The sequence below is a fragment of the Ursus americanus genome, chromosome 12 (genome assembly GCF_024610735.1).
Source record: "Ursus americanus isolate L20-20 chromosome 12, mUrsAme1.1.p, whole genome shotgun sequence".
Classification (NCBI taxonomy): domain Eukaryota; kingdom Metazoa; phylum Chordata; class Mammalia; order Carnivora; family Ursidae; genus Ursus; species Ursus americanus.
The window spans coordinates 44016538-44261824 of record NC_142138.1 but is presented as its reverse complement, the minus strand read 5'-3'; the positions used below and the strand labels follow the sequence as shown (position 1 = coordinate 44261824).

Here is a 245287-nt window from a genome sequence, read left to right as displayed (position 1 = left end):
AATGCAGGTATCTGAATATCCCCCACCTCTACTGAATCAAACTTGCTGGTTTGGGGACCAGGAATCTGCATTTTTAATTTGGCCTCAATCTTAATCTTTCATTCTGGAGGTCTCGAGAAAGCAGAAAACAAATCCTATTTTGTCCAACAATGGAATTTACTGACCCTACCAGGAAAAGACAACAAACGACCGGCACAGCTGTTTAAAGTAGTCCCATCCTCAGAATGAATGTTAACTCTCTACCCCCATGATTCAACAATTTAAACTTACTCTTGGGAGATGAGTATGCATATGTTTAATCTAGCAGGAAAAAAATCAGTGCATAAACTGCTCAGTGTCAGAGCAGGAAGAAGAGTCTGTCAAACAGGATAACAAGGTTAAGTGGGCTCCGAAAAACTGCCACTAGAATAAATTAAAATCATGTTGCCAATTTCCTCTAGTTTCAATTTGTAACTTATTACATAACAGGAAAAATGTACATCGAGTCCACTCTGGCCAATATCAACAGAGCTTTCAAGGAGAAATTTAAAACATTCTTCACAGGCAAGTGTGGTTCAGTCTTTGTTGAGTAATCATTGAAAGTCTAAGGAAAGAATGGGTCACCTGGGTGGCTTAGTCGGTTAAGCGTCTGCCTTCGGCTCAGGTCAGGATCCCAGGGTCAGAGACTGAGTCCCTCTAGGGCTCCTTGCTCAGCGGGGAACCTGTTTCTCCTTTTGCCTGCAGCTCCCCCTGCTTGGGCGCTCTCTGACAAATAAATAAAATCTTTAAAAGAAAAAAAAAGCATAAGGAAAGTAGTATGTAATTTGTATTTATAGAAAATACTTAAATATCTTCATTTTGGTGGTTCATCAATTTATTATGAAAGGTGCCACATGTCTTTGTCAGGCCCTGCTTACCCTGGAGGGTGGAAGCACCAGAAGGAAAGTCCACCTGGAAATAGGAAATAAAAAATTGCATGTTTTAGAGCAAGAGTACGTATGACGGCCTACATAGCATGCATCTGAATATTTAGGAGTTATGAAGCAACCTAACACATTGTTGAATTAAACATGTCTTATCCTCCTTATCCTTCTTCTTCTTATAAATCTTCACAACAACAAAATTAAAAATATATGTGCCTTTTCCCCGTGGTTGCAGCTGGGGGTTTGTGGCTAGCATTGGCTGGCTCAGCCAGTACAGTTGGTGGCACCAGGAGCCAGGGGAACTTGTCTAACACCCTTAACCAACATAATCTTGTTCCAGTGGTAAAAGTTAAAAATCACCAGAAATGGGACTAGTCAAGTTTGTATGCCTCCTGATATGATGCACTGAGAAGAACACAGAAGTATTTCCTACTTCTGTAGGAAATCTATGTAATTTAATCTAATTACATAATTTACTCTGATACATGATGAACTACAAACAAACTCAAATTGAGGGACATTCTACAAAGTAATTGTTTTCTATTCCTCAAAAATTACAAAATTATGATGGATAAGGGAGGGTCCCTCGCTCGTTCTGTCAGTAGAGCATGTGACTCTTGATCTTGGGGTCATGAGTCTGAGCCCCATGTTGGGTGTAGAGATTACTTAAAAATAAAATCTTTAAAAACCAAAAACAACAACAAAAGAACTATTCCAGATTGAAAGAGACCAAAGTGACGTGACAGTTAAATAAATGTGTAATCCTGGATTACATCCTGGCAGGAAACAAAAAAGATAAAAAGGAAGATTAATTTATTTTGTACAAAGGACATTCTCAGAATAATCAATGAAATTTGAATAAAATCTGTGGATTAGGGCACCTGGGTGTCTTTAAGTGTCTGCCTTAGGCTCAGGTAATGATCCCAGGGTCTTGGGATTGAGTCCCATGTTGGGCCCCCTGCTCAGCGGGGAGTCTGCTTCTCCCTCTGCCCCTCCCCCTGCTCAAGCCCTCACCTTCTTTCTCTCAAATAAATAAATAAAATCTTTTTTAAAAAAAGAATTAGATGGGGGCTCCTGGGTGGCTCAGTCATTTAAGTGTCTGCGTTTGGCTCAGGTTGTGATGTCGGTGTCCTGGGATCAAGCCCTGCATCAGCCTCCCTGCTTAACAGGGAGTCTGCTTCTCCCTCTCCCTCTGCTCCTCCCCTGCTCATGCTCCCTCGCTCTCTCTCTCGCTCTAATAAATACATTAAATCTTAAAAAAAAAAGAATTAGATGTGTTTGAGTTTTGAATACCCGTATTATTAAAAGCAAGCAGTACTATGTTTATATAATTAGATAGCACAAATTCAAAATTCATTTTTCTCCAAAGACTCTGATTTGCTTTTTATTTGAGCACCTTCTGTTCTTTTACTTTACTCTTCTACAGCATCTCATGTCTTATCTAAATCAAATCTAACTGTTTTAACATAACGAATACCTCTGGAACCAGGAACTGGAACATAAAGGTAAACAAGAAAATGGAGTTTGGGCTCTAACAAAATGAAACTTTGTTATACCAGAATTTGAGGGGTTCGCATTATCACAAAGAAAGAATTTGACAAGTTAATTTATTTTCTTCCTCTTTCCTAAAATATTTTCCATTACTCAAATCCTCCTGTACTGCAAAGCAGTGTCTATTTCAAATGTCAACAGCAACACAAACCCAAAACCTTCATGACGTTCAGATACAATTGCCTTTTGTTTCAAGGACACCACACAAGAAAAGTGGAGTAGCGTTTCCCTGGGGCCTGGAAAGTGTTGATTACCAAGGCAGATGCTTAGGGTTTCTGGTCAAAGGTGAATGTCAAGTCCTACGTGACAGAGGCAGACATAGCCATGCATTCTTTCATAAATTTACTTTTCCGTAAAATAAATTTACTTCTCTATGTGTTTTGTGATGAACAGGGTATTATAAAGTGCAGGACCAGGGCAAGGGCTCAGGTAGGGGCCCCTCTTGCTGGGTCAAAGGGAGGAACTTCAGGAAACTTCATGCCCACCAAAGATCATAGGATCTGAAATGTCTTAGCCCCTCCTATTGTACTGTTCTACTGGAATCATCTCAATGACTCAGACTTGACTGGGGGACTAGTGAGTGGGGATAAGGGAGGGGGCTACAGGGTTTGTATATAATATAAATAGCAAACATCTATTGAGAACTTACTGTGCACCAGAGTCTATGCTGAGCATTTCTTACATTATCTCATTTCATCTCAAAACTACTCTAGTAGATAGTATTATTACCCTCATTTTACAAATGAAGCAGTGGTTGCCACAGCCAATCACAGTGGAACATGGGTGGCTCTCATTAGTGTAATTTTCAGATCTGAGCCTGCCTCAAACTGTGCTACAAGAAGGGCTCTCGATATTCACAAGCCTGTATATTTGACTTTGAAATGTATTGCATGATGTCTGTTTGTTTGACAAAGATGTAAACACTCTTTGGCTCAGACTAACTACAATGAATTTTGTTTAGAAATAAAGGTGAAACTGCAGCTTGTAAACTGCTTATCGTCTTCTGAACCTGAAGCATTACAAAATTCCAGAAAATGAAGACTTACAAAACTCTGATCAGTATGAACTAGGAGATGTATCTTGTTCACCAGATGAAGCCCGTAGTATTAGAATTAAGAGGGAAGCCCTTGAAGCCTAAAGAAGGCAGTCTCAGGAGAAATCTGGGAAGGCCAGTACCGCTTTATCAGATGGTTAGCTAATATATGAAAGTCGAAATATTTAAATGATGCAGTAATATTTATTTTTTAATTTTTTGGAATGATTCAGTAATATTTAGAAGGTTTCCTGAAGACTAGGTTTATTACAAGTCATTAGGAAAAAGTTAGAAATGTCTAGGAGTTGCTAAACTTCAGAAATGCTGCTTGAAGGGCAGTTACCCTTTATCCTGCTTGCCTAAAAAAATCTCTTATTGCCACGAGATTGAGGGGGGTATGAAATAAGGGGGAAGAAGCAGCTGGCTAGCAGTGTTTTAGGTGGTAAGATACCTACCTGCGAATTAAAAGTATGTGTCTACATCATTCCTGGAATCATCAAAAGTGATAGTCTTATTTTACCTATTCTTCAAGGCTAACAATATATAACTAATGACTAACTTCATACATCCTTTTGAGATTCCCCTTGTTAAATGACACCAATAATATATGTGTCCCTCTTCAGTTACTTTGGGCATATATGGAGGACCCAATGAAAGCTGACCAAGTACTTTGGGAGAAACACCATAACTTATTGTGGCTGATTCGCCCCATAGCACATGACAGTAAAGCCAATTTCCAGATTCTTCCTGTCTCCCAGGTGAACTTCTTTAAGAAAAGATTGCAAACAAAAAAGGTGTAATTATATCTGTTACAGACAACTTCAAAGTGATGGTCATAATGCTCTGAGTCATTCCTGCATTTCTGTGTATGGTCAGCATATTGGAAAGTCTGTGCTTAAAGGCACAGTGTCTTGAAGGGCACTTTGTACTGACATCATAGACATTAGATGAGTGTTGGAATACACAGAACTACTCTCTCTTTCCTCCTCTAATGGAGGAAACAGAACAAGTACCTAAGATGCATTTGCTATAGAGCAAAGAACACCACAAACCTTAGAGTCATATATTGTTATTTTAAACCAGAGAGAGATAGAGCATGCACAAGTAGGGGGAATGGCAGAGGCAGAAGGAGAGGCAGTCTCCCTGCTGAGCAAGGAGCCCAATGCAGGACTCAATCCCAGGACCTTAGGATCACGAAGGCAGCCGCTTAACCAACTGAGCCACCCAGGCGTCCCACCTTAGAGTCATACTTGATGCCACTCTTTTAATCAAGTTCCACATCCACAAAGTACATGCCTGCACTTTATATATATACACAAAATATACAACTACTTCTCATGTCCTGGTCCAAACTACCATTATCTATTACCTGGATCATTGCATTAACCTCTTAATAAGTCTCTCTGCTTCCAATTTTGTACTCCTACAACCTATTCTCCACACTGATTTTTTAAAAATATAAGTCAGAATATGTCACCAACATATTCTCAACATCACTCATCATCAGGGAAATGCAAATTGAAGCTACAATGAGATATCACTTCACACCTGTCAGAATAGCTAACATCAAAAACACAAGAAACAACAGGTGTTGGTGAGGATGTGGAGAAAAAGGAACTCTCACTTGGTGGGGATGAAAATTGGGGCAGCCACTGTGGAAAACAGTATGGAGGTTCTTCAAAAAATTAGAAATAGAACTACTCTATGATCCAGGAATTACATTACTGTATATTTACCCCCAAAACGCAAAAACATTTATACATGCACCCTTATGTTTATTGCAACATTGCTTACAATAGTCAAGTTATGGGACCAGCCCAAATACCCATCGATAGATGAATTAATAAAGATGTGGCATATGTATATATATGATGGAATATCATTTAGCCATATAAAAGAGTGAAATCTTGCCATTTGCAATGACATGGGTGGATCTAGAGAGTATAATGCTAAGTGAAATAAATCTGTCAGAGAAAACAAATACCGTATGATCTCACTCATGTGGAATTTAAGAAACAAAACAAATGAATAAAGGTAAAAACAGAGAAAGAGAAACAAACCAAGAAACAGATTCTTATCTATAGAGAACAAACTGATGGTTACCAGAGAGGAGATGGATCGGAGGATGGGAAAAATAGGAGATGTGGCTTAAAGTGTACACTTACCATGATGAGAAGAAGAAAGAAAGAAAGAAAGAAAGAAAGAAAGAAAGAAAGAAAGAAAGAAAGAAAGAAAGAAAGAAAGAAAGAAAGAGAGAAAGAGAGAAAGAAAGAAAAGAATATGTCATTTTTGTCCTCAAACCCTTCCAATGGCCAAAGTCCTCACCACAGCCTATGAAGTCCTATATGCTCTGCCCTCCCACCCCATGTTTCTCTGACTTCTTCTCTACTCTTGCCATCCCTTTCTTACTCTACTCCAACTTACTGGCCCCTAAGCCACTCCTATCTCAGAGCCCTTGCACGAACTATTCCCTCTGCCTTGACTGCACAGCCCCTAGCTATTCATTTGGTGTGTCGCCTTACTTCTTTCTACTCTCTATTCAATTGTCTTATTTTTTTTCATAAAGGTGTTTCCTAACCATCCCATGTAAATTAGAACACTCCATTGCTCTTTATTTCCCATTTCCTACTTTTTCTCCATAGCATTTATTACCATCTAGCAATTATAAATGTTTGTTTATAGTCTGTCTGCCCTTCGTCCTACTACACAAAGGGGGAAAAGAGACATAATCTGTTGCAATCACTCCTGTATTCTCAGCATGAGGAACAGAGCTTGTCATGAAATAAATTGAGTAAATGAAATGAGTATGATATTATGTTAGGCACACCAAAATCTCTGACCATTTATTCTAATCATTCCATTTATCAATTGGTATGTAATAATCTACCTCAAAACATAGAGGCTTAAAATAATAGTACTCATTTGTTTTGCTCATGAATCTGCAATTTGGGCAGAACTCGGTTGGGAAGGCTTATTTTGGCTCCATTTGGCAATAGCTAAAGCAGCTCAGCTGAGGCTGGAAGGATCCATAGTCAGGATGGCTCGTGCACATGGCTGGTAAGTTGGAGCTCAGTGTTGGCTAGCAGCTTGTTCCTCTCCATGTGGGCTCTCTGTGATTTCTTGGGCTACTTCACGGAATGATGGCTAAGTTCTAAGACGGAGTGTTCCAAGAGAAAGGTAGAAGTACCCGGCGTAGTGTGATTTCTATAGTACTCCACTAGTCAAGGCAGTCACAAAGCCCTGCCCAAGAGGAAAAGGGACATGGATTGCACCTCCTAATGGGGGAGTGGCATGGTTCTAGAAGCACATGCAGAATGGGCAATGCTGTCGTAGCCATCTTTTAAAAATATAATCTGCTATGCTAATTAAGCCAGTCTTTGAGAAATTGTAAAATAATTATAACAACAAAAACATTGGTGTGTATGGAACCGCCCTGTATAATAGCTGCACTTTTCTTGGGCTCATGTTAAAAAGGTATGCTTAGTTATGCTAAAAAAAAAATTCAATCTCTCTCCGGACTTTACCTCTGGTGCTGCCTCCTGCGGCTCTTCTCCAGCTTCCATAAACACCTCTTCAAATGGACTTCAACTAGAATTGAATTCCTGCTCTTTTTCTCCTCCATTATTAAACAATTATATTAAATAAAAATTAAAATACCAATAAAAAAGGCATAAATGTATTATGACCACACATCTTAAATGTTCTAATTCTTAACTGACTCCTTTTTCAAATCCTCCCCGTTCTGTGCAGCTGAATAGACATGGCTTAAAATTGTGGCCTCTGGAAACACTACCGGAACAACCTTTGTGAACTACTTGTTTCCTGTCTTTGTCAATTTTTCTGCTGGCTTGTTAGTGCCTTCGCCTATTGATTTGTAAGTGTTCTTTATGTAATAAGAACATTATTTCTTTCCCCCTGGGTTGTTTTTCACCTTTCAATTTTATGTGAAGTATTTGTTGACATATATAAGTTTACAGCTGGTTATGGTTGTTTGGTATTGCTTGCAGTGCCTCTGTGCACCAGAAGGAGGAGTGTAATCAGAAAGCTGCCAGACCAGAAAACTATTTCGAGAAGCAAAAGGCAAATAGGGAAGTGAACAAATTTCCCTGAAGAAGAGGACAGCTACTGGCTACTGCCCCGAAAACTGCGAGATGGAGGAGGAGGACATAGATGAACGTCTGGGAGAAGCTTGTCAAGATTCCTTTATTTCCAATAACAGAAGGACAGGAGCAGGTCAGTGGGTGTGTGCGTGTTTGTGTGGGTGTGTGTTTCAGGGGATGGGGTGAATGCCTCAGGAAGAGAAGGTGGTTCATGATAGACTCAGTAGGTGTCAGTAAATGACTTCACAGCTCAAAGTGCTGTTTCCTTAAACCAGGAAGTAAGAACAAGACTTTGTGAACATTATACAGGTCATATTTGTGTACATTTGTGAGTCTGGCCCTAAAATATGAGACAATCTCTCTATGTGCGACAGCTGTCCTTTGTGTTTCAATCTTCTATAACACGTGGATGGACACACTCCTTTTAGCATGGAATTGATTGTATTTCCTGCCCCTACTGTCTCCTAATTTTTGTCCCTCTCTTTAATGCATTAACACCTGCTGCCAGTCTTTGTTTGAGGCAAAGACCAGCTCAGGGTGGTACGCCTTTTCAAGAATATCTGAGACTCAGTAGTTGTGAATTGTATATTTTGAGGATCTTAAGGGACTGAATCAATTTTGAGATGGCTTCAAGTTTGAAACCAGCAAACCCAAAACACTCTAGACCATTTTGGGCCCCAGAGCCAGAAAGCATCAAAGAGGGAGAATGAGGTTTAGTATGCACAAAATCTTCATTAGCACCACGGTAACTGACATAATTAGTATTTTCGCAATTCCTCTAAAGTGCCATGTAAATGCAGCTTCCAGATCTTTTCCCTCACCCTACGTTCCCCACCCAGAAAGATGTCTGTCCCATGCCCCTGCTATGTAGAAATCCTAAAGCCATTGCTAGTTCATTATCTGCAGTGACCCACAACATTGGGCTTCCTGTCTTGGCTTGATGGTTACAGTCTTATCTTTAGTTTTTGAGTAGATGCAATTGAGAGCCTTTGAACTTTGCCCAACTTTAAGTCTCACACAACCAGTGTAGTTTCAGTGCTTACACTGGAATAACAGGTTCTGATCAGCATTAGTATGGGCACAAGTAGGTATAGTTTTAACTTCTCTACTAAACTGGAATGTTTGCCTTTATTTTACTGTGTGTACTTTCTTTGGTTGTTTAATTATGATAGTGATCATTAAAACATTAAATCATAGATAAAGTAAAGGCCCAGGTAATAAATTTCTAAAATGGCTCTTTACTTTAAACCCAACCAATTTAGAATAACTTTCTGTCCACCAAGAGTGTAAAAGTAACATGACTTCTTAGATGACAGACTTTTAAAATTTTGTTGTTACCGTTACATGACACATTTGTTAAAGAATCATAAAATAAATTATTTTCTTCATAGCAAAGTAAGGTTTTTTCCTATGAGAGACTACATACTTCTTTTTTGCTCTCTCAGTCCGCTAGAATTCCTCTCAGGGAGAGCTCAGTATTTACTGGAGGGAATACTTGGTAAAGATGCTGGTGAGGGATGAGACCTTAAAGACATGTTCAAGCAGCAAGCTTGTTAAATTGCTATGCAGAAAACCAGGTGAAGAATTTGCTTTTCTTCTGAGAGGGAGTAAAGTGGATAAGAGAAAGGTGGAGGGAGAGAGTGGAGAGTGAAGCCATTGCCATGGCTTTCTTAGGTTGACCCCTCTACATGGCTCCACATACCTTCAGTGAAGTCTACCAAAATTCACAAGAAGTTGTTGGAAGTGAAATTCTTGTGACAACTCATGAAGAGCCGAGTTCTGGGAAGGTATTAATGAAAGAGGGACAAAAACATCAAGCCCCAAAATATAAGCCAAAGACACAGATGACCATGAAATCATAAGCCACTGGGAATTAATAGAAATCCTGATTATGACATTGGATTTTATAGATCTCAGAAATGGAGGGATTGAGCTCTGCGAAGGTCAAGGGAGTTCCCCAGTTGAATCTGAAATAATGCTCAAAGATAATTATTTTGGGAAGGTAGAGCACTGCCTGACCAAGTCTTCAAGCCTGACAGTTCAGGTTAAAAGGAAGGGTAACTACTGCTTAACTTTATAATTTGGAAATATAAAACCCATATAATAAGAATTGGCTTTTTTGGGGGGCGCCTGGGTGGCACAGCTGTTCAGCGTCTGCCTTCGGCTCAGGGCGTGATCCCAGCGTTGTGGGATCGAGCCCCACATCAGGCTCCTCCGCTATGAGCCTGCTTCTTCCTCTCCCACTCCCCCTGCTTGTGTTCCCTCTCTCGCTGGCTGTCTCTATCTCTGTCAAGTAAATAAATAAAATCTTAAAAAAAAAAAAAGAATTGGCTTTTTTTTGTTGTTGTATTACCTTAAAGAATCTACTGGTTCTGTAAAACTCTCTTTCCCATCCCCCAAATTTTTCAAAGATATATCTTGTTTTAAAGTAGGTAACCAGGAATACCTGGCTGACTCAGTCAATACAGAGTGTGACTCTTGATCTTGGGGTTGTGAGTTTGAGCCAATATTGGGTGTAGAGATTACTTGAAGAAAATAAAATCTAAAAATAAATAAATAAACCTAACCAAAGAGTTAAAGGATCTGTACTCAGAAAACTATAGAAAACTCACGAAAGAAATTGAGGAAGACACAAAGAAATGGAAAAACGTTCCATGCTCATGGATTGGAAGAACGAATATTATTAAAATGTCTATGCTACTTAGAGCAATCTACACATTCAATGCAATCCCTATCAAAATACCATCAACTTTTTTCACAGAACTGGAACAAACAATCCTAAAATTTGTATGGAACCAGAGAAGACCCTGATTAGCCGGAGGAGTGTTGAAAAAGAAAACCAAAGTTGGTGACATCACAGTGCCAGACTTCAAGCTCTATTACAAAGCTGTAATCATCAAGACAGTATGGTACTGGCACAAAAACAGACACATAGATCAATGGAACAGAATAGAGAAACCAGAAATAGACCCTCAACTCTATGGTCAACTAATCTTCAACAAAGCAGGAAAGAATACCCAATGGAAAAAAGATAGTCTCTTCAACAAATGGTGTTGGGAAAACTGGACAGCCACATACAGAAGAATGAAACTGGACCACTTTCTTACACTGTACACAAAAATAAATTCAAAATGGATGAAAGACTTACATGTGAGACAGGAATCCATCAAAATCCTAGAAGAAAACACAGGCAGCAACCTCTTTGACCTTGACTGTAGCAACATTTTACTAGGCACATCTCTGGAGGCAAGGAAAACAAAAGCAAAAATGAACTACTGGGATTTCATCAAGATAAAAAGCTTTTGCACAGCAAAGGAAATAGTCAACAAAAGTAAAAGGCAACCTACGGAATGGGAGAACATATTTGCAAATGTCTTATCAGATAAAGGGCCAGTATCCAAAATCTGTAAGGAATTTCTCAAACTCAACACCCAAAAAACAAATAATCCAGTAAAGATATGGGCAGAAGACATGAACAGACATTTCTCCAAAGAAGACAAACAAATGGCCAACAGACACATGAAAAAATGCTCAACATCACTTGGCATCAGGGGAATTGAAACCAAAACCACTATGAGGTACCACCTCACACCGGTCAGAATGGCTAAAATTAACAACTTGAAACAACAGATGTTGGTGGGGATGCAGAGAAAGGGGAACCCTCTTACACTGTTGGTGGGAATGCAAACTGGTGCAGCCAGTCTGGAAAACAGTATGGAGGGTCCTCAAAAAATTAAAAATAGAGCTACCCTAGGACCCAGCAATTGCACTACTAGGTATTTATCCAGAGGTACAAACAGTGATTCGAAGGGGCTCCTGCACCCCAATGTTTATAGCAGCAATGTCCACAATAGCCAAACTGTGGAAAGAGCCCAGGTGTCCATTAACAGACAGATGGATAAAGAAAAAGTGATATATATGTATATATATATCATATATATATAGTATATATATTTATATATATTATATTATATTATACATATATAATATATATTATATTATATTATACATATATAATATATATTATATTATACATATATAATATAATATACATATATATAATATGTATATTATATTATATATAAAAGTGATATATATAATGGAATATTACTCAGCCATCAAAAAGAATGAAATCCTGCCATTTGCAACAACATGGATGGAACTGGAGATTATTATGCTAAGTGAAATAGGTCAGAGAAAGACAAATACCTTATGATTTCACTCATATGTGTAATTTAAGAAACAAAACAGATGAACATAGGGGAAGGGAAGGAAAAATAAAATAAGATGAAAATAGAGAGGGAGGCAGGACACCTGGGTGGCTCATTTGGTTAAGCGTCTGCATTCAGCTCAGGTCATGATCCCAGGGTCCTGGGCTCGAGTCCTGCATCAGGCTCCCTGCTCAACGAGGAGCCTGCTTCTCCCTCTGCCTGCCACTCCCGCTGCTTGTGCTCTCTCTCTTTGTCAAATAATAAATAAAATCTTAAAAAAAAATTAAAGAAAGCAAAAACTGAGGCTTCTTAGAGAAGAAATTCTGCCTCACATAAACGGCTTAAAATTCTGCTTGAGTTTGTCATCTGCCAGCCTGCCCTACAAATTTTGGACTCAAGACTGCAACATCAACCCTCCTGCCTGAATTTCCAGCCTGCCAGTCTGCCCTAAAGATTTCAGACAAGCCAATCCCCCAAATCACATAAGCCAACTTCTTAAAATAAAGGAAGTGTGTGTGTGGTTGTGTGTGTGTGTGTGTGTGTGTGTAGTATAGTTTGGCCATAGATCAACACAAGAGTTTTAGAAAATCCACTGAGACAGTGGAAGAAGGAGAGAGGGCAAGAGTAATTCTAAGAAAAATAGGATCCTCTATACAGCGTACGGGACCCAACTGAAATTTCCACAGGAAGTGGGAGTCCCTCAACTACTGCGTAACCCAAAGTGTCCACACAAAGCTGGGCCTGGTCCCTCTGGAGAACTTTCAAACTTTCATTTCACTATTTCTGAGGATCCTTTCCCACTGTGAGTTTCTTGCTCTGCCACACCCCTTCCACTGTGGCCCACTGGGATTCACTGGGAGGAGTTATCAGACTTGCCTGTTTTCATGGCTCAGGGACTTTACAGTTAGACTGAAGACTGAATGAAGCTGTTCAAGAATCAGGCGCCTCGATGGCTCAGTTGGTTAAGTGCCTTAAGTGTAGATTCTTGATCTCAAGTCTCAATTTCAAGATTGTGAGTTCAAACCCTGCATTAGACTCCATGCTGGGTATGGAGCCTACTTAAGAAAAACAAACAAACAAAAGAATCACTGCTGGTCGTCTGGCCCTTCCAGACTCCTATTCCTCGATGGCTCTGGGCACAAGGTAAATGGCAACAAAATGCATGGGAACAAAATTCTCCTCCAAAGCCTAAGGATTCCAAGGAAGGACTCTTTCCTGGTTTATGTCATGTGCTAGCTGCCATGTTTCCAAAATGAATATAGATACAACACAGTGATTAGGATCAGAGTTGGAATTTTCTGTTTTAGGGTCTCAAAGGCTGCCCAGCTATTAAGTAAAACTCAGATAAACTACTTGCTGCACCTGGGCAATGAAGCAATTATTTGAGATTTTGTTCAGACACTACTCATATTAATGATTCAGGTTTTAAAAATTCAACCAGTCAAATGACTTATAAACCACTTGTTTCACACATTGCTGAAGATTACTTAAAAATCAAGACATTACTGTGCTTTGAAGACCATTTGAACGAACGGAAACCTAAGAGGCATACAACCAGCGTGCATTGTCTTGATGAGAAATATTTTTTTGTGTGTTATAAATATTAAGTGTGTAGGTGATTAAATGTGGCCAATTTTATCTCACTTAAGTTTCTTGTACCATGGGTCACATTCTAACGTTCCAACAGCATTTTCTCCCTCTATCTGTTCTACCATTAAGTTTTACATTTCTGAAATTCCAGTTTTATCAGATCATGATTAATAATGAGCTTCCTCTGAGGTGCCTGGCTGGCTCAGTCAGAATAGCATGCAACTGTTGATCTCAGGGTTGTGAGTTCGAAACCCACATTGGGTATAGAGATTATTAAAAAAAAATTACTAAACTTAAAAATAATGAGCTTCTCACAACTAATGAATCATCGAGTCTTACATCAGAAACCGGGATGTACTGTATGGTGACTAACATAATATAATAAAAAATCATTAAAAAAAATAATAATAAAGAAAGAAAGAAAGAAAGAAAGAAAAATAAATAAAGATAAATATTTATTTTAAATTTAAAAAAAAAATAATGAGCTTCTTCTGATCTAAATACAAGTACATAGGGGCACTTTGATGATGCAGTTGGCTAAGCATCCAACTCTTGTTTTCAGCTCAGGTCCTGATCTCAGGGTCGAGAGATCGAGGAGCACATGGGGCTCCCTGCTCAGCACGCAGTCTGCTTAAGTTTCTTTCTCCCTCTGCACCCCCCCCCGCTCTCTCACTCACTCTCTAAAATAAATAAATAAATCTTTTAAAAAATTCAAGTACATAATCAGTAGTATCTGTTTATATTTTCTAATTAATTCTCAATGAAACGTTCTTCCCATGTAGAAATTGTTTCCAAAAATGGAGCAAGGAGATCATCATAATGCCAGTGGGTAGGAGTTAAGGAAGCCACTTTATACCATTTACACAGAGTTTTATTTAGGATCACTTACTGATGGGAGTGGGGGGCATGGAGATCAAGCAGGTGTTATGCAGCTACTCTGCTCAAGGTCTGGAGCTTAATCCACAGATTTTATAGAGGAAGTGATGTGCAGAGGTCATTGTGGTGAGGGTTTAACATTTAACAGGCTCCGCGCACCATCTGAGAGCCAGAGGGGAAGAAAGGGAAAAGACTACATTATCTCTACTAGTTATCTAAGCAACTTTACGGAAGATCAGAACAAGCCTTCCTTCATTCCAATCAGGGCATACATCCACCTGCAAGGGGCCTGGAACACGTAGCCCGGAGGGAGATCATTGCATGGACATGAACAAGATGTAGGGCCAAAGATGGAGTAGCATTGTCAGCCCTCCTAGGCTAGAAATCTGTTTCATTTTATTTTCCATGAAAGAAATAATTTGAGGAAGAATGCAGCTGTAAAATTGTTGAAAATTATTGTTCATTTGACCAAAATCTGAGTTTTGATCTCATATATGTCACTGCCTACTCTATATCTACATCCAGGTGATTCAGTGGGCTTGGGGTAAAGCACATAACGGTGCCAAATGCCCACATTTTGTATTCACGACTGTGAACTTCAAGTAGGTCATCAATGATGTCTGGCAATCATACTGTATTTCTCTAGTGAATTCATTTTTTCACTCTCCGACAACTCTTTCATACCTTTTCTTGGCTCCTTAATCTGCCAGTACTTTTTCCACCCTCACTCTCAGACGATGACATTTCTTCTTATTTCACCAGGAAATAAGCACAACCAGAAAAGAATATCCACAAATTCCCATGAGCTACCCATCTACATGCCTTCTATCTTGTAACAGGGGGTGACTTGTCCATGATTCCATTTGAAGCTAACTCTTCCACTCTGGTACGAGGCTCCGTCCCTTCTCACTTATGCCATGATGTCGCTCCAGGAATTCTCCCTCTTCTCTACTGCAGCCTCAGTTTGCCCTCTCCGAGAAATCTTTCCCATCAGCCTTCAAACATGATGGTATTTGTTTTGCTTTAATAACAAACAAAAACCACAACTACTCCTCCATTTTTCACCTTTCCTTTATAGCAAAACCCTTCCAAAGATTTTCTGTTTCTCTGATTCTACTTTCTTTCTTCTTTTTTCTTGGACCCACTTCAGTCAGGGTTTTGCCTACACTGTTCCTGGAAATAGCTTATGATCACCAATGAGTTCTATGTTGCTAAATCCTATGGTCATTTCTCTTGACCCATCAATAGCGATTGACTCAGTATTTTTGAAAGACTTTTTTTCTCTTGGCCTCCCAGACTCTGTGCTCTCCTGGTTTCCCTTCCGATTCACTGGGTGCTCTTTCTCAGTCTCTCTCATTAGTTCCTCTTCTGCCCAAACTTTAATTTTCCTCTAGCAAAGAGTCAGTCTTTGATCTTCTCTTTTTCATCTATACTCACTCCCTTAGTTCAATGTCATGGCTTTAAAAGTATCTGATCTTATTTTTAAAAATAAACAAAGAAACGGTAAGTATTCATACACTCAGAAATGAGACAAAAAGGAAATAGGCCAAAAAAACCAATGGTGAATATCATTTGGTCATGAGATTATAAGTGATTTCAATCTCTGCTTTTCTGTAACCACATTTTACACAATTAATGTGTAATGTTTCTGTAATCGGTTAAAAAAAAAGATTCATGTCTGGAGGAATGCCTACTTACCCAATAAACTCTATTATTATTTTGTAATTGTATTTTTAAATTATTATTATTATTAATTAAAGATTTTATTTTTAAGTAATCTCTGTAGAGATGCGGGGCTCAAAGTCACAACCCCAAGATCATGCTCTACAGACTGAGCCAGCCAGGTGCCCCCCTGCCCAATAAACAGTCTTCTCCCACCCAAAGCATCAGAACATTTTGAAAATAATGAAGAGGCATGCAAATTTGAAGCAATCCCTTGGAGGTGGGAGAGAAGAAGCCTTGGACAACAAAAATTATGCCAACTGACTTGCATTGACCGGGAGGGGACCTAATTATATTTCCTAGGTCCTGAGCGACTGAGAGGGACATTCTCCTGGGGAAGGACAATGGGAAGGTCCAAAGGCTCAAGGATCCCCTCCTATCAAGGATCTTAGGCTCTGGATTTTCTTTGAAGTAGAATGAAAATTCACTGAATACTTTAGTTCCCTAAAATTGGAATTTCAATAGTATTACTTCTTGTTTACAAAATCAGAGTTCTTCTTTAAAAATTTTTTATTACTTAATATTTGCTAAAAAAGAAAAAAAGAACATGTGTATGTAATGAAATTCAATGATTAAAACAGACAGACTTGAACCTGGAAATTCAATTGGTTACTAAACATTACCAATACCTTTGCACATATTTGCACCACTCCTTCCCTGTCCTATTCATCTGCCTCTCTCCCCAGAGAAAAAGAACACTAGCCTAAATTTATCATTTTCATATCTATTTTAATAGTTTTTTTTTGGTATGTATTTTTTCTTAAACAAAGTATTATTTAGTTCTTATGGAACTTCCTAAAAACAACATCATGCCTTATCATGCTTCTGCATGTTACAGTTGCTTCTGTAACTCAATATTATGTTTCTAAGGTTCATCCACGTTGTTGGATGGTGCTGTAATTTTCATTGTTATATAATACCCTATTGTGTTAATATACCATATACATTCTCCTATCAGTGGATATTTAGTTTGTTTTCAGTTTTTTCTATTACTAACAATACTACTGTGAACTTCCTCAAGCCTGTCTCCCAATACACATGTGTACAAGTTTTTCTAGGTCAGTAGCTTTTGTGGTTTTTTTCACTGCAACCCAAGTAATGAGTATATTTTACTCAGTAAGTCAGTATACCTGTATGGCACAGATGGCTAGCTGTTCCTATGCTAGAAGTCACTGAGAAGTTTATCTTCAAATACTGAGATCTCTGGGGATTAAAATTGATTTCTCTTTTTATCTTTAAGATAGAAAGATAAATAAGGGGCGCCTGGGTGGCACAGCGGTTAAGCGTCTGCCTTTGGCTCAGGGCGTGATCCCGGTGATCTGGGATCGAGCCCCACATCAGGCTCTTCTGCTATGAGCCTGCTTCTTCCTCTCCCTCTCCCCCTGCTTGTGTTCCCTCTCTCTCTGGCTGTCTCTATCTCTGCCGAATAAATAAATAAAATCTTTAAAAAAAAAAAGATAGAAAGATAAATAAAATTTTTGTTGTTGACTTCTAATTTAACAGCATTTTCTTCAGAGAAAATATCCCATGTAATACCAATTGTTTGAAATTTGTTGAGACACACTTTACTGGCTGAAAAGCGGTCAGGTTTTAGAAATGTTCCATGCCAATTTTTATAAATGGTTCATGTGTGCTTGAGATGAATGAGTATTCTCAAATTATTGGATATAGGTTTCTATCTTTATGTAATAAATTAAAGTTCTTAATTACTTTATTTAAATAGATATATATATATTTAAAGATTTATTTATTTAAGAGAGAGAAAGTGTGTGCACAGGGCAGGGTGAGGAGCAGAGGGGAAAGAGAAGGAGAGAATCTCTAGCAGACTCCCCCCTGAGCATGGAGCACATTGTGGGGCTCGATCCGTGGATCCTGAAATCATGACCTGAGCCGAAATCAAGAGCCACGCACCCAAATGACTGAGCCACCCATGTGCCCCTGTTTAAATATATTTTTAAGACTTTATTTATTTATTTGAGAGAGAGAGAGAGAGCAGTGGGAGGGGCAGAGGGAGAGGGAGAGAGAGAATCTCTAGCAGCCTCCATGCTGAGCACGGAGCCTGATGTGGGGTTTGATCTCACAATGCTGAGATCGTGACCTGAGCTGAAACCAAGTGTTGGATGCTTAACTGAGCCACCGAGGCACGCGTAAATATATCTTTACAAATATTTATAGGTGAAATAAATTTGCTTTAAAATAAAATTTTATTGAGGTAATTGGATATGCAATCATAAGAAGTAATGCAGAGAAATCCCTTCTATGTTTTGCCCAGTTTCTCGCAATAATAACATTTTGCAATACTACAGTATATCACAACCAGTTTACTAACATTGATAATTTGCCTTTTTTCTATCACTTTACTTCAAACCTTTCCATGTTCTTATGTTTGTGAATAGTTTATCTCAGATTTTATTTCTATTTTTTAATCCAATCTATAACAGTCTAGTTCAACCCATTTACATTTACTAAATTAGTAACATTTCTACTTGTTTCCAATTTCTATTTTTTCTTTTTTCATATGCTATTTTTCTTGTCGCCTTTCATTTTTTACATTATGGTTTTAAAAAATCGTTGTTAACTTGTATATTATCATATTCCATTTTCTTCCCTCTACTAGCTTGGAAATAGCAGTCTATTTCTGTTCTTTCAGTGATCACCCTTAAGGCATTCTTAACAGCATCCAAAGTTAATATCTTCCCTTCAAAACAATATAACGGACTTTGAACCCTTTAACTCTGGCCATCCCAACCTAAATGCTATTATTCCAGTTTTTTAGTTTTATCATTTTCTTAATCCTCCAAATTAGCATTAAACTGCTGTCTCTTTAGATCTAACTACATGTTTACCCATATCTTTGCTTATTAATTCCTCTCCCACCGCCCAGCAAAGGATTATTTTCTTCTCTCTTCTCCTGTTCCTGAGCTGAGACCAGCAACATTAGCGTTACCTGGGCAATTATGAGAAATGCAAACTCTTGGGCTCCCTGTTTAGATTTACTCAATCTACACTATCTGCATTTTATGAAAATCCCTGGGTGATTTGTATACACATTAAAGTTTGAGAAGCAGTGCCCCAAAGTATTCCCTTTAGAAATTCATGGAATTCTTGTTCACTACAATCTGCCTCAAATATCACTTACTTTGTGAAAACGTCTTTGACCACCCTGGTATTAGTCAGGACTCTTGATTGCATATGACAGAAACCCAGCTCCAACTAGCTCCCATCACTCTCCCTGCTCCTCCCTCAGTCTTCCCTGTCACAGTAAATGGCAACTCTAATCTTTCAGTTGACAAGCCCCCTAATCTCAGAGTCATCTTTGATTTCTCTCTCTTTATCCCATAGCCAATCTGAAGGGGAATTATGTTGGCTGAAAATATATCCACATTTGCTCACTTCTCACCCTCTTGCATTTCCCACTCCAGTCCACACAGTCATCATATCTCAATAGCTTCTGACTGGTCACCCCATTTCTGCCTTTCCCTAGAGTCAGTTCACTGCATGGGAGCCAGACAATGCTTTTAAACAGAAAACATGAGTCAGATCATGTCACTCTACTTATTTGTCCCATTTAGAGTAAAACATGACAAGTAAAGCCCCCCTATGTTGTCTGGTTCTGCTTTCTCCCTGATTTCGTATCCTAGAATTTTCTCTCTTGCTTGTGCCATTCTAACCACACCACTAGCCTCCTTGCTGTTCCTTGGATACACCAGGCACATTCCTGCCTCGAAGCTTTTGTACTTGCTTTTCTCTCTGCCTGGAATGTTCTTTGCCAGATGGCTTGCTCTCTCAACACCTTCTTTGTAACGTATTCCCTGACTATCCTCATTAAAGCATAACCCTTCTCCACATTCCCTTTCCCCTTTCCTGTTTCAGTTTTCTCCATACGCTTATACCATCTCATATACATTTTTTGTTGTTATTATTATTTCAACCAAGTCAAATCAAGATTCTTTCTCCTCATTCCCCATTCTTCCTTCCAAGATGATCTAAATTCCTAAGAAGCCTTTTCTTTTTTCATTGTAGGAAAATATGCAAAAAGTGAAGTTGACCATTTTAGCCATTTTTCGGTATGTATTTCAGTGGCATTAAGTACCTTCACAATATGGTATAATGATCATGATTATCTAATTCCAAAACCCTTTCCTCACCCCCACCAGAAATTTTGTGTCCATTTAGCAGTAACTCCTTATTTACCACCTTCCCTGGGCTCTAGTAACCTCAATTCTACCTTCCATCTCTATGAATATGACTATTCTAGACACCTCACACAAGTGGAATCATGCAAGGTTTTTCTTTTATGCCTGGCTTACTTCACTTAGCATAGCATTTTCAAGGTTCATCTGTGCTCTGGCATGTATCAAAACTTCATTCCCTTTTATGGCTGAGTAACATTCAGTTGTATGGATATACAATATTTGGTTTGGCCTCTTGTGTTATTTTACCTTTTGGCTATTATAAAAAGTCCTGCTGTGAACATTGGTGTATCTGTTTGAGTTCCTGAGTTGAATTCCTTTAAGTGTCTTAGAGTAGAATTGCTGGGTCATATGGTAATTTAAGGTATAACTTTTTGAGGAAGTGCCAACTGTTTCACACAGTGGCTGCATCAGTGTTTACATTCCTTCAGCAATGCACAAGGGTTCCAGTTTTTTCCCCATCCTTGCCAACATTTGTGATTTTTTGCTTTTTTCATAATGGCAATCATAGTGGGTATAAAGTGATATTTCATTATGGTTTTGATTCGCCTGTTCCTAATGACTGATAATACTGTGCATCCTTTCACGTACTTTGTATACCTTCCTTAGAGAATATCTGTTTAAGTCCTTTGCCCATTTTTTAATTGGCTTTTTTGTTGTTGTTGATTTGTAGCAGTCCTTTTTATAATCTAGGTATTACTCCTTTACCAGAAATATGATTTGAAAATATTTTTCCTATTCCATGTGTTGTTTTTTTAACTCTTTGGATAGTGTCTTTTGATGTACAAACATTTAAAATTTTGATTAAGTCCAATTTATGTATATTTTCTTTTGTTGTTTATGTTTTTGGTGTCATATTTAAAAATCATTGCCAAATTCAATGTTATAAAGATTTTCCCCTATTTTTTTAGTAAGAGTTTTATAGTGTTAGCTCCTGAGTTTAAGTCTTTAATTTATTTTGAATTAATTTTTCAATGTGGCATGAGGCGAGGATTCAACTTTATTTTTTTGCGTGTGGATATTCAGTTTTCCTACTATATTTTTTTACTTATAGTACATATCTGTTTATTGTCTGTTTATTTCCACTATAATTTAAGCTCCATCAGGCAGGGATTATGTCTGTTTTTGTCACTGATAGGTTAACTATCTATTGCTATTCTATTTATTGCTATTCGTGGCAAAAAAAAAAATCACCTCAAAATTTAGAGCCATAAAACAACAATAAACATTTATTATTATTTTTTAAGATTTTATTTGTAAGTAATCTCTACACCCAATGTGGGACCTGAACTCACAACCCTGAGATCAAGAGTATCACATTCCACCAACTGAGCCAGCCAGGTGCCCCTCTCTTACAGTTTCTATGAGTCAGCAGCAATTTGGGAACAGCTTTCTGACTGGTCCTGGCTTGGGGTTTCACATGAGATTCAGACAGATGTTGTTTGAAGAAGTTCCCTGGGGGGCTGAACGATCTGCTTCCACAGTGGCTCATTGAGGGGCTGTCAGGTTTGTCCTGGGTGCTGATGGGATTTTTTTCTTCATAGAGTTCCACACATATGGTGGCTGGTCTTCCCCAAAGCTTTCAGTCTAAGAGAACAAGGCAAAAACTCCAGTGTCCTGATGACCTAGCCTCAGAGGTTGTACTCCTTCTCTTTTGCCGTATTTTATTGGTTACACAGACCAGCCCTTGTTCAGTGTGGGAGGATCTGTATAAGCACACGAAGAACAGGCAGCAAAGATCACTGGGCCAAAGGAGAGGATGGCTATCACATGTATCTAGAACAGTGCCTGTTAAAATAACCAGCTCTGATAAGTATTATATATTATATATGAGGCTCAGGAAAAGCAGGATTGACTGGAATTTGGGATTCTAATATCTTCAGGATGCTCTCCATCTCATTTTTGCTTCTCTGAGTATGGCCAGCGTCTCTGGGTTTGTACCTTTAGAGCTTCATAATGAGAAGGCAAAGGGCCTTTACCTGTTCAGGTCTGGTTTGAAAAATCCCAGGGCACAACTCTCTCAGGCCTACCCCCTTACCCCAGTCAGTGTGGTCATGGAGTAACATGATTGGTTTAGCTTGTGTCAGGCACCTACACCTGTTAATAGAAGATGGAAGGGGGTGTGAGCAGATAAAAATAGTACGACTCCTTCAGCCGGGTTAGGTACTTCCCTTTTTGTATGTTTCCACAATAACATACCTCCATATGATAGAATATATTTGTATTGTCCATTTATTTGTTCATATGTTTGTTTTCTACATCAGACTATATGTTCTTACACTAGAGCCTGAACATCGGTACTACATTTTTGTAACTCCAGACAACATGGGCTTTGTAGTGAAGAGAGACTTATGCTTGCATTTTTGCTTTTTCCTTCTACTCTTATTGTGACTTTGGACCAGCCTTAGTTTCCTCATCTTGTGAATGGGCCTAATGATGGCTGCCTCACGTGGAAGCTCATAATGTTATTGCTGACATGTTGTAGGAAGTGAGAGTGTTAGTTATAGTTCTTCTTATTAGGAAAGTGCATGACACAATTGTATATACTTAATATGTTTGTGAGTGAACGAATGAATGAATGAATGAATGAACAAATGAAGCATTCTTAGTGACTTGCTTGGGGTTCACTTGTAAATGAGGACCGTAATAGGGTAATGGTGAAGATTAAGTGAGATTAATGAAAAGTGCTTCTATAGCCCAACTTATGGTAAGACTTCTAAAAAATAAGCTAAGACTTCTAAAAAATAAGCTATCATTATTAGAGAGCAATCTTTTAAAATTAACATATTATATTGGATCACTTTCAAGAGAATGGGAGAATAATGGAGAATAAAATTTCTCTATTTAGATATCTCTCACAGAGCATATCACTTGCTTCTATATTTTACAATAAGGTCTCAGTAGCCCTGAGTAATACAAATGCAATATCCATTAATAGAACACAGTAGCCTGCAGTATTCCAAGAGCTAAAGAGTTAAAAAATAACCCAAAAGGTAAATCATACCAGATTAATAACTTTGTCTAGTGTCAAATTCTAAGAGCTGAAACCACCTAATATTTAGAAGCTTCTAGCCCATGCCTCAGAATCAGCACCCCAAAGACAACAGTTCATAGATAGTTGTCATTCTGAGACAAGTCAAGTCATTTAAGAAGGGAAGGAGAAAGGAAGGAAAGAAGGAAAGAAAGGAAGGAAGGAAGGAAGCAAGGGAAGGAGAAAGGAAGGAAATGTGGAAGAAAAACAAAATCAATTCGTTTCTCAAAAGACCAAAAAGCACTGGTTACTGCATTTCTAGTCCTCCACATTCCCAGCTTCCCCTAAAGGTCCTACCTAACAAATATATAAGGTGGAACTGAAAGGGTGTTAAATGGGTGGATCCCAGTGGCAATGTCATTGTAAACACTCCCTATGAGTCAGCTATAAATTCAATTCAAATCCCCAGTCTCCCTGTCTTCTCTGCTTATCATGGTTACCACCAAAATGACTGCTGCCTTTAGAAACGCTAATGGTAAACAATTAAATGTCTACAATGTTTGATTTTATTTCAAAACTTATAAAAATGTAAGCACTGCAACAGGAAATATTTTGTTACTGAGGTAGGGTTTATATACTTTGCTTAGTCTTCGAAACACAGGAACGGCTTGTTAACATTTCTTCAGTTTTATTTTAAGAATGTTATTGTATTATGGCCATTTGAGGGATTAACAAGAATTAATGAAGCATTAGGTTTAATTTCACACCTGTAAGAAAGGTATTTTAGTAACTGACTTTTTGTAATTCAATACTGCTTCTTTACCTTGCTGTAGTTGGCTACTGGTTATCTTTTCTGAATGTACATTCTCAGAGGAGATCTGATGAGTCCATAATGGTTTCACATTTCTCATGTGGAGAGAAAGAACAGCTGAGAAAAATGACTGGGTTACCATAGTTTTCATTCACAAATTCCATTTGGTGGCAATGTTGAAGGTTGTGTGGACTTTCAGTGATGACTTCAGCAGTGGTTGCTTCCCTGTTGTTTAGGAGTGCAGTTCGTAATAACAGCTAAATTAGGTTTATTGTAAAGCAATACCTTCCTAATGTAGTTTCCTCATCCTTTTTTTGTGGAGGTGAGGGCAGAATGTTAATTAACATTAGCTAAAGTTTGTACTTTACTGTTAGACCATTTTCACACGAAATAACACATCTTACAGTACATCGGTCTTTGGCAACTCTTATTCTTATTTGCCAGATGAAGAAACTGAAGCCTACAGAAGTTAAAGGCCAATTAGCAGGTGGTAGAGTCAGGATTTTTCTAATTCAGAGTCTTTTAAAAAATCTTTAATCTTTTTATTTTTGCACCTTGGTGCTTTGTGGCTTTGGATAGTAGCAATTACCATAGCTACCATTTGTTGAATGCTTATGTGCCTTGCATGTATTATTTCATTTAATTGTCACTTCAGTGCTTACGTACGTATGATTACTATTATTTCCAGTTTATAGATGAGAAGATTGGATCTCAAAGAGGTTAAAGCACATTTTTGGCAAGCACACTGAAATTTTAGGTCAAATCTAGTCGCTTGCATGAATGTAGAGCTTACTAGTTATCAGATAATTGGATAGTTTAAGTGGAATTACTATTTTAGCTGTACCAAATTTTACCTTGCTTTAAAGCAGTTATCTCAGAAAGTCAAGAAAGGAACAGATTGGGTGGGATGGAAATTGGCACTCTATTGACGTCCCATTTTGGTGGCTCAGTTTTAAAATTGTTGTTGGATTGATAGTGCGAATGTCTAATATCACATATAAAAATGATGTCCAAACTCTCAAGCCAGGGAGCTATTTCTTTACCACGAGTGTGGCAGATCTAGTCTCTACCTGTGCACAAAGAGCCAGGAGATGGCAATAGAATTGTGTGCCTCTTAACAATGTTCTTTTCTAAGACAATGTGTCTTGCAAACAATGGAATGTGGTAGAGGCGAGGTTAAAGCCATTTTTATAACCTCAATACGTTAAGAGGCCAAAATTTCAGTGTTTCAATGAATTTGGATTCATGTTGTGGAAAGCAATGAGCCAAGTGAAATAGGCTTTCCCTATTTCATCATGAGCCTTCATTTTTCCAAAGCAAAATGTTTGGAACTTTAGCTGGGAGTCTCAATGGAGTGTTGTTTCTCCTTTTTCTAGAACAGCGCTGCCAGGAGAAATTTCTGAGAGATGGAAATGTTCTATATCTGTGCTGTCCAAGATAGTAGCCCGTAGCCACACATGGCTATTACTGAGTACTTGAAATGTGTGAGCACAAATGGGAAACTGAAATTTTAATTTAAGTTTAGATGTAAACAATCACATGTGGCTAGTGGCTGCTGTATTGGACAGCGCAATCCTAGAATGTAACTGAGATGCCCTTGTTCTCTAAGGGAGCCCCAAATGCCAGTTGCTCAGGGTGGGGGTGGGATGTTGTTCCCAAATGGGTTTGCCTCCACTGGTGAGTTCCTCTTCCATATACTGGGTAGATTTTGCCTCTCAGGAGTATGCCTCCTTTGCTTTTCCTTTCGGTGAGCAATGACTCACATGGCTGACTTATAAAACACCTTTGGCAGTTGAGAGCATGGTGTTCTGAGATTTAACCCTTGCCAGGTTTAGAGAGAGTAGAGCTCAGGCCCTTTCCTGTACAGTTGACACAAATCAATGCCAAGGGCGTACAGCATTAGAACATAGAAAACTTTTGAATTGCTAACTGAATTTCCCTCAAATTTAACTGTCTCCAAGGAGGGTGCCACTGCCCACTGCACCCATGCTTCCTCTATTTCGAAGTTCCAGAGTGTGAACAGCAGAGAGGTGGAGAGCTGGAGCAGAGGTGGTGTTGGTGTGGAATTCACACAGTAGAATTTCGCTTACGCAAGTGCTCAAGCACTTGTGAGAGATCAGAATTAGCTATTTCTCTGGTTGGATTGAGCTATTTCAGTGAAAATTTAAAGTGTAAGCTCTTTCATCAAATAAATTGAGTGAGTGAAGGAAAGAGGTAAACCAGGGAGATGGCTAGAGGGTCAGAGCTAATGGTATAAGCTTATCTCCTCTGGCCATTTAAGATAAAATATCTCAGGCATTTAAGACAGCAGTGATTATTTAGATTTTTTGGAATATGTGTGTGTACATTATATATATATGATATATATATTTATATATGAAGTAGATACCTTGTACACTTATATATACATATAAGTATACACATCATATACATATAGTGCCAATTAAAAAATATAATTTGTACCAATAAAATCAACACCAAACTTGTTCTTTATCATTCATTCGAAATACATTGAACAGCTACTATGCAAAGTACTGGGGCTACTAAGAAGCCTAAGACAGAATATGATTTCAATCATTGCAAAACTCTTGATCTAGTGGACAATATACATAAACCATTTTCTGGCATTAGACTGACTGGGTTCAAAGTGCTGCCTCACCATTTTCCAGTTGTATAAATAGGAGAAAGTTACTTGGTATTTACTAAGTCTCAGTTTTCTCATATGGAAGGCATTCTAATAATACCTGCTTCATGAACATACTACGAAGATTAAAAAAATAATGTATATACAGTCCTTGTCAATACTCATACATGAAGAGTACTCAACCATGTGTTAGCTTATTTTTTAAATAGTAAATTTCATTTATTTTTATAAATAAAGATAAAATTCACATTAATTGAAATGTTAACTGTCCATTTTTTGACAAAATGAACACACCTCTGTAACTCGCATCCCTATCAAGATTTTTTTTTTAAAAGATTTTATTTATTAATTTGACACAGAGAGACAGCCAGCGAGAGAGGGAACACAAGCAGGGGGAGTGGGAGAGGAAGAAGCAGGCTCCCAGCGGAGGAGCCCGAAGTGGGGCTCGATCCCAGAACGCTGGGATCACGCCCTGAGCTGAAGGCAGATGCTTAATGACTGCGCCACCCAGGCGCCCCACATCCCTATCAAGATTTAAACAATTTTTATCACCCAGAAATTTCTCTCTTGTACCTTTCAAGTAAATTCCTTGCCAGAGGCAACCAGTTATGTTTGTTTGTTTGTTTTTTCACTACAGATTGAGTTTTGCCTTTTCTGGAACTTTGAATAAATAAAATCATACAGTAAGCACTGTATTGTGTCATTTATTTATTTTTTAATAGGTAATATGTTCACATGGTTGGAAATTGAAAAGGTACAAAAGGGCAGTCAAAAGTGTTTCACACGCACCCAGTTTTCCTCTCCTGAAGCAACCAATGTTATTAGTTCCATGTGGGCCTGTCCCATAGCATTAGGGGTTTATACCAGGAGCTTTGAGAACTCCGTTTTAAAGGTTACCCAAAGAATATTGTGACAGCCCAGCTAAAACAACATAAAATCAGTTTTAAAAATAACCGGAGTTCTTTTTAGATTCTGATTCCAAATGTCAAATTGTGACATTTTACCTTTCTATGACTTAGGTAATCTTTAAGCCACATCTAGTTCAAGTTCTAACATTTTGTGATTTTCATTCATCTATTAAACAAATATGTATTGAACAAATATGGAAATACAACCATGATCCAAAGAAAACCAAGCTCCTGGACTTACGGATGTAATAGTCCAGTGCAGCGGGAGGGGGGGAGAATAAAAATTCAACAAAATAATCATACAATTACAGTTTCAGCACTGTAGGAAGGGACCAATGTGAGGAGGTCCGAAGGTGCTTCTCAGAGGTAGAGACAAGAGCCAAATGAAGTCAGAAGGTTGAAGGTTGGAAAAGCTTTCTAGGCACTGAGCGAAGCATATGCACAAGCTCTGTGGAGGGAGGAAGATTTGAGGGCCTGGAAAGGCCAATGTGGCTGGAACAGAGACAGCAGGATGGGAGAGACAGCAGTAGTCTGAGCAGTGAGAAGAGATGAAGAGATGGGCAAGGTACCTGACTATGCAGGGCTTGGTTAGTTAAGGGGTTTTGTCTAAGAGAATGGTAAGCTATTAAAGTGGTTTACCTGGGAAGTGACAGGGTCACATAGCCTTCTGTGTGGAGAAGAGATGGGAGAGGACTTAGGGCGCAGGTGGGTAAGACATTTAGAAGAGTAGGTTCCTTCACCCTCACCCAGGAAGCTTGGACTAGGGTGGTGATGGAGGAGACATAAAAGAACAGATTCAAGGAAAATTTCAGAGGTAAAATCAACAGGATTTGCTGATACAGTATAGGAGGGAAAGGTAGATTTTCAAGATGTCTCAACTTTCTTATACAAAATGGATTGTTTCAATAAAATTGTTGATTGAAATTAAATAATGGCATGACCTAAAAGTCATGAAAAATTCTGCCTCATAAAATTTCAAGGTTTCAGAGTTTTTAGCTGGGTGGACAGCATGTCTCTACTTCCTATATTTTAGTATTTCCTAAGCCTGTTTTTAAAAAATGGAGACTTTTCCTTTTTCTGAAATGCTTACTACAGTGGAATCCCTTCCGGAGATTGTAAATGTATATCAGAAAATAACCAGGGGCTATCTAATTTCTAGGCAAACAATTCTGGAGTTTTTTTGTGCTGGTAATTACTGTCATTTTGTAACTTATAAATGTATAATGAAAGTAATTTATATTGCCTTTATTATTTTTCTTGCCCGTTTTTCTTGGAGTTGGACCGGAAATAGATAGTTTCTGTCCCGAACTAAGTACTTCTAAGAATTTCTTCGTTGGTATTGGATGGTTGCCCGGCTGGACTTCATATATCTGTGCCCATGCTCTGCCCCCTGCCGGACTCTGCATAAAGCCAGTGCGTCGAGACGACTGAAGGTAGAGGGATTTGCAGTCACAAGCGCTATTCGCACATTGATTATTGTTTTTGAGAGTGACCTAGGTCACCTCTCGGGGAGCTCGGAAGGCCTTTCGGAAGCCTGCGTGTCGGCGTCTCGTGCCTGAGGCCTGGGAGGCGCGTGGGCAATGCGGTAGTGCGAGGCCCGCAGCTGCAAGCTGGGGGTCTTCTCGGGCCCCCGAGGGGGTGTGTCCTGAGCAGCCCTTACATGCAAGGGGCGGTCCAAGAGACTGGGGAAGTCTGCAATTTGTAAGGCCGAGGGCTGGCGCTTTGAAAGAGAGGCGGAGGAGGGAGCGGGATTTCCCCGCCCCCGTTCCCCACGGCCCAATCCCTTCGGCTTCTCCTTTTCTCGACCGGCCGCCCGGCCCCTAACCTGCTCGAACCCATTATGCGGTAGAGGCGGCCGGTCTCTTTAAGGCCCTGCCGCGCCTGCGCCTTGGGCTTTCCTGACGCGGCCGGCCGGACCCTGGAGGAGCCAGCGGGCGGGCTGGGTAGGGGTCGGGTAGTAGTTAAAGCAGCGGCGGCGCCGGGAGGGGTGGGTGAGGGTCGGTGGCAGCTCTGAACTCTCGAGTGAACGCAGCGCTCCAGAGAGGGAGGGGAAGGCGGCCCGCGGAGCCGGAGCGGGGCCGAGGCGCTGAGACGCGGCGGCGAGGCTGCCTGCTGGATGGGAAGTTAATGTTTACGGCGGAGTCCACCCAACGTTTCCAAGGTGAGGGGCGCCGCGCCAGGCCGGGCGGGCCGGGAGGCCGGACGGGCCGCGAGCCCGGGTTCTGCGGGGCGTAACACGGGGCCGAGGCGCGGCGAGTGGGGGCCGCCACCAAACTTGCGGCACGAGCGGGGCGGGCGTGCCCGGCCCCGCCGGGGCCTAAGTTCCCTGAGGCCGCGGCGGCCCGGGACCCTCCTCCCGGGAGCACTGAGGAGGAAACTCGCTCTTATGTCTTCCAGTGGAGTCCCAGGGAGGTGGAGGGACCGGGCAGCTTCGGGGGCGCTTCTTCACAAATCCTGTGGGGGATACTGACCTTTCACCCCCGCCCTCGAGGCCAGAAGTCCGTTCTCTCTGGGTGTCCTGATGGAGTGAGACCGTCCGCTCCCTTTACTTGTAAAGTTGGTTGTCTTCATTTGGCCTCCGGGATTCTGCGCAAGGCAGAATCTCCAGGCCGGTGATGGGCTAGCCAGGTGTGCTAGGTGACTCCCAAGGATGCACTTGGAGAGCGTTTGTAACCATCACGGAATCACCTTATGACTAGCGGGGCAAGCCTCAAATTAACCGCAGAATTTCCGGTAGATTGGATTGTGGTGTTGGTGTTTGCTTTAGAATTGCCGTGATTTCTTTGTGTCTGTCTGTTTTTTGGGCGTCTTAGATCAAGTCAGTTGTCATCTTTTCATTGAAGAGTTAACCAAAACTTTTGTAATAGTTCCTTTGCTTTTCTCCTATCCATTGCTGTTAGAGGTGACTTTGAAAAAGCATTTTCTTGCAAAGATATCTTTTGGTTTACAGTGTAGAATAATAAACTCCTTTCTTAGCTGAAAGAAATCCAGTGCTTCTTGAAGTTCAAGAAAAACTATCTGTTGGTGGTTTTTATCTTTGTTCTGGACTGATACGTGTTAGTAGCTTTTTTTGTTTGTTTTGTTTTTAATTTTATTAGTAAACTTTCTTGAGTTTACTTGACGCCGCTTTTCTATTCTAAAATGCTAGCCTTAAGGTCTCTGAGAACTTTGTGTCAAGGAAACAGAAAACTTATTGAAGTATAATATAAGAAAAAGTGCACAATCCTGAGTGCAGGTAAAGAATTTTTACTAAGTATACCATCACAGATCAAGAAACAATGTTTCTAGGTTGGGATTTATACCTAGGAGTGGAATTGTTGGTTTGTGAGATATGTGAATGATAAAACTTTAGTATTAGATACTGTTGAGCATTTTCCCAAAGTGGTTGTGCTAATTAGCAGGGAATGATAATTCAATTACCCCACATTCTTGCTGATGCTTGTCAGTTGGAGACATTTTTGCTCTCCTGGTAGAGATGCAGTAATATATTAGTGTGGTTTTATTTTGCATTTTCCTGATGGTTGTGGTTTTATGTTTTATTGGCCATTTATATGTCTTCTTTTGTGAGATGTCTTATTTTTTTATTTATAATTTTTTAAGATATGAGTCTTTCTGGGAGGTACACACACACACACACACACCCCTAACTATAAACTATACATAATTTATCTTATTCCACCCTGTCTTTTCACTCTTTTAATGGTGGGTTGTTTGTGTTTGTTTTTGTTTTGATGGATGGACATTGTTAATTTTAATGAAATATATTTACTCTTTTTCTTTATGAGTACTACTTTCTGTGCCCTATTTAAGAAATTTTGCCCAGCCTAAGAATATGAAGATGTTTTCCTATGTTACCTTACAGAAGTTTTATTTTGTTTTACTTTTCACATTAAAGGTGTACAATTTACAGTAAATTTCGGATGGATCGTAAGGGGTCCATCTTTTAACCAGGTGGATATTTTTTTCACCCAGCATCATTTTTTTTGAAAATACCATATTTGTCCCTCTGCACTGTGTGGCACTTTCATAAATCAGGTGACTGTTTAAGTGTGGATCTGTTTCTGGGTACTTTATTCTATTTTATTGGTCTTTTTGTTATCCTTGCACCAGTATCATTGTATTAATTAATGTAACTGTATAATAAGCCTTGATATGTGATAGTATAAGGCCTCCAGCTTTGTTTTTTTAACACTGGGCAGTTCTTGGCTCTTAGCATTTCCATATACATTTCAGTTGTCGATTTCAACAAATTTTGGAAATTGGAATTGAATCTCTATATATATCAATTTGGAGAGTATGTTAACACTGAGTTTTCCAGTTTATGAGCGTGGCATATACCTGTATTTATTTAGGTCTTTTAAAATTTCAGTAATGTTTTGTAGTTTTCTGGACATCGTTTATTTATTCTTAGGTATTTGAAATTTTTTTATGTTATTGTAAATGATTAAGTACAGTCAATCTAAGTCTTTAATCTTCATTCAGGACCTAATCCAAATTCTACCTTGTATGTTCTAGTTTTCCAAGTTGGTTCATTCGTTCTCTTCCTTTTCTCTTTCTTTCGTTCGTTCGTTGTCTAGGACCAATTAAAGAGTTATAGAGTGTTGAGTATATTGACAATCACTGTGTTAGGCCTTTGAGGATACAAAGATGATTAAGATGCTGCTCCTGCCCTTAAGGGGTTTAGAGTCTAGGAGAGGTAAGTAGAAATTCAAGAAGAGACCTTTGTCCTCCACTGTAAGTGCTATTATGAAAATTGGTTTGGCAGCATGCAAAAAGGACATTTAAATCAAACTGGGCAGGGTTGGGAGTGGGGGAGGTAATACGACTGGCTCGCACTGTTCTGAGAGCTTGAGCAAAGGATGTGGGCTGTGGGTAGGTAGGGGCTGCTATTCACTATACATGCTTCTGCTTAATCCCTTGGCTTTCAGCCTTAGCCTCATTCCACTCTTTGGAGTCTGGAGTCTCTCCAAGTCACTGTTTCTAGAGAATAAATTTATGAGATGATATAAATGAAGGGAAACTAGAGGATCTATACATTACAGACTTGATGCAGACTTTAAATTACTAACCTGCTCTTTGGCCCCATACCTCTCCCCCACTGACCACATACTGTCTGGAGACTCCCAAGTCTTGAGCCTTCCTGGGGTTCTGTGAGTGAGGCAGTACCAGCTACTTGACCATATTCCCTTATGCAGGCCTGTAGATTTGGCTTCCTCTCCTCTACTCAATTACGAATTCCTCTCTTTCTTGTTTCATGGATGCCATATCATCTTTTATCTGTCTGAGAATGTTAAAGATAGTTTACTTAAGCTTTCTTTTCCTTGCATAGTTTGTTTCTTCCAAGTTACTTTTTGTCTGTTTGGTGTAGCCTCAGCAGTAGAGGCCCTCCTCAGAGTCTTGATAATCTTTGGTTTGGGCAACTGAAAGCTGATGGGAAGCCCTGAATTTGTAGGTGGGACTTATTGACTTCCAGTTTTACTCTATAATCTGCATAGAACAGTGGTTCTCAAGTTTGGTTGCACATTAGAAACACATGGGGAGCTTTAAATACACACACACACACACACACACACACACACACACACACACGCTGCTAAACCAAATAGAACAGAATCTCTGAGGGTAGGGCCCAGGTAGCAATATTTTTTAAACATTTAGGTATGATTGCATACGGTAAGATACACACATTTTAAGTGTATAGTTTGATTTTGTCATGTATACACTCCTGTGTCACCACCAAAGGATACAGACTACTGTGAAAACCTTAGAAAATTCCTTTATATCCCTTTGTTCTGTCTTCCCCCCTCCCTGCCCAGAGGCAACCGCTATTCTGATTTCTATCCCCATAGATTAACATCAGTATTTTCTAAAGTTGTCCAGGTGATTCCCCTGTGTGGCCAAGATTGAAGCCATTGGTTCAGGTGGACTGTTTGAAGTTATTCCAGTGTCTCTGTCTTTCCTTTTGGTCTGGTCGGATTTCTCAGAGAGTCTCGTCCAGTTTTGTGCTTGGAGGATAGAGGTTTGGTTGCCAGTGATCTGGGAACTCAAGAAAGAGGGCTGAATAATGAGCTGTACAACATTTAGTATATAAGGTCACATAATTTGCCTCTTTTTGTTGGGATACCTGTGTCTTCTACCATGTATGGTTTATCGTCTCGAGAGAATAAATCTCCAGTCAGCTGCTGCATTGAGGATGGGCCACTCGGTAGCTTGGAGGAGGAATGGGGTCTAGGTTTCTAGCTGTTCACAACTATCACCTGCTCCTTTCTTTCTTTAGTCTTCCCTACCCCTCTTTGTTCTGGCAATCCCTGAGCCTTTTGAGGATTGTATGGTATACATATATGGTATATATATTAGGCTTGTTCTAAGTTGCCAGCACTGCTGGCTTGTGATTTGGCTGTCTTTGACAAAGTCAGTTACCACTCCTCCATCTTATTATCAGCTTCCAAAATTTTATTGTCATCTCTTCCTCCATTCTCCTGTCCTTGCGGTTTATGAGCTAAAAACAGAACACAACAACATTTTCTTTAACCTTGCTTTAGTAGAGTTTTGGGGAGGGAGGAAAATTAGTTGTGTGTTCAATCTGCCAGCTTAACCTGAAAGTCCGCGTTGTCTGCTTTCCTTTATACAGAAATGTGTTGCCATCTGCTGTTCACTTGTCTCCTTGGAGGGTTATATCTTTTAAATCTCTTTGTTTTCTCTTAGGCTAAATTTATACACTTTAAAGTATTTACCTTTAAATTATGTCCATCCCTTTCTGTGCTAAAATGTCCTTTTTCATACGAAATTTGTGGTGTTTTTTTGTTTGTTGTTTTCTTTTTTTAAAGATTTTGTTTATTTATTTGACAGAGATAGAGACAGCCAGTGAGAGAGGGAACACAAGCAGGGAGAGTGGGAGAGGAAGAAGCAGGCTCATAGAGGAGGAGCCTGATGTGGGGCTCGATCCCATAACGCCGGGATCACGCCCTGAGCCGAAGGCAGACGCCTAACGACTGCGCCACCCAGGCGCCCCTGTTTGTTGTTTTCTGTTATGTCCTTATTTGACAACATAAAAAGCTGCCAACCCCATTTTGCCCTTCAAATTAATTTTTGACAAGTTTCGTGAAATATAAAAGTCTGCTTAACACTGCCCACAATTCTCAGTGGTCTTTGCTCCTCCACCAATTATTTTCCTTTTGTTTGCATATAAAATTAAAATATAACATTGGCAGTTATTACTATCTTGCTGGTTTGCTAGTCCTTCTCTTGGAAACATGGAGGTTAATTAATGCTTTGTAGATAGAACCTGTTGACTGTGGCCTCATATGTGTTTGCTCAGAAAGGATCATCCCATTTCTCATTATTTCAGATTGCCTGGTGTTTATTTGTTGCCATTTCCAGCCCTTGTTTTAATTGTATCTGTACTTGAGGAGAGCTTTCCCCTGCCTGTGCTGTTTGCAGTTTATCCTTTAAGTGGCCAAAGATAATGTGGGTTTAGTGCTTGTTAATTGTTCTTTGTACTAATCCAATCCTGACAGTTGTACTCTGAAAAGTGTTCCCTAAAGCTGGTCAAAGTGGCTATTATCTGGTCTTCATCATTGGTTTTGTTATTCATTGTCTTGTGGGTTCATGATTAGGGCTCTCTCCTTGAGGAACTGATGGTTCCTATGTTCTTGGAAGGGACCTTGATGAGAGATAGGAACAGAACTGGCTTTGTTATCAATCATCGCTCTTTTTTGTTTTTCGTAGTAAAGTGCAAGCACTGATGTAAAAGTGAAGATGGGGATTTTGACTAACTTTAAGTTGGTTTTTAAATGATTACTAGCTGTCTTTTTTGGCCTGGTACAGATCTTTTATTATGTCGGAAATGAATCCAGCATTCTCATAAGTTGTGGTAGTAAGTTTTTTAGATTAATGTTAATAGATACTGGATAGAAGTAAAGCTTTAATGAACAGTTGTATAATATGATGTTTAAATGAGATACATGAGAGAAAGAAGAAAAATTTATTTTCCTCAGGTGTACCACAAATCAGGATAGTTTAGAAGACATGGTGGTGAGAAGATAGAGCTTTAAGAAAATTGAAAATGAATTTTAGGGAATAAGCCCATGAGAAGTCTAATGCCTTTGAATATTTATCCGAAATACATGTAAGAGATGAGCACAAAGTTTAGACTCTACTGCCTTTTTGAAAATGTGGAGAAGCTTCTTTTCTAGTGTCATGAGCAAGGTTTATAAAAGTTGTTATGCTAGTCCATTTACATGTAACATACAAGATTGGAAAAAGGAATCAGTAAGTGATCTAGAATTTTAAAGAAGTTATAAAATTATCAATAAGTCATTAAGAACCTCTAAAGATAACACATATTTAGCATCTCCTGTGTGTCAAACATAATGATAGGTATTGGGAAGATAATGGTGATCTATTCTACGTAGATAAAATCCTTGCTCTCACAAAATTTACAAACTAGGGGAAGGCACAGTTGATATATTGTTTCTGAGTGAGGTGATAATTTTGCTAAAAAAAAAAAAGGAGGGTAATTAAGTGATTAATTTGTTTTAAATCTTGAGGCTTTTTATAATTCGTAAGGGAAAATGCTGAGTGAAGTAGGTTTTAAATCTTAATATTTGCTTTAAAAGTTTTTGGGGTAAATTTATATATAGTGAAATGCATAGAACTTAACTATACAGTGCGGTGAGTTTTGATAAATGTATATGCTTTTGTGAATCTCTCTCCCCCACCCCCAATAATCCCTCAGGGTTCTTTTAGTCAGTTCCTGTTGTTCTGTTATTTTTTTTTACCACAGATTAGTTTTCCTTGTTCTTGAACTTCGCATAAAAATAGAATAAATTAGTGTGTATTCTTTTTTTGTCTGGCTTCTTTTGTTCAACACAATGTTTCTGGCATTCAAATGTTTTAACGGTTTGATTTAACTGATTTAACAGTTTTTGCACATACCAGTAGTTTGTTCTTTTTAGTTGGTGTGTAATCCATTGTATAACTATAACACAGTTTATCCATTCTCCCATTTGACTATTATGAATAAAGCTGTCATGAATGCTTGATTACTGGTGTCTTTATAGACATACATTTTCACTTCTCTTGGATAAATAACTAGGGGTGAAATTACTGGGTCATGGGGCACATATATGTTTGACTTTAGAATACATTGCCATACAATTTCCCCAAGTGCTTATACCATTCTATAGTCCAATAAGCGGTCTGTGAAAGGTCTAGTTAAGTGACAAAACAGAATTGAGTTTCAGAAAGATTATTCTGGTACAGTGGGGCACAGGACTTGAAATAGGGAAAACACACAGTAAAGTAATATAGTTGAAAATTGATGTATTCCTGTTTCAAGAAATTGATAGGGAGGGAGAGAATCTTAGGGATTCTAGAGCTATGGTATGTGTGGTGAGGATAAGGGAGGAGTCAGATGACCCCTTGGTATCTGTCGTAGCCTGCTAGATATTGGCGTAGCAGTCATTAATAGAGGGGACACAGTTGAAGATTAGATTTTGGAGGGAAAAGAGGGTAATAAAAATTCTGTTTTGTTTGTGAGTAGTAATTGGGGGTAAAAGGAAGTAGATGAGATAGTTCTGGAAGTGCGTGTCGTGAGGAGAGAGCCAGATTGGAATGGGCATTTTGGGAGCCACTGATACTAGAGAAATGAGCTGATGAAGAGGAGTCTACAAAAGAACAGAAGGAGTAACCACTACAGAAGGAAATATAAATCAGGAGACTGATTTAACAGAAACTATAAATCAGGAGACTGATTTAACAGAAACTATAAATCAGGAGACTGATTTAACAGAAGTTGAGAACTTTGAAAAAGGAGAGAAGGACTTGAATATTGTTACTGTGAGTAAAAATTAAGTACTGCCTTTTTGGAGGTTAATTATATTACACACACGCGCGTGCACACACACACACACATATATATATATATATCTGTTAAAATATCACTTTTTTTTTGAGAGAGAGAGCACATGTGTGGGCATGCACAGTGGGGGAGGGGGTGCAGAGTGGGTGGTGAGGGGGAGAGGGAGAGAGGGAATCCCAAGCAGGCTCCACGCCCAGTGCAGAGCCTGATACAGGGCTTGATCTCACGATCCTGAGAGTATGGCCTGAGCCAAAATCAAGAGTCAGATGCTCAACCCACCGAGCCACCCAGGCATCCCACATTTCTTTTGTTTTTTTCTTTTTCAAGTAACCTTTACACCCAATGTGGGGCTTGAACTCACAACCCCGAGATCAAGAACTGCACATTCTACCAAGTGAGCCAGCCAGGCATGCTAAAATTTCACATTTCTTGATCTAGTAGGTGTATTTTATAGAATAACTCCTGGAGAAACTGAAATATGGAAAGATGTGTTTAGAGGTATTCATGGCACCTAGTATATAATAATAAAAAGTTGAAAACAACCCAAGTAGCCATCAGTAAAGGATTGCTAAATTAAATATGGCACATTCTTAGGATAGAATGTTATACAGCTAGTGTAATGCGGTGTGTGTATTTGCTATATTTCCTATTGCTGCTGTAATAAATTAACAGACTTAGCAGCTTAAAACAAAAATTTAGTCTCTTACAGTTATGGAAGCCAGAAGTCTGAAATGTTTCCCTGGGCTAAAGTCAAGGTATTGGCAAGGCTGCTTTTAAGGGTAGAATCTGTCTTCTTGCTTTTTCCAGCTGTTAGAATTGCATTCCTTGTATTCCCTGCATTGCATTCTGTGGCCGCTTCCTCCATCTTCTGAGCCAACAGTTTAGCATCTTCAGATAGGCCCAACCCAGATAATCCAGATAACCTCCTCATCACAAAATCCTTGACTTAATCTGCCAAGCCTCTTTTGCCATTTAAGGTAACATTCATAGGTTCTGGGTATTATGATGAAGAGCTCTCTAGGAGGCCATTGATCAAGCTACTAAATAATACAAGGACAGAAGATCAAGGTGCATTAAAAAAATTCTCAAGGAAAAATATGTGTTAGTATGATCTAATTTTTGTTAAGTTAAAAAATACATATATTCTTTTTTGTTAGTACATGTATAGATTTTGTTTTTTTTTTTTAGAAAACTTGATGGAGATAGACTATATTGCTAACAGGCAGTCTTCGAGAGTAGGACTACAGAGTATTTAAACTTTTAATTTTTTTCTGTGATATTTCAATTCTTAATTAACATGTATTTTCTAATCAGAAAAACCACAATAAATGAAAGGATAGAGTATTATACTGGGTCACCTGTTGCAGAGAGATAAAGAGGCTCTTGGTGAGCAACCTTGGTAAGTGTGGTTTCAGTAAAATGGTGGGGTAGAAGACGGATTGCAGTGAAAAAGTGGAAGGTGAGAAAGGGAAGAATGAAAAGCTAAACATCTTTCCAGTTGCCTAGTTATGAGGGATGGCAGGATGCTGTGAGACCAGGGATAAATAAGATCCAGTGAGATTTTTAAACATGGCAGAGCAGCATGTTTGAAAATTGAGAGCCCAAATTGGGAGGAAGAGAGAGATTGCCTGAATTTTGGGTTAATTGAAAGAGCCTGAGGCCTGAGGTCTTCTGACTTGATTAAGCAGCAGACCCACTTGCTTATGTCAGGTGAGACCTAGAGAGGTGTGGCTATGCATAGTAGTTAAGTTTATAATATTTTAGTTTTATTCTGTATTATCAGATTTTTAAAAAAATCTTTTTTATTCAATATTATCAGATTTTAAAAAAATCCTACATGCTTTTTTGGCTTCTTCTGAAAGTCTAAGGTTATTGTGTAACTATGTAAATTTAGGCTTGCCAATATACCTTTATTGTTTTGGTTTGTACCCAAAACTTCTGTTTCTGTAGCCTAGCAAATGAGTATCAGGGAGTAAGACCTTAGTTTTCTAGGTGCAACATTTTGGGATTCTTTTCTGTTGTTGAAACTATTGCGTTAAAAAATCTGCTTATATAAGCTTGTATCAGTTTTCTCTTGACTCTAGAACGTTACAACAGGAAAGCATTGGGGATAACCTTCAGTTCAACCTTTTTTCAAGTTCCTGACAAGGAAAAAGAGCTTAAATAACTTTTGAGGAGCTTAAGTAACTTGCAGAGGCCACATGTATCTTGTAGATAGAATCTGGTACTTTTACCTTGCTGAGATGCTGAGGACCTTTTTAAAAATTATTTCATTGATACTTACTATAAATGTGCCAGGATTTCCTGATTTTTCATATGTATTCTTCTATCCAGTTTTGATTAACATATATTTCCCCCTCTAATTTGATGACTCTTCATTTATTACTATCAGTGTAATTAAATTAATTAACATTACTAGCATTAAAGTAGAATTTTTAGGACTTTGCTGTGATCTGTATACTATTTAACCCATTTGCAGAATTATGTTGAGGATTCTTATTGCCATTTTAGGATTTTTCAGAATAGTGGTAATTCATTTTTATTTCACATTGGGTATGGAGTGACAGGGCTTAATGTACCTTTTTTTTTTTTTTTAAGAGAGAGGGCAAGAGAACACATTAGCAGGTGGGGGGAGTTGGGGGGGGGAGAATCTTAAGCAAGTTCCATGCCCATTGTGGAGCCCACACAGGGCTCAACCTCACAACTCTGAGACCATGATCTGAGCTGAAATCAAGAGTCGGACACTTAACTGACTGAGCAACTGACTGAGCCATCCCTTAACATATTTCTTGACACAATGCTTGATATGTTGTGTGTACTAAATAAAAAATTCATGTAATATATAATATATTTTAGGAGGTACTTGTTCTGAATTTGTACTTTTTTCAGACTAGATTGAAACATAGGGAAACTGGTATTTTAGTACATACTCTTGCTGCTGCCAGGAAAGAACTGTGTATGCGGATATATCCTTTTTTTTTTTTTTAATAGTTTTTTGTTTGTAACAATGGAAGGTTGAGGTCAGGGAACAGACTGAGTTCCTTACCCATGAACTTCAGCACCTCAGCTATAGCAATTTTAGGTGCAGCTCAAAGGATCAAATTTTAGTTAGCTAGTACACTTAGTGTACTTTAGACAGCATTCTCTCCTCCGAGTCTTTTTTTTTTTTTTTTTAAGATTTTATTTATTTATTCTACAGAGATAGAGACAGCCAGCGAGAGAGGGAACACAAGCAGGGGGAGCGGGAGAGGAAGAAGCAGGCTCATAGCGGAGGAGCCTGATGTGGGGCTCGATCCCACAACGCTGGGATGACGCCCTGAGCCGAAGGCAGACGCCCAACCGCTGTGCCACCCAGGCGCCCCTCCTCCGAGTCTTAATACAAAAGTATTTTTGGGGAAATTACATCAGTAATATGGTAATATAAAAAAAGATTTTACAGAATAATAATTTCCCCTTCTGGGAAGGAAAACAACCTTAATTTTTGTTATTATCTAGTAAAATTCTGTATTATAAATAATTTCATTATAAGAATTGATGGCCAGAAAAAAAAATGTGGCATGATGTAGTAGAACAAGCATTTTGCTTTGTCATTTTGATTGTTACTTAACCTCTCTGGGTCTGTTTCTTTTCCAGAAAATGTGTTTTCATATTTACCGTGCATGGTCATGAGGAATGCAAATAATAGATGTAAAGAACTTGGAGCAGTAGGGGCACCTGGGTGGCTCAGTCAGTTAAGCGTCTGCCTTCAGCTCAGGTCATGATCCCAGGGTCCGGGATTGAGTCCCCCATGAGCAAGGAGCCTGCTTTCCCTCTGCCTGCTCTGCCTGTAGCTGTCCCTGCTTGTGCTCTCTTTTTCTGACAAATAAATAAATAAAATCTTTAAAAATAATAATAAAATAGAGAAAAATGGTAAATTAAAAAAAAAACTTGGAGTAGTAACTGGCACAGGTTTTATGTTCAATATAAATAGTAGCTGTTATTTTGTGATTATGATGTTATTAAAGGAAGACTAAAAAAATGCCCAAAGGACAAATGGAATTTATATGGGAGGTAATGTATAAGGAAGATCTGTCTGATAGCAAGATTAATTTGTTTTGTATTCAGTTTTGAATTACCAAAGTAGCTAAGCGGATTAATAAAACTACCTACAAGATCATTTTCTCATGTTAGTGTGATAAATGATAATATCTACATAATGATTGTTGTTTGATGTATCGTGTGTGCTTAAAAATATTATCTTATTCTTTTTATGGTTTAGGTTGGCATAGTAGCAGGAGAGTTCTAGGTTTGTGTAATATCTTTTATGGATTCTTCGCTGAAGTGTATAGCATTAAATAAGACTTCATTTTTTTTAGCATGAACAAAACTTAATTCAGATCCATAGCTCATGGTAATTTTTGTTATTTGATCAAGATGGTTTAAAGGGACACTATTTCTTAAGAAATAAGTGTAACCTAGTAATTAATATATGAATTTATAAACATGAAAAGTATTTTAATACTGGGTAGTAGTTGAAATGGCCAGTTAAAATATTTAATTAAATTTTTGAATATAATTGAACTTCTATAGCTCTTAGATTCTTACGCTAAATGAATGCTAATTCCTCAGGGTAATTGCATGCTATATCTAGTACAATTTCGGATACTTTAAACATTTAAAATGCTAAAACTGAGTAGTACTTCTTTCACTTGAAATGTTCCAATCATATAACCTATATCAGCAATACTCAGATGTTTTGAATGGGTTGGAAGAGAGAGAGAGAGAGAGAGAGAGAGAGAGAGAGTGTCTGTGTGTGTGTGTGTGTGTGGTAACTTTGTATGTAGCTTAAGGTATTTCTGACCTGTCTCAGTCCCATAGAATTAAGGGAATTTAGTTAACTAGAGAGGAGTGCATGTGGTACCCTTTAGTAAAGCCCTTTAACAGTGACTATAAATACAGATTTGCAACTATTAAACCATAAACTCATATTATTGGAACATTAAATATAAAACATTAGCAACAAACTGACATTTTATATTTAGAAGATTTTTTTGAAAAAAACTTAAGTCTGGTAAACAGGTTAGTTGGAGTTGGTAGCCTTGGTAAAATTCCATTTTCCTCCAGTATAGGCATGGAGTTGTGATGTGGTGGTCATTGGTTTCTATTCTCTGTTCATTTTCTTCTTTTTTCTTTAGAAACTATTGCTATAGTTTACAAAGGGGGAAGGTTTCCTTTTGTGCATAATGTTAAAGTCAGGAAAATGTCAAATGTTTCTCCAGATCTGTCTTACAGATCTGTCCAGTTAATATAAAAATTATAAAAGAGGTTTTTACTGATATTTTGAGACTTTTTATACTAGTATTACATGGATTAAAGAAAGATTACATACAGTCTGTAATAGGCTATTTACAAAGGAGGTAGGAATTTTCATGTGATATGTTGACAATTTCATTTTCAAATATAATTTCCATCTCAGTATTTTAATTAACTTCTTAAATTGGTAATCAGATTGGTTTTGGGCAGGCCCTGTTCTGTCAAAATCGTCAGGCTCATGACGTGTTCGGATGTACTATTTTCTTTTACTTTTATGTTCTACATTTAGTTTTAGCTCACCTTCCTATCAGTGATTTACACTTAACAAGATGATTTTGTTTTGAGGCCAAATGGTTAGTATCCTAGATCCATCATTTTTTAGCTAATGGATCTTGGACAAGTTGTTTAACCTCCACAAACATCAGTAAAACCTATATTAGGGTTATTGTGAGGAGTGAATAAGGTAATGGATGTAAATCTTGTCACAGTGCTTGGTACATAGTAAAGTATATAGTAGATGATGGTGGTGGCAGCAGTAGTAAATAGTATATCATTGTATACAAATTTTGCTTTTTCGAAATTTAGCTCTAGAGGTAGGAGGGATTAGAGAGAGATGGAAATGCGCTGTATGCCTACAGAAAATAAATTAACTTGGAAATTTGTCATGTAGACATTTAAAGGAAGGAGACTTGTCAGCAATGTTGCTCTTATTTCCTGTTTTTTTCCCTTTCACTGTAGTATCTGTTCTATTTTTTGATTCCTGTTGAAGCCAGTGCTCTATATCTTCCCTTCTTCCATCTCTCTTTGACAGCTGCTAACTTACATAAATGAAGGACATAGTTTGATATTCTTTGTGGATATTTACAGGCTGTTTTTTAAAACCCATGCTCTATATTTATTGATAATACCCAAAACACACAAGACATTGCTATTTAAAATATTTATTCCCATGTTTAAAGAATTGGAACAATACTTTTTTAATGACATGATCTGATTTTTATTTTTTTTGAAGATTTTATTTTAGGGATGCCTGGGTAGCTCAGTTGGTTAAGCATCTGCTTTCAGCTCAGGTCACGATCCTAGGGTCATGGGATTAAGTCCCCCATTGGGCTCCTTGCTCAGTGGGGAGCCTGCTTCTCCCTCTGCCTGCTGCTCCCTATGCTTGTGCTCTCTTTCTCTGACAAATAAATAAATAAAATCTTCAAAAAATAGAGATTTTATTTTATTAATTTTAGAGAAAGAGAACGCAAACGGGGAGAGGGGCAGAGGGAAGGGGAGAGAGAATCCCAAGCAAACTCTGCACTGAGCATGGAGCCCGACAAAGGGCTTGATCTGAGGACCCTAGATCATGACCTGAGCCAAAATCACAAGTTGGGCACTTAACTGACTGAGCCACCCAGGCACCCCTGGAACAATACTTTCTTACAAACTGCTTAAAAGATTGAAGATGTATATTACATTTTTACCAGCCTTAAATCCTACTGGAACAAGGTTGAGTATAAGTAATTTTTTTTTCTTTTCACACATTTATTCAGTTGAATATCAAGTTTTTCATGGGCTCAGAATTTCCAGAACTTTGAAGAATGAAGAGAAGTAACAATGTGTACAGGTAAAAGTTAATGATTTTTTATGTTTACATTGACATAGACTATTTTGATATTTGAACAAACATTTTAGAATGTACTTCTAAGTTGGATACATTGCTGTTTATTGTGGAAGCAAATTAAGAAAAGACCTCCCTGGGTCCATTTGGCATTACAAACACTTATTACACAAAAACCTACTAAAAAAGCATGGTGCTAGAAGTTGATGAGCTCTGGGAATTATAATCCTGTATAAGCAGAGTTGTAGTTTAAGTAATGATCCCAGAAATACAATATCCTGTCATTCACCTACCTGCCAGTTTCCCTGTGAATTTATGGGTTCCTGTGAAACTTATGGTGAAACTTGAGATGCTTGAAATAATCAATTTCAGGCTAGCAGTATAAATTAAAAAATAAGATGTGGGTGGAAGAGCTTGGATATCTATAGAATTGTCCTTTTCTTTGGTCAGAACAGATTTTAATTTTGATGTATTTTCTCTTCCCCCCACATCTTACCACCACATTAATGAAAGCCAATTTACAACAGTTCTTTTTACCTAGTATATCATATCCAATGATCAAGAAATATTACAAGACATGCTAAAAGACAAAAAGTACAGTTTGAAGAGCTAGAGCAAGCATCAGATTGAGACTTAGGTATGGTAGGGATATTGGAATTTCAGACCAAGAAATAATTTAAAATAACTATGATAATCCTAAGGGCTCTAAATGGATAAAGTGGACAGCATATAAGAAGAGATGGGCAATGTTAGAAGAGAGAAATTCTAAGAAAGAACCAAAAAGAAATGCTAGAGATCAAAGACATTATAGTATTGTGACAGAAAAACGTTGTAACCATTTGGTGGACTTAATAGTAGACTGGACTACAAATGGCTGAGAAAAGAATCTCTGAGCGTGAGGATTTCAATAGAAATTGCTAAAACTGTAAAGGAAAGAAAAAAGATGGAAAAAACAGAGCAGAATAGTTAGTAACTGTGGGACAACTACAAAAGGTTTAACATATGCATAATGACACAAAATCTATTTTGTAATAAAGTGTCGAATATTTCATGTAATTTATTGAATACTGCAGTGAAGGTGAAAAACTAAATAGTTGTATGGGTATTGAATGGTTTTAAGTTTATCAGTTGTTGTTACTTACTGTCATGACTGTGCATATGACGGGCAGCTGTGGCTCACTGCCACTGCCCAGCTTCACAAGAGCATTTGTACCACGTGTTGGTAGCCTGGGAAAAGATCAAATTTTAAAAATAAGAATACAGTTTCTACTTCACTTTCACACCATCTGAAAGTTGAAAAATTTGTAAGTCAAGCCATTGTAAGTCAGAGACTGTTTGTATAGTAGAGTTACAGGAAAAAAATGTTAACACACAAAGTCAACTGATTTTCTATGTAAATAGGAACGAACAAGTGGGATTTGAAATTAAAAACACAATACCTCTTACAGTAACATCTCAAAAAACGAAATGCTTATATATAAATCTAATGGAATCTATTCGAGGTCTGACATAAATCTAATGAAATAGGTACAAGGCCTGTGTGAGGAGAACTGTGAAATTCTGGTGAATGAAATCAAAGAACTACCACATAAATGGAGAGATATTCCATGTTTATAGATAGGAATACTCAGTTTATAAAAAAGTCAGTTCTTTTCAACTATATAGATTCAATACAGTCCTGGTCAAAATCCCAGCAAATTATTTTGTGGCTATTAACAAACCGATTCTAAAATTTATATGGAGGGGCAGAAGACCCAGAATAGTCAACACAGTTTTGAAGGAAAAGAAGAAAGGTGGAAGACTGATAATACTTGACTTCAAGATATATTCTTAAGCTACAGTAATCAAGACAATAGGATATTGGTGAAAGAATAGACAAATGGATCAATGGAACAGAGTAGAAAGCCCAGAAATAGACCCATGTAAATATAGTCAACTGATTTTCAACAAAGGAGCAAAGGCATTACAATGGATAAAAGACTGTCTTTTCAACAAATGGTGCTGGAGCAATTAGGCTTCCACATGCACAAAAATGAATCTAGGCATAGACTTTACGTACTTCACAAAAATTAATTCAAAATGGATCCAACACAAAAATTTAAAATGCATAACTGTAAAACTCCTAGGAGGTAACAGTAGAAAGTCTAGGTGACCTTAGGTTGGTGATGACTTATTAGATGCAACATCAAAGACATGATCCATAAAAGAATTGATACCTGGACTTCATTAAAATTAGAAATTTCACTCAAGCTACAGACTGGAAGAAAATATTTTCAGAAGACATATCTGATAACATACTGTTATCCAGAATATTCGGAGAACTTTTAAAACTCAGCATTGAGAACACAACATGATTTAAAAATAGACCAAAGATCTTAACAGATACCTCACCAAAGAAGATCTACAGATGGCAAATAAGCACATGAAAAGATGCTCCACATAATGTGTCATAAGGGAAATTCTGATTAGAACGATGATGAAATACTACTACACTCCTAGTGGAATGAATGGCCAAAACACCAAATGCTGGTAAGGATGTAGAGCCACAGGAATTCTCATTCATTATTGGTGGAAATGCAAAATGCTACAGCCAGTTTGGAATACAGCTTGGCAATTTCTTATAAAACTAAATTCAGAACTCATGCTTCTTGGTATTTACCTAAAGGATTTGAAAAACTATGTCCACACAAAAACCTGCTTTATTCCTAATTGCTAAAACTTGAACTCAACCAAGATATCTTTCAATAGTTGAATGGATAAATAAACTGGTACATCAAGACAATGGAATACTATTCATTGCTAAGACAGAATGAGCCATTAAGCCGTGAAAAGACATGGAGGATACTTAAATTCCCCATTCCTTCCTTCCTTCATGGTTTTGTGGGGGTTTTTTGTTTTTGTTTTTGTTTTGTTTTGTTTTGTTTTTTAGTAGGCTGTCCACCCAGCGTGGAGCCCAGTGTAGGGCTTGAACTCACAACCCTGAGATCAGGAGTCAGATGCTTAACTGAGCCACCCAGGCTCCCTTTAGATGCTTATTTCTGAGTGAAAGAAGCCAGTCTGAAAGGGTTACACACAAGGTGATTCCAATTATATGACATTCTGAAAAAGGCAAAACTATGAAGACGGTGAAAAGATCAGTGGTTGCCAGGAGTTGAGGGGAGGGGAGGCAGAGCACAGAAGGATTTTTAGGGCACTACAGCTACTCTGTGTGGTACTATGACGATGAATACTTGTCATTACACATTTGTCCAAAACTATCAGATGTACAACACCAAGAGTGTACCCAAATGTAAATGATGGACTTTTGGTGATAATGGTGTGTCATTAGTTTCATCAGTGGTAGCAAATATTCTATCTGGTGGTGTATGTTGGTATTGGAGGCTATGTATGTGTGAGGACAAGGGGGTTTTGGGAATTTTCCGTACCTTCTCAGTTTTGCTGTGAACCTAAAACTATTCTAAAAAATAGTCTATTTAACACAAACCCAAAACAACCACAGAAGTTACGGAAGGATAGGCATACCTCATTTTATTGTGCTTTGCTTCATTGTGCTTGCAGTACTGTTTTTAACAAATTGAAGGCTTGTGGTAACCCTGGCTAAGCAAGTCTGTTGGCACCATTTTTCCAGCAGCATTTGCTTATTACTTCATGTATCTGTCACATTTTGGTGATTGTCATAATATTTCAAACCTTTTCACTATTATATTTGTCATGGTAATCTGTGATCGGTGATTACAACTCGCTGAAAGTTCAGATGATGGTGAGCATTTTTTAGCAATAAAATATTTTTTAATTAGGTTTGTGCATTGTTTTTTCAGACATGCTTTTATACACTTAATAGACTACAGTTACAGTGTAAACAACTTTTATATGCACTGGGAAATCAAAAAATTCATTTGACTCTCTTTATTACAGCATTCACTTTATTGCAGTGGTCTGGAACTGAACCCACAGTATCTCTGAGGTATGCCTATAGAGGATAGTAAAAATTTTTGAGAATGGAGGTCTTTAAAGTACAAAAGGAAAGTTTTCTCTCTCTGCTTTTATTTCCCTTGCTAAATTTTCACTCCCTTGAGATAGTTGTAAATAGTTTGATATATAGCCTATCAAAAAATGGAATTATATTGCATATCCTTTTCTTCACCAAAAACTGATTGGTTCCATCATATTGGGAATTTCATTTTTTTTATGGCTGCATTCTTTTTTTTTTTTTTTTGAAAGGTTTTATTTATTTATTTGACAGAGAGAGAGAGAGACAGCCAGTGAGAGAGGGAACACAGGCAGGGGTAGCAGGAGAGGAAGAAGCAGGCTCCTAGCGGAGGAGCCTGATGTGGGGCTCGATCCCAGGACTCTGGGATCATGCCCTGAGCCGAAGGCAGACGCTTAATGACTGAGCCACCCAGGCGCCCCTAATGGCTGCATTCTGTTGTATGGTGGTGTCATAACTTATTTGCTCATTCTTTGGTGGGCATTGGGATTACCACCAGTTGTTTGCTGTTAGAAATAGTTCTGTGATTAATTTTAGTACATACATCCTTATTTACTTGGGCAAGTAATTCTTTCAGACAGATTCCCGAGTCAATTTATGTACATGTAAATTTTGTTATATATATTTCCAAATAGTCCTTCAAAACAGGTCTACTAATGTATGTGCTCACAGTAGTGTGTTTAAAAATACTTATTTACTTTATGCAGAGCGTTGATTTTTTTTTATCATGAAATATTTCAAACTTAGAAGGTATAAAGAAGTGTAATAAATGCCTCTATTCCTATCACCCACCTTAACAAATAAAACATTACAAATGCTCTTGTTACCATAGTGCCCCCTCTCCCTCCAAACATAACATTTTTATGCTCGTGAATATGTATGTATTTATAAACAATATAACATATAGCCATAATGTTACATGAGGTAGTTAGCGTGGTTCCTGATAACCCTACCTCCTGATGTACATTCTATGTAGTTTCCTTCCACACTAAATAGAAATGACTTGTGGAATAATTAGGTTATTGCAGAAATGAAAGAGTGTGACTTAAGATGCAAGGTCATAAAGTTATTATATCTTCTGTTTTGCTCATTTGTTCTGGGGAAAGCCGGCTGCCACATTGTGAGGAAATTCACTAGCTTTCTAGAAAGGTTCTCATGTGAGGAACTGAAGCCTTCTGCCAATAATCATGTGCAAGAGACATCTTGAAGCAGATCTTCCAGCCCCAGTCAAACCTTCAAAGATGATAGCACTGGCCAAGATCTTGTCTGCAACTTTATGATAGGTCCTGAGTAGGATCACTCAGTTAAACTATAGCTTAATTCCTGACATGCCGAAACTCTGAGATAATAAATATTTGGTGTATTAAGCTACTAGATTTGAGGGTAACAGATGAAAGAAAGAGAGAAATAAATAGGTAGATATGGAACCTTGGTCCCATCCTTGTGAATTGTTTTCAAGGGAGACCAGGGGAATGGGTATATGGTACTTTTTAGACTTAGGTGGGAAATCCTGGAACACTAATGGGGATTCAGATGTTGGGTGGCCAGAAAGAATGACAGTACAGTTGACCCTTGAACAACATGGGGGCTAGGGAGTGCTGAACCCCTGCACTGTTGAAATTCATGTATTACTTTTGACTCCCCAAAAACTTAACTACTGTTAAGTAGTTGTTAAGTAAGCAGTTGGCCTACCGTTGACTGGAAGCCTTACCAATAGCATAAACAGTTGATTAACATATTTTGTATGTTACATGTATTATATGCTACATAAAGTAAGCTGCAGAAAAGATGTTATTAAGAAAGTCATAAGAGAAAATACATTTATAGTACTGTATTGTAAAAAGTCTATATAAAGTGCACCCACACAGTTCAAACCTGAGTCATTCAAGGGTCAACTATAAATAGATTTTTTTTTGAAGATTTTATTTATTTATGTGACAGAGAGACAACCAGCGAGAGAGGGAACACAGCAGGGGGAGTGGGAGAGGAAGAAGCAGGCTCCCAGTCGAGGACCCCGATGTGGGACTCGATCCCCGAACGCCGGGATCACGCCCTGAGCCTAAGGCAGACGCTTAACGACTGCGCTACCCAGGTGCCCCTATAAATGGATTTTTGACCGCACAGGCAGTGGGAGAGTTAGCACCCCTTACCCCTGTGTTGCTCAAGGGTCAACTGTATATACTTTTCTGTGGCATTTGTCATATTGTATTGCAATTGTTTCCATGTTTGTCTCCTCACATTCCATTAGTGGTGAGCTACTTGAGGATAGGACGAGATAGGAACTGTGTGTCTTACTCATCATCCCACTCAATGCCTGGCCCTGTACTTACCCTTACTAAGTATTTGTTGAGTGAAATTGATAGAGTTGTATTGGATGTAAAGAACTTAGAGGCAATATTAAATCCCTGAAGCTGAGGTAGCCAGATTTTGAGTCATTGTCAGATAGCATGTAAAGACCACCTTGTTTCTTCTGAAGAGTAGCCATGGTCAACTTCTGAACTACTGTTACTTTGGTTATAGGAGTTTGGCACTGATTTTGATATTTGGCTGCTTTTTTTTTTTTTTTTTTTAAGAGAGGGGGAGAGAGGGTGAGGGAGGGACAGAGGGAGAAGGAGAGAGAATCTTAAGCATGCTCCATGCAGAGCCCCATATACAGCTCGTTATCACAATCCTGAGATCACGATCTGAGTCAAAATCAAGAGTCTGTCCCTTAGCCAGCTGAGGCACCGAGGCGCTCTGATATTTGACTTCTATTTTACTATTGTTCTTTGGACCTTGGGTTAGAGAATGTTATCTGTAGATTTTAATTTTAGACTCCTAGGCATATTAATTGAAGATAAATGTTTTCTTTTCATTTTTCAAAATATGAAAGAATTATAAAAGACCTATAGCCCTTTTAATTGAGGACTTTGCTGGTGTATGTACAGGAGGCATTACTTACCCACATCCTAATGGATTATTTTTATTTTTGAATTATGGAAAGATAATATATTACCAGCAAAAGGTCATTATATCTAATTTTAGAATATCTGGTTTGAGTCTTACTTTTAGTATTTATTAGTAAGTGTGAGCCTCTCCGAACTTGTTTTCTATTTGGAAAAATTCTTGATTCCGTTCCATCAACTCAAGCACCCCCTGCCAAATGACAGAATGTGACTTTCTTCAGTCACAGACATGGCACCACTGGTTGCTCAAGTCAGAGTAAATTACACTCATGATTTTTCTTTCTCTCTCATTCTCTACATTCACTTAATCAAGAAGTTAATTTGTTTCAACTTCCATAATATCTTGCATGCATCTATTTTCTTTGTCTCTCCTGCCTAAACTTTAATTATTTCTCACCTAGCTTTCTATAACAGTCTTCTGCTTAGTCTCTCTACTTCTGCTCTCATTTTCTGTGATTTGTTGTTTAAAAAGAGAGTACTCTTTAGAGAGAGAGCACACATAGGCAGGGGAAGCCGCAGGTAGAGGGAGAAGCAGGCTCCCTGGGGAGCCTGATGCAGGACTCAATCCCAGAACCCTGACCTGAGCTGAAGGCAGATGCTTAACCAACTGAGCTACCCAGGTGTTGCAGAGCACTCTTTATAAAACAGAAAAGATCAAATTTTTCTTTGCATGTTTAAAACCCTCATGACTTCCAGTTGTACTCCAAGTAGATTCCAAATTCCTTTCTTGTAAGACCCTTAGTGATTGGGCACCCATTGATTTTTCATCTTTCTACACTTCCCTTTAAATTACTATGTGTTAGCCATAATGGTCTCCTCTTAGTTCTTCTCACCTGTGTTGTTCAATATGGAGGCCACTAGCCACATGTAACTATTGAACACTTGAACTGTAGCTAGTCTGAATTGAGATGTGCTATAAGTATAAAATATACACTGAATTTCAGACTTAGTATTAAAGAATATAAAATATTTCATTAGATATTATCTGTTGAAATGTTCTGGATATATTTGGGTTAAATAAAGATATAACTTCACTTTCTTTTTACTTTCTAAAGTATAGCTTCTAGAAAATTTAAAATAACTAATGTGGTTTGCATTTGTGGTTCACCTCGGATTTGTATTGGACAGCCCTTCTCTAACCCACCAAGCTTTAAAATTCCTCATGGCCTTTGTACATGTCATCCCCCTACCCCCTTTCTTAAATTAATTAATTAATTAATTAATTAATTAATTTTTATTTGTTTATTTTCTATATCATAAGAATTCTATACTGTATTATTATTTTAAGATTTTATTTATTTATTTGACAGAGAGAGAGAGACAGCCAGTGAGAGAGGAAGAAGCAGGCTTCCCAGTGGAGCAGGGAGCCCAATGCGGGGCTCGATCCCAGGACTCTGGGATCACGCCCTGAGCCGAAGGCAGACGCTTAACAACTGAGCCACACAGGCGCCCCTCTATACTGTATTCTTACAATAAAGCAAGCTACAGAAAAGAAAAAAAAATTTAAGATTTCATTTATTGATTTGACAGAGAGACAGCGAGAGAGGAAACACAAGCAGGGGCAATGGGAGAGGGAAAATCAGGCTTCCCGCTGAGCAGGGAGACCAGTGCAGGTCTCAGTCCCAGGACCCTGGGCTCGTGACCTGAGCGGAAGGCAGACACTTAAAGACTGAGCCACCCAGGTGCCCCATCCACCCCCCCTCTTTTTTTTTTTGCCTAGCTCTTTGCACAGCTGGCTGCTTCTTGCTCATCTTCTAGATCTTAAGTTGAATATTTCCTCTTGAGAAAGACAATCCTTAACCACTCTATTAAATTATTGTTTGTTGCCCTTATATCATATATCTTTCTCTGCATTTGTTTGTTCAGTCTTTTACTTTTTAACTAGCTCCATGAGGAGAAAGAACATGTCTATTTTATGATAAATGTTCATATGTATTCGGCACCCAGTAAAGTACTCTTTTGGTGTAGGTTCTGAATAAATAAATACTTGTCAAATGAGTAACACGGGACTGTCTTCTTCTCAGATCTGTTTTAAGGATCAACTATGTGAAACTATTTTATAAACTATAAAGGACTGTACCCATTTTATTTATATGCAGAAAAGCTGAAGAAGTTGGTTGTATATACCTGGAAATTAAGATTCAATTGGATGAAGCAAAAATCTGTGAATTTAGCCTGCATTTCAGGGTGTTCTTCAAACTTTGCTTCTAATAGTTTGACACACTACTCATGTATTATATCACCTAGATTTTTGAGAGTTGTCATGTTTTGTAAATAATCTTTAAAAAACATTACCTCTATTCCTTTCCTTCAGGAGTTTTTTTTTTATACTATACCTTTTTCTTTGTAGGGATAGGTATTTTAAATAGTGTCAGACCTCAGAAATAACAGGTGCTAAAATACTTGTAAATGAACCACTGTTCCCTTCAGTTTGGGCAGTATATTTTTCTTGGCAATTCCTTAATGTGCCAAGGTTATCAGAATATGGCTCATTATGCTGGTCAGTATTCATGTATCTCTCTCGCTTAAGTTATGAGTGAAATTCGTTAAGAAATTACCTCTGTAGGAAGAATGCTTGTCACAAAGAGCAGTTTTGATAATTTTTTTTTTCCCTTCCGTAGTTACACAGCTGTGCATTTGTATATAAGAAAACAAAGGGTGAAGGCAACCCTCTTGGGTCCCCTACCTCTTCAGGAGCTTTGTACTATCACTTTACTGTCACTCAATAAACTTTGCTTTGCTGTCTCCCTCCTCCCCCCCAAAAAAAGAAAACAAAGGGTGACTAACATACTTGGTAACATACTGATTACGAGACCATCAGTAACAGCAGAGGTCTGGAGGAGGAGTAGGAGATAATTCTTTGTAAACTGTTAGAAATGGGGACAAGAAACAAGCAAGATTCCAAATATAATTTTGAAATGTATAGTTAATTTACATCTCTGATGAAGCTTAGGAGATTTGTTGGGAGCATGTGGATGGGCCTTTTTAGTAGTAGTCACAGTGGTAGTAGTAATAGTAGTAGTAGCAGAGGCAGTAGAAGTAGTAGTAATGTAATAATGGCAAACATTTGAGTACTATGCCAGGTAGTGTTCTAAGTGTCATAAAATGTTTAATTTTCTGAAAAGCATGGGGATTGATATGCCTTTTTTTTTTTTTTTTTTAAGATTTTATTCATTTGAGAGAGAGAGTGAGTGAGAGCACACACAGGCAGGGTGCAGGGAGCAGAGGGCGAGGGAGAAGCACATTCCTCAGGCAGGGGCTCTATCCCAGGACCCTGGGATCTTGATCTGAGCCAAGGCAGACACTTAACCCATTGAGCCACCCAGGCACCCCAATTGATATGCTTATTAATCCACTTTTTTCAGATGAGGGATTGAGGTTAAGTAAATTGCCTAACATAACACAGCTAGTAAGTGGTAGAGATGACTAGAACCTGAATACAGAGTTCATATTGATCCAGCCTAGAATAAAAAAAAATGGCCAAAGACATATTTGTGGAGGACAACATCTGATAAAGCATAGAAAGGACCCAACAAAGAAGATTCCTGAGAAGTAGAAGGAAAACCCTAAGAACATGTTGTTATATAAGCCAGAGGAAAAGAAAAGAAAAAAGAAAAAAATGATTGTAGGAAAATAGCTGCATTTATTGAGTGCTAGGTATATGCCATGTACTTTGGGTACATTTTACTATTATTATCTCTATTTTACAAATAAGAAGCTAAGGCTTAATATCAGCAGTAAGTAGAGATGCGAGAGTTGAACCAGGTCTGTAATGTCAAACCCCGGTGCTCAGCCACTGAGGGGTCCTGCTTTGTAACAATATCAAGTGAGGCTGTGTGAGATGAGCACTTGTGGAAAGTAGTGATTAAATTGGGAGGAAACGTAAAATCAGAAATCCAACCCTAGAAATATAATAGTTGAATAATAATTTAAGAAAGAGAGGAGATCTAGGGAGTTTATCATCAAAGAAATAAATTAGGAAAACTTCCCAGAACTGAAGGACATGAGTTTCTAAGTTAAAGGAGCCCATCAAAGTGCTAAATAAAATAAAATTAAAAAAATATTTGCATTAAGGCATTTCATTGCAAACTTTAACAATTAAGGGACCAAAGAGAAGAGGGAGAAGTTCCCAGAGGTGAAGGGAAATAGAATAATTAATATAATTAGAGTGGTTTCAGACTCTTCAATGAAAATAATGAAAGGTAAAAGGCAACTGAAGGCAATGTCTTCAAAAATCTGAGGGAAAATTATTTCTAATTTGGTTTATAATGCAGCCAAATTTTCAAGTGTTACAGTAGAATAAAGATATTTTCACATAGGCATTGTCTTAAATTTACCTTTCAGGAAGCTATGAGAGGAGGTATCCCACCAAAATGAGAGAATATATCAAAAAAAAAGGAAGAAAGACAAGGTGTTTAGGAAATATTATCCAACCCAAAGAAAGGTGAAGGAAATACCTGGATCACAGTGAAGGGAGATCCCCAGGTGACAGTTGAGCACCAGGGGTAGACAGCAACCAGTCCAGAGTGGAGCAGGTCAGAGGGTTTTAAAGTGGGCATGTTCAAAAATATAAACTTGGTTAGAGATGAAGAGAGTTGTCAAGGATTCCGTGCATCATAATCTGCTCTGTTATTTTATGGAAAATTTGTCCATACCTAAACTTTTAAAAGCAGCTTCCTAGATATATAATTCACATATTATACAATTTTCCATTTAAAGTGTACAAGTCAGTGGCTTTTCATTAGCCCAGAAAGTAACCTTGAACCCTTTAGCTATAGCTCCCTGTCTCTCCACTCTCTGCAGTTCTAAGCAATCACTAATCAACTTTCTGTCTATAGGTAATGCCTATTCTGGACATTGCTTATAAATGGAATCATATGTGGTTTTTTGTGACTGGCTTCTTTGACTTAGCATAATGTTTTCAAGATTATCCATGTTAAAGAATGTGTCAGTACTTCATTCCTTTTTATAGCTGTGACCCAAGTTTTTAAAATGTAAATTTAATTACAAACCGCTTAAGCTCTTTTGTATATCTTTACTGAAATGTTTCTACTTTATTTTAGTCTGTTAGTGAAAATATAAATATTTATAATAAAGTCTTCAAATTATATCCTGTATCACTCAGAAAACAAGATTTTTAAAAAAAATTTATTTGTCATAGAGAGAGCACAAGTAGGCAAAGCAGCAGGCAGAGGGAGAGGGAGAAAGCAGACTCCCCGCTGAGCAGAGAGCCCCATGTGGGGCTCTATCCCAGGACCCTGGGATTATGACCTGAGCCAAAGGCAGATGCTTAACCGACTGAGCCACCCACATGCCCCAAAAAAACAAGATTCTTTAAGAAAATAGCCTACTTGTTAAAAGGCTTCCTTGAAATTCTTATTTCTTGGCATTGCTTTAGCATGCTAATCAAAATGCCGTTTTAATAGCAGTGGAAAAGTAATGATGTGGTTTAAATGCATTTGACTCTGAGCCACAAATCAATGATAAATTTTCCTAACTGAATTAAATGCTGTACCCTCAGGCCTCTGAAGCATTAATCTAATAATTCTCTGGTACTAATGTCTACTTTTTTTTCTTCATGTACTGTCCTTGTATCTACTTATATCACACTACAGGTATGTAAAAAGATGTTATTTCTCAACTATGTGAGCCCTCGATCCCTTCAAAAACAAGTTCAGAATGATGACTTTACTAATAATTTATACTTTAATTTCATGGTTTCATTTCAAGTATTGTTAAATATTTTAATTTTGTGAGATAATATGATACTGTTCCAGGTACTATAGCTGTATAACAAACCACCATAAAACTAAATGGCTTAAAATAATTGCTTTAGTACATCCATGGATTCTGTGGGTCAGGAATTTGGACAGAGCATTGGGAGAAGGGCTTGTCTCTGCTTCAAAATGCCTGTGAAGCAGAGAAGCTGGGAAGACTCAGAGGCTGGGGTTGATTCTTCATCTAGGGTCTAGAATCATTTGATAGTGTATTCACATTCTTGTCTAGTGATTGATGCTGGGGCCCCAGCTGGGCTATTAGCCAGAATGCCTGTACTTGACTTCTCTGTGTGGTCCCTGTGTGGGCTAGTTTAGGTTTCTCAACAGCTTGGTGGCTGGGTTCTAAAAGTCAGTCTCAGTAATCATTTTTGTTATACGTTATTGGTTGAGGCAGTCAAAAATCAACCCAAGGAGGTCCAGACCAAGACACATTATACTTAAAATTGCAAAAATAGTGATAGAGAGTTTTAAAATTTGCAGAAGATAGCAGTTACATGCAAGGGAAACCCCATAATACTATCAGCAGATTTTTTCAGGAAAAACTTTGCAGGCCAGATGGAAGTGGCATGATATATTCAAAGTCCTGAAAGGAGAAAATCTGCAGCCAAGAATACTCTATCCAGCAAGGCTATCATTCAGAATAGGAGAGATCAGGAGTTTCCCAGACAAACAAGGGAGTTCCTGACCACTAAACCAGCTCTACAAGAAATGTTAAATGGTACTCTTTGAGTGGAAAGAAAAGGTCATAAGTAAGAGTAAGAAAAGTAGGAAGCACGAAAGCAGTAAAAATAAGTATATCTGAAAAATCAGTCAAGGGATTCACAAAATAAAAGGATATACTGTATGACACCATATAACTAAAACATGGTGGGGGTTGGGAGGGAGAAGAGTAAAGAATGGGTTCAAACTTAAGTGATCATCAACTTAATATAGACTGCTATATGTAGAAGATGTTACATACAAACTGAGTGGTAACCACAAGTTAAAAACCAGTAATAAGTATGAAAAAAAAGAAGAGAAAGGAACCCAAGTATATCACTGAAGGAAGCCAACTAATCATGAGAGAAGAGAGCAAGGGAAGAGAGGAACAGAGAACTACAAAAAACAACCATAAAGCAAGTAACAAAGTGGCAGTAAATACATAGCTATCAATAATTACTCTGGACTTAATGCTACAGTCAAAAGATACAAGGTGATGGAATGGATTAAAAAAAAAAAAAAAGACCAGTAGAACAGATCAGTGAAGCCAGGAGCTGGTTCTTTGAAAAGATCAACAAAATTGATAAGCCTTTAGCTAGAGTCATTAAAAAAAAAAGAGAGAGAGAGAGATCAGAAATGAAGAGGAGAAATAACAGATACCACAGAAATAGGATTATAAGAGGATATCATGAAACATTATATGCCAACATATTGGACAACCTAAGAGAAATGGATAAATTTCTGGAAACCTATGACCTCCCAAAACTGAATCAAGAAGAAATAGAAGGTTTGAACAGACCCAGCTTGGGGCTTGAACTCACAACCCTGAGATAAAGAGTTGCATGCTTTACCGACTGCCAGGCACCCCCACTCTCATCACTTTTATTCAGCATAGTACTAGAAGTCATAGCTGTAGCATCAGACATGAAAAAAGGAATAAAAGGCATTCAAATTGGTAAGGAAGAAGTAAAACTGTTACTATTTGCAGATGACATGATATTATATATAGAAAACCTAAAGACTCCACCAAAAAAGTACTAGAACTGATAAATGAGTTCAGTAAGGTTGCAGGATACAAGATCAATATTCAGAAATCCTTTGCATTCCTATACACAAATAATGAAGCAGCAGAGAAATTAGGAAAATAATCCCATTTATAATTGTCCTAATAATAGTAAAATACTTAGGAATAAATTTAACGGAGGAGGTGAATGACCTGTACTTTGAGAACTATAAAACATCAATGAAAGAAATTAAAGATGAGATAAACAAATGGAAAGAAATTCCATACTCATAAATTCGAAGATACTGATAAATGTCCATATTACCCAAAGCAATCTACAGATACAGTGCAATCTCTGTCAAGATACCAACAGCATTTTTCACAGAACTAGAATAAACAGTCTTAAAATTTGGAACTACAAAAGACCCCAAATAGCCACAACAGTCTTGAAAAAGAAAAAGCTAGACATGGCACAATCCCAGATTTCAAGATATACTACAAAGTTATAGTAATCAAAATAGTATGGTATTGGCACAAAATACAGACACATAGAACAATGGAACAGAATAGAAAACCCTGAAATAAACCCATGATTTGTGGTCAATTAGTTCTTGACAAAGGAGGCAAGAATATGTAATAAGGAAAATTCTCTTCAGCAAATAATGTTGGGAAAATTGGACAGCTAGATGGAAAAGAATGAAACTCGACCACTTTCTAACACCATACACAAAAAATAGAATTAAACATCTAAATGTGAGACCTAAAACCATAAAAATCCTAAACGAGAGCATAGGCAGTAATTTCTCTGACATTGGCAATAGCAGTATTTTTTCTAGATATGTCTCCTGAGGCAAGGGAAACAAAAGCAAAAATAAACTATTGGGACTGTATCAAAATAAAAACTTCTGCACTGCAAAGGAACCAATCAACAAAATTAAAAGACAACTGACAGAATGGGAAAAGATATTTGCAAATGACATATCCGATAAAGGGTTAGTATCCAAAATACATAAAGAACTTACACAACTTAGCACCCAGATAACATGTAATACAATTAAAAATGAACAGAAGACATGAACAGACATTTCTCCAAGGAAGACATACAGATGGCCAACAGACAAATTGAAAGGTGCTCAGCATCACCTGTCATCAGGGAAGTGAACATCAAAACCACAATGAAATTTCACCTCATACATATCAGAGTGGCTAACATCAAAAACACAAGAAACAAGTGTTAGCAAGGATGTAGAGAAAAAGGAACCCTCTTGCATTGTGGATGGGAATGCAAACTGGCATAGCCACTATGGAAAACAGTATGGAGGTTCCTCAAAAAATTAAAATTAGAATTCCCATATGATCCAATAATCGCATTAATGGGTATTTACTCAGAGAATACGAAAACACTAACTGAAAAGGATATATGGACCCTTATGTTGATTGCAGCATTATTTACAATAGCCAAATTATGGAAGCAGCCCTAGTGTCCATTGATAGATAGGGATGTGTGTGTGTGTGTGTGTGTGTGTGTGTGTGTGTGTGTGTGTGTGTATAATGTAATATTATTCAGCCATAAAAAGAAAACTTGCCATTTGCAACAACATGGATGGAGCTGAGTATAATGCTAAGTGAAATAAGTCAGAGAAAGACAAATACAGTATGATTTCACTCGTGGAATTTAAGAAACAAACAGGAAAAAAGAGAGACAAAACAAAAAAACAGACTTTTTTTTTTAAAGTAGGGCCCTATGCCCAACATGGGGCTTGAACTCATGACCCTGAGATGGAGTGTTACATGCTCTGCTGAGTGAACCAGCCAGGTTCCCTCCTCCAGACTCTTAACTGTAGAGAACAAACTAATAGTTACCAGAGGGGAGGTGGTTGAGGGGTGGGTGAAATAGGTAAAGGGGATTAAGAGTACACTTGTCTTGATAAACACTAATATACAAAATTGTTAAATCACTATATAGTACATCTGAAACTAATATAACACTGTGTGGTAACTACAGTGGAATTAAAATAAAATAAAAATTATGGGGCGCCTGGGTGGCACAGCGGTTAAGCGTCTGCCTTCAGCTCAGGGCGTGATCCCGGCGTTATGGGATCGAGCCCCACATCAGGCTCCTCCGCTAGGAGCCTGCTTCTTCCTCTCCCACTCCCCCTGCTTGTGTTCCCTCTCTCGCTGGCTGTCTCTGTCTCTTTTGAATAAATAAATAAAATCTTAAAAAATAAAATAAAATAAAATAAAAATTAAAAAATAAAAATAGTCATTTTGGGGAGTTAAGAGCATCTTTATAACTTAATAAAATACAGAGCAGTAGAGAAACCATGATTGTTTTCATGGGAGATCCTATTCAAATATTGTAGTAATAACTAAGATTCCTATTGAACTTTATTTTATTAAGGTTTTACTTTTTTAGAACAGTTTTAGATTCATAGCAAGATTGAGTGAAAAGTACAGAGATTTCCCATATACTCCCTGCTCCCGAACACGCATTCCCCACCAGAGTGATGTACCTACATTGACACATAATCACCCCAAATCTGTAGTTTACATTAGGGTTCACTCTTAGTGTTTGTTGTGCATTGTATGGATTTGCTCAAATGTGTAATGACACATATCCAAATGATGGTATTACACAGAGTATTTTTACTATCCTAAAAATCCTCTGTGCTCTGCCTGTTGATCTCTCCCCTATTCCCAACCCCTTAAACTACTGATCTTTTTACTGTCTCCATTGTTTTGCCTTTTTTTGTATGGTTGGAATCATATATTATGTAGTTTCCTGAGATTGACTAAGCCCTTTTACAATTGAGATAATGCACATACCATAAATCCATCCACTCATTTAAAGTGTGCAGTTCAGTGGCATTTAGTATACTCACAAAATGGTGTAACCATCACCACAATCCAATCCCAGAACATTTTTGTCACTCAAAAAAGAAATCCCATGTACATTAGCAGTCATTCCCGTAGGCCCTTGAAGTCACTGATCTACTTTCTGTCTCTGGATTTGCCTATTCTGAACATTTTATATAAGTGGAGTCTACAATATGTGGTCATTTGTGCCTGATTACTAAGCATTTTTAATGATGGTTTTAACCTTTTTAGAGTATGTTCATGTATAAAAATAAATGCATAACCCCTCTATGAGGTAGACAGGAACTTTGTGATGTAATGGCATTGTCAGATTTACTATGTCTTCATGACCTCAGTTTACCATAGGATGAGGGAAGGAGATTTAGAGGTGACAGGGTGGAGATTTGGAAAAGTACTGTAGAGTTAAAAGAAAAATAGAACATGATGATATATGAAAAATGAATCAGTCCTATGGGATTTCTAGAACCATGAGTATGAAACTTTATTAAAGTGCAACTCCAATTAAATACTCCGGTTATATTTCAGTATTTAACATATGAAGATGAGTTATTGAGCCTTCAGTAGTTCTAAATTGAATCTCATATCAGCTGAATTTCAGCAAAGTTGAAAGGATGTCAGGATTGTGCTCTTGGTTATTCCAAACTCTTTAAATGGAAGCCTGTTGCTACGGTGTGCAGAAGGGGTATGATAAATTTATTTGTTTTGATAAATGAAAGCAAATAGTAGGAATCTTTTGCCTTTCCTACAGTTAACTCTGGTAGAGAACTTTTATGTAATGGAAATGTGAAGTATTAATTTTTGAAAGTTGTAAGCATATTTGAAATTAATGGTTGGTATTAATAAGAGGTAACATTTTTCTGTAAATTTTGTGTGTTAGGTTTTCTGTTTACTGTGATTTGGGGATGCCAATTAGTGCCATCTTGATAATTGAATTTGTGGTTGTAATTAGGTAGAAAGATCAATAGGATAACAAATCACAATAGGCTATCTTGTGGTCTACCATAGCTCCTATTCTTTGGTTCCTGTCTGGCTTTTTGCCCTGAGGAGCTGTGCTGCTTGTCTATACATTGGTGAGGACTTCTTTTGCCTGGAAGCCTAAATGATCTGCCCCTTGCTTCTTTTCCTTGGGTCCCATACTGTATCCTGCTTGTCTTTCTTAGGGTTTCTTCCCTCAACATTAAGAGTCCCCTAATCCCTTCTATAATGCTGTTTCCAAGAGAAGTAAATTCTAAAACGAGTTCCTGAAAATGAGAGGTATTCTAAGGTTAATAAAACTTTTGGCCTTTTCAGCACTTGTAATCAAATTTTTGTCCTAGAAGTTCCAGCCTCATATTGAATTGTATAACTCTGACCTTAGAATCCCTTTTCCATTTTATCCTTTCCTTGCATCAAAGTATCCTGCTGGGTTGGGGTGGAGGAAGTGGGGGCAGAGGGAAAGAGAGAGAATCATCAATGTATTGAGGTGAGAAAAAAAGCCTTGGGCAACCCATGAAGAGAATAGTGTTTGCTAAAATAGTCTTGGTGGGATTGTATGCCTCGGTATTTTAATTTCTGTGTGTATGAATTGCTATGTATAACTAAGATTAGCCGAGACTGTGCTGAATCCAAAAATAATTTGCAATGCTTTAGCCATTTACCTGTGACATAAAATTTAAGATCTTCTCGAAGCACATGAAAGCACGTCATAGTTTTTAGCTTTTATATATTTAAGTACTTCACGGTCAAGAAGATCTTTTCATGATAGTTTTTAGAAAATACAGTCCCTTAAAAAGCCTATTAACACCTTATTTTGTAAACTCGTATAATTAAGAATGTTTAGTTTTATATAGGTATTCAAATATGGCTATTACATTTTTCATTAGTGAAGTGATAATGCCATGTTTGAATATTATTTATGTATATTCTATTTTTTCAGCTGAATTTGTATACATACCTGCTTAGGCGATGGACATAATTTATGATGACTTTATGGACATATGTGTAATTCACTTAATCTTAAGGATAGGAGGGATCTTAAGGGTTTTTAAAATTCTGGTTGCCCATTTAAAACAGAAAGTTATCTTCAACTCTGACATTTGGCTCTTACAATAGCTGCTTTGTTATAACCATTGGTGGGGATGTCTACTCTTTCTAGGCATCCCATTCTATTTCTGATTAGTTACAACTATGTGAGAATTGTGCCTTGCATCTCTTCTACTCTACTAACTCAACCATTTATCATAATTTTGTTCCTCTAGAAGAAGTCCCTCTTGTATAAAAATATTCTTTAGCTGTTTGGAGACAGGTATCATGGGTCTCCATACATCTTATTTAGGCTAAGCAACCCCAGTTTTTATTGAATTATTAGTCATGTTACAGCATTTCTCTATCCTCATCACTCAATGGACATGTTTTAATTCCTTCACTTTCAGATGTTTTTGACTACAGAATACATTTTATATCCTAACTAAATATACCCATAAATATATTATAGGTAGTACATAGTTTTAATACGTACATGTAACTGAAACAACGATTTCATAAGACAGTATTTATTTACACTGATACTTTCTGTTCTTTTTCATTTTTAAAAATGCTGGCGTTACCTATCATACTGATTTTATTACTCCCTGATGGATTTTAGCCTGTAGTTTGGAAAAAGCTGTTCTAGTTTGTTCATATTGCAGAACTGAAATATTTTCCAAAAGTCGGGTGTTAGGATGATCGTTGCTAAAGTAAGTTTTACCTTTATCACCTCAAAGCAAATATTGTGATGGTGGTTATTAAGTAAAACTTAGCAGGGTTATCATGTTCTTGGTGATGAATGCAATAAAACTAAAATATATTCAACTTTCATTTTTATCCATAGGTGGCGACAGACAAGGTTGCAGAAAAGCTGAGTTCTACTCTCTCATGGGTGAAGAACACAGTATCACATACAGTCAGTCAGATGGCCAGTCAGGTGGCAAGTCCATCTGCCTCATTACACACTACATCCTCATCTACCACACTATCCACGCCAGCCCTTTCACCATCTTCCCCTTCACAGTTGAGTCCAGACGACTTAGAACTCCTGGCTAAATTGGAGGAGCAAAATAGGTGAGTGAGGTTGCTTGGCTTTTCTTTCTCTGCAGTTATATGAGCTCAACCATTCATTTATATATATATGCCATAATCAAAATTTACTCATATTAAGAATGTTTATTTTCTAGTCTTTGGCTCCTTGTTTATCAAAATTACTTAACAAAAGTATTCAAGTTTTTTTTTGGAGGAGTTGATCTTAAAACTAAAGTTGTACTAAAGTTTTCTTCTGGCTCAGATAGCTTTAGAGATTTGTTTTCTTAATACAGCAAATTCCCTAAATTGTTCCTGAATTTTAGAATTTTTTTTAAGGCAAATAAAACTACCATTTTTTTTCCTTTTTCCTTTTTTTTTTTTTTTTTTTTTTAGATTTTATTTGAGAGAGAGCACAAGTCGGGGTGGGCGGGTAGGGGAGGTGGAAGGACAGAGGCAGAGGGAGAAGCAGACCACATGCTAAGCAGGGAGCTTGACAAGACATGGGGCTTGATCTTAGGACCCTGGGATCATGACTTGAGCTGAAGGCAGATGCTTAACTCACTGAGCCACCCAGGTGCCCCTAAAGCTACCATTTCTGATTTAAATTCTCAAACTAGCCCCCTTTAGTTAATCTGTAAAGTAATTTAATTTAGGGTAGATACCTGATTTATGGTTTAGAGTGGGAAATCTCTTCATTCAATTTATTAATGGGAGCCAAAGTATCCTTCTCTCTTAATGGAATGAAATAGAATAGTAGTTTGTTGAAAATGTATACTATGGACCCTGTGTGTCCTTCACTATATTATCAGAAGCTCTTTTGGCCATCAGCTACAAAAGAATTACTGGAAGAGACCCCCTTTTGTGTTCAGTCAAGATGTATACTACCACTGGCTTTAAGGGTAGTAACAGAGACAACTTCTTTTTTTTTTTTTTTTTTTTAAGATATTTATTTATTTATTTGACAGAGAGTGAGCACAAGCAGGGGGAGCAGTGGTAGAGGGAAAGGGAGAAGCGGATTCCCCACTGAGCAGGGACCCTGATGCGGGACTTTATCCCAGGACCCTGGGATCATGATCTGAGCTAAAGGTAGATGCTTAACTGACTGAGCCACCCAGGCGCCCCACAGAGACAACTTCTAAGAGCTTTTTTCACGTATAATTGACATAATAAAGTACATGTACTTAAGGTGTGCAGTTTGATAGATTTTGACATATGTATATATCTGTGAAATAATCACCAAAGTCAAGAAAATAAACATATCCATTATCCCGTTTCCATCCCTAGGCAGCCATTGATCTGCTTTCAGTTACTATAGATTAATTTGCATTTTCTAGAATTTTATAGAAATGGAATAATACAGTATGTACTTTTTTTGAATGGAGTATTTTACTCAGAATAATTATTTTGAGATTCATCCATGTTGTAATGTGTATGAATAGTTCATTTTTAATTGATTAGTAGTATTCTTTTGTGTGGATATGTCATAGTTTATTTGCTTTTTGTTATGAAATGCTGTGAACATTATTTATTTATACAAACCTTTGTATACATAGATATATGCTTCATTTCTCCTGGGCAGATACCTAGGATTGGAATGGCTGGTTTATATGATAGGTGCACATTGAACTGTCAAACTGTTTCCAAAGGGCCTATACTTTCTCACATTCCCACCATCAGTGTATGAAATTTTTAGTTCATCTACATCCTTGCTGATACTTGGTATGGTTAGTCTTTAATCTTAGCCATTCCAACAGGTATTTGTATCTTGTATTTTTAATTTGCATTTCCTAATGGCGTTGAGCATCTTTTCATGTCCTTATTTGCCATTGATGTATCTTCTCTGTTTGAAATTTTTGCCCATTAAATATTAGGTGGTTTGCTTTCGTATCTTTGTATTTTAAGAGTTCTTTGTATATTTGGGATATGAGTTCTTTATCAGATATATGCTTTTATTAGATACATGCTTTTAAAATATTTTTTTCCCAGTCTGTAGCTTATTCTCTTAATAGTATCTTTTGAAGAACGTAAGTTTTAAATTTTGATGAAGTCCAGTTTGAAATTGTTCTTTTATGGGTTGTGCTTTTGATGATTCAAGGTCACACAACTTGAATCATATTTTCTTACATAAGTTTTATAGTTTTAAGTTCTATTTTTAGGTCTGATCCATTGTGACTTACTTTTGTATATGGAGCAAAGTACAGATCAAAATTCATTTTTTGAATATGCATATTTAATTGTTCCTGTACCATTTGTTGAAAAGGCTATCCTTTCTTCACTTAAGTACTTTTGAGCTTTGGTCAAAAATTAGTTATTGTATATATAGGCCTATTTCTAGACTTACTCTATTCCACTAATCCGTTTTCTGTCTTAATGCCAATGTGGTACTGTCTTGATTACTGTGACTTTATGTCTTGAAATCAGGTAGTGTTAATCCTCCAACTTAGTTCTCTCATTTTGACTACTTTTGGAACTTAGCATTCCCATGTGTATTTTACATCAAGTTGTTAATTTCCACAAAAATACTTGCTGAGATTTTGATTGGAACTATATTGCCTTATGTATCCCACTGCCTTGCTAAACTTGTTCTGGTAGGTTATGTTGTTGTTGTTTTTAGATTCCATGAGATTTTGTATGTTTTATTTCTTCCTTTCCAATCTGGGTACCTTTATTTCTTTGTCTTGCCTTACTGCAACTGGCCAGCATCTCGAATACAAATTTGAATATAAGTAGTGAACATACATTCTTGTTTTCTTGATCTTAGGGATAAAGCATTAACTATGTTTACTGTAGGTTTTTGTAGATGGCTTTTATCAGATTGAGGAAGTTCCTTTTTCTTCCTTGTTTGCTTAGAGTTTAAAAGAAATAGGTGTTGGATTTTGTCAAATGCTTTTCCTGAAACGATCATGTGGTGTTCCTCTTATAGTTTAATATGGTGAATTACATTGATTTTTGAATGTTAAACCAACTTTGCATTCCTGGGATAAACCCACTTGGTCGTAATATATTGTCTTTATAAAATATTGTTGGATTTGATCTACTAAAATTATATTTAGAATTTTTGCATCTGTGTTCATAGTGGATATTGGTCTGTAGTTGTCTTGGGATTTTTGACAGTTTTATGTAATATCTCTGTCCTTGTATTGTCCTTCCTAATATAAATGTTTGGTGCTGTACATTTCTTTTCAAGGCCTGCTTTAGCAATAGCTGTTTAAATTTATTGAGACTTGTTTTATGGTCCTGAATATGGTCTTACTTTGGTAAACATTTTATGTGAATTTGAGAAGAAGGTATATTCAGCTCTCGTTTGGTGGAGTATTCTGTTAACACTGATCAATTAAATTTGATTGATAATGTTAAGTCTACTATATCTTTGCTGGTTTCCTGTTTCCTTATGATATCAGATATTGACAGAGGAGTACTGAAACCTCCAACTATAACTGTGGATTTGTCTGTTTCTCTTTAAATTCTTTTAGTCTTTGTTTCGTGTAATTTGAGGTTGTATTTTTAAGCATATAAACGTTTGGGTTTGTTATGCTGTCTTTTGAGATGCCTTCTTTTTTTTTTTTATTTAAAGATTTTATTTATTTATTTGACAGAGATAGAGACAGCCAGCGAGAGAGGGAACACAAGCAGGGGGAGTGGGAGAGGAAGAAGCAGGCTCATAGCAGAGGAGCCTGATGTGGGGCTCGATCCCACAACGCTGGGATCACGCCCTGAGCTGAAGGCAGACGCTTCACCGCTGTGCCACCCAGGCGCCCCTGAAATGCCTTCTTTATCCCTTGTAATATTGTTTGCTTAGAAATAGACTTTATATCTTCTTCCATTCTGTGGGCTGCCTCTTAGTTTTTTTGACTGTTTCCTTGGCTATTTAGAAGCTTTTTATATTGATGAAGTCCCACAAGTTCATTTTTTCTTTTGTTTCTCTTGCCTTTGGAGATGTGTCATGAAAAAAGTTGCTATGGCCAATGTCAAAGAGGTTGCAGTCTATGTTCTCCTCTAGGATTTTGATGGATTCCTGTCTCACATTGAGGTCTTTCATCCATTTGGAGTTTATCTTTGTGAGAGAGTGGTCAAGTTTCATTCTTTTGCTTGTAGCTGTCCAATTTTCCCAGCACTATTGAAGAGACTGTCTTTTTTCCACTGGATGCTTTTTCCTGCTTTGTCAAAGATTAGTTGCCCAAAGAGCCAAGGGTCCATTTCTGGGTTCTCTGTTCTGTTCCATTGGTCTATGTGTCTGTTTTTTTGCCAGTACCATGCTGTCTTTGTGTTCACAGCTTCGTAGTATAGCTTGAAATCCAGCATTGTGATGCCCCCAGCTTTGTTTTTTCTTTTCAACAACTCCTTGGCGATTCAGGGCCTTTTCTGGTTCCAAACAAATTTAAGGGCTGTTTGTTCCAGTTCTTTGAAAAGTGTCATTGGTATTTTGATCGGGATGGCATTGAAAGTGTAGATTGCTCTGGGTAGCATAGACATTTTAACTATGTTTATTCTTCTGATCCATGAGTATGGAATATTTTTCCATCTTTTTGTGTCTTCCTCAATGTCTTTCAAGAGTGATTTGTAGTTCCTAGAACTTTACGTCTCTGGTTAACTTAATTCCGAGATAACGTATGATTTTTGCAAATGACACTACAGATGAAGATTAGTATCCAAGATCTACAAAGACTTCTCAAACTCAATACACGGGAAACAAATAATCAAATCAAAAAATGGGCAGAAGATATGAACAGACACTTTTCCAATGAAGACATACAAATGGCTAACAGACACATGAAAAAATGTTCAAAATCATTAGCCATCAGGGAAATTCAGATCAAAACCACATTGAGATACCACCTTGTGCCAGTTAGAATGGCAAAAATTGATAAGGCAGGAAACAACAAATGTTGGAGAGGATGTGGAGAAAGGGGATCCCTCTTACACTGTTGGTGGGAATGCAAGTTGGTACAGCCACTTTGGAAAGCAGTGTGGAGGTCCCTTAAAAAGTTAAAAATTGAGCTACCCTATGACCCAGCCATTGCACTACTGGGTATTTACCCCAAAGATACAGACGTAGTGAAGAGAAGGGCCATATGCACCCCAATGTTCATAGCAGCATTGTCCACAATAGCTAAATTGTGGAAGGAGCCAAGATGCCCTTCAACAGATGACTGGATTAAGAAGCTGTGGTCCATATATACAATGGAATATTACTCAGCCATCAAAAAGAACGATTTCACAACATTTGCAGCAACATGGATGGGACTGGAGGAGATAATGCTAAGCGAAATAAGTCAAGCAGAGAAAGACAATTATCATATGGTTTCACTCATTTATGGAACATAAGAAGTAGGAAGATTGGTAGGAGAAGAAAGGGAAGAAGAAAGGGGGGATAAACAGAAGGGGGAATGAACCATGAGAGACTGTGGACTCTGGAAAACAAACTGAGGGCTTTAGAGGGGAGGGGATTGGGATAGGCCGGTGATGGGTATTAAGGAGGGCACATATTGCATGGTGCACTGGGTGTTATACGCAAGTAATGAATCATGGAACTTTACATCAAAAACTTGGGATGTACTGTATGGTGACTAACATAATAAAAAATTATAAAAAAAAAAAGAAATAGACTTTATAGAATTAATACCTGTTCTTTTGAAGCTGTTTCAAAAAATAGAAATGGAAGGAAAACTTCCAAACTCTTTCTATGAGGCCAGTATTACCTTGATCCCAAAACCAGACAAGGACCCCACCAAAAAGAAGAATTACAGACCAATATCACTGATGAACATGGATGCAAAAATTCTCACCAAGATAGTAGCCAATAGGATACTACAGTACGTTAAAAGGATTATTTGCCATAAGCAAGTGGGATTTATTCCTGGGCTGCAGGGGTGGTTCAACATCTGCAAATCAATCAGTGTGATACACTACATTAATAAAAGAAAGGACAAAAGGACAAGAACCATGTGATCCTCTCAATAGATGCAGAAAAAGCATATGAGAAAGTACAGCAAGCTTTCTTGATTAAAACTCTTAACAGTGTAGGGATAGAGGGAACATATCTAATATCACAAAAGCCATGTACAAAAAGCCCACAGCGAATATCATTCTCAATGGGGAAAAACTGAGAGCTTTTTCTCCAAGGTCAGGAACACCACAGGGATATCCGCTGTCATCATTGTTGTTCAGCATAGTACCAAAAGTTCTAGCCTCAGCAATCAGACAATAACAAAAAGAAATAAAAGGCATCCAGATGGGCAAGGAAGAAGTCAAACTCTCATTCTTCACAGATGACATGATACACTATGTGGAAAACCCAAAAGACTCCATCCCAAAATCGTTAGAACTCACACAGGAATTCAGCAACGTGGCAGGATGTAAAATCAGTGCACAGAAATCAGTTGCATTTCTATGCAGTAACAATGAGACAGAAGAAAGAGAAATTAAGGCGTTGATCCCATTTGCAATTGCACCAAAAACCATAAGATACCTAGGAATAAACCTAACCATAGAGGCAAAGGATCTGTACTCAGGAAGCTATAGAAGATTCATGAAAGAAATTGAGGAAGTCACAAAGAAATGGAAAAACATTCCATGCTCATGGGTTGGAAGAACAAATATTGTTAAAATGTCTTTGCTACCCAGAGCAATCTATTCATTCAATGCAATCCCTATCAAAATACCATAAATTTTTTTCCACAGCCTGGAACAAATAATCCTAAAATTTATATGGAACCAGAAAAGACCTCTGATAGTCAAAGGAATAGTAAAAACCCAATACTGGTGGCATCACAATCCCGGACTTCAAGATCTATTACAAAGCTGTAATCATTAAGATAGTATGGTACTGGCACAAAAATAGACACATAGATCAATGGAACGGAATAGAGAACCCAGAAATGAACACTCAACTCTATGGTCAGCTAATCTTTGACAAAGCAGGAAAGACTATCCAGTGGAAAAAAAAGATAGTCTCTTCAACAAATGGTGTTGGGAAAATTGGACAGCCACATGCAGAAGAATGAAACTGGATCATTTCCTTATACCATACACAAAACTAGACTAAAAATGGATGAAAGACCTAAATATGAGACAGGAATCCATCAAAATCCTAGAGGAGAACACAGGCAGCAGCCTCTTTGACCTTGGCCACAGCAACTTTTTTGCTAGATTGGACGTCTCCAAAGACAAGGGAAACAAAGGCAAAAATTGGGACTACTAGGACTTCATCAAGAAAAAAGCTTTTGCACAACAAAGGAAACAATCAACAAAACCAAAAGACAACCAACAGAATGGGAAAAGATATTTGCAAACATCTAATCGGGTAAAGGACTAGTATCCAAAATCTATAAGGAACTTCTCAAACTCAACACCCAAAAAGCAAATAACCCAGTCAAGAAATAGGCAGAAGACATGAACAGACATTTCTCCAAAGAAGACATACAAATGGCCAACAAACATCACTCAGCATCAGGGAAATTGAAACCAAAACCACAATGAGATACCACCTCACATCGGTTGGAATGGCTAAAATGAACAAGTCAGGAAATAATAGATGTTGGCGAGGATGTGGAGAAAGGGGGACCCTCTCACACTTTTGGTGGGAATGCAAGCTGGTGCAGCCATTCTGGAAAGCAGTATGGAGGTTCCTCAAAAGTTGAAAATAGAGCTACCCTATGACCTAGCAATTGCACTACTAGAGATTTACCCCAAAGATACAAATGTAGAGATCCGAAGGGGCTCCTGCACCCCAATGTTGATAGCAGCAATATCCACAATAGCCAAACTATGGAAAGAGCCCAGATGTCCATCGACAGATGAATGGATAAAGAAGATGTAGTATATATACAATGGAATATTACTCGGCCATCAGAGAAAATGAAATCTTGCCTTTTGCAACAACGTGGATGGAACTAGAGGGTATTATGTTAAGCGAAATAAGTCAATCAGAGAAAGACAATTATCATATGATCTTACTGATATGTGGAATTTAAGAAACAAAACAGGATCATAGGGGAGGAGAGGAAAAATAAAACAAGGTGAAATCAAAGAGGTAGACAAACCATAAGAAAGTCGTGTTTTTTTGGGGGGGGTTAATTTAAATTCAATTAATTAAGTATATTATTAGTTTCAGAGGTAAGGTTCAGTGATTTGTCAGTCTTATATAATACCCAGTGCTCATTCCATCCAGTGCCCTCCTTAATGTCTATCACCCAGTTACCCATCCTCCTACCTCCCTCCCCTCCAGCAACTGTCAGTTTGTTTCCTATGATTAAGAGTCTCTTATGGGGTGTCTCCCTCTCTGATTTCATCTTGTTTTATTTTCCCCATGTTTGTTTCTTTTACTAACCAGAATCATGCTGTATGTATTGTTCTTTGATGTGCTTGCTAGAGACGTTCTCAGCCTAGCACATTTCTTTTACCTGTTATATATTCCACAGAATTAGTGTCACTACTTGGGTTGCTTCATTCTGCTGTTATAATTATGTATATCATATGTATATGTATATATCACTTTTGTGCACAAACTTGAACACAGGGGCTGGAATTTGAGGGGAAGAGTGTCAGTTTGAGTCCTTGTCAATCCGAGGTGAATGTGTGTTAACTTGGCATTGAGCAGCTGGCAGGGCATACATGCTGACTCAGGCAGGCGGGCATCTGGACTGTGAATTTGGGACCCACAGGCTGATGGCATCATGTGTGACAGGGACGTGGCTGGTTTTGCTTTTAACTTTTATTTTTCTGGGACACTATCTCTCCTTCTATTCTGAATGAAAGCCTTGCTGGATAGAGTATTCTTGGCTGTAGATTTTTTACTTTTAGCACTTTGAATATATCATGCCGCTCTCGTCTGGCCTGCAAAGTTTCTGCTGAAAAACTCACTGATAGCCTTATAGGGTTTCCCTTGTATGTAACTGGTTTCTTGTCTCTTGCTGCTTTTAAAATTCTCTCTTTATCACTACTTTTGGCCATCTTATTTACTTTGTGTCTTGGTGCAGACCTCTTTGGGTTGGTTTTGTTGGGGGCTCTCTGTGCCTCCTGGATCTGGATATTTCTTTCCTTCCCCAGATCAGAAAGTTTTCAGCTATTATTTCTTCAAATAAATCTTCTGCCCCTTTTCTTGCTCTTCTCCTTCTGGGATCCCTGTCGTGTGACTGTTGTGCTTGACAGTGTTGCTGAATTCCTTGGGTCTGTTCTCATTTTGAGTATTTTCCCCCCTCTCATCTGCTCAGCGTGATTACTTTCCATTATTCTGTCCTCCAGGTTGCTGATCCATTCTTCTACTTCCTCTTGTTTGCTGTTTATTCCAGGTGGTCCTTTTTAATTTTCATTTAGTGAGTTCAGTACCTCTAACTTGTTCTTTTTTGGTTTGCTAGCTCTTGGTGGAGGTCTCATGGAAGTCCTGCACTCCTTTCTCAGTTCTAGCGAGTATCTTTATGAGCATACCTTTAAATTCGCTATCAGACAGATTACTTATCTCCATTTTTTGTAGGTCTTTTGCAATGATTTTGTTCTGCTCTTTCATTTGGAACATATTCCTCTGTCTCCTCATTTTGTCTATTGCTGTGTCTGTTTCTATGTGTTAGGAAAGTCAGCTACATCTCCCACACTTGAAAGTAGTGGCTTTATGAAGAAGAGGTCCTGTAGTGCCCTGCAGTACAATGTCTCCTTTTCACCAGAAAATGGTACTTTAGGGGTATCTCCTATGTGCATTGCTACAGGGGTCTCCTACCATTGTGGTGGACCTGTGTTTGCCTTCAGTCCGGTCTGCAATGGCTCTCTGCCTGTTGTAGGCAGAGTTTGGTGCCTGTGTTGTTAGTGGGCTGGCCTGGGACTTCCTTGGGCTTGAGTTGAGTAAGACCAGGTGTTTGCCAGAGATGAAGTAGCACCAAACTGCGGGGCACTTTCCATGTGTTGCCCCTTGAGAAGCTTTTGTTGGTGGGTGGGGCCTGCAGTCAGACCAGCTACCTGTCCCCAGTCCACTGCTGTGGTCACAGTCAGACTGTGTGTGGTTATCTTCCCCTCTCTCTGGAGCAGGACTCACTTTGGAGTGGTGTTGACCCTTCTTTGGGCTGCTTGCACACTGCCAGGCTTGTGGCACTGCTTTGATGGGATCTTGCCAAGAGTCGTCAGAGGGGGTGGATCTGCATTGCTGTGGCCTCTTGTCTACATCTGGCTATGGAGAGTCTGTTCTGCCAGTCTTCGGGTTGCTTTCTGGGTTATTTATGCCAATGTGGGTGTTCTCTAGGTGGCCATGTGACAAGAGGTAAGCCAGGGTTCCTTTACTCTGCCATCTTCCCAGCAGCCTGTGCTCAACCATAAGGGACTCTTAATAATAGGAAACAAATTGAGGGTTGCTGGAGGGGAGAGAGGTGGGGGGATGGGGTAACTGGATGTTGGACTTCAAGGAGGGCATGTGATGTAATGAGCACTGGGTATTATATAGGACTAATGAATCACTGACCTCTACCTCTGAAACTAGTAATACATTATATGTTAAGTAATTTGAATTTAAATTAAAAAAAATTCCTTACAGGAAATCCTAAAAAAAGAAAAGAAAAGAAAAGAAATTGTCTTTATCTCCGTGCACCCGAGTGGCTCAGTCATTTGGGGGTCCAACTCTTGGTTTTGGCTCAGGTCATGATCTTGGGATAGTGAGATTGAGCCCCATGTTGGTCTCAGCAGGGAGTCTGCTTGAGCCTGTCTCTCTTTCTCCCCCCATCCCCCATGTTCTCATTTGTGCAAGCTCTCTCTCTCTCTAAAAGGTAAATCAATCAATCTTAAAAAGAGAAATCGACTTTATCTCATATAGTCATAGTAGCTTTCTCTTGAATAGTGGTAAAATTTTATATATTTTTTCCATCCTTCCTTCTCTTTTTTCTTTATCCTTAAAGTTTGTCTGGTAGGCAGGATATAGTTGGGTGTTGCTTTTTAAAATACAAACCAATGATCTTTCCCTTTTAATTGGAATATTTGGACCATTTACTTTTTAAAAAATTACACTAACAAAGCTTTATTTCTTCCTCACATTTCATGTTCATCTCAAACTGCAGGTTGAGTACATCTTTGTTCCACACTTCTTCATTCCAGGACCAATGTCCTGTCCCTAACCAGGAACAACCAGACTTGCAGCAAATGGAAAAGAGATAGAGTGGAAATACCTTAAAGTATCTGTTAGGGAGTGATCCACATAAGTTCTACTTAGGTTTTATTGGCCAAAGCAAATCACGTACCCAAACCTATGGAGTGAAGTGGGAATTACAATCTTCTTGCAGGGATGGATCCAAGAAGATATGTACTTTATTCTTAATGTTTCATCTGCTTTTTTCCTGTATTTTTATCGTATTGTTACTGCATTTTTAATTTATTTGCACACTGTAAAATCCACCATTTTAAAGTGTACAAATATAGTGGCTTTTGTATATTTACTAAGTTGTACATCCATTACTACTGTCCTATTTCAGAACACTTTAATCACCCCCCAGAAGAAAGTACCCATTAGTCTCCCCTTTTTATCTTCCAGTCACTGGTAATCTACTTTTGATCTCTATGGATTTGCCTCTTCTGGCCATTTCATTATGGAATCATACAATAGGTGGTCTTTTGTGACTGGCTTCTTTCATGTAACATAGTGTTTTCTAGGTTTTGAGGAAAATAGATCATTTATATTTAATGTGATTATTGATAGGCTTATGTTTACCTCTGTCATTTTGTTTTATATTGTTTCCTTTTTATTTTTCTGCCTACTTTTGATTTAATGGAATATTTTTTAATGATTCTGTTTATTTTCTTTGTTGATTTATTAGCTATAACTGGTTTTGTCTGTTTGTTTTTACTGGTTGCTTTAAGGTTTGTAGTAGATGTCTTTAATTTATCACCATCTGCCTTAAAGGGATCTCATAGTATTTCACATGTTGTATAAGTACTTAGAATAGTACATTTCCATTTCTCCTCTCCAGTCCTTCATGCTAGTTTTTTCAAGCATTTTTCTTCTATATATGTTGTAAACCCCGTACTATATGATGATACTTGCTTCAAGCCAATTATCTTTTAAAGAGATTGAAATAATAAGAAAAAATCTCATGTATTTACATATGTGGTTTCCAACTCTGGAGCTCTTTGGTTCTTTCTTTAGCTCTAGATTTCCAACTAATTTTCCTTCTGTCTGAAGGACTTTCTTTAAAAGTTCATGTAGTGTGGGGCTGCTCTTTTATGTTTGAGCCTTTGTTTTTCTTTTGATTTTTAAAGATATTTTTTCTGCATATAGGTTGACAGTTCTCCCCCCAACCCCCGTATTTTAATGATGTTTCATTGACTTCTGTCTTGCATTGTTTTCATTGGGAAATCTGATTCTTTCCTTATCTTTGTTCCTGTGTATATAATGTATCTTTTTTCCCCCTGTCTCTTTTTAAGAGTTTTTTTTCTTTATCTCTGGTTTATGCAGTTTAATTTTGAGGTGCCTTATTGTACTTTTTTAAAAAATTAATTAATTCATTTAGCAAGCATGTGAGTGAGGGGAGGGGTAGAGGAAGAGGGAGACAAGCAGACTCCGTGCTGAGCAGGGAGCCTAAAGCGGGGCTCAGTTCCAGGATCCTGAGATCATGACCTGAGCTGAAACCAAGAGTCAGATGCTCAACCAATTGAGCCACCCAGACGTCCCTGTACTTTTCTTCTTGTTTCTTATATTGGGGTTTTGTTGAACTTATTGTAGATTTATAGTTTTCTATAAATTTGGGAAACTTTTTGACCATTTTTTTCTTCAGAATTTTTTTGTTGCTTTCCTCCTCTTCAGAGATTCTAATTACACAAATATTAAGCCCCTTGAAGTTATTCCACAGCTCAGTGAGACTTTGTTCATTTTTTGGAAACTTTCTACTGCTATGTATTCAAGTTCACTAATATTGCTTTCTGCCATGTCTAATTTGCCATTAATCCCATCCAGCGTGTTTTTCATCTCTCACATTGTGGTTCATCTCTAGAAGTTGGAGCCAAGTGTTGTTTTTATGTCTTAAGTACTTAAGTTTTAAACATACAGAAATATAGTCACAGTAAATTTTAATGGCCTAATAGGCACTTATAGGTAGTGCTAAAGGGTATAAAGTATTTGTAAGTTTTGAACTGGTTCTTACATGGAAAAACAGTTTGCACAAAAGATAACTTTTGGTGCTGAGTTTTAAGTGACCAAAGTTGAATTTATTTTTATGGTTGTGATCAGTAATTATTGTACAACTAAAATATACAAACCACTGTTGTTTGTTAAGTATGGATACAGATGAACTTTTTTCCAAGTAATTCACAGTTTGTTTGGGAATACCAGATGTGCCCTGTGTATATGTTCATATCTAAAGAATAATTACTAGAGTTTAAAGATGCAGAGAAAAGAGGTTTTGACAAGTAAGAATTTGAAGAAATAAAAGGAGCAGAAGGTTGTCACCCTTGTTCTTCTGTGGATTGCTCAAAATCTGTACTTGAATTTTCGAGTTCACATTTTGAGACTTTCGGGTTTTCTCTCTCTCTCTCTCTCTCTTTTTTTTTTTTTTTTTTTTGGTCATTAAAACTCAAACTCCATGGGAAGAATTTATGTGTAGAGAATGTAATGACATCTTGTTTTGCCTTAGTACAATCCTGGTGGAAAAACACATCTCTGACTCTAACAAAATATAAAATGACAGATACTAGGTCCAACTTTTCCTCCCCCCTGTTCTGCCCTACTATCCTGCCAACCTGTTAAGTCCAAGGAAAAATTATAAGAATCATAACTTAAATTTTCTCTGACCACTTCTGTGGTTTATAATGTAGATATGGAAGTTACATAACTAAAGTAAAAATTATGACTCACAATTACTACTTGTAACGCTTTTATTTATGATTTTTTGTTCTCTTCAAATATAGATGAGTCTCTGGTTATGTTACTTAACTCTCTTTAATTCAGAAAATATAAAAATGGCAATATTTAAGAAAATGATAATTTAGGAAACATGGAAAAATCAAATATCAAACAAACTGTTTTTCCTTCCCATTGTTTTATGGCAATTATAACTTTTAAAGTATCAGTGTATGTAGCAACCCCAGAAGGCTGTGAAGAAATGGTTCAATACAATATCAAAGATCTGTTTGATGAAAGTTAATAATTGATAGTCTTAAAGTTGAATTGGGACAGCTATTTTTTTCCTATGTGTTAAATGTGTTTTTCATTTAAAAATACAGAGGCTTTGGCAGAGATGAATTTAGGAAGGTAAGGTTCAAGTGTGATAACAGTGCATTTTAATTAAGGAGAGGAATGTTGCTAATTTAAATTTTTAATGGGCCATTATTTATGTGGTTTAGAGGTTTGGCATTGCAACCATGTTTATTTCCTTTTACATTCTTTGCTTTTTAACAGATTTTTGGAGGTGAGATATGAGAATAAGGAAATGGATAAGGGTTCTTTTAAACTAAATGTATTTTATGTATTTTTAAATATAGTAAGTAGGAATCTTTGCAACCTTAATGTATATATCTTTATCTTACCAACATCTGGATCTATACTGTCCAGTATGGTAGCCACCAGCCAGATGTGGCAATTGAGCACCTGAAATGTGGCAGGTCTGAATTGTTATGTGCTGTAAGAGTAAAACGTGTACGAGATTTTCAAGAGTTGATTTGAAAAAAAAGAATATCTCATTAATTAAATTTTTTATTACATGCTAAAATGGTATTTTGACTCTGGTAAAATTATTAAAATTAATTACACTTTTTTTTTTTACTTTATATGCATTTAAACTGATATAAGGGGCTTGCAGTATATTTCTGTTTGACAGGGCTGATCCAGATGATCTAACTTTCATCTTACATTTTTAATTTTACTACTAAAGCATTACCTTGTTTTCGTGAGTATATTCTCTATAACACAACCAAGAATATTAAGGAATTAAAAAGCTTGGGAGGAAAACAGATCTTTTCAAGTCTCTCTGTTAAAAATTCATGTATTTTCAGTCATAGGAGAGGTCTTTAAGATCTTCACACAAAATGTTTATTCTTTTTCTTTTCATTGAGGATTATTTTGCATTTCTTATCAGTTGTCTGATTTCCTAAGGAATTTGATGATGTAATTCAGAGAATTTATTGAACTACTTTTTCTGTTGTATTTAGCTTAGCTTCACGTTGTGTTTTTAAATTAAGAAATCTTAGAAGTTAAGTCTGCTATGCTTGGCTGTCTGGAGTGTCTATATAAAAGTAATCCCCAAATGATCAGTTTCTGGTCAGGATATTTGGGAGGGAGGTACAAGTCTCCTGTGCTTGCCTTCTCTGAGACCTCATCTTAAAGAAACAGAAGCAAAAGAAAAACCCCCATGCTTTCAGAACTGGAGAGATCCCTGTCATGTAGGCACCCCACTGTGAGTTGTCTCTGAATTGTTTCCTGTGCTAATTCTTTGTGTTTTCTCTTAATTCTCCCCTTTTTGTTTCTCTTGCTCTAAGACTTGAATTTGTGCTTGATGTTGATGTGAAAGAGTGTGACTACTCTGTGAGTCAGCCATGTATTTTGTTGCTACTGATTTGGTGTTCTTTTAGCTTGCTAGTTGCTGTTTTTCTCTCAGTACGTTCATATTCTGTTTCTTTGATGTAACATTACAGATATTTGAACCCTGTATTTGGAAAGTTGATTGCCCTGCAGTAGGTGACAGTGTATTTAGCTTTCCAAGTGTTTTTCTTATAGAGCAATTTTTTACCTTAGCTTTTCTTCTTCTTCTTCTCCTTCTTCTTCTTCTCCTTCTCCTTCTTCTCCTTCTCCTTCTTCTTCTTTTTTTAGTTAATTAATTAATTTATTTGACACAGAGAGAGAGAGCACAAGGAGGGGGCGTGGGAGAGGGAGAAGCAGACTCCTTGCTGAGCAAGGAGCCCGACTGCGGGGAGGGGGAGCCAACCCAGGACCCCGGGATCATGACCCAAGCCAAAGGCAGATGCTTAACTGACTGAGCCACCCAGGTGCCCCTACCTTAGCTTTTCTTAGATCTTTCCTTAGCTCTTTGTAAATTATCTTAGCAATTTACACATTTCCAAATGGCATGATGACCTGTTGCTGTTGTATCCTGATCTTTTAGTTCTGGTATCCATAGGAAAGTATGAGTACAATACTGAGTACAATAGGGTATTCAAAAAGTTTATCAACTCTTTGTAAATACGGTAGTTCTCCATTGTCTGTGGAGGATACATTCCAAGAATGTAGCCAGTGGATGTCTGAAACAGTGGATAGTACTGAACTCTATGTATACTGTTTTTTCTATACATAGGTACCTGTGATAAAGTTTAATTTATAAACTGGGCACAGTAAGAGATTAGCAACAATCACTAATAATGTCATAGAACAATTATAGCAATATGGTTTAATAAAAGTTGTGTGAATGAGGTTTCTCTTAAAATATCTTAATGTACTGTTCTCTTGTGGTGATGTGAGATGGTAAGATGCCTACCTATGAAGTGAGGTGAGTGACCTAGGCATTGTGACATAGTATTAGAGCACTGTTGACCTTCTGACCATACGTCAGAAGGAGAGGCATCTGCTAATGGACCCCAGTTGATTGTGGGTAACTGAAACTGCAGGAAGTGAAGCTGCGGATAAGGAGGGACTACAGTACTTGCCAGATGGCTATTTGTAGGCTTCACCTCTCTTTTAAGGTTCAGACTTGTCTTTTCCATTGCTGTGCTTCTTACCTACGTTGATGTCCCCCAAGTACTTAATATTTCAAATACCCAAAAGAGAACCCATTGTTTTCCTTCTCCTCCATTGTATTTTTCAATCATGGTATTATGGTGAGGGGCTTTTTCTTTGATGTTCATCAAGCGTGCACTGCCACACACAAGCTGTTCTTTTTTTCTCATATGCCCATCATGAAGTACACACTCGCTGTTTTCCTTCTATAGGTGACCCCTTGGTGAGGAAAAGGTTCAGTTCTCAGTAGCAAAGATACGGTGAAGATAGTCTGCCTAATGAAATAAAACTGAAACTACTCTGTGTTGGTATATTCCCTTGTTCTCAGTTTAGTCACGAATTCTGTACATTAGGGAACTGGACATGCTTTTTCTCTTCCAAGTCTTCTAAGCTTCTGGAAGCAGCCAAACCTAGACTTTCTCTATCCTTGATGCTACTTAAGTCCAGCTGAAAATTAGCTTTAACAACCACATCTCAGATAATGTGGGGCTATAGCCATTTTAAATGCCGTCCTTAGAGCTGGAGCTACTCTAACAAAAACTTGGAGTTGCTTACTTAGACTGAGGATTATGAATTCTCCAGTCAGTAAAGATCCAACCTCTGATGTCTTAGTCTGGCAGCATTCTGGGAGGATGAATAGATCTGGGCTTGTGAATTGCTGTATAGCAGTGGCAGATAAAAAATGTCCAGGAGGCCACCCAAACCTGTGGGGAATGCCTTTGATTGGAGCATACAATATTCCTGCTGGGCTAGTATTCTTTTCCTTCCTCTTATATTAGTCAAATGGAAATTAAGATGGGATGGAAAGGTAGTTTCCTGTTTTGCAATAAATCTGTGCAAGGCAGTGAATCCACGTGCTCTGGAAAGAGGGAAATAAGTACGTTTTGAATAGACTTCTCAGTAGTCCGAGAACCTATGAGTAATGCTGTATTACCATTTTCCCAGTTGTTAGCCTCAAGTCTTTGGAAATTGTTGACATTTTCAGGTAGTATGCACCCTCTACTACCATGTCAGAATATTTTAATTATATTGAAACTAGGTGGCAACCTGTTTAGGAGTCTTCCTGAGTTGTTTCATCACTGTATTTAGCAAAGAGGAGTAAAAATACTTGATTCTAACTACACATTCTATAAAGTCTACATTTACTTTCTTTTCTTTTTTTTTTTTTTAAGATTTTATTTATTTATTTGAGAGAGAGAGAGACAGAGTATGAGCAGGGGGGAGGAGGCAGAGGCGGAGGGAGAAGCAGACTCCCTGCTGAGCAAGGAGCCCTATGTAGGGCTCAATCCCAGGACCCTAAGATCATGACCTGAGCCGAAGTCACACGCTTAACCAACTGAGCCACCCAGGTGCCCCAAGTCTGTATTTTCTTAATGAGTGTCTAAATTCTTTTTCTGTGTACTATGACTTAGAAGCTCAGTGGGGAGAGTCTTGACAGTATCAATTCAAGTATTCTGGAAAATTTTCCAGCTCTCTAACAGAAGACTTCTTCATTATACCTGTAGCACTGAAAAAAAATTCTGAAGTTTAGAAAAGTCTGAAATTTGCTAGAATGGGGCGCCTGGGTGGCACAGCGGTTAAGCGTCTACCTTCAGCTCAGGGCGTGATCCCAGCGTTATGGGATTGAGCCCCACATCAGGCTCTTCTGCTATGAGCCTGCTTCTTCCTCTCCCACTCCCCCTGCTTGTGTTCCCTCTCTCGCTGGCTGTCTCTATCTCTGTCGAATAAATAAATAAAATCTTTAAAAAAAAAAAAAAGAAATTTGCTAGAATGACCAACAAATTAGAAAACAAAAAAAATGGAATAATGTTCATATTTTCCTTTCTTTACTAAATAGATACATTTGGGGGTTCCTGGGTGGCATGGTCGGTTAAGAGTCTGACTCTTGGTTTTGGCTCGGGTCATGATCTTGGGGTCCTGGGATCCAGCCCCAAGTCAGGCTCTGTGCTCAGCATGGAGTTTGCTTGGAATTCTCTCTCTCCCTCTTCCTATGCCCTTCCTGCTTATGCTCTCTCTTTCTCTCTCAAATAAATGAATCTTTAAAAGAACAACAAAACAAAGTAGATACATTTAATATATAAAAAAAATCCTTTTTAAAGTAATGGTCATCACTTTAAAAAAAGTTTTAAAGGGCTTTCACCAATTGAAAGCAGTAGTTTCTCACCTAACTGTCACTACTTCTGGTGTCATTACAGAGGCAGTATTTTCTATAAATTTTTATAAAGTTGATATATAATTTGTAATTAGAGAAATGCTCAGTTCTTAAGTATAGTTTGTTTTGACAAATTTGTGTATAATCCACATGCCCATTAACACACAGATGATTTCTATCATGTTAGGAAATTTCTGTCATCCCAGAAAATTCCCTTGTCCCCTTTCTAGCAATCTCACCCCCTTGAAATTTCTCTTCTGGTTTTTATTTCCATCTATATATTTTACCTGTTCTTTTTTTATTTAACACTTTTTTGAGCTATAACTCATATACATACAATTCACTAGTTTAAAGTGTACAATTCAGTGTCTTCATAGTTGTATAATCATCACTACAAGAACGCACATGTCCATTAGCAGTCACTGTCCTTTCCTTCTTGATCCTCTTACTTCTACTCCAGTTCTCAGCAACAACTAATCTACTTTCTGAGTTCTAGATATTTTATATAGGCTGGAATCATATAAAATATTTCCTTTTGTGACTTCTTTCACTTAGCATAATGTTTTCAAGCTTTGTCCATGTTGTAGCATGTACAATATTTCACTCCTTTTCGTGACCGTGTAATACTCATATGGCTATACCAGTGGTTTTTTTTTTTAAATCCATTTAAATGTTGATGGACATTTGGATTGTTTCCACTTTTTTGGCTAGTATGAATAATGCTGCCATGAACATTTGTTGTATAAGTTTTGTGCGGCTGTCACCGCAGGAAACTGCACGTCCATTAGCAGTCAACTCCTCTCCCTTCTTGGGCATAGGTTTTCCTTTCTCTTGGTTATATGCCTAGGAGTGGAATTGCTGGGTTCACATGATAATTCTTTGTTTAATCATTTGAAGAATTACCATACTGTTTTTCAAAGTGGTTTACCATTTTATATTCCTATAAGTGGTGTCTAAGGGTTCCTATGTCTCCATATCTTCACCAACACTTGTTATTATGTCTTTTTATTACAGCCATCCTAGTGGTTGTGAAATGGTGTCATATTATGGTTGGCTTGCATGTCCCAAATGATTAGTGATGTTGAACAACTCTTCATGTGCTTATTGGCCATTTATTTATCTTTTTTTGGAAAAATGTATATTCTGCTTCTTTGCCCATTTTTAAAATTGGGTTGTTTGTCTTTATCATTGAGTTGTAAGAGTTTCTTACATATTCTAGATATAAGTCTCCTGGGTTGCAAATATTTTTTCCCATTCTGTGGGTTTTCTTTTCACTTTCTTGATGGCATCCAGGAAGGTATGAAACTTTTTTAATTTTGATGAGTTCAATTTGTGTGTATATGTGGGTGTGTGTGTTGTGTTTATTTATTTATTTAGTCACTTGTGCTTTTGGTGTCATATTTAAGAAGGCTTTACCTAACCCAGAGTCATGAGGACTTACTCCTATATTTTCTTCTATACTATATTTTTTCTTGAACTTCATATATATGGAATCATGTAGTATATGCTTTTTTGCATCTGGCTTCTTTTACTCAACCTGTCATTTATAAGATTCATCTGTGTTATTATATGTATCAGCAGTTTGTTTCTTTTTATTGCTGAGTACTATTGCAATGAATGAATATATCACAATTTGAGCACTTATTTTTTCTGGATATTTGGGTTCATTCTGGGTTTTAACTATTATGAATAAAGCTTCTATGAACTTCTTCAAGTCTTTCTCTTGTTGGCTCATATGAAAATGTATTTAGTTCTTCAAAGTGGTTGAAGTATGCCATCAATATATGACAGTTACAATTGCTGTCATCCTAGGCAACACTTATTATGGTCAGTCTTTAAAATTGTAGCCATTCTAATGTATACATGACTTTAACTTGCATTTCTCTGATGACTAGTCTGTTACTCATTTAAACAGCTGTGTTGTTTGCCTTCTTAATTATTCATTTTAAGAGTTCTTTGCATCTTCTGGATATTAATCTTTTGTCAGATACATATGTTGAGAACATTTTTTCTCAGTCTATGCTCATGTTTTCATTTTCTCAAGGGTATCTTTTGAAGAGCAGAGTTTTTAAGTTTGATGAAGTCCACTTTATTTTTTAATCAATTTTCTCTTTTATGGTTAGTATTTCCTTGTGTCTCATTAACACACTTTGCCTTCTCAAAGGTTGTAAAGGCTTTTTTCCTGTTTTCTTCAAGGAATTTTAATAGTTTTAACTTTAATATTCATGGCTATTGTCCATTTGAGTCATTTTTGTATGTCATGTGAGTTAAGGCAGGGACAGTATTTTAAGTAATGTAGTATCTTTATTTGGAATACTTCATTTATATATTTTTCTTACAGTTATTTCACTGTCCTCTGAAGAGAAACTGCTTTACCTTCTTCCCTAACCACCCATGATTGCACTTGGCATTCCTGCATATACCAGAAGTTATAACTTGGCAATGTCTGAGACCTTTCTGACTCTCTAAAAGCTTTTTCATCTATATTTCCATTATATATCAAACTTATATTTAGCTCGGGAAATACCATTATTTTCCTTTTAACTGCATGACTCTCTATTGATGGTAGTGCTGTAATTTAATTACTTGGCATATAGCAAGCACTCAAAGAATAATGAACTGAAATACAGGACTTAAGTTCAAGTTATTTCAGTAAAGTTTGTTTCTCTATTCCATTTAGAATTCTGAGGGATTAGACTCATACATAAAAGTATTTACATATGTACACTAATTTTTTCCACAAGATGTATTGTGGACTTACTGAAATAATATCTAAGGAAAAAACAGTATTTAAGTAAACATAATCATTATTTTTTTTAATAAAGAATATTTATAGCAAATAATTGACCCTTAATTTGCCTGATTGTATAAATTTTTCTGTTTCTGGCAATGCTTGGGATATTTTATATAAATTTTTGTTGAAATGGAGATGTATTAAATTATCCCATAAATAAGGATAGAATTTGTTCAGTTTGTGTTACTGTGTTGTATTATTGAATATGACATATTTGGGATTTGTAATTTTTTTTAATATGGGAATTTTGATTTTATTTCAACTCAGTCAATATTTAATGTACTTTGTACTGAGTTAAATGCTGTCAGGGTTATAAGGATGAGTAAGTTATAAATCTCCCATACAAAGGGTGTTTCTTAGTCTGATCAGTAGGGTTTGACACCTATGTTTCTTTTCTTTATTATTTTATTTATCTTAAATTATTACTGGGAGCATTTCCTGCATCCTAAGCAGATGACTTTCTCAAGAAATTACTGGAAGTAAATAGTAGCCGTGTTAAAAACACAAATAGATTTTTTAGGACCCTTATTTGAATGACATGTAATTTACATCTTTATAGTGATGGAGCCATATTTTCCAACCTTTCTTTATAGTCTGTTTCTTTATGAAAGAAATAATGGATTTGATGTTGTGATGAGTCATGGAATTTATCTCTGAAATAATCTTAATTCATCTTTCAACAGATAAGGAAACATGAAGGCAATAGGGCCTTAAGAGTGAAGAGGTCTTAGTTTGAGAGTGCAAACCTAGTGATAAATAACAGCTGTTAGTTGGCCTCAGTTTTTGGGAGATAGTAAGGATTATAGAGATTGAGTGGATAAAAATCCTCCATCAAAAGCGAGAAGCTCTTACTCTGCTACACCTTGTTGTTCCTATGCAGGAATATGGGCCTGGTTTTGCCCTATCTTTTTATTTTTCAAGAAGATCCCCAGAATTGTAAATAAATATATGTGTGATATATGGGTATGTAAACAAATAAGTGAAATTTTCCAATTTTAATATTAATAATTGTTCAATTTATACAAACACTGCATGGCCAAACAGAACACTTTTTGTTTGGGCAGATTTATACGTGGGTAGAGAAAAATAAAAAAAGAGAAGGGATTTGGATATCTAGCCCAGGACATATTCTAAACATGTTAGAATTAGTTCTTTCACAGAATTTGTTATACCTGTTCCAACTGTAGTTTCTTTTTTCCTGAAGACCTCCCAACTATTTTTCTTACCAGATTTCTTCTAATTTGTATTTTTAATAGAGATGAAGGGAAATTATGATGGGACTAATAGCACTAAAATATGTAACATAATTTACTATCAAGTTATGAAATTGCGGGGTACCTGGTAGCTCAGTCAGTTAAGCATCCAACACTTAGTTTTGGCTCAGGTCATGATCTCAGGTATATGAGATCGAGCCCATGTCAGGCTCTGTGTTCAGTGCAGAGTCACCTTGAGATTCTTTCCCCCTCCCTCTCCCTACCCCTCCGCCCTCCCCCTACTCTCATTCTCTGTCTCTCAAATAAATATATAGTCCTTAAAAATTTTTTGAAATTGCTATGCTTAGATGAAAAAATTTTATAGATGCCAATCAGATATTATGAAATTATGCATATTCTAAAACCATGGCTATAGTGAAGCTCTAAGTATCATCATTACTTCATCTCCTATTGCTGTGAAATTAGAACTTGAGCAATTTTTAATTATGTTTTAGATTGTTAGAGACGGATAGTAAGTCTTTAAGATCTGTAAATGGGTCAAGAAGAAACAGTGGCTCCTCCCTTGTATCAAGTTCATCAGCCTCTAGCAACCTCAGCCACCTTGAAGAAGATTCTTGGATTCTTTGGGGAAGAATTGTTAATGAATGGGAAGATGTACGCAAAAAGAAGGAAAAGCAAGTTAAGGTATTCATATTCTTTGGTGACGTTCTTCCTCTTATCCCAAAGGGGCATCAAGGCATGAATTTATAGAAGATTTTTAAAAAATCAGATTCTAGTACTTTCCAAGTGCCATAATAAAGAGCTCTGCTTTATATTTTTCATTTATTTGTGCCCATAAAAGTTTTGACTTGTAGATATCAGTTTTTATAGATATCTCCTAATGGTAGAAATATATAGCTGAAAATTATTTTAGAAATTAAGTCCTTGTGTCTTATAGATTCAAGAATGAAGTTGTAACATCTGACATCTTTGAATTATCGGTATTTTACTTTTTTTGCCTCAAACACCTCTTTGAAAGATAACGGTTACTGTGCTTTCATTCACAGCTCTGCATATAGCTTAATAGCTTTAGAGGCCTTACTTTGGGAGAAATGTCAAGAATTTACATTGGCATTGTAGCCCTCTGACTAGAATAAGACACACCCAAGGGCCAAGTCTTAGCCTTGGTTAAAAGGTTCCCTAGTATTAAGAGTAGCTTTGTGAATTATAAATTTTATAAAGTGTTCCACTCCAGTCCAACCCCCAGTAAGTCTTCTTTGGCTTTTAAAGTAGGAGATTTAAATGGTTCATTTAAAAATTTTTATTTTACTTTTATTTTTATTTTTAGGAGCTTGTTCGTAAAGGGATACCCCACCACTTTAGAGCAATAGTTTGGCAACTTTTATGCAGTGCACAAAGTATGCCAATTAAGGATCAGTATTCAGAACTCCTGAAAATGACCTCACCGTGTGAAAAATTGATCCGAAGGGACATTGCTAGAACTTACCCTGAACACAATTTTTTTAAGGAAAAAGATAGCCTTGGACAGGAGGTTTTATTTAATGTAATGAAGGTAAGTTCTGTTTATTCATTTTTTTTTTTTTTTAAAGATCTTATTTATTTATTCGACAGAGATAGAGACAGCCAGCAAGAGAGGGAACACAAGCAGGGGGAGTGGGAGAGGAAGAAGCAGGCTCCTAGCAGAGGAGCCTGATGTGGGACTCGATCCCATAACACCGGGATCACGCCCTGAGCCGAAGGCAGACGCTTAACCGCTGTGCCACCCAGGCGCCCCTGTTTATTCATTTTTTGAAATGAATTCTCAGAAGATTGAAATTATACATATAATGAAGCATGAACCCTCACCACAATAATCAGTTTCTTTTGCAAAAATTTGCTGTTAACCTAATTTCTGCTTTATTTTTGATGCTCCATTACTGTCTAGTTTGGAGAACTTAGAAGATTCATCACTTTGCTTGGTACTAGTTGGTTGAAATCAAATAACCTGTAAATCACTATACACCATAGAATGATCATTTATGAAAATGGATAATTTATCCTCTGTGAGTTTCACGATCTAAGAACAAAGTTTTCTGCTTACTGTGGCCAGCACTGTTAAAAGTTCTTAGCCCTTAAACATGTGCCACAAATTCCTTTATTTTCTTTTCCTTAGGAGCTGTCAACTTCTAGTTAAGAAATGTCAGAAGAAAATTTTATATAATAAATCACCTACTTTTTAAACACTTATAGGATAACCTGTACAAGCAAGCAAACGCTTTTCTAAAAAAATAAATGGTCTCTACTCCACTGTCTCACAATTTTTAGGTTTTTAGAGAAGGAAGATATAATACATCCTGTTAAAGTATTCTCAACATTTTTTGCTTTTTAGGCATATTCTTTAGTGGATCGTGAGGTTGGTTACTGTCAAGGAAGTGCTTTTATAGTTGGATTATTGCTTATGCAGGTAAGTTAGTATAAGTATTAAGTGTCTCATTGAGTTCTTTATTGAAGTTGGATTGGAGAATTTAAAAATCATCCTTGTTTTTATTAAGCGTTTGACACTGGGCATTTTTCCCTAGGCATAATTTAAATAGGGATATTTAGTTTGCAGTTTAAAATATTAAAAATGTTGAAAATAACATATGCAGTAATAGCCTGCCACTAAACAAAGTTTCAGCTTCTTGTTATCTATATTTGGACCATAGTATTCCACTAAAGCCTGTATCTACTTTTAAATCTTAAATTATATGTCAATATTTAATACTCATCTTTTCTGAACCAAGGAGGACATGATTGAAGTGTTGGTATGAAAATCTTATTAATATCATACATCTTTGCAAATTTACACAGAAATTTTGATTGTCAAAGAGTTGTGGGCTTGTTATGCATATCTTGGTATAGGCTCTAAAATAGAGGTACTCAGTTATTCTTACTGCCCCAGAGATATAACCTATATTTCCATTAGCAGCGAATAATTTTGGAGTGGGTTTGGGTGGGATGTTTTCAGAAGTCAAGGACAGGCTCATCAGTTAATATCTTTGAATGGCAAATAGTGTTTTGTTTTCTCTTCACCTTTGTTGAAATTTTTTTTTCAAGTCCGTCATACTCTATATTATTCTCAGATTAAAATGTAATCTGAAGAGAAACCTTGGAGATAACCTGATTTGAGTCATATATATGCTGGGTTTTGTATCTCAGTACTACACTGAATTCTGTGAATGTGGGCTAGATTATTTAATCTCTCTCTGAGCCTAAATTAGGAATACTATCTACTTTCAGATTCATTGTGAGGTCACATGAGATAATAAATGTAAAGACCTAGCATGGTGTTTGCCACATAGTAGACATGCAATAAAAGTTCAATGACTTGTCCAAAATCATTTTTCTTGGTCGATAAAAGCAGAGTAGGAATCTGAAACCGTTTCCCCATTCTTTGCTTCAATTTCCCAGCAGTTCTGCCTGACTTTTAAAGCTCTGTAACTGTCACACTACTTTTCTGAGTAGCAAAAGCCTGATGTCAGAGACACTGGTTTATAACAAGAGTGACAGATTTTTATTTTGTTTTATAACATAAGAACTACTACCAATTGTTGTAGTATAATTGTCCATTTCTGGGTGACACTTGCATTATAAATAATAAAAACAAAACTAGATTTGTTAATGTTAAGGTATAGTGGTTTTGTACAGTTGTGATTTTTCCTAATTTGTAATTGATTAGTATTGGTAGGATTTTTACTGTTGAACTCAAGCATTCCTGTTATCAATCCAGTGATTTTTTTCATAATTCTATGCCTTTTACTTTCATATTAGCTCCAAAATAACTTTTCAGTAGTCATTTCTATTGAGCATTTAAAGAGCAGCTTTTCCTTACTTGAGTTAGGAATCTCTTAACAGCAGACCTAGCTCTGTAGGAATCCTAAGGGGCCATATTTTCCTTCAGGATACTGTAGGCAGTGCTGGTAGTGGTACTTTTATTTAGTGATTAATTTACTTAGCTAGTATTGTCAATGGCAACTAATACATTACCATAATAATAATTTTCTAGCCCAGGGCCATAAGCTAGAAAGTGTGGTACAGCCAGATTCAAAAGTCCCCTGTGTTTCTAAAGCTTATTCTTTTACACCCTTTTACACCCTTTGCTATATTGCCTCCCACATGTTAGCTTGGCAGCACAACTCAGAGTCTGAGAAAAAATTTTGCAAAGTTAGCTTAATTAGTACATGTTGTTTTAAAATAGCCAGAAGTGCTGGATATATGTTTTGTGTATATCTTAATACTCCTGTAAAATTGGGTAGATTTTGTCCCGGTTAGACCTTTGCAAAAGGCATGGATTCTCGTTAGGTCAGTGTCATAGAGAAAGTATGTAGTAGCATGTTCGCTGTAAGATTCAAGTGCCCAGATTTCTAATAGAAGGAAGTGGCTATAAAACAACTAGATGATTGTTCTTCATATTTGTATTTTACCTGGTGTCCCACTTTTTCACTTTGTGACCATTGTTTCAGTCTTTTTGAGAAGGGGTCACCGATTTTTTTTCTTTTTGGTCTTTCATTCAATTACTTCAACTTTTTAAAAAATATTGTCAGTTCCCATATCAATGCTGTTGCAGAGGAGGAAGGGAATGAAACTTTTTGATACGTTCAGAAGAGAAGAAATTCTTAAAGACAAAGAAATTTATTCATTCCCACTGTGACTAGAATGAGGGGTGGTAGGAGCGGAATGCAAAGGGGAAGGTGGGAGAAGAGGTTAGAGAAGTAGTAAGGGGTCATGTAATCGCCACTAACATGTTTGAGCAGTAAAGTGAAATGGTCTAATTCATGCTTTGAATAGATCACTCTGGCAGCTCTGTGCTGTATGGGGAATAGACAGGAAGGAAGCACAGGGAAGTGGCAGAGTGACCCATGAATGATGTAGGAAAAATACTGGGTTCAAAGCTGATGGCCTGGAAAGAATTCTTGAGATGTCTTTGGTGCAAAAGGTAGTTTTATTAAAACATGGGAACAGGACCTATGGGCAGAAAGAGTTGCACTGGGGTCATGAGGAGTGGCCCATTATATACTTTCAAGTTGCGGGGGGAGGGGAGGTTAGGGATAGCGTAGGTTTCTAAGGAATTTTGGAAACAACATTTCCAGATCCTTGAGTGAGCTAGCTATTGTTGGTAAAAGGTCATTTATTACTGTCTAATAAAACCTTAGTCATGAGACCTTTCAGATGTATATCGGTGGGTCATATGTTTGGGGGATGATTGCCAACATGTATCTTGGAGGGTAGAGATAAGGGAACTTTCCAAAGGAATTTTTATATGCTAAAGTAGACTTACAGGATCCTGGGGGGTCGGGCTAAGATTGCCTTTTGCCCTTAGCAAAGTATTAACATCAAGGCAGCTGAGTTCCTTGAGGAATGTCGCTCTGCCCATGTCACAGACTTGTCAGTGGGGTGGAATGGAGAGACTTTTCTTCTGTTTTTGTTTCCCACATCAGTGATGAGGCTCTTGGAGTTGTCCAGTTACTCTTTTGATGGTGGTTTGGGCTGTGTATAGTTGGAGGTGGTTGATTCTTGAAATAATTTTAATTTAGAGCCAACAGGAGTTACTGATAGATTGGATGTGAAGCAAAAGAGGAAGGAGACTGTGATGACGCATATGGCTTTTGAGTGGAAGTTTGGGCAAGGAATGGCAGAGTAGGAAATTATGAGTGGTCTGAGATGTCTTTCAGACATCCAAGTGGAAACGTAAGTTGGGCATTTGAAAATATGAGACCAAAACTAAAGTTTCAGGCCATAGAAGAGAGAGTAGAGTCTAGGGGTTATAAAATGGGTGTGGATGCAGGTAGGATGATGGTGTGAGAATGGGAAAATTCTGTTCTAATTGCTTCTAATTTTTAAAAAATTGAAATACCAAATAAGATCATTAGCTTAGAGTTGAGTGGGAAGGAGGTAATGGAAGCTTGAGGACAGAGAAGAAAGTTTGAAATGGTGGCCTAGGAGAATGAGAGTAATTGAATTGGGGAAGTAAAGTGTACCAGAAACATTAAAGATCCACTGACATGAGTGGTCCTGAATTCAAAGTGAGACCAGCCAGCATGGTTAAGTGTTTTGTTTTGACCCAGCCACTTTCTGCTGTCTAGATGTGGTTGTAGAGTTGGATTTATCCAAGGGTAGAGTTTTTCAGTTGGAATTATTACTGAGAGGAGAGCAAGAGTAATTGTGGATATAAGTGAATGACTAAATATAACAGGGTAGGTAGCAAAGAGCACAGGAAAGAATTGGGAACAGAAAGAAGGTTAGTGTGGTATAAATGAGTGATATGCTTGCAAAGTCATATAGCTGTAAATACTCGGTGTGTATTAATCTTCATTGCAGCCCTATGAAATAATTGCTATTATTTTACCCTTTTGATACATGTTGAAACTAAGCAAAAGAGAGGTTAAGTAATTTGTGGAAGGTCACATAGCTATTGAGTGGGATTTGAATCTTACGTGGTGTGGTTCTAGAGTCTGAGTAAGGATCACTGGAGGAAAGGAAGGCAAAGATCTGCTAGGCCAGGGAATTAATCCTCATGAAAATGAGTGGGGTTTGGGACGGTGACCTAGATGTTTGTAGATACTACAAAAAAGAAGAGTAATAATTAATACCTACAGGTATTGTTTCAGAGAGAAGGGGGAGTTAATGCAATGACAATGAGTCAGTGAGGTCCAAGAAAGGACATATACCTCTCTACTCCCGGGCTTCTTCCAGTGCTGTGGGAGAGAAAACAGCAACCTTAGGGGAGACAAGTTTCAGTTAGAGGAAAAAGGTAAAAGAACATTTGGTAGAGAATTTGAGGATCTAGGTAGGATATTTTGTTGATGGCTGGTTATGAGTTCCAGAAAGTGCTGCGGAAAGGGTTTTAGGGAAGGCTGGATATAGGGTTAGATTAAGGAGCAGTAGAACCACATGGGTTGAGAGTTCTGGGTTGTTGGGCTTCTTGCAGTGAAGTAAATCAGTAGTGCTGTAGGGCTTGATGGGATTAGTTAAGAATGGTCTCCAAGGCAGAATTGTGGCTGTGTGTGTTGGGAGGAAGGAAGGAAGTATAGGTTTTACCCACAGTAACACTTGATTTCTATCCATGGCTGTGTCAAGGCCAGTAAAAATGTTATTAGAAGCAGTCTTTAGTAAGAATACCTAGAAAACCCTTGAGGTTTCCTCTTTTAAAACACATTGATATAATGCGAGTGAATGAGCATTAGAAAATTAGAAAATATTCTGAGTATCTGTGTAGCTCTTACATTCATTATCTTATTTGATATTTTTCTTGTGAGTTACACATAAAATGTGAAATTGGTACTTTTAAACCTTGCTTACAGATTTTTTGACAATTTATTTTACGTGTGTGTGTGTGTGTTTTAACACCTATACTGTGTTATATCATTTCGCTCAGAACTGTTGAAAATTTTCCCATCTCACATAAGGTAAAAGTCCAAATCCTTACAGTGGCTTCTAAAACCCTATGTAATTTGGTTCCCTGTATTTCTCCTTCATAACCTAACCGCCACTTGTAGAATTCCTCCTAATTAGTAGTCTCCTGTTTGGTGTTCCTTGAGCATGCCAGTTGTGATTCTACTTGAAGGCCTTGTGTTACTCATTCTCCCAGGACTCTTCTTTCCTCAGTTGCTCCCTTATTTCTTCAGTATTCTGTTCAAATGCTACCTTATCAAGGGACTTTCCCTAATCTGCCTACATAAATAGCAGCGTATCTTCCAGCATTTCCTGTTACTGTACTCTATTTTATTTCTGTAGCACTCAAAACCATCTGGCATACATATTGATTGATTTATTACATGTGTTGTCTGTCTCCCCCCAGTAAGATGTTCACGTTCCATGAGGGTAGAGTGTTTATTTTGTTCACTGGTATATACCCAGAAAAACAGAAGTATCTGGCTCTAAATGAATATTAGTTGATTGAATTCATGAATTAGGCAAGTGAGGCAGTTAATCTCAGAGGTTATAAGATTTGTTTAACTTCTCATTCTGAGAATGGGAGATTAGAACCTTTTGATTCCTAGTTCATTGTTCTTAACATTGTATCACATGGCCACTCAAAACGGTGTTCACAGATGAATGGGTACTTGGTTTATATAGAATTTAGCTTATTTGTGTATCACAGAACATTAACCTGTGTTGCTTTTTTTCCCCTCCTAATGTAGATGCCGGAAGAAGAAGCTTTCTGTGTATTTGTTAAATTAATGCAAGATTATAGACTTCGGGAACTTTTTAAACCAAGTATGGCAGAATTGGGCCTTTGTATGTACCAGTTTGAATGCATGATACAGGTAAAGTTGTAGTGTTGACAAGAAGGCATATTGCCTTTATATTCGCATCATCTTGGTTTGAGTGACAACCAAGCAAATTTAATGTTAAAAGTATTATAGCAAATGAAAAATCAGTGTTTTAATAATGTGATCATTTGTTGATTGGTTAACACAGTTTAGAGCTCCTTCCTGGTTGGATGCTATTTGCAGGTAGATCACAGTCTGGAACTTGACTGCAGTTTTCATATTCAAACTTTAAGCATTTGTGCCAAAATCTGTCACAACCACATTGCCTAAAATGAGTTTCCTTTTTATGCCCTATTGTATTCTGTTGTTATATAGACTATGCTCTCACAGGAGCTCATGACATTATGACACTGACATCAGTTCATTTCCTTTGAGACTTGTCTGTTCTGGTTCTTTCAGTCCTTTCTCCTGCCTTTCCCTTTTTATCTCACTCTTTTGCTAGCCTGTAATCTTTTCTTAAAATAAGGCTTTTGTGTTGCTAGTTTAAGACCAAGAGTCTAGTGACTGTGTGAGGGTGTATAGAAGAGGAGGGGAGGAATCAAAATCAAGTGAAAAATGTTTTTTGGAATATTTTACCTTTCTGGAGTTAATTTACATATATATGTAGTAGACTAATGTATATATTATTAACTAATACATATATATTGTATACTAGTAATATATATGGTAAACTACATATATAAATCAGTTTACTATATTGTCCTGTAATGGTGTAAGTATTTTCATTTACTTAAATTTCAATTAGATAAGCAGAACTTAAGAATATAGATTAATATTTCAGCTGACATGAGAGCCACTTTTACAAGTCTCCTTTTCCCTGGCAGCCTTACCGACAAGAATTTTACAGTCCTTTCTTTTGTATGTGTGGTGGGGGGAAAAAAAGGGATATGCAAAATGTTGGCACATTTTAAAGAAAAAGACAAAGTAGGTCTTGAGATGATTCTTGGTTAAATTTTTCTCTCTGAAATAGTAGGGTTTTTATTTTTTTGAGAGAGAGAGAGCATGAGTGTGCATGAGGAAGGGGTACGAGTAGAGGGAGAGGGAGAAGCAGACTCTCCACTGAGCAGGGCTCTTGTGGGACTGGAAGATCACAACAGACCTGAACCACCCAGGCGCCCATGTACGCTTGTTTTTAACCCAAATAATCTCTCTTGGTTTATTTTCAGTTAATGTGTCATTTATGTTTTTAATTACTGGAATTGAGGAAGCATCTGTATTTTAGGTGAGAAAGTAGTAAGGTAAGGATGGGTAATCAATGGTAGATAGCACCCGAATGTATTTCAGCATAACATTTCTTTCCTTTAAAATTTTTTTTGGAATTATTATAGTTTATAGAAAAGTATTGAAAATATCAGACACATGTTCTACCAACATGATTAAACAAATATTAAAGTTTTATTTACTTGTTTTGTTATTTTTATTAATAAATGTTACACATACAGCCTAAGTTCTAACTCCACATCCTTTTACCCTTCTTACCTTCCCTCATCCTGAATGTATCAATTTCTGCATCTTTACTTTTCCAAGAGATGCCTGATCTTTGTGTTTGATATTGACTTATCTAGTATAAACACAGTTATCTGGTTAAAATGCTCAGTTTCACAGTGTTTTAATGAATTCTTTTCTTCTCTAGGAGCATCTTCCAGAGCTCTTTGTGCATTTTCAGTCACAGAGTTTTCATACCTCAATGTATGCATCATCCTGGTTTCTGACTATATTTCTTACGACTTTTCCATTACCAGTTGCAACAAGGATATTTGATATCTTTATGTCTGAGGTAAGCTAAGGGGCAGACTGTGCAAAGGAATCATTGGGTTAATCATTAGCGCAGGGCACTGAGGAGAACAATAAAGGAGATCCGTGTGTCCCATACTGAACTACTTACTGGATATTCTCCTTTAAACCTGTAACAACCCTATCAGGCACTGTTAGTACATTTAATAGATGATAAATGAGGAAGGTTAAGTGGCTTGTCTGTGGACACACAGCAGGTAAGTACTGTAGTAACCGTCGTTCAAATACAGGCAGTCAAAATCTGGAGCTACACTCTTTTTTTTTTTTTTTTTAAAGATTTTATTTATTTATTTGACAGAGAGAGAGACAGCCAGTGAGAGAGGGAACACAAGCAGGAGGAGTGGGAGAGGAAGAAGCAGGCTCATAGCGGAGGAGCCTGATGTGGGGCTCGATCCCATAACACCGGGATCACGCCCTGAGCCGAAGGCAGACACTTAACCGCTGTGCCACCCAGGTGCCCCTGGAGCCACACCCTTAAACAAACCTCTGTATGATCTCCTGATTGATTCAGTGAGAATTAGTGAGAAGTGAAATTTGCCTTACAGTTGATATTATTGCTCTGCATCTGTTACCTAAAGAGCAAGAAGTAATGAGTATAATTAAGTTTCTTCTGTTCCATAAATATATTGCAGGTAGTCCTTTTAATTGTCATTGTCATGTTGTCGTCATCCTTTGTCTTTTATTCTATATTTTGGATGAGAAGGTAGGCAGGTAAGTTAGGTGACAAATGGTAGGTAGCACTTGAAAATATTATTAATTACTATTAGCAATCTCTCAGGGGTGGCTGGCTGGCTCAGCTGGGAAAGCGTGTGACTCTCGATCTCAGGGTCGTAGAGCTTACGTAAAAATAAATAAGCAAACCATCTTAAACCAAGTGTTAATTGTTGTTACTCACATCTTGGGAAGATTAGCTTATATTACCTAGTTAAATTAGTTTAGTTTGGAGCCAGCAAACTGACCGTCCTGATTCAGGTACCACATCTGTCCTTCCGCTTATTTTTGTAAATAGTTTTCTTGGAACATAGCCATGCCCATTTGTTGTGTTTCTCTGTCTGCTTTTGGTCTTAGTGGCAGAGTTGAATATTTGTGACAGTAACCATATAGCCCACAAAGCCTAAAATATTTGCTATCTGACTTTTTTAAAAAAAGCTTGCCAATTTCTAGTAAGATCCCCAGATGTTTACCTTAGTATTCTTTTGAATGATTAGTTTTTGTCAATGGAGGATTAAGACAAATTTGGCTTTATAAAAATGTGTTTCCACAGGGTTTAGAAATAGTATTTCGAGTAGGATTAGCACTTCTTCAAATGAATCAGGCAGAACTGATGCAACTTGACATGGAGGGGATGTTACAGGTAGGTCAGTTCATGATTTCTTGAATGTCTTTAGATTTTACTGTTAATTAGTTAATAATAAATAGCATTAAGTAGTTCTTATACTTTTCTTTGATCGTGTTTTATTAGCACTTTCAGAAGGTCATTCCACATCAGTTTGATGGTGGTCCAGACAAATTAATCCAGGCAGCTTACCAAGTCAAGTATAACTCAAAAAAAATGAAAAAGTAAGTATTTTATATTTTGGTTTTTAGTCATGGATGTTTGTTGAAGCATATAGGGGATTAAATAGAAGTGTCAAAATAGTCCAGCGATAAGTGCAGTTTTCTTCCTGTAGCATTTTTTTCGGTGGTACTGGTTTCAGTATAACATAAATTTAATGTTGGAATTTCATACTTAGTAGTGGTGCTTGGGACCATTACCTGTGAAACTCCCCTTTCCCATTCCACATTGACTGGAATTAGGAACCTGGTAAATGTATACCTGTGAGTGTGCTGTTATTTTGAAAACCAGTTCTGTGGTGTGATCCAACTTCATTGACATTCTTTTCTGCTCAACCCGACTGTTAACTTAAGTTCAGGATTAGCCTGACCAACAAGGTAGGCATGAGGTTTAGATTGAGAATTTAAGGGTTTTTTAAATTGTGTATAATTTTCTAATGAAACTTTTCTTGATATATATTTAATGGAAGTTCAAGGTAAGCAGTCTTGGCTACCAAAGATTAATTTTTTGAAATATGGTTAAAGTATTAAGAATGACAGCTCTTGTTCCTCCAGATTCCAGTATTTAAATAAATCTTAGCCAGAGGTCAGAATTGCCATTCCTGACACTACTTTCTGTGGTACAAGATACTTTAAAATGATAGCAATACTATATGCTAACAGTTCTCAATATCTTCACTGCCGTAACATAAAATTCCGTTCACGTGTATGACATACTTCCAAGGATGTTCCTACCCCAGGAAGTATATTAGAATGTGAGTGTGAATTATGTTATTAAAATTAGCTGTAGGGACACCTGGGTGGCTCAGTCTGAGGTTAAGCGTCTGCCTCCGGCTCAGGTCATGATCTTGGGGTCCTGGGATTGAGCCCCACATCGGGCTCCCTGCTCAGCAGGGAGTTTGCTTCTCCCTCTCACCTTCTTCCTTGCTTGTGCTTGCTCTCTCTCTCTTTCAAATAAATAAATTAAATCCTAGAAATAAATAAATAAAATAAAATTAGTGCTCATTGGCAAAAACAAGCCAATTTATGAGCTTTCACTATTAATAAATTACTTGAGAAATTTCTAAATTACGTTACACCGTGATGTTGAGACATTCTTGACCAAAAAGCAGTTCTGTTCTATAATTGATAAAACCTTTAGGAGCCATGTCAACTTCCAGCTCTTGGTAAAACCACATTTAAATCACACTAGCCAAAAAAAGAATTTATTTTATTTTAATTACAGAGAACAACATAACTGATTTTCTTTTTAGATTTTATTTATCACCAGTATAATCCCATTTCTGAAATTTTAGTTATTCTATTTACTTATCAAACTTACGACCGTCTAGTTCTTTCACTCTCTTACTCATACAGTGTCTCTGTTCCACTTTAAGATCTCTACTCTGATGTTAAATTCTTAGGCTTTGGTTTTTTGTTGTTGTAATTTTTATTTTGGTATACTTTTAAACTTTTTAAAAAGTTATAAATAATATGTGTGTGTGAGTAAAATCCATACCCATTTTTAGGGGATCCATTTGAGAGTAGGTTAAGATATTGTGCCCTTTTTTCTTAAATATTGAATGGATGTGTACTTCCTAAGAACAAGGACTTCTGTTTTTTTTTAGCAGAACCCAATAGTTAATCAAAATCAGGAAATTATCATAGATATGGTACTATTACCTAATTCCCAAAGCATGTTCAGTTTTATCATTTGTCTCAGTACTATTCTTTGTAACTGTCCCCCCTTTCAGACCCTAGCCTAATCCTCTTTCTGTCCACTCCCTACCCCTCACCGCCTTGGTTTTGGATCCACTTTAAGTACTCCAGGATCATGTATCGCATTAATTGTGTCAGATCAATCTCCTTTAATCTGAAACGCTCCCTCCACTCTTCTTTTTTTTTTTTTTTTTTTAAAGATTTTATTTATTTATTTGACAGAGATAGAGACAGCCAGCGAGAGAGGGAACACAAGCAGGGGGAGTGGGAGAGGAAGAAGCAGGCTCATAGCGGAGGAGCCTGATGTGGGGCTCGATCCCATAACGCCGGGATCACGCCCTGAGCCGAAGGCCGACGCTTAACCGCTGTGCCACCCAGGCGCCCCTCCCTCCACTCTTCTTGTATGTCTTGACCTTGATATATTTGAAGAGTACAAGCTAGTTATTTTGTGGAAAATCCCACAGTTTGGGTTTTTCTGACATTTCCTCATGAGTAGATTCAGCTTGTGCATTTTTGGCAACTATACCAATGATGTGTCTTCTCAATTAACCAAGCAGTGGATATATGATACTGGTTTATCTCAGAATTGATGATGATATCTCTAAGCACTGGATTAAGGTGATATCTGCCAAGTTTACTATAAAGTTATTATTTTGTCTTTTATTGTTTCCAGATGTTTTGAGATTATATAGTATCCTATTCCTTACCATGCCTTCTCTCACCAGATTTACATCCATTTATGATTTTCTCACTCCCTCATTCCCTCTTTAATAATTGGCATTCTACTGTAAGGAAGAGCTTTTCCTTCTCTCTAATATATTTATTCATTTATTTATATAAGTGTGAATTTGTGGGCTCTTTTTTTTATTTGGTGAATTATAATTCATTACTCTCACAGTTGTCCCTGCTTTGTCCAGTAGGAGTCCTCTCAAGCTGGCTGTTGTGTCCTTTTGACATGTCCCCATGACTCTTTTGAGAATTTCCTTATTTTAAGACAACAAAAAGCCCCAGGCTCATCTTGTGCCTTACCCACTCCTGCAAAGCAGCAAGTCATTTCTCCAAAGAGCCTTAATTTCTTTTAGTAAGCTTTTAAAACGTAGCCTGAAGGTAATGGATAGACACTGAAGCAGTTGGCCTCTGGGAGTGGCATGATCCAAATGAACATTTTAAAAATGTCATCCTGGTAATAGTGTGCAGAAAAGATTGAATTATGAAACTGGCAGTAGAGAGAACAATTATGAGGTTCCTCTAGTAATTAAGGCAAGGTATAATGAAGACCTAAAAATGCTGCCAATAAAAGGAGAATGATGTAGCTCTGTAGCTACTTTGAAGTCTCTTTGTAGAAACCTTCTAAGCACACCTTGACTAACTGATCAAGGTCAATATCAATAGTGATATCCTGGTGATAATTTGTACCCTTGATATGACGTGATGAAAAAGGGACTGACTTCTGTGGTCTTCTTCCTCCAAACCCATAACCTCAGTACAATCATGAACAAACATAAGAGAAATCCCAATTGAGAAATTTCTTCAAAATACCTGACCAGTACTCCTCAAACAAAGTCATCAAAAACATGGAAAGTCTTAGAAATTTTCACAGCCAAGAGGAGCCTAGGAAGACATGGCAACTTAATGTAATGTGATTCCCTGGATGGGATCCTAGAATAGGAAAAGGACATTAGACAGAAATTTAGAAATCCGAATTTAGTATGGACTTTATTTAACAGTTTATCAATACTAGTTCATTAATTGTTACAAGTGTACTATACTAATATAAAATGTTAAACAGGAGAAACTGGGGATAAGGTATATGGAAACTCTGTACTCTTCTCACTTATTTTGTAGATCTAAAATTCTTCTCAAAAATAAAGTTTATTAAAAAACCATTATCATTGCAGTTGAAGAGGGAATGATAGAGCATTAAGAAAGTTGAATTGAACATGCTTGGTGACTGAATTGGGAAGCAAGGATTAAATGATGATTTCTAGTGTTTTGTTTTAGGTGCATGAGTGACTCATGATAACATTATCACCTAACACATAACAAAATATTCACTTCAAAGTAGGCACTTGTGAAGACTGTAAACTTCAGCAGTGCAGCCGTTGTTCAAACATTTTGTACCTCTTTAGAGTCTTCTATAAATTCTTTTGGATATCCTATTCTTTTAGATATACTAAGGTAAGAGACATGGTAGTATAGCAGTCAAGGATGTGCCCTTAGGCAAGTTTCTTAATCTTTCTAAGCCTCCAAATGAGCCTAACAACCTGCATTAAAAAGTCAGGTTTGTGGGAGAATTGTGGGAAGATGGAGTAGAAGGCACCAGGAATCTGTCTCCCACCTAGAAAACAATTGCAGTGGCAGAATCTGATGTGACTGTTTTGGAACTCTGGGGCTTATTGAAGCCTTGTAACTTTTAGGGGAAGGCTTCGATGGTGAATTGTGGTTAATTTGGTCAATTTCAACTCTTAGCACATTAGCACCCCTTAACACCATCCTCTACCCTTCAGCCACATGGTAGACAGGTGTGCTTGTATTTCTGGAGCAACCTTCATGTAGCTTGGGTGGGCAGGGTGGGCAAAAATGCCCTTGTCTTCTAGATGTCAGGGATCTGTGTGCTCTGATCAGTCATTGCTGTTTCTGATCACAGGTGCAAGGAAGTGAGTAGCCATTGGTGTTGCACTACTTTCCATTGTTGCACATCCCCTCTTCCTCCAACTGAAGTAATTGCCAGGAGATTTAAAGGGCATCATCCTTCTCTTCCCTTTTTCTTTTCTTCCCCTTTTGGGAGCCAGACAGGAAAGACTAGGACATTAAAAACAACTGCATATATGGGGGAAATTAGAAAGTGACTGTGTATGCCCAGGGAATGGCTCAGAAAAGTCCTGAAACAGTTTATAGCTCAGGTTGATCTTCAGCACAAAGATAGCCTATAACAATCAAAAAGACAAAATCAGTAACAAAAAACAGCAAGCTCTGGGGAGAGGGAAGACTATGATTTCCTGAGTTACCACATTACTAGATTCAAATGTCTAGTTTTTAACAAAAATCACAAGGCGTATGAAAAAAAAAAAGGGAAAGTATGGCCCAAAGGAAAAGAGTATTGACCCTTGAACAACATGGATTTGAACTGTGCTGATTCGCTTATATGCAGACTGCTTTCGATAAATGCAGTACAGTACTGCAAATGTATTTTCTCTTATAATTTTCTTAATAACATTTTCTTTTCTCTAGCTACCTTCATCTTGAGATTACAGTATATAACATACAAGAAATATATGTTGACTATGCTATTGGTAAGGGTTCCAGTCAACAGTAGTGAAGCTTTTGGAGAGTCAAAAGTTATACACAGATTTTCACCTGTACAGGGGTGTCAGCACTTCTGATTCTCATGTTGTTCAAGGGTCAGCTGTAAAAAGAAACTATATCTGAAAGAGACTTGATGGCAGATAAAGTAGACAGAGACTTTATTTATTTATTTTTTTTAAAAAAGATTTATTTATTTATTTATTTATTTAATTTATTTTTTTATTTGACAGAGATAGAGACAGCCAGAGAGAGAGGGAACACAAGCAGGGGGAGCGGGAGAGGAAGAAGCAGGCTCATAGCGGAGGAGCCTAATGTGGGGCTCGATCCCAGAACGCCGGGATCACGCCCTGAGCTGAAGGCAGACGCTTAACCGCTGTGCCACCCAGGCGCCCCAGTAGACAGAGACTTTAAAAGAAGCTCAAAGAACTAAAGGAAAATGTGGGGAAGATTAAGAAAAAGATAGATGAACAAAATGGAAATATCAGTAAAGAGATAGAAAACCTAAAAGGAAACAAAAAAAATTCTGGATCTGCAAAGTCCAGTAACTGAAATGAAAGATTCATAGAGTGATTAAAAAGCAGATTTGAGCAGGCAGAAGAATAAGTGAACTTGAAGATAGAATATTGGAAATTACTGAATTTGAGGAACAAAAAGAAAAAAAAAAACTGAACAGAGCCTAAGGGGACCAACATACACATCGTGGGAGTCCCAGAAGAAGAGAGAAAGGATCAGAGAGAATATTTGAAGATACAATGGCTGAAAACTTCCCAAATTTGTGGAAAGACATGAATATAAACATCCAAGAAGGTCCATGAACTCCAGGTAATGTGACATCAAAGAGATCCACACTGAGATACATTATATTCAGACTTGCAAAAGACAGAGAAAATCTTGAAAGCAACAAAAGAGAAGCCAATCACCACATACAAGGGGTTCTCAATAAAACTACAAGACTACAAGCAGAGTTCTCATCATAAACTTTTGAGGCCAAAAGAGAGTGGGCCAATATATTCAAAGTACTAAAAGAAAAAAATTGTCAACCAACAACCCAAATCTGGCAAAACTGTCCCTCAAAAGTGAGGAAAAAATCAAGACATTTTCAGACAAAGGCTAAAGGAGCTCATTACCACTAGACCTGCATTGCAAGAAATGCTCATTCATGCAGGGTGAAAGGAAAGGACACTAGACAGTAACTCAAAGTAGTTTCAAGAAATAAAGATCTTAATTAAGGTAAACGCATGGGTAATTATAAAAGCTATGATCGTAACGGTTGTAACTCCACTTTTTGTTTTCTACATGAATTAAGACTAATACATTAAAGAAACCTGGGGTGTCTGGGTGACTCAGTTGAGTGTCTGACTCTTGATTTTGGTTCAGGTCATGATCTCTGTCATGGAACTGAGCCCCATATTGGGCTCTGTGTTCAGGCACAGAGTTTACTTGAGATGCTCGCCCTCTCCCTTCCCCTCCTCCTCTGCCCCTCCCTCTGCTCACTCACTCTCTATCTCTCCCTCTCAAATAAACGAATGAAATCTTTTTTTTTAAAGATTTTATTTATTTATTTGACAGAGGGAGACAGCCAGCAAGAGAGGGAACACAAGCAGGGGGAGTGGGAGAGGAAGAGGCAGGCTCCCAGTGGAGGAGCCTGATGTGGGGCTCGATCCCAGAATGCTGGGATCACGCCCTGAGCTGAAGGCAGACGCTTAACGACTGCACCACCCAGGCGCCCCATAAACGAATGAAATCTTAAAAAGAATAGTTACTGGTCTAAAACTAGTATTAATGTAATTTTTGTTTGTAACTCCAAATCTGCATAATTTAATAAGAGTAGATACTATATACCCAAAGCTAATATAACACTGTATGTTAACTACCCTGGAGTTAAATTTTTAAACATTTTTTAAATACCTTAAAAAGTAATTATGACCAGTGCACATGCACACAAAGACTAAATCACAAAGAATTGGGAAATCAGAGTAGATCTATAAATAGTAAGGTGATTGGATCAGTAATCAAAAGTCTCTTGAGTCGAAAATCCCTGGACTTGTTGGCTTTACTGCTGAATTCTACTGCACATTTAAAGAATTAATATCTTTTTAAACTTTTTCAAAAAATAGGAGGGAATACTTCATAACTCATTCTATGAGGCCGGCATTATTACCCTGATACCGAAACCAGATAAGGATGCTACAAGAAAACAATAGATAAATATCCCTTAAAAACATTGATGCAAAAGTCCTCAACAAAATACTGGTAAACCAAATTCAGCAGTGTGCTAAAAAGACTATATACCACCACCAAATGGGATTTATTCCTAGAATGCAAAGATAGTTCAACATACAAAAATTGATCATTGTAATATACCACATTAACAGAATGAAGGGGAAAAAAACACAGGATCATCTCAATTGATACAGAAAATGTATTTGACAAAATTCAGTATCTTTTCATGATTGAAACACTCAGCACAGTAGGAAAAGAAGGCAACTACGTCAACATAATAAAACCCATCCAGGGGCACCTGGGTGGCTCAGTCATTAAGCGTCTGCCTTCAGCTCAGGGCGTGATCCTGGCGTTCTGGGATCGAGCCCCATGTCAGGCTCCTCTGCTGGGAGCCTGCTTCTTCCTCTCCCACTCCTCCTGCTTGTGTTCCCTCTCTCGCTGGCTCTCTCTCTCTCTGTCAAATAAATAAATAAAATCTTTAGAAAAAATTTTAAGAAAATAAGTAAAATAAATAAAAGCCATCCATATATGAAAAACCCATAGCAAACATCATACTCACTGGTATAAGACTAAAAACTTTTCCTCTAAGATCAGGAACAAGGCAAGGATCCTTGATATTGCCATTTCTATTCAACATAGTACTGGAAGTAGCAAAAGAAATAAAAAGGAAAAGAAGTAAAAGTCGTCTAAATTGGAAAAGAAAAATTAAAATGATCTCATGAGACAACATGATCTCATATGTAGAAAGACCTTTCTGCAAAAACCAGCTAATAAATAAATGCAGCAAAGTAGCTGGTTACAAAGTCAACCCACAAAAAATTGATTGTATTTCTATACCTTAACAATGAATAATTTAGAAAGAAATTAAGAAAACTATTCCATTTACAATACATCAAAAGAATAAAATATGTACGAATTAACCAAGGAAGAGAAAGATGTATACAATGAAGACTGCAGAACTAAGAAAAACATAAATAAAAACTGCAGAACATAAATAAAAGCAAATCCTATGTTCATTGATTGGAAGGCAATATAATATTGTTAACACATTAGTATTATCCAAGGTGATCTGTGGAGTGAATTGAAGTGTGTCTTAAAATACCGATGATATTTTTTTGCAGAAATAGAAAACTCCATCCTAAACTTCCTAAATAAACTCAAAGGACCCAAATAGCTAAAACCATCTTGAAAAAGAACTACAAAGCTGGAGAACTCACACTTCCTGATTTCCAAGCTTATTACAAAGCCATCATAATCAAAATAGGGTACTAGAATAAAGATAGACATCTAGACCAATGGAATAGAATAGCACTCCAAGAAATAAACCCTCACATATGTGGTTAAATGATTTTTGACAAGGGTGCTAAGACCATTTAGTAGGGAAAGGTCTGTCTTTTCAACAAATGATGCTGGGAAGACTGGATATCCACATGCAGAAGAACAAGGTTGGACCCTTATTCAATATGATATGCAAAATATAAGTCAGAATGGTCAAAGATTTAAATGTAAGAACTAAAACTGTGAAACTCTTAGATGAAAACATTGAACAACACTTGGAATTGGATTTGACAATGACTTTTTGGATTTGACACCAAAGGCTCGAGTAACAAAAAATAAAAAGACAAATTGAACTGCATGAAAATTTAAAAATTTTGCACATCCTAAGACACTCTCAAAAGTGGGAGAAGATACTTGCAAAGCATGTATTGGATAAAGGTTTAATATCCACAGTGTATTGAGAACCCCTGAAACTCAGCAGCAAAAACCACAACTGGATTCAAAAATTGGCAAAGGACTTGAATAGACAGTTCTCCAAAGAAGAAATACAAATGACCAATAAGCACATAAAAAGATGTTCAATATAGGTATAATATAGATGAACCTGGGGGACTTTATACTAGGTAAAAAAGGCCAGTCACAATGGGACAAATTCTGTGTGATTCCATATGTATGATATTCTTAATGTCAAAATTATAGAGACAGAATGTAAAATGGTTGTTGCCAGAACCTGGTAAGAGGAATGGGGTTTTCTTATTTAAGGGTATACAATTTCAGTTTCATAAGATGCAAAGGACAGAACAATGGACATGATGGTGGTGATGGCTGCACATTGTAAATGTATTTAATACCACTGAACTATATACCTAAAAATGGTTAAGATGGTAAATTTTACTATGTGTATTTTATCACAATAAAAAAAGTTGTTGTGAGTTAAATGAGATTTTATATGTAGTAAATAATAGGTTTTTCTCCTTTGAGGGGGAATTTGATTTTTGACATCAGCTATAATTTTGGGGAGGCCTAGGTTTGTTAGTATTAGGAGTAGTTAAACTTGTTATTAACATTTTTGGTCCAGAGTAAGATCTAAAAATAACTTGGTGGGAGTAACTTTTATATGGCCTATAAACTTTTGTAAAGGTAATTTTACACTTACAGTTGAGTTGCAAGCATAGTACATTGTATTTGTTACTTCTTACTCTCCTACAATTAGTGACAGTTCTTTTAGTCTTTATCTTTCATGACCTTGATACTCCTGAAGTGAGCCGGTCAGTGGGTTTGCTGGTTTGAATTTGTTTGATTTCTCTTGATTAGATTGAGGATGTACATTCTTAGGAAGGATATCATGGAGGTGAGATACCCTTCTCAGTACGTCTTAACAGGGAGTGCATGATGTCAACATGTATTACTGGTGGTGCTCACCTTGATCAGTTGGCTCAGGTGCTGTCAGGATACTGTAGTACAAATTTACTATTTTTCCCTTGATATTATCTAAATATTTTGAGAGAGATACTTTAAGACTATGCTTATACTTTTTACCCACTTATTAGTGTCCATAGATTTTTCTTGCCTGTGGGGGGGAATTCTAATAGTGATTTTTAATTTATTTATTTTTATCATTATTATTTTTTAATGGTGATTTTTATATTTGTCTCATTCTTTCTACGTTGAGGAATCCTTTTGTTAGAAAGAGTTGTTCCAGGGCACCTGGGTGGCTCAGTCGGTTAAGTGTCTGCCTTCGGCTCAAGTCATGATCCCAGAGTCCTGGGATCGAGCCTCATGTCAGGCTACTTGCTCATCGGGGAGCCTGCTTCTCCCTCTCCCTATGCTGCTCCCCCTGCTTGTTCTCTCTCATGCTCTCAAATAAATAAATAAAATCTTAAAAAAAAAGTTTCTTTTCCCCCGTTATAAATTTTACACAATTTTTTAATGATTTTTTTTGGGGGGGGGGTTGTGTTGTTTTTTTTTTTTAGTTAAACTGGATTTTAACCAGTGTATTTTAACCAGTGTATTTTAACCTGAGGAAGAATGCTAGATAGTTCTTTTTATAAGTTTAGGACTAAATAGAATCTGTAAACTCAGTTCTTTGATGCCTTGTATATTTCACTTTCTAAAGTTTATTTTTGTGTGGTTCTCATTTTTGTTATTTGTGAAATAGTTTTTTAAGTAAGAATCCATGTAACTGTTCAGATGATTTTTCTAATATCAAGTATCTCAAGTTATAAGTTGGGGGAACCTACTGGAATTATATTTTGTGTTAATAAGTAGTTTTAAATTTTATAATTTAGTAACTACTTCAGAGTAAAAACATATCTTTTTTTTCCTTCTCAGGCTTGAAAAAGAATACACTACAATAAAAACTAAAGAAATGGAGGAGCAAGTTGAAATTAAAGTAAGCATCTCAGGACTTCTAAAAGTGCCAAACATAAATTTATTGAAGTCAGTCGTTTGATCATGTTGATATATCTATTTCCTGTAACAAATTTAGCAGTGATGTTTGTTATTACTTACTTATAAATTTATTTACCATCCCACTAGGTTATAGTTAAAAATAGACATTTCAAAAATCAGAGTAATGCAGTAAGTGGTTTTCATTCTAGTGTGAGAGCAGCTCTGTTTCTAGATTTGTTGGTGGGTCATCAGAAGAAGATACTTTTATGGAGAAGATAATTACCACTTCATTTAAGCGTATTTTTAAAAATGCAGAGAAGTCGATCTATAATGTGCATAGACTAACAGGAGTGTAGTCTAAGGTATACCGAATAGAGCAAATCATTGCACCAGAACTAATGGCTGCCTTAGAGCTGCAGGAAACTTTGGCTAATTCAATTTTCTCATCTCTAAGCAAAGGTTATACTTTTGAACTCTCCACAGAAACAGGTAGATTGCCAATTTTAAGGGATATATGAATTCCTAGTATACCTTAAAATTCTTATTTGTACCCCCGTAGGCCAGAAATTCTTAAGTTGAGGATCTTTGACATTGTTCGAGTTGGAAATTAAAAGAAAGTTTTAGAGGTTTTATGCTGACATTTCAGGATGGGGATGATGAGTAGAAGCAGGAGTTAAGAAACTCAGTGACTTGCTGATCCAATTTCTTACCTCTTTGTCTATATTCTTCCCCTTCCGAAAAAAAACCCACAAAAAACAAAAATAAAACGAGTTTGGAGTGACTCCTCCCCCCCTTTTTTTAACTCTACATTTGGATGTGTCTGAGTTTTGACTTGAACCTGGCAAGACATTAGATGACCACCTTACTTATAATTATTTAGCCATGTCTTAATTTACCTTTGCTATAAAGTACCTCTTCATTATTCACATCCATAAGCCCTTTTCACAAGTAAGGGAATGAGTTTTATGAAATTGGTATTCTTTCTTGCCATGGTCCTTCTCAAAAGCCTCCTTGGAAACCACCTCTCCTTTATTTCTGCGTGACCTCTCTCTTGTCTCTGTCCCTTTTCTAGATGTTTTATTTTCATTTCTATCAGTATTCCCTATTAATTAGAAATAGATAATTCTTCATTTTTCAGAGAGAGAAAGAAAAGATCCTTGTGGATGTTTTCCCCTCCTTTTTAAAAATTCTGTCACCCAACTGCTGCTCTACCATTTGCTTTTCTTTTAGGTACCATGAGTAAGAGTAACATTAAATCATACCCTCCACTTCAACCTACTGAAAGTGGAAAAGTACGTCATCCTGATGAGTGGGGAGAGAGTATGGGTTATCGCATACCACCAGTATTCGGAACTGCAAATCAAGAATCTGAGGATGGGAAGCCATCCTGTTCATTTCACCATGCTATGTTATTGAAAAAAAAAAAAAATCACAGTTCTGTGAACAATCTTTTCTCTTAAAGAAGTTTCTTCTAAAATTAAATCACGTGAATAGTAAGAATACCAAGAGGCTTTTCCAGAAAGATCTTTAGCACAATTTAGCTTGTATTTGCAGTTTTTCTCAAACTTCAGTTTTGAGGGAAAGTTATAGTTAATGTACCTCACAGAGTACTTTTGAATGCCAGCTCCATGTGTCTTAGGGAAAAAACAGGTAGCACAAACTGTTTATAGAGAAGAAACTGGGAGGTGTGGGGTGGGAAATGAAAGTTCAAAAAGTTAGTAACACATTGGGTAAATAAAATTTGCTGATCTCAAAGGTAGTTTGTTCCATTTATAAAATTTTGTCTCCACGTAGTTTTTTCTTACTATCAAACCATTTTCATCTCTTACTTTACTCCTCCTGCCACCAAAAAGGACAAAGCTGTGACCATTTTTGTGGGACTACACTTTCTTTTTTTAGTTTATATAAGCTTGGGTATGTCTGATTTTTTACTCGGACCTGGCAACTCATCTCAGTCATAATCAGATGAGCACTGCATTTACGGATAGTTAGCCATGTATTATTGGAGCCTTTCTCTAAAATGGGAAATGCCACTTCCTTAGTCACACTCTCTGCCCTTCTCTCCAAGGTCCCTTTTACAAGGGAATGAGTTCTCTTAAACTAATGCTTTCTTGCCTTGGTCCTCCTCAAAAGCCTTCAGAGAGATAATCTTATTCTGTTTTTCATACAAACAGATGGTATGATCATCAAATTATTTGATGTTTTGATGTGGAAGTAGAAAATCAGCCATTGATAGTTTTTCTTTCATTTTTTTTTTTTAATTTAAAATTCTAAGACCTTTGGGTCATGGACCTTTTTGTCTAAGAATTATATCTGGAAGCTCCCTGATGAAGGTTTAATTTTTAAGTATTTTCCACCCCTTTTCTGAAAGTGTTATAGAAAGATTTTGATAATAATTGTTTCATATGGAGAATCTTGCATTTTATTGTGTGAAATTTTTTATTAATAGAAACAGCTTTCTCAGTATCTTCTTCCAATCTATTGATCTTCCACCTGAGGGGGAGGAGGTAAGAAATATTAAAATTCTAGCTTATATTAGGGTAACTCACAAATCTTTAAAAAAGAAAAGCCTTTATTACCCCATTCTATTTAAGGCTGACAATTGAACTGATAATCTAATATTCATATTTAAATTTTGTGCTTTGGGATATAGAGATTTGAGCCCTGCAAATGGGAAGAGTTAGAGATTCTGACTGGTTTTTAGCAGAAGTTCAATTTTTTTTTTAATTTAAAAATGAAGTATTCCAGATATGTTGAAAAACATAGAATAATATAAAAACTCTTGTGTATTCACTGCCTGGCTTAAAAAAGAAAAACATGACAAATGTTATCTGAGTCATCCAGGAGTTATATTTAACAATCAGTGTGAAGTGTTAGTATTGGCACATTTATTTAACACTTAATATGTGAAGGGTCATTTACATGCATCATCTACTTTGATTCTTCTAATAACCTTATGAGAGGGTTCTTATCCTTGTCTTTTTGAGCTTCAGAAAGCACAAAAAATACGCTAGTGGTCACATTGCTAGAAAATGGTGAAAGTAAAGGATTTGAAATCTGATTTATGTTTTTCAAGACCCATATATATTCTTCAGTGTATATACCGTGCTGCTTTCCAAAGGAGACTTAATGCATTGTGATGTAAGGATTCAGATACCTGTTTTTCTGTGGCATCACAAACTTTCATAAAAAACTAATGGATATATAATAATATCCAATGGGGAGTACAGTAACATAATTTATTCAAGAAGTCATCCATTTAACAGGTATTGTAGAACCTACGACCTGTCCGAACACTGTTCTAGGCACTTGAAACAGGTTTTTCTGCCCTAATGGAGCTTACATTCTAGTATGGGAGTCAGACAATAAACAGAAAAGTACAATGTATAATATTTTGATGAGGATAAGTATTAAACAGAGAAAAGAATACATCTGGGAAGGGAGAATAAAATGGTAATGTTTGGATTGAAAAGTTAGAGAAGTTTGACTAGATTACTTTTGAATAAATACCTGAAGGAAGTGAAAGAGCTGGGTATATAGGTATCTGGAAGGAGAGTAGAATCCAGTCAGGAGTGTGCCCAGGGAGAAATAGTAAGGAAACCATTGTGAATGGGACAGTATACATCATGAGGAAAGTGACAGGCTAAGGTGTTGTTGAACGCGTGACGACTTTGGCTTTGAACCTGGAAAGTCATTTGGGTTTTCAGTGGAGGAGGAGAAGGTATGTTGAGAGTAGATTGCAGGGGACAGGAAGACTAACAGAGGCTGATGAAGGCAACAGATGATGGTGGCTTGGACTGAGGTGATAAGAAGTGATTGGATTCTGGGGCGCCTAGGTGGCGCAGTCGTTAAGCATCTGCCTTCAGCTCAGGGCATGATCCCAGCGTTCTGGGATCAAGCCCCACATCAGGCTTCTCTGCTAGGAGCCTGCATCTTCCTCTCCCACTCCGCCTGCTTGTGTTCCCTCTCTCGCTGGCTTTCTCTGTCAAATAAATAAATAAAATCTTAAAAAAAAAGAAGTGATTGGATTCTGAATAGATTTTAAAGATAAAGCTGACAAGTTGATTTGTGGAGTTGTGAGAGAGATAGGAGTTAAGCATTTTGGCTTTAGTATGGAGAAAAATAGAGTTCCCAGTACCTGAGATGGGGGAGTCTAAAGGAAGATCTGGTTTGGGGAGGAATATCAGGAGCCTAGTTAGAGGTATTTTAAGTATTAGAAGCCTAGGAGATGTTCAAGTAGTCCCTTGAATATTCAGAGTTGAATTTAAGAGAGGGCAGGCTCAAAGTATAAATTTTGCAGTTTTTGGCAGAATGAGGATAGTAAAAGGCTGTAGAGTGGATGAGATTACCTGAGGAATGAGTTTAGATGAGAGAAGAGAGTTCAAGAATTGAGCTTGATCATAAGCCAACATTTAACTTAGAAAGATGAGAGCAAAGCAGGAGAACACTAGGGAAGTATAAGTGTCCTAAAACTAAGACAAAAGAGAGTTTCAGAAAGAGAAGGATTTTACTGTGTCAGTGCTAAAGCATGTTCTTACAAGATGAGAAAAATAATCATTGAATTTGTCAGTAGGGAGATAAGCTAGAAAAGAGCAGAGAAGTAGTGGGAACTAAAACTTCAATGAAACTAGAAAAAAATGGAGATAGGGAGTATAGATATCTTTCAGGGAATTTGCTATAAAGAAGAGAGAAATGGGACAGTAGCTTCAAGAGAGGGTCATGATGTTAAGGGGATTTTGCTTTTTCTTTACTTTTTGTTAAGATAAGAGAAATAACCACGTTTTAACGGTGACAACCAAGTAGGAAAAACTGATGTTGTGTGAATGGCAGGGAGTAATTGCTAGAGTCAGCACGGTTTAGGATTTAGCCCATGGTAGGAGATTTGGTCACCTAGCTTGGATAGTTAATCCACAAGAACAAGAGAGAATCTAAAATATATGGGAAAAAATGTAGGTACGAGGTAGGATGTGGTTGTGGGAGCTTGCAACGTTTTGTTCTTGTTGCTTCAATTCTCTCAGTAAAATTGGAAACAAGATTATCATTTGAGAGTGACAGTGGGGTGAAGGGTTCCTGGTTTGAAGAAAGAAGAGCAAGTATGAAACAGGGATCTGAGAGGGTGAGAGAAGGAATGGCCTGAGGAAATACATTATTGCTGCTAGGGCACATTAGTAGTCCAACTGATTTTAGTGATTGTTAATTTAAACAAACTTCATTGTTTTATTTTTCTTCAGTCATATTTACCATCATAGGTGCAGACACAGAGTTGTAAGTATGTTAACCCAGAGTAGTGGTTTTACCAGGCAAGTATGATAACGCCTAAGGGAGAGAGGGCAAAGGGAAGGATAAAAGCAAGGGAACATCTATAATGATTGGAAATTAAACTTTGTAAAGAGGGAAGAGAGCACATCAGAGTGAGGGACAATGAAAAGTTGATAGGATCAATGGATTGTCCCAATGAGAAAGATTATTGAGTTTGGGTTATTTCATAAAATGAGTATGAATAAAAGGGTGAGAATAAAGTGAGTTGTTAGAAACTGAAATTCCCCCATTTGGGGATATAAGGTTTTTTTTAAAGTCGTTTTTCATTATTAAAAATAGCGCATATTGTTAGCATGTTTGTATATAAAGTTTTCGGCACCTTATATTTTCTTAGCCAGTTGTAAAGAGTAGAATTATTGAATTATAGGATATTAGTATTTTTCAGACTTTTGATATGCACTAAGTAAATTTCCTAAAGAGTATTTCCAGGGTATGTTCTTTTTGGCAGCGAGTTTCCATACCACTAACACTTTGCCTGCATTCAGTATTTCATTTTTGCTCTCACTCTTCATCTCACTTTCTCTTTTCTAATTTGATAGGTCAAAGTCTCTCCCTCTTTTTTTTTTAAGTGTAGTTTTCACTTTTAAAGTTTAGAAAATGCTCTTCATTCACTCTGGCAAATATAATTAAAAAGATAGGTACTCAAAAATTAATGAGAATTCAGTGAAATGATAAATTTTAGTCATCAATTTTCCTATATATCGGCAATAAACATTTCAAAAATATCTTAGAAAAAGAAATTCCACTTAAAATAAGAACGAAAGCATTTAGGAATCACCTAAATGAAAAATAAGATAGAACCTAACAAATTATCACTGAAAAACTTTGCATAAAGGCATTTAAAAAGGATGAATAAAGGGGAGAGACAAAAAAAACTCTGTGTTAAATAAAGTTATGATTTCGCCCGTCAAATATACATTAACAAACCCAGTCGTTTAATTCCTCTTGATTTTGCAGAGCATTAAAAAAATCTAGAGAATAGTTGTAAACAAAAGACAAAAATTATAACATAGTATTCAAGCCTGACTTCAAGAATATTATGAGCAATGCTTATCATTAATCAAGTTTTTGGTATTATGCTGTCTCATTCATTCTTCCCATAGCATTGTAGGTTTTTTATTACTCTTATTTTCTGATGAGGAAATGTAGAGTCTAAGATATTGAGTAACATGCACAGGTTTTAATTTTGAAGTGAGGATTTGAACCTAAACCTACCTAACTTCAAAACCCACTCTCTCAACTAATTAGTATACTAGTACTTAGGGTTTGGGGAGGATAAATAATACAATATAAAGATGGGGGAAATTAGCTCCACCAGACATTACAGAGGATTACAAAGCTATAATTACCAAAATACTGTGGTGTTAGTCCAAAAGAAAGACAGAAACATTTGAAATTTAATAGGTAATCCTGAAATAGTCTTTAATAACTGATAAAGTCTATTTATCAATATATGATGAAATAGATGTCATATAATTGAGGAATTGGTTTACTTAAAAAGTGGTATTCAGACATTTGGGTAGATGTTTGGGGAAGAAATCAATTTAGATTTTTATTTATAGCAAAATTTCAGAAGACTTAAAGGGGATGGAGAGGGAAACCCAGGTAAATGTTTTTAGTTCTTAATTTTATAATATTTTAGCATAATTTCTATTGTAACATTAACTGTTTTCACTCAATTGTCTGATTGAACTAAACTTTCTAATAAGTCTTTTAGGATAACAAAATTTTATAAACAAAATTTTATTTTTTTGATGAAATATGTTGAGAACATTTTGAGAATCACATTTCTTTGGATTTGCAGATTTTGAAAGCATTTAATAATTGCTTATTTGTCTAGACCACTGTGCTACACATAATACGAATAGCCAACAAATGAGAAACATTTTCTTCTTGAATTCAAGCTATTTTGTAGTCTGAAATCACACATAAAGTAATATCAATTTCAAATCATTTAAATATATTCTAAGTGAATAGAACAAGAAGATCTAATTTGCAAATCTTTCTAATAACTCTAAGATTTATTTGTTCCAATATGGTCCATTTAATAAGATACAATAATTCATAGAATCTTTATTTCCTGGTCTGAGACTTTATATGTTATATAAACTATAGTCTTCAGTGGAAAAATGATATATTGAATTAATAGAAATTTCTGAGGAAAACATTTTTAAAAGCAGGGATTTAGAGGGTGGTAGGGTCGTAAGAAGGCTAAGTTCTGGGATAGATTTGTACAAAAGGTAAGGGGAATTTGAAATTATGATGGCAAAATAAAGAAGTAACTTGAAGAATTCTAAAATGAAGGGATAAATAATATCAGGATTCATATGAAACTATGTTGTTGGAATATGCAAAAAAATGGTTTTTTTATGTAGAGTGTTCTAGTTTTAATACTTAATAGTAATTTGATAGGGTTTGGGGAGTCAGGTATTGATTGGTTAGGTGACGATTTTTTTTTTAATCTGGTTTTACTTTTTTTTTGTTTTTTGTAATGTAAAGATTTATTTCATTTGAGAGAGTGTGTGTGCGGGAGAGGGGAGGGGCAGAGGGAGAAGAGAGTCTTAAACAGAGTCTGTGCTGAGTGCGAAGGCCAACAAGGTGCTCGATCTCAGGACCCTGTGATCAGGCCCTGAGCCAAAAGAAGAGTCAGTCTCTTAACCAACTGCACTACCCAAGCATCCCAAATCTGGTTTTGCTTTTTGAACTATTAAGAAAATGCTAGTAATCGGAGCTGTTCATTTTTTTAAGTTTGGTATTTTTTTTTTTAATTTTTAATCTTTGAGGAGGCTCCATGCCCAACGTGGAGCTTGAACTCACAACCCTGAGATTGAGTCACATACTCTACCAACTGAGTCAGCAAGGTGCCTCCATTTTTTTTAATTTCAAAACAACTCATAAGTAATTAATTCGATGAAAACAACTCAATCTTTATATTTTCAGAATGCAAGGAATTTTGCAGCTTTGCATATATAAGGCATAGATGAAGGCTGGTCTAGTTCTGAACTGACAATCTGGTATTTATCCTATGAGCTGCATTTTTCAGATTTCTTATTTGTTTATTTGATAAACATTTGAATACTATTTATGTAGTGTTTGTAAGAGGTAAATGAGTTAGAGTCTTTTCAATCTAATGGGGATGTTAAGACATAAGAAAATACTGATTATGAGTCATGGTAGGTACTTTAATAAAGAAAGGGGTTATTTCTGTATGTCCTGTAGCTTATATTTAAAATTCAGTCACAGCTGGAGTGATAAATGTGGTTATTTCCTTTACTATGTATTTCCTACTCTGAACCTATAAGAGCTTGACAGACAATAATGTAACCATTCCTTAGACCTTTCCCATTTGTAAAAGGTGGTACATTTTAAGGACTATGATTTAGGTATTTTTTCCTCTCAGGAATGCTTGCAAACAAACCTCTTTTTTTGTTGTTTGTTTCTTTTTTTCTTTTTCTTTTTTTTTTGCAGAGGTTACGCACAGAAAATAGACTTTTAAAACAGCGCATTGAAACATTAGAAAAAGTAAGTAACTACTTATGCAAGTTTCTGTTGAATGCACAGGATTATTTTCTATTTATTTAAATAAAGGTTCAAGAAATCTATCACAGGTCTCCCAAGTTGTGTTATTAACTGCTTAGCTTGCCTAGCTTACTACTTAACTAATTTGTCATTAATAAAAATTGATCACTATGAGTCCTTAAACTTTAAGGTTAAAGTTTTAATTAAGATTATTATTAGAGTAGCATGTTGATGTCATTTGTTTTCTTTACATATAATCTCTAAAAAGTACGTTCTTCAGAGGTAACCTGATTGAGAATTCATTCTGTATAGTATTTTAAAAATGACTTTCAAATGTTCCCCTGACTTTCTAGCCACATATTAAATGTGTCAGTGATTCCTTTAAGGCCTAGGATTCCTTTAAGTTTAGTCGAAATGACTGACTGATTTCCCGTATAAAAATTCACCATGGTGTTGATTTTCAACACAGGGGAATTATACTTAAACATTTGGTTCTCAGACTTATTTTGATACTACTTTTTACCTCTTTCTTCTTCTCTGTTTTATATAAAATAACTGGGCAAATGTGGAAAGTTTTGCATTATTTTTAATATTGTGCTTTTGATGTAATATCTTTTGTAGTTTTGTTCTGATGCTATAAGAATATATTGAGTAATAAAAGCATAGTCTAAGAGTTTTGGTTGTTTGGAAGGGCATTTTTTTTTAAACAAAAATGAGAGTAAGTAGGTTGATAAATGATATTGCCAAGTATCTTAAAATCTTCCCTGAAAATCTACAGATCAGTATTCAAGAAAGAAAACATGAAGATATGCATAGTTTGGATATTTGTCTTTTGTTTGAAAGCATCACATCACACACAAGGATAGGATGTTTATTTCATGTCTTACGGTTGTGTAATAATTTCAGGTACATTATGTTAAGTGAAAAATAGTTTTCCTGTATTTCCTTCATCTTATTAGAGTTGCTTTGAGGATTATTCTGTTTTTCCGGTGACTCTGCAAAAAGGTTGAGCTTAATTTAGTTTTTAAGTTGTTCTAATTGCATATTGTTTTTTCCACTAAATACTCAGTTTATAATATCTGTCTTCTTAGGTGGTCTTTTATCTTTGGAATGAGATATTTTCATAGAGAAAGTATTTTTATTTCACTGAACCGTCAGAAAGATAAAGGTGCTGTAGGAAAGTGTTAAGTTTGGATTTTACTTCTAGAAAATTAAGTACCTTCCTACTTGGTTGCATAGCCTAGGTCTGTCCTTTAGCGCTTAGAATTCTATAAATACTTACATATCAGTTAAATTCTGTGACTAAAATGTTTAGTTACTGAGTTATTGCTAGAGTTTATTATATTGAGCTCATTAGTTTCATTTGTCATATTTTCCTTGCTTTGCTTCCTTGGAAGTTGCTGTGTACAAATTGTCGTCACACTTTATAAGTGGAATTGCTTACTCAAATTCCTTCTCCCTTTCCTATAACTGGTTTGACAATATGGCTGACTCCAAGCATGAAGACTTAAAAGTATGCTTTAAAAAGAAGCTATTTGCTTGTCTCAAATGATGAAAAACCTCTTGGAATTTGTATTTGGTCTTCTAGAAGCATATGATTTTCTGCAGTCTATCCTTATTTTGATATATTTTTGTTAAGGTTAAGAATAATAACAAACACAGTAAATAGCCTTAAAGTCAAATCTAAATGTCTATTTTAATTACAATGAAAAGTAGATGGAATTTGGGTATGCTTTGTTTCTTCTTATTCCTAATTTTATGCACCTTTATTTTATTTCTTTCTCTTAAATTTCTATCTGAATTTTTCCTTTTGTAGGAAAGTGCTTCCTTGGCAGATAGATTGATACAGGTATAGTTTTTTTGTTTTTGTTTTTGTTTTTTTAGCCTTTTCTCTAACTTTACTTCTAAGGAAAGTCCTAAACCTAGAAATTCACATTTTAATGCATGCAATTTTACATGCATTTTCCTAGAAATAATTTTTTGGGCTGGTATAGATGCGTGTAAACTTAATTTTTGATAACAGTGTGTTATCTTGGTTTATTAAACACCTTTTGCACGTTTAAAAGCTAACCTTATTTTAAAGTATTTGTTCCAAAATGTCAATCAGTGGATTCTGTGAAATTAACTACTATACATTGAAAATTTTAGTCCTGCATGTACAACTCAGTAATATTGCATGAATTGAATTTTTATTGACTGAACAAAGAATTGTTCTTAAGATTATCAGGTAAATTTTTTAATTTAGTTTCTCAAAATTTGCTGGAGCGATAATGAGTTGCTGGTTAATAATTACTTAGGCTGTTCTGTTCTCTGAGGCGATTTTTTTTTCTTAACATGTCACAGTAAATAACTAAACCTCACAAAGGCAGTCTTTCTTGAATCTATCCTAAATTGCTTTACACACACACAAATTATGTCCTAAGGGACAAGTGACAAGAGCCCAGGAGGCTGAGGAAAACTACCTCATAAAACGGGAGTTGGCCACCATCAAACAGCAGAGTGATGAGGCCAGTGCTAAACTGGAGCAAGCTGAAAATACCATCAGGAAGCTCCAGCACCAACAACAATGGGTAAGGAGTCTGGTAGTGCTTTTTCTCACCTTTCTCATCCCCCTTCCCTTTAAACTTTTTTTTTTTTTTTTAAAGCACAACTTCTGTCCTCTTGTTTTAAGTAATTTTGTTTTCTACTTTAATTGAATTCTTAATCAGTTTTATGTTATGTAATACTTAGGGGTCTTATTGTGGTTTAAAGACTCTTTATTCTAACATTCTTTCTCTGTCTATACAGTTTTTTTAGAAATAGGTAATATTTTCGTTTCTTACATTATATTTTAAGTCACAGAAAATAAGTGATGTTTGTCAGACTTGCTTTTTAGGTTTTAGAAATCTGTTTCATATTGGTATTTAGAAATCTGTTTCATATTGGTATTCATATGGTTAATTTCTGAATCTTAACTCCAGCTAGTTCTTGTTAATTGTGCAGATGAAATATCCAACGTGGAGAATATATGTAATTATCTCACTAAAGTTTCAAAAATGTGGGTATTTGTGTCTTATGAAAAACTACAGCCTTAACTTCCTACATCAAGACATCAAATTATGGTTTAAGATATATGCTTATATTTTTCAAGAGGAGAGAAATTTCAAAATGAAAAAAATGAACTTTTAAAAAATTATGTTAACTACTTTAGGTTACTAAACAGCTACCTATTTTACAGCTATTCTGAGGTATCTTTTGCAACTTAGACACCATTTTTCATTGGCAAATTCAGACTAGTGTAACCTTAGTCAAGGATATGAGGGCTAAAAAGAAAAGCCAACTGTTTATTTTTAAAAAGATATTATTTCTTGTTTCAGTTTTCTGTTCTCAGGAGTTGGATTGTAACAGGAGTAGGCAGAAAAAGTTATGTTAAATCTAGAACTCTCTATGGGTCAGAAAGGCAAATAGAATGACTTCAAAGTTGGATGTTACTTTTATTCAGTAAAATTAAGAAACACCATAATGAGCTGGCTACAAATATCAGAAAACTGAAAGCAAAAAGAAGAAATTGACAATTGAAAAAACCATAAAATAAATTTTTTCTGTTATGTTAATGGAGATCATTAAGAAAAATGAATAGTTTGTAAAAGAATACTAAAAAGTTGGGAACTCAAATATTTTGTTATGCATTTGTTATGAAGTGTTAATATCAAAGCATAAAAAATAGAAGAAACAGAATTGAAGGGTTCCTGTTGGGGATTAGGTTAAACTGAGTTATCAGTGTAATGTAATTTTGTTGTAGAGAAAGATAGTATTATGTTTGCATTTAGCAAAAACTACAGTTATAACCCATTAGAATCATGAATTATTGGGGTTTTTTATGTAGTTTTTCAAATATTGAGATCTAAAGGACATAAAAATAAGAATGTTTATAATGAAAAAAGTAAAATGGACAAGCAAAAATGGCTAGAATGAACTGAAGCTTTTGAAAGTAAAATGTAACAAAAGAATCTCTGTGCTGTTTCAGGGACAAGATAGACTCACATTGTGGAACTAAAGTATAACAAGTAGAATGCAGATCTCTACTTTGATTTTGTTTATATTTTTTTCTCACTTGGCAGACATTCTTCTAAACCGGAATAAAATGTAAAACAAACATACAAAGCAGTGATGTACAAAACAGGTGAAAGTAACAGAGCCTTGGTTAAATTTCCAACTTCAAAGCAAAGTGCATATCTCTAGATAATAAAATAATTTGCAAAATACAGGAATATTATCTTTAAGAATTTTAGAAAATAAGAAATACTAAAGACTTTGAGGTGGGGAGAACATAGTTCTTTAAATAATAATGGTTAGATATCTGAAAAGAGAACCAGTGATTTTGATGATGCTTCATTAAAAATTCCTGGAACAATTAGAAAAATAACTTACTCTTTAAAAGGGAATTTATTATGTATAAGTCAAAACAAACTGACTTGTTTCTGCAATAAACAAAAACTGTGCCATAAGCGCAGTTTTAAAAGTTATTTGTTAGGCACTCTCATGATATCTTTCTAGTCAAGGTAGAGAAATATAGATGAAAGTAGTAAACCTAAGTGGTTTTATATATGATTAACTATATCAAGAGGTTATCCATGTTGAAGCAAAGAGATGTCAGAGATGTCTTTGTCTCCTAAACCTATGCTTCCAAGTATTTTAATGTTATTAAACCCTTATATGCAAGGTATGTTTAAGAATTTTATACATGAAATATTTCAGAAATGTAGCTAATATGTTGCACAATGAATAGATTCCAAAATATATTTGAAGTATATTCAGAATAAGAAACTAAAATAAATGGTTATTTTACAAAAATAAGTCTATAGCCTTGCCCTTAATTTTCAAATTCAGAGAGATGTTTTAGTGATGCTTTATATAACAAAGACCTAGAAATTTTAATTGACGGGAAATCAGGAATTGGCCAATAATGCAATACAGTTTACCCTCCCCCCCATCCCAAGTAGTCTTCCCAGAAGTATAATGATCCAATTTAATTCTAAGTAGCTTGCAGAAAATTTGTAGTGTTGTTTCTCATTTGAAAACTGAAACCTGTGTGAATTGTTTACACACTTTATTATGGCCAGTGTAGGAAAGGCTGTGGCAGCTCTGGGTATTTTTAGACTATACTAAAGAATACAGACATTTAAAAGTATTTGAGAAGTGATCTTATGGAAAAGTGATTAGCCTTTTTTGATATTGCTTCGGAGGGCAGAATGTGTTTAAGGTCCAAGGATACAAAATCTTATTCATTGGAATTTTGATAAATGGAGTAGTTGCTTTGCAAAGTAGTGAGCATACGAGTGGTAGGAAGTGAACATCTGTTGCTACATATTTTGATTTCAGCCTTCCAGTATAACCTCATGAATTCTTCAGAACTCAGAATAAAGGTTTCAAACCTCTATTCCAGGAGGAGGTATTGAATTACCAATAAAGTCACCCACCACCATCACCCTCTATTGCCAATAGTGTCATTTTGTATGATATAAAGAGCTTTGGATTTCATTTATGGGACTAATTCTAGTCAGACTGTTTTGCTAATTCTGTGACTTTTGATATTCAAGGACTCAGTTTTTTTCCTCTAAAATGATTACATAGGGGTAGATCATCTTAAATCTCTATTTAAGTGAACTTTATTGAAGTATAATTTACATGCAATAAAATTCATCAAGCTTAAGTGTATAGTTTAATGTGTTTTAACGAATGTATCTAGTTCTATAACTATAACCACAATCAAAATACAGAGTATTTCTATCACCCCCAAAATTTTCATCATGTCCCTTTGCAATTCACCTCTCTACTTCCAGCAACCATACTGCTTTCTGTCACTGTAGTTTTGCCTTTTTGAGAATTTCATATAAATGGAGTCATTAAGATATGAGGCTTTTGTGTCTGTCTTCTTTCAGTTAGCATATTCACTCACTTTTTTTCTTTTTGGTAATGTGGTAAAATAGATACAAAATAAAATTTACCATTTAAGTGCACAGTTCAGTGGCACTAAGTACATTTACAATGCTCTGAACAATAACCACCATTTATTTCTTGAACTTTTTCATCATCCCAAACAGAAGCTTTTAATAGGATTAAAAAATAGTTCCCCCTTTCTCCTTCCCCTGGTAATCTCTATTCTACTTTCTGTCATTCATATGAATTTGCCTCCTCTAGGTAGCTCATATAAGTAGAATCATACGATATTTGTCCTTTCGTGTCTGACTTATTTCACTTAGCATAATATCTTCAGGGTCATCCCTGTTGTAGTATGTATAATAATTTAGTTAGTTTTTATGGTAGTTGAATAAAACTCTGTTTTATGTTTATACCACATTTTGTTTATCCATCCATCCATTGATGGTCATTTTGGTTTTCTGCCTTTTGGCTATTATGAATAATGCTGCTGTTATCATTAACACACAGGGATCTGTTTGAATCCCTGTTTTTAATTCTTTGGCATATATATCTGGAGGTGGAGTTGCTGGATCATACAGTAATTCTGTTTAACTTTTTGAGGAACCCATTGAACTTTTTTTCACAATGGCTGCACCGTTTTACATTCCCACCAGCAATGTACAAGGGTTCTAATAAATTTCTTTACTTCCTCACCAACTCTTGTTATTTTCTGGTTTTGGGGAGTTTTATTTCTTGTTTTTTAGTAATAGCCATCCAGTAATTGGAAGTGATATTTCATTGTGGTACATAGGAATGAATTTAACCAAGAAGATAAAAGACTTGGACTAAAAACTATGAATCATTGTTTATACATCTGTTGATGAAAGAAATTAAAGAAGACATAAATAAATGGAAAGATAGCCTATGTTTATGGATTGGAAGACTTAATATTGTTAAGATATCAACACTACCCAATATGATCTACAAAATTCTGTCTTTTGCAAAAATGGGAAAGTTGATCCTGAAATTCATATGGAATTGCAAGTAGGCCTAAATATTAAAAATAATCTTAAAAGAGAAAAACAGAGTTGAGGAACTCACACTTCCCAATTTGAAAACTTACTACAATGTTAGAGTAATCAAAACAGTATGATACTGTTATGAAGCTAGATATTCAGATTAATGGAGTAGAAATTTTGAGAGTCCAGAAATAAACCCATATATCTATGGCCAGTTGATTTTTGATGTGGGTGTCAAGACCATTCGATGAGGAAAGAATAATCTCTTTGACAAATGGTGCTGAGAAAACTATATAAGAATGAACTGGGACCCCTACCATATACCATATAGAAGAATTAACTCAGAACGGATCTAAATAGAGATTCTGTGGTTTTAAAATAGATTCGTGACCTAATTAGAAATTTTATAGTTTTAAAATAACTGTTTTATGGTTTTAAAATCATATGACATTCTTAGAACACATACGGATAAATCTTCATGACCTTGGATTTGGCAGTGGATTCTTGGATATGGGTTCTTACACACCAAAAGCATTGACAACAAAAAGAAACAGGTAAATTGGACTTCATCAAAATTAAAACCTTTTGGACATTAAAGGACATCATCCAGAAGATGAAAAGGCAACTTACAGAATGGTAGAAAATATCTGCATATTACATATTTCATAGGAGTTTAGCATCCAGAATATATAAAGAACTCTTAAAACTCAAAAAAAAAAGATAACACAGTTTGAAAATGTGCAAAGGATTGGTGCATTACTTATGGTAACCAAGACATGGAAACAACCTAGGTGTCTAATGATGAATGGATAAAGATGGGGGGGGGGATGTACACACACACACACACACACACACACACACACACTGGAATATTACTCAGCCACACACACACACAAAAAAACCAGTGGAATCTTGCCATTTGCAACAACATGGATGGACCTTGAGAGCATTATGCTAAGTGAAATAAATCAGAGAAAACAAATACCATGTGATCTCACTTATATGTGAAATTAAAAAGAAAAACAATTTATAAATGAGAACAGATTGGTGGTTGCCAGAGATGGGGAGGAGGAGGTGAAATGAGATGAAGAGGAGTCAAAAGGTACAAATTCCCAGGTACAAATAAGTCATTGGGATTTAATGTACAGCATGATGACTGTAGTTACTGTGTTGCATATTTAAAAGAGAGTAGATCTTTAAAGTTCTCATCACAAGAAAAATTTTGTAACCTTATGGTGACATGTTAACTAGACTTAATGTGATCATTTCGCAATTTAAACAAATTTTGAATCTTTACATTTTATACCTGAAACTAATATATTGTGTCAGTTGGCCTCAAAAAAATTTTTTAAATGAAGAAAGGACTTGAATAGACCTTTCTCCAAAGAGGATATACAAATGGACAACAAGTATATGAGAAGACACTCAGCATCATTAGTCATTAGGGAAATGCAGGTCATGATGAGGTACTAATTCACACTCACTAGAATAGCTATAATAATAATAATAAAATAACAAGTGTTGGCAAGGAGAGAAATTGGAACCCTTGTACCCTGCTGGTATATATATATATAAAAATATATAAAATGGTCAGCTGTTGTGGAAATTAGTGTTTCCTCAAAAAGTTAAACATAGAATTATCACATTAAATTATCAATTCATTTTCTAGGTGTGTACCCGAAAGAATAGAAAACTGGTATTCAAACAAGTAAGTGTATACACGTTTGTAGCAACATTATCCACAAAAAAGTGGACATAGCCCAAAAGTCTATCAGTGGGGGGCGCCTGGGTGGCGCAGTCGTTAAACGTCTGCCTTCGGCTCAGGGCGTGATCCTAGCGTTCTGGGATCGAGCCCCACATCAGGCTCTTCCATTGGGAGCCTGCTTCTTCCTCTCCTACTCCCCCTGCTCGTTCTCCCTCTCTCGCTGGCTGTCTCTGTCAAATAAATAAATAAAATCTTTAAAAAAAAAAAAAGTCTATCAGTGGAAGAATGGGTGAACAAATTGTGGTATATGCATACAATGAAATATTCAGCCACAAGAAGGACTGAAGTACTTACACATGCTTTACTATGGATGAACCTCCAAAACCTTAAGCTAAGTGGAAGAAGCCAGAGACAAAGATCACATCATATGATTCCATTTATATGAAATATCCAGAATAAGTAAATCCATAGAGACAGAGCAGATTGGTATTTGCCGAAAGGTCGGGGTGAGAAAGGGGTGAGAAACTGCTTAATACGTAAGAGGTTTTACTTGGACTGATGGAAATGTTTTAGAACTAGGTAGAATTGGTAGTTGCACAACATTTTGAATATCCTAAATGCCACCTAATTGTTCACTTTAAAATGATTATTTGAATTTTGCCTCAATACATTGTTTAAAGAGACTACAGAAATGAAGGAATGAAGGTATGTATAAAGTTCGAGGAAATAACACATTTAGTTTGAGTGATTGCAGTAGAAGGTGGGAACAAGGGAGAATGTATTACATTGCAGTGCTGGAACCCATTGGTTAAGGTCAGGGTAAGACCAGAAGCAAGTGAGCTAGCTTTATATGAAGAGCCTGAGAAGAATGAGAGCTCCCTCAGGGATAGGGCTGGGCATGTCTTAATTGTGGTCACATTGAGATAAATATTGGAAATTTAGGTAGCGTAATAGCTAATGAGGGTGACTCCCTTACAGTGAATTTTCAGGAGTGAAGGATCAAGGTGGTCTGCCTATAACTGTTGTATATAACATACTAGTTTCAATTGGAGAAAAAGATGGAAAAAAAGATACACTGTGCAAACACTAAGCAGAAGACTGGAGTGTCTGTATTAATATCACATAAAGTGTACTTCAGAACAAGCAACATTTCCTAGAACAAAGAGAAAATCATGATAGTAATAGGGTCAGTTCACAAAGATGTAACTATCTTTTTTAGGATTGTGTCTATTTAGGAATATATGTCTCCTAACGTGTGTGCTCCTAACAATAGAGGAGTGTGAAGATGAACTGATAGAACTAGAAGGTGAAATAGACAAATCCACAGTTATGGTTGGAGTTTTCAACCATACTGTCTCAGTACATCCCTGTCTCAGTAACGAATGAAACAAGTAGCTAGAAAACCAGAATTGATGTAGACGACCTGTGCAACATTATCAACCAAGTTGACGGGCTTGGCCATTTATGTAACACTTTACCTAATAACAGAAGAATACATATTCTTTTCAAATGCACATAGAACATTTACAAAGATCATATTCTGGGCCATAAAATAAATATTAACAAATTTAATCGAAATCATAAAAGTATCTTCTTTGACTCTAACAGCATTCAGTTAGAAATTAATAATAGATATCTGAAAAATCCCCCAAATATTTGGAAATTAATGCATTTTTATCCATGTATCAAAGAGAAAAATCTCAAAGGAAATTAGAATATATTGAATTAAATGAAGACACAACATTATCAAAATTTGTAGCATTCCCCTAAAGCAGTGTGTAGTGGAAAATTTATAGCATTGCATGCTTATATTAGGAAAGGAAATAAGTCTCAAACCAACATTCTAAGGTTAAGAAACTAGACATATAGGAGGAAATTCAATCTAAAGCAGGTAGAAGGAATAAGAAAAAAAAAGTAGAAATCAGTGAAATTGAAAACAGTACAAAATGAAAATAGAGGGGCGCCTGGGTGGCTCAGTCGGTTAAGGGTCTACCTTCGGCTCAGGTCATGATCCCGGGGTCCCGGGATCCAGCCCAGCTTCAGGCTTCCTGCTTTGTGCTCCCTGCTCAGTGGGAAGCCTGCTTCTCCCTCTCCCGCTCCCTCTGCTTGGGCTTGCACTCTCTCTGTCTGTCAAATAAGTAAAATTTAAAAACAAAACAAAAATAGAGAAAATTCATGAAACCAAATGCTGGTTCTTTGAGATCATTAATAAAGTTGATAAACTTCTGCTAGACTGATTAGAAAGAGAAGAAACAGTAACCAATGTCAGGGATGACTTTGACTTTTGACAGATGGATCCAAGTTGTCTCATTTTATGAAGTTGTTCTTCATGGTGTTATATTTCCTGTAAAACAGATTCAGTTAAAAAATTTTAACATAAGTAGTTCCCACTATAGTAATATTGAGTTTGATTACCATGCTGAGTTTGGTTACCACAGCCTCCCTGCCTTGTAAAGATAAGGTTTCTTCTATGCAACTATCAAGTAATCTATTGGGAAATACTTTTGTATCAAATAAATATCTTGTCCTCTATTCACCTTTTACCTAATGGTTTTAGCATCCACTGATTGGGTTTCCAAAATGGCGATTGTCATATTTTCCCCTTTTTTCTACACCTACTAGCTAATGTTCTTCTATAAAGAGACCTTTCTCTTTTTTTCCTCTCTAATCTCTTAGGCTCACTCACTGTGGACTCTCATATCACTCCAGATTCACGGACTAGTGTTTGTTTAATGTTTCATATAATTTTAATGCTGTTGTTATAGTGATATGCCATACTTATTTCAAAATAATATATTTAACTTTTGAGCAGCAGTTTTTAAAAGGTAAATTTTTATTTTTAATTAATTTTGATCATTGATGTTCTTTAAAAGGCATTTCTTTTTTTTTTTTTTTTTTCTTCAAAGATTATTTTAGAGGGGTGCCTGGGTGGCTCAGTTGGTTAAGCATATGCCTTCAGCTCAGGTCATAATCTTAGAGTTCTGGGATCGAGCCCTGTCATCAGGCTCCCTGTTCACGGAGCCTGCTTCTCTCTCTCCTCCCCGCTTGTGCTCTCTCTTGCTATCTTTGTCTCTCTCTCTCTCAAATAAATAAATCTTTTTTAAAAAATTATTTTAGAGAGCGTACACATGCATGCAAGTAGGGGGAGGAACAAAGGGAGAGGGAGAGGAAGGGGAAATAATCTCAAGCAGACGGCACTGAGGTAAAACCTGACTTGGGGCTCGATATCACAGCCCCAAGACCATGACCTGAGCTGAAACTAAGAGTTGGACACTCAACTCACTGAGCCAACCAGGCACCCCTAAAAAGCATTTCTGCAGTCACAAATACTGAATCATTGTGTTTGACAGGTCATTGCTTTCATTTTATGCTGACCTTGATAGCTTGAACCTGATATTGCTGGTTTTCAAAAATGATCTAGTGAATTTATTAGCAAATTTTGTATTTAGTACACTAAATAAGATTTAATACTTAGTATTTAGTAGTAGTACATTAAATATTAAATATCAAACTAGCCATAAGATAAAACCAAGCATTAAGATTAAACTGTTCCTTTAAGTATTTGTTTTACATGTTCCATGAAACCCATAGAAGTAGAAATGATCCAGTGGTATTTCATACAGTTGTGTGTTTGACTCTGACCCTTTTGAGTCTGGTGGGGCATGAATGTATTTTTAGACGATATTTCCTGGTAACCAACTATCTTTGAGTCTTGCTTGATCTATTTAAAAGTTTTTTTGCCCTATACATGAATGCTTATCATTTCAGCTTATTCTGAATAAGCAGGGGGTTTTTTGTTTGTTTTTAAGATTTTTTTTTTTAGGATTTTATTTATTTATTTGACAGAGAGAGAGACAGCCAGTGAGAGAGAGAACACAAGCAGGGGGAGTGGGAGAGGAAGAGACAGGCTCCCAGCAGAGCAGGGAGCCCGATGTGGGGCTCGATCCCAGGAACCTGGGATCATGCCCTGAGCCGAAGGCAGACACTTAACGACTGAGGCACCCAGGCGCCCCTTTGAATAAGCAGTTTTGTCCAGCAGTTTATTTGCTAGGATCAAGCATAAACAAGAATTTTAACAGTTAAAGCTGCTGAGTGCTGAAATTACTGCCTTTTGAAGTTCTCGGGACCTTTGTACTAGGAAGTACTTAAGGGGAGGCTAGAAAAGATTTCTTCTGACATTCCTTCCTTTTCCTATAATTCCAGAAGAAAACATGAAAGAATTATGTGATACTTTTAACAACCAAGTTTTTGGGGCACCTGGATGGCTCAGTCAGTTAAGCGTCTGCCTTTGGCTCAAACCATGATCATAGCGTCCTGGGATCAAGCCCCACGTTGGGCTCCCTGGTTAGCAGGGAGTTTGCTTTTCCCTCTGCCCCTCCCCACTGCTTGTGCTTGCTCACTGGCTCTCTCTCAAATAAATAAATAAAATCTTAAAAAAAAAAAAAAAGAAGAAAAAGGATTTGATATGAGGGATAAAAACTAATCTTACTTAAAATGAACACACAAATAAAGGTCAATAAACTAAAACCAACGAGTTTCTCAGTGGAAGTTGTGAAATCTTCTAGATAATTTATTTTAGAAAAAGTGTTTGTTCAGCAGCATTAGGAATTACCCCACACCTAATTTACCTAGTGGGTTTGCTTGTCTTTATGAATGTGGAAGTTAATGTTTAACATATCTTCCTGCATTCTAAGCCTTTAGCTCTACTTCAGTGACATTTCAAGATTTTAATTTGTAATTATTGGTAAGTTTACATAAGTCTTTCTAAAAATTCAAATAGAGTAATGACTTTACACATTTCGTAAACTCTTAACACTGTTCATCAATATGCCTATGAATCTGGACAGAAGTTTTCTTCCAAAACTAATTTTGACATTAGTCTATAATTAAATGTTTTACATTCATATGTAGTCATCTTTTCTTATCAGGTTAAATAATAAGTGAGCGTTCACTTTAATGGAAGTAATTGTTTTCTTAACATTTTCTTCAGCATTAAAAAAAATCTTGCAGTTTGAGTATATAAATAAGCAGAGACAAACTTCTGCCTTAAAGGATGTATATATTTTTGAAGATGTTGGGAACAAATCATTTTAAAAGGATATACCAATTTTTCAAAAAAAAAATTCAGTGTGGTAGATCTTTAAATAGTACATCCATATTGCTTGGATTTTTTTTTTAAATAGCTATTTGGAGTGTGTGGTATGGAGGATTACAGACATCTTTTTGGGGTCATATGCTGAGGCTGAGAGCAAGATACAACTTTTTTTTAAATTGAAGTACAGTTGACATATAATAGTAAGTCAGCTTCAGATGTACAACAGTGATTCGGTAATTCTATACATTACAAAACGCTCATCGCAATAAAAGTGTATTACAATATGATTGACTATATTCCTTATGCTGTGCTTTTTATCCCATGACTTTGTTATTTTAAGACTGGGAGTTTGTACTGCTTACAAACATTACCTATTTCACACATCCCACCTCTCCCCCCACCTTTGGCAACCACTCATATTTATGAGTCTGTTTCTCTGTTTGTTGTTACTGTTGTTGTTGTAAGATATAATTTTTTACTTAATTTTTTTCTGCTATGATTTTGTTTTGTGGTACAGAATCCTAGTCTGGACTACTTGCCTTGTGTAATAATAGTTTTTTCAAGTGCTTTAGGTATGACAGTAGATATGTACCATATTTCCATACTACTATAAATTTTATTTTTGAAACAAATAGATTTTATAGGTTATTTTTGCAACATTTAGTTACCACTACCTATGCTTATCATACAGTATATAATAGAGGGTTGTTATTGTTATTTAATCAAAGCATAGTTGACATATTAGTTTCAGGTGTACAACATAATGATTCAGAAATTCTATGTATTATGAAATTCTCACTACAATAAGTGTAGTTATCATTTGTCACCATACAAAGTTAGTATTATTGACTGTATTCTCTGTACTGTACTTTTCATATTGTTATTTTTTTCTTTCCTTTTTTTTGGTGGGGGAAGGACAGAGGGAAAGGAAGAGAGAGAATCTTAAGCAGACTCCCGCCCAGCATGAAGCCTGACACAGGTCTCAATCTCATGACCCTGAGATCATGACCTGAGCCGAAATCAAGAGTCAGATGCTTAACCGACTGAGCCACCCAGGCACCCCATATTGTTATTTTTAGAACCCAGAGTTGACTAGGTCATTTATTTAGCAAATATTGTTTGCACACTTACTATGAAAAGCACAGTTTAGTTCTGACAGTACAGTAACAAATCAGTCAGACTTTCTGGCATTACTTGTATATATTGAGATAGATATTTTAAAAATTAATCCCACAGTTAGTTATTTAATTAGAGTTGTGATAAATACTATAAAAGAGAATATAGAGTTCTATGAAATGTGAGGGTTCCTAAATAGGACATATAATTATTAGGCTTTGAACTTAGTTGCTTAATTTATAATTAAATTTAGGGAATATTTGATACATCTGTGTAGACAATCCTTTTTCCAGTTGGATTTTTTTTTCACTTCATAATACAAGAAATCTCTCCAAATAAAAATTTTTGGTTTTCACTGTATCACTCATATATCCTTCAAATATTGAATGTGAGAATTTATTTTTTTGTTTTACTCAAAACACAAGCAAAAAAGATTTACTAAGGGTTTTACTGTAACTCATCTTACCTTTGTAACTTTTGTAACACCAGAAAAGCATATGGGATTGAAAGGCAGAGACTTCACCTACTAAAAACAATTTCTATTTCACTGGAGTGGGATTGCTGGTATCACAGAAACATTAAGAGATTCATTGACTCAAGTGAACTTGATGTTAAATGTAGAGAAGTCATTCATTATTTATAGACTTTTGAATAAATTGTTCCTTGCTGGCTTATTAGCCATCGTAATTGTAGCAGTTTTCATTTGATAAGTCATATATTTGTCCAGGTTACTAATGTGAATATGAAATAAATTTTTCTAAGAATTTATTATAAGAATGTTATGTAAGATGTTTAGGGTTTTTTAAGATGCTTAGATTTTTAATACTATGCCATTAATTCTTAGAACAGTACATATTAAAATAGTATATTAATCTCTTAAAAATAATATTTCAATCCTTATATGGCTTAAAACTAAAAACAAGGGGTCTGTAGTCCATACTCCAATTAACAGAGGTGCCAGTTGCTGTGTGACTTTGCTAGGTCTTTTCAGTTTCCTTATTAGTAAAGTAGAAGTTGTGGTGAATGTTGATTGAGAGTACAAAGCACTTAGCATGTGCTGGCCTTATAATGAAGACTCAGTAGATATTAGTTGCTGTCATCATCGCCGTTATCATCATAAACTTAAAAAAAAAAAAACCTGTTTTGTAGTGAGTGGAACAGGAACATCTTAAACAGCAGCATCAGGAATGGTCAAGGTTTGGGCCCCGTAGGATAGCTGCTATTAAATCTCTGATATTCTCTTGCCTTTTCTCATTCTTTTCCTCATCTCAAGTCAACCTCATAAAATCCCAGTTTTTGTTTTGGTTTGTATTTAAATTTTTGCTATAATATTGGTTTCAGGATTTTGATTGTTTTGTTTTTGTTTTTTCTTTGTCTAATTGGTCTGGGAAAACTATAAAAAGAAGTAGACCAGCCATGCTAAATTCTCCTAAATAGACATGGAACTGGGAATTTTTGCTCCTCAGTGTTCACCTGTTTCACAGCCCCTGCCCCTCATGGCACTTCCTTCTGGTAGGGAACTGGCAGTGCCCTTGTGTGCTGCAGGTTTTTTCAGGCTTTGTGGTACCAGTCACCTTTCCTGACATCTCTTAAAGGCTTCACAAGAACAAACAAAGAAAACACCCTGTTTTATAAATAACATTTTCTTTTTTCCTGTGTAAAATTAAAAACAACAACAACAACAAAAATGGAAACAGGTAGTTTACAGTCCACAGCAGCATATTTTAACATTGTCACTTTGATGCCAATTCTTCCACTCACTGGTTTTGTGTACTTAGACAAGTTACTTAACTTCTTTGTGCTATAGTTTGTCCTGTGTATAATAGAGGGTTGTTAAGGTTTAAGGGAGTTGGTACTCTAGGGTAATACCTGGCACATAGTGAGTGCTCAGTAAATGGTATACCTATTATTAGGATTTAGTATTAACATTATTCCATTATTATTATTCTATCAGCTTGCTTGGCAAATGTCATAGGCTGCTAGTAATAAAAACCAAAACTTAGAGCTAAAACTGACATGGCAAAATTTTTAATAGACTAAACATTGACAGAAGTATCACTTCCTGACTATATTGAGATCTGCAAAAATTTGAACAACAAAAAAATTTTGAACCAAGAAAATTGGAAATGGTAGAAATAATGACCAAAAAAGGATTCAGTTGCAGAAACTCTAATGGGTCAAATTTGAAATGGACCAAAACTCAGACAAAAATAAAACTTCTAAATCACTAAATTTAATCTTTTTTTTTTAAAGATTTTATTTATTTATTTGACAGAGAGACAGCCAGTGAGAGAAGGAACACAAGCAGGGGGAGTGGGAGAGGAAGAAGCAGGCTCCCAGCAGAGCAGCGAGCCTGATGTGGGGCTCGATCCCAGGACCCTGGGATCATGTCCTGAGCCGAAGGCAGATGCTTAACGACTGAGCCACCCAGGCACCCCTAAATTTAATCTTATTTGTAAAATTTATCGTACATTAGTCAGGTTCTCCAAAGACACAGAATCAGTAGGGGAAACACACACACACAAACACGCACAAGGTTTTATTGAGAGTAAATGGCTCGTGCCGTTAATGAAGGCCGAGAAGTCCCATGTCTGCCATCTGCAGTCTGGAGACCTGGCAAAGCTAGTGGAATAATTCTAAAGTTCAAAGGCCAGGGAAACTGATGGTATAAATTCCAGTGCAAGGGTAGGAGAAGAACCATATCCCAGCTCAATCAGGCAGGCAGGCAGGAAGTGAATCTTCCCTTCCTCCACTTTTTGTTCTATTCTAGCCTTCAATGGAATGGATGATGCCCACCCACATTGGTAGGGCAATCTACTGAGTCATCTGAAAACACCCTCAGACACACCCAGAAGTAATGTTTAATCTGGGCCCCATGGCCTAGTCAAGTTGACACAAAATTAACCATCATAAGTCCAACCTTTGTCAACTTGGCAACCATGTGCATCTCCTTAAACCATGCTTAGTCTCCACATAAAGACAACAAGGTCATAATTCTGCCTAACATGATACAATTAGCCTGTGCACAACTGAAAATGCACTACTGCCTTCCCCAGAAGAGTCTTTCAGTGATGTTTCTTGATGTCTTATAACTTAAATATTGTGATGTAAAATTAACAGTAGTTAAATACTTTGATATAAAGTCAATGCATCTTATATATAAGGAAATAAAAGAGGAAAGAAAACACACATACACACATAACAAAATTAGAAGGAAATACATATGACAGTTCCAGTCCTCATTTCTGTTATGTGGTCATAGCTACTGTTGATAACTGCCATCTTCCACTACCTACTCTATTCCCTATGCTTTCAACAAGCACTTCAACTGATTCTTTGTCTGATGAGGAAACCCAGACCTTCATTCCTGAGGAGTCTGGACCATTAGTAATACTTCATAATTTTTCATTGACTTTAATCACAGGGCATGATAATAACTAAGAGATACTCTAAAGGATCTTCATTGTTCCACACATATTCTTCATTTCCACCTCTCGATTCCTGGATTTTTGAATTTTGATTACAGGAGAAAAGGCACCATATATTGGACACTGATTCAGAGCACATTCATCATTCTGGAGAACCTTGCCCCAGCCCTGCAAGATATTGCCATTTGCACTGTAATTTAGTCTTCAGTAGGTCATTCCGCCATTCTATCAAGTCAGCTGCTTCAGAATGTTAGGAAACATGGCAAAACTAGTGAGTTCCATTAGCATGGGCCCATTGTTACAATTCTTTTGATATTAGGTGAATTTTTTGATCAGAAGCAATCCTTTGTGGAATACCATGACAACGGATAAGGCCTTCTGTGAGTCCATAGATAGTTGTTTTGACAAAAGCATTTATGTGCAGGGGAGGGCAAATCCATATCCAGAGTAAGTATCTATTCCAGTAAGAACAAAATGCTGCGCCTTCCATGATGAAGTGTAAGCAGCCTTCCACCAGATAGCTGTCTAGTCACCCCAGGGAATGATGTCATAGAAGGGGCTTGGTCTTTGCTGCTGGCAGATTGGACTCTTAGCAGTGGCTATAAATAACCTCGATGAATGGATGTCTGTGTTGCTGAGCCCACCACGCATAACCTCCATCCCTCCCACCATGGCTGCTTTGTTCATAAGCCTATTGGATAGTGATGGGTGGCTGAGGAAAGAGGCTGACTGGTATCCACAAAATGGGTCATCCTATCCAATTGATTTTTAAAATCCGCTGTGGAGGTCACCCTTTGGTGAGCACTCCCATGGGGCACAAATAAATGTCTTCATGTTTTTTAGCCCATTCAAAGAGGTTTGTCTCCATCTTCCATGGATTTCTTTGTCATCACTTTTCCCTTCCTCTACATTAAACTCACTGTGGGCCACCTTATGGTCCATGTTTCAGCCAACCAAACAAATGCTAGAACCTTTTCTGACTCTCTAAGTTGCAACACTAAATGCAGAATCTCTGTTTAGTGAGCCTGTATGAATATTAAGAACTGATTCCCATGAAAGTACTTTTTGTCCAGTAAAAATGCATATGAATATAATTGGACAGGGCTAATTGCCATTTAGAAGATTGATCATTGGGTGGAATTGACTTAGTGAAGTTAGGTTCATTCTGAATACTTTATGCTTATGCATACAGACTATGTTAGATAGTAGCTGAAGTCACATAGGATGAATCTACAAAATAAGAAAACAGAAAGATTGACAGAAAACACAATATTGAAACCCTAGGGACAGATAGATACATACACATGTACATATAGTCATACATATCTATATGAAGTAATAGAATTGGCAGAGGCAGCAGAGAAGATAGGTAGTAGAATTAAGGAGGAGTAGCACCTCAAAATCTAAAAAGTTTTAAGACCGTTCAGTTGTGTTAAATTCCATAGACTGTCTAGTGGAAGTAAGAGCTGAATAAAAGAGCTTACTTACCATTGAGTTTTTATATCATTACTGCATATCAATGTTGTTAATGATGAGAGCAGTTTCAATATGGTTGAGAACTAAAGCTAGCTTACAGTAGATTGAAGAACAACCCTCAACTCAATGGGAAATATGGAAGGAGAAATAACATGTGTAAACTATGGAATTTAGAATTTAGCCCTTGAACAATAGAGGGCAATTAGAAGTTTTGTAAATTTTATTGATAAAAGTGTGTTCCCAATATTAGTACAGTTTTTTGGGGTTTGCTTTGCTGCTTGGTTATATCAGATGGTTTCTACTAGATCCCGTGATTTTGTTCTCATATGAGCCGTCTGGGCTTGGTATTTTCCTGGGGATCTCATAATATAGAATCTTGGCAAACAAACCTGGACTACAGGTGTCAGGGCTTTACACTAGGGCAAAAAATTCTAGTATTACTCATGAAATAACCATGGTCTCATTAAACAAAAATTATGGCGCCTGCATTTTGGATGTGGTCATTCCAAAAGAGTGCCTTTTCCCTATTTAGTAAGGTAAGTATTTACTAAAGTGATATACCTGTTGCAGATGTACTCCATGTATAGAAATACTGTTTTACTGTATGGTGACTAATATAATAAAAATTATTATTAAAAAAAAAAAGAAATACTGTTTTAATAGCACCAGAAGATTCCTAGGAGAAATAATGTGTAATACATTGAATTAAAATGTCCTCATTTGTTTAATAAGTCAACTATTCATTTAAAAAAAAGCAAGGGAGTATTATGTTTTAATTAAACATTTAATAGTTTTTAAATAAAGTTTTATTTTGACATCAGTCTTATTCCTAATGTATTAAAGAATGAAAGGAACTGTTCTTTACTCAAGCTAGTTCAGTAGATGATTCTCTGTGACTATTTGGGAATTTTGAGTTGTTTCTTTTCTTTACTGTGTGAATTAAATGTGATCTGATAGTTTCTTTTAAGGAAGTTTTACATAATGGTGAATTAGATGTCTTTTTGCTTTTTTAGAATAGCTTTTTATAGAAACTAGTTTAAAAAGGGATTTCTTAAGTGGCTGCATTGGTATTCACATTAAAGAGCAGGAAAGGAAATGGAAAGGTTTCGTGCTTCCGTGGTTAATTTCTTTGTGCAGCATCTTCTTTTTCTTTGTTTCCAGCAGTGATTTTCATGCATATCATTGAAGAGCTCTACATTTCGAAGAGCAAAGACATTTTTATTCTGTTGGGATTTAAGATGGTTCACATTCTTGTGGATGCCTTATTTTTATTTCAGTAAATATGTATTTCCGTAGTGTATGACAGTGCAGTCCCAGAGCAATATAATGCGAGCCACATATGCATTTTAAAATGCCACGTTAAAAGGAGTAATAATTACAGATGAAATTAATATTCTTAAACTCAATGTGTGTAAAATATTATTTCAACCTGTAATCAGTGTAAAGACTATTAATGAGATATTTTGCCTTTTTATTTCATATTAAGTCTTCAAAATTCAGTTTGTATTTACACTTACTTCCTTTCTCATTTGGACTAGCAACATTTCAAGTGTTGGGTAGTCACTTGTGGCTAATGGCCACACTGTTGTACAGGGCATGTCTAGAGTCAGAACAAATTCTTAGTATCTGGATGGATGGACAGATAAAAGGAGATATTTATCTTCCGTGAATTGGATTTGATTAGTATCATAACTAGTTACCAACATAGAATAATGTGTGGCATCAATAGATACCAAGCCTGGACTTTTTTATTCCTTGGAAAGTTACTTGGAGTAGATAGGCTAGAAGTAGTGAGTAGATGGAACTTTTACATTTGGTTGCCCTTAATAACTATATTGTATAATTGCATTTATTTATATTATATGTACATGTTCATACTTCTGTGAAATTTCATTATATGTCTCTAACTTGTAGCACAAATGCAATTCCAACTATAATGAAGATTTTGTGCTGCAATTAGAGAAGGAATTGGTCCAAGCCCGTCTGAGTGAAGCTGAGTCTCAGTGTGCGCTAAAGGAGATGCAGGATAAAGTCCTGGATATAGAGAAGGTGAGAACAATATAAATAGTGTCACTCCCAAAATAGAAGCAACATGTGATAGATGTACTTATTGAACAGTTAAATTGGACTTGGTGTTTTTATACATTGGAAACCTTATATATTAGTTATTAAGAGATGAAAAGAGAAAGAAAATAAGATTCTCAATTATTTGTTGTTGCCATACTACTCTAAGCCCCTTTTTTAAGGGTTAAAAAAAAGGGGGGGTTAGAGCCCTTTTAGAGGAAGATAACTAGGATAATTTTGATATGAATAATATTTAATTATTGAAGAAAAGGAACTTAGGGGATACATAATAAGGGTTGTATTCAAATATTATATCTTCATCTGCAAGAGGTAGGGTATGACTTAATACATAAACATTTCAGAAAAAATTTCATCTGAGTTTTACTGTTAAAACTTTCTAAGCTGCTATAAGACACCTCAGGATCTGTGGGAAGATCTTAGCCTAAGGTGTACTTACAGAAGCTAATTTACTTCTTTTCAAGGTGACTAAAGAACTTTAAGAGTTAGAAATGCTTTTGGGTTTCTTACCGTTCTCAGACTTGAGAGTCTGTGTTCTAGATCACAAACTCTGAATCTCTTTTTTGTCATCTATAAAATTATTGATGGCTTGGGCTCTATGTTAAGTTTGTTCTTTTCACTATTAGGTAGTATCTAGCTATTGAATCAAAGCCTTATAAATAATGAACATGAGAGCCTCAAGTTGTTCCTGTTTCTAAATGAAATAAAGCAGGTATAACTACCATCAATAGTGAAATAATTTTGCTAGAAATATGTTCACTATTTTTATATTATTTTTGGAGAATTTATTCTCCTATTTGTTGAGAAAAGGCCAGCAAGAATGCTATAAAAAAGTGCATAACAGATATTTGGTTTCTAAGTTAGGAGTACTCTAGATACCATAATTAGATAAGAATCTCGATCTTTCAGTTTTGAATATTTGGTAGAAAAAAAAGTGCTTGGATCCAGTTTAAAAACGGATTTCTTAAATAGCATTGTTGGTATTCATGTCATAGAGTAGAAAAGAAATTAGAAGGCTTCATGCTTCCTCTGGTTAATTTCTTCATGCAGGATTCTCTTTTTACTCATATACAGTAAATTTCCAGTGTTCAGTTGAGAAAATATTTAGTCTATCATAAAAGTGTGTAGTTGGCAAGAATAACTTTAGTCATGTTCTCTGTGGGCTAATTCATGTCCTACCATGAAATATTTTAGAGTTATAAAATTTCATAGATTCAGTACTTGAAATCTTAGTAGTACCTCAGTTGACCCAAGGAGCTTTTACTAGGGCCTAATTTAGGATTTCTTGGTCATGGCCCAGAGCAGTGTAATAAGGGCTACCCTGTGTCCTAAGGTGGGTCTTTCAGTAGTGTAGAGATTAGTCCTAAATCTTGTACTCTTTAAGCAAATATTTAGATCACTTTGGTATTAATTTTTTAATCTTGATATAAATAATAACTAATGTTTAAAGATTTTATACTCCTTTCCAAAGTGACATGCTGAGAAAATATAACAAAATAGGCTTTGGACTATTCTTTTCCATAAATCTTCAAAATACAAATTATATCTGTGCTTTGTTTGGAGTCCTAATCAGAGGTTAGTATGCTTATTGCCACGTTGAAAAACATTTTAATCATGTTGCTTTAAAACTCTGATTACTGTTCCATTAAGCAAAGTACAGTTAGACTTTTTATGTCCTTAAGATTGAGTACAGTTACCCTCATATATTCCCGGTGGAAATATAAAACAGTAAATCTGCTTTGGAAAGCTTGAGAGTTTCTTAAAAGTTAAGTGCAGAGTTAACATCTGATCCAGAAATTCTGCTCCTTAGTATAAACTCAAGAGAATCAAAAATATAGGTCCACACAAACACTTTTACACAAACATTCATGGCATTTTCATAATAGCGAAAAAGTGGGAAAAAAACCAAATTTCTGTCAGCTAATGAATGGATAAATAAAATGTAGCATATACACACAATGGAATATTATTTGTCAATAAAAAGGGATGAACCTTGAAAACACACTAGGTGAAACAAGCTAGTCATAAAAGGCCACGTATTGTGTGATTCCACTGATATGAAATGTCTAGAATAGACAAATCCACACAGACAGAAAGTAGACTAGTAGTTGTCAGGGGCTGGGGGAGGGGAAATGTGGAGTGACTGCTAATGGGTGTAGGGTTTCATTTTGGGGTGATTAAAATGTCTGAGATTAGATTGTGATGATGGTTGTACTGTGAGTACTGTTAAAACCACTGACTATTGTACATTAAAAGGTAAGTTTTATGGTTTGTGATTTATATCTCAGTAAAACTGTAAAATTAAGTACAATTACTTATGGGACAAAATAACTCGTACTACATATGTTTTATTTTATTCTTTAAATTTAAAAATTCCAAATTATATTTTCTCTTGCTTTAGAGAAACAACTCCTTTCCTGATGAGAATAACATTGCAAGGCTTCAGGAAGAGCTCATTGCTGTGAAACTGAGAGAAGCAGAAGCTATTATGGGATTGAAAGAACTTAGACAACAAGTCAAGGATTTAGAGGAACACTGGCAGGTAATATCATTATATTTTGTATGTTTTTTAAAAAGCAGGTGAAACCTGAATATCCAGTTTGTGTGAGTTTGAAGTAGCTGATGATCAACACTAGGATTTGAGTTTAAAATGAGAAAGACTCTTTAAATGTAAAAATCTGAGAAGTTATAAGTTGAAAGTACCTTTAAGCTGTTTCTCCTGTTTTAATTCATTTAATTAAAAAAAAGATAAAATAGAGTTCAAGTCATGTTGTTGTTATTGTGATTTATATAACTTCAGTGATTTATATATCATTGTGATTTATATAACTTCTCCTGAAGAATTAAAAGAAAATTTTCCTTTATACAGGACATATTTCTTCTGTTGATATTAAATCCATTAGTTAGTATGAAACAGCAGAAGGGTGACACTAATATAAATTTGTCTATACATTTGTAAACTTTTTTGAAAATTGGTTATCTCACAAAATCAGGCATTTATATGCCTGCAAATTTATTCACATATGAGGGAAAGTGTTGACAAGGAACAAAAAAACCCCAGAATCTAGAAGACAGATCAAAAAGGGGGAGAGGAAAGAAAAACACTACATACCATTTCAGAATAGTGACTTTGGTTTGAATTTGGGGTGGGGCTACATCTAGCAAAGACTGAAATTAGTCCTTAACATTGCCACAGCTTTTTTTTGTCCCCCCAGAAGTGTCAGGCAGCAATAAACTGGAAATTAAAAACAAAACAAAACTGATGCTTCACCATGTATATTTTGAGAACGCTCCTAATATTGCTTCCTTAATTCGTGAATGGCCCCATTTTTTCTTTTCTTGGGATTTCATTAAAAATGTGGAAATCTCTAGAGTGAAAGTTGTATTCTTTACAGTAATCCACAGTATAAACAGATTTGAACTATATTTGAGCTTGTATTCCAGATCTGCCACTTATTGACTATATCGACCTTTCTGAAGTTACTTAATCACCACCATTTCCATTTTCTGACCTGTATCATGACGATAATAGTGTCTAACTTTTTTAAGGTTTTCTGGAGATTAAATAAAATAATGTATATACAGTGATAAATATAGTACTGGGCATGAAATAAGTGCCAGGAAAGTTAGCTCTTATTTTGATACTGGGAATATTTGTTGCAATAGAATTTTTTTGTCTTTTAGCGCCACTTAGCTCGTACTACTGGAAGGTGGAAAGACCCACCTAAGAAAAATGCTGTGAATGAGTTACAGGATGAACTGATGACCATTCGACTTAGAGAAGCTGAAACTCAGGCAGAAATAAGAGAAATAAAACAAAGGATGATGGAAATGGAAACACAGGTATGATGAGAAAGCCCAGTAGCTTAGAAAATACCATTAGCATGGGGCACCTGGGTGGCTCAATTGGTTAAACAATTGGATTCTTGATTTTGGCTCAGGTCATGAGCTCAGGTCATGATCTCAGGGTCATGAGATCAAGCCCCAAATTGGGTTCCACAGAGGGTGTGGAGCCCGCTCAAGATTCTCTCTATCCCTCTCTCTCTGACCCTCCTGCCCCCACCATGCTCTCTCTCTCTCTCAAAAAAAAAAAAAAAAAAATCATTAGCAGATCAAAAGTTTATGCACAGGTTATATCATCCCTAGAATAGAGCTAAAAGATGGATATATGAAACTGTCTCGACTGTAATTTCCTAGCCCAAAGGAAAAGGGCTAAAAATTGTAGTCTTTGATAACAGAGATTTAATGTCTTCTTTGACTCATTCAGCAAAGTTTAAGCAAGTCCTAAAATTACATTTAACTTTGTTGCCTGGTTGCACAACTTGAGAAGAAATATTCATGTAGAACAAAATTTCTCAATCTTTTGACTCTATTAAGATTTTGAACCAGGTGGACTGTCCTGTGCGTTGTAGGATGTTTACCAGCATTCCTGTCCTCTACCCACTAGATCCCAGTACTCCCCACCCCAGGTTGTGATGACCAAAAGCATCTCCACACATTACCAAATGTCCCCTGGGGGCAGAATCGCCCCGGGTTGAGAACAATTGGTGTAGACTGTGATGTGAATTCTGCTTTCTTATGTGTAATTTGGTGACTCTGAGCAGTTAATTCCAAAATTATGCTTCTTTCTTCTCAAGTCTCCCCTTTCTATAATAAATTCTACCTTAAACATACTTGATTTAAGATCTGCAAAATCCTTTTTACGGAACTCATTTGTATTATAAACCACATTTGATTTTTATGTGGTACATTTGTGTGGACCATATTCTGTATTCTCTGTAATATTTGGTTTTCAAAATATTTAGTCAGTAGGGGGCATAGTTAACTCATGTATCATTCTGTATACCTGTGTACAAAATGATCATCCGAACTTGAACATGATAACAAATCTATAAATCCTTTAGGTTAAGTATATCTTGTTTTACATTGTTCAAAGTTATTTTCTTGTATTTTTCATTATAATTAAAAATAGTAAAATTGTGAAAAGTAGAAATATAGCTTTTGTAATGGGAAGTTTTATTTTTATGACAGATTTTATCTTTGTGTATATATTAAGGATGTAAACAGCTTTTAAGCCAATGTTCAATTTTTATTTTATTCTTTTTTTTTTTTTTGTAAGACTTTATCTACTTATTTGAGAGAGAGAGAGCATGAGAGAGCACAAGCAGGGGAGGGGGAATAGGCAGAGGAATAAGGAGGCTCCCCACTAAGCAGGGAGCCTGACAAGGGGCTTGATCCCAGGATTCAGGGATCATGACTTTAGCTGAAGGCTGACACTTAACAGACTGAGCCACCCAGGTGCCCCAGATTTTATTTAAGAGTGATGAGTGAATCAAATTCACAAACATCGTTTTGAGAACTTTTGAATACAAAGCACTGTCCAGCCATCAGAGAACTTAACACCTGAGAAATCAGGCGTGCACAAACTACAATTAATATAATTCGCTATATGACATGATGGTTATTAACTAATCATTTCACACTACATGTAAGTCAAGTCATTATGCCGTTCACCTTAAACTTACACGGTGCTGTATATCAATTATATCTCAATAAAATTAGAAAAATGTATAATTTAGAAACTTGGTAATTAAACAGCTCAGTGGAAACTGCTGTGGAAAATAGGAGGGCAAAATTAATTCCAACTAGATGGCTTAGGGAAAGGCTTCCTAAGGAATTTGTATTTTGAATTGTACCTGATTAAGCGTGATTTTGGATGGCTTTTGCTGGAAGAGGAATGGCATAAGGCACTTTTTCCTAAATGCCAGTGCTTGAACTGATGATGGTCCATATTGAGCCTCCATATTAAGAGATTTGTCCTTGTTGATACATGTAGTTTCAGTTCCTTCATTTTAGTGCCTTTTAGAAAATACCACCTAGGGAGTACACCTTAGTTTATTGAGCCATGCTGTTCTTTCTGTGTACCAGTTTTTGCTCTTACCAATAGTGCTGCTCTGAACATTCTTGCACATGTTCCCTTGCGGATAGCTCTAAGAGTTTCTTCAGGACAGGGATTCTTATCTTTTTTTTTTATACCACGAACCCCTTTGGCAGTCTGAAGCCTCTGGACCCTTTCTCAAAATAATGTTTTTTAATGCATGAAGTAAAATACATAGGATTGCAAAGCAAACCAGTGACATTGAGGTACAGTTCTCAAAATACTGAACAACAAACAAGTATGTGATAGAGCACACATACAGAGACACACCACATGCACATGGCTGGATTCGGGTTTTTAATATTTTGGATTTCTCATACCTACGTTAAAATGTACTATGATTTTTCTTTTGGGGAGACTCTTACCTAGTTTCAGAACAAAGGTTATAGTAAGCTCATGGAATGAATTGGGCTGTATTGTATCTTCTTTTGTTCTATAAAATTTTATGTAAGATTAGAATTACGTCTTACTTGAGTATTTGCTGGAATCCATTCCTTTAAACTGTGTTATCTTTTTGTTTTGCTTTGTGGAAATAGTAACTATCAATCCTACTTATTTAAGGTTATAGATCTTTACAGGTTGTTTTTTCTTGAGTCTGGTTTGATAAAATTTGCTTCCGTAGGAGACTGTCCATTTCATCTGAATTTTCAGATTTATCACTTAGAGCTATTCAGAGTAGTTTTTTAAGAAGTATCTTTTCTTTTTACTGAATCAATATTTGTCTCTTTTTTTCATTTCTAATAATGTTTTTTGTGCCTTTTTAAAATTTTCTTATAAGTCTTGGAGAAGTTTGCCAATTTTTTAGAGGCTTGCTATTTTTATTGATATTTCTGAAGACTGGGTTTTTAATTTTTGTTGGTCCTCCATGTTGTACCATTGTTTTTGTATAATTTAGTTGTGTTCTTTATTATATCCTTTAATTATGTGTTGCTTGGGTTTCATCTTTTTCCCCTTTCTTTGTACTCCTACTTTAGTGTGTTTTCTTTTCTAATATATTTTTTATTCTTCAGTTGCATACTTTTTTGACTTTCCCTTTGATTGCTTCTTTGACTCGAGTTGTTTACAAGTATCATTTATATTTCCAGATATATAGATTTTCTGATTCATTAGTAATTTATGTCGTTATTTTAACTAAACTGCTTTGTGGTCACAGAATGTGGTCTGTAGAGTCTTATTTATATTAGATCAAACTTCTTAATTATTTAATGTTTCTTAATGTATTGTTTGTATGTTCTGTATCCTTTCTAGTTTTTGTGTGTGTCACCTTATCTTTCAAATACTAACTAGTAGATATCTTCTATTGTGATTGTGGATCTGTTTATTTTTGCTTAGAATTATAATTTTTTTGGCTTAAAATATTCTGAGTCCCTTTTAGAGGAACATACAAATATATAATTGTTATTTCTTTCATGGTAAAATGAATCTTATTATGTACTGATCCTCTTTATCCTTCAGGATGCATTTTGATTTAGTCTCATTTGTCTTAATACAGTTACCTAAGCTGTTTATTGTTTAGTATTTGCCTTATATATCTTTTTCCATCTTTTTAATTTCAACCTGTTTATTACCTCTCTGATAAACTGCATATAAGTGGATGTTTTTAAAAATCCAGTCTGACAGACAAATGGTTGTACAACTCTGTGAATATACTAAAACCACTGAAGTATAGGTACACTTTAAGTAGGTGAATTTTATGATGTGTATATCTCAATAAAGCTATAAAAATGCAGTCTCACTCTCTTTTAGGTGTCATATGTAGTCCATGTTTAATGATTCAATTTGGATTAATATCTGTCACCTTGCTAGCTATTCTTTGTTCCATCTGTTCTTTCTTTCTTTTCTTATTCTTCTAGTTTCTTTTGGATTTTGGGCATTTATTATAATTCCATTTTATCTCTGCAATTGACTTATTTATTTATTGGCTATTTTATTTTTTATAATTTTTATTTTGTTATATTAGTCACCATACAGTACATCCCCAGTTTTTGATGCAATGTTCCATGATTCATTATTTGCGTATAACACCCAGTGCACCATGCAATATGTGCCCTCCTTAATACGCAATTGACTTATTTATACTCCTTAACTTTTTGTTGTTTTTTTTACTGATTGCTTTAGGTTTTTAAGTATACATCTAATCACAGCTTGTCTTCAAATAGTATTGTGCCCTTCACATGTAGTATAAGGACCTTACAACAGTATATTCCCAGTTCTTCCCTCTTCTTTTGTGCTATTGTCATATATTTTACTTTTACATATAGTACAGACATATGTGCTACTAATTTTGCTTTAATCAGTTACCTTTCAGAGAAATTTTAAAAAATTTTTAAGGAAGTTTATTTTCTCTTCAAGTCCATTTCAGCATTCTATTTTTTTGTACAGATCCATGTTTCTGTCTGGTGTCATGTTCCTTCTGCTTGAAGAACTTCCTTTAACATTTCTTTTACTGCTGGTCAGCTAGCAGTGGATTCTTAATTTTGTTTCTTTGGGAGAGTATTTCTCCAATTTTAAAATACATATTTGCTGGATATTATATTCTGGGTCATTTTTCTTTGTTGTTTTTCTTCAACGCTTCAAGTTATTCTTCTTGTCAGAAACCATGCAAGCCAGAACTCTGTTGTCATTCTGTTTTTGTTCACCTGCATGTAATGTTTGTCCCTCTGCTTACCCTGAAGGTTTTCTGTCTTGTTTTTAGCAGTTTGGAGATGAAATGACTTGATGTACTTTTTTGTTTTGTTTTTTTTCCTCTGAGTTTCTTGGTCCTCTGGATTTGTGTCTACCATGAAATTTGGAAAATTCTTGGTTATTCTTTCTTCAAATATTTCTTCTGTCCCAGCCATACTCTTTTCTCCTCCTGGGATTCCCATTACACATACGTTAGATTATTTGATATTGAGAGTAACTCTTGGATGTTCTATTCTTTTTTTTCCCCCTCATTATTTGTTCTCTTTGTGTTTCAGTTTCTGTTGACTTAAATATTTCTGTTGACTTATTATTAAGTTCACTGATTCTTTCTTCCACTTTGCGAGTTGTCTGATGAACCATTGAAGCCATTCTTCACATCTATTACTGTGTTTTTCATTTCTAGCATTTCTGTTTGATTCTTTTAATTTTTATTTCTCTGCTGATATTAACTATGTGATCTTGCATGTTTTTCACTTTTCTGTTGGAGCCTTGAGCATATTAATCACAGTTATTGTAAAGTCCCTGTCAGGTAATTTTGGTATCTGTGTCATATGTGAGGCTGATTCTGTTGATTGCTTTGTCTCTTGGTAGTGTTTTGTTTTTTCTTACCTGTTTCTATGCTTTGTAATTTTTTGTTGAAAACTGAATATCTTGAGTAGGACAGTAGACTAAGGTAAGTAGTTTTTATGCCTGGAAATGGGCATACCTTTTCCTCTGCTAGGCCTTTAATGTGGGGGATTTGAGTTAATATAGTCAGGAGTTGGGCTGGGTTTGAGGTTTGTTGTTTCCGTGGTTACCCTCATTGCACCACAGGCTTCAAATTCCTCTAGCACTATCTTATTTTTAGATTGGGGGCTGGTTTGCCAGCAGGTTTTCTAAGTGTCTTTAGGTCTTCCATTTACACAGCGCTTCAGAGAGAGTCAGTCTCCAGAGTGTTCCACTGTTACTTGTTACAGGAAGTTGGAGGGGCAGAAGAAGGGTTCCCCATTTTTCTGATAAAGCCTCAGTCTTAGGCTGCAATGTGTCCCTGGATCTGGAGTGTTTGACTTTCTTAGTGCTCCTACCCGACCACCAGCTGTAGTCCTAGGCCCACAATATAGTCCTGTCCCTTCCTTAGATGTAATGGTTCCCCCAGTGCTCCAGGGGCAACAATGTTTCTTGGCCTGCGAAGGCTATGAAACCTTTTATTTCCTAGAGGAGTCAAGCAAGGCTTAGTGCTCCTTCTGTATTGCCTGCTATTCTCCTCTCTCAAGCCTGTGCTGTGAAGATCTCTTTCTCAAGACTCTCATCAATCTCTTTTGTGTGTACCTTTTGGGGTCCACGAAGAAAAAGTATATAAGAGCTTATGAACTCTGCTTATAAGAGCTTGTGAACCCTTAGGCTTCACACTGTCTAGCCAGCCAACACGTGGCCGGGACCAATTTGATAATATTCTGGCTGAATTATTCGAAACAGCTTCTGGCTTCATCTGCCCTGTCTGTCCTTAGATTGGAGGATAGTTGCTTGCCTTGTGACCTCACCTCTCTGGTTCCAACAAAAGTTGTAAATTTCAAGTTTGGCTGGCTTTTTTTGTTTGTTTGTTTTAATTGAAAGAGTGGGAATAATGCTCTTTCTATCCTACAACCCCATCAGGAATCAAAACTCTTTAAAATGATGTATTTAAAATTGTTTTCTTTTTTCAATTTATTTCTTCCCTTTTTTCTATTTTTCCCCTCCTTTCATGCTTTTTTATTGGATTAATTTAGATGTTTCTTTTTCTGCTACTGCTTTGATTTTTATAATTCCTTTTCTTTTCTGTTAGTGTTTATTACCTGAAAAAAATAAAAAATGCTCACCTGACTGCACAAAGTTTAATGTTGGTAATTATCTCCATCTTCCTTCTAAACTGTGTAAGGGCCTTAGAAGATCTTTATGTGCTCTTCTTCCATCTTCCAGTCTTATATCTTACTATTATTGTACATCTTTTTTAAATCTCCAAATTACTAGGCATTATTATTTTATGGAGTCAGTGCTTATTTGGATTTGTCTATTCGCTGTCTTTTTGCTCTGTTACTTTTATTTAATAGTTTCTCTCTGATTTCAATCATGAGTTGTAAGCTCTCACTTTCTTAAAGGTAAATGTGCTTTTTTTCTCACTCTTATATGATAGTTCAGCTGAATATACTATTGTAGGATGAAATTTATTTTTTTAAGCAACACAAAGTTTTCCTCTTGAGATGTCTGCTGCATATTTCACTTTCCCCCTTAACAGATACTCAGTTTTGCCCTTGATGTGTCTCTTCTTTTCACTAGCATTCTGTTTGTTAAAGTGTATCTTAGTGAAGGCCTATTTCTACTTATCCTATCTAGAACTAGTTGTATTTTCCCAAAATGTGGATTCATATATATATTTTTTCCAGTTGTAAAAATTCTCAAGTATTGTCATCTCTTAGACTATCCTGTCTCACTTTTTTCTTTGTTTTCTATTTTATCCTGCAACCCCCATTAGGTCAATTTTGTACCTCCTTATTCTCTTCTATGTTTCTTAACCTCTTCTGGAACACTATTTCTTCAGTGTAACTAATCTCCTGTTTAACGCTTTAATTAATTTTTAACATTATTGGCTATATTAACTTCTAGAAGTTGTATTTGGTTATTTTTCAAATTGGCTAAATGTGTTTTTTCAAAAAAATATTAGTTATTTACTTGAGAGAGAGAGTGGGGTGAGGAGCAGAAGGAGAGGGACAAGCAGACTCTGCGCTGAGCGGGTAGCCAGGTACCCGGCTCCATCCCACAACCTTGAGCTCATGAGCTGAGCCAAAATCAAGAGTTGGATGCTTAACCAACTGAGCTACCCAGGCACCCCCAAATTTGCTAAATGTTTTTTGATAGTTACTTGTTCTTTGCTTATGTTTTTGCTTCCTCTTTTTATGTCTAATAATTTTAAATAAACTATTTTGTATAAAGTCCTTACATGAGTACTATCTAGAGTTTTAAAAAAATCTGTGCTTGTTATCCTCTTGTCTGTAATTTCTCACTCATTGTCAATTTTTGGTTTTGTTTATGTGTGGAGTTCTATAATTTTGGATCATAGACTTGTATTATGAGGTGGAGAGAGGAGTTCTATCTGTGGGAATTCTTTGCAGCTTATGTTGAAGGTATGTCCCTCTGAAGTGTAGTTATTTGTTTAGGGGTAGGAGGGAAGACAGTAAAAAGTTGTGAAATATTTTGAATCTAAGTACTAAGTACTTGAGTACTAAGAAGTTCACTATTTTGTAGACAGATAGGAAGAGGAGTAAAAGTAAAAATGAAGAAACTCAGAAATAGTAGAAAGTTTTGGAGCTTAAATCTTATTACATGGTGCACATTTTTTAATAAAACTGGAGGCAGGGTCACTTTTTTTGAGTTAGGTAGAATAGGTGTAATAATTGTAACAACCAAGGATTTATTAAGTATCTATTTAATTTCAAACATTATGTGAGACTCCTTTCATAAACTTTTCTCATATGATTCTTCCAAAAAAGCCTTTAAAGTCTAGTGATAATATCTATGCTTGTACCAGTGTACTGAAATTTGATGGGATTAGATAAGTTTAGCAAGGTTGAAGAACTTTAAAATGAGGAGCCAGATTTTCCTGTCTTTGCTTATAAAATCCCTACTGTTTCTTTCAGACCCCTAATAGGATATTTTGGGGTTGAGAGAAATCAGGCTACGGGAAGCCTGCATGGAGAAACTACCTCATGTCAGTCAATTTAAGGTCTCTCTATATTTTTTAGCATGTTCTATAGTTGTAATACATAAAGCAGCTAGCATTTATTGAGTTCTTTCTATATATTAAGCCCTGTTCCATGTAATCTCTCGTTTAATACTGAAGAGAATCAAATGAGAAATAGGGAGTATTTTTATATGCATTTTTCAAATGAGGAAATAGACTCAGAAATATTATAACTAGTTTGCTTAATCACCAAATAACAAGTCAGAATTCAAAACCAGTTCATGTTCCATAAAAAAGACTGTGCTGTACATTGGAGGGATATAGACGTGAATATGACACATTTCATGACATCAGGGATTTTACAGTCCAGTAAATGGTGATGGTACTTTTAAGTCAGTCTGTGCTTTCTTTTGGGAACAGGAAAGAGGAGTTAAATTGATGATATTTCTGTATCTACTCATTTGTCTGACACTGCCTGTTTTGGAAATTAATACCTTCAAGGTCTGTGTAAACATTCTTAAAGTTTGTAGATATTTATTGTATAAACAGAAAATTAGGAAGAGTTTCTAATATGGACCTTGAGTATTCTTTTGGATGACTTGATTTTTAAAGCACGTTTATAAAATTTTTTTTTTAGCATTTAACTATTTGTTATATAAAATCCACCTGTAACTAATGATAGCATTTTATATAATGTTATTGAGGTATAAAATGGGGAGGTAGAAATTTGTTGGTTTTTTAGGGTCTTTAATCTCTGAGTATTTATATTTTTAATTATTAGAATCAGATCAATAGTAACCATCTTCGAAGAGCAGAACAAGAGGTGATTAGTCTACATGAGAAGGTACAATATCTTTCGGCACAGAACAAAGGACTGCTTACTCAATTAAGTGAAGCAAAGCGCAAACAAGCAGAGATTGAATGCAAGGTAAATAGATCGGCTACCTAATGTTTTTGTCAATATAATAATGCCTTTTTGTTTTGTCTCTTCATTATTTTAAAACCAAATAAAACCAAAAAAAGTGAGTTTTATTTCCCACTTTTCCTAAACTTGGTTTGGTGGTTGCTTTCAGACAGGATTAGCTCATCTTGCTGTGAGGTGGATTTCAGGCAGGAAACCTCATTTTCACCCACTTGGTTAACTGCTAGTTTAGGAAATTAAGTAAACCAATTGGTTGAAAACTGATATCTCTTTATAATTTTTCTTTTGACTTGTAGCCCTTTAAAACCAAAGCTTTTAAAATCACAACCAAAAAGAAAAGTAATTTAGAGAAATTAAGGCAATTCTGCTTTGATCGGTATGGTATCAGTAGGCACTCAATATTGATACATGTTTTCTGCGTAGAGAGCAAAAGAAGTGTGTTTGCCCTTGGGTTGGGAAAATTGTGTACATTTCCCATTATTATTTTGACTGGGTTTCCTATTTTTTGTGTTAAGTGTTTGGATTTATAAAGCATCAAAAAGTAGTTGAATGAAAGTAAATGTTTCCTGAAATCAATTTCCAGCATGACAGTGGTGAGAGAGTGAGGGTGGGATGAGGAGGGGGGTGGAAGGAGAAAGAGTGAGTGTGAGAGTAAGAGAGAGAAATAACTAAAGAGATGACTGTGGTCTGAGCATTAGAATAGATTACTGAGGACAAGTTATGGGATTTTAAAATAAACTAGGCATCTATCTTTCCATGATGAGACAGCAGGAATGATGCCCTTTAAAGATTCCAGCCTTGTTATTCTATGATAAGAAATAAGACTTTCAATGGTACATATGAAGCTGTAATTCCATCAACTTGTTCTGGTGTCATTAAAAACCAAGAGTGAAGCTTGAGTGGTTTATCAGTGTCACTGAAATCCAGAGATGAAATTACATCCTAATAAATATGCATGGCTCTTGCAATTTACACTGACAGAAATCTGTAGGCAGTACTGAAATTTGTACTAACTTAAAATTAGTCCCTCTAGAAGGATATGACTAGACTAATTTAAAAATAAAATGATGTGACATGAGGTTATATCAATCTGATTTGTCTTTCTAACATGTGATTGAATTTTTATGATGCCATATTGTCTGTGCTGACTTATTTTTAATAAAGAGCTAAATTTAATCTTTTTTCGTTATTGGTGTAAGTTTTCCTTAAACATAAGTTGGTAACACTTATTGGATTTAATATTGTTCCTCAAATGCCTTAGCACCTTTTAAGCAAAGTAAGGTGTTCTTTGGAAATAATTTGTGGGATTTGCTGATGAAAAATATATATTTTTTATATAAGTAATAGGCTCAGATTCAGAATTTTAGAAAATTTTAAGAAGCAATATGAGATTTTAATTTTTAACTGTTCAGTAATAATTCTGTGAAATTTGTTACAGATGCTGACTCTGATATCTGCCTGTGTGTTTACCCTGTATATTGACTTATTCAGTGTTTTGTAATACTTTTGTAGATTTTGAGAATGACCAGTGTGTTATTACTGTAGCACCTAGTACATTGTAATTAAGTGTATATATTTTACCTTGTTATGCTGGAACAGTTCAGGAACAAACGCTAACTTTTTCAAGGAAGCTAGTCCTTCAATGTAGAAATCTGATTCATTTTCATTTAGTTTTTTTTTTTTTAAAGATTTTATTCATTTATTGGAGAGATAGAGCACATGCAAACATCTGCATGAGTTGGGTGGGGGGCAGAGGGAAAGGAAGAAGCAGACTCTGCCAAGCAGGGAGCCGGTCTCTGGGTGCAATCCCAGGACCCTGAGATCATGACCTTAGCTGAAGGCAGACAGTTAGCCAACTCAGTCACCCAGGCGCCCCTCGTTTAGTTTTGTATGATTATAGCTTATAATTTGTTGATAAATAATTATTAAATTTCATTTTATTTTTCATTTATGTAATATATCCGGATACCGTTTTTAATATTAATGTTATTTTCCCTCTACAACTGAATTTGAATGTTCCAACTTAAAGATGAAAATAGTGTAAGTCTGTGATCTCCAATATGAAAATTCAAAACACTCTGAAACCCAAATGTTTTCTCATAAATTTCGCACAAATTCATTTGGATGGCCATTTAGAATTTTTATTTTATCCCACTTGGTGTGGATATTTATATTTTACAGTTTCATTGTGTTTAACAGTAAGCATAGTATTCATATGGATGCAGCCACTGGATAATACTGATGTATGGTTTATGTATCTTATTATTTTTCTAAAATCTAGAAAATCAGAAATTCTATGACATACCTAGCCCCCAAGATTTTAGTAATGAGATTGTGGGATTTCTGCATAATTCTAAATTTGAAGATTGTAGAAAGATTTTATATTTTCTAGTTCTACATATATAGAGAGATACCAATATAGATATGTATATATCCATGAGAAAACATATATTAATATATATATGTATATATATATATACACTTGTAAAATTGTATGATAAGTAATTTTAAGTGAGGAAAGTCAGAGTATTTTACTATGATTATAACATTGTACATATATGGAGTAATGACAGGAAGGAAACAGGAAGAAAATAAACCTGGTACTTATATATAATATAAACTTTAATAGCTTAATACATGTGCATTTTTTCATAATGCTTTGATTTTTTAACTGAGTATGCATGAAAGCATTACTCACACTCTTTCCCCTTTTATCTCATTCTCCTGACTCTACCACATACCCCTTCTTTTATTTTTTGCTAGGTAACTGCTTTTATTATTTTCTGATAAGTCCTTTCAGAGTTGTTTTTTTTTAAGATTTTATTTATTTATTTGAGAGAGAGAGTGAGTGAGTGAGAGAGTATGAGAGGGGTGGAGGGGCAAGGGGAGAGAGGGAAGCAGACTCCCCACTGAGCAGGGAGCCTGATGCAGGACTCAGTCCCAGGACCCTGAGATCATGGCCTGAGCCAAAGGCAGATGCTTAGCCAACTGAGCCACCCAGGCGCCCCGTTTCAGAGTTTCTTTTAGGCAAATACAAGCAAGTAAAAGAACATAATTTTTCCTTTCACTTTCTTACCTAAAAATTAACATATTGTATGTTCTTCTCTTTGCCTTTTCTGTCACTATGGTGGGGTTTTTTATGTCATTATGTTTTGTAGAGCTTTCAGTATCAGTGTTTCAAGAATCTTCTCATTAGGGACGCCTGGGTGCCTCAGTGGTTAAGCCTCAGCCTTCAGTTCAGGTCATGATCCTGGGGTCCTGGGATCAAGCCCTGCATCAGCTTGCTGCTCAGTGGGGAGTCTGCTTCTCCCTCTCCATCTGCCCCTCCCCCCCCACTGTGCTCTCTCTCTCCTCTCTCAGATAAATAAATCTTAAAAAAAAAAATTTCTTCTCATTAGTTTCTAAGGTACATTGTTTTCCATTGCATGGATGTACTATGGTATACTTAATTAGATCCTTATTGATGGGCACATGGATTGTTCCCAGTGTTTTGCTTGCCACAAGCAGTGTAGTGAATAAGCTTGTACATATATAATTTCAGACATACAGAGTTATATCTACATTCCTTTAGAGGAACATCTACACGTGCCCTTAGATTGTTTCATCAATGAGTAAATGCATTTGTACTTTATAAAATTTTGTCAGATGACACCGCTTAGGGTTGTACCATTTTGTACTCTGACCAAGAGGGCATGATAGTACCTGTCTCTCCATTGTGTTGCTTACAAAATGTACTTACAAAGTGTATAGCCAAACCTTTTCATTTTAAATAGATGTAACTTGAGTATTTTAGGATAGTGATTCTCAAATAGGGATGGGAAGAGGTGAGATTATAAGACTTCAACGAATGATGGCATCTGTTTAGATATTTGTCAAATACTTGGGCAGCCTTTATTTGTCAGTCTTATAGGCACTGAGGATTTAGTAGTGAGGAAGGTGAGCTCAATGTTTAGTGAGACAATAAGTAAAAAATATATAAGATCATTACTAATGTACTATAAAGTGGGCTGTAAGGGGAAGTGGTGATTAAGATGGAGTGCCAGGAGACGGTATCAAAGCTGGGATATGAAGAATAGGAAAGAAGCAGCCATATGAAGAGCCATGGGAAGATCCTGGCATGAAAAGGTTACAGAGTTCAAGATCTAAAAGAAGAAAAGAAGTTGGTTGCTGAGTCTTGCATAAAGTAGAAAGCTAATGAAATAAAACCAGGAAAATAGGTTGGGACTCCACTTCTTACCATATAAAATTTTAAAGCCTATACTAGTGAGTTTGGGTTTTACTCTTAAGTGCTGTGGGAAACCATTGAAAGGTTTTAAGCAGGAAATCAACTATGACTTTTTTTTTCTGCTTTGCTGTATTTGCTTCAGGTTGTGTTTTTTTTTTTTTTTTACTTTAAACTTTGAAATATTTTTGTTTACAGAAAAACAGCAAAAATAGTACAGAGAGTTACCATATACCTTTTAATCAGCTTCTCTTAATGTTAACATCTTACATAACCATGATACATTTATCAGTACTAAGAAATGAATGATGATACAATGTTATTACTAAACTACAGACTTTATTCAGATCTCCCCCATTATGTTTCTGTCTCCTCCAATCTGTGACAGTTTCTTAATGTTTCTTATCTTTCCTTACCTTGATTATTGTCTTCAATAATACTCACCAATACTGGTGAGATATTTTGCAGAATATCCCTCAGTTTGGGATTGCATGTTTTCTTATGACTAGACTGAGATAATGTATTTTAAGAAAGAATACAGAGTTGAAGTGTCCTTCTCAGCACATCGTCTTATGGTTAGTGCTGTTAACCCTGATCATTTAAGTTGGTGTCTGCCAGCTTTCTCCACTACAGAGCTTTTTTCCTTTCCTACTCTGTTCATTACAAGCAAGTTACTAAGTCCAGCCCGTAGTCTGACAGCAGGCAGGGGTGTTAAGCTACATCTCCTCAAGGAAAGAGTATCAAAGAACTTGTGGACATATATTAAAACCACCACAATAATTAACAAATATTTAGAGGAACTATTTTGAGGCCATGCAGGTGTCCTTAAAGTTTCAGCAACTAATTTTAGCATTTATTAAGGGATATTGCTTGTAGCAATTAATATAATTATTTTTTAAAAAAAACACACATACCACTGTGTGTAGAGATAGGTTTGAGGTGGCGTTGGAGAGAGATTTGTTAGGAGATCATCAGGAAATAGTGCAATACTATTTTGTATAGATAAGTTTACAGTCTGTTTTTATAGAGAACCAACAAGACTTGGTGATTATATTGGAGGGGGGAAGGTGAGGGGAAATTTGGGTTTTTTTGCTTGATTAACATAATTTTGTATAATTTATAATATATACCTTTGTAAGTATTATGAATTTATATAATTCAACATATACCATTTACATAAATTATATAATTTTACTTGATTAATATAATTTTATATACTGTTAACTAAAATTTGTAGAGTATAAATGTATTAGTTATCTATTAGTATTTTTAAAATTACCTCTAAAACTTAGTGGATTAAAATAGCAATAAGAACCAATATCCTAGAGTTTTTGTGGGTCAGAAATTCAGGAGCAGCTTAGCCAAGTAGTTCTGGTTTGGAGTCTGTTATGAGGCTGCAGTCAGCTGAAGGCTTAACTGGAGCTAAAGGATAAGGTGTTTTAGGCGGCTCTCTCACAAGGTTGAAAGTTGGTGCTGACTGTTGGAGACATCACTGCCCTCAAGAGAATTTCTCTTAGTAAAGTATTTAGACAAGTGAACAAACAAGCACAATGCAGTATGAGTAGTGCCATGATTGAGGAGGTATATAGGACACTAATGGGAGTTTAGTGTTAGGGTAATGGTTCAAGGAAGGCTAACTGAGGAATGATTAAGCTAAAACATTACAGCTATGTAGGAGCTGAGGAAAGACAATACATAGAGTTCACTGGACAGAGGAAATAGCATGTGTGAAGAGTAAAAATGAGAGGAACAAGAGGTTGCTTGGACTAAAAGAAGTTCACTGTAGCTGGAGATAAGTGTCGTGAGGAATACTGGTAAGCTACGAGGCTAGAACAGTGAATAGGGAGCAAAATCATATAGAATCTAGGACACCAGTATAAGGACTTGAGTCATTATCTCAAGATCTGTGGAGTACCATAAAGTGTTTTAAATAAGGGAGTGACAAAATGATATTTGAATTTTATGGAATATAGACACAGTGATGTGCTGGAGCCAGCCAGTAAAGGCCTGCAAGAACCAATTGTTAAATTTTCAGAAATTTTGACTCGTTTGTTTAAACAGCCATATTAACAATTAAGTTATATAACATAATTAAATTGTGATAGGGCAAAAGTAATAACTATTCAAACTTCATAATTTCCTACTTATTTTTACATTTTACTACTATCTGTGCTTTTGAGTTTATTTATACCCCTTGTATCTGTATGGTGGAAATACCATACTGCACATTTCTTCCCATCTCAGTGTTCAGTAATGTCACTTTGGTAGCTTGAAAGGAGCCATGGTGGGACGATTTACAGCACATAAGTTGTCAAACTACAAATCAGGGCTGAATTTTTTTTTTATTTTTTTAAAGATTTTATTTATTTATTTGACAGAGAGAGACAGCCAGCGAGAGAGGGAACACAAGCAGGGGGAGTGGGAGAGGAAGAAGCAGGCTCCCAGCGAAGGAGCCCGATGTAGGGCTCGATCCCAGAACGCCGGGATCACGCCCTGAGCCGAGGGCAGACGCTTAACGACTGCGCCACCCAGGCGCCCCTGGATTTATTTTTTGTTGACTATCTAGACCAGATGATGGTAGACTATAGCCCATAGCCCAAATCTGTCCGGTTGCCTGTTTTTGGAAGTAAAATTTTATTGGAATATGGCCTTGCTTATTTGTTTTATATTGTCCATGGTTACTTTCACACTGCAGTGGTGGCAGGTAGAATACTTGTGATACACTGTATGGCCCACAAGCCTAAAATATTTACTCTCTGGCTCTTTAAGGAAAAGCTTTTGATGCCTGTGCTTGATTTTTAACACAGGTTAAAGTTTAAAAGTGTGTTGTATCTTCAGCCTATACATTATTAATAGCACAAAAATTTTAAGGAAATTTTCTTTCAGTATTTGGTTACTATTACCAGAATCAACAAAAAACTTGCTCACATTATTAACAAATGAGTGAAATTCTAACATAAGTCTTCCTTGTTTCACTTTCATCTTTTCTCTAACAAAAATATTCTATCAACATGTATATCAAAACTTCACTTATTCCCCAGTTTCAACCATTGGTAGCTTATAGATATAGTTTAGAAAAAAACCAGTGAGAGCATTCTGTGAGAATATAGTGACTACACAGAATGGGCAATGAGTATTGTATATCTTATTATCTGTATGTTGTGTTTTCTATATCCTCTGTATCGGTTTATATTAAAAATATAATAAACTTATGCGTGAACACATATGTGTACACAAGCACACTCACACATACACACACACCCCTAGGAGAAAGCTGATTCCTAGACATTTTTTTTTAAGATTTTATTTTTTTATTTGAATGGGGGTGGGCACAAGCAGGGGGAGCGGCAGGCAGAGGGAGAAGGAGAAGCAGGCTTCCCACTGAGGAGGGAGCCCGCTGTGGGGCTCAATCCCAGGACCCCAGGATCATGACCTGAGCTGAAGGAAGATGCTTAACCACTGAGCCATCCAGGCGCCCCTGACTGTTAGACGTTTCTAGCACAGCAGTGGGTATACATTTGACCGTATGCAAATTGGCAAAATATTTAAAGCAGTATTTGCTTAAAGTGAAGCAGCAATATCATATCTGAGATACAAGAATAAATATAATTTTTTATTTGGAAGTTTAATTATTACACTTATACTAAATTTGTTATTTTTAGAAATTTTGTTATTATGGTACTGTCAGGTGCTAAATTTCTCCTAAGATCACCATGCTGTACATTTTTGATACAACTGATTGCTAAATTTCAACTGAAGTTAATGGAGGAGAAAAATATTTTTGCATAGCATACTTTTCTCTAACATATTTTCTTCATATTTTGTTATTTCTGGATCAATATTAATTGGCAACGATATTGTACACTACAGTTCTGGGGTTTTTCTTTGTGAAATTTTGAGGTGGTAGAATTAAGTACTATGCTTTTCCTAGGCAGGTTAGAATTATGATATAATCTAATTTCTATTCTCTTTTGAAGTATAATGTAAATATTCATTAACATTTATTGCTTCAGAAAAAATATAATTTTTATATATCATCTAGCTAATATACTCTCTGAGTATCCTTCTCCGTTAATCTGTTGTCTTAATTAAGTGTTGGAAAGTTTTCAATATTTGTTCTTGCATAAAAAATGAGCAGCTCTCACAGTCACCAGTGATTTGAATTGTTTTAATTAAGTTCATTTTTAATTTTAACTTTTTGTGCAACATTTACTTATATGAGTGGTGTTTCTTAATGCTTAAAGATGGAATGCTATTCCATATATTCGGTCTTCATTTTCTATCAAGTTCAGGAAATAATTGCACTTTTTTTCTCTCATTTAATCATAGATCTATTTGTTTTCAAATTTTGAAGCAGATTTTATTTTTTATTTATTCCATGGTTTATTTTTGGTTTGTTTTGTTTGCTGCCCTAGAACAAGGAAGAAGTGATGGCTGTGAGACTCCGGGAAGCAGATAGCATAGCTGCTGTGGCTGAATTACAGCAGCACATTGCTGAGCTGGAAATCCAGGTACCATAGGAAAATAATAAAGTACACATAGAAATAATGCCATAGTTTCTCTTTCCTGCAGAGAGTGATTTATATCTTCCTCCTAATGACTGTGATTCTATTTTCAACATATATTCATTTCCAAGTACTTTTGTGGTAAAATACATATAACATAAAATTCACCATTTTGAATTGTACAGTTCTGTGACATTAAGTACATTCACATTGTTGTACAACCAGTCTCCAGAACTCTTTTCATCTTGCAAAACTGAAAGTCTGCTTATTGAACATCTCCTCATGCCTGTCTTCCCCAAACTCCATGGAAACTACCATTCCACTTTTTATCTCTGAATTACACTACTCTAGGTACCTCATATAAGTAAAATGATATAGTATTTGTCTTTTTTTTAAGATTTTCTTTGTCAGAGAGAGAGAGAGAGTGCGTGCGCACACAAGCAGGGGGAGTAGCAGGCAGAGGGAGAAGTAGACTCCCCACTGAGCAGGGAGCCCGATGTGGGACTCCATCCCAGGACCCTGGGATCATGACCTGAGCCAAAGGCAGACGCTTAACCAACTGAGCCACTCAAGCATCCCTGTCTTTTTTTTTTTTTTTTTAAAGGCATATTTATTCATTCTAGAGAAAGAGGGTGCACAAGTGGGGAGAGGGGCAGAGGGCGAGGGAAAGAGAGCGAGAAACAGACTCCCCACTGAGTAGGGAGCCTGATAGACTGAAACACAGACCAGCCCACCTACCGACCACAGGGCTCAATCACAGGACTCCAAGATCATGACCTGAGCTGAAGTCAGGAGTTGGCCACTTTTACTGAGCCACCCAGATGCCCCCGTATTTGTCTTTTTATGACTGGCTCTTTTTACTTAGCATAATGTCATTAAGGTTTATCCATGTTGTAATATGTGAAAAAATTTCCTTCCTTTTTAAGACCAAGTACTATTCCATTGTATGTATATACCACATTTTGTTTATTTAGTCATTGGTAAACACTTGGGTTGCTTGCACCTTTTGGCTATTGTGAATAATGCTGCTGTGAACATAGTTGTACAAATCTCTTTGAATCCCTGCTTTCATTTCTTTGGGATTTACCCAGAAGTGGGATTGATAGATCATATGGTAATTCTGTGTTTAATTATTTGAGGAATTGCTATACTATTTTCCGCAGCAGCTGCACCATTTTACATTCTTGCCAGCCAGTGCACAAGGGCTCTTATTTCACCACATCCTCACCAACACTTGTTAATTTTCTGGGGGTTTTTTTGTTGTTGTTTTTTATAGTAGCCATCCTAATCAGTGTGAAGTAGTAGCTCATTATAGTTTTGATTGGCATTTCCCTAATGATTAGTAATGTTGACCATCTTTTCATTTGCTTATTTGCTATGGTATATCTTCTTTACAGAAATGTCTGTATGAGTCCTTTGCTCATCTTTTAATCAGGTTGTTGAGTTATAGAAGTTCCTTATATATTCTTGATGTCAGTCCCTTTTCAGATAGAGGTTCGCAAATATTTTCTCCCTTTCTGTGGGTTGCCTTTTTGTTCTGCTGCTGTTTTTTGATGCACAAAAGTTTCTTTGTTGAAGTCCAACTTACCTATTTTTCTTTTGTTGCCTCTGCTCTAAGTCTATGTTTGAGTGATAGTTTACCATATTTGTACATTGCCAAAGCAATTTTCAAAAGATTTAAAACTAAACATTTTGTCACTCTGTGTCCTATTTCTTATTGTATAATAAAAGGTAGTAAATTTCTAATATGAGAAAAATATTATGATCAAAATCTTATTTCTTTCAAAATGTGTTATATTCTATTCTAAGCCATAATACAGTTTTTGCTGCAACATCTAGAATTTTCTTCCCACTTGAAATATCCTTTGAATTAAATTTCGATTCAAAATTTGGTTAATTTCTAAGACTTACGTATATTATAGCCTCATCTTTTGATCTGGGTCAAAAGTGATCATAACACATTATGATTTGTTTAAATTTATTTAAAAATAGCCTTTATGTTCTGTTGGTAATGTTCCCTGTAAAGTAGCACATATTCAGAAAAACTTTAGACATGAACTGACTGCTTGAGATATTTGTAATCAACGATTTAAATCATGCTATTATATGCAATTCTAGTTTAAGCCTGTAGTTTTCTAATATCAAGAAAATTATAAAATTTTGCTATATTTCTATGCATGTTAGTTGCAAACAGCAAGATTTATATCATTTTTATTTATTCTGAAATACTTATTAAAGTGAAGAGCCTGATATGCTGCATGTTTTGTTTAAAATGAAATATAACATGTTATATCATTTCTGAAAATAGAAAATGCATGAAATTTTTACTATCAGGAATATGTGGGATCAAATGGCTCTTAATTAAATAATCACTGGAATCCTAATTGCTAGATTCATTGGTATTTTTTTCCAGTATTTATCCTGCTTGAGTTTATCTCATTTATCATTGTTGACCAATTGTCCTCTTTATGTTCTCTCCTCCCATAGCTTTCCCACCACCACTCACTTTCGTCTGTCTTCTTTCTTGTTTATTGTTTTAGTCTTCTTATCATTTCTGAACGTTTGTATTCCTTTGAGAATCCCAAGTTTTTGGCTTTTTAAAAACTGTATTCAAATGAAGGGTGTCATTCACATGGCTTTAGGAGCCATCTGTACAACAGATCCTAATGTAATTCCAGCCCTCGCATGTTTCCCCGAACCAGTAACTTTTAAACCTTTTTAAAAAATTAATTTAAAAATTATTAGCACAATATACCAAGAAGTTCATAATACAAAACTACATTATAATATGGGTAAACACATTACCCATATATAATCGTGGCTCAGGTCAAGATACAGAATATTGTCTGTACCCCAGAAGTCTACCCAATCACACCTGACTCCCTTGTCCTGAGTTTTGTGGTAGTCACTCCCTTGCTTTTCCTTATAATTGTGTCATCTTCGTATGCCTCTCTGATCTGTACGGTTTAGTTTTCCCTGTTTCTGAACTTTGAAAAGTGTTCTTGAATATCTTTGTCTCTTCTTTCTTTGTTCAACATTATTTTAGTTAGAATAATCATTTTTATTGTTGTACGTGTTCCATTTTATGAATATATCACAATGTATCTATCCACGCTAATATTATTGGTCATTTGGGAGTTTGTGGATTGGGCCTGTTTTGAACAGTGCTGAGATTATGAGCAACCTTGTGCACTATACTGACCACATGTACATGTTTCTCTAGTGTGGAATGTTTGTGTCACAGAGCATGCAAATCTTCAGCTTTATTTTCAAAGTGCATGTACCAGTTTAAACTCCCAAGAGCAGCATATGAAAGTTCTTGCTTGTTCCATATCCTCCTCAACACTTGGTGGTGTCAGATGCTTTAACTTGTGCCATTCTGGTGGGTATGCAGTGATACTTCGTTGTGGTTTTAATTTCCATTTACCCGATTACTAATGAGGCTGGCAATTTGGATTTCCTCTTTTGTAAAGGTCTGCTAAAGTCTTTTTGTGTATATTTTTCTATTAGGTTTTTGTCTTTTTCTTTGGATGTATAATTATTTATTTATTGATGTTATGTTTTGCAAATACCTCTTTCCACTGACTTGTCTTTTGTTGTTTTTTAACTTATTGTGTCTTTTGATGAGTAGACCAATAGTTTTAATGGACAGTAGACCACTCTACCTGGAATTTGCACAGGCACTTCAAATTCAACATGTTTAAAATTGTATGTTTTTATTTCATCCAAAAAATTTTCTTTTCTTTTTGTATCTCTAGTCTTGATCAGTGGTATCATCTCTTAAAGGATTGTTCAATGCCGTTCTTAACCCTCTATATCAAGGCTATATAGAGAGAGTATGTAAACTTTCAGCTTGACTAGATAATACCAAATTCTTTTAAAAAGAGCTTGTGCTAGTTAACATTACCAACATTTTACCTTCTCACCTATTCTTGTAGTGTTGCTTTCAGATAATTTTTAATAACTCATAAAGATTGAAGTGTCTTGCCCAACTCCTCAGTTCCTTCAAAAGAGAAAAGTCCTGAGTAGATCTAAAACTAAATCAAAGGTAACATTAATTTCAGAAATTTTTCCTTTAATAACTCTCTTAGCCTTTCTATTCCCCCAGCCATTCCCTGAATTCTTCTGTCCCCAGCCTTACCTGAACTATTGTAGTAACTTCCTAGTCAGTTCTCTCTTCTCCAGCCTCAGCTCTTCCACAGAGCTACCCGAGTTAGCTTTCTGAAAAATAAAAACTTTTACGGACTGCCTTTTACCTAGCAAATCATATCAAAATTCCTCAGCATAAAATGCTTACCTTTTCATTGTTGCCCAGACCTGCATTTCCCATCTCATCTCAGCATTTATCTCCTCATCCTCCCTCCCTACCCCCTACACATACACACACACACACACTTTTCAAATTTTTCACATTCTTTCAAAATTCTGTACCATTCTGCAAGCTACTATGTCTTACTAAATTGTGTTTCTCTGTATCCCCTAGTCCTCTGCTTTTTTTTTTTTTTTAAGATTTTATTTATTTATTTGACAGAGAGACAGCCAGTGAGAGAGGGAACACAGGCAGGGGGAGTGGGAGAGGAAGAAGCAGGCTCATAGCGGAGGAGCCCGATGTGGGGCTCGATCCCAGAACGCTGGGATCACGCCCTGAACCAAAGGCAGACACTTAACCGCTGTGCCACCCAGGTGCCCCCCCTAGTCCTCTGCTTTTAAGATATTTCTTCTTACTGAGTTGTACTTGGCTAGCTTGCTATTAATACATTTAGTAAATGTGTTTTCAGTAAACATCTTGACGATTCAACTTTCTTTCATTTATTTACTTATTACATGCAGATCCATAATAGATCCATAATAGATCTCTTGCTAAAATCTGAAACTCCTTTCTCAATTATAAGAATAATACATTTTAGTCATGGAAATATTTTAGATCATTTTCAAGTTCCACTAGGGGGAGAACTCTGTCAAATATTTTGTGCTTCATATCTCTTTCAGATCAACTCTTCCAATTAATGTTACTCTCTTGTGAATGAACTTTTTTCCCATAAACCAATTTCTCTCAAATTCTTCATTTAATAAATTGTGTTATTGTGTAATCTGCTGATATAATTAAGACCTGCTTTTTAAAGTATTTATGAAACTTATACTTTTATAAGTATCATATTTAGGTAAGGAAATATATTAGGTGAACAAATACTCATTTTTGTAAACACAAGCATTCAGCGGTAGATACACTTATGAGGCTAAAGTTTATTAAATTTGAATTCAAAGATTCTTTAGTCATCTTGAAACGTTCTGTTTGATTTAAACTTTGTAATCTTTCCCTATGTTATTATTTGAGATATCTGCATCTGTAATATACTTAAGATTTTTATAATAGTGCTTTTCTCCCTTGTCTTTGGAGGAACTGTTTTATATTAGTGTCTCACAGTGAATTTAACCTTTTTTAAGTGTAGCAGTTTTTAGATTTTAGCCATTTTATTAGAACTATTTGAGAAAGTTATTAGCTAGGTTTCCTCCTTCTCAAACAGAATTCCACTTTACAGATGTATTATAGTCGTCATTCTGTTATAATGCTTGTCTTGAGGAGATATACACCTATAAAATTAAGAGGTTAAACTGTAAGGTTTCATTAAACATAAAAATTATATCATGTGTATTATTTTAATACTTTTTGACCATTCAGAGTTACCATTATGAATTTTAAATACTATATAATCCTTTCATTTCATTCAGATCTCTATGATTTTATTAGATAAAGCTCCTTTGGCCAAATGTCTATCCAAAATAATACTATTCTAATCACTATGCTCTTCTGCCACTTCATGTTTCATCAAAACAATTATTTCTTGCCATAAAATATACATTTCTTGTTATTCTTTTTGTCTACATTCTCCACCAGAGTGGAAGTTCAGTGAGAGGAATTTTTGGCCATTCAATTGCTGTATTCCTCAGCACTTGGTATATGATGCTTGGTACATAACCATCGCTCAACTATTTGTATTAGATGTTAAATTAATACAATAATTCACTTATCTGCTATTTCTGCAAGAGATTTTTACTGTATATACTTTGAGTATTCAAAATTTTAAAATTCAAAGATTTTCACTGTATTCATACGTGCATCAATTTGCATACATTTTTTATCATTAGGTCACTGGTGAGGATGATAGAATGACTTCAGGCTCTGTCTAAATGCATTTATCATCTTACAGAAGAAGTGACTGAACGTGGGTCTCTTGTCTCTTCTTTGAAAGGTTGTTGGATAGAATTTAAACCTCTGAAATTCATGTATGTTTATTGTTGGTGTCAATGGCTTCAGTTACATCTGAGAAAATGCGAGTTGTTAACTTTAAGGGAGAATTTTATTTTTTTCTTCCTGTCTGCACATATACTTTACAAGCAGATTTTCTGGTTTCTTTATTTAAGTAGCCTGCAAAAATAAATATGATAGAACCTAATCAGAATAAAAAGCTTCAAGAAGTTTAATTATTATCAAGAGAGAGTACTCTGGTTTCTCTTCAGATCGTATAAATCTTTCACCTTAATTATTATCAAGAGCAAGAGGTTTTTTAAATCCTAAATGACTCTGTGGTCACAACTTTTTGTCTTTTAGTTTTCTCATAATTGCTAGAGATTTTGTATTTATTAAGAATATAAGATTTTGAGGGGCGCCTGGGTGGCACAGCAGTTGGGCGTCTGCCTTCAGCTCAGGGCGTGATCCTGGCGTTGTGGGATCGAGCCCCACATCAGGCTCCTCCGCTATGAGTCTGCTTCTTCCTCTCCCACTCCCCCTGCTTGTGTTCCTTCTCTCGCTGGCTGTCTCTATCTCTGTCAAATAAATAAATAAAATCTTTAAAAAAAAAAAAAGAATATAAGATTTTGAAATCAAACTACTTCCTAAGTATCTTTGACAAGTTACCTAACCTATCTTTTTATTTATTCATTCAGAACTGAGGATCTGAAAGTTTTCTGCTTTAGAGTTGTTGGTATTAAATGAGAAAGCATTTGTAAGTCATGCAGATTTGGGAAAAGAATTCTCTGCTAAAGTACTAGTAAGGGCAAAGAGTCTAAGGCCAGGAGAAATGTCTGAGTAGAGTCCCTGGGTGAAGTAAGAGGGGCAAGTAAAGGAAGTCTGAGAAGTAAATAGGGCAGATTATGTAGGGCCTAAGAACTTTGGCCTTTCTCTGAGTAAGATGGAAAGTCATTAGAGGGTTTTGAGCATAGGAGTGATCAATTAGGAGACATTTAACCTACTAAAAAAATTTAATTGAACTTGATTCAGAAAAAAAATGCTTGTAAGAGTAGTTCATAGTATTTAGGAGGGAGGAAATGGTGCTTAAAAAGTGTTTCCTCCTCTTAGTGGAATTTTCCACCTTTATTCTATTGATCCAAATGTTATTTATTAGTCCAGGGCTTTATTTTTATATTCATACTAAATAAAACTTGCTCTACTTTGCAGGTGGTGGAACAAAACACAGAAAAGTTAATTTTTGCTCAGGTAGTTGAAGAAAATAGGTGGGAATTAAACTCACGCTTTCTGATATTTAACCCGGAATTGAGTTTGTATTTTGGTTTTTATAAAGATAAGCATATTAAGTTGTCATAACCATATTAAAAGCTTCTGTGGGTCAAGCACATCTATATAATTAATGCTGCTTTGTTATAAGTCATGGAAATTTTTAAATTTAAAACAGTGTAGTTCTACTCAAATCCAACTTTTTGTTCTTTTCCTGGTACCCAGTAACATTTACCCACTTTCGTTAGTTTGCCCAGCAGATAACCTCTAGGGATGCCTCAGATGGGCAATACCCCAACCACTCTTGGCTTAAGAAACACCCACTCAAAATTCTGTTCTGACCTAAAATGAGTGAGTTAGGTTTAAATCAGTGTGCCCAGATCAGTATGCAGTTTTGGCAGAGATGGAGAGGAAGTGATAAAATCTTTATCACTGAACTTTAAAGTAACGTGTTTCAATAATGTTAAATTACAGTGACATTACTAAGTGATGGAGTTTATCATAAAGCTTTGTGATCAGTTTGTGCTTTTCAATTTCCTGAGCTAATTTGTTAATAGTTTCACAACAGGTGGTAGTTTATATGCCAACTCTTGGCCAACAGACTTCTTTTTGGAAGATTTTTTTTTCCCTTGAAGCACAATGGTTTCCGTTTTGAGCAACTTAAAGTATTTTTCATTTTTCTTAAATGATTTTCTCAAAATTTTAAGCATTTTTAAATTAAAAAATAACTATTCTGTAATTTTATCTAGTTTTAACAGTGACTCTCAACAAAAGAAGTTAGGTATGTAGGATATTTTATTCAGCTTGCTATGTAGTCATTAAGGATTATAAAATTCAGTTAAAATTTTATTTACTTAAGTGCTCAGATTCTTTGGTATCCAAATTTAGTATGCAGTTAAATATAAAGAAATTAAGTACCTAGAGGTTTTCAAGGTATTACTGTATCTAGAAATGAAGAATATCATTCAGATACCCAAGACAAGCTCATAGTAGCATCTGAAGAATTAGTGAAGGAGGATTAGATTCTTAAATACCATAATATCAGCAATCATCTTGATGTTATTAAAAGTTAATTTATGTGCACCTAGCATATACATCTTGGCTTCTCATACCATTCTCTAATGAAGGAAACGAAGTCTCCTCAGAGAAATAGCTGATTCCGGGACTGGGACAGGAAATATAGTAAGGACAAAGATGAGCCTAAACAAATTATAATACTAGAGAAGGGAAGGGCTTAAAAACAAAACAAAACCCTACATTAATAGTATCTTAAAGAGACAGAAGAGCCAACAGAAAGAGTTCTAATGGCCAAAGGTAGAACAAATGAGGAAAAAATGTTTAAAGTTGTAGTAGATTTTAACTCACAGTATAAAATAAATGCCCATGAGTCTACTGATATAAATAATGATTAAATAAATTAATAAGTGGGAAAGAAGAGATAAATCTCTATGCAGAAGAATTCCAAATAATTGATGTAAATATTCTATTCTTAAGGAGAGGAAGAGGTAGTCCTTTTCTGTAAGTGTGGGCTGTGCACAATGACTTCCCTCCAAGGGTACAGTATGGAAAGGGCAGGAAAAAAAGAGTAACTTTACAGTGGAAAAACTTGACAAACACTGCCTCACAGAGATAATCAAAGTCAACAACAGTAGTTATCAATCATATTGATAGTATGTACTATGGTCTGATGAAAATGGTACTTCTGTAGTCTTCCAGTAACCCTTAAACCCCAATCTTAACATGAGAAGAAATATCTGACAAATTTCGATGGTGGGGCATCCTACAAAATACTTGACCAGCACTCCTCAGAGCTCATCAAAAACAAGTGAACTCTGAGAAAGTATCACAGCCAAGAGGAACCTAAGGAGACGAGACAGCAAAATGTAATGTAATATGGTATCCTACATAGGGTCCTAGGACAGAAGAAGGACATTAGCTTAAAAACAAACAAACAACTAAGGAAATTTGAATAAACTATAGACTTTGGTTAGTAATAAGGTATCAATATTGGCTCATTAATTGTAACAAATTTACCATACTAATGGGAGATGTTATTAATAGGGGAAATTAAGTACAGGAGGTATAAGGGAACTCTGTCTTATTTTTTCTGTAAATCCAAAACTGTTCTTTAAAAAGTCTATTGTAAAAAATAGTTTATGTAATTTAATGTTTTTAGGGACCCCTGGAATTATATAAATTTAAGTATTTGTCACAAAATTGCTTTGTTTCTAATTAAACTATGATTTACAGAAATATTTTCTAGCTTTTAGACCTTGTGCAAATGCTGATTTTCCATATGGGTGTGTAGTTGGTCCTATAAGAAAGATCACTTTAAAATGTGTGTGTATTTGTGTGCGTGTTTCTCTTCTCAAATGGAATTAAATCAGTCTTAGCATTATAAAATTTTGAATTTATTTTCTCCCTTCCATACTTTTCAGATTACCTAATTATTTTCTTAAAAAGTATATGTACTTTTTTCCTAGTTACTAAACCATAAAAAATATTCAAACCTTTTTGTCCATGACTTTAAATTACAGGAAACTGTTTTAGAAACTTAGAATGGTACATGATATGAGTATGATTTGTTTTTAGATGTTTCAAATGAGTCACCTTGAAGTCACAGAGAGGCTACCATTTACCACATTTACTATTATGATTAATTTTTCTTAGGGCAAAGTACAAATCAGTAATAACTTACTAAAACTTAGTGGTTGCTATTGATGTTTCAGTAAGGTTATGTTGATTAATCACAGTGATTACTTATCAACTGTCAGGGATTTACTCAAATCATTGAGTTTTCTACTATAGTAATTTCATATGCAGTTATAATTTGCTTAACACATTTTGCTTTAATATATGCATTGAAAATATCAAATTAGGACTTAAAAATTGTCCCGCTGCTGCAAGTTAATATGGTTGCCTCTGTGACCGTTGAACATGGTTTCATAATATAGCCTTGAAAAAAAGTATTATTTAACCTTAAAAACAGTCAAGATATTGCCTTCTTATGGTCTCTGAAATAGTTTAACTTTTGCAAAGGAGAGAGAGAGAGAGCTTGGATATATCTTTAGCATAGTCTTTCTTTGTGTTACATTTTTCATCTGTGAGTGTAATTTAAAATATTTTTAAAGTGTAAGCTTTACACTTGCATTTGAGACTAAGCAACCTGCATTGTGTCATGACCCTTCTAATACCACAAACTTTCTGTAATACTACTCCCAGTGAAAAACCCACATCCTATGTATAACCTTAGATTTATTTTGAAATCTCTATGAAGAGAGCATAGAGAGATTACTAATTGTTTCTGTTATTTCCTTTAAGGGTGTGATGTCTATTTGTAAACCATGTTTTAAGTTTTAATAAGTGAGGCTTAAAATGTTAAACTATTTTAAGTACTGATTTCCTATTCCAAAGTTATAAAAATGAAATAACTATAAGTTTCAGTTGAGAATTGGGTGGTGTATTAAACATCTGTAGAACATTCAAGAAAGGAAAAAGCAATAATACTTCCAGGAGCCAATACTTCTGATACCACAGGCCAGGAGAATAGTAATAAGCAAATGCAAATTTAATGATAAGGCACTTTTTTTTCCTGTTTTATTGCTGTTCTTGTTTTTACTATTTCCTTCCATTTTAGACTTATTTTGTGTTCTTTATGTAACTTTTTAAGATGGATGCCTAAATCCAGCATCATTTTTATTATTTAAAAATATTGGTAACTACTCATCAATAGGAGGATTGTTAAGCCATAGTAAATCCATACTTGAAATAGTCTACATCTTTAAGAAAGAATAAAGATCTGCAAGACATATTAAATGAGAAAAACAAATTATGCACAGAATGTAAATCATAATTCCACGTGTGTGTTTTTAAAAGTACATGTGTGTGTATTACTTGTTTTACACATTTAAATACATTAGAGTGTCTTTTGTGATTCCTATCAAAACTGTTGACAGTGTTCCCTCTGGGGAGAGTTAAAAGGGCTTGGTGCAAAAAGAGTAAGGGGCAGGAATTCACTTTTTACACTATATGAACTTATATTATTACTATTGTAATTTTTAAAATGAGTATACATTTAAATAACTTCTAAGGTAATTATTAGGAATATCTGGGCAGGGGCACCTGGGTGGCTCAGTCGTTAAGCGTCTGTCTTTGGCTCAGGGCCTGATCCCAGGGTCCTGGAATCGAGTCCCACATCGGGCTCCTCCGCTGGGAGCCTGCTTCTTCCTCTCCCACTCCCCCTGCTCGTGTTCTCTCTTTCACTGGCTGTCTCTCTCTCTCTGTCAAATAAATAAATAAAATCTTTAAAAAAAAAAAAAAAGGAATATCTGGGCAATCACCTAGCTATGGCAATCACCTAGTATGGAGAAGAAATGGTACGGCAACTTGGTTTATATTATTATAGTGGAGAAAGAGAAAGAAATACCATTCAAAAAAGATCCCAGCCAAGAAGAAAGGTAAATCAAAGATAAGAGAGGAATTACAATTGCTTCTCACTATAAAATAAACATGAATTCAATAAAATTAAGAAATCAAAAGATAAAATGATTTTTAAAAACTGAGGTAAGAAGTAAGATTTTACTGCTAAGGAAGCAAATTGAAACCCAGTACATCATTGCAAAAACAACAAAAGAATAGTCTATTCAATAAACAATGCTGAAAAGTGGAATATTGGCATAGAAAGAAAGCTTGAGGTAATCATAGTGAATGCAGAGATTAAGAATGTAAAACAAGTATTAGCTAGCAGATATGGATGAGAGGTAGATAATCTAACACTAAAGATAACGTGTCCCACAACACATGGAAAGAAGATATTCCCAAATATGAACAATTTCACGTATGAGTAAAATCGTGGTACTTGTCTTTCCTTTACTGACTTATTTCACTTAGCATTATACTCTTTAGGTCCATTGTGTCGTAGTAAATGGCAGGCTCTCACTCTTTTTTTTTATGACTAGTAATATTCAGTTGGGTATATATACCACATGATTTCTCGCATATATGGAATTTAAGAAACAAAACAGGAGCACCTGGCTGGCTCATTCAGAAGAGTGTGCACCTCTTGATCTTGGGGTCATAAATTCAAGCCCCATGTTGTGTGTAGAGATTATGTAAATAAATAAACCAAAGAAAGAAAAAGAGACAAAACCCCAGACTTAAATACAGACAGCACAAACTGAGGGCTTCAGAGGGGAGGGGGGTGGGGGAATGGGATAGGCTGGTGATGAGTGGTAGGGAGGGCACGTATTGCATGGTGCACTGGGTGTTATACGCAACTAATGAATCATCGAACTTTACATCAAAAACCAGGGATGTACTGTATGGTGACTAACATAATATAATAAAAAATATTAAAAATAAATACAGACAGACAGACAGCAAGCTGATGGTTACCAGTAGGGGGATGGGTGGGGGAATGGATGAAATAAAGAGGATTAAGAGTACACTTACCTTCATGAGCACTGAGTAATGTATAGACTTGTTGAATCACGGTATTATACACCTGAAATTAATATAACACTGTATGCTAATTATACTTCAATTTAAAAAAATATATAAACAAGAAGAGGTCCCTGAAATTCAGAAAGATTCAAATATACAAATCAAAAGAATACCGTGTGTTCTAGGAAAATTTGACACAGAATAATCCATAAACACTTAAAGCAGATTATGCACAAACTTGTATGGGAAGATTGAGACTTGTCCAGATCTCTCACAGCATATTCAATGCCAGAAACCAATGGAGCAGTGGCTGTGCTGCACTCCAGTATGATAGGCACTAGCCACATAATGGCAATTTAAATTTAAATTGATTTAAATTAAACAAAATTAAAATCAGTCCCTCAGCCATACTAGTTCAGTAGCCTCATGTTTGGGCATTTATTTGGGTAATTAGAATTGCAATTCAAGGGACACAGATTTAAGTAGAAACCCAAATCATTTTCCTTGTATTTTCTATCAATTTTAGCTAAAATTTAAGATTTAGGGTCGCCTGGGTGGCAAAGCGGTTAAGCGTCTGCCTTCGGCTCAGGGTGTGATCCCGGTGTTGTGGGATCGAGCCCCACATCGGGCTCCTCTGCTGTGAGCCTGCTTCTTCCTCTCCCACTCCCCCTGCTTGTGTTCCTTCTCTCACTGGCTGTCTCTATCTCTGTCAAATAAATAAATAAAATCTTTAAAAAAACAAAAAAGATTTAAAATTTAAGATTTAATTTTCATCTTCATATTTTTGCCTTTGTGTGAATTATTTAAGGTAAACATGTATAATTTGACAGAAACAGTTATTTCTCTTTTTTAAAAACTCGCTGTACATATTCCAGATGTTAACATTGATCATTAAAATTATTTTTCTCTACTTTTTTCCCCTCAGGCCTTTAAATTCCTCTATATAATAGGTGAACTCCAAATCATAAGCTAAAATATTTGATGGAGGAGCATATGCAGGGGGGAAAAATGACTCAATCACTGTTTTATCCACAGCCAAGCCAAACCAAACCATCTCGTTGAAATTACTGAGAGGAAATTAATTTTATAGTATGAGTTATTAATCTTAAATGTATAAAATATTATTGGTACTATCTTTATATGGGCTGTCTTTGATTTATACCTTGTCCTCCCTTGACTTCATATGGGAAGGAGTTACTGAATTGATAAATAATTATAATTTGATTTTTCATACTGGCCTTCTCCTATACTTGATAAAAATGGCTGGCTCCCTATCAAATTTCAGTACTATAATAATCTAATAAGTTGATAAAACTTCTTGTTGGCAAAATCAGTTCTTTATGTTTCTTTTCAACAAATGGGAAAAGAAATATGCAGCCAAGAATACTCTATCCAGCAAGGCTGTCATTCAGAATAGAGAGAGAGATCAGGAGTTTCCCAGACAAACAAAAACTAAAGGAGTTCATGACCACTAAATCAGCCCTGCAAGAAATATTAAAGAGGATTCTTTGAAGAAAAAAGACCAAAAACAATAAAGACTAAAAGGAACAGAGAACATCACCAGAAATGCCAGCTTTACAATGGCACTAAATTCATATCTAACAATAATCACTGCAAATACAATGAAATATTACTCAGCCATCAAAAAAAATGAAAATGAAATCTTGCCATTTGCAACAACATGGATGAAGCTAAAGTGTATTATGCTAAGTGAAATAAGTCAGAGAAAGACAAATACCATATGATTTCACTCATGTGGAATTTAAGAAACAAAATGGATGAACGTGTGGAGGGGAAAAAGAGGGAAGCAAACCATGAGCCTCTTAATGATAGAGAACAAACAGGGTTGATGGAAGGAGGTGGATGGGGGATAGGTTAAATGGGTGCTGGGTATCAAGGAGGGCACTTGTTATGATGAGCACTGGGTGTTATATGTAAGTGATGAATCACTTCATAAATTATACTCTTGAAGGCAATATTGCACTATATGTTAACTGGAATTTAAATAAAGACTTGGAGGAAAAATGAGAGAAGAGCATGTTTTATCAGTGAGATGAATATATAGGAAGCTGTCTAGTCATCTGATGCTAAGGAAGACATGACAAACTTTGACAGCTAAGGATTGTGCTCCCCAACTTTGGCTTACTATCACTCTTTATGGAGGGTCCAGGAAAAGATATATGAATCAAACATAAAATTATCAACACCATTTTTAGAAAACAATTCTAACACATATCCTGCTGTGGTTTGTCTCACAAATATGGAAGTAGGAGTGAAGCCCCTGGCTTTTTCCATGTGATCCTTGATAAGTTAGCCACTGAGTCTGTTTAGTCCTCTAGCGCTGTTGGATCTTGACCAAGCTTAGGTCAAGCCACCTATGAGGATCATGCACAGGTGCAGGGGCCATGCCAAAAAAAGAGGGCAGCTTATGACTTTATCAGTCTGGAGAAAATCCTACTAAGAGAAAGAAGTGGTGATAAGAATCCAGAGTATGAAAGTAATAGGTCTAGAGCATAATGGTCTTTAAGCTAACAGAAGAGGATCTCGAGAAATAACAGTGCTGGGTAGTAGAATGACAAGAAGATGAAATGATTTTTGCTTAGATTTAGAAAGGCTTTTTGAAATGAATTTTTCAAAAGACTCAGTATCCCAAGACAGCACTCTGAAAGGACTTGTCAGGTCTTAACTCAGCCTAGCATGACAGTGTTTATCATTAGTAAACAGGATATCATCATATAGACTTTACTTATAGGCAAAAGAGCAAAAGCTGCTTTATACTGCACAAGAGCAACTATTTGGTATTTAACTTTGTGGTATTAAAAACAAAAACAAAACACAAAGCCAAGAAATAAAAGCAGAGATGGATCTTTTACTGAGATGATAAACCCTCATGACATGGAATATGAGGATATTAAAATATGACAGTTCCAGCCATCCAGAAGATGAATAGGTTTTTTTCAGCTGCAGTTTTCTCCAGCTGTGAGCACTGTCTCACTGAGCGAGGTGAAGCTTAAGACGTGGCTGTTTGATGCTTTCCTTTTATGACAGGTTCTCTCTTTCTTAGTGATTTCTTTGTGACTAACCCTGTGCTTTTCCCAGAATTTAAAGTCGTCTACCTATGACATAGAATATTTTCGCCGACAAAAAGGCGAAAAGGCTTTTGTGTGTTTAAAGTGATATGAAGTATGGAGAGAGTTCTTTGGATCTCATAGGGATCAAAGAGTTAAACTTTTAGGTTAGTCTCTTAATAAGAGGCAAAAAACATAGCCACTAATATTTATTATGTTTCTCTTTTATCAAATATATATAAATAATATAATAAGTAAATGCTTACTGGTATAATATATAAAATGCTGTCTTCTAGTGCTGTTCCTATATATTTGGCTTCTTTGGCTTCAGATATTTAAGTTTCTGTGCCCCTGTCTTCTATGCTTTCCCCCTTAACCAACCATTAAATATACGCTATATTAGTTTTATCCTGCTGCCTATTTGGTTTGAAAAAAAGGAATGAAAACAGAACTGTACTTGGAGTTTTGTTGGAATGGGAAATTTTTGTATTTTACCTTGCATAATACAGTCTCTAGACTTGAACTCTTAAAAATATTAAAGTCATGACAAAAAGAAAAAGCAGAGGGACTATTACAGATTAAAAGTGGGTAAAGAGATATAATAACCAAAGGTAACCATAAACCTCGGTTTGATTCTGGACAGTAATAATCCATTTGGGGCCCTTTTAAGGGAATGTGAATAGGAGCTACATATTCAGTGATACTGTGAAATTAAACTATTACTTTAAGTGTGATAATGGCATTTAGTTATGTGGGACAGTTCCTTATTCTTAGGAAATGCATGCTGAAATATATAGTAGTGAAATGTCATATCTGCAATTTACATTCAAATGGCTCAGAAGATATCTATACATATAGAGAGAAAGAACAAAAGCAAATGTGGCAAAATAGTAATCAGTGAATATAGCTGAAGGGTATACGGGTATGGTACTATTTGAGCTCCTGTGTAGAAAATTCTGAAAACTGAAAAGCTAGAGGAAACTTCTGCAGAATGTAAATAATAGACTAGGTGCTTTTATGTTTTGTGTTTTCAGCTATGTCAAATATGCATCTAGTGCATTGACTGGGTTTTAACTGGTTAAATTCTCTAAGAAAACCCAAAAACTTCTAAGCAAATTATCCGGTTGCACAGAGTATTAAAAAGCCTATGGCTGGAAACACAGCTTTTAAAATCTGCTATCTTCCTGTCTCTAAGGAAGTGTCCTTCCTGTGGCAAGATAGGGTAAGTTATAACCAGCATTAAAAACACAGATAAAGAAACAAACACAAATGGACTCTTAGACATGCCTATTACAATTTCATTTAGAAATTGAGGCTTAATTTGTGAGTTTAAACAAACCTGAGCCCCTGCCTCCTCTTCTCTCACCTCCACAATATTTTTTAATATGAAACGCTGCTAACCCCCACTTTTTCTTCCAAACACTTGTTCAAAGCAAGTTAACATTGTATTCGTCTCAGTTTTGCTGCAATATAACACACGAAAAACATGCTGCTTAGAGCTGTAGAGAAAACTTTTCACATTTTTACTTAATTCTTCTAGCTCTATGCACCAGCACATTTAATTATTCAACTTTTTAAAGAGTATGTTGGAGTACAGTAGATGTAGGTGATGGTATCTCTGATTAAACTGTCCGCTTTCTACTGTGACTGTATACACATTGCACAAATAAATATTCGCTTTTTTCCTGCTGACTATAGCATGTACTGATTTCCCAGTCAACTGTAACAGAATATGTGGCACATCTTGGGCACATTCCATCTCTACCTCATCCTTTCCTGGATTATAGCTCCCAGTGGTTGCGGCGATAAAACAGAAGTGGTATACCTAAGGTCATTAAAAACCAGTCCAAGTAGTCAGACACCAGAATCACTGCTCTTTTTTGCTAAATATTCCTCTGTACACATTTATGGTTATATTAAAGAACTTAATTTTTTGACTGTATCAACCTGTTACCTAATAAAAATTTTGGAAAATTGGATCCCTTATTTATTGTCATATCCCCTCATAGATGTTGATACTTTTAAGTTTTTAAGTGATGATTCTGCTGGTCCTCAAATCTTTGGTTTTTCTTCATTCTTTTGAACAGTTACTTATCTTAGTATTCAGTCATAGGGGTCATATATATGGGATTTTTTTCTGATCTTAAACTTTATTTAGTTCCTCGTCATACATTACTAAACTTTAAAATAGTATTATCTTCTGTTTGAGAGCTAGGTTAACCAAGAAAGGGATTTGAGTTCAAAGTGAAGCAAACTCTGTAGACAGGGAACTGACCAGCTGAAACTAACATAGAAATAATATGAAGTGAAACTGATAGCAGAATTGAAAGAAATTAATTTAAGAAACCTTACCAGTTTTCCTTTGTTTTAAAATATATTCACTCTGGGAATGTAAAGACTATTTGTAAATAAATTTATGAGTCGTGGTCATTTACCACATTTGCCATTGTGGTGGTAGTTAAAAAATATTTACCTCTTTTTTATGTATGAAATTATACTAAGTAAATTCTATAATAAGTATAGACTTATAAAATATTATTTGAGATTCTTAAAAGGTAAAAGTATTTTGTAACTGGCATATAAATAAATTTTGAATTTGTATTTAAAAAATAGTTCATTTTCAAAGGTAGTACAAACCAGTGTTTCAAGTGTAGGTCTACATTCTGACTGTATCAGAACCCCCACTTGTGTAGCTTTCAAAGTTTACAGATTTTCAAAACTCATTTACGGATATTTAGAATTCATTGGGTCAGAAATAGATTCTTTAATCTGTGCGTTTACAAAGCTCCCAACCGTAGTCATCTTTGGGAATTACTGTTTTAAGCATTTCCTAGGTTATGTTGTTTATATGATTGTGTTCATTTACTTAGCCATTTTTTTAAAAATATCTGTTAGATTGGATGTTTTTTATTGCAGATAACAGAAAACTACATTCTGGATATATTTATGGCTTAAATAATAAAGGGGATTTATTGGCTCAGGTACCTGAAAAATCCAGAAGTAGGATATATTTCAGGAAAAGTTTGATTTGGGTTCCAGCTTGTTGCATTAGGCATGATTCTGAAGGCTCTGCTCTTCTTGTCATTTTTTAAAAAGATTTATTCATTTTTAAAAATAAAAGTCAAAATGTAAAATAAATAAAGATGTATTCATTTTTGAGAGAGAACGCATGTGTGTGAGACTAGGCGGAGAGGCAGAGAGAGGGGGAGAGAATTCTCAAGGAGACTCCCTGCTGAGCCCAAAGCTGGATGCAGGGCTCAATCTCAGGACCCCGAGATCATGACCTGAGTCGAAATCAAGAGTCAGCCACTCAACTGACTGAGTCACCGAGGCGCCCTTCTGCTTCTCATCTTTTGTCCTGAGGAGGTTTTTCCTCATTGTGTTAAATGGCTAACAAATGAACCTTATAGGCATAAGGTTGTCATAATATCCAGAGTAAGAAGCTATAACCCATAATTTCCAGTAAAAGTTTTGAGAGTCACACTATTTGAATAAAACCCGAACCAGCCACAGTGCAAACAGATGTGATTATCCTGTTTGGCTTAAACCCTACCAATCAGGGCCTTACCTGTGGGGTTAAGAATGGGGATAATTCCTATCCTATAACCACTACATAATGAAGGAGAGAAAATAGATCTTGATGTAACAACCATAAAATCTACTCTAAAATACTGTAGAGATGAACTGTAACTCAGCCTAGTCTAAAATTATATTGTTTTAATGAAGTACTAATTTATGATTTAATATTTTTCAGTTTATGTTTCTAGTAAAATATGAAGAAAGTACTAATCTTAGAGCAACAGGTAGATTTTAAATGAAGAATCAGTAAGTAACCTGTGGGAGATAAATACCTCTTCACACGTGTAAATGAACTACAGTGCTTGCTTTCCAGTGGGGAGAGGGGCAGGCCTGTATTGTTTCCTTATTGATGACTTCTTCCAGTATTTTGCTATGAAAATTTTCAAGCATACTCAAGTTGAATTGTACAGTGAACATCCACCACCTCCATTAATTCCATTCTGGAATTAATATTTTTATGTATTTCTCTTATCTGTTGCTTTATTAGATACTTACCCATCCACCATTCCAGCTATCTTATTTTTTGATGCGTTTCAGAATAAGTTAAAGTTGTTATACTCTATCCCTAATCAATTAAACATGCATATCTTTAGGTTTTTGATGAACTTTTGACTAAGATACTCATACATGGAACTCTGTATCTTAAGGCTTTAATATGAATTAGATTATTATAGACATCATGATGGAAATTGCTAAAATAATTACTGAAAGATAAATCCAAGAGTGAAAGTGAATTTAGGCTTTTTATAAATATTACTTTATGTTCTCTTAATATAAAGTTTCTTTTATCGCAAGACAAAAAGTTACATATTTAAGGTCTGTTCAGTGAAATTACAGAATTACCAAACTTGTTGATGTGTTGGAGCTCTTTAAGTTTGTCACTTACCTAATTAGTTTTGCTTAGGAAACCACTTAACTGGCAATCTGCTGTTGTTATCAGCTAGACCAAAAGAAAACGTCCAAGAAAATCCAAGTTACTGGTAAATTTATTAGGATAGCTGACATTTTCCCACCTGCTTATCACAAAGAATCATGTGGACTTGCTTGAAAATAGAAAGCTATAAAAGTTTTTGCAAAAAAAAAAAAAAAATCTTTAACATTAGGTAATTGAATAACTGTCTCAGAAGTTATATGCCTGCTTTTTAGAATATAATAAGTTAACTGGATATTTCTTTGGCATTGTAAGTGTGTATTTAGTTACCTTTAAAGAGGACCCTAAAGAGCTTCGAATCAACATATTTAAATGAGAGCCCATTTGCAGAACATAAAAATCACAGATTCTTAGATAAAATGTTATTTATATACTTTAATTTATTAAATAGCATTTAGGACATCTCTCAGTTTACTCCAGTTTTTGAAATATCAGCTATATTCCCTTAAAGCAGACTGTTAAATCAGAATACCTTACGCAGAGCTTTCAGAATGGTGTGTCTGTCACACTGGTATGCTTGCTACTAACATGACAGCTGTGTGGGAATGGGGTCTCTGCTAGAGCACAAAGCTGCTTAATTACCCTTTCTTTGCCTTCAGTTTAGTCAGTGTGCCTTACGAGTTGTTACTTGGGTATGTGGTGTTTGTGTGCGTCTACAGAAATAATGGCTTAATGGGCATCAGAGATTTTTTTTTGTAAACTTTTGACTTTCTGTATGTAAAAGCTTTCCAGAAGAAACCTAACATTAAACTTATGTACAGTTATATTTAAATCTAAAGGAACAATTATATGCAGTTGTGTTTAATCAAATATATAAAGTTTTTCTCTTTGAAATTCTGCCTTTTTTCTACAATGAATAGAAATTCAAGGAAAACCTGGTTTTTTTAGTCATAAAGTCTGTGTTAAGAGGGCTTCTTTGATTTTCACAAATATCTTTCAGGAGTCTTTTTTTTCCCCCAAGTTAAAACATTCCATTTCTTTATTGTAAAATTTCTCAATTGCTCTGTTTTATATTAAATACTCTAAAGAAATCAAGGCATAAAATTTTTGGCTAAACCTTCCTAAGACCCACCTTTGGAGGAAACAGATCTTTGGAGTCACTTAGTCACTTTTTGTAAAACAGATTTAATGATTCCTATCATGCCAAACTTTTCTTTCATACAGGTTTCCCTATGATAAAGAATTGGTATTAATTATGGTAATTGGTCATTTGACAAACTTTCAAACCTGAAGTATTTTGCATTCTTGAACTTCTGTCTCACAACATTAGAGCTTACCTTGGACTTTGTAATTTTATTCACCCTGAGAATTTTATTTTGTCCTGCCTGATATTCTTGCTTTGGGATATCCAAAATCCTCAAGAACTTCACCTTCACTGGGGACCAGATGTAAAGGTAACTTTTCTAAGTCTGATTCCAAACCACAAATATCTGGCCTTTCCATCTCATCCCCAAGGATTTCTTCCTAGTAGTCAGTTGCACTTTCCATTTAATCAACCATTTCAAGGTAATTTATATGGCACAATGCTAAAATTAGTCTCAAATTAAAAGCCCTCAAAGAAGACAGCTGAACATATACCCAAAGGAGTGATTCTCATCAAATTAAGTCCCCTTTGGAAATATATCTACCTACTCAGTTGTGGCTGCTGTTCCTCATGTCACATATGGGATTTGGAAAATACATTCTATAAAAATAATGGCTTCTTTTATGTCAGTGAATATTCGCTCTTTTTTTTCTCTCTCTCTCTCTTCTCCACGTTCTTCTTTTCTTCCTTCTTGACTTCCTCACTACTTATTCCCTTCTGCTTGACATATTCTTTACCTACTTTGAGATGTACAGGACTGAGATGGAATAAGTCTAGAACCAAGGGAAATCATGGAACAGGGTAGTCATGAAACAGACTGACTTTGGGTAGTGGATTTATTAGTCTTTATTATATTGTTCTTTTGTTCTTTTTCTGTGTTTCTGAAATATTTAAAAAGGAGAGTGATTAAAAATCAGATGCAGGCATAATTACATGTAAACACTATTTTACAACTATAAATGGTACTATGAGTCATTAGCTTAGGGCCATAAATGAAAGTATGCTGTAACATTTCTCTTCAATTCTTTTTGTATTGTGATTCCCATTTAAATAAGTGGGGGCTAAAATAAATATTCAAGCAAAGACATGAGATTTTTTAAACAAATCCAAAAAAGCTAATTTGCTTGGTCCTTTGCATAAATCCCCATATATATTCTTGCCTGCTCCAGTGTTTCTTATGTGTAGAATGCTATAATTTAGGGAGAAAAATGTATCAACTCTTTATGTAATTCTTAGGCAATTGTTAGTTCACTCAATTAGAAATAATAATAGTATCTATTACACAGAGTTGTGATGATTACATGTAAATGGCTCAGAACAGTTCCTAGCACATTGTTAGCCCCAGTCTCTATCAGGGTTGCACAAGAGAATTAAGTCTTACAGAAAATAATTTGAGTAACTGTCTTCTCACTTCTTCTGAGGATGGTACATAGTACCACTTTAGATGCATAGGAGGGAAGTTAATTCATTGCATACAATGATGCTTTCCAAGTTAAGGCTTAATTCCTCTGGGGAACATCAATTGAGAAGGTCTGGTAAGTGCTCAAGAGTGTTAGCTGTTACTACTTTGGTTGCAAGTAACAGAAACCCATATTTAAACTGGTTTAAATCATAAAGGGACTTTATTCGTTCACATAAATGAAAAAACGGGGAAGGTTTCAGAGGTGATTAGGATTCTGAGTCACTCTGCTGTTTTGGTTCTACCTTTCTTGGTCAAATTAATATTTCTCCTTTTTTACTTTTTTTAATTGAGTATAATTGACACATAATGTTACATTCATTTTAGGTGTACAACTTAGTGATTTGACAAGTTTGTACAGTATGTGCACCGCAAATGTAGCTACCGTCTGTCCGTTACATTGCTATTACAGTAGCATTGACGGTATCATTTCCTTATGCTCTGCTTTTTATCCCTGTGACTTACTCATTCCCAGCTGGAAGCCCACTCCCCTTCACACATTTTGCCCAAACCCACACCCCCTGCCCCTCTAGCAACCGTCAGTTTGTTCTCTGTATTTATAGGTCTGATTGTGCTTTTTGTGTGTTTGTTCATTTTTTCCTTTTTTTTTTTTAAGATTCCACTGACAAGTGAAATCATATGGTAACTGTCTTTCTCAATCTGACTTGTTTCATTTAGCATAATACCTTCTAGATCCATCCATGTTGTCTCAAATGACATGATCTTATCCTTTTTTATGGATATGTAATTTTCTATTGTATATATACCGCATCTTCCTTATCTGTTCATCTATTGAGGGACACTTAAGTTGCTTCCTTCCTGGCTATTGCAGATAATGCTGCAGTAAACATAGTGGTGCATTTATCCTTTTGAATTAGTGTTTTTGTTTTCTCTGGGTTAATACCCAATAGTGGAAATATTGGATTATATGGTTATAACGTTTTTAATTTGAGGAACCTCCATACTGTTTTCCACAGTGGCTGCACCAATTTACATTCCACCAACAGGTCATGAGGATTCGTTGTGCTTCACATCCTCACCAACACTTGTTATTTCTTGTCTTTTTGATTCTAGCCCTTCATTCTGACTGGGGTGAGGTGATATCTCATATGGTTTTGATTTGCATTTTCCTGATGATGAGTGATGTTGATCATCTCTTCACATGTCTGTTGGCCATCTGTACGTCTTCCTTGCAAAAATGTCTACTCAAGTCCTCTCCCCATTTTTTAATTGGATTGTTTGGTTTTTTGGATATTAACTCCTTATTGGATATATCATTTGCAAATATCTTCTCCCATTCAGAGGTTGCTTTTTGGTTTTGTCTTGTTGCTTATTTGTTTTATTGATGATTTCCTTTGCTGTGCAGGAAGCTCTTTATTTTGGTGTATTTCCAGTAGTTTATTTTTGCTTTTGTTTCCCTTTCCTTATGAGACACATGTAGAAAAAATGTTGCCATAGCCAATGTCAGAGAAATTACTGTCTGTGCTCTTCTAGGATGTTTATGGTTTCAGGTATCCCATTTAGGTCTTCAGTTCATTTTGAGGGGTTTTTTGTGTATGGTGTAAGTTTCATTCTTTTGCTTGTAGCTAGCTATACAGTTTTCCCAGCACCATTTATTGAAGAGACTTTCTTTTCCCCATTGTATGTCCTTGCTTCCTTTGTCATAGATTGACTACATAATCATGGGTTTATTCTGGGGTTCCATTGATCTGTGTGTCTATTTTTTATTTTGTTTTGTTTTGTTTTAGTATTACTGTCTTTTTTAATTTTTATTTATTTTTTCTTATCACCATACAGTACATCATTAGCTTTTGATGTAGTGTTCCATAATTCATTGCGTGTAATTCCCAGTGCTCCATGCAATACGTGCCCTCCCTGATACCCATCACCGGGCTTTTATTTTTTTATTTTTTTGCTGTACCATACTGTCTTGATCACTACAGCTTTGTAGTGTATCTTGAAAATCTGGTATTGTGATACCTCCTGCTTTGTTCTTCTTTCTCAGGATTGCTTTGGCTCGAACCAATATTTCTTACTAAATTCTCAAAAAAAAATATTTTTTTTCTTAAATACAGGCTTATAGCTAAAAATCATAAAGTGTCTGTTGAATATGTTTAAGAATCCTAGCACATTTGGGGCGCCTAGGTGGCTCAGTCGTTAAGCATCTGCCTTCGGCTCAGGGCGTGATATCAGGGTCCTAAGACTGAGCCCCGCATCAGGCTCCCTGCTCCGCTGGGAGCCTGCTTCTTCCTCTCCCACTCCCCCTGCTTGTATTCCCTCTCTCGCTGGCTGTCTCTCTCTCTGTCAAATAAATAAATAAAATCTTTAAAAAAAAAAGAGTCCTAGCACATTTGGAATATAATTGTTAAATTAGACAGTTGGTTTTTTGATATAAATATATAAGGTTTTATTTTTAAGTGATCTCCACACCCAGCGTGCATCTTGAACTCATAATTCCAAGATCAAGAGCCGCATGCTCCACTGACTGAGCCAGCCAGGTGCCCGTAAATTAGACAGTTCTTTGCTTAGGTGATTGTACGTGATATTCATGTGTTCAAATATATAAGAAATGTTTTAAAACCTGTAGGAACTATAGTTGTTCTTTTATATCTACATGATTATTAGTTAAACTGCTTCAGCAGGCCATATTCTAATAAAAGATTTTTAAGGCAGGTTGCCAAAAAGAGAAGAACAGAAAAACAAAAAGAGTGGGCTTATAGGAATAATTCGATAGGATTTGAAGAACAGAGTAAGGGTATATAAGAACGCAATCAAGGTGGGAAGGACGGTTAGTGCAGAAGAGCAGTTCTGTTGGATCGGTACCCTGACTTCATAGGGGAGCCACCCGTTCTGTTACTGGAACAGTTCTAGTTAGTTCTTTCTGCCAAGGATGTTAGGAGAAGGTGTGTAGAAAGCAAGAGCATGTGCTTGGCTGCAGATGACCAAACCAGATGATATCCAGGGTCCCTTCTTACTGTGAGTGGAAAGATAGCAGTAGAGATCTCCACATGGGAAAGTGCTCTGCAGTACAACCCATTACTCTCGAGGTAATTTTACAGGACCCCTACAGCACGTTTTAAAACCTACTTTGTAAAAACCTATAAATACTCAGATAGCACTAAGATAACTTTCACAGAAACTTCAAAACTCAAATTGAAATGTATATCTTTCTGCTCTGTATGTACTGATATTAAATGATCTTTAAGTTGGATTTTTTTTAAAGGTTTTATTTATTTATTTGAGAGAGAGAGAGAGAGCGCAGGAGCAGGGGAACAGCAGGCAGAGGGAGAGGGAGAAGCAGACTCCCCACAGAGCAGGGAGCCTCACAAGGGGCATGTTGGGTTTTTAAGAGTAATAACAAGTATAGGAAAGTGTACATAGTGTCTGTAGTATAAGTAAAAAATGTGTGTGTGTGCAATTGTGTTTGATTATATATGTACAAAATCATGAGATTACACTAAAAAATTATCAACAGTGGTTGTCTTCATGGAAGGAAAGTGAGGGGTCGGTGACTATTAAAAGTAAACTGGTACTTTTCTGGTATCAGGAGTTACTCAGAGCTTCAGTAGCTTCAGTAGCTGTCTCTGGATCAGAGCTGCTTAACATTTTAAGCATCAACACATGGCTTTTAGAAATAATCTGGAGATGTCAAAAACAATTCAGTTTCATCCTCTAATAAGCCCTATGTCTTTTATTATTATTTATTATTATTTATTATTATTATTGTTATTATTATTATTATTATTTGAGAGAGGTGGGGGGAGAGAGAGAGCATGAGCAGGGGGAAGAGGCAGAGGGAGAGAGAGAAGCAGACTCCCCACTGAGCAGGGAGCCTGATGTGGGACTCAATCCCAGGACCCTGAGATCATGACCTGAGCCGAAGGCAGACATTAAACCCACTGAGCCACCCAGGCACCCAGCCCTATGTCTTAAAAGACACATTTGTTTTCAGATAGTAAAGAAAAAGGCAGCTTCTCCCCTTCCAATCTATATCCCTGGAAAGTGGTCACATTATGGTTCTGGATCTAGCTGTTATATTGGAGCACCTTTTAATCAGCTGTATCTAGGACTCCCAATATACATTCCTAAGTTAATTAAACAGAAGAGATTCAGAACTGTTCCTCCCCTTTTAAGAGTGGTTTGCAGAACCTTTTCTTTTTTCTCTTCTTTGTTCGCCAAGCAAAAGCTGATTCCCAATGTAGCTATGAGAGGCTCACTACCTTATCACTAAGCATTGAATCTCTTATGGTATGGATAGAAAATCATTTGTGCTCAAAGTAACTAGGACAATGCCTTTGAATTTCTAGGGTAATTTTTTCACTATAGACCCATTCAATTGTTGGTTTCTAAGAGTCTCTCCAAGGTACATTTTGTAAGTTGTATGTGTGGTAAACAACTTCCACTAAGTGTCATTTAGAAATATTCAGTATAGTTTACTATAAATTGCTTTCCAGAGATAGTTTGAGAACAGATTAGTTCAGAATTTAGCTAAAGGGTATGCCTTTATGCTGTCCTATATCTTCAAATATTTGAGTATATGCTGTGAAAGTTGTCTCTTGTTTTTGGTTTGTTCTGTTGTCACAAAACAGAAAGAAGAAGGAAAGCTCCAAGGACAGCTTAACAAGTCTGATTCTAACCAGTATATTAGGGAACTGAAAGATCAGATAGCAGAGCTGAATCATGAGGTAAGTGATAAATTTTGATCTTCACATATTTCTTTCTTCCTTCCTCTGTATTGTAACAACACTGTATTACTGGTTTATTACTGGTTACGACTGACTCTTTCATGATAAATATTTTCTGTGAATCCCTGACTATGATTAAATAATATTTTAGAAAATTGTCTTTTTAGTAAGAATTGTTCTGTTCCAATATTGAGAATTAATTTTCCTCAAACCTTTTTATCATGATCTAAAATGATCAATTAATATTTGCATGGCAAATATTTTTTTATTGTGATCTAAAAATCTTTGATAATTTGTCTAGGTGTTTTAAGTTACATCAGTTAAACAAAGGTTTTCTTTATACTTTTAAAATAGATTTGTGTTATTTACCGTTGTGGATAGAGGGAAGTCTTTTTACTCTTGTCTTCTTATTCCCTTCATGGTGGTATTACTGAGATTGCAAAAAAGGATACTTGCCTAATATCAGTTAACAGATTTCTTAGTATCTAAACACTTTTTAAACTGGCACTGTCTTGAATCTGTGAGATTCGACTCATGAAATTTTCAAATGCTATTAGTAAGTACTCTAGTAAGTAATTTAAATTAATGTGTTTGATTAGGGAGATGCTTCTTATTAATGTGGCTCTAGGTCAATTTCCTTGTCCTTTATTATTTTCTAATGATAAGTACTTATCTAAACATGAATACAAAAGCATGTTTCTTATCTTGAATTATTTGTACAATAAGGTTTATTCACAGTGATAAGATTTAAGTGGGTAACGTAACCTCTTTTGTTAAGAAAGAAACTCATTTTGACCACTAAATTAATTTAAACCTCAAAGGGAAAAGTTTGGACATTACTCTTTCCTGGTATTACATCCTTCAGTTAAAGTCTGAGTGTTTTGGGTAATACCTCCCGGAGGTGGTCAATCTAAGTAAATTCTGAATGGAGAAACAAAACATTAACAAAAATGATAAATCTTAAATGTGGTTTTATTTAACTTTCCTGAAATTTTGGGGGTCATTCCTGTGATTTTCAACCACGATAGCATTTAAGGGATTCAGGATTATGTGTAATCTTTACTTAGTTGTGTACAGTTTTTATAATCTGTTCTGACCTAATAGCCATGTGTGAAAGAACAAGTTACAAATAAGATGTTCTAGAAATTCTTATTGTTTTGAGAACCCTAGGAGTTATTCCTTGTATTCAAAAGCTTTTCTCAAAGGAAATTTTGACTAAAATAAAGCCATCTCACCTTTATAATTTTGACTTAGAGTGATTAGGAAGCTTAGAGTTGCTGAATTAACAAAATTGTGTAGGGATTGACTTTATTTCCACGACTAGGCTAAAATAAAAATCAGCCAACATTAATTTTACTGTCAGATTTACTTAACAAAAAATAATGATAATCTCCTCATCAGGACTGCCAGAAAACAGTTCATGAGAGGTCTCATGTTAATGTCACTTTTTTATGTGTGCCCTGTGAAGGTAATCTTTTGTCTTGCACAAACATGGAAAGAAAATTAATTAATAGAGTAGAATTTTCTACCATTAAAATAAAGAGCTAGGTTTTGTAAATTAAAAACTAGAGCAGTTTGTGATGAGATGCTAACTGTGTTATTCGAAGTACACAGGCCCTGGGCTTAAGCAGGCCCCAGTGAGAGAATGTGTAGAGAAGAGGGTGAGTACCGTGCAGCTGGGGACCACACAAGAGTGCAGAGGTGAGAGTGAGCCAGCATGGGTGTGGATTTAGAGGCCAGACTCAATTAACAATTAATGTGATTAAGTTGTGGGAAGGAAGGGCAGATTGAATAGAACCAGTTTATGGTGAATCTTCAAAGCTAGAAGAGATTAAATTTACTAGATAAAGTGAAACCATTATAGGTCTTCAGTTAGAGGTTCCTTTTCATTATGTTTTCGGAGCAGATTTTAATACGTTCACCCGTTTCAAAGGTTTACAACTAAAGAAAGGTTAAGTGAAAACAAGTGAAATTTTAAACCCAGGTAATAGTTGTAAGTACACTTACTATGCACATTGCTGTTGGTTGGCCCAGCTTCTTAAGAGGATTATGGAAGGTATCACTTTTTTATTCTGGTGATTTTTCATTCTTGTGCTATAGCACTTCACAATGGGGAAAAAAGCCCATAACCAAAGTCAGTCTGATCTCTCCAACTTAACATTTGCCTTGTGTGCTAGAAATGGCCAGAATCTTTAGCTTTCAATATAAAAATTTCAAATATTAATGTTATATTTGAACATGTGACTGTTAGGATTCACTCTAGCAGCTGATTTTTATACTTCTCAAAATGTTGAAGGAAATGTTGAGAGAAACTTTGCTGATCTATAAAATAACAATAGTAGTTACTATTGAGTACCCTCCATTGGTCAGGCATTGTGTCAGATACTTCATATGTATTATTCCTAGCCCTCATAATAATCCCACATGATGGTAGTATTCTCAGTTGAATAAATATGAAAACAGATTCACAATAATTAAGTAACTTGCTGGGGTTATACAAGTAGTAAATGATTGAGCCAGGATTGAATCAAGTTTGGCCTGTCGTTTTCTGTGCTGTTTATAGACATTAGATTAGAAAATATGTCATCAATGTTTAAAAATCTAAAGAATGGCAATTAATGACAATATTTTAACTGTGTTGTTCCTCCCTGAAACGTTAATTTGCATACATCCAGTAAGTGAATTCTGCAGTTGACCTCGCCACAGGAGCTCCGTCTCTTTCCCTGTTAGCATTGCAAGTGGAGATTTATCTTCACTTCCTGCAGTTTACGGTGATCCATCCAAGTGCCTTCTCTGACTCCCAACCCCTGCAGTTCCTACCATCACCACCTAACTATGCTCTTAATTTTACCTACTTCACATAGGAATGTTTTAACTTGGAGCCTCTTACACCCTGCCAAGACCCTCATAGAAGCCACTGCGGAAACCCTTGCTGCTCCAGATCTGTCAAGAGCCTTGGTTAAATCCCACCCATCTGTACATCTTGTCTTCATGGCATACGTAGAAAAGAACCTGGATCCCAGTTCAAGTCTTTCCTTGTTCCATCTTCCCCACTTCATACCTTCCCATCCATCTATAATCATACCACCTACTAGGCACTGTGTTTAGAACTAAAGATAAAGATTGAAACACAACTCATATCCCTCAAGGGGCTCACAGCCTAATAACAGAGACCAGTGTTACAAATAAACGAATTGTAATACATAATGAAAAATATTGCATTATAGTAGTTACCATTCATTTAATAGTCACTCTGTGCCAGACACCGTCCTAAATGTTATACTTACATTATTTCTTTTAATCTTCACAACATTCCTATGAAGTAGGTAGCATCATTATTATTCATGTTTTACATGTAATGAAACTGAGGTTCTGGGGTATTAAATAACTCCCCATGGTCATACCGTAGTTAGTGATAGAAGTAGGATGTTAGTTCAGACTACAGGACTCCAAGCCCATTCATGCACTTAACTACTGTATGCTATGCCTCCTTTGAAACATATAGGAATAAAATGGTAACAGCATCTGGATTGGATTTTGAAAAATGAAAAGAAATTTGTCACGCAGATTGGACATCAGGAACATATAAGTCAGATACATAAACCAAAATTGTAGGTTCTAGGAATGAATAGCCATGTACTTTTGCAACATAGGTCTGTCTTCTTACAGCTACTGAGCACTGAAGACAAAGAATATTTTCTGAATGCCAGGAAAGGGAGCTAGAAAAAGGTAGAAAGTTATTCTTATTTAGAAGCTAAAAGAAATATACTCAAGACTCATGTAGGTATAGACATACTGAGAAGTATAATCTTATGGTTCAGCCAAATTACCACTTGACTAGGCTTCTCTGGGCCCTTTGGAGCCTTGCTGCCATTTACTGTATTATTTTTTTAGGAAAATGCATACTAAACAGCTGATTTGAAAATGTTTTTAGATATAGATTATGTTTTCACTTGTTCTTGATGGTGATATGTTCTGGTGGATGTTGTAGGAATAGGTAAATTTATTCCAGTCTAAAGATAATTCATTTGTGCTAAAATTAAATATTTTTTATTAAACAGCTTTGCTGAATTTTTATAATGTCATAGTAGTTTTAATGTGCTTTATGTCCTTAAAAATCTCACAAAAGTAATTCTAGTTATGTTTGCTTAGTAAGTTTTCTATGTAGAGCAAGTTTTCCCTTTTTTCATTAAGGTTTCTAGTGGTAGTTGCTAAACTGGGTGTAGATACTTTGGATGATTATTTTAATCTTCACAATTATCCTGTGAAAATTATTATTCTCATTTTATAGTCTCAGAGAGGCTAAATAACATATCCACAGTCACATAATCAGTAAGCAGCAGAAGCTTGAAGCAGGACTTTCATTTGACTGTGATGTATTAAACTTAGAATGAAGTAAAACCAAAACAAACTATATCTTTGTGAAAAGAAAGAGGGAAAAAAACCTTAAGAGCATTTTGGTTCATTAATAAATACCCTGCCTTGTTCTAGATATAATGAAGCAAGTTGTAAATGATGCAGAATAGCCAACTACAATTTTGTGAGACAAAGGAGAGAAAACTATAGGAATGTAGTATGGAGCCATGAATAAGACCCATACAAAAATGCATACCACAGGAGTATCTATATATTTCTTGTAAGTGGACCTCAAACTTGGCTCTAAGGTTTTCAGCAGTTAACACAAAAAAAGGGAAACCTGGTCACTTTCAACATGTCAGAGTGAATGTATAATGAAGACAGACCAGTCGGTTAGGAGAGCCACAACTATTTCTGATGGTGAGACGAAACAGCAGTTTCTTCATTGCTTATTTGTGAACAAAACCTTCTAGTATGATCACCTATTATAGACCAGCTATTATCCTTAACATTTTATAGTAGAATGGGTTCATAATCATAAAAATTGAAAGAGATTAAAGAACAAACTCTTTAAAGACTTTTGATAGAAGTACAACATGGGAGTACCCAGGTGACAAGTTTAAAGCTCAGTAAATTATCACAAAGTGATCACAGCCATTAACTAACACCCACGTCCAAGAAATAGACTCAAAGCCACATTCATACTCTCTCGCAACCACTACTCCCTCCTCTTCAAAGATAACCATGATCTCAACTTTAATACAATAGTTTAAGTTTTTGAATTTTATGTAAGTGGCTGTTTATAATATATATTCTTTTGTGTCTTGCTTCTCTTGCTTAAAATTGTGAAATTTAACCATGTTATTTTAAAATGTAGCTATAGATTATTCATTCTCATCACTGCATACTTTTTCCTTTGTATAAATATACTATAATTTATTTCTCTTTTTGTTGGTGAACATTTGAATTATTTCCAGTTTAGTCTGTTAAGAACATTGCTGCAAGTGGTTAGGCCATTTTACACTCCATGAGCGGTGAAGACATTCTTATTCTACATCCTCATCAACGTGTAGGATTGTCTGTCTTTATCTAATTTTAGTCATTCTTTGGCTGTGAAGAGGTTTCTCATTATGGTTTTAATGTGTACGTGAGTAACTTTTCCCCCAGCATATAGAACAATGTTGCCATGTAATAGACACTCCGTGGAGAAAAAAAAAAATTGAATAAATAAATGATTTCAAAAGGCTTTGCTAATAAGGTAATATAAAAGCTGTGATAGGAATGCTAAGAAGCTTCCTGATGTGCAAAAATCAGTGGAAAGAACATTCTGGGCAGAAGAAACAACTAGCACAAAGACCTTGGGGGAAATGTAGTGGACTTTGTGAGAATCATACTAATGTGGCTGGGGTATAATGCAGGGTGGGGAAAAAATAGCATGAGATAAGATTAAAGAGGTAGTTGAGGTCAAATCCTATATAGCACTTTATAAGCTAGGATAAATAGATGTGTTTTATTCTTGGTTCAGTGGGAAGGCTTTGGATGGTTTTAAGCAAGGAGTGATGTGATCTGATTTGCCCTGCCTGCTATTTGGTGAATTGACTGTAGGAGAGCAAGAATAGAAACAGGGAAATGGAGGCTGTTAAAATAGTCTAGGTAACAAAGGGTTTAGAAGGATGGGAGAAGTGAAATGTATTAAAGATATGTTTTAGTGGTTGAGAACTTGCTGATGGATTGTATGAGGGACGTAAGATAAAATAGTCAGTGACTCCGGAGATTCTTGGCTTGACATCTGAGTGATTGGTTGGTGCCATTTACTGAGGTTGGGAAGGGTAGAATACCAGGTGCTCTATTTTGTTTACATTAAAATTGAGATTCCTATTAAATATTAAAATGAAAATATGAGGTGGGCAGTGGATATGTGTGAGGTTCTAAAAAGATGTGGGGGCTAAAAATAGGTATAGTAGTTATTGGCATATAAATGTTATTCATAGGTTAAGGGAAGGGGTTCTACGAATAAGTTTGTGACACTCCTGACCTATAAGATCAAGAGAGCCAATAAAGGAGATCGAAACTACCAGTGAGATGCGAGGGAAACTGGCAACTGTTGATATAGGAGCCCCCGAAAGGAGACTTTCAAGAAGGGAGCATTTCAACATAGTTATTTTAATTAGATTATAAACTCCCCTGGTCCTCTTGAAGAATGAATGTATTAAGAAAGATATCTTTAGCATTTTTTTTTTTTACCATTTATCAGAGAATGATGGATGATTTATGAAAGAACTTGACAGGAGGAATTGTCAGTCACTGAACAATTACTGAGACCCCCTTCCTGAAGAACTTAAAGAAATGTAAGCTATTTCAGGACAAAGCTGGCCAAAAAACAAAACAACATAAAACACTATTATAGGATGCTATAAATACTACACAACCCAGGTAAATGAAGCCAACTTTCATTTTAAGGATAGCCTTTGTGCTCGTTCCCAGTACCCAGAAGGTCTTCTGTCATCCTGTCTTCTTTGTTGAGGAGACAGTTTTTTAAGCTATCATATGTTACAAGAATCTTCTTTTATTTCTACCAGCCAAGTACAAAATTAGGAGTTTGAGTAAATAAAAGGAAATCTAAAGAAAGCCCATTCCAAAGCTTGCCTTAGAAAGTGTTCAGACGTTGAGTGTTCTTTTTTAAATTCTGATAACTGTTTATGTATGCTTGAGCTATAGATTTAGTAAAATATCTACCAAGAAGTATTTTGAGTGTCCTGACCATTATTAATATGTTTAATATGTATACTCACTTGTTATTAAACTAGAATTTTTGAAATGAGGAGCTTTTGGGATCAAGTGACAGACTACCCATTTGTAACTGTGGATCTTTTTTTCCTTGCTCTACATTCCCAGTTTAAAAGTAGTTAATAAAATCACTTGAATTTGAATTTAGTTTATTTTATTTTTTAAAAAAGATTTTATTTATTTATTTGAGAGAGAGAGAGATAGCAAGAGAGAGCACGAGCGGGGAGGAGAGGGAGAACCGGGTGCCCACTGAGCCACCCGGGTGCCCCGAGCGTGAATTTTTTTAAAGAAACTTAAAGACGCTGGGGCGGCTAGGTGGCTCAGTCGGTTAAGCGTCTGCCTTCAGGCTCAGGTCATGATCCCAGGGTCCTGGGATGGAGCCCCTCTTGGGGCTCCCTGCTCAGTGGAGAGCCTGCTTCTCTCTCTTCCTCTGCTGCTCCCCCTGCTTTGTGCTTGCGCGCGCGCGCTCTCTCTCTCTCTCTGTCAAATAAATAAATAAATAAATAAATAAATAAATAAATCTTAAAAAAGAAAAAAGAAAAAGACTCATTCAACATTGATCTTCATCTAGGTATTAAAATCAGAATATTAAAGGTAGAAAAGAACTTGGTAATTTGGCTATAATTATTGGAAGTTATTTTTTCTCTTTATTTCAGTCTAAGTAATATTTTTGTTTTTTAACTGTATGCTTATTCTGTATTGACTGTTTCTACCAGTCTTTATTCCCTTTTATTTTATTTTTTTAAAGATTTTATTTATTTGAGAGAGAGAGAATGAGAGCGAGAGAGAGCACGAGAAGGGGGAGGGTCAAAGGGAGAAGCAGACTCCCTGCTGAGCAGGGAGCCTTATGCAGGACTCGATCCTGGGACTCCAGTATCATGACCTGAGCCAAAGGCAGACACTTAATTGACTGAACCACTCTGGCACCCACTTTATTTCCTTTTAAATCTTTCAAAACCCCAAGTATATTACCTAGTATACAGAGGATAACCTAAAATAGAATTGACATTTTTACAAACTGCATTGATAGCAACAGTGTATTGGTGGGGGCAGAAATAAGGAACAAATACAGTGTTTTCTTTTGTATTGATGTCTGTTGATAATTGAATCTTAATTTTAGGATTATTGTTTTAAAAAATTTCAATACATGGAGTTATAAGCTTTCATGCATATTGTTACAGTAAAAAGTGCCCGGTTCCCCAGCATGGCTGCTTCTTAATAAAAGAATGTATTCCCTTAAATTTGTTTTTTTTTTGTCTAGTTAAAGCAATGTGAAGTATCATGCGGGAGTTCACACAAGCCTAACTACAGGAAAATTGTTTTTCTGCTGCCAAAAGGTCTTATGTAGATAATGAGAGATCATATTTGTACTCCTATGAAAATTGCTTTAAGGCTCTTCAAATTAAATGTTTAGCTCTGGGTGCCTGGGTGGCTCAGTCATTTAAGTGTCTGCCTTTGGCTGAGGTCATGATCCCAGGGTCCTGGGATCGAGCCTCACATCGGGCTCCCTACTCAGCTGGGAGCCTGCTGTTCCCCCTGCTTGTGCGATGTCTTTCGAATAAATAAATAAAATCTTTTTAAAAAATGTTTACTACTGATTTTAAATCTTAAAACTTCCATTCATAGATTTAAATTTCATTCTTAATGACTTCTTTAAATTGGTGTTGTTATTCCTATTCCTCTTATATGTTCCATTTTAATGACATCTTTATTTTTTTTTAATTTTATTATGTTATGTTAGTCACCATACAGTACATCATTAGTTTTTGATGTAGTGTTTCATGATTCATTGTTTGCATATAACACCCAGTGCTCCATGCAATACATGCCCTCCTGAATACCCATCACCAGGTTTACCCATCCCCCCACCCCCCTCCCCTCTAAAACCCTCAGTTTGTTTCCCAGAGTCCATAGTCTCTCATGGTTTGTCTCCCCCTCTGATTCCCCCCCTTCATTTTTCCCTTCCCTCTCCTAATGTCCTCCATGTTCTTCCTTATGTTCCACATGTAAGTGAAACCATATGATAATTGTCTTTCTCTGCTTGACTTATTTCACTTAGCCTAATCCCCTCTAGTTCCATCCATGTCGATGCAAATGGCGGGTATTCATCCCTTCTGATGACTAACAGTCCATTGTATATATGAACCACATCTTTATCTGTTCATCTGTTGAAGGGCATCTCGGCTCCTTCCACAATTTGTCTATCGTGGACATTGCTGCTATGAACATTGGGGTGCATGTGCCCCTTCTTTTCACTACATCTGTATCTTTGGGGTAAATACCTAGTAGTGCAATTGCTGGGTCATAGTGTAGTTCTATTCTTAACATCTTGAGGAACCTCCATACCATTTTCCAGAGTGGCTGCACCAGCTTGCATTCCCACCAACAGTGTAAGAGGGTTCCCCTTTCTCCACAACCTCACTACCGTTTGTTTAATGACTTCTTTAAATTAGTGTGAATATTCCTAATCCTCTTATATGTTCCATTTAATCTTGTATGGTTAGTTTATCTTACTTGAAGTCATAAGATTAAAAAAACAAAACTGTACAGTGTACAATATTTAATGTCTGTAATAATATAACTGTGTAGAAGACATAAAGCTGAGATTTCAGATTCACATTTTTTTTTAAGCCAGGCATGTTCTTAAAGTTTGTCTGGTTTTTCTTGATAAATGAGGAAGCTGAGGGCATAAGAGTTAAGGGACTTACCCAAGGTTACACAGCTAGTTGGTGGCAGAGACGGAACTACTCCCCAGGCATTCTGACTTCTGATCTGCTACATCCCACTGCCTTACCACAATCCTGCCAGCCCATTTAATTGTCAATGTTAGATGTAGTAGGAGTTCCATAAGGTTTAATTAAATTAAATTAATTACTTCTCTCAGATGGGAACCTAATCCTAGTTAGTAGAACTCAACTACCACCTAGTATTCTTTACTTTTCTTCCAGCATCAGGTTCTGGATTTCTCTTCCATCTGAAACTGGGGAATTGCTGTGACTTGACCCTTCAGATTCTACTTCAGTTTCCAGTACGTGCTACTAAAATCTTAACTTTTAAATATTAGATGATTTTCTGAAAAGAGGCAACTGAGATTTTCTAGCCAAATTTGACATTCCCAGAAACATAGAACTAGATAAACATAGCTAACCCAATTTCATATATATCTATTATTTAAGAAATACAAGCTTACCCAAGAACATAAATTAACTCAGCTATTCAATACATTCTGTTGCAAGAGTTTATTTAACTTGTAACCAAACTTCCAGCAATTGTTTCTAGATTAATTTTTTAAAATCTCCAAGGCTATATATCTTTCCATTCATTCTTTACCTCCAAAAAGAATATATAACACAGAGGAAAAACTATAATAATCCCACACGGGGTACCTTACTTTTTATTCAAGACTTTTAGACCACTTTCCAGTTTTATGCTATATTCATAGAAGGGGGCGGTATTCAACCCAATTATGCCTCTATGTATGTATCCTATTCCTACTATAGGTAAAAAAAGATATTTAAATCTGCTAATGAAAATATGTGTTTTTGATGATAATTTCATTGAATAACTGGAGTTGAATCCTCAGAACATGACAAAAAAGTTGGATCTGGTAGGAGGAGGTAAGGTGAGATAATGAAATCACTTAAAAAAGGAAAATAAAAAATAAAAAACAAGGTAAGAAAAGGAATTAGACCCTGGAGAAGATGAGATACGCAGGAAAAGCCTCTTAGGGGTATTCACTAGGGAAAGATAAGCCTCAGAAGAGTTAAGAGATTTTTAGGATGAAATCTGGGTGAGCAGCCAGTTTAGATAACATAGAATCAATCAGAAATGAGGGATGTGAATCTGGTACTCAGAATTAAAGGACCAAATAAATAACCTTGAGAAACAGTGTTCCACTGGCCAAGGAACAGGACCAGTTAGAATTGTAAAGTCAGACTTGGATACAAAGCTGTGTCAGATAGGTTATTTTTCTGATATTGTGCAGATGCTATGCAAAGTACAGTGTAGTCTTACTCTCAAGGAATTTACAGTCTGATGGGGAAAAGTGGAAGTTAATTTAACAAAGACTGTATGGTTGATACTGATAGTGAGTATACTTAATAGTTCAGAAATGGGAGATAACACGGCACATAATTTTGTTTAAGTAAGAGTTGTTTTACTCTCCTTGATGCTTAGGGACCAGCTAAACTGTGAGTTCCTTGATGGCAAAGATTGTGCCTTATTCAGCTTTATATTTCTTAAGAGTCTTTCAAAAATCCTAATACAGTACTATGAACTCATGGATTCAGTCAGTTCTCTTGGTATTCAAATGGTCCTCAATTTGACCAGTGGAAACTCTTTCAAGTATCTCTCTCTCTCTCTTTCTCTCTCTCTCTTTCTTTCTTTTTTCTTTTCTCTCTTTTTCTTTTCTTTTCTTTTCTTTTCTTTTCTTTCTTCAACTAGTATCTTTTTTTTTCTACAACAGCATTAGTCTTTGAGCACTTCTGTGTTTTCCAATACTAAGTGGCAAGGGTTTTGTTTGTTTTGTTTTGTTTTTTTAAGATTTTATTTATTTATTTATTTGAGAGAGAGACACACAAAGATAGCGACAGAGAGCACAAGTATGCAGGAGCAGGGAGGGCAGAGGGAGAAGCAGACTACTCGCCGAGCGGGGAGCCCGATGCAGGGCTCGATCCCCCAAGACCCTGGGATCATGACCTGAGCCGAAGCCAGACGCTTAACCAACTGAGCCACCCAGACGCCCCACTAAGTGGCAAGTTTTTAAATAGAACTTTACAGTTAACGAGAATAGCTAGATTTTCAAATGTGTTGTAGTGAGACAATGTCTATTAGTACTAATCTATAAATTGTTTAATAAGTGGTTCCAACAATTAGATTGGAAATGTAAGTCATAAAAAACCACTTAAGGGAAACTGGATGTCAAATACCACTTAAGTTATGAGAAGTAAAGGCAGATGATAATAAGCAGTTCTTTTTTTTTCTTTTTTTAAGATTTATTTATTTATTTTAGAGAGAAATAGTGGGAGAGGGCAAGTGAGGGGAGGGGCAGAGGAAGAGGGAGAGAGAAAATTCTTAAGCAGACTCCTTGCTGAGCATGGAACCCGACTCAGGGCTCGATCCCAGGATCCTGAGATCATGACCTGAGCTGAAATCAGGAGTCAGCCATTTAACCAGCTGAGCCACCAAAATGCTCCAATAATAAGCATTTCTTAAAGGAACTAGAACTAACTATGATGCCTATAGTGACAGGTTAGTTATAGTTGCTTATAGCAGTTCTTAAATAGATTTCATTGAATAAGGATAGGAGAGACTTAACTCCATTAACATTCCCATGAAAACACAATCTAATAGCATATTCTTCGATCTTAGACATGAGAAAAATAAGATCTAAATGCTTAAAACTATTTCCGGGGTGCCTCGGTGGCTCTGTCAGTTAAGCCTCCGACTCTTGATTTCAACTCAGGTCATGATCTCAGGGCTATGAGATTGAGCCCCGCGTTGGGCTCAGCACTGGACGTGGATCCTGCTCAAGAGTCTCTCTCTTCCCTGAAATGAATTACATGGTTAACAGTTGACTTACACCACACACAAATAAACCATACAATAAAAAAAAAACCATTTCATTAAATGTATGATACCAATAAGATTTTAATGTGACTACAGTATTAGATGTACTTGTTAACATTTAAGTGAAACTAATAGGATATGCTTAAAGATTTCATTCAGCCTGATTTGGGCAACCAAATGAGCTACAGTTTTTAAGTCCAGTGAACTTATTCATATACTCAGGTTTCAAGACTTGTGTATTCATTTTTAAAATTTTTCATTTATTCAAAAGCTGATTATTCTGGGGCTCCTGGGTGGCTCAGTTGGTTAAGCATCTGACTCTTGTTCTCAGTTCAGGTCTTGATCTCAGGGTCATGAGTTCAAGCCCTGTGTTGGACTGCATGCTGGGTGGGGAGCCTATTTTAAAACAAAAACAAAAACTAATTATCCCTACTCTTCATCGAACTCTTACTTTCTCTTTTCATTATCATGCCAGTATTTCTAAACACATCCATAAAAGGGAGAAGAGGGAAAATATTATAGATATATGTGCAATTTATCAAATTCTTAATAACAGTTCTGGATTTTTTGTTTTTTAATTTGATGGTTAGTTTGTTTCAGAATTTTGTGACTTTGTTCTTCAAAAAAAGAACTTACTACACATGGTTGAGAAACTCATTTTTTAACAGTGGACTTAGAGTCAGGAGACCTGGATCCTAGGCCTAGTTCTACCACTGATTTACTGTGTGCCATTAGGATGCCAACTTACTTGATATATTCATTCAGTCAGTGAGCATTTAGACATCATTTAGCTCCCAAGCATGCTTCAGGCCTTGCCTCATTTGTTGCATCCTAAAACAGTCATGCTAAATAACCTTTAACGTGCTTTCCATCCCAGTCCTGTGCTGGTATCTAAAAGTCATTGTCCCACTTGTGAAGGAATTCAGACTGGTAGGGAGAACAGTCTGTATGGACAGTGGTGTGGTAGAACCACATGGCACTGTGGCCTAGAAATGTGTCCAAAAATCTCTGGGTGTGGGGCTACCTAAACTATGTCAAAGGAGGAGTAGAAAATAGCCAGGAGAAGGAGAGTAGAAGAGTATTTAGGCAGAGAAGCCATCATATGCAAAGGTTTGGAGGCAAATAAAGAGCTCAGAAAGGAGAGAGAGAAGGAACAGCTCTAAAAGTAACAGGGAAATCAGTAGAGGGGGGCACTTCTGAAACTGGAGACAGCCTGATCAGTTTGTTTGTCGTTTGTGCTTCTGAAAATAGCATTCAGAGAGATTGATCTGATGGTGAGGGTAAAGCTTTCTTAATTAAACAAGAGGAAATCCATAAAATAGAGTCTTCTTCCTTGATATGTTTTGAATTATATTCTCATTAAGACCTTGGCCCAAACGATGCATTTGGGAGCCAATATGAATCTTTTCAGTTTAATTTAGGTATTCTCTTCCTATTATCCAAACTACCCAATACTTCACACTCGTTTTGTAGTGCCTTATGTTCTTAAATCTAAAAGTCCAGTTTCTTCAGCTATGCCAAGATTTTGAAATATAGCCCATCATTTTTAAAACCTTACTTTCTTTTGCATCAAGTAATTCAGTTTTAAAATGCTAATTTTTAAAAGAAATAGTAACATAGTATTGACGTTTTTTCAAACTAGGAACATTTGTAAATGTGACTCTAAGTGTCAACTAAAAGAGAATTGGTAAAAGATGAGCTAGCTCCCTCAGATTTACAAAAACTAAAAATTTTAAATTGTGGTTGGAAGTCTTTAGTGCAGTAAATCATGTGCTTTTCATGAACCCTATCTCACAGATGCAGTTGGACTTCAGATAATCAGATTTTCACTCCCCACGAACTGGACAGCTAAAAATGTCATACCAATAATATGTGTCAGAGACTTAGTGCTACTTTGCTGCCTGTCTGATTTAAGTTGTTGTGGTCAGTCTGAGGAACCTGTGATATGATAAGATAGCATTCATGAGGTCATGTGGTTTGCAAGTGCCCAATCTTAACTAAGCAGCCTATGAGCACCTCAGAATGAGGAAGAGAGGGATACTAACCTTTTCTGTTTGAAAACTCATTTTGTGTTCAGTGACAAAATAGTGTAGGTCTGTGTTTATATGTGTATGTTATGTATTTTTAAAATTATTTTTCCATCAGGAGTTAATTTTAGTTTCTGGAAAAAACTGAATGCTACAAATGCATTCATCTTCTGTCTAAAGCATTAAACTTTCACTGCAAATATTTTCTGCATATTAAAGTGAAGCTGGAGAAGCTAGCCACCACTTGTTTTTTCTATTGAGGAAAACATTGGATGTTGAAGATTACAGTTCAGTGGTTTTAGTATATTCACAGAGTTGAGCCATTACCACAATTTTAGAATGTTTTTATTACTTCAGAAACTAATACCATTCCCATTAGCAGTCATTCCTCATTTCCCCCCAAGCTCCCTCCCTCCAGCCCTAGGCAACCACTAATCTGCTTTCTGGCTCTGTAGATTCCCAGTTCTGGACATTTCATATAAATGGAATTATACAGTAGGTGGTCACCTGTGACTGGTTTCTTTTATTAGCATAATGTTTTCAAGGTTCATTCATGTTGTAGCATGTATCAGTGCTTCATTCCTTTTTATTGCCTAATAATATTCCATCAAATGGGTATACCACATTCTAGTTATTTGTTTATTGGTTGATGGACATTTGGGTTGTTTTCACCTCTTGACTGTTATAAATAATGCTGATGTAAGCATTCATGTACAAATTTCATTGTGACCGTATGTTTTCGTTTGTCTTGAATGTTACTTACTAGTGGAATTGCTGGGTCATGTTGTCACTCTATGTTTAATCGTTTGAAGAACTGCCATACTGTTATCCAAAGCAGCTGTACCATTTTACATTTCCACCAGCTGTGTATGAGGGTTCCAATTTCTCCACATGCTTGTCAGCACTTGATATTATCTCTCCTTTTTGTTACAGCCATCCTAGTAACTATGAATGTCATCTCATTTTGGTTTCGATTTGTGTTTTCCTGGTGGCTAATGATATTGGGCATTTTGTCATATGCTTATTAGCCATCTGTATCTTCTTTAGAGAGATATTTACTCAGATCCTTTGCCCATTTCATAATTGGGTTATCTTTTTATAAAGACTTCTTTATATATTTTAGATATATAAGTCCCTTATCAGATAAATGATTAAAATTTGGGTAATTAGATAGACTGATAAAACATATGATTTAGCCTTAGAGAGAAGAATGATTCCTTTTAACGGTTCAACCCAGATAGAAAAGAAGTACTTCGTTTTGATGAGGATGTTTTGCTAAACATTTGAATTTTTTCAGTGCTTCAGCTGAAGGTTAAATCAAATGAAATGTACTTTGATGTAGCTTTAAAAGTTCAGAGTGAAACAAGTGTGAAGTGATTTATTTCCTGTAATTGGTCATAAATTTACATAGAAGCTCATATATTCCTAACCTCATCACCATTGACATTAGAGTACCTTCTAAATAATGTTAATGGTTTCAATTTTATCAAGACGTGTCAGCTGCCAGGAAGAGTCCAATGCAGTTTCATTTTGTTTGCCGTAGTGTACTGGATAAATCTAAGTATATACTATAGAAAGACTAAGAGTTCTTTGTAAATGACTTAATTCTTCCCTTTCTCTCCTTCTCTAGTAACAAATGCACAGTATAAATTTCTTCAGTGCCAGACTTTCCTTTCCACCTTTTTCACTTATGATTGTGGGTACATATTTTTTCTTTGCTTCTAAAAGCGTTAGTTTTAACTATTGCATTTTATACAATTAACACAGAATCTGTATGTTTTTTAAATGTTAAGTGCTTTATCTGTTTTTTAAAAATAATTTACTTAGCTTAAAGCCAGAACCATTTTCAACATTGTCTATTTTATATTATTTCAAAAAAATTATTGAATTTTTCAACTTAATCTACTTTTAAGTATTCTAGGTCTGAACTTTTGCTCCTGTCTATGTAATACAATGATCAAAAAGTCGTGACCTCCAATTGATTGCTTTTATTGGTTTCCCGTTCTGATTCACTGGAAATCTTTTGGCTTGTGTGCTTATGGCTAGTTTTAATCTTTCTCATGTGTACAATTCATTTTTGAAAGAAGCCGATAATTGAGAATTAATTTAGTACATCATTTCCCTTTTACATTTTGAGAACTGAGAAAACTATTAAAACTGTTATGTAAGGATTTCAACAAAATTACCGATTATACTTTGGAGAAAGAAAGCAAAGCCTCTAGAACTTAGAAATACAAATCTTTGTGATTATTGAATTTTATGTCCATCTTCTCATATAAAGTATAATGTGTAGTTATTTAAAATTTTATATCTTATACATCACTTACAGAAATGTTACATTTAGCTTTAACAGCCATAGTTCAGTGTTTTACAAAGATTGATTATATAAACCCAAATGTACAAATAGGAGCTTTTATAATCTGATATGACTCAGTCTTGGAAACTTACTGCATCTGTTTTGCAGTTCTCTTGGTATCACATGACTCACTTAAATGGTTTAAACCCTGTCTAGTAGTGATCAAAGTTCATTTGGTTAGGGGTTTTTTTGGTGTGTGGATGACTTTTTTCCACTTTGTTGTGGACTGAATGTCTTTCAGAATATTCAGTGCAGCCCTTTTTATTCTTTTGAATCTCAGAAAGTGGTAGTTGTCTGTACAATTCAGCCTCCAGTCACACATGGGGGAAAATTTTTTTAACTTGAAATAATATGCATGGAAGCACTTTTAACTGTAAAACCTCATATAAATATAAGGGTTTATTATTAATTCTGTTACCCCTACACATTAAAATTGAGGAAGGATAACCTGTTGTGTCTCTTTAAAATCAACTGCAAAAATCAACCCAGACCTTTTCAAGTTACCAGTGTTCTATAATTACTGGAAGAAAGCAAACACATAGAGAACATGTGTACTCTATCTACATGGACACTAGCCCAGGTGATCAAATTTCTCAGCACAGATTTCACTAATATTTATTAGGAAGTTATAGTTAGAGGCTACAAATCTCTAAAGCTATAACATTTCTCTGTTTTATGAAAGAAACTTTTAACCTGTAGAGGTTTAGCTAATGAAGTAGACTAATGAGAAATTTTTTAAATACTTGAGTATCTTTAATGATTATGAAGTCCTTTGGGCCTTCAGAATATTCATTCCCACAGTTTCTTCTCCCCGCTTTCAAATTTTACTGATAATCTTTATGTGAAATAGCTGTAATAGGTTTTAATACGTTTTTAGTGTTTGAATTTTTACTATCATGCAGTTAGAAACTCTGCTATTTCCTGTCAAAACCTACGTTCATCAGACTATGAACATGACAGTTTCCTGTTTTCTTATTAGCTATACTGCCTCTTGTGCTATATTCTTTATAAGTTATAAAATATCTTAACACTTTCTTTTTCTAAATTACTAAATACTTTCTTTGGGTCAGCATTGTTAAATACATGCAGAGAAATCTTACAATCCAATCTCTTTGAAGCTAGTGAGAGGGTAAGATTTCGTTAGCTCTTTAAGCTGTAATGAGTATGTCAGAATATCTTAAGTATTATTTAAACAATTTCTATATGTTTTTATTTCTTTACTCTGTCTCTTCATGCATAACATGATGAAGCAGTCCATATCAGGTAAGAAACAGTACATTATTGGAGTCTTATATGTTAGCGTGCCCCTGTCTTCTTATTAATATTCTTATTCAAAAAGGATGGATGAATAATTAGTACCAGAAGGCTTTCTCAAGAATCTTGTTATCTTTCAATGTAGTTCGTCTATATTTCAAATTAGGTGCCCACTCTTGCCAAGTCAGAATGCTGAGTTCTGGGATACAAAAATGATTAAGAAACAGTCTCCATCATCAGAGGCTAACAGAAGAGGTAGAATATATGTGCAGCAGCCATCCAGACAGTGCTGATTTTAAGTATTCACTTTAACTTGGAAAAAAACTTATCTATGAATAATAGCTCAAATATATATGTGTGTCAATCAATAAATACAGTATTAAAGTTTATGAAAGTATTAATGCCTATTGATGTATTAAATGTTATAAAATTATTAAAGTGTTAATATTTTAAACTATTAATATCAAAATAATACCAGAAAACAAAAAAGAAATACTTTAAAATGTAAAAGAAGCAGTTTTTATTTTTTTGGTTTTTTGTCATTGGATTATTTGGGGGTTTTGTTACGGTGAGTGTTACTGCTTATCCAAATGGTCAGCTACAAATGAATTTGGAAGTATTTTTGAGAGATTTCATTGATGACCTTATTTTTTTAATGTGCATGTTTTTTATTGTGGAAATTTTCAAATGTTCACAAATGCAGGGAGAATAAGTTTAATGAACTTTGTGTTATCTATCACTGAACTCCAAATCTTTCTCCTTTTTTTGCTTGTTTTTAAACTGTTTTTAAAAACTACTTAAATGGAATCATACAGAATCTACTCTTTAGTATCAGGCTACTTACAAATGCCTGGGTGGCACAGTTGGCTAAACAACTGGCCCTTGGCTTGGCTGGTCCTGATCTCAGGCTCTTGAGATTGAGCGCTGCATCGGGCTCAGCAGAGTCTGTTAGAGTTTCTCTCTCTCGCTCTCCCTCTTTCCTCCCTCTCCTATAAAATAAATAAGTAAACCTTAAAAAAAAAAAAAAAGTTTTTCTATCAAGGGCTGTAAAGCTAGAACTATTGTCCTAAGGTTAGACATGTTATACTTGAAAAGGTATAGTCTGTCACCTGAATATGAAGCTGATCCTCAGAATAAAGTTTGAATTTGAAAGTTGACATTTGCTAGGAGGAGGAGAAGAGAAGGCTCTGACTCTGTTTTATAAACACACGTTTTCTCACTTTGATATAAGCTGAGATGCTGAGTATCTAAAACTGGATGGTGTTCTTCAGTGATGAATCCCCTGAAACACCTCATGGGAACTAGATTTGAAATTAGATGGTGAAGGTGTCATATCTTAAAATATTTATTAGCCTCATAGTTTTCTGTTTTTTTATTTGCTTTTTTCCCCCTGAGTTAGTTGTGTGTCCATACCAGGCCATTGTATTTTTAAAATATAACAGTGGCCAGTGTGATGGTGGCAGCAATAAATTAACAAGAACATCTTAAGTTCAAATTTATTTATCCTTACCAAATTTTCTTAACATGATCCTAATATGGTAAATCCCTAAATATGATCCATTTAGAGCAGTGTCTCTCAGCATGTGATCTATGGATCATCCTATTCAGAACTCCCTGGAGTGCTTGTTTAAAATACTGATTCCTGAGTCCTACCTGCTGAATCCAGGTGTCTGAGAGGAGGGCCCAAGAATCTATATATTTTTAAAACAATAATCTTAGGTTGTTCTTTATACATAACACTATTAATTACTGGTCTAGAGGATTAGGAAGTCAAAGGGTGCTGTTAACATCACCAACATTCTCCCAAAAGTAAGCACTCCAGAGTGACCTACTGAATTGAATAGTGTGTGAGGTCATCTCTGTGGTAGTTTGTGGCTCTTTTAACTGATGTTTGGAAAATGGCAAATCTACTTAATACCTAAAGTAAGTTATTTTTAAATGTTACAGAACTAGAAGGCACTCATTAGAAGGAAACATTTTATCACACAATAAGCTCGTTTTTACTATTTTACATACTCATGTTTGAGAATAAAATAATTCGAAGGACAGAATTAGATTATGTATTATGTTTCTAAAACATCTTCTAGTTCAATAGGCTAACGTTATTTAAAAACCATATTTCAAGAGAGAGAGAAACAAACCAAGAAATAGACTCTTAACTATAGAGAACAAACTGATGGTTACCAGAGGGGAGGTGGGTGGGAGGGATGGGTGAAACAGGTGATGGGGATTAAGGAGTGCACTTGTCATGATGAGCACAGGGCGACGTGCAGAACTGTTGAATCACTATATCGTACACCCGAAACTAATACAATACTATATGTTAACTATAGTGGAATAAAAAGAAAAAATCTCAACCATCCCAGCAGTAATCAAAGAAACAAGGTGACAATAATAGTGCATATTATGATGGAGAAAAATGTGTAATGGCCATGCTGGCCAAGGCTGGATATGATAGACATGCTCAAATACTCCGGTGGCAGAATAAAAGCTATGAAAATAAATGTGATCATATTTATCAAGAGAAAAAAACATAAAAATAAAAATCCTTTTTTGTTTGCTTCTACATAGCTAGGTGATGAGAACACAGGAATCCACTAAATTATCCCCTGTATTTAAAATCTTTTTAAATAAGATAATTACAGTTTTTTAAATGTATGTTGGAAATTTTTTCTTAGAATTCTGAAGGCCTTGCTCTACTCTCTTTACAGTTGAGAAGTCTAATATCATTGTCATTCTTTTTTTTTTTTTAAGATTTCATTTATTTATTTGAGATAGAACCAGAGAGAGCACAAGCAGGGGGAGCAGCAGAGGGAGGAGGAGAAGTAGACTGCCCGCTGAACAAGGAGCCTGACGTGGGACTCGATCCCAAGACCCTGAGATCATGACCTGAGCTGAAGGCAGAGGCTTAATCAACTGAGCCACCCAGGTGTCCCTATCATTGTGATTTGTAATTTTTTATATAAAACATTTTTGGTTTTGGCTGGATACTTATCTTTTCTTGTTCTTAGTGTCCTAAAATTTCATTGTGAGGTACCATCATATAAGTCTACTTTTACCCTTCGTGATGGATACTTGAAAGGCTTTTTCATTCTCAAAGCTCATGTCTTTCAGGTCAGAGAAAATTATGTCTGGACCCTCTCTTAGATTATCTGAGTTTTTTTGTTGTTTGTTTGTTTGTTTGTTTTTTACGTGGTTACAGTTTCTTCACAGGAAATAAATGATTAATTTAAAGAGTCTTCTTTTCAACAATAGTCTGTTTCCTACTCGTTGCCTTTTTTCCCCGGCTAGCATCTCTTAGATGCTTTTATTTTATTTTATTTTATTTTTCAAATATTTGACTCCCTGCTCAAACTTTAGGCCTGGGGAACTTAAAAAGCTGGCAGGAAGTTCTGAATGCCTGGATAGGGTTCGTTGACTATGAACTAGCTGAGACCCTTCTTTGGGGAAATCCCAAGATTCACCAGAGAAGAGTCTCTTTGCTTAAAATTCCAAAGAGTCCTGGTCCCTCTGTTCCCTTGGTGAATCTCAAAAGTACTTCCAGTCACATTCAATGACTTTAAAACCTGTCTAATTTCACCTAGAAAAATACTTTTTAAATCTTTTTCATGATATGAGTATGTTACTGGCATTTCACAAAGTTTAGTTGTTTTGTTGTTGCCTTATAAAGATGTTCCAACAGTCTTTAACCAAAATTAGAAAAGACAAGGGGCTGCAGAAGGGTATGCTAAAGTATGTGCGTGTGTATGTGTGTATGTGCGTGTGTGTGTTTGTGTGTGTGTGTGTATATATATATGTACATTTCAAGAAAGAGAGTCAATAGCTTTTGTCAGATTCCTGATCCTATGATTGATTCAAACGAGATACCAAACAAAGCCAACCAAACAAAACGTTGCCTAGAGTAGTGGTCCATACCCTGGGACGTGCATCAAAATTATTCGGGTCTTTTGAACATATACATCCTGGATCCTACCCTATACCAGGAGAAAGTTTCAGGAAAAGGCATTTCAACAGACTGCTCCTTGTTTCAACCACCAAGTAGTAGATTTGGCTCCGAACAGCTTGGTCGTACTACTGAAAATGGTATCCATTTCTGCATACTAGACACACACAGGCAGTTGTTCCTTGTTCAGAAGCACTTTTATTGTGAATAAGAGTTCCATTTCAGGTCAACCAACTCCTTTCTGACTCAGCCTCATTTGGTTTGAACAGAAGATCTACCACACTGATTCTCAAACTGAGGTATCACAATCTCCTGAGATGCTTGTAAAATTGCTTCACTCTTGGGGCACCTGGCTGGCTCAGTCAGTGGAGCCTGTGACTCTTGATCTCAGGGTTGTGAGTTTGAGCCCCATGTTGAGTGTGCAGGTTATTTAAACAAGTAATAAATAAACTTTAAAAAAAATGTTTCACTCTCTGGATTTTGATTCCTTAGATCTGGGTACGGATTTTGCATTTTTAATAATCATCCTTGGTTATCCTGATGGAGATGATCAGTGGACCATATTTTGAGATATGCTAATCTCAGTGTGCTACCAATAATAATAATAATATCTGGGGAAAGTGTAGGGTTGAGAAAATTGGTTTTTGTTGTTGTTTATATATTATTAGCTTCTAAAAGTCTAGTAATAGGATCAGCAGTACAGCTCTTAGATCCAGACACCCAAGACTTTGCATGTTAGAGGGGCCCACTTTTGGCCTTCCTCTAGCCAAACCTCTCTTCACAGGATGAGGAGTCCCCCAGGACATCTTCACCTAAAGTTCAGCCCCTTCTAGACCACGTTATGGGTACTCAGTACCCTGGAATTCCTTGTGCAAATGTCCCCTTTCAGGGCATATGCAGGTCTCCTTCCTCTCAGAACCAGTGTGCACACTCCTGGGTCTAAGAGATAACTAAGGGATAGCTTCCGCTTTACCAGAGAGTCCCTGACCTTCACCTTTTTCTTCTCCAAAATTCCTTTATGTTATCGCTATTCTTTATTAGAATACATTTCTCAAAGAAGCTTTAGTTGCATCCCCTTTGACATTGAGGAAATGACCCTCCACCTAGAGTTAGTTTTATGTAATATTTGAGGTCACTTATTACATCTGATAAGAGGCTGCAGTTCTTCAATTGCAATAAAATTTGTTAGAGCTACAGCTTTCCAAACAATTGGGAAGTTGTGGTTCCCCTGCCTACTCCTTTGGTAACAGCCAGGGAAAAGGAAAACACGTGTTCCGTATTATTTCTTCAAAAGGATCTGGGAAGAAAAGAAAGGAAGAGATTAACTGACTTAATCTAACACTTGGAGCTATAAATCGTGTGTTGCAATGTGGTGATAGGATGTTGCATCAGAACGTGGCAGTTGTAGTAATGCAGTGGGTATCACAGCTATGGGGACGTCCTTGTGGTGCTCTGTGCCCTTTCCCTAAAATTTCAACTCCGAGTTTAGATCCTTTCTGTTCTGCCAAGGGAGACGGTGTTACTTAAATTACATTGTACCTCACTGTACTTTTGTTCCCTTGGCCCAGGGCATAGGGATTTCTTTATGGTTGAAGGTTTGCCTGAGGCAGACATCACTGTACGAGTCTCAGCATCCTTCTTGTTTCCCGTTGTTCACACACCAGCAGGAAAGTGCTGACGTTTCTTCACTTCTTCCTGGAAGTCTGTCAGGAAAGCTGGCAGGTGTATGGCAAGGCCGTAATGTCTTTACTTTCAGAACCGTTAGTTTTGAAAGTATATGTAATATTTCCTGAATATTTCACACAAGCTTTATCTTAAGATTTGAAAGATAGTGAGTGACCAGGAATTTGTCCCTGAGAAACAAAGTTGAAGGTTAATAGTAATGATAAGGGAAGGAGGCATGGGATCTATTTCAGCCAAATTCTTGCAAGTCAAAGTAGAGTTTGGTAATTAGTTTTTCTCAATTATTGTTTGGTTGTTTTGTTTTTAGCCCTTCTGCTCTATTGTAGGAGAAAATTCATGGTGTGTAAGAGAAATTAAACAAGTGACAATATCAAAATTAAATTTTCTATTTAAAACCTAAGCTCTTGAGGACGACAGGGCTGATGTCTCAATTACATGCTAGTAGAAGTGGTAGTATCCATGGCAGTCGGTTTGGAAGTTTAAGGTAACTTAGGCAAAGAAGTGGGAGATGATAGAAAGAAGTCACCTTTAATCCTGAAAAAGCTGGTTTTGGAGAATGTGGTTTAGATTTGTGACAACAATGGGATTTTCATTGCTGAACTCTAGAATTAGTCAGACTTGCCCACCCAGTAACAGGTAGCATATGATGTCCACATGAAGGTCTGGCCATGTGAAACTCCTGGGATAGCCAGAACCTGGTTCTGAAAGGTGGAAAGAGAAGAGCAATAGCTGAGCAATACATGCCATTCCTCTCCCCTATTCCCTCATGAGAGAAGTTGTTCCTTCTCCCTGAGGAGGAGTAGGGGAGAGAAGGCAAAATTATATACTATTGGCATTCCTCCCATGAAGAAAGAAATCTCATTAGTGGGAAGAAACATTCCTGCCCTGAGTGAATGGTAGTGGTTTGGTGGTCTTTGGGATATTATAATAGGATGGAGACTCATAGCAAATGTTCATTATTTGTAAATGATTTTCATTATTATGGGGACATGCTCTTGAGGCAGTGTATGTGACAGTTCAGAGTATGGTCTTAAAGTCCACATCTTCTAGAGGTGCATGCTGAAATATTTACAAAGTAAACTGATAGAATGTCTGGGATTTACCTCAAAGTAATCCAGGGACAGGAGGGGTATCATGTAACAGGATTGTCCATGATGTTAGTTGTTGAAATTGGGTGATGGGTACATGGAGTTCATGATATTATCTCTAATATAATGACGGTTCAGTTTGAATCTAAATTTTGCTATTAGCTATGTGTCCACAGCAAGTTACTCTACCTGAGTTCCTATTTCCTAATCTCTGAAATGAGGTTGATGAAATCTACCACATAGGACTGTGTGATAATTCAATTAAAATAACAAGTTACAAACCCATTACGTAACGCATAGGAGGCACATAAAAATTGGTGGTTACTATTTTATCTAGAAATGCCAAAAAAAAAAAAAACAACACAACAAGGTGTCTTCTTTCTTAAACGTTTGCTTTCTTGGTGTATATGTTTCCCCTAGTTGAGTATATTAACTTGGATTTTGTTTTGACAGCTCAGGTGCCTAAAAGGCCAGAGGGTCTTCTCAGGCCAGCCTCCTTTTGATGGAATCCACATTGTCAACCATTTAATAGGAGATGATGAATCATTCCATTCCTCTGATGAAGATTTTATGGATAATTCCTTACGGGAAAGTAGCGTTGGTTTTCCTTTGCACAGAAAATCTGGCCCGATGTCTTTGGACCCCGCTGTAGCAGATGGTAGTGAAAGCGAAACAGAAGACAGTGTGTTGGAGACCAGAGACAGCAACCAAGTGGCTCGAAAGGAGCAGCCCCCAAGAAGAGAGTCATACTCAACCACTGTCTGACCATCACTGTGACCTAGACTGTGGAGTTTTTTAAGGGATCAGTTGTCATATGATTAAGGGTTTTGGGAACATATCTGTTTCATATGTACATATGTATATACATATATACATATATATATATATATATTTTACAGTCTTATGCCTTTTTATCTTTGCCAAATCTGCACCACTGACTTACCATTGCCATAAAGTAGACTGGAATATGGTTAATGGGAAAAATAAGGTTCTAACAGTATTACTGAATATTAATGTTTCTTGTTTAGGAAATGCAATTTATATGTGGGAAGCATTTTGAAGTTCAGAACTATGGAAAATTGAATTTTCTTCAGACAAAACTGCTCTAGTGCAGTATTTCATGCTAATTCAATAAATTGCATACTTATCAATTTGTTTCCAGGGCAGCTGTCTACAAACATTTGACCAACATATACATCTAATTTATCTTGTGTTTTTGTGTTGGTAGAGTGTTTTTGGTTTTTGAATTTTGGTTTTTCAGTTAAAATTACTGCTTTAGTAGTGGGCCACTGAAAGGTCCCAAATACAAAGCCTTTTTTCCCCCCCATATAATTTTACAAACACAAATGATTGGTCATCTGTCTTGAGAGTTTTAAATTTTGTTTTAATTTCTAATTTTTATGTTCATATGATGCTTCCATGTGTTGCCTACTGGTCAAAGTAGTAGGTTAACTATAAATAAATTGGGGTTTTGTACGTATTTATAAATCTACATCACCCACATTGAATATCATTTTATATGGAGAATGTACATGTTGCAAAATGACTGCCTTTAGCATTCTAACAGGACTTCTGTAAATACTAGGTTAAAAGAAAATTGAAAATAAAACCAAACACTAATATTTTAATAGCTTTAGTATTTTGCTTAGCATTCAACACTAGCAGATTCATAAGTGAACTAATGCTTGTTCAAAAACACTATTGGTGACATATTTTACTTCATGTGTATATAGCAAATTTTTCATGATTAAAGAGGTTATAGCACATATTACTTAGTGCTAATATCTACTTAATATAATTTAAGCAATGGACTGAGGTCCAAGATATACAAAAATTATATCTGCAAATAATCTATGAACATTATCTTCAGATTCTCTAGTTAATCCATAGATAAAGCCATAAGAATTCTTTCCTACCAATTCTTCCTTTTTATCGTCTAGACATTTTTTCTTGGAAACCTGAATGCCTGTCATTGATAAATTGGTGGAAACACCAAATTACACTTAGATTACATAAAGATAACAAGAGTGTGTTAACTGGATGCTTTCCACTTCCATTTTCATCAGCAGCCTGTGAAAAAATAGCCTTCAAGGATAAGAGGAAAGTTGAATTCAGTATATATGGAGGTACAATTTTGCACAATATGTTGCATGCAAAAAAAAATTATATGACAGAATGGAATAGAAAAGATAAAATCGTTTTGTGTCTAAAGCCAGAAGTTAAGCTTTATGGTACATAATGGACTAGGCTTTTCCAGCAAGCCCTTTGTAGTTGTTTGCTTGAGAAACAAAATTGAAAATATGCCTGTTGTGTCCATATCATCAGGTTAAATTCTAGTGGTTAAGTAATTTACCTGTGGTTACAAGTTATTAAGTAGCAGAGCCAAAATCTTAATCAAGATCTCTCGGACACCAAGTTGAAAAGGTTCAGCTAATGAATTTCTGAATTCTCTGCTATTCTGACAATTAATGTGATTTAAATATGTTTCCTGAATTTATATAGATCTATATCTGTGTATAGATGTATCAACACTCATAAACTCTGCCCAGCTCTACTAGAATCGTCTACTAGAATTGTCTGACTGGTGCTTTTAAGATTCTCTTTTGGGGTTCATTACTGTCAGCCTAGAGGCTGTTGATGCCCAGGTAAAATGAGATGAATCATGGCCGCACAATTGCTTTCACCCCCACAATAAGAAATCTATTGATCTAGACCAAGGGTCAGCAATAATAGTCCATGAGGCTATTCCAGCCAGCTTCTTGTTTTTACATGACCCACAAGCTAAGAGTGGTTTTTAATTTTTAAATAGTTGGGGGGAAAATCAAAAGGATAATATTTTGTGTCACATGAAAATTCTATGAAATTCAGTACTGATAAATAAAATATTACTATAGCTTACCCAGTGCTTATCCATTTACATATTATTTATGGCTGCTTTTGTGCTACCATGGCAGAGTTGAGTAGTTACAACAGAGACCATAGGGCACAAACAGCCTAAAAATCTACTATCTGGCACTTTAGAGAAAAAGTTTGCAGACCCTCTAAAATATAAGTTTACATGTTAAGTTTGTCTCAGTAGAAGATCAAACTATTTGCTTTTGCTGTTGAACTAATGGTTTGGGAGACTAAAATTTCCTAGTGGATCTTAAACTCATAACTATTCAAAATGGAAAATGTTCCAGCTATTTTGTATTATGAAGTCTTTGATGCCAAAGACAAATGTGGAAGGACATCTCTACCTTTGGAAATGGAGAAAGAAAGGGAAGAATTCCAGAATGCCATCACTGCTCTTTCAAGCAGGCATGTTGACCTTTAGGGTATGCTTAAGTGAGCCGATATTACATCTTTCCAGAATCATGTTTGAGTTCTAAATTTGAAAGATATTCTTAGAGAATTTCCTATTTACTGTTTTCTGGTTAGGAATTAGGTGTTAAAAGAATCATGGTAAGTAAACCTTAATCCATTGATATTCTTGTAATTTGGACAATGGAAAAACTAAAAACAACAATTGTCTCATTCAAGAGCTTTGATTCAAATACTCCATTGAAGGGTTTAGAATCTTCCTGGTTTTTAGGATGAACAAGGTACTATGCCCTGATTTGACATTCAAATTAAGACTTCTGAGGTATTGGAAAGTGTTCTCTTGATAGATTTTATTTAATCCCTGATATTTTGTGTCATTTAAATGTTAAGTTAAACACTCAGAGCTGGAGAACATTCAGGGGAGGAATAAGTGAATAGAATAAATAACAAACACACACAAATACTCTCTTAGGATAGTTACCTTCCGGTGGTGTTGCCATCTAGGCTGACACGCTTAACGTAGAAGCTATAGGTGACCTGAAAAAAATGGAAATCACATTGAGGTGATGAAACAACTTTTAGATCAAGCCAATATTTCAACAGCCTTTCAAGAATCAATGATAAATGTTTTTCTTCCTGAAAAAAGCAAAGATATACATTACACAATTTCTATCCTTCCTATTGAGTACCTATTGATACTAGGTACTCAATGTTTGATGACTAATTGAGACATCAAGTTTCAATTAACTGGCAAGCTAGTTTGGAAGGAAAAAAAACAACAACTTAGCTGTGAGCGTGATCCAGCTTGTTGCTCTCCAGATAGTGCCTTTGAAAACAAGGTCTAGACCTTTTTAAGTGTTTTATTTCTAACAGCATAAGAAATGAATTGGTTCCATATTCTCCTTTATCTTTTTTTACATAATACACTATCATTTTCAGATTTAAAGTAAAATAAGTATATGAATTGTGTTTCGGTAAAGCCCTTTCATGCCAGCTTAATTATTGTGTGGTACCAGACGTCAACAGCTAACATTTTATGAAATCAAGGATTTACTTTATTAAAACAGTGTGCTTTAGCCTGAAAGTTATTGCTGCTCTATCATTAACAAAACAGTAAGTTTTTAAAACTAATTAATTTTAATTTAATTCATTCTCCTGAAATTAAAATTCCTGGTTAAAAGTGGAGTGGATGCTATTTATAATCCAACTTTTTACATCACATCCATTGATCTACCTATCCTCTCTTTTCACTCCAAAGAAAAGATGATAGAATAATACGTTAGATATACTATAGAGATGCAAAATTATAATGTTTTTCATTTTACTGTTGGAATTTCTTATTGTAACATTGTATGATAACCTGATATGTTTACTTGTGCCTTTGCTTTAAACAATTATTAAAGTTTTTCATTTTATAAGAATTTCTGTTTCCTTAAACTGTTCAACTGAAAAGGGGAGAGGCATCAAAACACTATTAACAATGCTTGGCCTAACATCACCTATTCATTAGTGAGGTTTGTGTTCCATGAGTACAGGGACCATGTCCACCTGGTCCACCCATGTATAATTAGTGCCAGACAGAGAGCCTGGTACGTGACATTTTTCAATTTAATGAAAGGCAAGATATCTAGATTTGCTGTTTCCTTCAGGAATATGCTAACTTTTTGAAAATATTAATAGCGATATTTTTATCCCACATTATATTTTATGTGATTGGATTAGCAACTAAGCCAATAAGTATATTCAAATATGTAATTTGAATATGCTATTGTGAAAAGAAAGATATGCTTTCTGCATCTTTATCACAATGTTAACATTGTTTACTTCAGAAACAGTAGTTCACTATATATTCTGCTTCATTCCTGAAGGATTGAAGACACTTTATAAAGGTACATGAAATATGACAAGATGCTGTAACCCCGGGTCTGTCCACCTTGGCACTATTGGCATTTGAGGCCAAATTGTTGCAGGAGGCTGTCCCGTACCTTGTAGGGTTGTGCGGCAGCATCCGTGGCTTCTACCCACTAGATGCCAGTACCATCCCTCCTTCAGTTGTGACAACCCAAAAGGTCTCCATTTGTTGCCAATGTCCCCAGGAAGGAGGACTGAGAATGAAAATCACCCCTTGTTGAGAATCTGTGGTATAAATTTAGAAGTGGGTCAAAAAACAATGAGCCACTAGGACCAAAACTAAAAATATATGCATCTATTGAAGAGAGATTGCAAATTTGACTCTTTCTAGTAGTAAGAAAAGTAAAACCTGAATCACAATGAGGTGCCACTTCACACTTATTAGAATGGCAATTAAAAGAAAAAGTGTTGGCAAGGATATGGAAAAATTGGAACTCATGCCTTGTGGGGAATGTAAAGTGGTGCAGCCATTGTTAAAAACTTTGGCATTTCCTCCAAAAAGTGAAACATAGAATTACCATATGACCCAGCAATTCCACTTCTAGATATATACTCAAAAAAGATTTAATGTTAATAGTATCATTCACAATAGCCGAAAGATAGAAACAACATGGCCATTAGTAACAGACGAGTAAATAAAATGTGGCATACATACAATGGAATATTACTCAACTATAAAAAAGAATGAAATTCTAATACAAACCACAGTATGTATAAACCTTGAAAACATGCTAAATAAAATATGCTCAACACATATGATTCCACTGGTATGAAGTAGCTGGAATAGCAAATTCAAAGAGACAGAAATAGAGTAGCTGTTACGAGAGAGGAGCAGTATGGAGGGGAAGGGAAGTTACTGTTTAATGGATACAGAGCTTCTGTTTGGGGTGATGAAAAGTTCTGAAAATGGACTTTGGTGGTGATGGTTGCACAACACCGAATGTATTTAATGCTGCTGAATTGTACACTTAAAAATTTGTTAAAACAGTAAAAAAATAAATTAGGCATGTTAATAACTTAACAGTCATAATTAAATATGTTGAAATACAGATATATAGAAGGGAGAAAAACTAAAACCTGAAAGTTATAAAATTTACAGTGTCCATGAAAAAAATTTTTTTAGATGTAGATTTCTAATGCTAGAGTGGGACTCAAGTTTTGTGTTAATGAAACCTGGACAAACCACATAATTCTATGGCCTCCTCGTTGCTCCTTGAATACCACACTCCCATCCAGAGGCTTGCCCATCCTGGAATGGTGGTTGGCCACGTTCCCACAAGGCTAGCTCCCCACCTCCTCCTGGTTTCTGCTCCGGTCTCACCACCCACCCCCCACCGCCGCCCCGAAGAAGGGCTTTTCTGACCGTTCCTTTTTAAGTCTTCCCAGTCTTATTTTTCTCCATAGCATTGACGACTGTCCGACATTGTACACATGTTACATCTTCATTTGTTTTCATCGACCCACTCTAGACTGAAAGCTGTGTGGTTTTCATCTCTATCCCCAGGTACTCAGAATAGTGCTTTAGCTCACAACAAATGTTTGTGGAATGAATGAATAGTTGAATAAATCACCTTACCTCAGTTTGTTTACCATGAAAATGGGCTAAACAACATCTTTGGAAATATGTCAGTGGAAACCCCAGAATCCCAGTGCAGCCGGCCTAACTCCTGGGACCTCTAATTCCTGAATACCACTTTGGCACAGGACATCCAGCAGGCACTGGAGAGGAGGCCAAAGAGGAACCAGACCAACTGCTGTCCTCACACATGGAATGAGAGAGCAAGTGTACAGATACAATGTCATGAGAATTCAAAGGTTATGTCCAACGTAGGGGAATGGTCTCCTTTGACACCTTCCCCTGCTCCCCGCCCATCCAGAAGCCCCATCTTGCCCCATGGTGGGTCCTGTGATCCCTGTCACAACTGCCTGGTGTGCCCCACTCTCTGCTATCTAACGGTCTGCTCATTCATAGGTGCTAATATCTCCTGATTTGAGTACATGGCCACATTCCTCCTGCATTCTAGATTCCACCATGGATGTCTAGAAATGAAGCCTCCTCTACCAGTATGGGGGATTTCAGGCCCAGAGAACCATCCTAAATCCTCCTGAATTGACTCTCACAAGGAGCTGCTACTGTGTCCATGTAAGATCTATCAGCTGTTGTGTCCTCACCTGCTTGTCACCCAGGCTGGCCACTTTTTCAGAGACTGTGAGCGATCTTCTCTGAAGCTGTCCTCAGTAATAGGAGAGATCAGGACTAGGTGGAAAAAAACTAGTTGGCTTTAAAGAAGATGTTGTTTCTCTGATTTTTTTTTTAAAGGAAATGCATACTGTACACATGAGAGACTCCAAGGCTGAAAGATGCTGTGGCAGTTGAGACGCACCTGGGAGCCCCCAACTGTTCCCTGCCTCTGCTTCAGGGGGTGGAACAGGCAGCCGCTGCACACAGCCCTCCACAGAGACCGGAGCAGAGCAACCAGTCAAGTCACCGAGCCTTGAACCTGGTGTCTCCTCCCTGGCCAAGGGCTCGTCTTCCTCTTCGGACAGAGGCCCTTCTGGTCTCTGGTGTCACCTCTGCCCCTCCCACCCCAGGACTGGACTAGGTGCTCCTCTTGGTGTTTACTGTACATCTACCTTCAAGACACAATAGTGTGGGAGCCTGCCTAACCTTGACCGGGCTGACTCTTCCTGCGGGTAGAAGAGACAGCATTTATTCCCCAGTGCCCCACATTGTCACTCCTGTTTTGTATGTCCCAAGGTCTAGCTTCTGCCCCTGTGCCCATCCGCAGAGCTCAGGATTGGACCAACCACACTCCATTTACAAAAAGTTTTAAATGTTTGGTGCATGAATAAATGTTCGTCTCTGCAGCCTCCCTTCTACCAGATAAGCATCAGGTCCGGCTTAGGCTCCTCAGCCTTAAGAAGTCTCTGGGCCAGGTCCCTGTCACCCCTCTGCTCAGCCGGGTGGAGCTCCTGCCAGTGCTGGAGACGCAAACTGCCGGGTGAGGAGGTGGAAAACCCAACAGTGACATTATACATACATTTATAAATATAAAGGAAAATGTCATGCCTTTCCCCCCAGGTACAGTCCAGCTCTTCCCTTTCCTGGCAAACTACCTTCCAGTTGTGATCTTCGGAGGGAAGTTCCTGGCGGGCAGCAGCCCGGCCAGTGCTGGGATTTGAGTAATCACAGGGCCAAGTGGGGCATGTGGGAAGGTGTGCTGTTTGGTCTGGCTCGCAGCCCTGAACAATCTGTAGCTATTTTAAACGTATCCCACAGCCTTTCATTTGCTTCACTAATTTCTCTAAAATAGAATTGTCTATTTGTGGGTCAGAATTGGAGAAGCTTCTTGTTCATCATCAAACTGCTCTTTGGTGAGACTGGAGACAACACGTGTGCCAAAACCCAAAAGGGCTGGGCACATAGTGAGTAAGTGCTCAATCAATGTTAGCTAGAAGAGATGGTGCATTGCATCTCTGAATCCCCGGGGCCAATCAATACGGGCCACTAAGAAAATAGTAATTGATTTGAATGTTCCTTCTCCTGCCTCGACTTCTCACTGCACGTCAGTTCTCTATCCCGTTGTCGACATGGTATTTCTACATAGATGTGTTGTCTGAGGAGCTGGCCTGACCGTCTCTATTTCCTATCTCTGACGGGGTAATAATACCAGTTGTTGCTGTTGTTGTTGTTATCGCATACCCTAAAATCTCAGTGGCCTACAGCGTCTTTTCTCACTCATGCTCCATGTCCACCAAAAGTTGCCCACTGCTCTGTTCTCCACTGTTTTTACTCTAGGACCCGGGCTGGTGAAGCCCCTTCTATTTTGAACATTGCTGATTGTTATGGCAGAGGGAAAAGTATTATGATGAACAACATGCTGGCTCTCAAAACTTTGGCCAGGAAGTGATATACATCACTTCCAGCCATATTTCATTGGCTAAGGTAAGTCACACGATTCAGACTCCCCCAGAGAGAAGTGGTGAGTATTTGGAAACATGGTACTTGCTTTGTTACCTATTCTAAATACATTTTTTTAAAAAAAAAACAGTTTTATTGTAAGTCATACACCAAAACATTTGGCCCTTTTAAGTATAAAATTACATAATATTTGGGGCGCCTGGGTGGCACAGCGGTTAAGCGTCTGCCTTCAGCTCAGGGCGTGATCCCAGCCTTCTGGGATCGAGTCCCACATCAGGCTCCTCCGTTATGAGCCTGCTTCTTCCTCTCCCACTCCCCCTGCTTGTGTTCCCTCTCTCGCTGGCTGTCTCTATCTCTGTCAAATAAATAAATAAAATCTTTTTTAAAAAATTACATAATATTTAGTATATGCACAGTTATTCAATCACTAATGACAATGGATCACACCAATTTCAGAATATTCACATCAATTTCAGAATATTTTCATCACCCCAAAAAAGAAACCCCATACTCATTAGTGGTCACATTCTATTCTCTCCTTCCCTTAGTCCCTAATTAGTAGTCTACTTTGTGTCTATAGATTTGTCTATTTCAGACATTTCACATACATGGAATGATACAATTAGATGCCCTTTTGTGTGGGATTCACTTAGCATAATGTTTTTGAGACCCATTCATGTTGTAGCATGTATCAGTATCCCACTCCTTTTCCCCCCAAATAATATTCCATTGTATGTGTACACCATATTTTGTTTATCCATTCATCACTTGATAAACATTTGGGTAGTTACTAATTCTTTGCTATCATGAATGATGCTGCTGTGAACATTTGTGTACACATTTCTGTGTGGACATAGGTTTTTCGATTCTCTTGGGTACATATTTACAAGTGGAATTTCTGGGTCACCTGGTAATTCCGTTTTTTGGTAACATTTTGAGGAACAACCAAATTGTTGCAAATGTCTGCAGGATTTTACAATTCCACCAACAATGTATGAGGATTCCAATTTCTCTATACCTTCATCAACACGTATTATTGTCTGTCCTTTTTGTTTTAGGCATCTTAGTAGGTGTGAAGTGGTAGTTTATAGTGGTTTTGATTTGCATTTCTTTGATGACTGATGCTGAGCATCTTTTCATGTGCTTAATGACTCTTTGTATAACTTTTTTTTTTTTGGTAGGAAAGAGTCTAGATTTTTTTTAGTATGTTCGGTTAGCCAATATATACTACATCATTAGTTTTTGATGCAGTGTTCAACAATTCATTAGTTGCATATAACATCCAGTGCTCATTACAACACGTGTCCTCCTTAATACCCATCAGCCGGTTACCCCGTCCCCCCACCCCCTTCCCTTCTGTGACCCTCAATTTGGTTCCCAGAGTCCAGAGTCTATCTCTCATGGTTTGTCTCCCTCTCTGATTTCTTCCCATTCAGTTGTTCCTCCCTTCCCCTGTGGTCCTCCGTGCCATTCCTTAGGTTCCACATATAAGTGAAACCATATGATAACTGTCTTTCCCTGCTTGACTTATTCACTTAGCCTAATCCCCTCAGTCCCATCCATGTCGATGCAAATGGTGGGTATTCATCCTATCTGAGTAATACTCCATTGTATACATGAACCACATCTTCTTTATCCATTCATCTGTTGAAGGACATCTCGGCTCCTTCCACAGTTTGGCTATTGTGGATGTTGCTGCTATTAACATTGGGGTGCATGTGCCCCTTCTTTTCATTACATCTCTACCTTTGGGATAAATACCTAGTGGTGTGATTGCTTCGTCATAGGGTAGCTCTATTTTTAACGTCTTGAGGAACCTCCATACTGTTTTCCAGAGTGGATGCACCAGCTTGCATTCTCATCAACAGTGTAAGAGTGTTCCCCCTTCTCCAGATCCTCTCCAACATTTGTTGTTTCCTGTCTTGTTTTTGCCATTCTAACTAGTGTAAGACGGTATCTCATTGTGGTTTTGATTTGTATTTCCCTGATGGCTAGCAATATTGAACATTTTTTCCTTTGTCTGTTAGCCATTTGTACGTCTTCTTTGGAGAAGTGTCTGTTCATGTCTTCTGCCCATTTCTTGACTGGATTATTTATTTTTTGGATGTTGAGTTTAATAAGTTCTTAATAGATCTTGGATATCAGACCTTATCATTTTTAGAAATGTCTATTCAAAGCCCTTATGCATTTTTTAATTGGGTTGGGGTTTTTTGTTGTTGAGTTGTAAGATTCTTTATTTGGCATACAAGTCCCTTATCATGTATGGTTTGCAAATATTGTCTCCCTATTCCATAAGCTGTCTTTTCACTTTCCAAATGGTATCCTTTGAAGTACAAAAGTGTTTAATATTGATGAAATCCATTTTTTCTATTTTTCCTTTGGTTACTTGTACTTTTGCTGTCATATTTAAGAAATTATTGCCTAATTTAAGGTCCCTATATTTTCTTCAAGGATTTTGAGAGTTTAGCTCTTAAATTTAAATTGATGACCCATTTTGTATACCGTATGAGGTAGGGGTGAAGTCCTTTTTTATAGAAACCTTTATTTTGAAGTAATTTAGGTTTACAGAAAAGTTGCAAAGATAGTACAGAGAGTTCCCCCATAGTCTTTACCCACCTTTGCTTAATGTCTAACACAAATATTGCACATCTGTCAAAATAAGAAATTATTAATGATACAATAGTTTTAACTAAACTATAGGCTTTTAGAACCCACCAGTTTTTCTACAAATGTCTTTTTTTTCTATTCCAAGATCTAATTCAGGATACCACATTGCATTTAGCTAGGTACTTTTTCTGTGTTAAATCATTTAATCCTCACGGTAGTGTAATTCACTTTGCAGATGAGGAAATTAATGCACAAAGAGCCAAAGTCACTGCCCAAGGTTATATCGCTAATAAGTAATGGAATTTTTCTCATCTTTGTCATCAATCCCATATTATAGGTAAATTGTACTACATCCTCCTATTGCCTCCCAACGAAGGTGCATGGAGTGAAATGTTGTGCTGTTGCTAGCCTGAAAATGTTTTTATTCTGTGTGATTGACAGTTTGGGCAGTATGGCAGAGTCTGCCTGATGTCTCCCCATGTCTTTGCATTCTTTCATAATGCTGTCCCTTGGTATAAGGGCTTTTTTCATTCATTGTGTTAGACTCTTACTGGATCCTTTCAATAGAGACTTATGTCCTTTAGATTTGGAAACATTTTACTTATTTCTGTGATGATTTCCTTTCTCGCTCTATTAGTGAGATGTTGGGGCCCCTGGATTGATCCTCTAATTTGCCTTTTTCTATCCTGGTTTCCTTATTTAGTGAGTCATTTCCCAAATTGGGAATATATGTACACATTGTTATGTGACCTGATTTTTTAACTTAACTTTTTTTTTACATATTTTAATGGCTGTACATCATATAAACAATCTTAAATTTATTTAACAAATGTTTTATTGTTGGACATGTGTTCCCTATTATTGCCATGAAACTGCTTAAAGTAAGTTATAACATACATCTTTTTTCCTTATGATGTATTATTAAAAACTGAATTCCTATTTTGAATACTTTTTTGTGATACATCATGTCAATTACCCTCCACAAACTAACATTTCCATTAGTAATGTAAAAGACTGATTATTTGGGGGGCACCTGGGTGGCTCAGTCGGCTCAGGTCATGATCCCAGGGTCCTGGGATGGAGCCCCGAGTCAGGCTCTCTCAGCAAGGAGTCTGCTTCTCCCTCTCCCTCCACCCCTCCCCCTGCTCATTCTCTCTCTCTCTCTCTCTCAAATAAATAAAGTCTTTTTTTTTTTTAAAGGAATGTTCACTTTCCTTATAGAACATACTTCTGGAAACAGATAAGCTAATTTAAAGCTGAAGACATATTCATTATAAATCAAAGCTTGTGGTATTGAATATATTTGGGGGAAATTTTCCTCTCTAATCTGAGAGATAGCTTCATAGACTATAATTATAATATATATTAAAACTATTATGCTTCTAACCATCCTTAGAACAAATACTCTGGATTATACATAGTTATCTTTTCTCTGGCTTAATGAAAATCATCCTTGTCCTAGAGCTGATACTGAGGCATTAGATTAAGGTAGGCAAAGGCACTGAAAAGAATAAGGTGGCCAAAAGCTTTCAAACACCTAGTGATCTATCATTAGCTGAATTTTATTTTTTATTTTTAAATTTTAATTCTAGTGTAGTTAATATACAGTGTTATATTAGTTTCAGGTGTACAATATAGTGATTCGGCGATTCTGTAGATTACTCAGTGCTCATCACTGTTAAATGTACTCTTAATCTCCTTCATCTGTTTCACCCATCGCCCAACCTATCTCCCCTCTGATAACCATCAGTTTGTTCTCTTAAGAGTCTGCTTTTTGTTGGGCACCTGACTGGCTCAGTTGGTACAGCATGTGACTCTTGATCTCGGGGTTGTAAGTTCAAGCTCCATGTTGGGCATGGAACCTACTTTAAAAAAGAGTCTGTTTTCTCATTTGTCTCTTTTTTCCTTTGTTCATTTGTTTCTTAAATTCCATGTATCAGTGAGATTATACGGTATTTGTCTTTCTCTGACTTATTTCTCATAACATTATACTCTCTAGCTCCATCCATGTTGTTGCAAATGGCAAGATTTCATTCTTTTTTATGGCTGAGTAATATTCCAGCATATATATGTATAGCACATCCTTATCCATTCATCTCTTGATGGACACTTGGGCTGCTTCCATAATTTGGCTATTGCAATAAACATAGGGGTGCATATATCATTTCCAATTAGTGGTTTTATATTCTATGGGTAAATACCCAGTAGTGGAATTACTGGATCTTAAGGTAGTTCTAATTTTAATTTTTTGAGCAACCTCTATACTGTTTTTCCACAGTGGCCATACCAGTTTGCATTTCCACTAACAGTGCACAGGGTTCCTTTTTCTCCACATCCTCACTAGCATTTGTTTCTTGTGTTTTTGGTTTTAGCCATTCTGACAGATGTGAGGTGATACCTTATTGTGGTTTTGATTTGCATGCTGCTGCTGATGAGTGCTGTTGAGCATCTTTTCATGTGTCTGTTGGCCATCGGGATAATTTCTTTGGAGAAACGTCTGTTCATGTCTTCTATCCATTTTTTAATTGGATTATTTGTTTTTTGGGTGTGGAGTTGCATAAGTTCTTTATATATTTTGGATACTAACCCTTTATCAGACACGTCACTTGCGAATATCTTCTCCTATTCGGTAGGTTTTCTTTTAGTGATTATTTACTTTGCAGAAGTTTTTTTTATCTTGACATAGTCCCAATAGTTTATTTTCACTTTTGTTTCTCTTGCCTTGGGAGACATATCTAGAAAAATGCAGCTATGGCCAATATCAGAGAAATTACTGTCTATGTTCTCTTCTAGGATTTTTATAGTTTCAGGTCTCACACTGAAGTCCTTAATCCATTTTGAGTTTATTTTTGTGCATGGTGTGAGAAAGTGGTCCAGTTTCATTCTTTTGCATGTAGCTGTCCAATTTTTCCAACACCATTTGTTGATGTAACTGTCTTTTTACCATTACATGTTCTGGCCTCCTTTGTTGAAGATTAATTGACCATATAATTGTGGGTTTATTTCTGGGCTCTTTATTCTGTTCCATTGATTATTATTAGCTGAATTTTAAATAAATTGCTTTGGATGTAGAAAACTCATAGCCAGTTTTTACCAAAAATGAAGGTATCATCTTCCTATACATGATTTGTCAAGGACTAAAACATAGCCAAGAAAACCTTAGTAGGCTTAGTGATCAAAAACCCAGATCTGGAATAGCCACCTAACCCCCCTATAAAAGTAAAGATCTTCTATAATTTTTCTTTGCCTCAAAAGCCATTTCTTATAAGTGTCCTTATTCTTTATAGATGTAACCTGAAATATTTACAGAAGAAATGGTATGATATTTGGGATTTACTTCAAAATAGTCAGGTGAAGAAGGGGAACAGTGGGTGGGGAGATAAATAAAATGAGTCCGTCCCAAGACTTACTGAAGCTGCATGGTGGGTACACAGGGTACGTTTTACTTTTCTCTCTATGTATGTTTGATATTTTCCCCCCACACACACACACAAAACCCCACAAAAACAATAAAACCTCCTTTTCTCTGAATACGTGGGAGAAACTGTTTCAGGCCCTCAGATTTGGCAATTTAAACATAGTCTCTGAGGCAAGATGATGGAGTTGTATCCTAGATGTGAGTTGGCTCACGGGAGGCTTGTTGTACCTGACTCTACAAACCGTGGTCAGTGGCCTGGATTTTTGTAGCTCACAAGCCAGTTTCTAACTGGAGCTCAGTAATGGTCTTCCACTTGAAGCAACTGATTAAAAAATATGAATTCAGGGGCAGCTAGGTGGCTCGCTAGTTAAGCACCTGACCCTTGATTTTGGCTCAGGTAATGATCTCAGGGTCCTGGGATGGAGCCCGGCATCAGGCTCCCCGCTCAGCAAGAAGTCTGCTTGAGGATTCTCTCCCTTTCCCTCTGTCTCTCTCCCCGTCTCTCTCAAATACATAAATAAATCTTTTTAAAAATATGAATCCAATAAAGCACCTGATGTGCTGGAAATCTTCTGAATCTTGACTTAGATGTATATCTATGTAAAAAGTAACCAAGCTATACTCTTAAGATTTATGTAATTTTACTGTATGTAAATTATACATCCACAAAGGTTTATAAAAGAGAATAAAGCCCCCAAGACTATTTCTAGAGCTGTTTAAGAATTGCTGTAAATTACAAGCTCTGATCCTCATAAACAAATGGTGTTACTTACCTGTTCTGTCTATAGGCATGATAATACCCATCATTTATCTCATCTTTTATAAAGCCTGCCTGAATAAAAGACCATTTACTATGTTTGCTTACTAAAAGGGGACAGCATAACCAGAGTTAAAAGTCTGGGCTTTAGATCACTTAGGTTTGAAAACCATTAAATAACTGTGTGACTTTGGGCAAAATTTCCTTACCCATAAAATAGGAATAATAATAATAACAGTGCCTATCTCAAGGGTAGTTGTATTCGATGAGATGATGTGGTGAAAGAACTTGGCACAATCTCATAGTTAACAACCAATACAAATTAGTTATTTGCTCCACTGACAAATATCGAACCTGGGTTTGTCAGGCTAATGTTGTATACGTAAGGACCAGGCAGACTGGGGTGCCTCAGTGGCTCAGCTGGTTGAGTGTCTGCCTTCAGCTCAGGTCATGATCTCAGAGTCCTGGGATGGAGCTGGGCTCCCTGCTCAGCGGAGAGTCTGCTTCTCCCTCGCCCTCTGCCTCTCCCCCTGCTCATGTGCTCTCTCTCTCAGATAGGTAAAATCTTATTTAAAAAAAAAAAAAGGACAAGGCAGCTGTTTGTTTTTTTAATTGTTTTAAAGATTTTATTTATTTGAGAGAGAGAGAGAGAGATTGCATGCACAAACGGGGGAGTGGCAGAGGGAGAGGGAGAAGCAGACTCCCCGTGGAGCAGGGAGCCTAGTGCCAGGCTTGATCCTGGGACCTGGGATTGTGACCTGAGCCGAAGGCAGACGCTAACCGACTGAGGTCCCCAGACGCCCCCCAGGCAGACTTTAGATACGAATTTTCTGTTATATCCCAACATTATACTATTTATTGCTTTGAACTTTCTCAGCCTTTGGATTTGTTGGCAGGAATTGCTTGTGGGGCCAACCACACAAGTTCAACATGGATACACTCTATTCTGCTGTCCCCTATTAACACTTACATTCAATCTGAAAGAACCTGCGCGACAAGATAGTTTCTGTAGATGAGCAAGACAACTCTTTCCGTTGTCAAAGCAGAAAGGCAAGCACTGTTCTATATGCAGATAAGATAATTCTTACTATCTCAAACTCAGAGCTCCTGATAAAACTCTCTTGACTAATCAGTGCCAGAAAAGTTAGATATTTGCAAAATAAATTTACATTTGGCAGGTACTTGGTAGATATTTCTCATCTTATAACTAGTTTATGATGACATAACCATGTTAGATAAGTTACTTTAATTACCTCTGTGTACATCACAAATACTTGATCCCATAGGGTATGGCAGGATGTAGCAAGTTGTGACTCCTGGGCATGTTTAATTAAGATTTTATTTTGGTGTTAATATTTTACAAGGTTTTTTATATTAAGTTTATGTTGATGCTGAATCTAGCTGAAATTATTTGGATGTTCATTATACTGTTCTTTAAGCTTTTCTGTATGAAAATATAAAATTGGAAGAATATTATTTTGGCCATATTCTGTGGAAGGAACATTTTAGGGTCTCATTTGTGTGCTATGCAGACTCAAAACAATTTCTTTGAGAAAACCTTACACCTGACTTCGGTTTTCCCTTGTAGGTGAGAAAAGCCTTTTAAAAACAGCCAGCTGTCCTTCATACCCAAGCTTTCATAATAGGCATATTCTACTCTGAATTGTCTATTAAGGCATATGTGTCTGAATTTTGACAACTCAGAACAGCTACATTCCAGGATTTAGCTGGGGATATAATCTCATTTTGTCATCCAATATTCATTAAAAACCCAGCAGGGAGAAGCAATTTTCAGGGAGTATACATCAGCTTATGCATTTTTTTCAGACAGTCTAGGCTAAAACATATCCATGGATTAAACCAGATCAATAGACAGCTGGTACCTTGCTAGATAGTGCCATAGCTTCCCAGAGTATAATTTTTACCTAATTGTACTTTTGTGTGATGTCAACAATGTGTATCGAGTGTTATGAAACACAGCAACTTTTGCGGCATCTATTTTAAGGATATCTGAAAACATTGTTTATTTCTATTACAATAACTGTTTTTTAGGACCCCAGGGAAAAATATATCTGATCTTGGCACCAAAAATAGTTAATAGTGTTAATCTCAGCTTGGCAATTAAGAAAGAGAGAGGGAGAGAGAGAGAGAGAGAGAGAGAGAGAGAGAGAGAGAAAGAAAGAAAGAAAGAAAGAAGGAAGGAAGGAAGGAAGGAAGGAAGGAAGGAAGGAAGGAAGGAAGGAAGGAAGGAAAGAGAGAGAAAGAAAGAAAGAAAGAAAGAAAGAAAGAAAGAAAGAAAGAAAGAGGAAGAAAATTTCTATCTACCCTCTCTGACCCCTTCCTTTGAGCATCCTAGCAAAAACATTAAGTTTTGGTAAGAGAAGTATCACAGGATATGCCAAAATCAATGCCTTTCTACAATCCAAACTGCAAAATACTTTCCAAAGCAGAAGCAAAAATGTCTTTATGCAAAAAGTAGATCACATTCTTCTGCAACTGGCAGAATATTCTGATGCTCCAAAATCCTAACCCCTGCTTCATATTACTTGAGTCTCAGATCTGTAGCACAAATGGCAATGTGTCAACTGGTTGTATTAGTCAGGATTCTCCAGAAAAGCAGAATCAATAGGATATATATAGACGTAGAGGTTTTCCCCACTATCCTAAAGGAGAGCATTCATATGAAATCTTTTGTAAGTTGAGATGGTGTAAAGCAAAAAAAAAAAAAAAAACAAAAACCAATTACCAGTCATTTATACTGAAAATCTTTTGAGGGTTCCCAGACCTCAAAAATAATCTCTCTTAGGCTTTTCAAATACCTTAGGACACGTCTTGCTACCAGATAAAAAATATAAGTCCAAATAAAGCACAGATGCTCCCAGATACAGTTCAAAGCTATGGCAACTTGGGGCACCTGGGTGGCTCAGTCGGTTAAGCTTCTTGGTTTTGGCTCAGGTTTTGATCTCAGGGTTGTGAGATGGAGCCTTGTGTCAGGCTCCGGGCTAAGCAGGGAGTCCGCTTGAGATTCTCTCTCCCTCTCCCTCTGCCCCTCCCACTTGTGCCCTCTCTCTAAAATAAATAAATAAATCTTAAAAAAAAAAAAAAAAAAAAAAAGCTCTGGCAACTAGATGCTGAGATGCTGAGTGTAGTTCCTGAGGAAGGAGCTTGGTGGGACCACTCTCTCTGCTCAGGACGTGTACTGTCTCTATAAGTGTTTGATGAAAAACATACGCTGCATATTATTTTCACCTTTTTGCCTTTTTTTCATATCCTCTTAAACAGCTCTAGAAATAAAGTCTTCGGTGCTTTATTCCTTTTTATAAACTTTTACTGTATGTGTAACTTATATACATATGCAGTAAAAGGGCAAGACTTTTACTTAAGACTCTAGCTTGGTTAATTTTTACATAGATATACACCCAAGTCAAGATCCTCTTCAGATTTCTTTCTGTTAGCGAAAACAGGTACGAACTAGGTCTTTTGTAAAAGCAAGTGGCATAAAGCAAACTTTTGAAAAGCAGGGGGTACCTGTATATAAGAAGAGATTTATTACAAGAATTGGCTCACACTGTCATGGAGGCCAAGACGTGCCAGCATCTGCCAGCTATAGAACCAGGGGACCAGTGGTATAATTGATTCTCTGTCCAAATGCCTGGAAATCTGGGTAGGTGATGGTGTAACTCCAGTTACACATGAGAACTGGAGGACTGCTGGTTTACCTGGACCCTGAAGGCCCAGAACCAGGAAGGCAAGAGAAGATGAACATCCCAACTAAAGATAAGGAAGATGGTAATAGAGAGAGAAGTCACCCTTCCTATCCACCTTTTTGTTCTACTAGGGCCCTCTGTAGATTGGATGATGCCAGCCAATGGTGAGGGCAACCTTCTTTACTCAATCTACTGATTCAGTGTGGTTTGGTAGAAAGAGACAAGATTTGGAATCAACAGATTTCGTTGGGTTTTAAAAAGCTGATAGCTATCAGAACCTGGGCTTCTTAAACACTTCTGTTCTTATGCCGGAAACAAGAGACTCTAATGCCTGCCTCAGAGAACTCTCAGCCTTCCCTTCTCCTCCATGAGGCCAGGCCAGCAGCAGCAGAGCTACAACACCCGGTGGGCTGCACCTGCCTGGTACTGGTTCATGCGGTTCATGACGTCTGCCCAGGGATTTACCTCTCAGGGTGAGCCTGGGGGATTCGTGTGAGTCTCACAGCTGCCCTAAGGTGTCCAGGATCCCCATCTCGTCCCTTACCTTTAGGTATGGCATCAGACATTGCCTCGAGGGGAGCTGTGTTTTATGAGTAATTTTTAAAATTTACAATATAGAGCCTTTACTGTTTTAAAGGGAAGTGTTTCATCTGGGGTAGGGTAAAATGATAACCAAACATCCTGGAGGAAATGATGAAAAACTCAAAAGAAAAATAATGCTACATTTCTCTCTCATTACATTTTCCATTCACCAAGTAAAATCTACTCCTTTTTTTTTTCCATAAAAGTTCACGCCGGGTATGTTTCTATGAAGAGTCATCTCATACAGCCCACACATAAGGTGACACTTTATTCAGTCAATCTGTTCTTAGGAACAATGTAAAAATATATACGTGGTGAGGTTAACAAAGTTCTTATTTGAGCTCTGAACACCAAAGCTGAAAGCCTCTATGTCTTCAGATATTTGAAATCCTTAATGTAAAAGTTTAATTTAAATTTTTCATAGTAATGGAGTATTATTTTATAATGTGACATTTAAATATATCAGTCACAAAATGTTTATTAAAAGAAAACACTGTTTTTCTTTTTGTTAGAAGAGGTTCCAAATATTAATACGAGATTGTATCTTACTCATAGTGTAAGTCTTATATTAATTTATCTCCAAATTTCTCCTTTACCCCGTTTCCTAATTTTTGCATATGTTGATAAAAAAGCATTACCCATTTTCCATAAATGATGATACCACTTAATCTTATTCTGACTTATAGTGTCATTTGAATTTTATTTTGATAGCCTGCCACTCACAAGAGTAGAAGGGAGACAATTACATTACCTAACATTTGAATTAGGTATCACACAATTATCACTCTGCATTTATTTTCTTTGAACTCATATAATTTAGAAAATACATAAAACCTGCATTTCTATCTGACTACACTCACCAAAACAGCTAATCCAAAGACAAAAGTTAAATAATTTTTTAATACCAAGAGGAAAAAACCATGACAATATGACAAGGTGTGACCACTGTCTCACAAATGCTTCTTGTGTACAAAATAAAGACCTGTTCTATGTCTGGTCTTTAACCAAGGTCTAACTCTTCCATAGTTGATTTTTATAATCCGTTAACTGTTTTTTAAGTGATATGAATTCTTTTGGCATATGTATTATATAAATATGCTATCCAAAACACTTTCTGGTATATATCAAGAGCCTTAAAAATATTCATTGTTAGATTCAGAAAATCCACCCCTAAAAATATATCCTAAAGAAACAATTTAAAATGTGGGCAAAACTATATCTGGAAAACTTTCCATCACATTATTTAAAGTAGTAAAAACTGAAAACAAGCTAAATACTAAGATGGGAATGATTGCATGAATTATAGTAATCTAGATGGTAGAATCTTATTTTAGCAATTGAGAATGATGAAAGATAATATTAAAGCAAGGAAAATGATTGCTATAATTTTTATTTAAATAATTTTGTTATTTTTTTAACTATTAAAGAAAATCTGAAAAGTAAAGAGAATAGAAAGAAATATGATTATAATATTCACTTACAAAAGAATACACTTTTATAGCTATATGGTTATAATTATGTGTGTTTTTTAAGGCAGAGCAAAATACTAGGATGTTGTTTTACTGGGGTTTCTTCTTTTTTTCTTTATCAAATTAAATATATAATAATTTACAGGCAAAAAGTATTTTTTAAAAATAAACCACTGCCTTCTTATACACAAAATCTCTTGCCTGGCTTATGAAGGAGCTTCATGTCCAGTCCCATCCTGTGATTTTTTTTTTTTACTGTTTTTATTAAACATTGATTTTACTTTCAGTATGTCTTCCATAGCTACTCTCAGCCAATAGCTCAGGGTATTTGACACATGGGAAGCATCTCCTACTTCAAAGATGGGCAAACTAAGTCCTGACGGTTATTCCCTTAACTTCCCCCTAAATAAATCTATAGACTATCTAGAAATGAAAATTGATCCTTGATTCATTTTCCTCCAACCTTCGATTTAAAAAAAAAATCCAAGTCCCTGCAAATTACTATAATGAAGTTTACTTATGCAAAGTTGAATAAATTGAAGCAGGATGTGGAACAAGAAGGCTAAACCTAGGACACCCTCACTGGGAGAATTCTTCGATTCTTGGTGCCCAGAGGAACCTGTGAAGAGTGGTTATCAAAGTGTTGCTCTATGGTCTTACAAGGTATGTAGTTATTCTGACTTTACAGGTGAGAAACTGAGGCTGGGAGGGTTGAGCTAACTTGCCCAAGTTCACAGGGCCAGTCACTGGCAGAACAGAGACTCATTTCCACAAAGGACTGTCTACAGAAAGCCTGGACTCTCCCGTCTTGGTAGCATTGCTGTGATCATCAGATGAGGCAAACATTATAGAAAAGTATGCTGAAAATGGGGGCATTGCCCCTATCTGTGGTTTCAAGATCCCCACTCTTCTTATGCCTACCCAAAATAGAACAGAGATGGTAGCTGTAAAGCTTTGTGAAAATATAAACAAGAAACTGGTAACAGCCTGTTACAATTTTCTTTTTTTTTAAAGTCTCAAATCTTTTGTTGTAGGGAAATTCTGATCTTGAAATTCTACTTGAAATAAATGGGCCACTGGCCAGGGCTTGGAAATGTTTGTGTATGAAGAGCATCCTTTGTCTTTTGGCATCTACAGATATATTATTATTATTTAATAATAATTGATAAATAACTGACAAAAATAGCAAATTTTACACCCTCCTTTTGGAAAACCAGTATGTATAGAAAATTATGCTCCCAGCCTAATTCTCCTTACCATTAGGTCTATTTTGGTTCCAAAAGAGTGCACTGGGGGATGGATTCTTTCTAGCTTTTAAAAATGTGCACTTTGGGGGCAGGGGTGTCTTATTCTCTTCATTCTCCGTTTAGTGGTAAATGAGAGGTAGTTTGAAGTAGCGGGAAGTCAAGTTCATTGTATCATCATTTCCAGTGCTGGCTCTTAGCTCCTCCTTGGTGAGTTTCTTAACCTTTCTGTGTACCCCTCTTCTTACTTTTCTCCTCTGTTCTCCCTAAGTGTGGGAGTCAACACTACATACCTGGGAAATGACCTGATCTCTCTAGTCAGGTATTTTTATGTGCATTTATTTGAATTGGTAATATATCCATACGGTTCAAAACTTAAAAGATTATAAAGAGAAAGTCTATGCCATCTCACTCCTGCCTGGTTTTCTCTGGGTGTCCCTGTTCCAGTCCTCAGTTTTATTTTTGCAAACGCAGAGGATGTGAATGGCAAACTAAGCAAGATGACTAGATTTAATCTGAATGAAAGGGATTCATTCTAAAGTGATACTATTATACAAGGTGATTATTTGTCCCCTTCATAACCTCCCTCAAGTTTTCTGGGACTTCAAACAGCAACACTCAACTAAACTACTAGTCACAGTGCCTTTTCAAGAAATTTTGACTTTGAACTTGCTTGTGTGCAAAGGAAATGGTTCAACTATTTCTCTAGAACTTGGTTGATAGTACATTTTCTTTTGTTCCACTTATACTTTTCTTTTAAAATTTTGCCTTTTTCTACTGTTCCATAAGATAGAAGGAATAAGGGAAAGCCCTGTTTTGGACTGCTTTAAGATTTTTATAAAATTGGGCCAGGACAAAGCATATAAGAATAAAAAGCTTGTATATAAAATGCCTTAATTTCCCTTCAATTTATTCAATATTTGTGATCTTCTGGCTAAGATTGTTTACCTCTGGGTGCTAACCAATTTATAAGGAAAGAGGTATTGAACAAATGAACAGTAGTGTAAGGAGAATAGATAAGCAGACTATTAAGATGTGTGTCTAGTCCCGCACCTGGCACACAGTAGGTGGAGGACCATTGCTATATAAAATGTCTAATCTATTAAAACATGTTTGTACTGTCATGGTAACCAAATATTTTCTGCAAATCTTCGGGTTTACAAGACAAATTAAAAAACATCTCTCTAGCGAAACGGCTACAAGGACCTTATTTTTCCATGATAACTTTGGCCTCATCTAAAATACGGTACGTTATCTTGCAAGAACTGAGAAGCAACACTCGCTTCTCCCGGCATCTGACACTGAAGACTTACTGTGAATGAAGTAGTGATCAAAATCTAACTCAATTACTTAAAAAAGTAATTTCAATGATATCCACCCCCATCAGGAAAGGGTTCAGGTTTAAGCATACACAACAGGCCACACTCAAGGATCACAGCAGACATCTAGGGTTGGAAGTTACTGCATTTGTTTATTTATGGGTGGGGTTTACATTTTTCCCCCTGTTCTATTAACCCAATTACTTAATTAACTCCATTCATTCGTTTACTCCGTCCACTGCCGTTTCTTAAGAGCGTACTGTGGACATAACAGTGAAGATCCGCGCCTACCCTCAGGGAACACACAGTCCGAGCGAAGATTTACTCTTCAATAGTCATCAGGGTGGTGCCTTTAAGGCGCGGTATCGCCCCTCTCAGGACCAGGAGCCCGAGGTACCGCTCTCCCGCAGGGCGGGGTCAGCCGAGCCGCCGCCGTCGCTGCCCCCGTCGCTTCCCCCGCGCTCTCCCTCCCGCGCAGTCTTTAATTTCGCAGCTCCGACCACCGGAAATTAGCCGCGGGCGGAGGGGACAGGGCAGAGCGCGGGTGAGCACGGCGTGGGGAGGGCGCGCCCGCCAGCCTAGCCGGGCGCCCGCGGGACGCGCCGCCAGCGCCCTCTCCGCCGGGGGCTCGGCGCTCGCCCACCTCTTCCAAATTTAACCATTACCTAAATCCGAAGGGAAATGAGCAAACCTCTCGGATTGGGTGTCAAGGTATTTTCAGCCTTGTTGGGCGTATTTATCCCGAAGTGTTTCCACAACAAGCTATTTCGGGGCAGCGGGGCAGGTTTCGCTCTGCGGACGCCGCGGCCACTCGCCGGGCTCCAGGCCGGCGACACCGCCGGCCGGTGATTCACGGCCCCGACCCGGGGGCGGCACTGCCCCAGCAGGCGGCGGGATTGAGGTGGGGGTGGGGGTGTCCCGGGCCAGAGGGGCGGGGAGAACTCCTCGGAGCTGGCGTCCCCACTCCCCGGCGCTCCAGTCAATCTGTGTCCTGAATCTGTGACTTCTTCTCGCTGCGGAAGTCTCCCAAGAGCCAAGAATGGTTCATTTTCTTTTGAGTCATTTCTAGTGCCTGGGTGTTGGGCCCTTCGGGTCTCCCCATCCCCCGCAGTCCCACAGAGCAAAAAACGCGGAGGACCTCCTGGGAACGAGGCTGGAGAGGCCGGGCCCCCTGTCCTCCTCCTAGTCCCTTGCGCAAAGGAGCGCGCCCAGACTGGGGGTTGGGGGGCAGGTCTGAGAGGGCTAAGACAGCTACTCCTTAACGCTCAGGAAGTGAAGCTTGTGGTTTTGGGGGCTGAGCTCGGAAGGAGATTAAAAAAAAAAAAAAAAAGTCAGAGACAGCGCAGTTTCTCCCGAAAGCAACTCAGTTTGAAAACTGTCGGAGCGCAGTGCCCGCGCCCTGACCCCGCAGGTAGGTCCGCTGCGCCTGTTCTGCGCCTGCCCCCCTGGTGGGGGCGGCCGCGGGGACTAACGGGGCACCGTCACTGCGGGGGCGACCAGAGGGCGCTGCCGGGTTCCCCCCTCCCGCTGCTGGCCACTGTGCGGGAGCCCCGAGAACCCTATCCGCAAGGGATTTTGGCTCAGGGGAGCAGGATTCATCCGGGAAGGAAACATCTGGTGGGGAGGCGGTGGCAGCTGGGCTCAGGAGGCTGCCCCTCGGCGCCTCCACTCCCGCCTTCCCGGGCCCAGAAGGTGAAGAGAGGCCCCGGCCCGCGTGCGCTCGGGGGCCGCCCCGCCCTCCCTCCGCCAGCTGCTGCGCGAGGTAGCCTTCCCACGCGCTCAGCCCTAGTCCCTACCACCCCCCAACCCAGTCCGCTCTCCCAGGATCGGGCCGGGCCAGCCAGCAGGAGAGAGACGTGCGGGGCTTGGCCTGGGTGGAGAGGACGCCTCGGTGCCCGCCTGATCCCGCGCCGTCCCAGCCAGCACAAGCTCAGCGCCCGCGCGGACAGTTCCCCCTCTGTCCCCACCTCCGCCCGACTTCGCGCCGACGCAAACCCAAGCCTCAGCAGGGCCCTCGAGACCGCTTCACCCCGTTTTCTTTTACCTCTGAGTTTCATGGCTGTCTAAGGAATTCGTTTTTGCGTTTGTGGTGTCTAATTATACGGCCGAAGTGGCGGCTCACGCAGAGGCCCAGGGAAAACTGTAGTGGCAGAACTGAGTCCTGGGGCAGCCCCGGCACCTCCAAGCCTCCGACCGTAGGGGCGGACTCAGACCGGGCAGGTGGCACCCTCACTCTTAGAGGCCTTCTGGCTTTTAAGACTCCGGAAAGGTCTTTTGGGATTCCGCTCGATGCATGTCCTGGCCGTCTTTTCTCCCGAGCCTGTCGCCGCTCCACCCCCAGGGAGGGGGACACAGTGGGACGTGGAATGCCCTCTAGGGAAAGAGTTCCTGAGAACTCGTTTTGAGCTCGGAGCACCAACGGGCAGTCAGTGTCCTGCATCCTGCCCTAAGAGCCGCGCAGCTCCGAATCTGGCAGCCTAAGCCTCGGGAAGGCCAAGGACGAGCGGGTCTTGCTCCGGCCCGTGGTCCCCCAGCACCCTTGTTTCTGAACTAGACAAGACCATGGAGAGCTGCTGTGCCCGAAGAGCCTGCAGCTCCCATGTGAACCCGGCCTCCATCGAGAGGAAGGCAAATTCGTTTTCCCCAGACCTAGTAGCCTGTCTGGTTCCGCCCCCGAGCAGCCCCGCGCTGAGCTGGAGGCGCTGCCCCGCCTCACGGCCGGGCTCAGGTTTCGACCCCGGGATTAGGTGAACTGATTGGGGGTTAATGAGAGCGGCGCCGCGGGCAGCTAGCTCCCTCCCAGGCCCGCGCCTGGACCCCCGCGCCCTGGCCGCGGCAGAACACCCTGCGCTCTCCGCGTCTGCTAAACTGTTGGTTCCCCGCGGACTCCAGACATCGCGCAGTTCACAGCCAGCGCGCGCGAATCGGGCTCGACTTCCCCTAAACAAGGTTTTGGTGAGCAGAACGAAAAGTGCTTTTTCCCAGGACTTGGTTTCCGAGGTTAGGTCTCCATGGTCTGGGGTGTCTTGCCATAGACTTTGCCTGTCTCTGCCGCGCTTGAGTTTCCAGACCCACTTTTTCCTAGCGTGAGGCACGAGTGAGGGGCGAGGGAGATCACCGGGATGCGAGTTCCACCAGGGGCCGGGGTCGGTCCTCTGTCATACCCCCTCCCACCACCTTCCTGTTCCTCTTCTCTCCAGCTCCAGCCTCTGCTGCCCTCAGCCCCTCTGCTGCTGTCACCCGACCCTGCTCCTCAGCCTGCCTAGTGCGCCCCTCCCCACCCACCCCCCTCCAGTTTCTAGCGGGCTCTGGGAGGGCTTGGCTCCTAGCCCCTTCCCGATCCTCGACCACGAACACATCCCTCGGCCCTAAATTGATCAGCGCATCCCTGCCCTCCTCCCCACGCCGAAAACAGGGCCAGACAGGCAGCGAGTTGGGGTAACTGGCCAGTTGGGGATCTCAGCTCTCCGGAGAGTTTGATTGCCAGAGCGAGTTTTGCGAGGGAAGGGGAGGGGCCAAGGGGTGTGGGCAGGGCAGAAGGAAGAGGCCTGAGCCTGGGCCCCGGGACGGGTTTTACCGCTCAGCTGTGGCGGCGGCGGCGGGCTCGCGCCACCTGTCCGAGTGCCACCTGGTGAGCGAGGCTCAGCGGGGCCAAGCCCCTCCTCCTGCGGGCCTTCCTCCCTCCTCCGGGCCGGAGCTCTCTCTCCACCCGGCTGCCCAGTCCCGGGCCCCGGAGCGTGCTGACCCGCGTTTCCACCCGGTTCTTCTCTCGCAGGTCTCCGCCTGGCTGGGGCTGAGCAAGCACTCGGGGTGACAGCGGGCCGACTGCAGCTCCAGGGAGCGGAGTGGGGAGCGCGCCAGACCACCATGCCGCGTTCGTTCCTTGTCAAGAGCAAGAAGGCTCACAGTTACCACCAGCCGCGCTCCCCGGGGCCCGACTATTCCCTCCGCCTGGAGAATGTCCTGGCGCCAGGCGGAGCAGGTACGGGGTGCGCGCGGGCCGGGCGGGGCTCCCAGAGATGTAGATTATGAGCCCCGCCACACCATCCCCCAGGAACCCGGCAGGGAGACACTGACGCCCCCCTTGCTGCCTTTTCTCTTTCCTACCGTCCGGGTCCCTTCCGGGCTTGTCGCCTAGGTGCCACGGTCTCTTTGCTCCCGCCCTCGGATCCGGAAGGGTTCCCAGCCAGGTCTGGGGAAAGAGGAGGACGCCAGGGTGCCACGGTCTGGGGGGCGCTACTTCCGAACCACTGGGCCCAATAAGGCCCAGCCTGAGTTCCTATCCTGCCATCACTCCGTAGACAGCACCTCGAGCGCAGGCGGGGCTAAGACGGAGCTCCGGGGTCGTCTGTCCCCCGAGTCACAGTTGACCGAGGCCCCCGAGAGATCCTCCGCATCCCCGGGCAGCTGTGAGGGCAGCGTCTGCGACCGGAGCTCAGAGTTTGAGGACTTCTGGAGGCCTCCGTCGCCCTCTGTGTCTCCAGGTAGGAATCCGTTGGGAGCTCTGGGGCCGGGGTGGCAGGGAATAGACAGAGGCTGCTTTGGGTGGAGAAATGCTGAATGGATGGCGGAGAGTCTTTCCGAGAGGAGAGCGCTTGTTCATGGGGTAAGGGACCCATGGGGGAGGCGTCTGACTTCTCTGGGACTGAGTTAGCCTGTTCGCGGGGTCTGCTGCTTAGATCCGACGCGGCTGAACTCGGGTTGTTCATTCCTAACATTCGTTTGGCGGAGATGGTGGGGGAGAGAAAATAAATGAGTCGTCTGGACCGACAGCAACCTCGACATTTCGTTTTCTCATCGGCTGACTGTTTAGAAAGAGCTGGGATCCCAAAATCCAGACCCCCGAGTCTCAAACAAACGGAGACTTGGGCAGTCTTTAAAACTTCCTCTGGCTCCCGCAGCATCGGGCCTGGCAGAGCTGGGCGCCAAGCCGGAGGGACGCGTATCGGGACGAAAATCTCTGCCCTCCTCTGGGTCTTCTTAGGCGCGGATCGGGGGCCTGTTTCAGTTTTCGTTCTGCCGGGTTGGCCTAGCCTTGGGGACCAGTCCGTTGGCTTAATTTCCAGACAGCAATTGAGGTTTGCGCAAACATTGGGTGGGAGCAAGTCTTGGGTTCTGGCCAGGGAAGGAGAACGCAAACCAGCCGGATTCTGCCAAATGTTTCCAGACCGCATTTACTAGTTTTAAAAGATAGCCCCAACCCCATCCCACACTCAGTGCGTTGAGTTGGCTAAAGCCGTAAATCCAGCGAGTGTGTCTGGGAGTCTGCGCTGGAGGATTCTTCTTGGCTGTGTAGGACAGGGCCCTGCAAGACTGGGTGCCGCCGGAATTTCTCCGATGGAAACTAGGGGTGCAGCCTGTCACTGAAACGGCTAGTCTGGAGTGTGCGGTGGGAACAGATTTGTAAATCTGTATGCAAATGGAGAAAGGATACGTTGGATATTTGGTTTTAGCAAAATTCACGTTGGGCCGCGGTGCAGAAGGCCGCGAACGTGGTAAAGCTATGTCCCTGGCAGGTGGTGGCTAAACCTTAATTGTAAATTATTCTCCGAGAAATTTGGATCCCCCCCCAATAAAACTATGACAGGAATGAGAATAGGAGTATCTATTCTGAACTGCCTGTTCAAGCTCCAAACCCTCT

The 245287-nt window shown here is 36.8% G+C and overlaps 2 protein-coding genes across 8 annotated transcripts in view; both read left to right on the top strand.

The window, feature by feature from the left end:
- Positions 1-29468: 29468 nt before the first annotated feature.
- On the top strand, positions 29469-220131 carry EVI5 (ecotropic viral integration site 5). 6 transcript variants are annotated; one of them, XM_087866105.1, is made up of 22 exons: positions 29469-29673; positions 44202-44275; positions 48185-48233; positions 64407-64636; positions 87918-88107; positions 88751-88975; positions 89792-89866; positions 95583-95708; positions 97348-97491; positions 98773-98862; positions 98971-99068; positions 109899-109959; positions 118746-118799; positions 120613-120645; positions 121220-121366; positions 140451-140585; positions 143020-143160; positions 144303-144461; positions 153717-153863; positions 162495-162590; positions 190250-190345; positions 215861-220131. In XM_087866105.1, the coding sequence occupies exons 4-22, from the start codon at positions 64488-64490 to the stop codon at positions 216170-216172; spliced, it is 2478 nt and encodes an 825-aa protein (XP_087722231.1). In that variant the 5' UTR covers positions 29469-29673; positions 44202-44275; positions 48185-48233; positions 64407-64487; the 3' UTR covers positions 216173-220131. The 6 variants fall into 6 exon arrangements, with proteins under 6 accessions (XP_087722231.1, XP_045657739.1, XP_045657738.1 ...); XM_045801783.2 differs by lacking the exon at positions 48185-48233; XM_045801782.2 differs by lacking the exons at positions 44202-44275; positions 48185-48233 and having other exon boundaries at positions 29470-29673.
- Positions 220132-240989: 20858 nt separating this feature from the next.
- The window catches only part of GFI1 (growth factor independent 1 transcriptional repressor), a 10940-nt gene continuing 6642 nt past the window's right edge, over positions 240990-245287 (top strand). The window contains exons 1-3 of one of the 2 annotated variants that reach the window (XM_045801788.2): positions 240990-241057; positions 243422-243628; positions 243948-244130. In XM_045801788.2, coding sequence (XP_045657744.1) covers positions 243514-243628; positions 243948-244130 — 298 coding nt within the window. In that variant the 5' untranslated portion in view covers positions 240990-241057; positions 243422-243513. Of the gene's footprint in view, positions 241058-243027; positions 243278-243421; positions 243629-243947; positions 244131-245287 lie in introns of those variants that run through there. The other variant, XM_045801787.2, reaches the window with a different exon arrangement.

Bases quoted from the DNA above. Each gene is read 5' to 3' on its own strand.
- EVI5 (XM_045801783.2), top strand. From the start codon at position 64,488: ATGGCCAGTCAGGTGGCAAGTCCATCTGCCTCATTACACACTACATCC. The intron at 64,637-87,917 runs GTGAGTGAGGTT...ATTATGTTTTAG, and splicing joins AAATTGGAGGAGCAAAATAG to ATTGTTAGAGACGGATAGTA. The intron at 140,586-143,019 runs GTGAGAACAATA...CTCTTGCTTTAG, and splicing joins AAGTCCTGGATATAGAGAAG to AGAAACAACTCCTTTCCTGA.